The sequence below is a fragment of the Giraffa tippelskirchi genome, chromosome 7, assembly GCF_054371585.1.
Source record: "Giraffa tippelskirchi isolate mGirTip1 chromosome 7, T2T-mGirTip1v1.2.pri, whole genome shotgun sequence".
Classification (NCBI taxonomy): domain Eukaryota; kingdom Metazoa; phylum Chordata; class Mammalia; order Artiodactyla; family Giraffidae; genus Giraffa; species Giraffa tippelskirchi.
The window spans coordinates 12,037,123-12,286,559 of NC_137281.1; the positions used below are offsets into that span (position 1 = coordinate 12,037,123).

The 249,437-nt window shown below is 49.0% G+C and overlaps 11 protein-coding genes, 1 long non-coding RNA gene and 1 pseudogene across 55 annotated transcripts; 8 read left to right on the plus strand and 5 right to left on the minus strand.

Moving 5' to 3' along the window:
* Positions 1–4,139: 4,139 nt before the first annotated feature.
* Positions 4,140–24,120, minus strand: LIPE (lipase E, hormone sensitive type). Of its 12 annotated transcripts, XM_081516185.1 has the most exons (11): positions 21,473–21,552; positions 18,224–18,350; positions 13,096–13,631; positions 10,596–10,686; positions 10,338–10,483; positions 9,998–10,183; positions 9,511–9,805; positions 8,520–8,747; positions 8,113–8,289; positions 4,823–5,244; positions 4,140–4,423 (listed from the first exon to the last, which is right to left on the minus strand). In XM_081516185.1, the coding sequence occupies exons 3-11, from the start codon at positions 13,609–13,611 to the stop codon at positions 4,214–4,216; spliced, it is 2,271 nt and encodes a 756-aa protein (XP_081372311.1). In that variant the 5' UTR covers positions 13,612–13,631; positions 18,224–18,350; positions 21,473–21,552; the 3' UTR covers positions 4,140–4,213. The 12 variants fall into 12 exon arrangements, 11 of the variants coding, with proteins under 11 accessions (XP_081372311.1, XP_081372303.1, XP_081372302.1 ...); XR_014060911.1 differs by lacking the exons at positions 18,224–18,350; positions 21,473–21,552 and adding an exon at positions 23,099–24,120 and having other exon boundaries at positions 8,113–8,328; positions 8,488–8,747; XM_081516177.1 differs by lacking the exons at positions 18,224–18,350; positions 21,473–21,552 and adding an exon at positions 23,099–24,120.
* On the plus strand, positions 20,846–117,903 carry LOC145515542 (uncharacterized). 6 transcript variants are annotated; one of them, XM_081516196.1, is made up of 8 exons: positions 20,846–21,476; positions 22,139–22,701; positions 30,307–30,358; positions 35,645–35,837; positions 45,538–45,706; positions 55,525–55,623; positions 75,079–75,204; positions 80,561–81,875. In XM_081516196.1, exons 1-3 carry the CDS (start codon positions 21,344–21,346, stop codon positions 30,337–30,339), a joined length of 729 nt encoding a protein of 242 aa, XP_081372322.1. In that variant the 5' UTR covers positions 20,846–21,343; the 3' UTR covers positions 30,340–30,358; positions 35,645–35,837; positions 45,538–45,706; positions 55,525–55,623; positions 75,079–75,204; positions 80,561–81,875. The 6 variants fall into 6 exon arrangements, with proteins under 6 accessions (XP_081372322.1, XP_081372323.1, XP_081372320.1 ...); XM_081516197.1 differs by lacking the exons at positions 45,538–45,706; positions 55,525–55,623; positions 75,079–75,204; positions 80,561–81,875 and adding exons at positions 111,423–111,607; positions 117,191–117,903; XM_081516194.1 differs by lacking the exons at positions 55,525–55,623; positions 75,079–75,204; positions 80,561–81,875 and adding an exon at positions 47,419–47,587.
* On the minus strand, positions 68,186–86,788 carry LOC145515540 (cell adhesion molecule CEACAM1-like). Of its 7 annotated transcripts, none has more exons than XR_014060912.1 (8): positions 86,618–86,788; positions 85,355–85,714; positions 80,773–81,051; positions 79,230–79,508; positions 74,068–74,197; positions 69,734–71,461; positions 69,210–69,527; positions 68,186–68,905 (listed from the first exon to the last, which is right to left on the minus strand). XR_014060912.1 is itself a non-coding variant. In XM_081516188.1 (8 exons), the coding sequence occupies exons 1-8, from the start codon at positions 86,679–86,681 to the stop codon at positions 71,339–71,341; spliced, it is 1,299 nt and encodes a 432-aa protein (XP_081372314.1). In that variant the 5' UTR covers positions 86,682–86,788; the 3' UTR covers positions 69,576–71,338. The 7 variants fall into 7 exon arrangements, 6 of the variants coding, with proteins under 6 accessions (XP_081372314.1, XP_081372313.1, XP_081372318.1 ...); XM_081516188.1 differs by lacking the exons at positions 68,186–68,905; positions 69,210–69,527 and adding exons at positions 72,592–72,623; positions 73,293–73,345 and having other exon boundaries at positions 69,576–71,461; positions 74,089–74,197; XM_081516187.1 differs by lacking the exons at positions 68,186–68,905; positions 69,210–69,527 and adding exons at positions 72,592–72,623; positions 73,293–73,345 and having other exon boundaries at positions 69,576–71,461.
* A 27,792-nt stretch (positions 117,904–145,695) lies between the features above and the next one.
* On the plus strand, positions 145,696–152,565 carry LOC145515543 (protein-tyrosine sulfotransferase 2 pseudogene; annotated as a pseudogene). Its single transcript, XR_014060913.1, has 4 exons — positions 145,696–146,477; positions 147,128–147,693; positions 149,566–149,918; positions 150,981–152,565. The product of XR_014060913.1 is annotated as a protein-tyrosine sulfotransferase 2 pseudogene (transcript).
* A 10,187-nt stretch (positions 152,566–162,752) lies between these two features.
* Positions 162,753–165,448, minus strand: ERICH4 (glutamate rich 4). Its single transcript, XM_081516199.1, has 2 exons — positions 164,900–165,448; positions 162,753–163,426 (listed from the first exon to the last, which is right to left on the minus strand). The coding sequence occupies exons 1-2, from the start codon at positions 165,071–165,073 to the stop codon at positions 163,208–163,210; spliced, it is 393 nt and encodes a 130-aa protein (XP_081372325.1). The 5' UTR covers positions 165,074–165,448; the 3' UTR covers positions 162,753–163,207.
* A 3,613-nt stretch (positions 165,449–169,061) lies between these two features.
* Positions 169,062–174,851, plus strand: DMAC2 (distal membrane arm assembly component 2). 8 transcript variants are annotated; one of them, XM_081516202.1, is made up of 6 exons: positions 169,062–169,785; positions 170,692–170,888; positions 172,084–172,164; positions 172,942–173,078; positions 173,183–173,345; positions 173,713–174,851. In XM_081516202.1, exons 4-6 carry the CDS (start codon positions 172,961–172,963, stop codon positions 173,906–173,908), a joined length of 477 nt encoding a protein of 158 aa, XP_081372328.1. In that variant the 5' UTR covers positions 169,062–169,785; positions 170,692–170,888; positions 172,084–172,164; positions 172,942–172,960; the 3' UTR covers positions 173,909–174,851. The 8 variants fall into 8 exon arrangements, with proteins under 8 accessions (XP_081372328.1, XP_081372332.1, XP_081372326.1 ...); XM_081516206.1 differs by having other exon boundaries at positions 169,062–169,087; positions 172,084–172,178; XM_081516200.1 differs by having other exon boundaries at positions 169,062–169,087.
* Positions 174,852–178,905: 4,054 nt separating this feature from the next.
* B3GNT8 (UDP-GlcNAc:betaGal beta-1,3-N-acetylglucosaminyltransferase 8) lies at positions 178,906–180,726 on the plus strand. Of its 3 annotated transcripts, none has more exons than XM_081516212.1 (2): positions 178,906–179,020; positions 179,338–180,726. In XM_081516212.1, exon 2 carries the CDS (start codon positions 179,373–179,375, stop codon positions 180,624–180,626), a length of 1,254 nt encoding a protein of 417 aa, XP_081372338.1. In that variant the 5' UTR covers positions 178,906–179,020; positions 179,338–179,372; the 3' UTR covers positions 180,627–180,726. The 3 variants fall into 3 exon arrangements, with proteins under 3 accessions (XP_081372338.1, XP_081372337.1, XP_081372339.1); XM_081516211.1 differs by having other exon boundaries at positions 179,341–180,726; XM_081516213.1 differs by having other exon boundaries at positions 179,370–180,726.
* A 365-nt stretch (positions 180,727–181,091) lies between these two features.
* Positions 181,092–199,279, minus strand: BCKDHA (branched chain keto acid dehydrogenase E1 subunit alpha). Of its 3 annotated transcripts, XM_081516208.1 has the most exons (9): positions 199,161–199,279; positions 190,743–190,928; positions 190,550–190,636; positions 186,949–187,057; positions 184,822–184,983; positions 183,221–183,427; positions 182,979–183,120; positions 182,584–182,755; positions 181,092–181,625 (listed from the first exon to the last, which is right to left on the minus strand). In XM_081516208.1, the coding sequence occupies exons 1-9, from the start codon at positions 199,269–199,271 to the stop codon at positions 181,455–181,457; spliced, it is 1,347 nt and encodes a 448-aa protein (XP_081372334.1). In that variant the 5' UTR covers positions 199,272–199,279; the 3' UTR covers positions 181,092–181,454. The 3 variants fall into 3 exon arrangements, with proteins under 3 accessions (XP_081372334.1, XP_081372336.1, XP_081372335.1); XM_081516210.1 differs by lacking the exon at positions 183,221–183,427; XM_081516209.1 differs by lacking the exons at positions 183,221–183,427; positions 199,161–199,279 and having other exon boundaries at positions 190,743–191,060.
* LOC145515555 (uncharacterized) lies at positions 184,322–188,559 on the plus strand. The gene is made up of 3 exons (XR_014060916.1): positions 184,322–184,596; positions 187,157–187,302; positions 188,373–188,559. It is a non-coding gene; the product is annotated as an uncharacterized LOC145515555 (long non-coding RNA).
* Positions 199,280–199,704: 425 nt separating the features above from the next.
* EXOSC5 (exosome component 5) lies at positions 199,705–206,469 on the plus strand. Its single transcript, XM_081516217.1, has 6 exons — positions 199,705–199,915; positions 202,112–202,225; positions 202,749–202,870; positions 204,195–204,335; positions 205,217–205,306; positions 206,014–206,469. Exons 1-6 carry the CDS (start codon positions 199,768–199,770, stop codon positions 206,104–206,106), a joined length of 708 nt encoding a protein of 235 aa, XP_081372343.1. The 5' UTR covers positions 199,705–199,767; the 3' UTR covers positions 206,107–206,469.
* A 2,002-nt stretch (positions 206,470–208,471) lies between these two features.
* Positions 208,472–238,931, minus strand: TMEM91 (transmembrane protein 91). 4 transcript variants are annotated; one of them, XM_081516221.1, is made up of 5 exons: positions 237,946–238,931; positions 218,493–218,738; positions 211,567–211,751; positions 209,367–209,516; positions 208,472–208,823 (listed from the first exon to the last, which is right to left on the minus strand). In XM_081516221.1, exons 2-5 carry the CDS (start codon positions 218,500–218,502, stop codon positions 208,665–208,667), a joined length of 504 nt encoding a protein of 167 aa, XP_081372347.1. In that variant the 5' UTR covers positions 218,503–218,738; positions 237,946–238,931; the 3' UTR covers positions 208,472–208,664. The 4 variants fall into 4 exon arrangements, with proteins under 4 accessions (XP_081372347.1, XP_081372345.1, XP_081372346.1 ...); XM_081516219.1 differs by having other exon boundaries at positions 211,525–211,751; XM_081516220.1 differs by lacking the exons at positions 218,493–218,738; positions 237,946–238,931 and adding an exon at positions 212,964–213,333.
* B9D2 (B9 domain containing 2) lies at positions 221,457–228,865 on the plus strand. Of its 6 annotated transcripts, none has more exons than XM_081516225.1 (4): positions 221,457–221,678; positions 222,112–222,203; positions 223,477–225,515; positions 228,266–228,865. In XM_081516225.1, the coding sequence occupies exons 3-4, from the start codon at positions 225,368–225,370 to the stop codon at positions 228,577–228,579; spliced, it is 462 nt and encodes a 153-aa protein (XP_081372351.1). In that variant the 5' UTR covers positions 221,457–221,678; positions 222,112–222,203; positions 223,477–225,367; the 3' UTR covers positions 228,580–228,865. The 6 variants fall into 6 exon arrangements, with proteins under 6 accessions (XP_081372351.1, XP_081372348.1, XP_081372353.1 ...); XM_081516222.1 differs by having other exon boundaries at positions 225,390–225,515; XM_081516227.1 differs by having other exon boundaries at positions 221,476–221,613; positions 225,390–225,515.
* On the plus strand, positions 229,489–244,997 carry TGFB1 (transforming growth factor beta 1). Of its 2 annotated transcripts, none has more exons than XM_081516215.1 (7): positions 229,489–230,759; positions 233,988–234,148; positions 235,349–235,466; positions 237,563–237,640; positions 237,845–237,995; positions 243,820–243,973; positions 244,685–244,997. In XM_081516215.1, the coding sequence occupies exons 1-7, from the start codon at positions 230,405–230,407 to the stop codon at positions 244,841–244,843; spliced, it is 1,176 nt and encodes a 391-aa protein (XP_081372341.1). In that variant the 5' UTR covers positions 229,489–230,404; the 3' UTR covers positions 244,844–244,997. The 2 variants fall into 2 exon arrangements, with proteins under 2 accessions (XP_081372341.1, XP_081372342.1); XM_081516216.1 differs by having other exon boundaries at positions 237,848–237,995.
* Positions 244,998–249,437: the final 4,440 nt, after the last annotated feature.

Below are 249,437 nucleotides of genomic sequence, written 5' to 3' on the forward strand. Positions count from 1 at the left end.
TCATTTTTTTCATCTCCTAATAGGATAATGACACACGACACACCCATACTGTCCTAATCAGTATTTTCGACCCCAATCAGGACCAACATCCATAGTGAGAGGCCTGGTATCCGGGAGTCAAGGAGGAAATACCTGGGAGTCCCCATCCCTCATCCTTCCTGCTCCAGGCCCCAGGAGTCCCAGGCCCCAACCCCCCACCCCCACCCCCTGGTACTCCCACTCTCAGTCTCTCTTCTTTCTTCACTGTGTACCTTTCCCTCTGGGCCTGTCTGTCATTATCTGTTTGTCTCCATCCGTGTTTTGTGTCTCTCCTGTCTTTTTACATCTGGATCTTGATTCTCTCTCACTGGGCCTCAATTTTCTCACCTGTAAAGTGGGAATAATAATAATCCGATCGCTTAGAGCTGTTAAGAGGAAGACATGAGATAATTATGTAAAATGCTTAGCACAGAACCTAGGCCACAGTAAATTCCAAAGAAGTGAGCTCTATTACTGTATTGTTTTCAGTATTTTAATCTCTCAGTTGGTATCTATGTTTTTCTCTTGGTTTCCACCTGAGTCTCAAGTCTCCTCCTGCTCTGGATTCTTTCTGCACACAGCACCCGCCCCTGGCTTCCCTTTCAGGGATGAAGTAAAGGGCAGTATCGAGGCCAAAGCTTCCCCTAAGCCTTTTTCCTATTCATCTTTAGTCTAAGCCCCACCTCAGGACTCAGAACTCTGGCTCCAATACAATACGTATCCACAAAAAGCCCTGAACCCCAAATCTGTGATCCTTGGGCAGGCCAGTAACCCTTGGGATCCAGGAGTCCCAAAATCTGGAGCTCGATTCTTCAGGGTCCCAGCTCCCCTCTCTCTCAAGATCCAGGAATCCAGCTCAGCCTCTTCCTCCCTCAGACTCAGAAATCTAGGCCCCTCAGTTTGTCCTCCTCAGGACCAAGGAGTTGGGACTCTCATCCTCTCTCAAGACAGAATCAAGCCGTCGACCGGTCCAGCTCTACCTGCAGCCGGAAACCTCACTCAAGAGCCTTCTGCAGTCGCCCACGCGCTCAGCAAGCTCCCGAGTCTGTCTTTTTTAGAGGCGTGTCTGACACCGGAGCACGCCTCCGAAATCGAGCTGTGATAAGCTATCCTTGACGTCAGTCACCAGCTTCCAGCCAATAGGCACTCCGCCCCCTAACTCCCTGGGCCACTCAGGGCAGGGAGCATTCCCTAGTAGGTGGGGTCCACAGCCCAAGGAGGACAGCGATAGAGCGGTCTCCGCAGGTCCAGCCAGGTAGCCAAAAGGCTGGGTGTTTGCCGGTTGGTGCGTGTGGGGGGTGGGGCGGGGGGGGCGGGGGGAGTCTGCCTCGTAGACGCTGGAGCGGCTCTTGAGCGGACAGGTTCTGCGAGTCTGGCCTGGTAAGCCCTTCACAGCACACCCAGTATTGGGATTCTGGACACAGCTCCGGAGGGAAACGGTGAGACTTTGTTGAGGCTGGAGGCGGAGCGGGGAGCTGGATGCACAATCTCAGAAATTCCTCCATCCCTTCCCTTCTCCAGCTACTAAACTCACCCTTGCGTTCAGTCCTTCCTGCCCTCATTAAGTACCTCACTCACTGATTTCCTCATATGGCGACTCACTCGCACTCGCTCATTCACACACTCATCCACCCAGTACTTAGATTTCCTGAGGCTTCCAGTGTGCTAAGCCTCCTGCTGGGCAATGGTGATGACCAAGATGAGTCAGGCCTGGGCCCTGCCCTTAAGGAGCCCAGGTCAGATGGGAGGACAGACCCATATATTGACCTGCAGGGGTTTGCAGAGGCAGGGGAGTCCAAGAGAGTCTTTTTTTTTTTGAGTTTAGTGGGGCAGGAAAGGATTTCCAGAGGAGGGAACCTCCCTGTCCTGACTCCTCCTGCCTCCTGGATTGTCTCATGAAGACTTCTGTTTAATTGACGAATAGTTGATTTACAATGTTGTGTTAATTTCTGCTGTACAGTAAAGTGATTCAGTTACACATATATATTTATATTATTTTCCATTTTGGTTTATCATAGCATACTGAATATAGTTCTCTGTGTTATGCAGCAGCAGTACCCAACATTTTTGGCACCAGAGATTGGTTTCATGGGAGACACTTTTTCCACAGAACGGGGGACGGGGGATGATTTCACGATGAGTCAAGCCCATTACATTTATTGTGCACTTTATTTCACTTATTGTTACATCAGCTTCACCTCAGATCATCAGGCATTAGCTCCAGAGGTTGGGGACCCCTGCTGTACAGGAGGACCTTGTTGTTTATCCATTCCGTATATAATAGCTTGCATCTGCTGACCCCAACCACCCATTCCATTCCTCCCCCAAACTCCTCTTGATTGGCAACCCCAAGTCTGTTCTGGACGTCCATGAGTGTCTCTTGATGAAGGCCTTTTGATCTGTGTTCAAAACCCCCCTCAGTACCTCACCTACCTCGCACACCCCAGAGCCTCCTCCCAGTAGAGAGTGTTACTGTCCACCTGCTCCCCTGTCCAGACCTGAGTGTTCTCTTCATCCTCTTGCTCACCTGTAACCTCTGCTCCACCCTCAATAAGTCCTCTTTATCCACCCTCAGTAATGGCTCTGGGAGCTGCTCCACCCCGACTTCTGCTCCCCACCTTCACTGTTTCTGCCCCAGCTCGGGGCTTGTCACCCCTGTCCCCAGCCTCCTCTCTTGCCTCCAGTGCTCTAATCTTGCCCTCTTCAGTCCACTCCCCAGTTTCCCACTAGACTCTTTCAGTGCCTGAGCTGATCCTGTCCCTCCCTTGCTCAAAGCCCTTCTGCGGCTCCCCCTGCCCTTCATTTATAGTCCAAATTTCATTCCAGCGCCCTCAAGATCTCTTGCTGACCAGTCTAGGCCCCTCAGACCACTCCCCACTTTGCATCTGAACTTCTGGCCAGGCAGAAGCCTTGACCCCTGACTGCTGGCTTGCACAACCTTGCCTATTTCTTCTTAGCAAACTTTTGCTCTTTCTTGGATCACCTCCTTTGTGAAGGACTCCCTGGCTACCACAGATAGAACTGGTGGGGACTGTGACAGCCTGTGTCTGGGTCTATCCCCACACTCTCAGTGTGGAAATTTGAAGGCTAGCCCTGGAAGGAAATCTGTTTCAAACCCAGGGCCTACAGAGGGTGAGGGCTTGAGTGACTGTCACAGCTGGGCAGAGCTTGGGTCCCAATTTTTGAGTGATCAGTTTGTTTCTGATTTCCTCTTAGCTTTGCTCCAGTTCTCTAGGGACTTCGGGTTTTCTTTTCCCGGTGGGTGCTGGGGCTAAGTTTGTAAAGAGGAGTAGTTGAGAAGCCAGCTTCTGGCACTGTACCTGGATGAGGTCTGAGGCGGAGGTGGGTCTGTGTTAGTAGGGGGGCTCCTGCTCTTCCACACTCAAGAATCCAGGCCCGCACACCACTTCTTTCTCAGGACCCAGGTGTTGGGCCCCCAGCCTTCTGTCTGCTCGCCAGTGCCAAGTTCTCGGGCTTTCGATGCTGCCCCCTGGTGGGCAACCCCCATCCCCACTCTATTTGCCCGTTGTTTAATTGCTAAGTCCTGACTCCTTAGCGACCCTAGGAACTGCAGCCCACCAGGCTTCTCTGTCCATGGGATTCTCCAGGCAAGAGTACTGGAGTGGGCTGCCATTTCCTTCTCTAGGGGATCTTCCTAACCCAGGGATCGAACCCGAGTCCCTTGTGTCTCCTGCATTGGCAGGAGGATTCTTTACCACTCAGCCACCCGGGAAGCCTGTCTATTTGCCAGAGGCCAAACTAATTAAATACTTTTATTTACAAAAAAACAAACAAAGCAAATCGATCTGCAAGGTCGGGCCAGGCCCGCCCTTGCAGTGGTCACAGCAGCAGTAGAAGGCAGTGATCCCGTGCAAGTCCGGCTGTCTCGGAGACTGGTTTGTGTGCGCCCTCCTCCCCCAGGCCAGGGTCTTAGCTTTGGGGAGGGGGCCCCCCGCGGAGGGGGCCCCCCGCCCGACTCTCCCCATGCCGTTCCCCCCACTTAAGGCACAGCCCGCCACCTTCCGCCCAGCCCGAGGGAGGGCCTGGATGGGCCGGGGAGCCCCGGGCCCCCGGGGTCCCCGCCGTCCTTCAGAGGCGCATTCACCACGGAGCCCTGCGCAGATGGGTACAAGCGGCCTTTAGTGTCGCCCCCGCGGCCCCCCTCTCCCCGCGGGGCCTGGCTCCGTGCCCCGGCTCAGACAGGAGGGCCGGGCAGATTGAGGACGAGGCGGATGCGCTCCACGCACAGCGCGGCGGCCTGCCGTGTCTCCCGGCACAGCGCCGCCAGGCTCAGGAAGCCGTGCGGCAGGTCCTCCACCACGCGCAGCGTCACGGGCTGGCCCAGGCCGCGGAGCCGCCGCGCGAACATGACCGAGTCGTCCAGCATGGGGTCCAGCGCGCAGGCCTGCGGGGCGGCGGGGGCGGGGCAGGGAAATGCGCGGACGCGGGGGAGGACAGAGGCAGGAGACAAGAGGATGGGGGCGGAGAATCGGAGAATGAGTCTGACTGGCCTCTGCCTGGCTTCTCCCTCCCCCCAGAGGCCCACTCTCTCTTTGCCCCTTTCCCGACTCTCCAAGCCCAGCGCCTGGCCGGCGATCTCGACAGGATTGCAAAAGCAAACTGGCAACTGACTCCCTCAGTTCACCCGTTGCCAGGCCTTCCCTCCTGCTGGCACCCCTCTCCCTGCGGCAGGGCTTTCTCCCTTTCCCCCAGCTCGGCTCCCCGGGAGCTCCTTTCCCCAGGCGTTCCAGGCCGCCGCCCGCCCCCTTCCTCGCTTGCTCCACGTTCCTGGCCTGGCGCTCACCACGATGTGCACAGGTGGCAGGGTCTGCAGCATGCTGTCGGGTGCCAGTAGCGGTGACATGAAGGGATTCTTGACGATGGGGGCTGAGTAGAGGGGCATCCGCATGGCACCCTGGCTGCAGCGCCGTGGGTGGAAACCCTCGGGGAAGGCTGCGCCCGCACCTCGAACTCGGTCCTTGTTGCTCAGCTCCTCTGGGGCCTCAGACACTTCAGATTCATCCTCAGACCCAAGTAAGAAGTTGATGGTTGAGGGTGTGGAGGGGCCGAGTGCCTCCGCTGACAGGGACAGCTCCGGGGTGTCCGGTGTCTCACAGCTGCTCCTGAGGCTCAGGTCATGCAGCTTCAGGCCCTTGAGGGAGTCCGTTCCCAGTGGGCCCTCCTGCTGGGTCAGGGCTGCTTCAGACACACTGCGCCGCATTGTCTCTGTGAGAGGAGCATGATCAGGGGGCCAGCCAGGCCTGTAGCTAAGCCTGGCTCTGTGGGTCGAGTGTGTGGGTGGCTGGCAGGGTTGGCCCGGGTGGGAGCAGAGGCCGGTAGGGAAATTGCACCCTAGGGCTGTAGAGGCCCAGACTCCAGGGTGCCCCAGGCTGCAGTTCCAAGGGGGCGGTGGAAGGAGTCCCCTGTCTTGGAGGTGGGGCTCTGTCCTAATGGAGGGGTGTGTGTGTGACTGGGAACATGAAATGCCGGTCAGTTTACCTCTGGGAGCCTGTTTCCTCTTCTGAACAAAGGGGATAAAAATACTCCTTACCTCATAGGAGGTGGTGGGAACTCAGTGGGATTAATAAAATTCGGGATTAGGTACTGCTACCCCTGGGGAGGCTTCCCAGGTGGTGCTAGTAAAGAATCCGCCTGTCAATGCAGGAGGCGTGATGTCTATCCCTGGGTTGGGAATATCTCCTGGAGTAGGAAATGGCAGCCCACTCCAGTATTCACGCATGGAAAATTCCATGGACAGAGGAGCCTGGAGGGCTGTGGTCCATAGGGCCACAGAGAGTCAGATATGGCTGAGCAATTGAGCACAGAACACATCCCTGGGAGATCATAATATATCTATATATATCTATTTATTTTAAAAATTTTAAACTTATTTTTAATTGAAGGATAATTGCTTTACAGAATTGTGTTGGTTTCTGCCAAACACCTGGTAATGTTTTATTACCAGGTGACTTGTTTTAGCTGCCTCCTTAGCCCCCAACATGGGGCTGTCAGCTTTTCCTGGTCACTTGAGACAGAGGGTATGAACGGGTCAAAGTGGAATGGTGAGCAGGCCCACATGGCTTGAAAGGAGGCTCTGTTCACAGGGCGCTAAAAAGAATCTTGAGGACATATCAAGACTTCCAGAGACCCCCACAGCTTTAGGTATGTAGATCTGCTCCCTGAAGTTCCTCCCTGTTCTTCACCTCACCCCTTCCCTTTGTTTTGTTTTTTGGCCGAGCTGTGAAGCATGTGGGATCTTAGTTCCCTGACCAGGGATTGAACTCAGGCCCCCTGCACTGGGAGCACTTGGAATCTTAGCCACTGGACTGCCAGGGAAGTCCCCATCCCTTCCCTTTGAATGACCAGACAAGCCAGTGCCCAACTGATGCTAAAGGTGCACGTCAGTCAATGTATGGCAAAAACTACTACAATATTGTAAAGTAATTAGCCCCCAACTAAAATAAATAAATTTATTTAAAAATAAATAAATAAATAAAGGTGCACTTCAGGCCTGCCTGGTGTGCCCACTGTGGCCTCAGCTCCACTGATTTGATCAGGACCATTCTACTTACCACTACTGCCAGGACCTTACATTTTTTCAGTTTTTCTTTTTTTACTTGCCTTTATAAATCTATGAAGGCAAAATGCAGGATGATACGAGAAAAACTGCTTAGGTGCCCTGTGGCCCAGAGGTTCAGTGGAACCAAGCTGTTGACTAGAGTCACAGACACGGCCAGTCAGGGTGCTGGCATCTTCTAAGAGCACCTACTGTGTTCTAGGTACAAGGCACAAAACAGCACCTACTGTGTGCTAGGTGCTTGACACAAATAGGTTGGCAGTCCTTACAGCAATGTAATAAGGCAGGTATTCTTAGTGTTCCCATTTCCCCCAGAGGGGCAAAGCTAGGCTCACAGATACTGCAACTTGCCTGGCATAATACCTGGTACTGTAGGGAGCTCGACTGGCGTGTGTGCCTCTAGGGTCTGCTCTTGTCACCTTTCTCCTACAAGGAAAGCCCCAGTGCCAAATGGTCCATGTGTCTAAAATTCAAATCCCTTTTAATTGCTTTTGCGTGTGTGTGCTTAGTTGAGTTCAGCTTTTGCCACCCCATGGACTATATAGCACATTAGGCTTCTCTGTCCATGGCATTTCCCAGACAAGAATAATGGAATGGGTTGCTATTTCCTTCTGCAGGGGATTTTTCCCACCCAGGGATCGAAACTGAGTCTCCTGCATATGCAGGCAGATTCTTTAGCAACTGTGCCACCTGTTTTGGGGTGTATTTATTTGTGTTGGTTGGAATATCCTAATATTAAAAACTGAATTTAAAATAAAGCATATTCAATTGGAATAATTTTCTGAATAACAGGAACTGTATCTACTTTTTTTCTTGGCCCGTGGCTTGTGGAATCCTAGTTCCCTGACCAGGGATTGAACCTGTGTTCTCGGCTGTGAAAGCGCTGAGTCCTAACTACTGATCTGCCAGGGAAGTCCCTGGGAATGGTATCTACTTTTGAACTTGCAATTTCTATTACCCAGAAAATACTGTTGATTTATGAGATAGAAAGTAATTTGAGGTGACTGTGCTTTAAAATCCTTAAAATGTTAGGAAATGGGAAAAAATGTATCTCTGGATGGAAGTTATTTTTGGCAGCCTGAGGGTCTTCCCACCTACCCAGGGTGGGGATTTCTTCATGTACTGATGTCTCTCTCATCTTCTGATTTCCCTGCATGGCTCTGTTAAAAGTCAGGAAAGAATCTAGGAGGGCTGGACTTCCACCTGAGGGCCCAGGGAATTTCAGTGGACTAGATTCTTGGGACTGAAAATCTGGACACATGGCTGGTCTTCTGAGTGTTTGGGGGTGTTTGGAAAGCTAAATCTTATAGTTCCTGGGATTCTGAGCAGACCCGTGCGATCAGAAGTTCTGGAATTTCTAGAATGTGGACTAAGGCTTTGTGGCAGGGAGCCAGGAAGTTGATATCTGCTTCCCTGAGTGCCCAGGGCCCAGCTCCTTGCCTCCTGCAGGACTTCTGATGCCAGGCTGTCCCTCCTGGCCACACTGGATGGGTGTGTGAGGGAAGGGCGCCACTCACCTGTCTTGGGCACCAATTGCAGGTGGGACTTTTGCCCGCCCAGCTCCAAGAAGGAGTTGAGCCACGAGGAGGCGCTCAGGCGGAGGTCTCGGAAGAGCAGGGCCGTGTCCCGCTGCACGAGCCCCATCATGCCCAGCGCCTTCTGGTCTGAGTCGGGGTGGTCCTCAGTCTCCGCACCTGTGAGTGGAAATGTGTGTGTGTGGGGGGTGAGTTGGTCTCCTCTCTTTCTGGGCCCAGTCTCAACACACACAACCTCAGGCATCTCTGCCCTCAGAGACCCAGACTATCTGACGGCTTCAGCAGGAACAGGGAGTCTCAGATTCCTCCGCTTTGTACCCAAGAAGACAGGGCTCTAGTCTCTGTCCCCGAAGGAACCAGGGCTCCAGTTGTGTGTGGATGGGACTAACCGGCATAGGCACTGACGCACTTGGAGAGCACACTGAGAGGCAGCAGGGGGTCCATGAGGCTCAGCAGGCGGGAAGGAGAGGCGGTGGACTGCAGCATGGTGGCCGGGTAGGCTGCCATGATGCCATCTGGCACCCGCACCCCGTAGGCCGCTGCCCGAAGGGACACGGTGAAGCAGAGGTTCCCGCCGGCGCTGTCTCCTGCGAGGCATATCCGCTCACCTGTTGAGCCTGTTGTGGAGGGGGCTTGGTCAAGCCTGGCAGGGAGGAGCTGAGCTCTGGGCTCTTGGAGGTCGGGTGTGGGGGTCTGGCCCACTGCCATTTTAGAGACTGGGAAACTAAGGCAGGGATCTGGACCCATGTGGGGGATAGTGGGCAGAGGATCAGGCAGGCTGAGGACACAGAGAGGTCTGGAGATAAGGGAGCCATGGGAGAGCTTGGGGAGCTGGGGGTCAGGAGCAAGGAGGAAGGGTGCTGAGAAAGGGGAGACCCAGCGCCCATGTCAGGAGGGAGGGGCAGCGAGGCCAGAAGATGGCAGCCAGGGTTTTGGGCGACTGCTTGCGCCCTGTGCCCGCAGCACGACCTCACCCTGCTCTGTGCCTCCCGAGCTGTGTGGGGAGTGGGAGGGTGGAGGAGCTGGAAGAATGGGCTGGAGCCCAGTCAGGTGGCTGCCAGCAAGGGACAGCAGTGGGTAGAGAAACAGGAGGAGGGAAGAAAAGGTCAGAGGTTGGGGGCAGCGGGGGACGGAGTGTCAGGGCTAGAGTGGGGGAAAGCAGGAAGAGGAAATGGTTGAGTGGAGGGTGGGAGCCTGGGGGCAACAGAGGCAGAGCTGCAGGAGGGGGTGAGGGACACAATGCGGTGAGCAGGTGGCAGAGGCTGGGTGGTGGGAGACGGACGGGGAGGCAGGGTGTCAAGACTGAGGCTCCAGTGCCTCGCAGCTCTTTGCCCCTGCTGTGCCGGGCGGGGGCTGAGGCAGGCTGGGAAGGGGGCTCACCGAGGAGGGCACAGTGCTTGACGGCCCAGCAGTAGGCGTAGAAGCACTCTTCGAGCGCCCGGGGGAAGGGGGCCTCAGGGGCCAGGGAGTAGTCGATGGAGAGGATGGGGGCGCCCAGCTCCTGGGCCCAGCTCTTGAGGTAAGGCTCGTGGGACTTGGAGGTCTGGGCCACGAAGCCGCCGCCATGGATGTGCACCACCAGGGCCCTGGAGCGGGGTGCCTGCTGGAGGCGTGGCCACAGCTCCAGGCTCCTGGGGCTGTCGGACCTCATGAAGCTGCTGAGCTCCTTACTGTCCTGGGCGGGGGAGGAAGAAGGAGGTGGTGGGTCACGGGGCAAGGGCGGCCTGCCTGAGCCTCACTCCTCCCAGAGGACGTGGTCTGAGAGATGGGAGAGGGGGCAGGTGTGAGCTGTGAGGCGGGAGGTGGGGAAGGCGCTCCCACTGTGCTCCTCAGCTCTGTGCCTGTTCTGGCAGAGCCGGGGCCCTACCTGTCCTTCACGCAGGTCATAGGAGATGAGCCTGACGAGGACGGGCCCGGGGCCTGTGTGGGCCAGCGGGGGTGAGATGGTGACTGTGAGCTCGGGGTCCGAGGTCAGAGGCATTTCAAAGGCGATGGGTGGCAGGCTGAGCAGGCGGCTTACCCTCACGGTGGTCGAGGCCATGTTTGCTAGAGACTGGGCCGGGGGTAACAGGAGGAGCTGCTGGCAAGGGTCCCCCTCACGCCTCCCCTCCAACCTCCTCGCCCGTCTCTTCCCTCCTGTGCTCTCCCTGGGCCTGGGATGTGTCTCTGGGCCCCATGACGTCCCCATCGCTGGACCCCAGGCTCACCGATAGCACCTGGATCTCAGTGATATTCCAGAAGGCTTTCCAGAAGTGCACGTCCAGGTTCTGAATGATCCGCTCAAACTCGGCCCCACGCAGCTCGGGGTCGATGGCAAAGCGGCCGCCGGTGAAGAGGGAGCTGGCGGTCACACCTGGGGGTCGGGAGGGGTGTCAGAGAGCCCCTGGCGGCCTTGCTGGGGCCCTGGTGCGGGTAGGGACAGGAAGGGTGGGGGCGGCTGCAGGCAGGGCCCCGAGGGGACTCACTGATGCCAGACTCGTTGCGTTTGTAGTGCTCCCCGAAGGACACCAGTCCGATGGAGATGGTCTGCAGGAACGGCCGGATGGCGGGCGTGAACTGTGGGGAGAGGCCTCCGAGTCAGGGAGCAGGGCCAGGTGGGGGAGGGGAGGCAGAGACAAGGCAGGTAGAGGCGGTCACTCAGCAAATGTCTAGTGAGCTCCGACTGTGTGCTAGCCACTGCGCTAGGCACCTCACGGAGCTGATGTTGTTGAAAAGACAGACAATACTCAAATGAAGACGTGCTGTACAATGTCAAGAAATGATCAGTGTCTGAAAGGACTGTTGGTGGAGGGACAGAGTGCTGACGACGGGTCCGACTGTTTATGGGTCTCCCGGAGGGACTCAAGGAGGAATTGGAATGAAGAGAGGGATGATTGTTCCCTGAGGAGAACAGGACAGAAGCAGAGACCTTGAGGGGCATCCTTGCTTGGCATGGATGGTGTGTGTGGTGGGAACAGAGAGGCCAGGAGAGGGGGTGGGGGTGGGGTGAGATCCAAGGAGCAGTGGGGGGCTCATGTGGGGCCTGAGAACTTGGGTTTGTTCTAGACACGATGGAGCCGCAGCGGGTTGTGAGCTGGGAGGAGGATGGTGCAGGGGTCCCTGAAAGTCAGTGAGGACTGAGATGAGGGGATACAGGCTGTGGGGACCAGTTAAGGGGCAGCAGGGAGAGATAAACAGGAGAGCTCAGAGATCCTGAGGCAGAGTCAAACAGGGAGATAGAGACCCAGCATCTGCGAGAGGAGCCAGGCGACTGAGAAAAGACAATAGAGACACCAGATCAGAGGGAAAAAATCCAAGCCACAGGAGGCTGGGCAAGGGGCCAGCAGGGTTCTTCTGTTCATTCAGCAAGTCCTGGCCTGGGTCCTCTGGCGTGCCAGGCACTGGGCTGGAGCAGAGGCTGAGCAAGACCTGGAAATGAGGGACATCTGCCCCCAGGGGCTGACATTTTACATGGGGAGGCTGTCCTGCAATGTGGCCCAGCTGGGCCCGCAGAGAGTAGCTGTCAGGCGTGGCCCTGCCCCTGGCCAGGGGCCCAGTGGACCAGAGAGCACAGCGGTGCCTGACCTTCGGGACCAGAATGCAGCTCGGGTGTCCCCAGGCTCTTATGAGCTTTGCGGGCATGGCCGGGACCCAGGGAGGAGCCGGCTGGCCCAGCAGGGCTAATCAATATTTGTGGGTTCGGTTTAGATGAGGGGAAGTTCCCAGGAACACCCGGGCTGGGCTGATGAGGACAGGCTGCCCCGAATGGAAGCAGAGATGGGATGGAGGCTGAGACAGTTTCCATGCTCCACTGCCTGGGGGAAGCCCAGAGAGGGTCTGAAGGAGGGCAGGCTCACACGGCTCCAGATACTCCTGCTGGGGTTCCCAGATGTGGTTGGGGACGGGTGGGCCCAGCACAGACCCCGGACTGGGGCAGACTGTGCCTCAGCTCTGAGCTTGGTGCCCTATAGACTTCCTAATTCTCCCAGTCTCCAGACTACTCTTCCTGTGAGTCTGAAGGCCTCAGGGCTGCCTCCCTTCCAGTGCTGAGATGAGCTGTGTTCCTGTGATGGTGATTTCAGAGTGGGGGCAGAGGATAAGAGAAGGCCTGCAGCTGGGGTTCAGAGGGCCCTGGTTCAGGGAGGAGAGGGGCCACGACCAGGTCTTCCTTGTGGTCACCAACGTGGATGTGCTTGCTGGTTCTCTCTGCAGCCTGAAAATCTGGATTCTACTGCGCCTTAGGGGAGTCGATATGCCCTGGCTGATCTGGGTCCAGTTGAGCAGCTGGGGGCCCCTCCCCTGAACCCCTGTAAAATGGGGCCGGCACCTGTCCTCCCTGCCTGCCAAGCCTCTGGTGGGGATGACTAAGTGGGGCATGCTCTTACAAACAGGTCTTGATGCTCTTACAAACCACACTGGCTACTCTCCTAGGGGCTCTCAAATGAATTCGGGGCCAGACAGGTCACGTAAGAAAGTAAATGAAGCTCCTGAGTGCAGGGTGATGGGGAGCAGTGGGGATCCTGATGTAGGAAGCTATGCCCAGTTGAAGATTCCTTCCTCCACGGTGGAGTCGGCCAAGGGGCCACAGGTATGAGCCCCTCGCCCTGTGCAGTATGAGCCCCGACCAGCTTCCCCTTCCTGCATCTGCTGTTTGCTCAGTCAAGCATCACACCACACCACTGTGCTTCCTCTGTATGCTACTAGGGCTTCCCTGGTGGCCTAGTGGTAAAGAATCCGCCTGCCAATGTGGGTGACACAGATTCGATTCCTGAGTCTGGAATATCCCTTGGAGAAGGGAGTAGCAACCCACTCCAGTATTCTTGCCTGGGGAAATCCCACGGACAGAGGAGCCTGGCGGGCTACAGGCCGTGGGGTCACAAAAGAGTCGGACACAACTGAGTCACTGAGCACGCATATGCAACTGGGCCTGGTTGGGCCCACCGTGTGCCTTTGCCATGGGCCTGGGGGACAGGCGGGGGGGCTCACCTGGAAACCCAGGCAGCGGCCGTAGAAGCAGCCTTTGTGCAGTGTGACGTACTCTCGTAGGAAGTCGGCAATGACCCTCTCGTCACCCTCGAAGAAGAGCCTCCCTGGCCGGTTGGTGGTCAGCAGGCGCTGGGCGTAGTAAGCCAGGGCGCGGAGCTGGGTGAGGGCGGCCAGGTAGGCCTCGAGTTCGGCCAGGTTGTGGCTGGTGCGAAAGAAGATGCTGCGGCGGTTGGAGGCCACGTAGCGTGATTTGTGCAGCAGGTGCGCCAGGCAGCAGCGGGCCGTGTGCACCAGGCTGCGGTACCCGTTGGCCGGCGTCTCTGGGTCCAGGTCAAAGAGGTGTGCCACGCTCAGCAGGCGGCCCAGGGTCGGCTCCAGCCCTAGGGCCTGCTCCCGAATGCCTGCAAAGACGCCTGACAGCCGCCGGGCGGTCTCCCCGGGGCCCTGGCTGGAGAAGAAGGCCACGTTGTCCTCTGCCAGGGTCACCAGCGACTGTGTCATGGTGCACAGGTCCATTTTGTGCAAGAGCTGGGAGGCTGCGGGCAGGTTGGGAGGCACGTTAAGGCAGGGCTGGGTCACCCCTGGCTCCACTGGGTCCCGGGGTCCCAGAGTCCAGGCTGTACCTGCTCCTCCCACTGACTCACATCAGATCACAGTCTGCTCCTTTAGATGGGAGGATGGAGCCCAGGGCTCTAGTTCCTTGCTTCCTTGGGACCCATGAGTCCAGTATCCAGACCCTTTCTCCTTCCTCAGGAGCTGTGTTTGATCCCTCAGCCCCCACCTTCCTAAGACCCAGGAATCCAGGCCCCCGCTCCCTCTTCTTCAGGCTGCAGGTTCCTGCTCCCTCTTCCTTGGGATGCTGACTGACTCTTTAGCTCCAGCATCTGTCCTACAGCCCAGGAGTCTATGTAACCCTCTTTCTCCTCTCTTGGGGCCCATCTGTCTCCATTTTCTCTCCCGGAGCCCGGGACTCCTTCTAGATTCGGAGCAGCCTGGCCCCCCAGTTGGTCCCCTCTCTCAAGACCAGGAGTTTCAGCCCCCATCTTACCTCCTTCTCAGGCCCCAAGTGTCACCTACAGGCCCTTGCCCTCTGCAGTATTTGGGAGGCTTCTGCTCTCAACCCACTGATTCCCATCCACCTGGTGGTGTCTCAGGATCCTGGTCCCAAGCTCAATTCTTTTCCTGAACCCAGGAGTTCATAATTCTAGCCTTCCCTGCAACCGAGGGGTCACTCCTGCCCCCTCCTGGTCCCTCCAGTCTGGCTGTGGCAACCTCTCCAACCCCCTCTCTCTTCCCAACCTTGGTCCCACTCCTCCCCCAACTGGGTCCCTGGCCTTCAGGCCTGTCCACTTAGCTTAGCTTTGCATGGGTTGGCCTTGCTCCCTGCCTGCGGTGGTATTCATCCCTGTTGTTAACCTTGAACTCACTGCGCCAGACCTGGTGCTAAGAGCTTTCTCAATTTGCTCCTTTAGGTTCTCACTAACCCTCTGAAGTCCAGACTGCCTCAGTTCCTATTTCAGCTGTTATTTGGAGCATTGCCATTTTATAGGAGAGGAAACGCAGGCTCAGAGATGTTAAGTAAGGTGTTGACAGTTGCATTGAAAAGCAGCAGAGCAGAAATCAGATCTGGATCTCTGGGTCCAGAGCTGTTACTTTTGCTGGTCTCCATCCCAGGGTCCTGCAGACTGGGCCTCTAGCCCTGGCCCCGCAAAACTTGCCCTGGACTTGGCCTGACTCCCCACACTTCAGGGTCTCCAGTTAATCTGCCCCTGCAGACCGCTGTCATGTCACCCAGGTCCTGACAAGCTAGCTGTTCTTGTCCTCCCTTGGTGGGGACGCTGCCCTCTGCTTCAGAGACATTTCTCTCCTGAAGCCCACCCAGCACCTTGCCTGCCTCCCAAGTCAATGGTTCCCTGATCCTCCAGAAAAAGGTGTCTCTTCTCTTCCGGGTCCGGGGGTTTGACAGCAGCCATTCCTGTCTGTCAGCTGGCCGTGAACTCACCCCTCCCAGGCCTCTTCAGAGCTCCCCAGGGCTGACTGTGGCTACTGCCAGTTGCAGCCTGGGGTGACAATCCTGGGGAGGGGCTTGGCCTGCCCAGGGTGTGGTCACCAGCTCCACCTCCTACCCTGATAGGATGGTGAGAATCCAGCCCTGTAAAGAGAGCCTGGGGCTCAACTCACTGCTCCCAGTCCCTGTGCCAGCCTCCTGTGCCTTTGAACCCTGGAGTTTGGGCCCCCAAGGCCCTCCTCCTTCAGTTCCAGGAGTCCGGACTCCTAGTCACCTCAACAATTAGAAACAGAGGCATCCAGTTCTCCTCTCCCCTCCTCCCTTAGGCCCAGGAGGCTCACCCAAGTCCTGAACAAAGTGTTCCCTCCCACTTAGCCTGGCTGCCCTCGTCCTTCCCTGGGGGGATTCAAGGAGCAAAAAACACCGGGGTTGATGGCAGCTCCTGCCCCCCCTCCCCAGGCTGGCCGTGACACAGCTGGCCCCAGCTGGTGGGGAGAGAGAGGAGAACCAGCCTTGCTTGTCCCTCCAAGGAGGATAAAAGCTGATCAAGGGCAGTGCCAAGCCCAGCCAGGGGCCCACGCCACAGGTCCTACTGTGTGGTATTCCCACACTGGGCACCCTGCAACCTGTCACTTGGCCTTCCAGGCCATCATCCTGCGGTGACTGTCATTTCCACCTCACAGACAATGGAAGCTCAGGGAAACTTCACCTGTGTTATTCCAGTGCTCCTGGCCTGGCCAGCTCACCCTTGCCCTCAGCTTCCCCCCTCCTCCAGGAGGCGGTCCCTAAGGGTGCCTCCCCATCTAAGATGCGCCCTTCCCACTTCTTTCTGTCATCACATTTAAGTTGTTCTTCTTCCTAGGATTTTCCACCTAGGCCGTTTTCCATTTATCTGTTTACATGTTTGTTGTTTGTCTCCCCCAGGGGCGGAACCAGGCTTCATGGAGCTTCAAAGCTTTTCCAAGTGGAGGTGGGGTTCTTTAGGAAAAAGGAGAGACAATCACAAGTGCTGAATTAGGTACAGGGCTTGGGAAGGGGCCTGTGCAAATGAGGGTGTTCTTTGCTTGGCTGTAGGTGAGTCTGCCTCTGGCCCTGTGCCTGGAATGACATCTCCCCGGGGGCATGGAGTGGCACATAGCAGGTGCTCAGCAAAGATTTGAAGAAGGAAGGAAAGGGAAGAGTCAGAGTGGAGGCAGGCAGGACTGGGTGGGAGTCTGGGAGAGGACCACCCCTCCCCAGGGCAAACAAACTGATGGACAGACAGAGGCTTCTGGAGACAGTTCTCAGCTTTGTGACTGGCCTAAGCCACTGGCCAGGTTGATTTCTTCGTCTTGGAAAGTGCACTTGGCCATCCTGCCCAGGGGGCTGGAAATGATCTTTGTACGGGACCCCACGGCAGCATTTCTGCTCGTGGCTTGCTGTGTGGTTCTCACTTGGCCTCACTGAGATTGGGTCCTTTCTCCACCTAACATGCTGTCCAGTTTACTGCTTGTGCTGTTTGCTTTTTGTGTCTGACACTAGAGTATAGGCTCCCTGGGGGCAGGGGCTTTGTTTAGTTCACTACTGTAGCCCTAGCTCTTGCACAGAGCTAGCAGGGTATTTATTGCACGGCTGTGCTCTCCTGTTCCGCTCTCCTGTTCCGTAAAACAGCTGTCATTTACTTCCTGTCTCTGGGGCAGGGCTCCTATTGAAGATGAGGGCACAGGAGCCCTGGACAGAAGAAGCAACTTGCACACAGCAGTGAGAAAGAGGCTGATCCCAGGCGCTGCCCTTTGCCCTATTCTAGGCGGCTCCCTGGGGACTGGCGTGGGAGAAGCAGGGAGGGGGGGATGCTGCGCTGAGGTTGCTCGAGTCATGCCGAGAATCTGATGCAGAGGGCACTGGGGCAGGGGCAGGCAGGCCCCCAGGGCCTTGGGTGAGGATTGGGCCAGAGGGAGGGTGGGGGTCCTGCTGCCTGGGCACCAGCCCTTTGCCCTAAAGAGTCACAGGACAAGTGGACCCGGCCTGGATTTTGGTCCCTGGGGACTGAGCAGGCGCGAGAAGGGCAGTGGGGAAGTAATCGGGGGGAAGATGGAGGAAGGGCCAGGTCGGGGGCCTGGGAGGGGCAAGGCCTTGTGAAGGGGAGAGGCCTGGGGCCAAATGCAGGCCAGGGGGCTGTGATTACGGCCTGATCCCCGAGTGTGTCTGCATGGCAGAGCAGACCCTGCTCTACGACAGCCATGTGTCGGACACTGCTCTCTTCCTGGGTTTTATGTTAGGTAACTCAGGTAAACGGTTTCAGCCTCTCCATAGCCCACGAGGCAGGGACCATCAAGACCCCTTTTGGCAGATGAGAGAGCTGAGAGACAGAGAGGTGACATACTGCCCAGGGTCACCGAGCCAGCCAAGATGGCGCAGCTCCTCTGCTGCGTTTCTGTGTGTGTCTGCGTTGCTCCTTCTGTCATGTCTCAGCTCTGTGCTTTCTGGGTGGGCAGGTATGAGTATGTCTTTGAGGTTCACCTGGATGTACATGGATGTGTAGGTTCCTGTCGTGCTTCGCGTTGGTCTGTGTGTGTACAGCGTGGGTGAGTGCGTTCAGTCCACATTTTTTCTCAGTCTCTGTGTTTCTGTTTCTCAGTATGTCTGCAGGCATGTCTCTATGCATGTGTCACAGCCTATCTGATAGGGACAGAATAAAGGGACAAAGTAGGTGATTAAATAGTTAATTAGGGGATTGTGAGTAGAAAAATATGAGACACCCCTGTAAGTTAATTACTCAAGAAAGCAGGTTTGCTTAACCATGAAACCAGGCAGCCTTGCTTAATGGCAAAACCATGCAACAGAAGCACGAGACATGTCCCCAGATAGTAAAACAACGGTGGCATGAGATCCACAGCCTGTCCAGCGAGCTCAGTAAGTTAATGATTCCTAGGACACGCTGTCTGCACACGTATAAAACAGTAATTAGTGGACCCAACTTGACCCGAGGGGACAAGAAAACTCCCCTGCCCGACCTGGAGGGGGAGCTGATGATAGAAGCATGACGTTGACTCAAGAATGACAAAGAAGTCTCCCCTTCCCCACTTTTTCTTTGCTTATAAAACTGTACGTAGTAAGTTCTCAGGGTGCAGGATTTCTTACCCTCCTGCTTGTAAACTTCACAAGCATTCTATTCCAATACATCACTTCTTATCTACCACTTTGCCTCTGGCTGAGTTCTTTTCTATGCTGAGACCTAAAAGACTGTGGTACTGGAGCTCTTCAGTGTCTGAAATGACACCAAACGGTTTCATATCTGTATTGCTCAGCCCCTGAAGGCTCTGTGTCTCTGTTCTTGGCCTGTGAGATTGCGCCGGGCATGTTGTTTGTATGTGTATGGATGTGTATTTTGGGGGTGTGTGTGTGTATGGTACCCCTCTCATCCCATTTGCTCCAGTTGGAACCCAGGGCATCATCATGGGCACCTCCCAGTCTCGTCTAACCCTCAGGAAGACCTGTTGCCCCTGTCCTGCCTAGAAATCCCTGGAACGTGGCCTTTCTCCCACCTCCACTGCCCACTTCTCAAGATGACTGTAACAACTCTTTCTGTATCTCTGTTTTTGCCCCCTCCATGCCTTTCCCACATAGCGGCCAGAAGGTCTTTCTAAAACTTAAATCTGGTCACACACTCCCAACCTTTGAGCACCCTACCCTTGCTCTCAGAATAAAGCCCCAAATCCTGGACACGGCATCCCAAACCATGTACCATCTGGGCCCTCTGGGTGCCTAGCCCTTTCCTCACTGAGCTCCCTCTGTGCCATGAGCTGCCACTTCCTTGAGGGTTCTGCCTGTGCTGTCCTTGCCACCCTCTGTGTCCCTCCTGCCTAGCAGTCCATACTCGCTCATCTTTGAGTCCGATGTCACGTGCTTGGGGAGCCTCCCTCTTACGCGTTCCCTCTTCATCAGTTTGGCAGATGGGGAAACTGAGATAATTGGATAATCAGATAATTATATCTGATTTGTAGGGTTATTTATTAATGTCTGTGTCCCCGGCTCAGGTGGTGTCTTATCCTCCGCACTGAGGGCCCAGGCCTGGCACAGGGAAGGGTTCGTTGAATATCTTTGCTGAACAAAAATGTGCGCCTGGAGCCTTTTGGGTCCAGATTCAAGGTTGAGGCACAGAGCCGTTTTGAGTGTACACACTCACTGTCCTTAGGAGCCTGGGGGTGGCCATCTCCTTGCCTTTGCTGGCCAGGTGAGGAAGACCAGGTGCCCTCACTCCCTCAGAGTCTCAGTGTCATCATCTGAAAAATGGGGTGATCATGACATTAGTGTCATCTGTTACTGGCAAGATCCAAAGGATGAGTAGGAGTGCTCCAGCCCATCTGGATGCCCTTGGGGTCTGATTCACTCAGTGGAGGCCTGCACCAGGGCAGGGCCTCAGGAAATGACAGGGAAATCTAGGGGCCTGGGGGAATGAGCCTTTGTGAGTAGGTGGGCCTGTGGGTTTGTGGGGAGGACTGGCTCAGCCCTGTGCAGGAGGCCCTACGCAACAGGATTCTAACTCCTCACGACTCCCTAAGGGCAGCATGATAATTATCCCCATGTTACAGTTCATGCATGCCTTTACTTATTAAGTGAACATGTGAGGGCCCATGTGTCTGGCATACCAGGCTCTGCAATTGTGGGGTAAACAGGACTGACATAGCCCACTCTCAGGGAACTCACAGTCTAGCTGGGGTGACTCCTGTTATTATGTCCATTTTATAGCTCGGAAAGTTGAGGCAGGCAGGGAGGGAGCCTCTGTCCAGTGTACCACCGCTTCACGGCCTGAGGCACCAGGTCTCCAAGGCCCATTTCCTGATCATTGTCTTGCCTCTGGGCACTCTGTCCTGTCTGTGAAGCTGTGTCCTACAGTGTGACAAGGAATGCCCTCGGGCCCCAGTCTGAGCTCTGAGCCTTCCTGTGTGTGTCTGGAGCCAGCTCCACTTCTACCCTTGGCTACTGATGATGTCTGTGGCAGGGAGGGTGATGAGTTTGGGGTCTCTGGACTAAGTCAGGGCTAAGACAGCTTCTTTCCTGCAAAGGAAATTCCCATAGGTGTTCACTTGGGTCGACACTCCTAATCCAGCAAGGACTTCATGTGGGCCTGAGGCTGGCAGCATGTCTTGTCTGTCAGTGTTTCTCCAGCCTGCTGAGACTTGTAAATAATGTGACACCCTAGGGAACCCAGGTGGCAGCTCTCCTTTCTCCCAAGCGAAGGTCAGGCTGTCCCAAGCCAACCCAGGGCCTCTTAGTCCTCGGAGTAGGAGTCAAGAAGTTAGATACTAGGGCAGCCAACCTGAGGATGGTGGACTGACAACAAATGAATGAGCAGATTGAATGAAGGATGGTGGGACAGGGCTGTTGGGAGCAGTACTGCACCCCCTCCTCCAAGTATGCCCCACTGTGGGGCACCACTTCCTCCTACCTTTCACTCCAAAACTTCCTCTTTGGGGAACAACTTCTAAATCTCTCCCCTATTACCGTCTTAAGAGTGTCAGAGACCTGAAAATCAGGGCTTGAACCATTTCCCACGTTGGAATCACAAGGCAAGAGCTGCCACAGCCACAGAGCGAGAACGGAGTCAGAGCGGGAACGCTAGTTCGGGACACTAACATCCTGGGCTTTTCCCCCTAACACGGTACTGGGGCGTCCGAGAGCCTCTCTGCTGGAGATGATACTTCCCTCTCACGTCACCCGCTTCTCACAATGGATTATCTCCACACCCCCGCCCCGCAGGGCGGCAGTGAGCCAGTCCACGAGCGTCCCCCACTTCTCGTGGCAGTAGGTCAGTCCACTCGGTCACCAGTTTCCCGCAGGATGTCTAAGGTTCCTTCCGTGCTGCTGCCGGCCCCCGCCCACTCACCTTTGGCTCTGGCTTTTCGCCACCACCGGCGCCTTTGACTTTTGGACCCCTCTTGAAGCCTCTTCGAGGCTGGAGCCTCAGAGGCCACTCGGGGCCTCGTTTCCCAGGCCGATTCCATCAATTTTCCGCGGTCCCGTTCCCGCGGCCAATTCCACACCCGCCTGAGCCAATTCCACCCGCCAGTCTCCGCCCCGATCCTCACACGCACCACCGCCAAGCCCCCACACCACCCAATCCCGGACTTGCTCCTCTCTGGGTCCCGCCCCCTGAGCGAGGTGGGCCGCCCTCCACACTCGGGTCCCGCCCCTCTCCACTAAGGCCAACGGTCTGGCCCCGCCCCCTCGCGTGCTTTAAAGGGCCCGCGACCAACAAAAATGCAGCCTTGGAGGCGGCCGAAAGCGTATTCCGGCAGAACTAGCGGGGAGTCCCTAATGGTCACCCCAGCAAGGAAGCCCCGATGTAGTCACGTGTTGGCTGTCATCCTCGTCTTCCCACTCACCTACCCAGGTAGGGATCGTCTAGAACGCACTGTTCCTGTCCGCTAAGAAGTGAGCAGGATGCCACTTCGCCTCTGCCTGAGGGCGGGGAGCCGGGCAGGTCCTCAGGCAATTCAAAGCCGAGGCGGGGCTTTAGCGCAGGAGGCGTGACTGCCTGGGAGCCGTTGGAGGAGGAAGCCCCGCCTTTCCGCCCCCCCCCCGCCCTCTGTCTTCTAGTTCTCCTATCGCTCAGTTTCTTGGGGTTCTTCTTCTACCTGTCCTATTCCTCCCCGCGAGAATGGAAGGCCGGGGCGGTGGGGGGTAGGGGTAGGGGTGTGTGTGTGTGTGTGTGTGTGTGTGTGTGTGTAGATAGATAGATAGGGTGCTCAGCGCCTGCGCACTAGCCCCAAGCCGCACACTCGCCCGCAGGGTGGAGAGGAGGCCGCAGATACCGCGCTGTGCTGGGAAAAGGCGGGAAACAGAGGAGACTCGCGCATGCGCACACACTCTGGCGCGGGGTGGAGGGGTGGAGAGCCTTTGGTTGTGGCAGAGCTGTGATGGGGGCATCCCTTGTGACTGGATTCGGGAGGCCCAGAGAAACACCAGAAATACCATCCCGTCTCTTCTCCCCACCCTTCCGAAACACACGACGAGCCCTGGCACTGAGAGACACCATGACCCTCTCCTCCTCAGTCCTGAGAGAGACGACCCAGCGCTTCCAGGGGATACAGGACCTTGGGCTGAGACCCTCATTCACCAGCCTTCGGACAAACGGCTTCGCAGCGCCTTCAGCTCCTGGATTGGGGCTGCACTGTTTTCTCCCCCTCTGGCTGTGTCACCACATGTTCCCTGGAGAGAACTTGCGGCTGTTCTTGTGCAGAGCAGGGCTTCTGAGCCCAGAGAAGGAGTTCACGGCCGAGCCTGCTCCCCGGGGGCACCCACCATCGTCGGCTTCGGAGGAGGACGAGAAGGGGCAGGGGTGCTGTTTCCAGCGGAGTCTCATGCCCACGACCCGCCCACACCGCCCCCCGAGTCTCCCTCCCTGCGCGCAGCCCAGACCTGGCCTGGGATTTGGCGGAGCCCAAGAGCCTCTCCTGAGCATCCCGCTTCCTGAGATCACAACCTACGAGGCCATGGGCCTGGCAGGACCGGGACTCCCTGGGGACGAGTGTCTTCCTGCCCACTGGACACCCCGGAGAGCTGAAGGGCCATCCCTGCCCTATGTCCGGCCTTGCCTGCGTGGCAACCCGCAGAGGGTAAGGTTCCCGGTCAGCGAGGTGCCTGCCCCCCGCGGTGCTCAGGGTTCTGGGCCCGGGGGATGAGCATCTGCCCTCGCCCACAGCCTTTCTTAGTTTCTGTCTGATTCCCACGGGTCTCCACAGGGAGGTGGCCTGGAACAGGGCAAGGAATCCGAGGCTGTCTGGGGATCTTGGCGCGGCCAGCCACCCCTACTGCCCAGCCCCCTACAGGCTCCCTCTCTCCTCCAGGCCTCAGCTTCCTCCTCCATCAAAGGGGGCTCTGGCTCTGTGTCTGGACTGCTGGACGGTGACCTGAGCTCACCTGACGTCCTGGCAGGTCTTAGTTCTTCTTAACTGAATGAGTGACCGTCTCTGGGAGCCTCTCCCCTTCTCCCTTCCTCCAAGCTCAACTCACCTGTGTACCGGTATTGTCTGGGATTCTGGCTGCTGATTTTCTTCCTGGGTGTTGGCATGCCACCGAATCCTGACATCATTTCGTAACCAGGTTGCCCTTTGAAGGCCAGCTTCATTCCAGGGGCTGCCATCCTACCCAGGGTGGCTGGCGAATCAATGTCTAATGTGAACCCCACATCTGGTTTTGTGCCTGAATCTGTGACCCACTCAAGAAATGTCTTCAATTCTGAGGTCGATGACTGTTCGAATGGTTCATTTGGTTTTGATAGAAATTGCCACTCAGCCAAAGATTCTTCTCCAGATTTGACTCCCTGAGCTGCAAGGTCTGACTGTTGCCGTCTCTCTTGGGACATCGGTTCAGTCTGGGCAGGTGGTTCATTTTGGGGTTCAGGTCCCCGCTGGGCTCTGGATCCCTCTCTCAGTTCTGGGTCCTGTTGAGTTCTAGATTCTTTTCCTGGCCCAGGTCTGTGCTGTGAGGCAGCTTCCTGTTTACTAAAGGCCACCCTTTGGTGGGGAGATGATGGCTGCGGGGCAGACTCCTGTGGGGCACGGAATTCCTGGTGCAGAGCCGCGATTTGTTGTGCTTGAGGTTTCTGCTGGGCTTCAGCTTCCTGTTGGGCAAGGGGTCTTTGCTGTGAAGTGAGGTTCTGTGGGATATCGGGTGCCTGCTGAGCCTTAGATGCTGGCTGAGCTGTGGGTGTCTTTTCTGGCTCAGACGCTGGCTGGGTGGTAGGTATCTGGGGTGGCTCAGGTTCCCAGTCAGGCCTAGAAACTAACTTAGAGCCTGGCTCCACTGTTGTGAGTTCCCTGAAGGGAACTGTTGATCTCCCAGGCTTCATTCTTCTGGACTTTCCTTTGTCACAGATCTGGGCCTCCTTCACCAATTGCTCATGATGGCACCTCCCTTTGGGTTCCACTCCTTCATCCTGGCATCTCTGCTCTTCCTTTTTAAGGCAGTTGGCCGGTGGCCCCTCTACTCCTGAGCCCAGTAATGTGCTTCTGTGCCTCCTGCTTTTGAGGGGCGAGCCTGGGAATAGGAGGAGGCTGTGTGCTCAGCACACTGTCCCATCATACAGCAGGGGCTTGCCCTGTTGTGTCATAAATAGGACCCCACCCAGCTCACCAATCCGTTAAAATGCTTCTTCTCATAAGACCAGCATCCCAATTTAGTCTTCTCTTTCATCTGAATGACAGAAGCCAGCTTCTGGCTGAGTGTTTCTTTTCTCCCCTTCTGATATTTGAGGAAATGGTCAGAGGGGAAAGCAGGATCCACACTTTTTTTTTTTTTTTGGCCACAGTGGTTTGCAGGATCTTTGTTCCCTGACCAGGGATTGAACCTGGACCCCAGCAGTGAAAGTGCCAAGTCCTAACCACTTGGTTGCCAGGAAATTCCTAGGATCTACACTGTTTTAATGTTTTCCTCTTTACTCATTCTTCCAAATCCATTTTTATTTCCTTATATTTTCATTCTGATAATTTTATCCCCATGTTACAAAAAAATATGCCCTCTCATTTTTTCACCTGAAGCCCTTTTCAGTGGCATTTGAGATTTTCCATACCATCTCTCTAGCCTTCAACTCTGCTTTTGTACATAAATCTTCTGTAGTAGATTGGAAACTTACAGGGTCAGTTGACCATTAACGATGATGATGATAATCATAAATACTGGAGGCATTTTATGTGCTAGGAAACTGTGACAGGTTCTTTTTTTTTTTTTTTTTAATCTACATTATCTTTGCTAAGACAATGTCTTACTTATTACTTTAACTTCTTTCTTTGCTCTACCTAGCTTTTATCTCAGAAAGATTTGTCAAATGAGTAAAGAAATAAAAGATTGGGTAGTAGAGAGAGATTGAGGATGATATTGGGGAGAGATGTGTGTAGAATCTGGATTAAGTTTGGAATTTATAGAGTAAAATGGGTTCACTGGATTGAATGTGAATTTCCAGGCCCCTTTAAAGGAAATAATTCTGATCTATTGTGTGTGTTCTCAGTTGTGTCTGACTGCGACCCCAAGGTACTGTAACCTTCCAGACTCCTCTGTCCATGGAATTTTCTAGGCGGGAATACTGGAGCGGGGTTGCCATTTCCTCCTCCAGGTGGTCCTCCCGACTCAGGGATCAAACGCACATCTCTTGTGTCTCTTTCAGTGGTAGGCGGATTCTTTGCCACTGTGTCAATTATATTTAAATATATTAATTGGCTACTTGTCTGGTTCTATTTAAGGTCAGGCGGTGCCAGCTAGGAAACTTGGCTTTCCTGGTTTCTTTCAGGTCAGTAAACTTAAGCCTGGGTCTGTAGAGGGCACAGGAAACACTGTTAGGAGAAGGCATTAGAGGGCGCAGTAATTCTGGCGATAATGTTTTGTTTTTTGTCTTTTTGAGAATACTAGAATGGTTTAGGGACTAGGGACTGTGATGGGGAACCTGAGGTGGAAGAAGAGCATCTTCTAGGTGCACTCACGGCCTGGCCTTGTAGACTGAGAATGTTTCATTGGGAGAGTGGGGTCTCAGAGCGCCTATAAAGGCAGAGCAAAGCTTGCCAGCTGACATTGTCTGAGAAATTGCTGGCAGGCTCTGGAGGGCTTGGTTGGCTTCCCGTGGTGTCTTTGGTGTCCTAAGTGAAAAGAAAAGGGAGAGACTACTGTTAACATTTTTAGAATTTAATTTTAATGAGAGCTTTTAAAATGTTAAAAGTAAGACTCATCTAGTGGAAAAATTAAAAGCTTATTTATTTTATACAGAATAGTTTGTTCTCCATACCTTTTTGTATGTAAGCATAATAGTTTACTTTAAAAAAATGAGCTTGTGCTATACATATTTTTCTTTGCAACCCTGCCAGGCTTCCCTGTCCATGGGATTCTCCAGGCAAGAACACTGGAGTGGGTTGCCATGCCCTCCTCCAGGGGATCTTCCTGACCCAGGGATCAAATCCACATCTCATATCTCCTGCATTGGCAGGCAGGCTCTACTTCTGTAGCCACCTGGGAAGCCCGTTTTGCTCTGTGCCTCTAACCAATCTTATTACACTATGTTATATATCTGTAGAAATCCATAAAACTTATGTGTATAGTTTGGGACTTCTCTTGTGGTCCAGTGGATAAGAATCCTCCTTGCAAGGCAGGGGAGTCAGGTCTGAGCCCTGCTTGGGAACTAAGATCCCACCTGTTGCAGAGCAACTAAGCCCATGCTGCAACTACTGAAGCCTGCCTGCTCTGGAGCCCGTGTGCCACAACTAGAGAGTCCATTTGCCAAAATGAAAGTTCCCACATGATATAATGAAGATCCCGTGTGCTGCAACTAAGACCTGATGCAGCCAAATAAATAAAAAATAAATAAATATTAAAAAAAGACCTAGATGTCTGCCTTTTAGTGGCTGCTTTACTTCAACTAAGCCATTTTTCCTCTCTGTTTCAGTCTTGCCTGTGAGTAAAATAAGGTTGAAGATGGGGGCCAGGAACCTCTTGGAAGGCAGCCCTGGGTTGTTGGGGAAAAGGGTAAGGAAGAGGGGGCCAGCCAGACCTTCAGCCAGCTCCCCTGGACCCTGGAGCAGTCTGGCTCTTACATGAGACTGAGAAAGAAATGAGTGGTGGGCTGGGGGAGAGGGCAGGGGGTGAGGGCAGCTCAGGTAATATCTGCTCTGCTCTCAGAGGGATTCAGGGGAGCAAGTGGGGATCTCGACGGTGCACTGTTGTTGTCAATATCGTGTTACTGACCTTGGCACCCACATTCTTGGCCTCCTTCTCGGAACCACCTCCCAGAAGCCTGGCATTGGTCCCTTTGGCCTCTGGCAACCCCTGTAGGAAGGAAACTGGTCACTTCCAGGCACTGGAAAGGGAAGGCGCCAAGGCCCTTATCACTGTGCTTCTGGGTCAGCGCAGCTCCATTGCTCTTCCTTTTTACTCAGGGATCTAGAGTACTTCAAGAGAGGAGTATTTTACATGTATCTTATTTGTTTAAGCCATACCGTGTGGCTTGTAGGATCTTAGTTCCCCAATCTGGGATTGAACCCAGGCCCTTGGCAGTGAAAGTGCAGAGTCCTAGCCTCTGGACTGCCAGGGAATTCTCTATTTTAGTTTTTAAATTGTATAGTGTATTTACAATGTTGTATTAATTTCTGGCCTACAGCAAAGTGATACAGCTTTATACATACACACACACAAATATATTCTTTTTTGTATTCTTTTCCGTTATGATGTATTACAGGATATTGAATCTAACAGGTCCCTGTGCTATACTGTAGGACATTTTTGCTTGTCTATTTTATATATAATGGTTTATATCTTCTAATCCCCAACTCCTAATTTATCCCTCCCCCACCCCCTTTTCCCTTTGGTAACCATAAGTTTGCTTTCTATGTCTGTGAGCCTGTTTCTGTTTTGTAAGTAAGTTCATTTGTGTCATTGGATTCCACATATAAGTGATATCATATGGTATTCGTCTTTCTCTTTCTGACTTAGTTCACTTAGTAAATGACAATCTATAGGTCCATCCGTGTTGCTGCAAATGGCATTATTTCATTCTTTTAATGGTTGAGTAATATTCCTTTGTATATATATACCACATCTTCTTTATCCATTCATCTGTCGAAGGGCATTTAGGTTGCTTCCATGTCCTGGCTATTGTAAATAGCACATGTATCTTTTTAAATTATAGTTTTGTCCAGATATATGCCTAGGAGTGGGATTGCTAGATCATATGACAACTCTATTTTTAGTTTTTTGAGGAACCTCGATACTGTTTTCCATTGTGGCTGTACCGATTAACATTCCCACCAACAGAGCAGGAAGGTTCCATTTTCTCCACACTCAAGAGAGGAGTATTTTAAATGGGTAAGGAATTGAAGTTTAAAATCTGACTTAGAGAAAAGCTTACCTGGAAGTAGGTGGAGAAAGAATGATTTCTGGATGGAAAAGTAGGGGTTAATCAAGACCTTACATTCTTCCCCTATTAAGAGTCCCTCCTACATACATTAAAATCCTGAAAACTTAAGGAATGAGAGCAAGGAGTAGATTATTCCATTAACCAATCAGGAACTTCATCTGACCTCCATGTTTGATTGTATTTGAATCCATAGTCCCAGTTCAACTGTGAGAAGTTGGTATTTACCTTTGTTCCTCTGTAACAAATCCATTCCTCTTTTTGTCTCTATTCAAGTCTGTCTTACCACCTGATGCTCTCTTATGCCCATCTTGTAAGACCTAAAATATTTTTTATGACAACCAAGGTGATGTTTTATAGGTATTCTGGAACTGCAATTGGGTTCAGATGATGCTTCCTCTGTACAGGAGTTGTTCATATTTACTGCCAGACTGAATTATACCTTCACATGGTTCCCTACTGTATTTGAATACGGTAGCTGAAGCTGAAGCTCCAGTACTTTGGCCACCTGATGCAAAGAGCCAACTCATTGGAAAAGATTGTGATGCTTTGAAAGATTGAAGGCAAAAGGAGAAGGGGGCGGCAGAGGATGAGATGGTTAGATAGCATCACCAACTCAATGGACATAAATTTGAGCAAACCCTGGGAAACAGTGAAGGACAGGGAAGCCTGGCATGCTGCAGTCCATGGGGTTGTAAAGAGTTGGACTCCACTTCGCAACTAAACAACTATTATTGTACAATTACACTTATAGTTTGTTGTTTGAAATGTGTTATGTATTGAATTCTGTCTCCCTAAAACTCATTGAAGCCATAACCCTTAATAACTCAGAAAGTCTACATTTGAGGATAGGGCCTTTTAAAGAGATGATTAAGTTAAAATGAGACCCTTATGGTGGGCTCTATTCCAATCTGATTGGAGTTCTTACAAGGAGAAGAGATTTGGGCACACAAAGAGACACCAGGCATGTCCATGCACAGAGGAATGGCCAGTGAGGAAACAGCAAGGAGATGGCTATCTGTAAGCCAAGGAGAGCGTCCTCGGAAGAAACCAAAGTTGCTGACACTTTGATCTTGAGCTTTCCAGTCTTCAGAATTGTGAGGAAATAAGTTGTTGTTTTAAGCCTCACAGTCTGTGGTGTTTTGTTATGGGCAAGTCTAGCAAACTAAAAATCTTTCTCCCTCACTAGATGCTGAACCAATGACTCAGTAGTCACTCAGCTACATGGCTGCTGACACACGGGAGACGCATGGTAAATGTCTGATAAGATGGACACGTTGTCCAGAGAGGGCCCTTAGAGAAGCCTCTGGTTCAGTCCAGCTCTCCTGTTCCCCATACTCGTGCCCTTTCTGCCGCATAGATGGAGGGTGTTACACCACTTCTCCAAGTGCTGGTTTCCAAGTGTTTGCACGTGCTGTTTTGAGTGGTGTTAATTTCAACAGGCATGGCCCCTGCCATCTAAACTTTTCTAATATTTTACTCTTGCCTGACCTCTACTTCTGGTTTCAGAGACAAGCCGAAGAATATTAGAGTCAGAGGTTATCTTGGAGATCATGAGTGGAACCCTTTCACTAAGGAGTTTTTCTTTTTCATTTTTAATGCGACACAACTATATTAGAAAAAATTTGTAAAGTCCAAATAAAAATCTTTACTCTTGCCAACCATTGGAATTTTAGTGTGCATATGATTTTTTAAATATAGTGATAGCCGCACTATGTGAACATTTTCCTTTTTATTCACTTTGTAAGCTTGTTCCTGTGTTGTCTTACAACATTGATACCAGACTTTTTAAAATAAAAATTTGTTTTTTCATTTGGCTTCACTGATTGGTCTTAGTTTCAGCACATGGGATCTTTGATCTTCCCTGTGGCACGTGGGATCTTTTTTTAGTTGCAAACTCTTAGTTGCAGCGTGTGGGATCTAGTTCTCTGACCAGGGATGGAATCCCGGCCCTCTGCATTGGGATTGTGGAGTGTTAGCCACTGGACCACCAGGGAAGTCCCCCACACAGACGTTTTGAATGACTACATAACACTCGCAAGTGTATGCACTTCAGATTACCTGATTGCTCTCTCACTGCTGAATATTTAGATGACTGAATATTTAGATGAATATTTATTTATAATAAATAAATATAAAAATATTTATTTTTAGATATTGATACATTTATTTGTAACTGTTTTCCACATGTTGGATTTCTGTCTTAGGGAACACAAGCGGAATTACTGGGTCCAAAGTTAAGAACAGTTTTATGTTTCTAGATATCTTTACCAAGTTGCTTTTAAAAAAGTTATATTAAGTTAACTAAACCACTGTCTCTTATTTTCAGGTGAGGAAACTGAAACCCCGAGAGAGCAAATGAAATGCCCAAGTTCACAAAGGTAATGGTGACTCATCTGATGCTAAAACCTAGATCCAAGGCTCTTAGTCTGTTGTTCTTTCTGCAGCCCTGTGTGACCCTAATTTCATGGTGTAACTGAAAATGAAGCTGTTACTACAGTATTATGTCCCTCAAAGTTCAGACATTTTTGGACCACCTTAATTTTTGCTATAGCTTAGACCACCTCTACTATTATTTATTTCACATTAATACTTTTTTCTTTAAATAAATTTAATTTACATAACATCTTCATTCTATACAATATTTTCTGTGAGATTCCGGGTTTGATACATGCTTAGATCTTTTTCTAAGATGCATTAAAAATAAACATATGACTATTAAAGTAGAAGCTTATTTATGTTTTACCTAAAATCAGTTTTGGAAAATATTGATATGGTGGAATAAGCATGGACCTTGTATCCAGACATTCCTGAGGTCAACTGCTTGCTCTGTCAGTTAGCTATATGGTCTTGGAGAAGTCACTTAGCTTCTTTGATCATCGATGCTATGGTTTGTAGAGTGTCTATCAGTATCCACCTTGCAGTGATGTTAGGAATAAAGAAGCCTCTGTGGGCCCAGTGCCCAAATAGATGTTCAGTACACTGTGGTTATTATAGCGGGTATTATTGCAGACTTCCAGTTATTTCCTGAAAGGAGTGTCTATACTGGGTTATTGTTCTTGCTAACTTCTATGTGTAAAGAAGTTGCTTCCACATGTTAGGTTTTACAGTAGATCTGTTATTACTTTTACCTCTCATATCCTCTACTTATTAGCATTGTGATTTTGGACAAGTTTGCTTAACTTTTCTGTGATCTATTTACATAATTTGTAAAACAAGGCTAAAAAAGTACATTGGTGTGTGTAGGCACACATCTGTCCACTAGAGGGCCTAGACCTAAGAGTCCTAGTGTGTGCACGCTCAGTCATGTCTTGACTCTTTGCAATCCCATGGACTGTAGCCTGCCAGGCTCCTCTGTCCGGGAGATTTCCCAGGCAAGAATACTGGAGTGGGTTGCCATTTCCTTCTCCAGAAGATCTTTGTGAGCCAGTGATCGAATCCATGTCTCCTGCATTGGCAGATTCTTTACCATCTGAGCCACCAGGGAAGCCAATAGCCCTGGTAGCCATGGGCAATACCTAGTGCCCAAGATTTGTGAATATCATTCTCCCATGAAAGGAACCAGGGCTCTGTGGAGAAATGGCTGACTCCAGGGCTGCAGAAGGGAAGTACAAGATGACCCTGGAACATCTTGAGGTGTTACCGAAAGGTGTGGGGTCTGGCTGCTTGCTGCTCAAAGGGCCAATAAACAGGCCAAGTTGGTGGAAAGGAAAGTTTGCTTTATTTCAGATGCTGGCAACTGAGGGGTAGGGTGGCAGACAAAGGCCGACTGCCCACTGCCCCCCACCCCGGGAACCAGTGGGACGAGGTTTTATAGATAGAAGGCGGGGGTTACTACATGTAGAAAGAGCACAGTCATCTCTGACAGTCATCTTCAAATTGGTCATCAGTGGTCTAACCAGCATCATCTTGGTTGTTTTAGGTACAGTTAATCTTCAGTTCCAGGGTCAGTTTGTTTCCATTTCTTTGAGGCCAGTTCTCGGAATCGTGGCAGCTTATGTCCTGGGTACAGTCTGGTCATCATGTAATTAACTTCTCCACCTGATGTTTTGGTATCTATAAGACAGCTCACAGGATATGGCTCAGAATATTATCTATAGCCCTTGAGAAATAACTAAAGGTCCTTGACTATGCCTAATGACTACATTGTTATTATTTAGTCTCCTTTTTGTTTTCCTTTGTTTCCGCATTTCTCACTTCTCTAATTAAACCTGTTCTTTGACTGACGTTTTCCACAGACAAAAGACAGGCAGAGAACATGGTGGGGGGTGAGGGGCAAGGACCATAGGGTCCTGCTCCATTTCAGTGTGAGAAAGTCAGGAACTGCTAAAGAAATGATGTGTCCCAAAAGACACCAGAGCCACCTGGATGGGGCTCAGTGGCCAGCTCAGTGGCCAGCTTTGGGACAATAGGAGCAACGTTGTATATAAGGATGGTAATGGATTATAAATCCCACAAATACCCCTGAGTCTTTACTTATATAAGTACATAATTTAATACCTAAATAAATGGGAGAGAAGGAATAGCTCTCTCTCTCTTTTATATTCAACTCGTGGTTTTAAAGCAACGCTTTTTGAAAAGACCATAACGTAAGGGGCTACCTTCTAAATCACTGACTACACATCACTTCCTCCAGGATGTAGAGACACTGGATAAATAGATGCTGTGAAGGGATATCTGGTGCAGGAACAGCTCTTCCTCATAGGGGAATGTTAGCTAATAAATGTAGAAGGAATGATGGAAACAGAAAATCACTGATTTGCTAAAACCAGAGTAATACCTGTTGTAGGCAAGAATCACCCATGGATTTTAAAAATTAATGGGCATAAGTATGATGAGAAGAAGCAGGTTATTTGGACAGTCTCAAACTATCTCTCCACAGGATACTTACTAACTATAGTGAGAAATAGTACCTTTATGGACACTGTAAGTTTCCTGTGGTTTGTAATTGCGCCACCTGGCGGCTCAGTGTTGTTGTTCAGTTGAGCAGTCATGTCCGACTCCTTGAGACCCCCTGGACTGCAGCTCGCCAGGTTTCCCTGTCCTTCGCCATCTGGAGTTTGCTCAAACTCATGTTCATTGAGTCGGTGATGCCATCCAACCATCTCATCCTCTGTTGTCCCTTTCTCCTGCCTTCAATCTTTTCTAGCATCAGGGTTTTTTCCAATGAACCGGCTCTTCTCCTCAGATTGCCTAAGTATTGGAGCTTCAGCTTCAGCATCAGCCCTTCCAGTGAATATTCAGGGTTGATTTCCTTTAGGATTGACTGGTTTGGACTGCAAGGACTAGGGGCGGCTCAGTGAGCTTTCCCCAACTCATTGTTCTTGTGCCTTAGTAGCTGCTTTACTCAAGTCGCAAAGTTGTACAGGACTGAGTGACTAACATTTTACTCAATTTTAGTAAGTTCACATTATTGAGTGTTTACTCTTCACAACAGTTGTATAAGCTAAGTGGTATTTTATTCATTTTAAGATGCTAAAACCGAGGCTTAAAAATGTTAAACATCCGGACTTCGGTGGTGGTTCACTGGTTAAGAATCCGCCTGCCAATGCAGGGGATACTGGTTTGATCCCTGGTTGGGGAAGACCCCACATGCCACAGAGCAACTAAGCCCGTGCGCCACAACTGCTGAGCCCACGCGCCCTAGAGCCCCTGCTCTGCAACAAGAGAAGCCACTGTGATGAGAAGCCCACACACCACAACTAGAGAGTAGCCCCCCTCCTGGCAATAAGAGAAAGCCCACAAACAGCAACGAAGACCCAGTGCAGTCAAAAATAAATGAAATAAATAAATAAAAATTTTAAAAATGTTAAGCATTTTGTGTAGGGTTGCAAGGTAAGTGATGGAGCCAGGAATTGGATCCCGGTGCCCCTGAATTCAGGCCTGAGTCTGAAGGTCCAGGTGAGTCTAAACGTGTCGCTGTGTTTGAGAATTATTGGAGAGAGCAGCGGCTCCACAGGGGAGTGGGTCCCCCTCCCGGGAACATTTGGCTGAGTCTGAAGATATTTTTGGCTGTATTAACTGGGGGGTGGGCAGGGAGAGGCTGCTAATTGGCTTCTAGAGGGTGGAGGCCACTCAGATGTTGCTGAACATGTTACAAAGCACCGAACAGTACACCTCGCCACCTTACAACTGGGAATTATTAAGCTCTAATGTCAGCAGAGCTGCTATGAAACCAGGGTGTCCAGTCTCCTGAAAGTGAAAGTGTTAGTCCCTCAGTCATGTTTGACTCTTGTGACCCCACGGACTGTAGCCCACCAGGATTCTCTGTTCATGGGATTTCCCAGGCAAGAATACTGGAGTGGGTTACCATTCTGTTCTCTAGGGGATCTTCCTGACCTAGGGATCGAACCCAGGTCTCCCGCATTGGAAGCAGATTCTTTACTGTCTGAGCCACCAAAGTCTTGTAAAGAGAGGCCAGTCTCCTAAGAGCAATATTTTGAACTTGCCGGGTCACGGGAGGGACATGGCAACAAGACACCAGGTTGTGCCAGCGGCGAGGTTACAGCGCAGAAGGACAGGGGTAGGAGTAGGCGACGCACCGACACTCAGCTCAAGGTGGAATGTGGACCGTGCAGAGAGAGTCCCGTCGGGGCCGAGCTTGTGCAGGGGAGGGAGGCTCACGTCTGCCTCTGGGTCGCATCAGGGCGGCTGTGGGAGCGGAGCTGAGCTGGTGGGAGGACGCAAGAGCAGCTGGGGAGCAGCCGAGGTTCCGAGGTCCTGGCTGAGAGAAACACGGGCCCTTGTTAATGTGGGGGTGCGGGGGGGATGGCCGGAAAAGGCGGCTGTGACTGGAGCTTGGAATCCAGGCTGAGGGCTCCAGCCTGGGGGCCCGTCACAGCGGTGGAAAAGACCTTCCTCCCAGAATGCTGGTCTAGGGCCTCCCCTGCCGGGCCGTGGGGCCCAGCGGCTCCCAGAGAACTCTATAAGGGAGAAGATGCTGGAAATGGGGTGCAGCAGGGTAGACTCCTGATTTTAGGACCCACTCGATGCTGAGTGTGTAACAAAGCTATTTCACCTCAAAGTAGCGCTTGGGGAGATGGTCACTTAGAGTGGGAACATAGGTGGGGAGGGGGTCCCTTCTGCACAGTTGTTCTGCTAAGGGCTGGCCCACTCCGGCTGTAGGGAACAGTGAGGCAGATTCGGAACTCCTAACCCAGGATCTGCTTCCTAAAGGTGAGCTGTTCAAACGGCTTGGTGTGGTCACAGCTTCAAACATGGGTACTACCTGGTGGTGTGATTTTTCTGGTTTATTGCCTTACCATGAAAAAGCATTCAGAATTGTTGGGGCACGTCTAGTGTACTAGGAAGAATATAATCGAGGATGACTGTCTGGACACACACTTGCCTTCAACACCCTCTCTGCATGGCTTCCAGGCCTGGCCCCCAGGACACTCAATACTCCCCCGAGCAGGGACTGGGGGAGAGGTAAGGTCCTCTCCCGCCAGCTACCCTCGCAGACACTCCATACACATGGGCTCCTTTAACTTCATGACACTCTTAGGATTTACATTTTGTTCATTGCTTTTTGTAAATAAATAAACAGGCACCCATACAGGCTAACTCACCGCTAATCCCCGTAGCCTGCAGGGGCTACATTTTACCGCGTGTGTGGTCATGCTCTTTCCTGTTTAGCCACGTTTCTCCCCCCTTTTTATCTTTCATAGAAAGTGGACTTTTTCTCACCTGTGTGTGAGCTTCTGAAGATCGTGGACATCAGCATTAGGGGCAGCAACAGGAAGAGGGAAGAGATTAGAACCTTCATTTCACCTGTCAGTGTTGCTGCGCGATGTTTGAAGAGTGTGTGTCAGGTTATCAGTGCGAGGTCCCCACATCTCCTGGCAGCTCAGGCTGTGCGCGGTACGTGCCTGGGGGAGTGGGGTGGGGTCTGGGCTTTACTCCCAGGCCAGCGTTTTCACTAAAGGGCGGGAAGGGCCGAGTGGTGCTGGCCTTGTTAGGTAACAGGTTGGGCCATGTGTTTCATGGGAATCTGGGAGGCAAAAATGGCCAAACAAAAGAATGAAGCCTTCCTAGGAACACGAGAGGGTGACTGGTAACCTGGCAGCTGTACTCGTCCCCCGCCCCCTCCCTCCCGCCTTCCCACCCCGCAATGTGCTCTGATTTCTTCTTTTGGCTTGTTTGAATTTCCTTATACGTTTGAGTGACGTTTTCTAGCTTAGTGTCTGGCAGGAAAAGTGAGGGCTAAGGATTGGCAAAGAGGATGACACGGCTGGTCTCCCCTCTGTCCTCCCCACTCCCAGCCTCAGCACAGTATCAGACGTCGCCGTGTCCCCACTGTGGACAGTGTCCTCCAAGTCTGTGGCCGCGTAAGGAGGGAAGCAGAGAGGATGGAGGAGGGGCTCTTCTCTTTTGCCCAGAACCCTGCACTGGGGCACTGGGTCTAAGCAGTCCTCCTTGTTGTTGGTCAGGCAGGTGGCTGTGGCCTCTTGGTTCCCACCTAAAGCAGAGGGACCTGGGTTGGTGGAAGACCCTCAAGGCTAGTCCAAGGGGGTTTGAGAAGAAAGAGCCACAGCAGGGACAGTGTTTGCCCAGGCTGCTGGGGCTCTTGGCATGAGATCTTGTTTGGAATCAGTTCGAGATGAAAGAAGGAGGTGATACTGAGGCTGGGACCTGGGACCCTTTGCTGCAGTGCTGCATTGCTTGCACCTGGATACACCTCTCTTTGAGCAACAAAATACAAAGAAACGGAAGTGAAGAGTGAGAGGGTTAGTTGCTCAGTCACGTTTGACTCCTTGAGACCCCATGGACTATATAGCCCACCAGGCTCCTCTGTCTGTGGAATTCTCCAGGCAAGAATACTGGAGTAGGTTGCCATGCCCTCCTCCGGGGGATCTTCCTGACCCAGGGATGGGACCCAGATCTCCTGCATTGCAGGCGGATTCTTTACCAGCTGAGCCACTAGGGAAGCTCACAAAGAAACTATGCTGTGCTGTGCTTAGTTGCTCAGTTGTTTCCAACTCTTTATGACCCCATGGACTGTTGCCCGCCACACTCCTCTGTCCATGGGGATTCTCCAGAAAAGAATACTGGAGTGGGTTGCCATGCCCTCCTCCAGGGGATCTTGACCAACCCAGGGATGGAACACAGGTCTCCTGCTTTGCAGGTGTATTCTTTACCGTCTGAGCCACCAGGGAAGCCCCAAAGAAACTATATGGGATGAAAAATAACTGTGTGCATGTGCAGTTGGGGCAAATTCTGGACAAAAGATACAAAGAGACCAAAAAACCCAACTGCTGTCTGTGAAGACCCTGGATCTTAAACAGGGTACTGTGAATACCCCCTGCACGCAAAACCACCTAAAAGGTGGGTAAAACACTTAAGCCATCCCTCAGGCTGGACCCCTGGACACACCTCTACCCTCACCTCATATAAGAAATCAGCTCACCCACCTCAGGCAGTGAGCAAGCAAGGGAACCTGTTGTTCTTGTTCCCTGCTGCTGTAGCAGGGGTCCCGATAAAACCTTGCCTGCGTTTCTTGTCTGGCCTCTGCTCAATTTCCATTGATTAAGGAGGCCAAGAACCCTGGTTGAGAACAATACTACTTGGAACAAACACCAAGGGTGCAGAACATCAGCACTTGCTAACCCTGACTCCCGGGGACTCGATGAGAAACTAAATAAAGCACCCCCTCAGGCTCCACGTGTGTGCGTGAACTTCTATCAGAAAAATGTTTTACTGGTAATGGACTGCACCCTCAGATGCTTTCTAACATAGCAGGCCTAGATAAAGGCTTACAAAAATATTATTCAACTCAAGAAACATTTTCAGAGTACCCACAAAGGGCCAGGCCCTACATAAGTTCAGGAACATAAAAATGAACAGTTAATGGTCCTGCCATAGAAATCCCCACCCAGTTGGCTCCATGCTCCTTCTCTGCCCCGCCTTCCATCAACACAAATCCTACCTCACCCTCCAGACCCAGCCCAAGTTCCACTGAGTCGAGAGTCCCTTAAGCTACTCAGTCCACAGTGAATTGCTACTACTTCTGAAATTTGATTGCACGCTGTTTTATGGTGTGTGTCATCTTCCTGGTTAGACTTGAGCTTCCTGAGGACAGAGACCATTGTTAGAATTTTCCAGTGGGGAGACACATCAGTGGTTTACATCAGACAAACTCAGACCAAATCTTCGACTCAAGCCTTCAACTTGAGGACAGTCTCCACTGTGTAGCACAGTGTCTGCCAGCTACAGATGCTTTATAAACTTTGTAGCGAAGTCTACCATCATAGGCGGTACTGTTCATGTTCATAGGCGGAAATAAGCTGAAATTGAGAGGGTAAGGATGAGTAAACAAAAACCATGTCTGGCCTCTTCCCTCCTCTTGCCTGGAACAAAGTCACACCACCTTTACTCACTCCTGCCTGGAGGAACAGGGAGGACTTCCTTGTTAACCTTCCCCTCAGCTCTACAAATATCACCCAGCCCTTAAAGCCTGGCCTCTCCTCTGTCTTCGAGCCCGTTTCCTAAAGTCTCTGGAATGAGTCATATTTATTAAGTGCAGATGTTTGGGGCAAGAAGAGCCAGCCTTCCCAGCTCCCCCTTTCTTGGTGAGAGAGGTAATATGAAGTGCATTTACAGGTTTTGGCCGCAAGGTGGCAGCACTGCCAAAGTGCTGTTTTTTCCCCTGATTCTACCTAGAATCCATCAAGTCCAAGTCTGAGAGGAAGTTAGGGTTAGGAAAAGGGCACAAGTGGAGTGAACTAGGTAAGCTTTTTTTTTTTTTTTTCTGTGAGAAATGGTAGAGTTGAGGTGCATTTGAGAAGTGACAGACACTTTGGAGAAGTGACTCAAATAATCTCCTAAGTAGCTTTTTCAAATACAAATCTGATTCTTCTGGTGGGCCCTGAGATTCTGCATTTTTAATATGCTTTTGAATAACGCTGTTGCTGCTGATTATTGGACCACACTCTGAACGCCAAAGCACTGATGCTTTCAAGTTGTGGTGCTGGAGAAGACTCTTTAGAGCCCCTTAGCAAGGAGATCAAACCAATCAATCCTAAGGGAAATCAATCCTGAATACTCATTGGAAGGACTGATGCTGAAGCTGAAGCTCCAATAGTTTGGCCTCTGATGCAAACAGCTGACTCACTGGAAAAGACCCTGATGCTGGGAAAGACTGAAGGCAAAAGGAGAAGAGGGTGACAGAGGATGAGATGATTGGATAGCATCACCGATTCACTGAACTTGGGCAAACTCGGGGAGATGGTAAGGGACAGGGAGGCCAAGCGTGCTGCAGTCCATGAGGTTGCAGAGATGGACACAACTTAGTGACTGAACAACAACTGAATGGCAAAGCCCTAGAGGTCATTTAGGTTAGTTCTCCCTTCCCCTGATTTATGGATGAAGAGAGATTGATGTCTGGAGAGAGAAGATTTCTCGCCTGATGTAGCAGTGACTTCAGCACTTAGCTTTCTACATCTCAACCCAGGCTTCTCACTCTTAGTCCACTTCTTGCTCCATTATATTGTGTGGCCCCGTTTACTGTTGTGGTTGCATCTCTGTAGCCTAGAACTCCCATTTTTACCACCATCTGATTTAGTGTTAGATGGAGGAGTCCTTTGGTTACTCCCTTATTCAAACCCTTCAGTGGTTCTTCTGTAACTATCAGATCAAGCTCAAATTTCTGTCTCATTTTCATGGCTGTATAACATGTGGTCCTGTTACCGAAAGATGGGGTCCAGCTGCTTGCTGCTCAAAAGCCAATAAACAGGCCAGGTTGGTGGAAGGCAAAGTTTCAAATGCGTGCAACTGGGGTCGGGGGCAGACATCTGTCTAAAGGCCGACTTCTTCCCTGACGATCAGGGGACAAGAACTTTTATAGATGGAAGGAGGGGGTTGCATGCAGAAACAGCAGAGTCAGCTCTGGCAGCCATCCTGAAATTGGTCATTGGTGGTCTGACCAGCGTCATCTTGGTTGTTCTAGGGACACTTTATCTTTAGTTCCAGGGTCAGTTTGTTTCCATTTCTTTGAGGCTAGTTCTCGCAATTGTGGCAGCTTATGTTGTGGGTACAGTCTGGTCATCGTGTAGTTAACTTCTCCACCTGTCTATCAGACAGGTGTCTGTAAGACAGCTCACAGGATATGGCTCAGAATATTATATATAGTTCTTGAAAGGGAATAAAGGTCCTTGACTCTGCTTGATGAGTACATTGTCATTATTTGGTCTCCTTTGACTGTTTTCCTTTTTCTCTGCACTTTCTCATGTCTCTGACTAAACTTACTCATCGGCTCAAGTTTTTCCGCAGACAAAAGGCAGGCAGAGGACATGGTGGGGGCAAGAATTGTAGAGTTTTGTTCTGTTTCAGCCCCACTCTTGCAAACTTACTTAAATTCCTTGTTTCTTCACCTTATCTTTGCTCGGTAGCTACCCCTGCTCCTTCCTGTTCCCTAAATATGCTGCGTTCAGCCCTCTCTCAGTGGTGGTGGTAATGCCATGGGCTTGGAGTTAGATCTTCATGCGTGCGTGCTAAGCTGCTTCAGTCGTGTCTGACTCTGTGCAACCCCATGGACTGCAGCCTGCCAGGCTCCTCTGTCCATGGGGTTTCCCAGGCAAGAATACTGGAGTGGGTTGCTGTGCCTTCTCACAGGGGATCTTCCCGACCCAGAGATCGAACCCATGCCTCTTACGTCTCCTGCGTTGGCAGGCAGGCTCTTTTCCACTAGTGCCACCTAAGAAGCCCTGGAGTTAGATGTACCTGCTTTCTAATTCCAGATCCACCAATGACCTTGGCAAGTTACTTCACCTTTCTGAGGGTCAGCATCCTCCTCTGAAATAACCCCATACGGTGATTGAGTAATGAAAAATAACACCTGCAAACCCACTCTCAATTTTGAAATCCTTTTTAAAACTTGTGTCCACAGTGGTGCCTGATGCTTGGTTCTCTGTGTCTGTGTTTCTCTTTGTCTCTGTTTCCCTAAGACTTAACCAGTCAAAGGTGTGCCTGTTTTGTGAAACCTTCCCCAGCCATTTTTGACCTAGTTGATCCCATGCTTCTATAAGTTATTTCTATTAACATTTTATTATTTGTCAGTCCTTTCAGTGAGACACCACGGAGAGACTTCAGGAGTAACTCGCTGTGTAATTGAGGGATAATGAAATTAATTTTTGTTTTGGTATTCCCTGAGTTTTAAAGTACTTCCTGACTTTTCTATTGTCACTTATTCCCTAGCATAGGTTCCTCCTCCACCAGCAGCACCAGACCTAGTAGTTTTTTTTTTTTTACATATAATTTTACTTGTTTATTTTTGGATGTGAGGAGTCTTCATTGCTGTGCAGGCTTTTTCTCTTGTTGGGGAGAGTAGGGGCAGCTCTCTAATTGCGGCACACGGGCTTCTCACTGCTGTGACTTCTCTTGTGGAGCATGGGATCTAGGGCGCATGGGCTACAGCAGTTGTGATTCCCGGGCTCTAGAGCGCAGGCTCAGTAGTTGTGGCACATGAGCTTGGTTGCCCTGCGGCATGTGGGATCTTCTTGGATCAAGGATCTAATCTGTATCTCCTGCATTAGCAGGCAGATTCTTTATCACTGAGCCACCTGGGAAGCCCAGACCTGGTAATTTTCGAACACTTTAGGGGTAGTTCTTGTCAGGCACCTTCTAGCCTCTGCATTTTGGGTAAACTGGTGTTCCCCTTTGTGTGTTATGAAATGGCCCCTCCAAGGAAGCGGTTTGATGAAATCTCTTTCTGGAAACACCGATAGCAATAAAGAAGTTGAGTACAGAACCATTGCTTCAACAACCCAAGTGGCAAGAGATGTGTACACTATCCTATTTCATGAAATTTATAGCAAGGTCCTTACTCTCTTGTTTCAGAAGAAACTAAGGACAAAAGACCAGGTGGGGAGGGCAAAGGTCATTTAAGGGAGCTCATGTACCTCTGACCTAGATTCTCTGAATTGTTCATTTGACTGTACCCAAAAGTGTTCATCTTTGCATGTGTGGTCATATATTGATATCCCATGATCCACAATTCCCTCCCTCAGTGGCACTTAGGAGCTTGCATCAGGCTCATGACCATATAATTATATGGTGTGTTCTTTCACCGTAGCAAAGGATTCTCTGAAGTCTGGAGAGAAAATAGACCAGGAAGACCAGACACTTTCTCTAGCGTCCTGCCTTCTCCTTTATTGGACAGCAGTCTACTCACCCATCACTTTCTCAGTCAGGGGATTTTTTTTTTTGGCCTTTCCTTTCCCCTACTATGGGTTCGTGCCAAAGTCCAGATATGTTTATCTGTGCCTGGAACTGGCTGTTCTTTTAAAAAGAGAAGCCCAGGAAATCGCTTCCTTGCTGATTTCCAGAATTCTAATTTTCTCATCTCAGCTGGTGATTTCCGACCCTGGATGCTAGTTCGAATCACCCGCAGGACACCTAAAGCTAGCAGTGCCTATATCTTATTCCCAGAGAGGCTTTTTTGACTGATCTGTGGTGTGGCCCCAGCCTCGGTAGATTAAAAAAGCTTCCAAGCAAAATAGTGGTCATTTCAGAGAGGAGGAACCTTAGCCAAGCGTTCAAAGTTAACATCACCAGTAATGAGACATTGATATCATGGACCCAGCATGACAAGCTGAGAAGGCATAGTGTTGCTTCTGTGGTATTCTTGCCAAAATTGCATAACCTAAGTCTAATCATGAAGAAATGTTAGATAATCTCAAACTGAGGGTCATTCTGCAAAATAACTGGCTAATACTCTTAAAAACGTGCAAGCCAAACCTATTTGCATGGCAGTAGAGATGCAAAGAGAACAGACTTGTGGACACACTGAGGGAAGGAGAGAGTGGGATGAATTGAGAGAGTAGCATTGAAACGCGTACATTACTGTATGTTAAACAGCGAGTGGGAAGTTACCGTATAACACAGGGAGCTCAACCTGGTGCTCTGTGACAACCTTGAGCGGGGGACGGAGGGGGATATGGGAAGGAGGTTTAAGAGGGAGGAGACACATGTATACTTATGGCTGATTCACCTTGTTGTGTGACAGAAATCAATACAACATTGTAAAACAATTATCCTGCAATTTAAAAAAAACAGTGATGGTCAGGAAGGAATTCTGAGGAACTGGTCCAGATTAAAGGGGACAGAGGAGATAAGACAACTAAATATCATGTGGGATCCTAGATTGTATCCTAATTGAGAAAAAGGGCATTAGTGGCAAAGTTGATGAAATATGGATAAACTGTAGATTTGTTAATGGATTGTATCAACAGTAATTTGTTGATTTTGATCATCTCTGTGGTTTTACCTATCACATTGATATTTGGGGAAGTTGAGTGAAGGGTCTATGGGCACTCTGACCATTTTGAAACGTTTTTGAATGTCTAAAATTATGTTAAAATGGAAAGTTAAGAAAATAGAAGCACAATAAGAAAGCTTCCAGATAATTAATGAGTCGCCAGAGTTGAGAATCACTTTCCTAAGTCATCTTGCCTAATACTGTCAGAGTAATCTTGCTGAAAATTCTTTTTGTCGTGTTTATGACTTTCAAAAGTTTTCAGTGACTCCTATCGTCTGTAACAGGAAGTTCAAATTTTTCAAAACTTTTTACTTTATATTGGAGTGTAGCCAATTAACAATGTGATACTTTCAGGTGAACATCAAAGGGGCTCAGCCATACATCTACATGTATCCATTCTCCCCCAAACCCCTTCCCATCCAGGCTGCCATATAACATTGAGCAGAGGTTCCCTGCGCTATTACAGTAGGTAAGCTGTCATTCAAAAATGCCCAAAGCATGACCCTAGTCTGCTCCCTTGGTCTATGTAGTAAGATCGGAACCCACGTTTTACATTCCTATGTCTGCATTTATTCAAATTATTTTCCTTCTTCCTATAATACCCTTCCCTTCCTGCTCAGCCTCATGAATTATTTTTTTTATCCTAAGACCCATTTCAGATCCTATCCTTTCACTGAAGTCTTTTATGAGTATTTCTATTAGAAGCAGTCATCTTTCTTGTCCTTGAGTTCTGGTAGGTAGGATGGCATGGAATGAAAATATGATCTTTAGATTCAGAAATATGTGATTCTGAATCCCGGTTTTACCTTTCACCAGTGCTTGAATAAGGGACAAGTTAATTGATCTTATTGGAGTGTTGGTTTCTCATCTGCCAAATAGGGATGGCAGTACCTACATGGCATTAGATGAGATGCAAACCTAAAGAGCCCCGCACATAAGAGATACCTTCTTCCTCTTGTCTGTAGCTCAGTCGTCCCCACAGGGATGGTGGATGGTGCAAAGGCTCTTGTCAAAATTTCCTTCAGAGTCTGTAAAAGATGTCTGTGTCTAGTCATTAAGATGACAGGCACGCTTGAACTGAATGGGTTTTCAAGGATTTCAACTGAGATCTTTTTTTTCCCCCTGGAAACTAACTCAGTAAATAAGTGACCTGTGGATAGAGGAATGTAACTCAGTGGGGTAGGGGCGGGTAGAGAATGGGTTAGAAACATTGGGAGGAATCTGTGATGCCTCCCACGTCCATCTTTGCTCTCATCAGGACAGCACTGAGGAAGCTGACTCTTTAGTGAGACTCCTTGAACCACGAGTCAAGCATAGCAAACTTTACTAATCCATTCCTTGCCTGAGTACACAGGCGTCAGGTTCCCTGTGAGTTGAGTGCCTTCTCCCTTTCTGCTCCCTCCACCCACACAGCTGTATTGGGTGCTCTGGTTTGGCCCCAGGTGCCAAGCCCCTTGAGTTTGAGCAAATTCTGAGAGATGGTGAAGGACAAGGAAGCCTGATGCGCTGCAGCCCATGGAGTTGCAAAGAGTTGGACACGACTTAGCGACTAAACAACAACAACAACCCAAGCCCCTAGTACTGGTCTAAGATGTCAAAGCCAGGAGTAGGGGAGACTAAGGAGAAAGTCAGAGGCCAACAGTCATGGAAAGAGTTGGGTGTGGCTGCCATTGCGGAAAGGCCACAAGCTGCGTGTGTTTTATGATGATTTCTGCATTTGGAATCTCCTCCAGATCCCCTGGAGAAGGAAATGGCAACCCACTCCAGTATTCTTACCTGGACAGAAGAGCCTGGCGGGCTACAGTCCATGGGGTCGCAGAGTCGGACACGACCGAACAACAGCAGCAGCCGCCCCCTTATGATCCTCCTGGGGACTTTCTATCTTCTTTTTCCTTCTCATTATACATTCTTTTCCTTGTCTGCCCCTTCTATGGCTAGAGTATTGCTGTGCAAACGTTGCAGAAAGGGGGACCCCTTCCAGGGCTCGAGAATGGGCTCTTGTCTAACACGCGGAAGTGAATCGTCCGAGGAGACACTCATGCTGACAAAGCAGGAGACTTTATTGGGAAGGGGCGCCCAGGTGGAGAACAGCAGGGTAAGGGAACTCAGGAGGACTTCTTTGCCACGTGGCTCGAGTTTCATGGCAATGGGTTTAGTTTCCAGGTTGTCTCTGGCTAATCATCTTGCTTGACCCATTGTCTGACTCGGGCCTTCCTGGAAGGTTTACTGTGGGCTCATCACGGACCAGACTCTGTGGGTAACGCCTCAGATATCTCACCTGCCCTTTTCTGTCATTTCCTAATGCAGAGAGAGTGACCCTTGTGTTACACGTGAGGAGGACGAGGCTGAGGGAGATGAAGGGATAGATCCAGGGTCATCCAGCCCTAATGGCACGGCCAGTGTGTTTCACCCGGAAGCTTGTGCTCCTGCTTCTGCACCAGAAGCAAAGTGAAGGAGGAGGAAGGCCAAACACGAGGTGGGTGTGGGTAACGTTCAGGCAGATCCTGGTCCTCCTCCACATCTGCGTTCTAACCCCTGGAGCCTGTGGATGTCACATTACTTGGGGTGAAGGACTTTGCAGGTGTGATGATGAGTTCAGGATCTTGAGATGGTAAGAGTCTTCGGGATCATCCAGGTGGGCCCGACATCATCACCGGTATCCTCATAAGTGACAGAGGGAGGCAGGAGAGTCAAGGTCAGCGTGAGAGACTCCACTATCCATCTCTGGGTTGGCGGATGCAGGGGGCTGAGCGCCAAGGAGTGTGGGCGTCTCTGGAGCCTGGATCAGGAGAGGGAGCGGATTCACTCCTGGATCTCCAGAAAGAACACCGTCTGCCAACACCTTGATGTGAGCCCAGTGACATCGTGTTGGACTTCTAACCTCCAGAACTGTACAAACAGGAGCAAAGTATATTGTCATTGGGAATTCCCTGGCGATCCAGTGGTTAAGGCTCTGCGCTCCCACTGCAGGGGGCACGGGTTCAATCCCTGGCCTAGAAATTAAGATCCCACGTGTCACGTGGTGTTGCTCACCCCTCCCCCCCCCAAAAAAAAGCATATCATCTTTGCATTCCAGGAGGTTACAGTTTGCCACCCAGAAAAGGAGCCTGAAAGAAATATGCCAAATTGTTAAACAACAATTAAGTCTAGATTCCCAGGTGGCAATAGTGGTAAAGAACCTGCCTGCCAATGCAGGAGACCTAAAAGATGTGGGTTTGATTCTTGGGTCAGGAAGATCCCCTGGAGGAGGAAATGGCAACCCAATCCAGTATTCTTGCCTGGAGAATCCCCTGGACAGAGGAGCCTGGCGGGCTACAGTTCATAGGGTCGAACAGAGTTGGACATGACTGAAGCAACTTAGCACGCACATGAGCATGGGTGAAAAATGGAATATGGGTGATACTTTATCTTTTCATACTGTATCTTAACTTTCAAAAATAAGAATTTAAATATCATTACTTCGTGATGTTATAAATAGGGGTATAATCAACAAACTGTGGGAGCATGTTTGGGGACCACTACTCGTCTGCCTGTGGGCCCCTGAGAGAGTTCACCACTCGAGTGTGCTGAGGGCAAGGGCCAGAGAAGGAAGGACCTTACGGTGGAGGAGAGGCTTGTGCCAGGGCAGGAAGCCGGGATGGTAGCCTTTGTCTGGGGCTGAGCATGAGACTCTTTTCTTCAGTCTAAATGTTTAATCAGGGACTTCCTTGGTAGTCTAGTGGTTTGGACTCTACGTTTCCATTTTGGGGGTACAGGTTCAATCTCTGGTCCGGGAACTAAGATCCTGTATGATGTACAGTGTGGTAAAAAAAAAAAAAAGTCCAGCCCAGTCACTTGAAGGATCAAACCCAGAGGAATGGGTCTCTAGGCATCAAGGAATACAGTCAGAGACGTTTTATAGGGGCAAGACAAGGCATTCTGGCAACTTGAAATCATATTAAGTAGCTTCAGACTTGGTGGCTGGGAGGATGTGCTTATGAAGTAGTTGTTTAAAGCTTGGGCTTTTCTGCTTTTCCCTCCTGTTTCTTGCAGTACTGAGTGGGCAGAGCCCTGATCCCCAAATAGGGTCCTTGTATTTTGCAGGAGGATTTGTTTCCTTTGCTAGGGGTGGAGTGTTTTTTTTTTTTTTTTTCTCTCACCAGCACTTGGGGAAATTACTGATAGAGTGACTTCTTTTTCTACTAACAGTATAGTCATAAAACAGAGCCATCGAATCTCATCCTGTGTCCTCCACCCTCCAGGGAGCCACTCCTTTTCCTGGTCCTCCTAGCTCCTAGGGGACTCAGAGGCCTGTGTGAGAAATGAAAAACAAAAAACAAAACAAAACAATAAAAAAACAAAAGCCAGGGGTGAGTAAGAACTGTTGTCATGCCCTTGTTTCCTTCAAGTATGTGTTTCTTTTTCTTTTCTCCCTTCTCCACTCTGATACTTTTGGGCCAAGTCCTGATCTCTGGGCATAGAACTGTTTTCCTTGATTCTGCTATGGTTGGGTTCCACCCATGAGAACAATGAGTCTATTTTTCTTTTTTTTTCCCTCTATAGTCAAAGGCCCTCGTGTTTGTCCTCAGGAGTTTCCACCCTGAAACTGTTGCCACGGTTTGAGCTTCCCTGTTCTGTTTCTTCCAAATCATATGAGAATCTGCAGGCTTGTGGAGAGGGCGTAGGGGGGTCCTGAGTTGTGTGCAGGAGAAGGGGAGGGTTGTGGAAATCCCAGTCAGTTGCACTTGGGAGAGTTTTCTAGGCCTGTTGGCAGAAGAAGCAGAATTGTGGGCCAGGAAACCTGGGCCCTGGGGCTGGTGACTAAGCTCTGATCTTGCATTAGTAGCTCAACTTTTCTAGGCTGTACCTTTGCCTGGAACTTCCCAGGTGGATCAGTGGTAAAGAATCTGCCTGCCATTGCAGGAGACACAGGAGGTGCAGATTTGGTCCCTGGGTGGGGAAGATTCCCTGGAGGAGGAAATGGCAACCCACTCCAGTATTCTTGCCTGGAGAATCCCTCCAGGCTATATAGTCCATGGGGTCTCAAAAGAGTTGAATAGGACTGAAGTGACTGAGCATGCATGCCTGCTGCAAAATGAGGAGATTTGACTAGATGAACTCAAAGCCTACAGCCTGAATGCCCTGCCAGGCCTTTTCTTTCCTATTTCTTACTGAAATCTTCGGCATCCAAGGATCTACTATGAGATCAAATAAATCTGACTAATAATATCTGTATGGGAGGGGCCCACTCCCAGCTATTATGTTGGATGCTGGATTTTTAGAGTAGAGTGAAGGAGGTGGATATCTTGGGCCTGGTCTTATCTGGCACCCTCTTTGATGGCAGGAGGGGTGGGGTCCTTTGAAACTGTGGAAGTCTTGACCGGCAGCCTAAGGAGTTTAGACTCTTATGAGAGGGGAACTACCAGGGGCTTTAAGTGGGAAGTGGCCTGGTCAGATCTGTGTTTCAGGACCTTCTCTCTGGCAGCCTTTATGTTGGGAAAACTGTGGCTGTGGACGGTCCCTGTGAGAGTCTGAACTGGGGGAGCAGAGGGCACAGAGGGCAGGAGCCAGGAGGGTGTTCTGAAGCACTGGCAGGCCTTGGGGAGTGCCCAGAGAGGAGAGGGTGGTGAGGGGGAGGCCTGAAGGCAAGTGGGAGCCGCGTCCTGTCCTGTTTGGGCTCTTGGGTGATCAGTTGGCATGAGCCCCGGATGAGGGCTGGTTGCATAGGGACCGAGACGCTAACTCAGAGTTGGGTGTGTTTATTTTTTATTTTTAAACTCACCTTATTTATTTTTAGCTGGGCTGGGTCTTCGTTGCTGCTTAGGCTTTTCTCTAGTGAGCAGGGGTACTCTCTAGTTGTGGTGCGGTGGCTTCTCCTGTTGCGGATATAGCGCACGGGCTTCGGGAGTTGGGGCACGCAGGCTCTAGAGCACAGGCTCAATAGTTGTGGCGCGCGGGCTTAGTTGCTCTTAGACATGTGGGATCTTCCCAGGCCAGGGATAAAACCCGTGTCCCCTGCACTGGCAGGCAGATTCTTTACCACTGAGCCACCAGGGGAGCCCAACTCGGATATGTTTAGATGAGATCCCTGTGGATCGTGCAGGTGGAGATCCCCTTTGGGCAGCGGAAAGAAGCTCCCCAGGGAGGCGGGGGCTGCAGCAGGTGGGCAGGTGGGTGAGGCCAGGGTGGAGAAGAGGGAGCCAGCCCAGAGGCTGGCCTGTGCAGTACAGCTCTCCTTGTCTCCTCATCACGAGTTCCAGGGCTGCGTTCTACTCTTCATCGCACTTTTTTCTCTGGTCAGGGTGACTTTTCAGAGTTTTGCTCAGATAGGTATTCTTAACCTGGGGGTCACATACAAACTGCCTGAAAGTCTTTTGGAAAATGCGAGCTGTTAATTGATGAGGGGGGAGGCGGGGAGGAGGGGGGAAAGGAAGGCCTTCTGGAGAAGATGGGGGAGAGGGCAGCACTCGGAACACACCATGAAGCACTTTAACATTGGTGATGAAGCGCAGAGCACGGTGTGAACGTCAGGTTTTGTGAGAACGCCACACCCAGGGACAGAAGAGAGAGGGGTGAGACTAAGGCGGGGGTGGAGGGGTTAGGGGGCTGGGGGGCAGGTGCCTCAGAAGGATGAAGCTGGTAACTGGGCTACAGGGTCTAGAAACCTCCTCGGGAAGCTCCTTTTTGCTTAAAGATTCCTTGACCTGTCAATTCGTTGGGACTAATGAGTTTTATGTGCATGAATTGCATCATGAGCTCCTATCAGTAAATAAATTCTGCGAGCTTGCTAATAATTACAGTACAATTGACAGCTAGCACTGCTGGTCGTGTTTGAAGAGAACAGCTAATAGTCAACAAACACTGTGTGCTTAATGCAGGCCAGGCACGTGCTAACTACTTTAATAATCAGACGAGCTCCCTGATCCTCACAAGGGCGCATGCAGTGGGGACTTTATTAGCCCTTCTTTTAACAATGCGGGGATTAAGGTGTGGTCTGTTGCGCAGGGTACTGCAGGTACAGGACTTGAGCCAGAACTTGAAGACACGTCACCGGGGTGGGGGGGGCAGGTAGGGGGAACTTTCTGTTGTTGTTCAGTCACTAAGTTGTGTCTGACTCTTTGCGACCCCATGAACTGCAGCACACCAGGCTTCTCTGTCCTTCACTATCTCCCAGAGTTTGCTCAAACACATGTGCATTGAGTCATTGATGCCATCCAACCGTCTCATTCTCTGTCGCCCCCTTCTCCTCCTGCCCTCAGTCTTTCCCAGCATGAGCATCTTTTCCCATGAGTTGCTTCTTCGCATCAGGTGGGATTTTCTACTTGTGTTCTTCACCTCTCAGCCATCCTGTGGGGAAGTGACGAGGTGGGACTTCTCCGAGGGTGGTCCTCAGACCGTCAGCGTCAGAGTTACCTGGGATGTTTGTCAAAAACTGAGATGTTCGTGTCTCACCTTGGAGCAAATGAAAACAGAATCTCAAACATTGATATTTGCGACTGAGCTGGGGTTGGATGTCTGACTCTGGAAAGCATGGACACCTGCCTTCTCCAGTGGCCTGCATCTGAGGTCTCGCCCCTCTTTGAGGTGGACAGGGCAGGCTTTGCTTTCTCTCCTCTGGGCTGCAGGAGGGTGTGTTTCGTTTTGAGAGTGGAGGAAATTGTGCTAACATCTATGCTAGAGGAGGCGCTTCAAGACAGTGGCTTTTTTTTTTTTTTTAGCATTTTTATATTTATTTTAAAAAAATAACAATTGAAATGACATCAATGATCCATCACCTGTGCTTCTTCCACTGCTGAGGGGGAAAAAAAAACCAAACCCTTCTATGTGGCTGAGTCGAGAAGGAAAATCAAGACATTATTACCAGACATCCATTAGCCAGAAAAATGCTCTAAAAATGCTCTGTTGGTCCAGTAGTATAGACACTGACATGTTCAATGTACCAGTGCAATTAAAATATATACATTTACAATTATCCTGCCAAAAAAAGCACTTATGTAAAATAACTATGTATTAAACCAATTATTCACTCATCCATTCACTGTTTTTGCATCACTACAGTCACAAGGACAAATGAATAAAAGAACTTCTAGTAACAAAGAAAAAAATCCAAACCTTACCCCCACTTTGTGGGTTATTATGTGTTAAAATGACCACAGTAAAAGGGTCATGAGCTATCTGAAATGCAATGACAAAATGACAACTGAAGCATTTCACTAGAAAAAAACCCAAACTCAAATCTGTGAGAAAAAAATCCACAACAGTATGAGGTTGGTAGTATATGTACAATCTTACAGACACAAATAAATAGCATTTTAGAACTGTTGTTGGCTTAAGTACTAGAAATTGCTGCTGCTGCTGCTGCTAAGTCGCTTCAGTTGTGTCCAACTCTGTGCGACCCCATAGACAGCAGCCCACCAGGCTCCGCTGTCCCTGGGATTCTCCAGGCAAGAATACTGGAGTGGGTTGCCATTTCCTTCTCCAGTGCATGAAAGGGAAAAGTGAAAGTGAAGTCACTGTCGTGTCCGACTCGTAGCGATCCCATGGATTGTAGCCTACCAGGCTCCTCCATCCATGGAATTTTCCAGGCAAGAGTACTGGAGTGGGGTGCCACTGCCTTCTCCTGAGACAGTGGCTTTTATCCTTGTTTTCCCTTCACCTTTCATTTGCCTCTCTCTTCTGTGACAGCCCCTCCCCACCCACTCTCTCTCCGGGGTGGGTTTTGGTTCTCTGCCTGTCCCTGGGTGGCTCACTGCCTGAGTGGGACAGGACAGGGTGTGGGTGCGGCAGTGCCTGTGTGGTTTGGTGCTCAGGGGGATGAGCACTGGGACAGGTGCAGTGGCCCCGCGGGTCCTTTCAGGCCCAGCCCCACTGGAGGTGGAGGTGGAGGTGGCACTTTCCATGAGGTGCGGCTGTTTCACTCCATGAAGGGCAGGGGCGTCTGAGAGCAGTGGCAGGCATGGTGGAGCTGCAGCCTGGCATGTGAAGTGGAAATCCTGTTACCCACACACAAGGCTGTGTGCTCCCCATCTCTTCTGAAATGGAGGGTTAATCTCCCTTTGGGCTCCCAGCCAGTCAGTGCAGATGAACAGAAGGAGGTATGAACCTTCCACTACACGTTTAGAGGGCTGATCCAGTTCCACTCCCTGTCTTGAGTGAGGACTCTAGAGTTCAGTTGAGAGAATGTTCACACACTGGGTCCCTGGGGACATCCAGAGGTGGGGCAGGGCCCTGGGCTTGGAGAGAGGAGAGCTGGTTCTTTTTTTTTGTAATTTAAAATTTTTCACTGGAGGATAATTGCTTTACAGGACTTCCCTGGTGGCTCAGCGGTAAAGAATCTTCCTGCAATGCAGGAGACGTGGGTTCAATCCCTGGGTCGGGAAGATCCCCTGGATAAGAAAATGGCAACGCACTCCAGTATTCTTGCCTGGGAAACCCCATGGTCAGAGGAGTCTGGCAGGCCACAGTCCATGGGGTTGCAGAGTCAGCCACGACTTAGTGGCTAAACAATTGCTCTACAGTGTTGAGCTGGTTTCTCCCACACAACCATGCAAATCAGTCATTGTTCTACATATCCCCTCCCCCTCCCAGCTCACCGAGTGCCAAGCCAGGCTTCTTGTGCTACACAGCAGCTTCCCACCTGTTATTTTATACATGATAGTGTGCGCTGAAGTTCATGCGGTTGCAAAGACTTGGACATGACTTAGCGGCAGAACAACAAGTGTCCATCTGTCAGCGCTGCTTTCTCAATTCACCCTACCCGGGAGAGCTGGTTCTGAGTCAGCTAAGGGACCAGCTCCGTTTGTTACCGTGAAAAAGTCACATGCTCACTCTGGACGTGAGTTTCTTGTGTGGAAATTGCTGGGTTTGGGTGAGATGATCTTTAATCTCAGGTCAGCAGCAGGGGAGTCAGGGCAGGGGTGGAAGGGACCTGCACGCTCCTTTCTTTGGGTCTCACATGCCTGCCTCCCCCTCTCGCCCCCCAAGTAAGCAGGTTGTGAGTTCTGTTTGTGCCTTTCCCTCCTCAGCTCTGTGTCTCAGTGGCCTGAAGGCATCATCCACTGTGGGTGTGGTGAGCAGGGTCTGTGGAGCCGGAGCCCCGAAGCTCCTGGGGAAGCAGGATAGGTTCCTTGCCCTCTCGGAGAGTTGTCCTGTTTGGGGGGGGAGGGTGATACGACTTCCTTTTCTGTTTTCCCACCTCTTCCTCAACCTACCCCCCTCCACTCCCCCTTCCCTGGAGTCTCACATTCAGTTTCCAGAGTGAGCTATGATTGTTTGATAACCTTCCTGGCTGTTTCCTGCCTGCAGTTTCCTGTAACAAATGGCAGGAAGTTCATTTCATGGTCCCCAGGTTCTCTGCTTCGTGTTTTTCTCTCCTGCATAGAGCCTGACAACACCCAGGGGCACACAGGCACATGGCCTGCCGGCTCTCTGGGCTCCTGTGTGCTGAAGGTGGGGTTACGTCCTTAATGTTGTCTGGGGGCCTGCATAACACAGATGTGCAGCCATCTTCTATGTTGCTGCCACTTAAGAGCGGAGTGTGGGTGCTGTATTTGAGCAGGAGTGTATCACATTACCTATGCCTGGGACTGTGCATGTGGGTCAGAGTCAGGGGATGGGGGGCAATGGTAGTTGATGGGGAGAGGAAGTGATTCAGGAGCTGGGTTTAGTCTGTTTATGTTTCTGCTTTTTATGCAAAGTACTGGTAACTCATGTTGTCAGAGGACCGATTAAAAAGGTGTATGAAATTTCCTTCATATGGTCTGAAATTCACTTTGTTTTATTTATTTATTTTTGGCCATGCCACATGGCATGTGAAATCTTAGTTCCTCAACCAGGGATCAAACCCGCACCCCTCTGCATTGGTAGGTGAAATCTTAACTGCTGGACCACCCCACTTTGTTTTATTCTTGGATGTGTAAGATGTGAGGGTGTGGAGAGCGGAGGATGAAATGCCAGGCCATCTTGAACAGCCTGAGGTCAGCTCTCAGAAATTAGATGTTGAGTATTTAGCCATCACCACCCGTGTATTTGTGGGCTTCCCAGGTTGCGCTGGTGGTAAAGAACACCTGCCAGTGCTGGAGACATAAGAGACTTGAGTTCAATCCCTGGATCGGGAAGATCCCCTGGAGAAGGGCACAGCAGCCACTCCCGTATTCTTGCCTGGAGAACCCCCATGGACAGAGGAGCCTGGTGGGCCACAGTCCATAGGGCCTCAAAGAGTCGAACAGGACTGAAGTGACTTAGTATGCATGCATGCTGCATGGTGTGGCCAAAAATTTTTTTTATAAAAGAAAAGACCACCATAATATTGTAAAGTAATTAGCCTCCAATTAAAATAAATTAATTAATTTAAAAAAAGAAATTGTAGTTCCCTAGAGACAATTCCAGATATATTAATACAAACTGCGTTTCGAAAAGGCAGCGAGACCAGAAATCAAATTGCCAACATTCATTGGATCATGTAGAAAGCAAGGGAGTTCCAGAAAAACATCTACTTCTGCTTCATTGACTACGCTAAAGCCTTTGACTGTGTGTATCACAACAAGCTGTGAAAAATACTTGAAGAGATGGGAATACCAGACCACCTTACCTGTCTTCTGAGAAACCTGTGTGTGGGCCAAGAAGCAACAGTCAGAGCCAAACATGGAACAACTGACTGGTTCAAAATTGGGAAAGGAGTATGCCAAGGCTCTATATTGTCACCCTGCTTATGTAACTTATATGCATAGTTGTTGTTGTTTAGTGGCTAAGTCGTGTCTGATTCTTTGTAACTCCGTGGACTGCAGTACTCCAGGCTCCCCTGTCCTCCACTATCTCTTGGAGTTTGCTTAAATTCGTGTCCATATAGTCGGGGATGCTATCTAACCATTTCATCCAAAAGGAGAAGCGATCTTAACCACTGGACCACCGCGAAAGTCCCATGAACTACAATTTCTTTACCTGTTCTGAACAGCAGTTTGGGCAGTAGTTAAGCGTGGAGTAGAGAGAAAGACCGTCAGAGCAACTGTGCCAGTTTTTCTCCCTGAAGCTCCCATACTAACCTTGGATCCCCTTGACCATACCAAAACACCAAGTCAACTCGGTGAGACTGCATTCTGCTAAGGCTTCATGGTGTCCCATGTGACTTCTCTTCCCCTTCAACACTGTCTTTGATGTTAGCCTGAAGCACTTGTGTAAGATCACCAGGGTGAGGGTGTGTGAAAATTTTCCAGACCCCATATTCCTAGGGTTGGCTCTGGGCCTTGCACATTTCTGATTCTCCACGATGACTCTAGGAACTTAACCAAAACCTGGGTTCTACTGTATCTCTTTCAGCACCCAGCTGCTCCCTAAGGACAGTTTACCAAGAGACAGAGACAGACAGAGGCTTCAGCCACTGAGATGAGTCATGTGTCCATGTGCTTCCGGAATCAGGTAGATCAGATCTGTATTTAAATCCATGCTTTGTCTTCCCAGGGGGCTCAGATGGTAAAGAATCTTCCTGCAATGCAGGAGACCCAGGTTTGATCCCTGGCTCAGGAAGATCCCCTGGAGAAGGGAATGGCTACTTAATCCAGTATCCTTGCCTGGAGAATTCCATGGACAGAGAAGCCTGGCGGGCTATAGTCCATGGGGTCACAAAGAGTCAGACACGACTGTCAGACACGACTGAGCAGCTAACACACATCGTCCTTCATTAACTGTGTGACCTTGGCAAGTGACTTAAATGCTCTCCAAGACTCAGTTGCTACATCCGTCAAATGCAGATGATGCCTACATAATAGTTATTATTGTAGACAACATGTATTGAGCACTTTATACTTATTGAGTTAATCCTTATATGTTTCTGGAATCTAATTAGTAGGGTAGCTGTCATTTGTCAGATGAGAAACTGAGGTACAGAAAATTTAAATGGCAGGTCCAAGGGAATGTAAGGCATAAGTAATGGAGCTGGGGTTCTGAGTTTGGACTGTCTGACCCCAGGACCTGTGTTTAACTACTGCAATGGACTGTGTAGTTCACAAAATGTTAATAAGAATTAATTGAGAAGAACATTTAAAGCCCCAGGTAGGGACTTCCCTGGTTGGTCAAGTGGTTAAGAATCTGCCTTCCAGTGCAGGGGACTCAGTTTCGATTCGTGGTCAGGGAACAAAGATCCCGCATCCCACACGGCAACTAAACCCACGGGCTGCAACTAGAGAGAAGCTGGCATGCTGCACTAAGACCCAACACAGCCAAAAATAATAAATAAATATTTTTTTTAAGTTTAATTACCTCTAATTAAAAAAAATAAAATAAAGCCCTGGGTATAGTGCTTGGCAGGGCTTCCCTGATGGCTCAAAGAATCCACTTGCCAGTGCAGGAGACACAAGGGACTCTGGTTCAATCCCGGGGTTGGGAAGATCCCCTGGAAGAGGAAATGGCAACCCACTCCAGTATTCTTGCCTGGAGAACACCATGGACAGAGGAGCCACAGTCCATGGGGGCTGCAAAAGAGTCAGACAAGAACAATAGCACAGTGCTTGGCACACAGTAGACACTCAGTAAATGATAGTTGTTACCAGCAGAGTGGGGAAGTCTGCCTGCACCTGGGCACGTGGAAGACACGGCCCTGGGTCAGGCAGAGAGACACAGGTCCTCCTGCCAACTCGAGGTTTACACAGTGTCAGGGCCTCTTCCAACCCGCTCTGTTACGGCTTTTGGGCACAGTTTGTCCCTGTGCAAAGAAATCCCAAAGGGATTTCAGGGACGGGCCCTGAAAGGAAAACACAGGAGCTGAAACTGGGTGGCCATAGGGAGGGGCTCCTGGTGGGGCTCCCTCCCAGGGAGCCAGCTGCTAGAGAATCACCTTTCTGACTCTGCTTCAGAGGAACGTGGCTTTTCATTTCCGGCCATCTCACCCATTTGCTCAGAGCTCCTTGGTGAGCCACCTGTGAAACAGAGCAGCACTGCTGCCTGGCTCGGCCCCAGGTGAGGAGTTAATGCCAGGAAGCTCAGGGGACCCTGCAAAGACCTTGGTAAACCCGACTGTGGGCTCAGCAGAGGGGCGTGTCAATCTCGCTCTGTTTCTTTTCATGTGTGTGTGTCTTGGCTTCCTGCCTGACCCAGGACTGGCTCTGTTGGTAGCAAGCAGTTCCGGCCCACCCATCCTCTCAAGGTGCCAGCTGGGTTGGGGGCGATGTGGTTTATGAGTGCACATGCACGTGTTTGGGGCTTCCTGGATGGCTCAGTGGTAAATAGTCCACCTGCAGTGCAGGAGACACAGGAGATGCAGGTTCAGTCCCTGGTTTGGGAAGATCCCCTGGAGGAGGAAATGGTAACCCACTCCAGTATTCTTGTCTGAAGAATCCCATGGACAGAGGAGCCTGGCAGGCTGCAATCCATGGGGTTGCAAAGAATCAGACAAGATTGAGCACAGCACAGCAAACAGACAGGCACACACACACACACACACCATGTTTATTACAGAAACTTTGTAAAGTTTAAGGTTTTCCTGTGTGGGAATGAATGTAAATTGATACAGCCGCTATGGAGAACAGTATGACAATTCCTTAAAAAACTAGGAATAAAACTACCATGCTTGCATGCTCAGTCACTTGGTTATATCCGACTCTTTGTGACCCTGTGGACTATAGCCCACCAGGGTCTTCTGTTCATGGAATTTTCCAGGCAAGACTACTGGAGTGGGTTGCCATTGCCTACTCTAGGCGATCTTCCCCACTCGTGGATCAAACCCATATGTCCTGCATTGGCAGGTGGATTCTTTACCATTTCGACACCTAGGAAGCCCAAAACTATCATATGACCCAGCAATCCCACTACTGGGCATATACCCTGAGAAAACCATAGTTCAAAAAGGCACATGTACCCTAATGTTCATTGTAGCACTATTTACAATAGCCAAGACATGAAACCAACCTAGATGTCCATCAACAGATGAATGGATAAAGAAGTTGTGGTACATGTATACAATGAAATATTACTCAGCCATAAAAAAGAATGAATGTGAGTCAGGTGAACTGAGGTGAGTGCACCTAGAGCCTGTTATACAGAGTGAAGTAAATCAGAAAGAGAAAAACAAACATCATATATTAATGCATATATGTGGAATCTAGAAAAATGGTACTGGTGAACCTATCTGCAGGGCAGGAATAAAGATGCAGACATAGAGAACAGACTTATGGGCACAGTTGGGGAAGGAGAGGGTGGGAGGAATTGAGAGAGTAGAAGTGACATATATATACTACCGTGTGTAAAGTAGATAGCTAGTAGGAAGCTGCTGTATAGCATAGGAAGCCCAGCAGGCACACTGTGACGACCTAGAAGAGGGTGACAGGTGGGTGGGAGGGAGGTTCCAAAGGGAGGGGATATATATATATACTACTTATGGCTGATTCACCTTGTTGTATGGCAGAAACCAACACGACATTGTAAAGGAATTATTCTCCAATAAAAAAATAAAAAGATTTTCCTCATCATACCACCTGGAGAGACATGGTTGTGTTTAGACTTTCCTTTGCCCATTTTTCTACTTACTGAGATCACACTATGTATGCAACTTGGAATACTGACTTTTTTCAGTCATTATGAATGTTTTCATGTTATTTAAATTTTAACAAACTGTTAAAAGAGTGTATATTATATTAATGAATAATTCACAACATACTTAACAGTCTCCCTAAGGTTGGACAGTAGGGTTATTTCCAGTTTTTTTCTGTTTTAAATATTTCTACCATAAATGTGATTTGCATTAAGTTTGTTTTACATTCTAGTTATTTTCCTGGGCTTTATTTTTGAATGTGAACAGATAATTTGGTCAAAAGAGTTGCTTGGGTTCTGGACAGATATTGCCACATCATTTCCCAAAACTTGTTAGAATTATCTGTCATCGCATTGGCATTGTATGAGTGCAGTTTAGGGGTTCTGAAATAGGAAAAGAAGCTGTTTTCTATTGTTTTGGCAAGGGTGGACGTGACGAAGACCTCTGGAAGCTGAACCTGTCATTGCAGCCTGGCCCTGATACTGCTCTTGGTGAAAATAGTAAAACACCCTAAAGGGGTGTCCTTGACAAAGATCAGGCTAAGGCATATATTCCACAGAGGTTTTAAAATTTATTTATTTAATTGGAGGATAATTACTTTACAGTACTATGATGTTCCCTGCCATACATCAACATGAATGAGCCACAGGTACACATGTGCCCCCTCCTTCCTGAAGCCCTCTCCAATCTCCCTCCCTACCCTGTCCCTCCAAATTGTCATAGAGCACCGGCTTTGGGTTCCCTGAGTCACACATCAAACTCCCACTGGCTATCTATTTTACATACAGTAATGTGTATGTTCCAATCCTATTCTCTCAAATCATCCTACCCTCCCCTTCTTCCACTGTGTGCAAAAGTCTCTTTTTGTCCCACCGAGTTTTTTTTTTTTAATTAAAAAAGAGAAAAGGTGTGTTTCAGGCAGCAGAAAACATCCCAGGGTCTCAAAATTAGAGTAATTTAGGGGTAGAGCAAAGGAAGCTGCTGTCAAGTAGGTTCTGTTGTTGTTGTTCAGTCACTAAGTTGCGTCCAACTCTTTGTGAACCCATGGACTGCAGCATGCCAGGCTCCTCTGTCCTCCACTATCTCCAGGAGCTTGCTCAAATTCATGTTGATTGCCAGGTGGGTTCAGGTGAGGCTGAAGTTTAGGAGAGGAGTGCAGAATACAACAGAGAAGGCAATGGCACCCCACTCCAGTACTCTTGCCTGGAAAATCCCATGGGCGGAGGAGCCTGGTAGGCTGCGGTCCATGGGGTCGCTAAGAGTCGGACACGACTGAGCGACTTCACTTTCAGTTTTCGCTTTCATGCACTGGAGAAGGCAATGGCAACCCACTCCAGTGTTCGAGCCTGGAGAATCCCAGGGACGAGGGAGCCTGGTGGGCTGCCGTCTGTGAGGTCGCACAGAGTCGGACACGACTGAAGCGACTTAGCAGCAGTAGCAGTAGCAGCAGAATACAAAGAGGGTGGCTCTCTTCCCAGAGCTATCAGGACCTGCAAGTTTACATTCAGCATCGCCCAGGGTTAATGAAAGGGAGGGCAAAGTAAGTTGGGCTAATCCCTCGGAGCTGGTCGGGAGCCAGATCTGTTTTCCAAGGAAGTTCAGACAAGGCCAGAGGCATCCAGTGAGAAGTCTCTGGCTAGGCTTCAGTTATACTTGGCTGACTGCTTCTATCTTAAAAAAAAAAAAAATATCTCTTGTACTTTTCTTGTTCTTGTTGTTCGTTCCTGCTGAAAGGTTAGTCCAGACTTGGCTGAACTAAGTAGAAATGATTCATTCTTGCCCAGACACAATAACTGTGCATGTGTGTGCTTAGTTGCCTCAGTTGTGTCTGAATCTTTGCGACCCCAAGAACTGTAGCCCACCAGGCTCCTCTGTCCATGGGATTCTCCAGGCAAGAATACTGGAGTGGGTTGCCACGCCCTCCTCCAGGGGATCTTTCCAACCCAGGGATCGAACCTGCGTCTTCCTCATTGGCAGGCGGGTTCTTTACCACAGAGTCACCAGGGAAGCCCGACACCATAACTAGAGTGGTTGAAACAGCAACTCTAGAAGACGAGGTGGTCCTGTGGTCGTCCCACAGCCTTGTTTTTTAAACTTCAATGGCGCCTGTTGCGTTGTCATTATGCCTTGTTCTTTATCTGAGTACATGTTTACTTACTCTCTTCTAAAAGCAGCTTAAGGATAAAAACTATGTCTTTGTTTCTGATTTTTTCTTTTTAGATTTATTTATTTTTGTGCTCGGTCTTTGTTGCTGCATGGGCTTTTTCTAGTTGTGGCAAGCAGGAGCTACTCTCTAGTTGCAGTGAGTGGGCTTCTCATTGCGGTGGCTTCTCTTGTTGGGCAGTACAGGCTCTCGAGCACAGGCTCAATAGTTGTGGCACACAGGCATGCTTGCTCCTCAGCATGTGGAATCTTCCCAGACCAGGGATTGAACCCATGTCCCCTGGATTGGCAGGCAGATTCCCAACCACTGGACCAACAGGGAATTCTTTAGCAATTGAAGAACTGATGTAAGCAAATTTGTTTACTAATGTAAACTGTGCCCCCAAAGGCACAAAGTCTAACATCTCAGTGTAGGATAATAAAGCCCTTCTTGGGTTTAAATGGAAGTGGGAGACTTTCGTGTCTGTTTCTGCCCATTTCCACTCCCATTCCACTTCACTGTGGATCACGGTGACAGAGCTGGGGGACAATATTACCCAGAAAAGCTCCAGCTGGGAAAGGGGGCTATTTGCTGATTTTAGTCGCAATTAGCACAGTGCTTCCATCTCTGAAATTTACTGTTCCCTTTGTATTCCTCTTCCCTTTGGGGCTTCTTTTTACTTATCCACACTTCTCTTCCACCATCTATACTTCTTCCCTCCCTCCTCCACCCCAGTCTTTCTTTTCTCCTTAAACTCCTGGTTGCATCAAACTGTTTCTTTTCAGTCCTGTGCATAATAAATTTAAGACAAAGTTATGAGACTCAAATGAGTTTTAGGATTCCTTTTACAAGTATATCAAATCCAAATAAGTATGGGCACCTTAAAAGTAGTTGTCCTAATATCGTATATTAAGGCATATGTATGGAATCTAGTAAAAGCTACTGATAAACCTATTTGCAGGGCAGGAATAGAGACACAGATGTTGAGAACGGACTTGTGGGCAGAGTGGGGGAAGGAGAGGGTGGGACGAATTGAGAGAGTAGTATTGATATATACACACCACCGTGTGTAAAACAGATAGCTGGTGGGAAGCTGCCGTGGAGCATAGGGAACTTAGCTCTGTGATGACCTAGAGAAGTGGGATGATGCGGAGTGGATGGGAGGGAGGCTCAAAAAGGGAGGGAATTTATGTATACTTGGGACTGATTCACACTGTTGTATGGCAGAAACCAACACAACGTTGTTAAGCAATTATCCTCCAATTAAAAACAAAGAAAACAAAAGCAAAAAAAAAAAAAAAGTAGTTTTCCTAGCTGACTACCTATTTATTTCTGTCATTACTCAAATATTTCAGTCACTTATTTTGTAGAGCTGCTCTCAAAGCTAGTCTGAGCCCTACCAAAAGACCAGTTTCACTTCCTTATAACTACACTGAGTATGTCAGGAGTCTTGCCACTCTGCTTTTCTCATTTGTCTTCCTGTTTCCAGTTCTCTATTTAGTGTGTTGCTCTAGTCCCCAAGCAAGAAGAATTCTGGGTTCAGTGGGGCTCAAAGTACAGGGCAAGGCTAATGGTTATAGAGCAGGGAAGGGAAGTTGGCCTGGCTCAAAAAACCTTGACCTTTAAACAAAGCATGCTTAAACAGCTCTTTTTAGTCTGTCCTTTCCTGTGTCCCATATCTGCTCTGTGATTCCTCACCCACCTTTGTAACAGAAAAGAACCATCAAATCCTAGGGCTGGGTCATAACCCTGAATTGCCTGACTCTCAGGGGTAACGGGGAGAACTGTTGAGAGAGGCCCTTCTGAGGCTCCCTTTCCTTCTGCCCCTGGGTGGTTAGTTAATATTCTACCAGCACTTCCTACTTGTTGGGGACCAGGACTATGCTCCAGCCTCACATCACTGCTCAGGGCAGAGGGCACTTTGTCCAGACAGCTTTGATTCCGAGAGACCTGCATCTGAGCTTCACACTTCACCTTCGAGTCTGTGTCCACTGTGGCCTTGTATCTTCTCAGGTCTCAGGCTCTGGCTCTTCACATTCTCTTCTTCTCTTCCTCACTGTTCTTGGGGGTTGAAAATGAGGATGGCTGCTAATGGAGGAAAAAGAAATTAGTTTACACAGCAAAAATTAACATAAAGCTGGGCTCCCTGCCCATTGTGACTCCCTCTCCTCCCCAGAAGTTTCTGAGGACCAAACCCCGGTGAAATGTTAGCTGATTGTACCAATATGTCTCCAGGATCTCCTCGGTGATGGGACTATCTTTGAAGAGTTTTTGTTCTGGGTATCCTCAGAACTGGACTAGCACTTTTTGTATGTTTTGTTAAATTACTTAGCAATATATTTGTTGGAATATCTGCTCTTATGTTATAAGCTTCTGGAGAGCAAGGGCTTTTTTGTCTTAAAAATGTCAAATAGTTGCAAAAGTAAAGCTAATAATACAGTGAATCTACATGTACTCATCACGTAATTTCAGCAATTATCATTTCATGGCCAATCTTGTTGCTTCTATACTCCCCTCTCCAACCTGGATTGCTGTATTTTTTTTTAATTTTTAATTGAAGGGTAATTGCTTTACAGGGTTGTGTTGGCTTCTGCCGTGCGACAGCGTGAATCAGCTATGCGTGCATGCGTGTGTGCTCTTAGTCCCTCGGTCGTGTCTGACTCTTTTGGGACCCCATCGACTGTAGCCCACCAGGCTCCTCTGTCCATAGGATTATCCCAGCAAGAATCCTGGAGCAGGTTGCTATTTCCTCCTCCAGGGAATCTTCCCAACCCAGGGATTGAACTTGAACCTGCATCTCTTGTGGCTCCTGAATTGACAATTGGATTCTTTACCACTGAGCCACCTAAGTATACATAGATCCCCTCCCTATTAAGCCTCTCTCCCAACTTGCCCCCGTCCCACCCCTCTTGGTCATCAAAGAGCACCAGACTGAGCTCCCTGTGTTATACAGCAACTTCCCACTAGCCTCCAAGTCTGGATTGTTTTGAAGCAGATCCTAGGTATCAAATCATTGCATCTGTAAATATTTCAGTTGTATTACTAAAATGTAAGGGCTCTTTGAGAAACACAATCACAATACCATTGTCACAGTAAGAAGTAATGCTTCCTCAGTGCCATAAAATTTTCAGTATTCAAATTTCTCAGTATTTCAATTACCTCCTCATTTCCCCCTTTCCCTCCTTGCCCGTTTTTGTTACTCCTGCATTTGTTTTTGTGTCTCCCCTGCTTTTTCTTTTTTTTTTAGTAGAATTTTTTGAATAACAATCCAAATAAGGGCTTTATTTTGTAATCATAACGTTGTTCTCAGCAAGTGACTTAGTGCTTGCCATATAGTAAATCCTCAGTAAATGATGCTGAATGAATCATCAGAAGTCTATAACAAATCCTGGTTGAATTAGTGCAGCCTTACTGTCGCATTTGGTTGGTTTGTCAGGATGGCTTTTGGTTTCTGATGACTTTAGTTAGGAGTTAACTTTGGTGCTAGCTACTATCAGTGCCTGTGACCATTACTAAAGGTCTGAGGGCAATGTATGCACCTGTGACTCAGATTTACAGGTGAGCAGGGAAGGGGCCCTTGCTTTCTCATCTCTGTTTTTTGTCTTCGGTGTCTTATAATATCAACTTGACTTTGGACCAAACACATTTGGCTTTTTTGTTGTTTCTATAGAACAGAGACCCTGAAGGAGCTCCCTGAGAACAAGAACAGCTTCTGTATGGTGCTGTTGTAGGCAGCATTCTAGGATGGAACCTCAAGACTTACTCCTAATCCCTGGACTGAGAATATGTGATGTGTAATCGTGTGGGTGATTGTGTTACGTAACGTGGCAAAAGGGATTTTGGAGAGGTACAGTAAATATGGTTACTCATCAGTTGACTTTGAGTTTAACAAGAAGAGATGTGATCTAAGTGGGCTTAATGTAATCACAGGAGCACTTTGAAAAGCAACTGTTTTTTTCTAGCTGGTCCCAGAATCGGAAATATAAGAGGGATTAGAGGATCTTCCCTAGTGACTCATTGATAAAGAATCTGCCTGCCAATGCAGGAGACATATGTTTGATCCCTGGTCTGGGAAAATCCCACATGCCCACATGTGGGGCAGCTAAACCTGTGTAGCGTTGAACCCACCAGTGTTGAACCTGTGCCCCAGAGCCCGGAAACCGCAGCTACTGAGCTTATGCACCTCAACTGCTGAGGCCCTAATGCTCTGGAGCCTGTGCTCTGCAAAAAGAGAAGCTGCACTGCAACTAGAGAGTAGCCCCCCTTGCCGCAACTAGAGAAAAGCCTCCACAGCAATGAAGACCCAGTGCAGCCACATAAATAAAAATTTTTAAAAAAGAGGAATTGGATTTAAGGGATGTTCTCCATTGCTGAGATAGAGGGAGCTTCATGCCTAGGACCTGAGAAGGTCCTCTAGGAGCTGCGAGTGTTTGTACTAGAAATAGATTTAAGGGACTAGACCTGATAGACAGAGTGCCTGATGAACTATGGACAGAGGTTCGTGATATTGTAGAGGAGACAGGGATCAAGAAAATCCCCATGGAAAAGAAATGCAAAAAAGCAAAATGGCTGTCTGAGGAGGCCTTACAGATAGCTGGGAAGAGAAGAGAAGCGAAAAGCAAAGGAGAAAAGGAAAGATATTCTCATCTGAATGCAGAGTTCCAAAGAATAGCAAGGAGAGATAAGAAAGCCTTCCTCAGCGATCAGTGCAAACAAATAGAGGAAAACAACAGATTGGGAAAGACTAGAGACCTCTTCAAGAAAATTAGAGATACCAAAGGAACATTTCATGCAAAGATAGGCTCGATAAAGGACAGAAATGGTATGGACCTAACAGAAGCAGAAGATATTAAGAAGAGGTGGCAAGAATACACAGAAGAACTGTACAAAAAAGATCTTCATGACCCAGATAATCACGATGGTGTGATCACTCACCTAGAGCCAGACATCCTGGAATGGGAAGTCAAGTGGGCCTTAGAAAGCATCACTACGAACAAAGCTAGTGGAGGTGATGGAATTCCAGTTGAGCTATTTCAAATCCTCAAAGGTGATGCTGTGAAAGTGCTGCACTCGATATGCCAGCAAATCTGGAAAACTCAGCAGTGGCCACAGGACTGGAAGAGGTCAGTTTTCGTTCCAATTCCAAAGAAAGGCAATGCCAAAGAATGCTCAAACTACCGCACAATTGCACTCATCTCACATGCTAGTAAAGTAATGCTCAAAATTCTCCAAGCCAGGCTTCAGCAATACGTGAACCGTGAACTTCCAGATGTTCAAGCTGGTTTTAGAAAAGGCAGAGGAACCAGAGATCAAATCGCCAATATCCGCTGGATCATCGAAAAAGCAAGAGAGTTCCAGAAAAACATCTATTTCTGCTTTATTGACTATGCCAAAGCCTTTGACTGTGTGGATCACAATAAACTGTGGAAAGTTCTGAAAGAGATGGGAATACCAGACCATCTGACCTGTCTCTTGAGAAACCTGTATGCAGGTCAGGAAGCAACAGTTAGAACTGGACATGGAACAACAGACTGGTTCCAAATAGGAAAAGGAGTACGTCAAGGCTGTATATTGTCACCCTGCTTATTTAACTTATATGCAGAGTACATCATGAGAAACGCTGGGCTGGAAGAAACACAAGCTGGAATCAAGATTGCCGGGAGAAATATCAATAACCTCAGATATGCGGATGACACCACCCTTATGGCAGAAAGTGAAGAAGAACTAAAGAGCCTCTTGATGAAGGTGAAGGAGGAGAGTGAAAAAGTTGGCTTAAAGCTCAACGTTCAGAAAACTAAGATCATGGCATCTGGTCCCATCACTCCATGGGAAATAGATGGGGAAACAGTGGAAACAGTGTCAGACTTTACTTTTTTGGGCTCCAGAATCACTGCTGATGGTGACTGCAGCCATGAAATTAAAAGACGCTTACTCCTTGGAAGGAAGGCTATGGCCAACCTAGATAGCATGTTTAAAAGCAGAGACATTACTTTGCCAGCAAAGGTCCATCTAGTCAAGGCTATGGTTTTTCCAGTGGTCATGTATGGATGTGAGAGTTGGACGGTGAAGAAAGCTGAGCGCCGCAGAATTGATGCTTTTGAACTGTGATGTTGGAGAAGACTCTTGAGAGTCCCTTGGACTGCAAGGAGATCCAATCAATCCATCCTAAAAGAGATCAGTCCTGGGTGTTCATTGGAAGGTCTGATGTTGAAGCTGAAGCTCCAATACTTTGGCCACCTCATGCGAAGGGTTGACTCATTGGAAAAGACCCTAATGCTGGGTAGGATTGGGGGCGGGAGGAGAAGGGGACGACAGAGGATGAGATGGTTGGATGGCATCACCGACTCCATGAACATGAGTTTGGGTAGACTCCGGGAGTTGGTGATGGACAGAGAGGCCTGGCGTGCTGCGATTCATGGGGTCGCAGAGAGTCGGACACGACTGAGCGACTGAACTGAACTGATGGGGACCTCTAGGAGAGTGAAAAAGTTGGCTTAAAGCTCAACATTCAGAAAACTAAGATCATGGCATCTGGTTCCATCACTTCATGGGAAATAGATTGGGAAACAGTGGAAACAGTGACTGACTTTATTTTTTTGGGCTCCAAAATCACTGCAGATGGTGATTGCAGCCATGAAATTAAAAGACACTTACTCCTTGGAAGGAAAGTTATGACCAACCTAGACAGCATATTAAAAAGCAGAGACATTACTTTGCCAACAAAGGTCCATCTAGTCAAGGCTATGGTTTTTCCAGTAGTCATGTATGGATGTGAGAGTTGGACTGTGAAGAAAGCTGAGCGCTGAAGAATTGATGTTTCTGAACTGCGGTGTTGGAGAAGACTCTTGAGAGTCCCTTGGACTGCAAGGAGATCCAACCAGTCCATCCTCAAGGAGATCAGTCCTGGGTGTTCATTGGAAGGACTAATGTTAAAGGTGAAACTCCAATACTTTGGCCACCTGATGTAAAGAGTTGACTCATTGGAAAAGACCCTGATGCTGGGAAGGATTGGGGGTAGGAGGAGAAGGGGACGACAGAGGATGAGATGGCTGGATGACATCACCAACTTGATGGACATGAGTTTGGGTAAACTCCAGGAGTTGGTGATGGACAGGGAGGCCTGGTGTGCTGCGATTCATGGGGTTGCAAAGAGTCGGACATGACTGAGTGACTGAACTGAACTGATAGGGACCTCAGGCTTATAACTTCAAGGAACTGAATTTTGTGAGTTAAAGAATGGGTGTTGTTTTAAGTCACTAAATTTGTCGTAGTTTGGCAAAAGTAGAAAATGAATACAGATGCTTTGTACCTGATAGGTTGAATAAACCGCTCCTTTGTTTATTTTTAAAAATTCAAATAAAATTAAAATCCATGAGAAAGCACACAGATCTTAAGTATATAATTTGATTTTTGGTAACTGTACACACGCATGTGATCATCACCTGAATTGAGATGTAGAATGTTTCCATTACCCCCAAGAGCCCTCAAGAGCACCTTTGTAGTTGACTCTACCCTCTGAGGTGAATTCTCACACCATTGATTGCATGCGTGCATGTGCATTAAGTTGCTTCAGTTGTGTCCGACTCTTTGGGACCCTATGAACTGTAGTCCACCAGGCTCCTCTGTCCATGGGATTCTCCAGGCAAGAACCCTGGAGTGGGTTGCCATGCCCTCCTCCAGGGGATCTTCCCGACCCAGGGATGAAACCTTTGTCTCTTACAATGTCCTGCATTGGTGGTTGGGTTCTTTATACCACTAGCACCACCTGGGAAGTCCAAGGCCATCAATTACTACTGCCAATTAAAAAAATAATAAAGTATTTATTTATTTTTGGCCGATCGGGGTCTTCATTGCTTCACGGGCTTTTCTCTAGTTGCGGAGAGCGAGGGCTCTCTCTCTAGTTGTGATGCGTGGGCTTCTCATTGCAGTGGCTTCTCTTGTTGCAGAGCACAGGCTCAGTAGTTGTGGCAGATGGACTTAGTTGCTCCATGGCATGTGGGATCTTCTTGGACCAGGGCATCAACCAGTGGCCCCTGCAGTGGAAGGTGGATTTTTTACCTCCAGGGAATCCCCCTGGGTATTGATTTTAGTGCTGTTTCCAGTGGTCTTGGGAACAGGGCACCACAGCAGAGGGCCAGGGAAAATCAGGGGATGAAGAGGGGAAAGACAGCACACGTTCAAATTGCTTGGGTGTGAAGGAAACAAGATGACAGGCTAATTCTTGGTGGAATTAATAAAGGAAGGTTATCCTGGTTGGAAGAGCTCTGACTCTCTGAGGGGCAGAAAAAGGGACAGGGAACAAAGGAGGCAGGAGATGCTGGAGAGATTTCTACACACCTGAGCCCATGGAGACTGTGGGAGTGAACGCTGTATCAGGCACGGGAGGCACTGGAGCCTTCTGCGGGGGCAGGGCGGTGTGTCCCCAGCGAAGAGCCTAGCAGACCTTTTACTCATGAAATCATCTTCTCTCCCAGAGGAAGACAGGCAGGTCCTTCCAGGCAGGTTGGAGCAGTGACCTGTGGCTTTAGGTGGACGCGCTTTGTCAGCAGGTGTGCACATGAATTTATTGAGCTCTCGGATCCCAGGATCAAATACCTCTGGACTTAGAAACAGGCTCACTCTGACTCCCTGTTGAGCAATTTCTGTTTCTTCTGCCTGTAAAGAAGGGAATGCAGAAAGCAGTACCAACTTCGAGGCAGCATGTTGATATCTGATATACAATATTTATTATAAATATAGAGCAATTTTTATAAATCATTCAGAAGTGGCCTTAGCCGGGTAAAATTAAATTACGCAGAAGTGCGTGCATGAGGGGAGGTGTACACAGTCTGTGTCAGGGTGAGAAACCCTGAAAGAGGTACCTGAGTACAGAGTGCTCCCAGCCACCCCTCTCTGGTGGGGGCGAGTTCCACACAGCAGGAGGTCCATCATGAAAGTGGAATAAAGCCTTTCTCTCAGCAGCCCAAGGAGGCCCCGTCTGTGCAGAAGGCTGGTGGGAAGCAGGCACGCCTCCTCCTCGCTTCCTCCCTTTCTATGCCGACACATTGGGTCCCGTGGACCACATGGGAGAAGAACTCCAGAGGCTCTTCAAGAAACCCACGGCTGAGTCATAATCCGCCCCTTGTGTCCTAAGGAGCGTGCGCACCAGTGCGGCTTCCTGGACTGTAAACAATGCCAACAAAGCGAGGGGGCGTGTTCTTTTCAGGGCGCTCCTGCTTCTCAAGAAGGCGTCCTGAGAAGGTAGGCAGGGCAGATGGACGGAACAGGCACAGGCGGGAACACAGAAGAGAAGGGGGTTGATGACTGGCCTGAGATGTCGAGAAAAGGAGTGAGACCCATTCCTGGCCGTGAAGGTAGAAAACTACTACTTCTTATTTTCTTTGCGGAGCCCCTGACACAAAAGGCTTGGGGAGCTCATGGCCAGAGGGACATGAGGGGCTTTGGTAGGTTCTTCCCCCTAAAGTGGTCAGATTGGCTTAAGTAGCAAATTAAACAGAACCCTTTTCACATAAACAAGCAGTTACAAAAATTAAAATGGCAGAATGTCTCAGAAGGAAGGGAAAAAACAACCAATACCCCCAAACTGTACATTCTTTGACCATTATTTAAATAATCTCTGCAGGGTAACTTTCTAAGTCCTTTCCCCAATCCCAGCAGATTGTATCTGGTAAGAGCTGACTGCCCCATAAACCGATGACCCCTTGATCTCCGGGCATTGCCTTGAATAAAGCCCATAGCATTATTAAAACAGTATGTGCATTTTTTTTGCAGCTTCCATCAAGACACACTTATGAACACTGAGAAGTTGTTTTCTAGTTGCTTCTAGTGAGTTCTCTGAAGGCCAGCTTTCAAAGGTTTAGATGGTATTCTGGCTAAGTAGTAAGTTGCTTAGTCCCTGATCCTGCAGGTAGACAACCCTGAAAGTGGACAAAGATGTAGAACTTCCCAGCTCAGAGGTCATGTACGTGTCTTCCTGTGAATGGTGGGTTCACACCGGGCTTCAGAGTGCAGAAGCTCTTCCTTTTCCTTCTTCTTGCTCTTCTTTTCTGGCACAGGCATTTCAGTGGATAAGAAATAATTCTCCAGGTTATGGCAAATTGAAGTTAGACTCAGTAGGACAGGACTGAGGTGGGAAGGAATGAATGTGCTCTGAATACACAAGTTTACAACTGGTCTAGGTCAGCAAATGGGGAGGGGCAGAGGTTCTGGCAACTTTCTCCCAAGGTCCACTTTGCTAGATTTCAATGATGAGGAAGTTTTGGTTTCCTACAGACCTCCTCATGGATGTGCCTTTTCATCTACTGACACTGAAGGGAGGGGCTGTGACCAGGCAGCCTGGAGGAGCCTCATTAGCGGTCCAAGGGGAAGGCTCTCTTCTCATTTTCCCTGAGGGCAGAGGGATCTCCTAGGGATGGCGATGAGAAACTTGGAATAAGTCAACAGTGCAACAAGCAGGACAGGTTTCATTACTGTTTTTTCACTTCTGAATAAATTATTTCTGTATCTGTTCGAGATGGGGAGGCTGAAGTTGCTTTCTTTTTTAATTCCTGGGCATTGAAGTTCAGGGAGGAATATTCAACTTCATTAACCTGAAAGGCATGAGCAGCAGTCAGTTAAATCAGCATCATAGGCCAGACCCTCACCTTGTCCAGGGTGACTCAGCACCCCATGCTCTTACGACTTTGAAACTTTTAGCTTCAGAGAAGGGCTTTTATTACCTATTTTCTCTGCTTAGTAACATCCTATTGAATGATCATTAGAACATTATGGATAATTATGGGATTCTGCAATGGAATACGATGGCATAGCAATAAGAATAAATAGACAATAAAGACACACAACCATATGAATGAATCTTGCAAAACAATTTTGAATGAAAGAAGCCAGACCCATGTACACAGTGTTTTCAGTTATATAAGCACATAATCAGGTCAAAATAATCTAATACATTGGAAGTGAAGATAGTCCTTACTCTTCAGAGGGAAGTAATTGGAGCAATTTGTGTGTGTGTGTGTGTGTGTGTGTGTGTGTGTGTGTGTGTATGTGTGTATGTATATGTGTTGAGGGGGGTTGATTTTTACAAAGTGGTTGGGTACTGTTTACATAGATATGAACTTGTGAAAACTTATACACTGTTAAAATTATTAAGTTGGTCAAAAAGCTCATTCAGGTTTTTCCATAAGATCTCACGGAAAAACTCGAACAAGCTTTGGTCAACCCAATACTTATGATTGAAGCATTTTTCAGTTTATATGTGTATTCTGTTGAAGATTAAGATGAGAAAAATTCAGTAAAAGTATTAGAAAGTAAAGGAATCAAGACCTCAGGTCTATAAGATTGGAAATTATCATTTGTCAGTAAGAGCAGAGTCAGACTGGAGGCAGAAGAGGGAGAATGATCTAGTGCCTTTCTTGCTCTGGCCACTGTGCTGAGTGCTTTACCTTTGTTATGTCACTTAATTCCTTGACCTCCTCTGTGAAGTAGGCAGCACCCATTTTACAGAGGACTCAGCTGAGGCTCTATGAGGTTAAGTTACTTGTCCATGGTCCCAGCCGGGATCAAGTCCAGTGAGGTGGACTCGTGGGAGTAATGCTTCTTTGTTGCTGCAGTGAGGAACTTTGACCCAAACTTGATTTCACATTTGTGTCTACAAGACTAACCCATTCTACACAGAGATATTTCCATGAGAAAAGGAGCCAGTGAAACTGGCTGTGTTTACCTTTTCAGGTGAACTGTCAGAGTGGCCCTGACCTGGGGAAACAAAGGAGAGTCATCAACCCATGAAAATGCAGAGTTGCCTTATGGCCTCAGAAAGTGCTGTTCCTAAGCTGATGTGACTTCTAGCTGAAGGAGGTGGCAGGTTGTGGGAGGGTGGGGGCCCATGATTAAGACTTTAGGATTTTGCTTCCCTCAGTCTGTGGTCCAGACCCCAAGGCATTAGACGGAGGTGGTGGTGGGGCAGGGTGGTGGGCTTGAGGGGAGGCCCCAGTGCACTTCTGAAGATTTCTGCCAGTTCACAAGGCCTGAGTTTTGCCCAGATGTGTCTCACAGGTGTGTGTCTAGGCAGCAGGCTCCAGAGGCAGGAGGGGCTGAGGCCCACAGCACCCAGAGCACCAGAGACAGGGAAAGTCTCACCATAGGAGATGCCCACATCCATAACAGAGGCAGGAGGGGGAAGGAGGTAGGATGAGAAAAGGGCTCCTGGAAGCTCGGCCATCTCACGGCTGCCTGGCTTGTGTGGCCTCAGAGGGGCCATGTCTCTGGGGACTCTTACATGACTAGGAAGGCTGTGAGGACCTGTGCCAAACTGAGGGTGGGGAGTGAGATCACCTCTCATATTTCAGAAGGTAGGGATTCCCTGGTCGGTCAGGGCATGTGGTGGAACAAACCAGCTCTCACTGAGTGAGTGGCTCTACTTACTGTGGTTGTGGTCTGAGGATTTGTGCTCTGTGAGATCGCGCTGGTCACTGGCCCTAAATAAATATCAGACACAGTGACTACTATTCCCAGGCACAGGATCTTTGCTCCTTGAATTAGGAAGCACAATGTCGGCAGGATTCCTTGGGGCTCCTCCATGTTCATTTTTACCTTGGTTGGTCCTCTTTCCTCCTAGGACCTCCGTCTTCAATCTACCCATTACCTCTTCTCACATTTACTCCTCTCTGATTTACTGGCTCTTCAGAACATTTATGGCCATTCATCTCAACTGCTTCTATTTCTACCTGGACATCTTTCCCCTTTTGTAGGTAGATGCTGGTTATTTCTCACTTTATTTATTGCCCAGGAGGCCTTTGGTTGTTCCTGCTTTTCTTAGGTTCTCTTCTAGTCCTGTCCCTCCCTCCTCCTGCTCTTGTGGTCAACAGAGCACAGGACTCCCTTCCTCCTGCTCCTCCTTTCATGTCCTCATTAGTTTTCCTTCTTGGACCTTGGTTTCCCTGCCTGGGACGAGGAACACAATTGGCTCTGCCCCCTCTAAACTGGATGGGGGTGGGAATAGCCATGTCCAAGAGAGAGGAGGGTACAGGAAGCATGAAGACCAGGGAAGAGGAGACCCATAAGAATCAGTGCCGAGAAGCAGGGCTTTAGGAAGACTGAGGAGCAGATCTAGGCCAGAGACGGAGACGAAGTCTTCTTCCCTCTCCCAAGCAGGGCAGTCAGCCTCTGAGAAAGCGGAACAAGAGGAAAGGCGGCATACCCCTTAGTGATTCTGTGGTACAGAAAATACCCCAGGGCTGCTATCAGAGCCACCCCAGCCACGGCTCCGATCACGATGCCGACAATGGCACCAGCTGAGAGGTCAGAGGAACTTTCTGCTGTCGATTTATCTGTTGTGGAAAAAAAGAGAAGAATGAATGAAGGCGACATTATTTTAAAGTGGGAGGGGTTCTGGGAAATAACTCAATATGAAATAGTCTCTACTTGTTCCTTCAAGGTATAAACTTTCTGTGGAAGGTTGCTGTGAGGTGACTAACCGACTATATCCTTGTGATTTTTTCCTCTCTGACTGTATTTCTAGGTTGGTGACTACTTTCCTCAATTCCAACCTGGCTTTTCTGCACTCATATTTTTGAAGTCTTTGGAAATGTAAGGACTGATGATGGATATTTTTGTATGTTATATATAACTTCCCATCTTTTCACGGTTACATCTTTATTTGGGTACCAGGTATGGCTGCCATGAATATGCACCTGTTAGGTGTCTTATGAAAGTGTTAGTCCCTCAGTCATGTCTGACTCATTGTGACCCCATGGACTGTAGTCCGCCAGGCTCCTCTGTCCATGGGATTTCCCAGGCGAGAATACTGGAGTGGGTTGCCATTTCTTTCTCCTGGGGATCTTCCGGACCCAGGCATCAATCCCAGGTCTCCTGCATTGGAGGCAGATTCTTTACCGTCTGAACCATAGGAAGTGTCTTATGGTGGGGACTTAATTGATGGAAGGCCCTCTGAATTCACTACCCCTTTGCAAAGAGACCATCCTTCACACAGTTTTCCAGCAGGAATATGAAATCAATCCCAATTCTGTGAGAAATAAATTTTTTTGTGTGATGGGTGACTTTTAATTCAAGAGCTCCTTGCCAGCTTTGCAGATACTCTCTAAGAACTGCACTGCAGCCTGAAACTTCCTCCTTCCCAGGGATCCAATGTGCATCCTGGTCTGAGGACCCTCCCAGGCTCCTCCCACTCCTGCCTCACTTTCCTTCACAGGCATTTTCTGCAATGAATGTCTTAGATGTGTAATCCCATCTTGGCTGCATCTCACGGAATGAAAACTATCGTACTAGACATGAAACCTTGTACTCAACCACCCCTGTTTCCTCTCTTCCATATTTAGTAAGTAACATGTTCCTGTGGATCTTTATGCTTTCCTTCCCCAAATATATAACACCTTTTTTCTCTTTCTCCTTTTTTACTTCAGTGGTCCTCATCATTCAACTCAAGACTGAAAATTAATGCTAATGTTAGCTATTGTTATGATGTACATACTCTGTGCCAGGCTCTGTGCTATATATTTCCCAAATATCTCATTTAATTCATATAATAACCCTGTCAGATAGATATTATTTCCATTTTATAGATGGAAAATCTGAGGTTTACAATGGTGGAAAACCTAGAGCCATATAGCTAATGAGATGTGGATCTAGAGTCAAGTCGTCCTAGGAATCCCTGACTTTATATAGCCTAGTGAGGTCGAGAAGATCCCCTGGAGAAGGAAATGGCAACCCACTCCAGTATTCTTGCCTGGGAAATCTCATGGGCAGTGGAGCCTGGCGAGCTATAGTCCATGGGGCCTCAAAGAGTTGGACTGGACTTAGTGACTAAACAGCAGCAACAGCAATGATAATAGTAATAATTATAGCAGCTAAATTTTTTGGAAAATTTTCCCTGTGTGGGTATTTTGCTAAGGGTTTAGTTGAATATTACATTAAATCTGTGGGAAAAAATGCCATAAAGAAGGTTCTTTTACTGCAGTTCTCACTTGAGGAATCTGAGGCTCAGAGAAGTTAAGAATCTTGTGCAAGAATTTATAATTGTAAATGCTTATATTTAAAAAAAGATCTCAAATCAACAACCTAAATTTACAACTTAAGGGACAAGAAAAAAAGCTAAACCCAAAGCTAGCAGAAGGAAGGAAATAATAATAATTAGAATGGAGATAAATAAATTAGAGGATGGAGAAACAGAGAGAATCAATAAAACCAGTATTTTGTCCTTCAAAAAGATTAACAAAATTAACAAATCTTTAACTAGATTGACTAAGAAAAAAAGAGAAGATTCAAATTACAAAAATCAGAAATGAATGTGGAATCATTACTACTAATTCTACAAAAATAATACAAAGTATAAGAGTACTAGGAATAATCCTATGCCAACAAATTGGATAACTTCTGTGAAATGGACAAATTCCTGGAAACATGAGAGCTACCAAGATATAATCATAAAGAAATAGAATATATGAATAGATATATAAAGTAAGGAGGTTAAATAAATAAAATCATTTGACAAAAACCCACTAACCTTTTATGATAAAACACTCAAAACTGGGAAAAAAAGGAAACCACATCAACATAATAAAGCCCATATATAAAAACCCCACAGCTAACATCGTCCTAAATGGTGAAAGAGTGAAAATTTCTTTTCTGAGATCAGGGTCATGACAACAATGCCTGCTTTTTCCAATTCTGTTCAAAATAGTATTGGACATACTAACCAGAGCGATTAGGCAAGAAAAAGAAATAAAAGACATCCAAATTGCAAAAGAAGAATAAAATTATTTCTGTTTGCTGATGACATGACTTTATATGTAGAAAATGATAAAGATTTCCTAGAAAACCATTAGACCTAATAAACAAATTCATCAAAGTTGAAGGACACTAAATCAACATGTAAAGATCAGTTGCTTTTATATACAATAAAATATTCAAAAAGGAAGTTAAGAAAATTTTATTCTATTTTGATATTAAAAATAATATCAAAAAGAAAAAATTACTTAGGAATTAACAAGGAAGGTGAAAGATTTATACTTTTAGGAATTATAAATTAACACTACTGAAAGAAATTAAAGAAGATGTAAACAAGAGGAATGGATAAAGAAGATGTGGTACATACATGTACCATGGAATATTACTCAGATATTAGGAGAAGGAAATAATCCCATTTGCAAAAACATGGATGGACCTAGAGAGTCTCATACTAAGTGAACTAAGTTGGACAGAGAAAGACAAATATCATATGCTATCACTCATAAGTGGAATCTAATTTTATTTATTTATTTTTTGGAATCTAATTTTAAAAAGTGATACAGATGAACTTATTTACAAAACTCAAACAGACTCAACATATTTAGAAGACAAACCTATGGTTACCAAAGGGGAAATGTGTGTGCATGGGAATAAATGAGGAGCATGGGGTTAACATACACATACTACTATATATAAAATAGATAACCAACAAGGACCTACTCTATAGCATGGGGAGCTCTACTCAATATTCTGTAATAATCTATATGGCTAAAGAGTCTGAAAAAGAATGAATATATGTATATGTATAACTGAATCACTTTACTGTACACCTGAAACTGACACAACATTGTAAAATATACTCCAATAAATTAAAAAAAACAGACAAATGGCCAATAAGCACATGAAAAGATGCTCAACATCACCAGTAATTAGGGGAATGCAAATCAAAACCACAGTGAGCTATCACTTCTTACCCTTTAGAATGGTTGTGAAAAAAAAACAGAAAACAAGAAGTGTTTGCAAGGATGTGTAAAAATTGAAACTTTTGTGCATTGCTGGTGAGAATGCAAATGGTACAACCACTGTGGAAAACTACATGGCAGTTTATCAAACAGTTGGACAAACAATTGCCATTTGATCCAATGATTCCACTTCTGGTTGTGTGCCCAAAAGATTGAAAGCAGGAACTTCCCTAGTGGTCCAGTGGTTAAGAATCCACCTTCTAATGCAGGGGACATGGGTTCAGTCCTTGGTCAGGGAACTAAGGTCCCAGATGCCTCGGAGCAGCTAAGCCCGTGCACCACAACCGCAGAATCCATGTGCCACAGCAAGAGAAGCCATCACACTGCAACTAAAGAAAGCCTGCACATCACAATGAAGAGCCCACATGCTGCAATTAAGACCCAGCGCAGCCAAAATAAAAAAGATTGAAAGCAGTGATTGAACAGATACTTATACATCCATGTTCATGGTAGCATATTCACAACAGCCAAAAGGTGGAAACAGTTGAAAAGACAATCAACTTATGACTGATAAAATGTTGTATACACATACAAGGGAATGTAATTCAGCCTTTCAAAGGAATGAAATTCAGATATATGCTATAACATGGATGCGACCTTGAAGACATAATGCTAATAAGTGAAATAAATCAGACCCAAAGGGATAATTATAATATTATATGATTCCACTACTTTGGCCATCTGATGCAAAGAGCCAACTCATTGGAAAAGACCCTGATACTGGGAGGAGGGCAGGAGGAGAAGGGGACAACAGAGATGAAATGGTTGGATGGCATCATTGAACTCAGTGGACATGAGTTTAAGCAATCTCTGGGAGATGGTGAAAGACAGGGAAGCCTGGTGTGCTACAGTCCACAGGATTGCAAAGAGTTGGACACGACTGAGCGACTGAACTGTAACATGATTCCACTTATACAAAAAAACTAGCATAATCAAATTCATAGAGACAAAGAAAGTAAAATGGTGTTGGCCAGGGTTTGAGGTGGGGGACTTCTAGAAGTTATTGTTTAAGGGGTACAGAGTTTTTAATAAGATGAAAAAGTTCTAAATGGATAGTAGCAATGTGAATGTACTTAATGCTACTGAGCTGCAGTCTTAAAAATGGCTAAAATTATATATTTTATGTATACTTCACGTTAAAAAATGGTAACAGGAAAAAAAAACCCAAACGAATCTTGTGAAAGTTACACTAAAATGCTAAACCCAGGAGAAGAAACTAAGTGTATTTGATTTAGAGATTGAGCTGATATTCATTCTGCCATCTGTTTACTGTGTGTGTGTATTCAGTTGCTCAGTTGCGTCCGACCCTTTGCAACCCCATGGACTGTAGTCCGCCAGGCTCCTCTGTCCAAGGGATTTCCCAGGCAAGAATACTGGAGTGGGTTGCCATTTCCTCCTCCAGGGGATCTTCCCAACCCAGGGATCAAACCTTCGTCTCCTGCATTGCAGGCGGATTCTTTACCCCTGAGCCACCTCGGAAACCCTGTAGTGGTCTCATTTGATATTCTGCCCACTGTGAGCTCTCTTCATTTTGCACACCATTGTTAGAATAATCTGCCCAGAAAGATATAGCATGAGGCAAATGGTCACTTACATTTCACATGCAGCCTGAGGGGGTTACTTTTGCTGGAATTGCCCCCGTTGGAGACCTCACACTGATAATCCCCAGCGTCCTTTCTGCTGACGGGGTCTATGGTGAGGGTGCTATTGTCCGGGGACAATGTCATCCCCCTTGTGAGGAGGAGACTCTGGCCTTTGAAGAACCAGCGTATGGAGACCCCAGTCTCATCTGTGAGGCAGGTCAGGACCACGGGACCCTCGTGTTCTGTGACCGTGGTGTTGCTGGCTTGGAGGGAGGGCTGTGCCACTGGGTCTGTGGAGAGACAGAGGGGTGACTGACTGAGTGGGCCAGGAGCCTGGGCCATGCTCCCTCCTCAGAGATCTCAGCCAGTCCCGGGCCCCAGTGAATCTGTAAAGGTGACCCAGAGGATGGCCCTGAGTCTTCGATCAAGGTATTGAGTCTCTCTTCATTGATGGTCTGTAAGGAGAGGACTGTACCTCCTCTCTGACCCCCAGGTACCCTGGGATGACCCCTGACCGGTGTCCCTGGACATCTCTGTAGTATCAGCACTGGGGCTCTCTTCTCAGCCCATATGTCTAACATCCTCATCATCAAGTGGAGGTTTTGTTTTTTTAAAATTAACTTTCATGGACATTTCCCCACAATTTTCTTTGACTATAAAAAAATTCAGGGACTTCTCTGGTGGTCCAGTGGCTAAGACATCACACTCCCAATGCAAGGGGCCCAGGTTTGATCCTTGGTCCGGGACCTAGACCCTACATCCTGAAACTAAGAGTTTGCAAGCCACAACTAGAAGATCTCACATGCCGCAACTAAGACCCAGTGCAGCCAAATAAGTAAATAAAAATACATAAATTGAAAAAAATTCAGTCCCCAATATGTAAAATAGCTAGCTAGTGGGAAGTTGCTGTATAACACAGGGAGCTCAGCCTGGTGCTCCGTGACAGCCTGGGTGGGGGTACGGAGATTGAAGAAAGAGGGGACCTTATGTATACTTATGGCCGATTCACGTTGTATGGCAGAAACCAACACAACATTGTAAAGCAATTATCCTCCAGTTTAAAAAAAATCAAGTCCCATTCCTTATTTACACTTCTGTGAAGGCAGGCCTGCCAGCTCTGTATCTCTGGAGCCAAGGGGACTTTCCATAAAGTAGGGGAGGCATTCACTTTCTGTTACATAATTTCTTAGACTGGCCCAACTCAGCCTTCCTGGACTGTGTAGCAGAGTTAAGTATCTTTCTGAGCCAGGGACAGTCTTGTTTCACAGTTTCCCAACAATAACTACCCCTTCATTTTCACTCATCCTGAGTCTGAAACATGAACCTGTTTCTCCCATCACAGGCTGGTGATCCTGAGCCTCTCAAGACAGAGCAGTCCATCCCCTCCCAGACTTGGCTCAAGGCTGGGCCTGCTTGGACTTGCCTGGGACAGGAAGTCATGGCCAGTCTGGGTGTCCAAAGGTGAAGGTCCTGAGAGGGATGGGTATGGCCTGGCCTCTGGCACTGTAGATTCAGCCAGGCGGCCTGGACCACATAGGAACAGAGGTTACTCACAGAGAACATTCAGGGTGAACGGATCACTGCGGCTGACACTCACTGGGTTCCGGGCTTCACACACATAGGGTCCTGTGTCATTCCTTGTCACATTGAACACAGTGAGAGTCCTCTTGTCCTCGGACAGTTCCAGCCTGGTGCTGTTGGGGAGGCTCTGATTGTTGATCCACCAGATGTAGGAGGTGTCCTGAGTCTCGGCTCCACACGTTAACACCACAGTGTCCTCGTGCTCCCGGGGGCTGGAGTTGTTGCTGCTGATGACGGGTGTGGGCAGCACCTCTGAGCAGATAACAGAGAGAACATCGCCCCTTTTATACCTTGGGTTCCTCTAAAAGTGTTTTCAATCAGGGTTGCCATCTTTCACCTCTCAGCCAGACTGAGCCCTTAGAGAATAAGGCAGGTCTGTGTATCACAAGACAAATGCATGAACATCTGAGCTCAGAGAGTGTGAGGCCATCTGGAAGAAGCACAGACTTCCTCAAGTGTCAGTCAAGTATCAGAGTTTGATAGCAGAATTCCAGGCCTGTGAGTCAGAGACCACTTGCTTCTTCTTTTAGTTTTTCCCTGACCAGGTGACTGCCTGCCTGGCCCTGGAGTGCTTACCTGGACTGTGCAGGTCCTGAGTCCCTTCAAGCTGCACAGACCTACATTGCCTGATGGAGACATGTTTTCACCGTCTCCTCAATTCCCGAGGTTTCCTAGAGATGGGTAATGATGGACCTTCCCCTAGTCCTTAAACCTCGAGAAGACTGGGCAGCACAGCCTGGAACTGGGTGTTTGAGCAGAAATAACAGGGACATCCCTGGTGGCTCAGTGGTAAAGAATCCGCCTGCCAATGCAGGGGACATGGGTTTGATCCCTGATATGGGAAGATCCCACATGCCATGGGGCAACTAAGCCCATGCTCCACAACTACTGAGCCTAGACTCTAGTACCTGGGTGCTTCAACTACTGAAGCCCATGCACCCTATAGCCCGTGCCCCGCAACAAGAGAAGCCACCACAGTGAGAAGCCTGTGTACTGCAATGAAGCATAGCCCCCACTCCCTGCAGCTAGAGAAAGCTCGTGTGCCGCAATGAAGACTCAGCAGAGCCACAAATAAATGAATAAATAAATGGGCATTAAAGTTTAAAGAAAAAGAGGACAAAATGAATCAGAGGGCAAGTCTGAGTCTCTGTTTTATAAAGGGAGGAATGATCTCAATGAACAGAAATGATATGTGCTCAGTCGTTCAGTCTTGTCTGGCTCTTTGCAACCACACGGACGGCAGCCCGCCAGGCTCCTCTGTCCGTGGGATTCTCTAGGCAAAAACACTGGAGTGGATTGCCATGCCCTTCTCCAGGGAACCTTCCCAACAGAGGGATTGAACCCAGGTCTCCCGTATTGTAGGCAGATTGTTTCCCATTTGAGCCAGCAGGGAAGCCCAGAAATGATATGTGTTCTATTAATAAAGTTAGAGGAAGAGGTCCCTGTCACCAGTTTCCACCGCACATCAGGCAGGCCCACCACAGGTGTGTGGCATGCTTTTTTTTTTTCTTTCGGCCTCAGAAAACACAACTAAGTGTTTGATCAAATTTGTCTGAGTTGGGCCAAGGCTGAGTGAAAAGACAGTGGGTCCCTCATTGTTGGAGAGCATGCCACCCTATGATATAGATTGGTGAGGGGGAGCTACATATCCTTGTCATGTGGCATGATTCCACTGGCTGGCACCATGGCGGGAAAGACCCCTAGACCAGGGCAAAGCTGAAGCTCATTCTCCTGGTGACCTGCGGAAAGTGGCTTGTGTTGGAGCCCCACAGAGGCTGCTGCTCCCTGATTTCTGAGTCCTTTACTATCGCCTGGGAGGGTGCGCCTGGCCACAAGCCAGGATGGGCACAGTCAGTTATTTGGGGAAATATCTGTGGAAGGCTTAAGAGTTTGGTTGGGGGTTGCTTCCCCAGTGGCTCAGCTGGTAAAGAACCTGTCTGCCAATGCAGGAAACGTGAGAAACATGAGTTCAGGAAGATTCCCTAGAGAAGGAAATGGCAACCTGCTCCAGTATTTTTGTCTGGAGAGTTCCATGGACAGAGGAACCTGGCAGTCTACAGTCCATCGGGTCACAAAGAGTCAGATATGACTGAGCAACTAACACTTTCACTTTCACTTGCCAGTATTCTTGCCTGAAAAAATTCTATGGACAGAAGAGCCTGGAGAGCTCCTACAGTCCATAAGGTTGCAAAGAGTCAGACATGACTAAGTGAATGAACAAGGATGGGGTGCGGGGGCTTCGTTGGTGGCTCAGCTGGGAAAGAACCTGTCTGCCAATGCAAGAGATGCAAGAGATGTGAGTTTGATCCCCGAGTTGGGAAGATTCCCTAGAAAAGGAAATGGCAACTGGCTCTAGTATTCTTGTCTGGAAAATTGCATGGACAGAGGAGCAAACTGTCTAACATGACTGAGAGTGCACGCACGAATCTAAGGGCGGGGTGCTGTGCAGAGCAGGGCCAGTCCCGGCTGAAATGAAGCAGGAAGGTGAGAGACATGGAAAGAGCAGAGAGCGAGAAACGTCCATTTACAAGCGACTTCAAAGTGGGGGTTTCAGGTGACTTCAAACATCCAGAGGTCCAAGAGCCTCACTGCGGCCCAGAAGCAGGACCCCTGCCCCCTACCCCTGGAAACCCTCCCACGGCGGAGCAGCCCCCACAGTCGCGGTGAGACTCGGCTCCCAGTGCGCTTTAGGGGCAGGTGGTCAGAGGATAAACACGGCTCCCCTCCCTGGAGACTTAGACGGCAGGCGTGGCCAGAGCCTCCTAGGACTCTGCATCCAGATTCCAGCGCCTGAAGAGATCACAGATCATTCATCCGTCCTTATTCTTTCTATCCTTCCTTCCCCAAAGACACAGAGAGCCTGTCAGGCCCTGTGCTGGCTGCAAGTATAGACTGGGGAGTGAGGAACTGAATCCTTTCCATTTTGCTTGAGTGGGAGTGAGACCCAACACCTCCAGTAACCAGCCAATAAATGACCGCTGGTTCACTCAGTGCAAGGAGCTCGTCCATCGGCTACCTAAGGAGGGGAGGCCTGGACATTCCTGTCATTGATTTGATTGTTGATGCAGGTAATTTGCCAGAACAGTGGACTGGGTTGCCATGCCCTCCTCCAGGGCATTTTCCTGGCCCAGTGATAGAACCTGTGTCTCTTACATTTTCTGTATTGGCAGGTGGGTTCTTTACCACTAGAGGCCACCAGGGAAGCTCTAGTTCCAGAGTAAACGAGATTAATTGTCCATTTCCCCTGACTTTTCACACTAGAATCTCCTGCTGGTTGAGGATGCCCAAGAAGAAAGGATCTGAACCAACACTTTGTTTCTGGGTACTTAGATGCATAATAAGGCCCCTGGGAGGGAGGAGAGGGTGGGGCTGTGATGTTGGCCTGACCCTTCCACACATATTTCCCCTGACTGGTCACTCATGGTCTGTGTGACTCTGATTCACTGACTGTTACCTCCCTGTATTTTACTGAGCTTGTCTTCAGTAAAATAGAATAAATGGTAAATGGTGTCAGGAGTGCCATGTTGTCTGTATATTAACCTTAAATCATTAATAATTAGCTGGTCTAAAGCTGGATATAGAAAGTGTGTCTAGGGACTTCCTGGTAAGTCTTCCTGGTTAAGATCTGCCCTGCAATGCTAGAGATGCGGGTTCTGCTGGTTGGGGAACTAAGATCCCACAGGCCTCGGAGTAACTAAGTGGAGCAACAAAACCCATGAACCACAACGAAAGATCCTGTCTGATGTAATGAAGACCCGATGCAGCCTAATAAATAAATAAATGTTTTTAAAACAGAAAACCCTGCCTCTACTATTATTTGTGTCCACAGGAGAGGGCTCCCTGGGCTGCCCGCTGCGGGGTGAGGAGCTGCCGGGAGCGTCTTCTCTCCTCTGGTCCTTCTTGGGGACGCTGACCTTCCTCCGGAGTCTCCTCTGACCCCCAGGGGGTCGGCTAACAGCATGGGGACCCAGCCTAGCCTGCTCTCCATGCTGAGTCTCAGGGGAAGGACTGGACTCCACCCCTGCTCAGACGCAGCTCTTGGGGCTGAGCCCTGGCGGGTGACCTGCTCAGAAACCTTGGCCGCAGGGAGCTGGGGAATCATCCGCCCCAGTCAGCTCCGCCTGGGAGGCCAACACCCACCAGCGGCACAGGTTTTCCACGGTCACTGGAGCCGGGACCCTGGGACAGGGTCCCCGTGGGCCTGAGCTTCTCTCTGAGGATCCCTCAGGCCAGGCCCCTACTGAGTCCTGCAGGGTCTTCCTCAGGGTCATGGTCGCAGGGAGGGACCCAGGGGCTGGGCTGAGAGTGCTCTCCCTCTGCTGAGTCCCTCCCATCAGACCGTCCTTCTTTCTGCAGTGTCTGCAGGGTCCAGATCCCCTGAATGGAATTCTGACCCTTTGGAGTTTGTCACCACGGTGTGTGTCCTGCACTAAATGTTCAAACCCCAACACGGGACATAATGTAGAGGAGATGGAGGTACCATCTGGGTCTGTCAGAGCAGAATTCAACCCCGCCCCCCACCCCAGCACCCCGAGGTCAGAGAGGAAGCACTCACGGTGTACGTGGAGGTGTCCAGTCTGTATTTCTGTCTGTAAATCATCCTTTGTAACCAGCAGAGTGTAGGATCCTGTGTCTTTCTGGATGACATTCTGGATCAGCAGGGTTCCGTTGCGGTAAAATATCTCTCGACCGCTGTGCGCAAGCCCATTGGTAGTTACATTAGTGTCTACTCTGTATGATGCAATTAGCTGGTTGTTGTCCACCTTTTCTCCTCTGTGCCAGGCATAGCCTAGAGGATTCCCTGTCACGTTGTAGGCAAGTAGAAGAACATCCGACCCTTCTGCAGCAAGAGGGGGCACCGTTTCAATAGTGAGCTGGGCAGTGGCGGGCGGGGTCCCAAAGGTTAAGAGTGAGACTAGGAGGGAAGAGAGAGAAATAAGTTAATATTCTGACCTGTGTGGGGGATGGGAAAATGGTGCTCTGGGTCCTGAACAGGTCTCTTCATCCCACATCCCTGGTGTGTGTGTGTGTATATGTGTGTGTGTGTGGTTCAAGGTCAGCAGCATGGCCCCCATCACTTCAGCCCCTCTGGGCTTGGTATTTCCTGTTTCCCCAGCTGTCCCCTGGCTCACTCCCTCGCTGCCCTCACACACCTGCTCACACTCAGGGGCCTCTTGGGAGACGCCCCTCCCCATAACCACCTGCTCTATAGACCCTCCATGTTCACTTGCTGACCTTTCCCTGCTCCATTTCCTGCATGATGCCTGTCAGCACCTGACAGCACATTCTAGATCTCTTTGCTTGTCTGTCTTCCTCCTCATAGAATGTAAGCTCCGTGAGGGCAGAGGCTTGTCTGATCCTGCTTGAAACCCAGTGCCAGGACCAGGCTCCAGACATTAGTACCTGGGGATGAAGGAATGAGAGTTCCCAGGAATTCCACAGCCTGGTTTTATTTGTCAGTTTCTAAGGGTCCAGGGTAAGGACAATGTTTAGTGTCCTGTTTAAGTGTTTTTCTGTAATGACACCAGACATAAATTATTATTATTGTCATCAGTTTTCAACAGTTACTGCTCAGTGAAGAATAACCTGTAAAACCTACACTGGTAGAAGGTTTCCCGCCCCTCACCAGTTCTAGTTCATGGAGAGTCTCCTGTGGCTGAGCCCCTGCCCCCACCCTGCTCCCTGTCCTCTCCCCTCAGATCTGAACAGAAGCCCTCTGTTCCCTCTCAGAGCCCTGTCTGCCTCAGAGATCCCACCCAGGCTCTTGTTTTCCCTGAAAACTGTCTCTGCCCACTCCCTGAAAATTGTCCCCTCTCACCTGACAGCAGGAGCCTGTTCCAGGGGACACACCGTCTGCGGGAAGGGCCTGAGGGGGTCTCCATGGTGCCTGCTGTCTACTGTGTCCCTCTCTCTGTGAGAACTTCTGCTCCAGAAACACTCAAAAGCACTGCAGTCTGTTGTGTGAGCTCTGCTGTCCTTCCCCCTGTGTGCTGGGCCTCCTGGGGCAGGAGCACTGCGCTGGGTCTGTGGCCCGGGGGCGGGGTCTCTGCCCAGGCCCCGCCCTCCCCCTCCCCTCTCATTCCCTGTCTGGCTTCTCTCTTCTTCCCTCTTCCCTCTCTGTTACATTTCATTTGCCTGAGAACCGCTGCTGTTTCTGCCTTTTGTAGCTTGACTTCTCACCCTAGACACACACACAGATATGCAATTTCCCCCATTGTTGGGGAGAGTACCACCCTGGGGCTCAGCGTCCTGGGAGTTCCACCATAGTTCTCAGTTGGGGGTGCAGAGTCAGCCTCCCGGCTTCCACAGTCTCTAGTCTCATCTTCCCCTTCTGGCTTTTCCTTCAGAGCAGGAGCCTGGGGGGTGGGGAGGAGGTGCATCAGGAACTCTTGTCACAGGGACGTTGTCCCCACCGTGCATGGGAACCACCTGTGGAGCTTCATGAAGACTTTGAACCCCCAAGAGGCACCTTAGAAAAGCTGCTTCAGCAGCTGCACAGGTCACGTGCTTGCCCAGCCTGGCAGAGACTACAGAATGTGGGGTGGGGCAGCCTCTCCCCAACTTCTATGCACAGGGAGGGTCTGCAGATCCTGTTGAAACACAGCCTGACTCAGCAGGTGTGGGGTGGACCTGAGAGTCTGCATCTAACAAGCTCTCAGGTGATGCTGACCATTCTGGACTGTGGAGCACACTTTCAATAGCAAGGCTGATGGTGACAAGTCAGCTGAGAGGCCGACCCACCCCTAGTGTCGGCCTCTGCCTTGTTCTGATCTGGGGTCTGTCAGCACCACACAGAGACCCTGGGGTTTCCAAACCAGAATATTATTTCCCTTTGTAACATTGGGGGCATCCCTGGTGGTTCAGCCAGTAAAGAATCCCCCTGCAATGCAGGAGACCAGCGTTCAGTCCCTGGGTGGGGAAGATCCTCTGGAGGAAGGCATGGCAACCCACTCCAGTATTCTTGCCTGGAGAGTCCCATGGACGGAGAAGCCTGGTGGGCCACAGTCCATGGGGTCGCAAAGAGTCAGACTCGACTGTCACATTGAGGGGCTTCCCAGGGTTCTCAAAGGCTGTGAGAAGGTTGTGTTCTATTCCCACCGGAAGGCTCCAGAAAAGGACTGAGGGGCTGGAAAGGGGGCGTGAGTAACGCCTGGTGAGAGGGATGGGATCCTCCTTCTCTCTCCTTGGGGGTCTAGCGAGGCCACAGCTTCCAGGGACACACACTGAAGACCTGAAGGATAGTAGTTCCTAATGGTGTGAAGTGGGCCCACTCCTGGCTGGATGGAGGAGGTGATGGAGTCCAGTGTGGGGGGCGTGGAGAGCGAGGAGGACTGGACTAAGGTGACACCAGTGGGTCCGGCACTCCTGGGCTGAGAAAGGTCTGAGGCCCTTGGGGAGATTCGAGGCTGTGGAGTAACTCTGGTGCCCTCTGGTGGACAAGGGAGGAAATGCAACAGTCCCCACACCACACTGTTCTGCCTAACATCATAGATTATTTTTTAAAAAATAATTTTTTTTTGTTCTACTTTTGGTTGCGCTGGGTCTTTGTGGCTGCCCTCGGGTTTTCTCTAGTTGCGGTGAGCAGGGGCTACTCTTCGGTGCGGTGCACATTACGGTGGCTTCTCTTGTTGCGGCGCATGGGCTCTAGGGCATGCGGGCTTCAGTGGTTGTGGCTCTCGGGCTCAGTAGCTGTAACACATGAGCTTAGCTGCTCTGAGGCGTGTGGGATCTTCCCGGGCCAGGGATCAAACCCGTGTCTCCTGCATTGGTGGGTGGATTCCCAACCTCTGGACCCCCAAGGCAGCCATGGATGGTAGTTTGGGCAGAGACATTTGCTTGCAGAGAAGGCAGATCTGTATCCAGAGTACCTGTCTGTCCCAGTAAGAACAAAATGCTGCCCTTTTATCATGGAGATGGTTCACTGTAATCAGCCTGCCACCAGGTAACTGGCTGATCACCCTGGGGAGCAGTGCCCTGCCTGAGGCCCAGCCGGTCTCCGGGCTGACAGACTGGGCCCTCAGTGGTGGCTGCAGCCAGGTCAGCCTTGGTGAGTGGAAGTCCGTGCTGCTGAGTCCACTTACGACTTCCATCCTCGCCGCTGTGGCCACTACATTCGTGAGCCCACCAGTCGAAGGCAGGGGTAGCTGGGGAAAGAGGCTGACTGGGGCTTCCCTGGTGGTCCTGCCGTTGAAAATCCGCCTGCCACCGCAGGGGATGTGGGTTCGATCCCTGGTCTGGGGGGATCCCACATGCCACGGGGGCAACTAAGCCCGTCTGCCACAACTACTGACCCTGGGCTCTAGAGCCCATGGGCTGCAACTACTGGAGACCGCGCACCATAGAGCTTGTGCTCTGCAACAAGAGAAGCCACTGCAATGAAGAGTAGCCCCCACTCACTCACTGCAACTAGAGAAAGCCCACGCACAGCAATGAAGACCCAGCAAAGCCAAAAATAAGTAAATAAATGTTAAAAAAAGAAAAAGAGGCTGATGGATGTCCACAGAACAAGTCATTCTATCCACTTGATTATTTAAATCTCCTTCTGCTGAGGTGAACAGTGAGCATTCAGAGAGGTTTATCCATATATTTATTCCCCAGATCTCCTTGACACCAATTTTCCAGTCATGTTCTTAACCAAATCCCTAACGGCCCAGCCAAGCCATTGGCCACACACAGCCTGTGAATCAGTGTATAATCAGACCTCTGGCTATTTCTCCTTCCAAGTGAAATGGACAGTCAGGTGCCCTGCCTGAAGTTCCTTCCCCTGCCCCCACACCCCCAAGAGGATTTCTCTTCACTCTGGCTTTCAGGGAAGTTTCAGAAAGGGTCTATCATGCTGCAATTTTTCCCTTTCACGTGGTGTCTGCACATCAAGCAGAAATCTCTGTAAACTAGCCCCGAGTTTTCTCTTTTTCCATTTACTGATTAGCAGGAATTCCCCAGGGGGCCACAGGTGTGGCTCAGAGAGAGAGGCCATGTAACAGGAGAGGGATCAATGGTATTTGGGCTACTGCTGCTGCTAAGTCGCTACAGTCGTGTCCGACTCTGTGCGACCCCATAGACGGCAGCCCACCAGGCTCCCCCGTCCCTGGGATTCTCCAGGCAAGAATACTGGAGTGGGTTGCCATTTCCTTCTCCAGTGCATGAAAGGGAAAAGTGAAAGTAAAGTCGCTCAGTCGTGTCCGACTCTTAGTGACCCCATGGACTGTAGCCTACCAGGCTCCTCTGTCCATGGGATTTTCCAGGCAAGAGTACTGGAGTGGGGTGCCATTGTCTTCTCCGATTTGGGCTACTACTTCTTTGATAATTAGTTTTTGGCTGCGCTGGGTCTTTGCTGCTGTGCACGGCCTTCCTCTAGTTGTGGTGGCTTCTCTTGTTGCGGAGTACAGGCTCCAGGCACTCGGGCTTCGGTACTTGAGGCACATAGGTCTAACTGCTCTGAGGCATGTGGGATCTTCTCGTACCAGGGATTGCACTCATGTCCCCTGCCTTGGCAGGCGGATTCTTAACCACAGGACCACTAGGGAAGTCCTGGGATTATTATTAAAAGATATAACTCAGGAACAGGCTTTCCAGGTGGTGCTAGTGGTAAAGAACCCACCTACCAACACAGGAGACATTAAGAGACGCAGGTTCAATCCCTGGGTCAGGAAGATCCCCTGGAGGAGGGCATGGCAACCCATCCCAGTATTCTTGCCTGGAGAATCCCATGGGCAGAGTCCATAGAGCCACAGTGCATAGGGTCACAAAGAGTCAGACACAATTGAAGTGACTGCATGCATGCGTGCATAACTCAGGAACAGCCAGATGGAAAGAGGTATGGGGACAACAGGACAAGGTATGGGGAAAAGAGTCAGACACAACTTAGTGACTAAACAGCAAAAATACTCCATTGTATATATATACTACATCTTCTTGATCCATTCTGATGTTGATGGACACTGAGGTTGCTTCCATGTCCTGGCAATTATAAGTAGTGCTGAAAAAGATACATACACCCCAAGGATTCTGGGCCTTTAATCTAGGAATTGACTTAGGGATACTGACTCTTTTTTTTTCTTGATTTTATTAGACTTTTGTTCACTTGATTCAGAACGCTTTCATGTATACAAATCAAGTAAGAATTTGTCAGACTTCCTGTTTCCTTCATTTTTAGGAACACCATGATCAGTTAGCCAGTGCCATTGTTCTCTGTTGAGTCAGACTGTTCTGATTGCAGCATTGACTCTACTGTCCATTATGGTAAGCATGACCCACCTTGCCTTTGGTGATTAAGTACTGACTCAATAGAAATGAATTTGAGCAAACTCTGGGAAATAGTGGAGGACAGAGGAGCCAGGTGTGCTGCAGTCCGTGGGGTCACAAAGACTTGGACACGACTTAGCAACTGAACAACAAACGCCTCTTAGACCTGCTGCCTCTCAATCCAGTTACCCCCATTGCACTGAGGTTTCCCACCTCTGTGGCAGCGGTTCCCACTGTAATTTCCGAGCTCCAGAGAAGAGCCATCGCAGAGCTAGCTCTTCAAGGCTGCTGGGGCTTCCTTACAAAGTCGTATCTCACAGTCGTGGTGAAAGCTGTGTGCTCTGAAGGCTCCCAGGTTGCTGGTGAGCAGGTCTCAAATGATAAATCCATACGGCATTCCAATCTAAGTCTTTGGATCCCTTTCTCTGAGTAAATGGTCTCTTCTCTGCTGCAGAGACCTCCTTGTGTTTCCGTCAAGATAAACACAGATAGGTGGAAAACTTAGCAGTGACCTAGTGAGGTGAGTGGGAAAAACTCAGAGGTATTCTTCTCTGAGAAGGCTTTCAGGTGTCTCAACCCGTAGAGCCCCAGAGGAGGGAGAGAATAGTTCACACAGAGTCCCAGGTGCTCCTGGAATAACTGTGGGGAGTAAGCTAGATGAGGAGATGCTCTTGGACCTCTGGTCGGGCATGACCCAGTCAGTCTGGAGGGTCCCCCTCTGGCGTGTCTGTTTTCCTTAGGAATAGCCTAAGCCATGAGGTCTTGTGTGTGTGTGCGTGTGTGTTTTAAACCGAGTATATTTTATTTATTTATTCATTTTTGGCTGGGCTGGGTCTTCGTTGCTCAGGTTTTTCTCTAGTTGCAGTACTCGGGCTTCTCACTGCAGTGGCTCCTCTTCTTGCAGACCATGCGCTCTGGGGCACTTGGGCTCAGTAGTTGTGACTGCCGGGCTCTAGAGCACAGGCTCAATAGTTGTGGAGCACGGGCTTGGTTGCCCCGAGACACGTGGGATCTTGCCGGATCAGGGATCAAACCCATGTTTCCTGCAATGGCAGGTGGATTCTTTACTACTGAACCACCAGGGAAGCCCAGGATCATTTTAAAGCAAAGGCACGTCTATCATTTTGTCTAAGGATGGTGGTCACTCTCCTCCCCAAATCATTCTGTCTCCACGCCTGGAAAATTGCATGGTGGGCCACAGTCACGGGGTCGCAGAGAATCAGACACGACTGAGCGGCTGAGCACACATGCTCTGGTGCTGCTGCTTCTAAGTCGCTCAGTCCTGTCCGACTCTGCGACCCCACGGACTGTGGCCCACCAGGCTCCTCTGTCCATGGGCTTTCCCAGACAAGAATACTGGAGTGGGTTGCCATTTTCTTCTCCAGGGGATCTTCTCCACCCAGGGATCGAGGCCCCATCTCCTGTGTCTCCTGCATGGCAGGCGGATTCTTTACCGCTGAGCTACCAGGGAAGCCCCACCTCAGGGTCTTTGAGGACATTTTTGGGCAGAGTGAGTCTAGCAGCTCCCACAGTGGGGGTGGGATGTGGTGTGAGACACCTTTATGTGTCCTGATGTCACCCTCTGGCTCAGATTAGTGCTCTGGACACCAACTCCTAGGCAAAGATGGGCTCTGACCTGCCTGCCAGGCTTTCGGTGCCGGACATCTGCAGCCCAGTAGAACTCTGGGAGGACAGGATGGACCACATTCCTCGGTCCCACACTTCAAAAGGCTAAAACATGAACGTCAGCTTATGTGAATTTTATCTCAAAAACAAAAAATTTAGGGGAGGATCCTACCCCTTACCTTGTGTAAAGCTGGCGCCAATACACCGCTGGGCGTGTACGTGAATGTCCATTTCTTCATGCCCTAAGCACTCCCATAGTAACTACACAGGGGCTGAAGCAGGCGTCCACCCATCTACCCATCATTCTTTCCTTTATCCCTACTATGAGCACTTTCAGTGCCAATTCCTTGAGAAGGAGTGGCGGCACCAGTGACAAGCCCAGCTAGACCCATCCCGCCTGTCTGTCAGGTACTCAGGGATCCCCAGGACACGTGACGTGAGCACAGGAACCGGTCCTGAGCAGAAGGAGAAGAGAGTCAGAGGTGGAGCTTCAGAGGGGGACCCTGGGGTTCACCTGTGGAGGTTGGGACGAACTGTGGCAGATGGCCAGTGAGTCAGGCTGTAAGAGGGGAAGGAGCAGGTTGGTGGAGAAAGGGGAAGAGGCCATCCCATGCAGGGACTGCGTAGGCAGATACAGGGAGGCACGAGCAAGTCCCAGTGGACCAAGAGTGATGAGGGGGCAGAACATGTGGAAATAAGACAAGGAGCAGGGGAGAGGCAGCTCTTGGGGGAAGGTGAGGCGAAAGAGACGGTAGCTTTTCTAAAGAGTTGGTGTGTTCTATGGTATCTTTTGGGGTTCCCAGGTGGCGCTCGTGGTAAAGAACCCATCTGCCAATGCAGGAGACATAAGAGATGCGGGTTCGATCCCTGGGTGGGGAAGATCTCCCGGAGGAGGGCATGGCAACTCACTTCAGTGTTCTTGCCTGGAGAATTCCCATGGACCGAGGAGCCTGGCGGGCTACAGTCCATGGGGTGGCAAAGAGCTGGACACGACTGAAGCAACTTAGTATGAATGCACACGCGCACATGGCATCTTTTCCCTCCAGAGCCTGGACTGAAGAGGCCAGGAGGGCTCAGGACACTGGAAGGGAACAAGAAGTACCTGTTCATGACATGTCTACCACCTGTGGTTGCTTCTTCCCGCTCATATTTGTGTGGACATCAGCCAGCCCCATTTTCCCATGTCCCTTCCTGCATTTGCAGAGGAAAGAAGGTTGAGAGCTGTCCATGATCCCTCGGTCCTCAGGGCAGCATGAGCACAGCCCAGAGCCACCTTGGTTGGACAAGGGCTTTTTTTTCTTTCTTTTTTAAAGCTCTCCTGTACTATTCTACTCTTAAAAATTTACTTATTTAATTTGGCTGTGCTGAGTCTTAGGTGCAGCACCAGGATCTTCCATCTTCATTGCAGCTTTCAAGATCTTTAGCTGCAGCACGTGAACTCTTAGCTGTGGCGTGAGGGATCTAGCTTCCTGACCAGGGTTGGAACCCAGGTCCCCTGCACTGGGAGCAAGGAGTCTTAGCCACTGGACCACCAGGGAGAGTCCCAGGGTAGAGACTCTTGTGAATGCCATCCTCTCCTGTTAATATTCTGCCCACCATGTTCTACCACCAGAACTTCTCTTTGCCAGGGAACAGTGATGGAGGTTAGGATAATTTAGACATAATATTTTCCTGTGTACCCCTGTGCCCCCAGGATAGAGTGGACTCAGAGTTACAGGTGAATTTCTGCTACCAGACCATTCCCCCAAGCAAAATAAAAACAAGTGAGGGCCTTCCGCCATAAAGTCCCGTCGGAGGTCCCACGTGAATGGGTTGACCAGACTACTTCCTGGTGAAAAAAGCTACTTTTGGGGGTGGGCGGATTTGAGGTGTTTGCCATGGGCATACATGGGAGCCAGAGCTGGAGCCAGCTTCTCAGCTCCCTGACTAAAAAGCAGAAAAAGCCTCTTCGGGATTTTGGCGAGGAGCATCCCTTCTATGACAAAGTTTCCAGACAAGAAGCAAAACCACAGACTTGTCAACTGTCAGAGAGCTCAGATACTTCAGGTACTGAAAGTGAAGCAGAGAGTGAACCAGAACAAGTGTCTGGTTACCATCGATTACTCGCCACATTAAAGAATGTTTCCAAGGAAGATGAGGAGGAGAAGGAGGAGGAGGAAGAAGACTGTTATGGATGAGACAGAAATGAATCTTGAAGATGGCGATAGTGACATCAGTGAGAAGGAAGAGACGGCAGCAGAATCTACTGACATGCAGAGGAGTGTGGCCTCACCTGCAGACCCTGAGGGGAAAGTGGGCACGGACCACCATTCACATCAGAGGAATCCCCCGAGGAGTTTTGGTTCAGTTCACTTCAGTCGCTCAGTCGTGTCAGACTCTTTGCGACACCATGGACTGTAGCACGCCAGGCCTTCCTGTTCATCACCAACTTCCAGAGTTTACTCAAACTCATGTCCATTGAGTCGGTGATGCCATCCAACCATCTCATCCTCTGTCGTCCCCTTCTCCTCTCGCCTTTAATCTTTCCCAGCATCAGGGTCTTTTCAAATGAGTCAGTTCTTCGCATCAGGTGGCCAAAGTATTGGACTTTCAGCTTCAGCATCAGTTCTTCCAATGAACATTCAGGACTGATTTCCTTTAGGATGGACTGGTTGGATCTCCTTGCAGTCCAAGGGACTCTCAAGAGTCTTCTCCAACACCACAGTTCAAAAGCATCAATTCTTCAGCACTTAGCTTTCTTTATAGTCCAACTCTCACATCCATACATGACCACTGGGAAAACCATAGCCTTGACTAGACAGACCTTTGTTGGCAAAGTAATGTCTCTGCTTTTTAATATGCTGTCTAGGTTGGTCATAACTTTTCTTCCAAGGAGTAAGCGTCTTTTAATTTCATGGCTACAGTCATCATCTGCAGTGATTTTGGAGCCCAAAAAAATAAAGTCTGCGACTGTTTCCACTGTTTCCCCATCTGTTTGCCATGAAGTGATGGGACCGGATGACATGATCTTAGTTTTCTGAATGTTGAGCTTGCTCCTTCAGTTGCTCAGTCGTGTCTGACTCTTTGTGACCCCATGAACCGCAGCACACCAGGCCTCCCTGTCCATCACCAACTCCCGGAGTCCAACTGATACCCACTTTGGAAAACTAGTCTTCCCACTTGGGAGCTACAGGCAGCCATAAGTTTATCCCCCCTGAATATCCCTCCTGAACCCGAATGTGCCCTTTGTCCAAGGTCAACCCCAATCTCTCAACTCCCCAGGGTCCTCTTGGCTCCTCTTCTAGAACGATCAGTCCACTAGAGGGCACTCACGCTCCTCTTTTTCCATCACCTGAGACAAATGCCCGTGTGTTCACTGCCACAACCACCAGCCCTCAAACACTCTCTAGGTTTGCTCTGGGCAAAGCTCCTGGGACAGACATCAGGGTCCCCCAGGAAGAACCTCATGTGGAGGAGGTGGCAGGACGGACTGGTGACCTGGAACCCACCGCAGGAACCAAGTCACTGCTGAGGGGGACGGCTCCAGGCACAGGGGGCAGTGTGGGCTGGACACGGGTGCCCAGACACCTAGGCCACCGGCGCAGGCACTGCAGGAAACGGCTGTGAACCTGCAGCCCCATCACTCAGGATCTGTGCACGTGGCCTTGGCTGGGCTGCTGAGGAACATTCCAGAATGGACCCCCCCAAAGCAGGAGATGAGTCCTCCTGGGCACTTCAGGAGCCTCGTGCCAGGAAGAGTCAGGGGAGATGCGTCCATCACTATGGCACAGGTTCTCCCAGGGCCTGAGGGGGCAGATGGGGTCCCAGGTTCACCATCAACCCCAGATCAGGACCCGGGGTGCTGGGATGGTGAGGTCCTGCCACCCCGCCTCTCAGGACACCATTCCCGGGCTTGACACCCCTTCCCACTCCCTGCAGTGCAGGAAAAGAGATCCCAGAGTCCCTTCAAGTAGATTGGACAATGTAGGCACACAGGCGGATTCAGCAGGTGGACGTGAGGAGAGACTGGTGTTCCTGGAGGGAGAGCAGTTAGATGATGAACAGACACCCGTGCACTGTCCGCCTAGCTGCTGCCGCTGAATCAGCGGGTGGGCAATTTTCCTCGGAGACTCCAGCCTCGTCCCTGCAAACATCTGAGAACTTCTCACTTCATTCCTGTGGTGACTCAGATGGTAAAGACTCCACCTGCCAATGCAGGAGTCGCGAGTTCAATCCCTGGGTCAGGAAGATCCCCTGGAGAAGGAAATGGCAACCCACTCCAGTGTTCTTGCCTCCAGTAGTCTTGCGTGGACTGAGGAGCCTGGTGAGCTACAGTCCATCGGGTCACAAAGAGTTGGACACAAAAGAGCGACTAAACAACAACGCTTCATTGCTTCTAGCCAAGGTGCCTTAATACTGTCCCCCCACCCAGTCCTGCTTTACGTCTATGTCCTGACCACACTTGGGCAACTCAGTTTGACGGCTTCAGTTTTCCAGATACACCCAGTTTGTCAGAACGGTCATTGCCGCCTCTGACCCTACCGGGATAGAGGCTGAGTCCTGCACTCCTGGTGGGCTGTGAGGCCAGGCTCTCAGCCTCCATATCTTGATTATCAACCATCTCCCAGGATGATTGCAGCAACTGAGCAGAGGAAAGAGGCAGGAACAATTGTTATCCATCCCTTGTGTCTGCAAGAAGACCTGTGGGGGAGGAAGCCAGGAAATGACTGAACTTCCTGTCATTTGGATGTGGTAGTGCTGCCTGGGAAATTTAACATGGAACACACGAGTGTTTTCCTGTTTTGCAGACACAAGATTGTGAGTGTGGAATCATAGGTTTCTGCTGGGTATCACCATCAACATCAATCCTACCCATTTGGGGCACAGACTGAAAATTCCTCACTCCAGGGAAAGGTTGGTGTGGGGGCAAGGCACTGCCAGGCTGGCCAGGGTGACCCTTTGTAGGAGCAGCTGCTGCAGATACATGGTCTCTGTTAGGAATAGCAATGCTTCCTTCCTGGGCATCAGTACCCAGCTCCCTGACTCCCTCTTGCTCCCTGCAGTCCCCAGGCCACCTGCCCATCACAATCCCATCTCAACCCTCACAGCACACTCCGAGCGACTCTCCCTGGGACATCACATGGCTCATTCCCTCTCTGCTTTTCTCCCGCTGCCTGCCTGGTGCTGTGCAGGGTCCTGTAGGTGCCCTGAAGGGTGTGTGTGTGTGTGTGTGCCCTGAAGGGTGTGTGTGTGTGTGTGTGTGTGTGTGTGTGTGTGTGTGTGTGTGTGTGTGTGTGTGTGTGTGTGTGTGTGTGTGTGTGAGATTGGCCCCTGCACATGGATAATATTTCAAGCTGAAAGAATTTGACATTTAAAAATGTTTATTTTAAATGCAAGAATTCACAATTAGGACTTCTGCGTGGAATCAACCAGGGTCTGTCTTGGAGACTGGATCACTCTTTTTTAAAAAAAAAATTATTTATTTATTTTATATTTACTTTTGGCTGCACTGGGTCTTCATTGCCGTGCACAGGCTTTCTCTAGTTACAGCGAGAGAGGGCTACTCTCCAGTTGCAGAGTGCAGGCTTCTCATTGCAATGACTTCTCTTGTTGCAGAGCATAGGCTCCAGGGTGTGTGATTTTCAGTAGTTGCTGCATGGCTTAGTTGCCTCACGACATGTGGGATCTTCCCAGACCAGGGATCGAACTTGTGTCCCTTGCACTGGCAGGTGGATTCTTAACCACTGGACCACCAGGGAAGTTCAATCCCATGACCCTTAATTGAACAAGCAGGTGGATGGAAAGAACAGGATGAGATGTATGAGGAGGCAGCCTGTATGGAGACCAGAAAGAAACTTTTTAATTGTGTGCAGCTAAGGTGGCTGAGAGTGAAGGGCTTGACTGGTGAGTATGGGCCCAGCTCAGATGAGAGGCCAGAGAGGAGTGGTTCATGCAAGCGCACCCAGAGTGATACGATCTTACAGTGTTGACCCGGATTGAGGTCTTCAGGCTTCTAAGGTGTGGACGAAATCGAGCGGGCAGTGGGACAGCTAACAGGGCACACAGACTCGAGATCTGACCTCCACCAGGGCCTTCCTGTGCTGGCCCGGCACACTGTTTCCTGGCTGCCCTGCTGGTGGCCAGCACTGTCCTGTACGTGACAGCTAAGGAGTCTTGGAGACACTGGTCAGCTCATTATCAACCACTGCATCCCCTCATCTTCCTTGTTTTCCTTGTTAAGTTGTGACTGATCGCATATGTGTACTTTGGTGGCCCCAAAGTGAAAGTAATTCAAGGGGTAATTTGTTTTTATTTTATTTATTTTCCTCTGCGCTGGGTCTCTGTTGCTGCTCGGGCCTTTTCTCTAATTGTGAAGAGCAGGGGGCTACTCTAGCTGTGGTGTGCCGACTTCTCATTGCGGTGGCTTCTCCTGTTATGGGGCACAGGCTCTAGAGCATTTGGGCTTCAGTAGTTGTGGCACATGGAGAAGGCAATGGCACCCCACTCCAGTACTCTTGCCTGGAAAATCCCATGGACGGACGAGCCTGGTAGGTTGCGGTCCCTGGGGTCGCTAGGAGTCGGATATGACTGAGCGACTTCACTTTCACTTTTCACCTTCATGCATTGGAGAAGGACATAGCAACCCACTCCAGTGTTCTTGCCCGGAGAATCCCAGGGACGAGGGAGCCTGGTGGGCCGCTGTCTATGGGGTCGCACAGAGTCGGACACGACTGAAGCAACGCAGCAGCAGCAGCAGCAGTTGTGGCACGGGGGCTCAGTGATTACGGCTTCCAGGTTCTAGGGCACAGGCTCAACGGTTGTGGCGCACGGGCTTAGCTGCTCCGCGGCATGTGGGATCTGCCCAGATCAAGGGACGAACCCGTGTCCCCGGCATTGGCAGGCAGATTCTTTACCACTGAGCCACCAGGGAAGCTCTCTTTAAAATTTAATTCTTATTAAAACATCTTATTTTGTATTGGGGTATAACCAGTGAACAATGTTGTGGTAGTTTCAGGTGGAGCAAAGAGACTCAGCCATATTTATACCTATATCCATTCTGCCCCAAACTTCAAGGGGCAATTTGTCCTGGGCATCTTTTTTCTGCCTTGTGCACCATGAATATAATTTTAAAAAAAGTCTCCACCACCAGGGTACGGGCAGATGCCAACACCCTTTTTTCCCCTCAAACACATTTCTTCCCTCACAGTCAGGACCAATAGCAAGAATTGCTGAAATACGTACAAGGGTTTCTTGAGAGCCTGTGACCGTGCACCTCACAGCGGGCGCACTTCCAGCTGAAGGAGTTGACGCTGCTGCTCCTGGTAGGCCCACGAGCAGCTATGTCCTAGGGAACACTCAGCCTCATGTGCGGGTCCCGTGCTGACGTGAAGAAAAGTAATGGCAAGAAAATTGCTTGTCTGAGGGCTGCCACTGCCCAAGGAAGCATCCTCAGTTCTCTCTGGTGGCCATATGGGAAAACTTGCTGGGCTCAGCTTTCTAAACCATTAGATTCCCTGGTGGTCCAGTGGATAAGAATCCACCTGCCAACGCATGGGACACGGGTTCGATCCCTGGTCTGGGAAGATACCACATGCTGCAGAGCAGCTAAGCCCGTGTGCCACAACCACTGAGCTCGTGCACTGCAACTGCTGAAGCCCGCACACCCTAGAGCCCATACTCCACAACAAGGAAAGCAATGAGAAGCCCGGGCATCACGATAACGAGTAGCCCCTGCTCGCCACAACTAGAGAAAGCCTGCACGCAGCAACCGACACCCAGGGCACCCAGAGAATAATTAATTAATTAAAAAAAAATGCAAGGCCCTAACTTTAATCAAGCATTTGACTGAATCAACAGAGGGATAGTGGTTCCATTATATGGTATGGGGAACTCTCAGGAAAATCACTGGGGAAACCAAAAAGAACCTAAGAGCCTCATTTGGACATAAAACCTGAAGATGCCTATTAAGACACTAAAACATTCTGGTCACTTGTCCTGTGGAGGCCTTACTTGCTCTGCCCATAAAGATGGGGAGTTTCTTTCAGTCTCTCAAGCCTGTTATCTCCCTAATCTTTTGTTTCGCCCTTAACTCCCATGACAACAGATTTATTTACACTTTCTCTTGGTTCTTAGAAGCCTGGACTCTTAACAGTGCTGACAAAGGCAGGGTGTTGCAGTGAAAAGAACAAGGACTTTGCAGTCAGGCAGATGGGGGCTCAAATTCTGTCATCAGTGCTTTCAACCTCCCTGAAACCAAACAAGCTGTGAGCCCTCCCTGGTCCTAACACCTCCCTCAATGTGACAACCGAGAACGGCCCTGTGTAGAAGAGGACCTTGCAGGACACTTGGTTCTGAACAGGTGTCAGCTAAGATGGATTTTCCTATCGTTCTCTTCAGCTGAGCTTCTAAGAGTTGAAGCAGATAGCCGTCCACTAGTTTCTCTTCCTAACTCCTCCCCTTGGCTGCCATCAGTGTCCCTGTCCCCAGTGGCTGCAGCATAAAACCCCCACATCCTGTGCCGGTTCTGCAGACACTACGCGGGGCCCCCCCTACCCCCAGTGCCCTCAAGCATGCCTTCCACCCATTTCCAACTCTGGGCCTGGGCTCATGCCCCTCCCTTAACCAGAAACGCTCCCCTCATTTCTCTTGGAGGGTTCACATCCTAAAGACCCTCAAGGATGAACTCAGGTTCATAAACCATCACCAGTTTACCCCATGCCTGGGATTCCAGTCCAAACAACACTCAGTTCCTAAATTCACTACAGGAATTTAGGATCTAGTCAAGAAAAGACACTACTGTAAATCTATAACTTGAGGAACTGTAGGGTTTTTTTTTTTTTTCTTTTGGCCACACTGTGCAGATTGCAGGATTCCAGTTCCCCAGCCAGGCTAGGGCCTGGGCTCAGGGAAGTGAAAGCTCTGAGTCCTAACAGCTGGACATCCAGGGAATTTCTGAAGCTGTTGTGTGTCCTTTGAAATCTGCACAATCTCTCAAGAAGGGGTGTCTTTGCTTCCTATGGCTGCTGTAACCAGCCAGCACACACACAGCACAGTCCTGTCCTGCGAGTCTGCAGTGAACCCGACGGGGCTCGAATCCAGGGTGAGCGGGGCTGTACCCCGTCTGGAGTCTTCAGGGCGGGATGTGTTTCTCTCCCTTTTCCTGGATTCTGGGGACTGCCTGCATCCAGAGCTCACGGCCCCTTCCTGTATCTTCCCAGCTCATCACTCCTGCCTCTGCCTCTGCTCTCACGTCTTCCTCTGTCTTTCACTCTCTTGCCCCTACTTCATGAGGACCAGGATGATAACTCTGAACCACGTGGAGAATCCAAAAACAGAGTCCCCCCACCTCACCATCCTTAACTTCGTCATGTCTGCAAAATCTCCTCCTTTGTTGTGTAAAAGGAGGGATTCACAGGGTCTGGGGTTAGGGCACGGGCATCTTTGGGGGGCTGTTATTCTGTCTGCCTCAGGAGACTTCTCTCTTCCTTCTTCGGTTGAAAGGTCTCAGGGTATGTGGGATCAAGACCACAAGGGATTCTGGAGCAGGTCCCCCTGACCTCGTCTCAGGGTCCCTTCCTTCCCCAATGTAGGCACAAAGTGTTTGCTGAAGCCAAGAGCTCCATTTTTAAGTTTTGCTCTTTATACTTAGGGCCGGTGCCAGGTCTCAGCCTTTGACTGCAGGAGGTGAGGGTCCCCTGGCCTCTCACACTTGGCTGTCACTGCTGAGCAACAGGAGCCCGTCCTTGTCTCTCGTCCAGGCTCAGGTTACCAGCACCTGATTCCACACGCCTTCTCTTTACCATCCCCCACGTCTCCCCCCCCCCGAGACAGCATGCCAGCTGTGCACCCCTGTTCTTATCCCCACTGCTCCCCTCGGATAATGTCCAGGATACCGGTGCCCCACTTTCCAGTCCTGTGGTGAGTGATCCGATCCAGAAACAACTTGCAGGCAGGGCAGGCTTCCGAGAAAGAGCCACTGCTGGAGTGGATGGTCTCCAGTCAGGCTTCCTGGAAGCAGAGCAAGAGCGAAGATTCCAGAGTTTCGTGGAGGGGTCACTGGAGGGAATCCGAGCAGCACAGAGCCAGGAGCTAGCCAGGGTAAGGTCTGAGCGGGGACGTGCTGCAGCCTGACCACAGGGCTCCGAGCACACACTTCAGCCCACGGCCCGCCTCACTTGGGGCTCCAGAGCCCTTCGCCAGCAATCCTGGCTGTTGGCTGCTCCCAGGAATGGGTGGGGGACAACTGTCTGAAGAAGGGACTGTGGCTCAGCTGAGAGCAGTCTCTGCAACAGAGCGAGGGCCTCTGTGAGACCACTGAGCGGCCTGGGTACAGGCACCACACCGTGCACCCACGGCATGCACTATGTTGTGTAAATACTTTTAGAGAAAAAGATCAGACTCTCTCGGAAGCAACATCAGAGGCTTTGGAAATAGAGCTGGCAATTAGGATTCTGACCCAGGGTGAGATGAGAGATTATAAGACTCCAAAGCACATGAAAGTAAGTGAAAGTGAAAGTCACTCAGTCGTGTCCGACTCTTTGCGACCCCATGGACTACTGTACAGTCCATGGAATTCTTCAGGCCAGGATACTGGAGTGGATAGCCTTTCCTTTCTCCAGGGGATCTTCCCAACCCAGGGATCGAACCCAGATCTCCCACATTGCAGGCAGATTCTTTACCAGCTGAGCCATCAGGGAAGCCCCTCCAAAGCACAATCAGGGTTAAACAGTCACTAAGAGAAAAGACACTCTCCAGACCCAGCCCAGGGGGAGGGGCGTTCAGAGAAGAGCTCTATCTGGTACCACTTAGAAACTCGGAATCAAGATCAGGGTGTGGGAGCTCTGTGGGCTGAGTGTGTGTGTGTGTCTTCATATGATTGTATTATATCTGTGTGTGTTTATGTGTGTGCACCTGTGTGTTTGTGTGTGAATAAGTATGTGTGTGTGTCTATTTGCCTATGTGTGTGTGTGTGTGTTTGGACATAGGGAAATGTTTGTGTGTGTTTATATGTACATGTATATTTGTGTGTGTTTATCGGTATGTGTCTGTGTAATCTGTGCGGACATGCAGGCGTGGGTGTATGTATGTGTATTCATAAGATTATAGGTATCTGTGTGTGTGTGTGTATGTTTCTGTGTGTTGTGCATCTGTCTGTGAAGGGAGTTAGGGACAGACAGGCACAAATCAGCTGACACGCAGGAGTTCCCGGGCTAGAAAGGCAGAGAATGAGCAGCGAGGAGAGGATGTCAGGACCCAGGAGGAATGGGAGGAGAGGGAAATCTTGAGCTGAGACTGTGGGCGGTTCAAAAAAGGAAAGGACTTGAGGGCTTGGGGCGGGGACGGGAGTGTAGGACAGGAGGGCAGGGTTTCCAGGCTCCAGCTGGGACCAGGCTGAGAAGGGCAGGATTGCTCCAGGGCGCGGGCTGGGGGTGTCTGGGTGGGGCCGCCGGCCGTCTGAGGCAGACCTGCAGGAGAGGGAATGGCCACCCGGGGGCGCCAAACGTCCTTCCCCAGAGTTCGGCAGCCGCAGAGTCCTGTGAGTAGACGAAACCGAGTCAGACCACAGCGGAGGCCGAAAAGGAGTCAAGGCCGAGGAAGGGGAGGGGCTCGAGGACAGAAGAATCTAGAACACAGGTGGGGTAGGGGAGGAGATGGAGGAGTGAGACCGTGGTGAGCAGAGCCCAGGAGAATCTAGCAACTGGAGAGAGGGAGGGGGAGAGAATCAAGGATGGGGCCGGCCTAGGAGCGTGCAGAGCCCAGAAAGGTCTAGAAAAGCCGGGGAGAAGAGACGAATTTAGGGGGCCGGGGATGAAGACAGGGTCACTGCCCTGACGGATGGGAGGGGAAGTCGGGGTGAGGAATAACTCGGCGGCGGGGAGTGGGGTCTGCGGGGGGAGCGGGGCTACTTGAGCAGTTTGAGTTCTTGAGGCAAAAGAAGGCCTCGGTCACACCCAGGGCTGCGGGAACCGCCAGCCTCCCGGGCGCCTTGGGAAGCTCAGAGCTTGTTGGCGTCCACACCGTCCGCACGCTTCCCCTTTGGGGACTGTCCTTCCACTCCGAGGGCGCCTCCGTGGCGCGGAGTTTCTCCTCCCTCTGTTCTCCCCCCTGTTCTGTCCCTTGAAGACCGGCGCCCGGGCCCTGTGCGCCCCCGACTCCTCTCAAGGTCCCCAGGGCTCCTCCAGCCCTTCTCTCTGGTCGGGAACCGGCTTCCCAGCTCTGCACCCAGCGCTGCCCTGCTCCCCACACTGACCTCTCTTCAGGGCTCCTCTCCGGAATTTTCCCTTTGAAACCTCTTCAGCCCTCGGCCCTCCTGCCTCCGGGGCCCTGTCCTCCTCGCTCCTCCAGACCTGGCCCTTCGCCTACTCTGCGCCCGCCTGCGGGACCCTCACCCCAGCAGAAGAAAGTCAGCATACAACCAAGCAGGAGACCACAGTTATCGTTTTATTTCTCCAGGGTCAGATGTATTTATTGTCAGAAAGGCAGAGTTGGTATGTTGATGGTAACAGCAAAAGTTTGGTTTCAGATTTTTTCCCAGTGTTTGCAGAAATGGCAGTTTAGGAGCCAGTATATTAATTCAAATCCGATGTGTTTTTCCAAACTCGTTATCATAACGTTAGTGACATTTCTTCAGTTTCAAATCACTCTTCGTTAGGCAGGTGCAATTGGTATTTATAATTAGCGAGGAAACTTAAATCTCTGTTTTAAACTTCTCACAATGATGCCTCTTCTTATACAATAATATATGACATCCTTCAAGATTTTCTGAAGATAGTATAGATAGCAAACTGATATATAAATAGAAATTAAATCACAATCACCTTTGCTGGTTGATGTTTTCTGGTTTTAAAGACGTACATGAGCTTATTTTTTAAACAGTTCAGGTATAACTGGTTGTATGTCACGGATATTATCTTCTGTAGTACAAATATCAATATTCTTTTAATCAGGTATGCCACCAACCAGTTGAAGGATTTCAGGACTTGCACCATTCCATGTATCATTAATTTATTATTTATGAATTTCCTTACCTTCTCTGTGAGGAATTCAGCAACCATACCCACTAGAATTTCCATGGTCTTGTGCTCCTTCAGTGAAATAAGTAAAGCCGTGGGGAAAACTTCAGATGCGTCTTCTCCTTTCAGTCCACGTCCAGGATTTATTTCCTCTGACAGAAGTCACGGGATGAAGTCACTGGCCAATGAGTGTGTGACAGGGAACATGGCACCACTTGAGGTAAGAGGTTAGTTCACTCCCACTTGTTTGCCGGCATGATGACTAATCATAAAAATTCGGGGAGTATTCAATGTCTAAGTCAAAGTCAATAGTATGTGTCACATTGCACTTGAAAATGTGTTGGTTATTTTTAAATATCTTTTGATATTGATTTCTAACATAATTCAACAGTGATAAGAGAATAGACTGTGTATGATTTTAATACCGTTAGACATGACATTTTTGTACCTTGTTTTATGTCCCTGGATGTGTTCCAGTGTCTCCTAGTTTATGGGAACTTGAACAGAATTTGTATCCTACTGTTGTGTGAAAATTCAGTTCAGTTCGGTTCAGTCGCTCAGTCGTGTCCGACTCTCTGCGACCCCATGAATTGCAGCACGCCAGGCCTCTCTGTCCATCACCAACTCCCGGAGTCTACCCAAACCCATGTTCATCGAGTCGGTGATGCCATCCAACCATCTCATCCTCTGTCATCCCCTTCTCCTCCCGCCCCCAATCCTACCCAGCATTAGGGTCTTTTCCAATGAGTCAACCCTTCGCATGAGGTGGCCAAAGTATTGGAGCTTCAGCTTCAACATCAGACCTTCCAATGAACACCCAGGACTGATCTCCTTTAGGATGGATTGATTGGATCTCCTTGCAGTCCAAGGGACTCTCAAGAGTCTTCTCCAACACCACAGTTCAAAAGCATCAATTCTGCGGCGCTCAGCTTTCTTCACCGTCCAACTCTCACATCCATACATGACCACTGGAAAAATCATAGCCTTGACTAGACGGACTTTTGTTGGCAAAGTAATGTCTCTGCTTTTAAACATGCTATCTAGGTTGGCCATAACCTTCCTTCCAAGGAGTAAGCGTCTTTTAATTTCATGGCTGCAGTCACCATCAGCAGTGATTGTGGAGCCCAAAAAAGTAAAGTCTGACACTGTTTCCACTGTTTCCCCATCTATTTCCCATGGAGTGATGGGACCAGATGCCATGATCTTAGTTTTCTGAACGTTGAGCTTTAAGCCAACTTTTCCACTCTCCTCCTTCACCTTCATCAAGAGGCTCTTTAGTTCTTCTTCACTTTCTGCCATAAGGGTGGTGTCATCCACATATCTGAGGTTATTGATATTTCTCCCGGCAATCTTGATTCCAGCTAGTTTTCTGAACATTGAGCTTTAAGCCAACTTTTTCACTCTCCTCCTTCACCTTCATCAAGAGGCTCTTTAGTTCTTCTTCACTTTCTGCCATAAGGGTGGTGTCATCCGCGTATCTGAGGTTATTGATATTTCTCCCGGCAATCTTGATTCCAGCTTGTGTTTCTTCCAGCCCAGCGTTTCTCATGATGTACTCTGCATATAAGTTAAATAAGCAGGGTGACAATATACAGCCTTGACGTACTCCTTTTCCTATTTGGAACCAATCTGTTGTTCCATGTCCAGTTCTAACTGTTGCTTCCTGACCTGCATACAGGTTTCTCAAGAGACAGGTCAGATGGTCTGGTATTCCCATCTCTTTCAGAATTTTCCACAGTTTATTGTGATCCACACAGTCAAAGGCTTTGGCATAGTCAATAAAGCAGAAATAGATGTTTTTCTGGAACTCTCTTGCTTTTTCGATGATCCAGCGTATATTGGCAATTTGATCTCTGGTTCCTCTGCCTTTTCTAAAACCAGCTTGAACATCTGGAAGTTCACGGTTCACGTATTGCTGAAGCCTGGCTTGGAGAATTTTGAGCATTACTTTACTAGCATGTGAGATGAGTGCAATTGTGCGGTAGTTTGAGCATTCTTTGGCATTGCCTTTCTTTGGGATTGGAATGAAAACTGACCTTTTCCAGTCCTGTGGCCACTGCTGAGTTTTCCAAATTTGCTGGCATATCGAGTGCAGCACTTTCACAGCATCACCTTTGAGGATTTGAAATAGCTCAACTGGAATTCCATCACCTCCACTAGCTTTGTTCGTAGTGATGCTTTCTAAGGCCCACTTGCCTTCACATTCCAGGATGTCTGGCTCTAGGTGAGTGATCACACCATCGTGATTATCTGGGTTGTGAAGATCTTTTTTGTACAGTTCTTCTGTGTATTCTTGCCACCTCTTCTTAATATCTTCTGCTTCTGTTAGGTCCATACCATTTCTGTCCTTTATTGAGCCTATCTTTGCATGAAATGTTCCTTTGGTATCTCTAGTTTCAGATACCCTTTATTTCTTAGGGTGAAATCTATACATTGTCAGTGGGGCTGAGCGGTAAAGAATATGCTTGCAACGCAGGACTGGCCGGGTTCAAATAACTCTTGTTGGTTAGGCAGGCAGACTCGGCATGTGTAAATCATATAAACATCCCACAGTGATAAATAGAGTCCACCAGGCTCCTCCATCCACGGGATTCTCCAGGCAAGGGTACTGGAGTGGGTTGCCAAAAAATAGCTTCGATACTGAACTGGTAGATAAATAGAGATTAAACCAGAAAGTCTTCAGATCGTTTGCGACCAAACATGTTCTTAAATATATACAAGATCTTAATCTGTAAAGAACTCAGGCCCAGCTGGTTGCATGCCATGGAACCTATCTTCTTTAGGGCCCATTCCACCAAACGTCTGACTAGTTCTTTAAGCAGCCATTTGAAGGGCGTCAGATCCTGCTCCTTTCTATATACTGTAATTCTGTATAAGATATTCTGTAAACTCTGTAATTTATCTTCTACAAATTTATTTCCTTTCTCTGTGAGAACTTCAGCCAGTATACTTTGAAGAGCTTCCATTAGCACGGTCTTGGTAAAAGAAATCAATGTTTCTATGCCGAAAAAGTGAGCGTATCCGAGTGTGCCTGTTCCCTTGAGTCCAAGTCCTGAATTTATTTGCCCTGAAAGAGCAATAGTCCGCCCACTCATCAGCAAAATAGGCTGCCAAAGAAATACAAAACACCATACAAAAAAAGGTTCTAAAGAAAACAGGCTACAAAATAGCAGACAAAAAAAATGGCTCTTAAGGGCAGCTGGAAATCCCCGGTTCCGGAAGTCCCCAGTTAGAGGCTGCATTTCTTACTGTGCTGTTGCATATTTGACCAAGATTTAAATGTTCAACCATCAGTCCTCATATGCAAGAGCACAGTAAGAGGCTGCATTCTTGACAAAATAGCAGACAAAAAAATGGCTCTTAAGGGCAGCTGGAAATCCCCAGTTCCAGAAGTCCCCAGTTAGAGGCTGCATTTCTTACTGTGCTCTTGCATATTTGACCAAGATTTAAATGTTGAATCATCAGTCCTCATGTGCAAGAGCACAGTAAGAGGCTGCATTCTTGACAAAATAGCAGACAAAAAAATGGCTCTTAAGGGAAGCTGGAAATCCCCAGTTCCAGAAGTCCCCAGTTAGAGGCTGCATTTCTTACTGTGCTCTTGCATATTTGACCAAGATTTAAATGTTGAATCATCAGTCCTCATGTGCAAGAGCACAGTAAGAGGCTGCATTCTTGACAAAATAGCAGACAAAAAAATGGCTCTTAAGGGCAGCTGGAAATCCCCAGTTCCGGAAGTCCCCAGTTAGAGGCTGCGTTTCTCACTGTGCTCTTGTATATTAGGACAGATGGTTGAACATTTAAATCTTGGTCAAATATGCAAGAGCACAGTAAGAAATGCAGCCTCTAACTGGGGACTTCCGGAACTGGGGATTTCCAGCTGCCCTTAAGAGCCATTTTTTTTGTCTGCTATTTTGTAGCATGCTTTCTTGAGAACCTTTTTTTGTATGGTGTTTTGTATTTCTTTGGCAGCCTATTTTGCTGATGAGTGGGCGGACTATTGCTCTTTCAGGGCAAATAAATTCAGGACTTGGACTCAAGGGAACAGGCACACTCGGATACGCTCACTTTTTCGGCACGGAAACATTGATTTCTTTTACCAAGACCGTGCTAATGGAAGTTCTTCAATGTATGCTGGCTGAAGTTCTCACAGAGAAAATAAGTAAATTTGTAGAAGATAAATTACAGAGTTTACAGAATATCTTATACAGAATTACAGTATATAGAACGGAGCAGGATCTGACGCCCTTCAAATGGCTGCTTAAAGAACTAGTCAGACATTTGGTGGAATGGGCCCTAAAGAAGATAGGTTCCATGGCATGGAACCAGCTGGGCCTGAGTTCTTAATAGGATAACATCTTGTATATATTTAAGAAGATGTTGGGTCGCAAATGATCTGAAGACGTTATAGTTTAATCTCTATTTATCTACCAGTTCAGTATCGAAGCTATTTTTTGGCAAGCCACTTCAGTACCCTTGCTTGGAGAATCCCGTGGATGGAGGAGCCTGGTGGACTCTATTTATCACTGTGGGCTGTTTATATGATTTCCACATGCCAAATCTGCCTGCCTAAGCAACAAGAGTTATTTGAACCTGGCCGGTCCTGCGTTGCAGGCATATTCTTTACCGCTCAGCTACCCCTTACAATGTAAAGAAATAAGAAATAAAGGATATTTGAACTCTCATGTGGTTGCCTGCCTCTTTCTGTGCTGACTTCCTTCTCCTGGAGGGCTGAGATGCCACTCAGGGCAGATCAGGGGAAGGGCCAGATTGTAACCAAGCAGGACCCACTGAGGCTTTCGCAGAAGAAACCCCCAGTCAAGTCCTCCACCAGCCTTTTGTCTGTAGAAAATCTTTCACCAAATAATCCATTTAGGGGCTTCCCTGGCGGTCTGGTGCCTAAGACTCCACCTGTCAAATTCATGGGGTGAAAGTAGGATCCAGGAGGGAAACAAAGATCCCTCATGCCTTCTGGCGAGCTTTGGGGGGAAAAAAGAAAAGAATAAATTTCATCAGAGCAGTGAGAAAATCCTGAAGGGGAAAATGTCAAACAAGACAAAATAATAATACTTGAGCCATCAAACAAAGTCAAGGATTTTTCTTCCTCAAGGTCTCTTGATAATATTCTGTGCCTTATGTGTGAGCTATTTTGCAGTTACCGCAACCCCCACGAGGCTGAAGAAGTTAACTGTTTGCTGCCCACAGCAGGTAGACCCCAGAATGCTTGGAACAAGAAGGTTGATGCTGTGTGTGGCCTCCCCACTACCTCCACACCAGCCACGGCTCCATAAACACTACAAGACTCCACAACCCTGCTCTAGGCTGGGACTCGCGGTCTTGGGGGCACTCGGCCAGTGTGGCCCAATTTTCCTAGCCAAGCAGTAAAGCTTTCTCTCTACCTCACCCAAAATTCTTCCTTACAGACTTCACTCTGCCTTGCTGTACAGAGGCTGAATTTTGGTAACAAATTTGGAGTCCCATGTGGGGTTGGCTTAGGGGTGACCCCACGGGTGTCCCCTGGCTCCATCACACTCTCTAGATTTTTCCCCCATGCAGCCTCTTTCCAGAAGGTTGGAACGGTGGGAGGATTCCTTCAGAGGCCTGATCCCCGAGGACCTGTGTCAAGAAGGCTGAGCCCCAGTCATACTGGGTCCACCAACCGGGCAGTGGGGACACCAAGGCGGTGGAGGAGGGAAGAGGAAGGGCCGCCCTAGAGGGTGGGGAGGCCACCTTCGCCTCAAGGATGTTCCTCTCTTCCTCCAGCCCGTGGCAGCTTGAATTTTGCTGCCCCAAGGAATTATTTTGAGGAAGGAGAAAGACAACGTCTGGGACATCGAGACATCTTGGCCAGCACCTGTGGGAGTCGCCCGCCGTGTATCCGAGGCTCCTTCAACATGTCCATCTGAGGAACCTTTGTTTCCCTCTGGGGAACATTCCGTGCCTGTCTGGTTAGTTTTCATGTTGGAAATCCCACCTGTGAGGTCTAAGGACTAAGGTCATGGACTTGGAAGGAATTGGAAGCAGCCACTCTGAGCGGTATGCGTTCTGGTGTCTTCCCCCTGGTATAAGATTTCCAGCAGCTAATGAGGTCTGGTTTGCATTTGGCTCATGGGTGTCTGATCAAACAGGAAATGCTCCTTTGAGTCCCTGTGATAACCGCCTAGGGCACATTTTGGAAGACTGGTCAACCTACACATTTAAACCTATCAATAAGGACAAAATAGTTTAACACCATGTAGTCCCAATATTCTTTAGACTTTGGAGAACATGGTTGAGAGTTGAAACTCTTGAAATTTCAGAACTGGTTCATTTTGCATGTGCAGTTAGAGAGAGGTGGCTTGATAACACACTTTAGTTTTCTAGGACACTCACCCTGGGAGAACAAAGAGATTCTTAGCAGGAAGGTTGATGTGAAGCCTCACCATGTCCCTGAGTATTAATACAAACACAGCCCACATTGCCTGTGTTTCAGCCTTGGCTTACTTAGAAGAATTTAAACCGAGCCGGAGGAGGGGGGTGGAAGGAGGGAAGAAAAAGAAGCCTTTGACCTCAGGTGTGTACATTTGAGTGTTCTCTCTGTTTTTCATAAACTGACAAGTTTAATTGCAGTTCCTGATTCATGAAATGTAAAATGAAACACATCTCTGCTCGTGTGTATGTCTCAGTGTGTGTCTTTGTCTTTAGATGATATTCCTGAGATTAACTTCTAAAGGAGCTCTATTCCATTGACTTGAAGAAAAACAAGCGCTTACAAATGAAGTATTTCTAAGAGTCACAAAATCTGGGAAATGTTCAGTATTAAGTCTCTGTCTGGTACTGACATCTGTTTAGCTTGTTTAACTGTGTCTGATTACTAGAGGCGTGAGACGCCAACCTTCTTTCATTGTACTTAGTTCTACTGCTAGTCTCTTGGTCATACCTGTTGCAAAATTTGTCAGCAAGAAAATTCACTCACACTGATATATTGTCGTAAATAACCAAGATAAATGGTATAGAAGGTTTTAGCGGAGCTCTTGAAAAGAAGTACACTTTGTTTTTTGGCCGCTCGGGATTTTAAACCATTAGAGTTTTGTTAAATTAAATTCAATGATGAGAATCCATTGAAGATTTAAATCAATTTTAGATAAAATACCAAAACATTGACTTCTGAACAAGTCTGTGTTTACTTATCTTTGCCTTTTATGAAAAAACACTGAACATATTTGAGTTTATTAAGTACACACCTGGTAAGACATAAAGAAAAAAATGTGTCATAAAATATGTATGTCTTATAGGTTATAAAATCTACTGTTGATAAAAAATTTCAATTGCTTCTTTCTTGGTGTTAAGTTTTAAGGGATTTTTAAAATGTGATATGTTTTTACCTCTACTAAAAATAAATAGTAATAAAGAAATAAATAATAAATATAAAATAAAATTAAAATAAAAAATATAAAATAATACAATAATATAAAGCATAATAATATATAACAATATAGTAATATATATTAAAATATATAAATATATATTACAATATATGTATATTATCATATTATTATATATTATGTACTATATTAATTATATTATTATATATTATAATTATTATATATTATAATTTTTTCCTATAATTATAATTTATTTAAAAAGCTTAAAAATTTTTATTAAACAATTATATATTTATTTTAAAACTATATATGATATGTATAACGATTACATATGTTATAGATAATAATAAATACATATTTACTAGATAAAATATATACATATATGAAATATATACAAAATTATATAAAATATATATAACATATATAATATATATTAATAATATATTTTATATATAGATTATACATATAAATTTATATATAAAATATAAAAGGACATATTATTACATTTATATCTTATATTTTATTATATATAATAATTATTATATATTATATAAAATAATTACATATATATAATAATTATGTATATATGTATATATGATATATGTATATTATATATACATGTATACGTGTATATATAATATAAGTACATATGTAATATTGATATATAATCTTATATATTATATATAATATATATTACATACAATATATAATATTATATAAATATATATTATTATATATTGTATGATATATAATTTATTATATATGATACTTATATGTTATATATTATGTTATATATATTATACTTTGTTATATATACTTTACTGTTTATAAATATAAATATACAGTATACTTATATATGCTTTACTGTATATAAATATACATATAGAGTACATTTATATATACTTTACTATATTATATTTTAATTAGTATATATGGTACATATACTATTATATAATTAAATAATATATATAATATAAAATGTACGTTATATGATAGATTATAGAGCATATAAAATATACAATACAATATAATATAATAAAATTTTATGTATTACATATACTCTGTTCAGTTCAGATTAGTTGCTCAGTCAGGTCCGACCCTCTGCGACCCCTGAACCAAAGCACGCCAGGCCTCCCTGTCCATCACCAATTCCCAGAGTCCATCCAAACTCATGTCCATTGAGTCAGTGATGCCATCCAACCATCTCATCCTCTGTTGTCCCCTTCTCCGCCTGCCCTCAATCTTTCCCAGCATCACGGTCTTTTCAAATGAGTCAGCTCTTCCTATCAGGTGGCCAAAGTATTGTAGTTTCAGCTTCAACATCAGTCCTTCCAATGAACACCCAGGACTGATCTCCTTTAGGATGGACTGGTTGGATCTTCTTGCAGTCCAAGGGACTCTCAAGAGTCTTCTCCAACAGCACAGTTCAAAAGCATCAAATCTTCGGCACTCGGCTTTCTTCACCGTCCAACTCTCACATCCATACATGACTACTGGAAAAACCATAGCCTTGACTAGACGGACCTTTGTTGACAAAGTAATGTCTCTGCTTTTTAATATGCTGTCTCGGTTGGTCATAACCTTCCTTCCGAGGAGTAAGCGTTTTTTAATTTCATGGCTGCAGTCACCATCTGCCATGATTTTGGAGCCCAAAAATATAAAGTCAGCCACTGTTACCACTGTTTCCCCATCTATTTCCCATGAAGTGATGGGACCAGATGCCATGATCTTAGTTTTCTGAATGTTGAGCTTTAAGCCAACTTTTTCACTCTCCTCTCTCACTTTCATCAAGAGGCTCTTTAGTTCTTCTTCGCTTTTCGCCATAAGGTGGTGTCATCCGCATATCTGAGGTTATTGATATTCCTCCCGGCAATCTTGATTCTAGCTTGTGTTTCCTCCAGCCCAGCGTTTCTCATGATGTACTCTGCATCTAAGTTAAATAAGCAGGGTGACAATATACAGCCTTGACATACTCCTTTTCCTATTTGGAACCAGACTGTTGTTCCATGTCCAGTTTTAACTGTTGCTTCCTGACCTGCATACAGGTTTCTCGAGAGACAGGTCAGATGGTCTGGTACTCCCATCTCTTTCAGAATTTTCCAGTTTATTGTGATCCACACAGTCAAAGGCTTTGGCATACTCAATAAAGCAGAAATAGATGCTTTTCTGGAACTCTCTTGTTTTTTCGATGATCCATCGGATATTGGCAATTTGATCTCTGGTTCCTCTGCCTTTTCAAAAACCAGCTTGAACACCTGGAAGTTCACGGTTCACGTATTCCTGAAGCCTGGCTTGGAGAATTTTGAGCATTACTTTACTAGCGTGTGAGATGAGTGCAATTGTGCAGTAGTTCGAGCATTCTTTGGCATTGCCTTTCTTTGGGATTGGAATGAAAACGGACTTTTTCCAGTCCTGTGGCCACTGCTGAGTTTTCCAGATTTGCTGGCATATTGAGTGCAGCACTTTCACAGCATCATCTTTCAGGATTTGAAATAGCTCAACTGGAATCCCATCACCTCCACTAGCTTTGTTCGTAGTGATGCTTTCTAAGGCCCACTTGACTTCACATTCCAGGATGTCTAGCTCTAGGTGAGTGATCACACCATCATGATTATCTGAGTCTGAAGATCCGTGATTATCTGGGATCATGAAGATCTGTTTTGTACAGTTCTTCTGTGTATTCTTGCCACCTCTTCTTAATATCTTCTGCTTCTGTTAGGTCCATACCATTTCCGTCCTTTATCGAGCCCATCTTTGCATGCAAAGTTCCCTTGGTATCTGTAATTTTCTTGAAGAGATCTCTAGTCTTTCCCATTTTGTGGTTTTCCTCTATTTCTTTGCACTGATCGCTGAGGAAGGCTTTCTTATCTCTCCTTGCTATTCTTTGGAACTCTGCGTTCAGATGGGAATATCTTTCCTTTTCTCCTTTGCTTTTCACTTCTCTTCTTTTCACAGCTGTTTGTAAGGCCTCCTCAGACAGCTATTTTGCTTTTTTGCATTTCTTTTCCATGGGGATGGTCTTGATCCCTGTCTCCTGTACAGTGTCATGAACCTCTGTCCATAGTTCATCAGGCACTCTGTCTATCAGATCTAGTCCCTTAAATCTATTTGTCACTTCCAGTGTATAATCATAAGGGATTTGATTTAGGTCATACCTGAATGGTCTAGTGGTGTTCCCTACTTTCTTCAATTTAAGTCTGAATTTGGCAATAAGGAGTTCATGATCTGAGCCACAGTCTGTTCCCGATCTTGTTTTTGCTGACTGTATAGAGCTTCTCCATCTTTGGCTGCAAAGAATATAATCAATCTGATTTCGGTGTTGACCATCTGGTGATGCCCATGTGTAGAGTCTTCGCGTGAGTTGTTGGAAGAGGGTGTTTGCTATGACCAGTGCGTTCTCTTGGCAAAACGCTGTTAGCCTTTGCCCTGCTTCATTCTGTACTCCAAGGCCAAATTTGCCTGTTACTCCAGGTGTATCCTGACTACCTACTTTTGCATTCCAGTCCCCTATAATGAAAAGGACATCTTTTTTGGGTGTTAGTTCTAAAAGGTCTTGTAGGTCTTCATAGAACCGTTCAAGTTCAGCTTCTTCAGCATTACTGGTCGGGGCATAGACTTGGATTACCGAGTGAAATTACACTGAAATTACTCAGTGTCTCATTAATGTGTATTAGAAAGAATGAACAAAGTCAAGAGATGGTTGCAGAAAAGCAAACTCCTGGCAGGACAATGAAGAGAGAATGAGACTGGGCACAAGAAGTAACACAGGGACTAAAAGAGGCCTGTGACAGACAAGAGACAAGAGGAGGTACAGAATGCAATAACCTGAGGCAATAAACTTATGTTTGCAATAAACACCCTTAGGGCAAGGACTTAAAAACTGAGATGACATGAATAAAGATCTGCAAAAATACAGTGACCACAATGAGTCACAGGGAAGTAAAGCTAGGGTAGTTGTAGTAATTACAAAACAGATGGTTGAACATTTCAATCTTAGTGAAACATGCAAGAGAACAGTGAGAAATGCAGCCTCTAACTGGTGACTTCCGGAACTGGGGATTTCCAGCTGCCCTTAACAGCCTTTTTTTGTCTGCTCTTTTGTCTTCTAATTGGAGACTGTTTTCTTAAAAACCTTCTTTTGTATGGTATTTTTTATTTCTTTTACAGCCTATTTTGCTAATATGTGGGAGGATTATTGCTCTTTCAGGGCAAATAAATTCAGGACTCGGACTCAAGGCAACAGACACACTCAGACACGCTCACTTTTTCAGCATGGAGACATTGATTTCTTTTACCAAGACTGCGCTAATGGAAGCTCTTCAAACTAAACTGGCTGAAGTTCTCACAGAGAAAATAAGTAAATTTGTAGAAGATAAATTACAGAGTTTACCGAATATCTTATACAGAATTACAGTATATAGAACGGAGCAGGATCTGACGCCCTTCAAATGGCTGCTTAAAGAACTAGTCAGACATTTGGTAGAATGGGCCCTAAAGAAGATAGGTTCCATGGCATGGAACCAGCTGGGCCTGAGTTCTTAATAGGATAACATCTTGTATATATTTAAGAAGATGTTTGGTCGCAAACGATCTGAAGACGTTATAGTTTAATCTCTATTTATCTACCAGTTGAGTATCGAAGCTATTTTTTGGCAACCCACTTCAGTACCCTTGCTTGGACAATCCTGTGGATGGAGGAGCCTGGTGGACTCTATTTATCACTGTGGGCTGTTTATATGATTTCCACATGCCAAGTCTGCCGGCCTAAGCAACAAGAGTTATTTGAACCTGGCCGGTCCTGCGTTGCAGGCATATTCTTTACCGCTCAGCCCCCCCTTACAATGTAAAGAAATAAGAAATAAAGGATATTTGAACTCTCATGTGGTTGCCTGCCTCTTTCTGTGCTGACTTCCTTCTCCTAGAGGGCTGAGACACCAGTCAGGGCAGATCAGGGGAAGGGCCAGATTGTAAGCAAGCAGGACCCACTGAGGCTTTCGCAGAAGAAATCCCCAGTCAAGTCCTCCACCAGCCTTTTGTCTGTAGAAAATCTTTCACCAAATAATCCATTTAGGGGCTTCCCTGGCGGTCTGGTGCCTAAGACTCCACCAGTCAAGTTCATGGGGTGAAGGTAGGATCCAGGAGGGGAACAAAGATCCCTCATGCCTACTGGCAAGCTTGGGGGGAAAAAAGAAAAGAATAAATTTCATCAGAGCAGTGAGAAAATCCTGAAGGGGAAAATGTCAAACAAGACAAAATAATAATACTTGAGCCATCAAACAAAGTCAAGGACTTTTCTTCCTCAAGGTCTCTTGATAATATTCTGTGCCTTATGTGTGAGCTATTTTGCAGTTACCGCAACCCCCACGAGGCTGAAGAAGTTAACTGTTTGCTGCCCACAGCAGGTAGACCCCAGACTGCTTGGAACAAGAAGGTTGATGCTGTGTGTGGCCTCCCCACTATCTCCACACCAGCCACGGCTCCATAAACACTACAAGACTCCACAACCCTGCTCTAGGCTGGGACTCGCAGTCTTGGGGGCACTCGGCCAGTGTGGCCCAATTTTCCTAGCCAAGCAGTAAAGCTTTCTCTCTACCTCACCCAAAATTCTTCCTTACAGACTTCACTCTGCCTTGCTGTACAGAGGCTGAATTCTGGTAACAAATTTGGAGTCCCGTGTGGGGTTGGCTTAGGGGTGACCCCACGGGTGTCCCCTGGCTCCATCACACTCTCTAGATTTTTCCTCTATGCAGCCTCTTTCCAGAAGGTTGGAACGGTGGGAGGATTCCTTCAGAGGCCTGATCCCCGGACCCGTGTCAAGAAGGCTGAGCCCCAGTCATACTGGGTCCACCAACCGGGCAGTGGGGACACCAAGGCGGTGGAGGAGGGAAGAGGAAGGGCCGCCCTAGAGGGTGGGGAGGCCACCTTCGCCCCAAGGATGTTCCTCTCTTCCTCCAGCCCGTGGCAGCTTGAATTTTGCTGCCCCAAGGAATTATTTTGAGGAAGGAGAAAGACAACGTCTGGGACATCGAGGCATATTGGCCAGCACCTGTGGGAGTCGCCCGCCGTGTATCCGAGGCTCCTTCAACATGTCCATCTGAGGAACCTTTGTTTCCCTCTGGGGAACATTCCGTGCCTGTCTGGTTAGTTTTCATGTTGGAAATCCCACCTGTGAGGTCTAAGGACTAAGGTCATGGACTTGGAAGGAATTGGAAGCAGCCACTCTGAGCGGTATGCGTTCTGGTGTCTTCCCCCTGGTATAAGATTTCCAGCAGCTAATGAGGTCTGGTTTGCATTTGGCTCATGGGTGTCTGATCAAACAGGAAATGCTCCTTTGAGTCCCTCTGATAACCGCCTAGGACACATTTTGGAAGGCTGGTGAACCTACACGTTTAAACCTATCAATAAGGACAAAATAGTTTAACACCATGTAGTCCCAATATTCTTTAGACTTTGGAGAACATGGCTGAGAGTTGAAACTTGAAATTTCAGAACTGGTTCATTTTGCATGTGTAGTTAGAGAGAGGTGGCTTGATAACACACTTTAGTTTTCTAGAACACTCACCCTGAGAGAACAAAGAGATTCTTAGGAGGAAGGTTGATGTGAAGCCTCACCATGTCCCTGAGTATTAATACAAAGAGAGCCCACATTGCCTGCGTTTCAGCCTTGGCTTACTTAGAAGAACTGAAACCGAACCAGAGGAGAGGTGTGGAAGGAGGGAAGAAAAAGAAGCCTTTGACCTCAGGTGTGTACATTTGACTGTTCTCTCTGTTTTTCATAAACTGACAAGTTTAATTGCAGTTCCTGATTCATGAAGTGTAAAATGAAACACATCTCTGCTCGTGTGTATGTCTCAGTGTGTGTCTTTGTCTTTAGATAATATTCCTGAGATTAACTTCTAACTGAGCTCTATTCCATTGACTTGAAGAAAAATAAGCGCTTGTTTAACTGTGTCTGATTACTAGAGATATGAGACACCCACATCCTTTCATTGTACTTAGTTCTACTGCTAGTAACTTGGTCATACTTGTTGCCAGATTTGTCAGCAAGAAAATTCACTCACATTGATATATTGTCATAAATAACCGAGATAAATGGTATAGAAGGTTGTAGCAGAGCTCCTGAAAAGAAGTACACTTCTTTTTTTTGGACGCTAGGGATTTTAAATCATTAGAGTTTTGTTAAATTAAATTCAATGATGAGAATTCATTGAAGATTTAAATCAATTTTAGATAAAATACCAAAACATTGACTTCTGAACAAATCTGTGTTTACTTACCTTTGCCTTTTTTGAAAAAACACTGAACATATTAGAGTTTATTAAGTACACACCTGGTACGACATAAAGAAAAATGTGTCATAAAATATGTATGTCTTATAGGTCATAAAATCTACTGTTGATGAAAAATTTCAATTGCTTCTTTCTTGGTATTAAGTTTTAAGGGATTTAAAAAACGCAATATGTTTTTACAACTATTAAAAATAAAGAGGAATAAAGAAATAAATAATAAACAAAATAAAAATAAAATTAAAATATATATAAAATAAAACAATAATATATAACATAATAATATATAATAATATAGTAATATATATTAAAATATATACATTTGTATTACAATTTATGTATATTATGTGCACTATATTATTATATTGTATATTATATACTGTATTAATTACATTATTATATATTATATATTATAGAAGTTTTTGCTATATTTATAATTTATTTTAAAAGCTTAAAAATTTTTATTAAACAATTATATATTTATCTAAAACCAATGTATAATATGTATAAATATTACATATGTTATACATAATAAATACATATTTACTAGATAAACTATAATCATATATAAAATATATACAAAATTATAAAACATATATAATATATATTAATAATATATTTTTATATATAGATTATACATATAAATTTATATATATAAAATATAGTATAAAGATGTATTATTACATTTATATCTTATATTTTATTATATATAATTATTATATATTATATAAAATAATTACATATATATAAGAATTTTATATATATGTATATTATATATACATGTGTATGTATATATATGTATATTATATATACATCTGTATGTATATATATGTATATATATATAATTATATAATATATATATATATTTCTTATCCAGTTAGTTGCCTGGAATAATGTGAAACTGATCAGACTTCAGTGCTTGTCAAATATAATATAATATAACATAATATAATATAATATAAATATATATTTCAATATATAATATGTAATATATAATAAATATATTATCACATATTATTATATTAATATATATGTTATATATTATATAATATAATATTGTGTTATATATTATATAATATATAATACAATATTATATTATATGCATATTATATATATTATTATATATAAGATATATATTTTATATGTATATTGTTATATATTATATATATTATATATATTATATTTACTATATATATTATATATTATATATTATATATTATATATTATATATTATACATATAACATTTTATAACATTAATATAAATAAATATAATATATATTATATTAATATATAAATTAATATAATATAATATTATATATAATATAATATAATATATAATATATGTATATTATATATATAATATGTATAGTATTATATATAATATATATATTATATATAATATACATATGTATATTATATATAATATATATATTATTTTATATGTATATTATATATAATATATATATTATATATATATTATATATATTGTTTTATAGATAATACATTTTATATTATATATATATGATTATCTATTATATATATTATATATATATAATATACCTTTAATATATATAACATGTATGTTATATATAATATATATCAAATATACATTTAATATATATAACATATATATTATATATAATATATATAATATATGTAGCATATATGTATAACATATAATATATATAATCATATATATAATATAAATATATATTATAATTATAATCATATATAATATATATAATATATAGATTTAATATATATACTATATACATTATATATAATATTATATATAATATAATATTATATTATATATAATATTATATAAAATATAATATAATATAATATATATAACACATATTTTATCATTGTATATAACATATATATTATATATTATATGCTAAGTATTATATATAATATTATATAATAATATATTGTTATATTAATATATATTATATATATTAATATAATATATAACAATATATTATTTTATTAATAAATAATATTATACATAATACATAATATATAATATTATATAATATATAATATTATAACAATATATAATATATAATATATAATATATATATTATATATATTTATATATATTACATATATATAAATATATATTATATATATTATATTTATAATAATATTTATATAATATATTATAATTATAATATAATAATATTATATTATATATATAATATTATATATATTATATTATATTATTATAATATATAATTATAATATAATAATATATTATATTTATAATATATTATTTATATAATATATATAATTTATATAATATAATTATAATATAATATATAATATTTATATATTATATTATTTATATGATATATATTATATATTATTATATATTATTATATAATATATAATATTATATATAAATATATATTAATATTTCTTATGTAATATAATTTATTTTATATTATACTTATATGTTATGTATTAGTTATATATATTATTACACTTTCTTATATATACTTTACTCTATATAAATATAAATATAGAGTATATTATATATAATTTACTATATTATATTTTAATTATTATATATGGTATCTAATACTATTATATAATTAAATAATATATATCAGATGAAATGTATGTTATATGATAGATTATATAGTATATATAATATAAAATACAATATAATATAATAAAATTTTATGTGTTACGTATACTCAGTTCAGTTTAGTTCAGTTGCTCAGTCATGTCCTACCTTCTGAGATCCCATGAACTGAGGCACGCCAGGCCTCCCTGTCCATCACCAATTCCCAGAGTCCATCCAAACTCATGTCCATTGAGTCAGTGATGCCATCCAGCCATCTCATCCTCTGTTGTCCCCTTCTCCGCCTGCCTTCAATCTTTCCCAGTGTCAAGGTCTTTTCAAATGAGTCAGCTCTTCCTATCAGGTGGCCAAAGTACTGGAGTTTCAGCTTCAACATCCGTCCTTCCAATGAACACCCAGGACTGATCTCCTTTAGTATGGACCGGTTGGATCTCCTTGCAGTCCAAGGGACTCTCAAGAGTCTTCTCCAACAGCACAGTTCAAAAGCATCAATTCTTCAGTGCTCAGCTTTCCTCACAGTCCAACTCTCACATCTATACATGAGTACTGGGAAAACCATAGCCTTGACTAGATGGACCTTTGTGGGCAAATAATGTCTCTGCTTTTTAATATGCTATCTAGGTTGGTCATAACTTTTCTTCCAAGGAGTAAGCATCTTTTAATTTCATGGCTGCAGTCACCATCTGCTGTGATTTGGACACCAAAAATATAAAATCTGACACTGTTTCCACTCTTTCCTCATCTATTTCCCATGAAGTGATGGGACCAGATGCCATGATCTTAGTTTTCTGAATGTTGAGCTTTAAGCCAAGTTTTTCACTCTCCTCTCTCAGTTTCATCAAGAGGCTCTTTAGTTCTCTTCGCTTTCTGCCATAAGATGGTGTCATCTGCATATCTGAGGTTATTGATATTTCTCCCGGCAACCTTGATTCTAGCTTGTGTTTCTTCCAGCCCAGCGTTTCTCATGATGCACTCTGCATATAAGTTAAATAAGCAGGGTGACAATATACAGCCTTGACGTACTCCTTTTCCTATTTGGCACCAGTCTGTTGTTCCATGTCCAGTTTTAACTGTTGCTTCCTGACCTGCATACAGGTTTCTCAAGAGACAGGTCAGATGGTCTGGTATTCCCATCTCTTTCAGAATTTTCCACAGTTTATTGTGATCCACACAGTCAAAGGCTTTGGCATACTCAATAAAGCAGAAATAGATGTTTTTCTGGAACTCTCTTGCTTTTTCTGTGATCCATCGTATGTTGGCAATTTGATCTCTGGTTCCTCTGCCATTTCGAAAACCGGCTTGAACATCTTGAAGTTCACGGTTCATGTATTCCTGAAACCTGGCTTGGAGAATTCTGAGCATTACTTTACTAGCATGTGAGATGAGTGCAATTGTGCAGTAGTTCGAGCATTCTTTGGCATTGCTTTTCTGTGGGATTGGAATGAAAATGGACTTTTCCCAGTCCTGTGGCCACTGCTGAGTTTTCCAGATTTGCTGGCATATTGAGTGCAGCACTTTCACAGCATCATCTTTCAGGATTTGAAATAGCTCAACTGGAATTCCATCACCTCCACTAGCTTTGTTTGTAGTGATGCTTTCTAAGGCCCACTTGACTTCACATTCCAGGATGTCTAGCTCTAGATGAGTGATCACACCATCGTGATTATCTGGGTTGTGAAGATCCTTTTTGTACAGTTCTTCTGTGTATTCTTGCCACCTCTTCTTAATATCTTCTGCTTCTGTTCGGTCCATACCATTTCTGTCCTTTATTGAGCCCGTCTTTGCATGAAATGTTCCCTTGGTACATATATATGTCTGTATGAACTGTTTGCATGTTTTGGAGATGAATTCCTTGTTTTTAAATTTGGTGGCAAACATTTTTTTCCCCATTTTGAGGTTTGTCTTCTTTCCTTTAGGGTTTTCTGCGCTGTTGAAAAGCTTTTGAGGTTAATGAGGTCCCTTTTGTTGAGTTTTGCTTTAATTTTCCTTATTGTAAGAGTTGATCCAAAAAGAACTTGCTGTGATTTATGTTAAGGCATGTTCTGCATATATTTTCCTCGAGAGGTTTAGCGTAATCGTCCCTCTATTTAGCTCTTTAATTGATTTGGAGTTTCTTTTTCTGCAAGTGGTTAGGGAGGGATGTAAATTCTTTCCCTTTTCACTGTTTGAGGAACCTCCACCCTGTCCTCCATCCTGGCTGTTAACAACACATTGGCAGCATCAGTGTAGGAGTGTTCCTTTTCTCCACAACCTCTCCAGAATTTATTGTTTGTAGACTTTTTGACAAAAGCCATTCTGACAGGTATGAGCTGATACCTCGTTGTAGTTTGATTTGCATTTTTATAAGATTCAAGATTTGAAAGTTTTTCATGTGATTAAAAAAAACAACACTGTGAGTAAAAATTATCTCTCAAGATTGGCTTCTTGACCCTCTGCCCTGATTTGAAATCTTTTTCCAGAACCTACCCAAGGACATTTGTTAAGGAAGGTGTTTTTCTCCGCATTCCCTCAGGCTTGGTGACTGACTTTTAAGTACCCATTAGCACAGGGGTTTCCATTGTTGTTACCAAAAGCAGCCACAAGGCGGCAGCATTTCTTCATGCGCCACACTGTTTTTGTTTTTCTGGCTAATTTTAATTTTCTATTGGGCTTCCCCGGTGGCTCAGAGAGTAATGAATCTGCCTGCAATGCAGGATACCCGAGTTCAACCCCTGGGTCAGGACGATCCCTGGAGAAGGGAATGGCACCCCACTCCAGTATTCTTGCCTGGAAAAGTCCATGGACAGAGGAGCCTGGCGGGCTACAGTCCATGGGGTCGCAAAGAGTCAGACACGGCTGAACAGCTAACACTTTCAGTTTCCACTTTCTATTGGGGTAGAGCTGATTTCTGTTGTTGTGTTGCTTTAGGTTTACAGGAACTTGATTCAGTCATACACAGACATATATCGAGTCTAGTCTTGTAAGGGGGCTTTTCCCAAATAGGTTCTTTCAGTGTGTTCCGTAGACCTCCCTGTGCGAACAGTAGGTCCTTTAGGTTTATATCTGATAGTAGTGTGTATATGTCAATCCTAAACTCTCAATGTTCCCCTTCTCCTACCTTTTTTAAAAAATAATCATAGTTAGTTTTCTAAGTCTGTGAGTCTGTTTCTGTTTATAAATTAGTTCATTTGTGTGTATTTATAGATTGTACCCATCAGTGATATATTTCTTTCCCTCTCTGACTTCACTCAGTACGATAAATCTCAGTCCACCCATGTTCCTGACAATGACATTTTTTTCATTCTTTGGGATGGCTGAGTGTATTCCAGTGTCTGGATGGACCAGTTACTCTTTATTTCTCTATTGATGCACACTCTGGTTGATGCTCTGTCTTGGATATTGTCAACAGTGCTGCCCTGAAATTGGGGTGCACAAATAGTTTTAAATTATGATTTTCTCCAGATCTAAGGCAAGGGGTTGGCTTGCCTTATCATGTGTTAAGTCTATATTTAGTGTTTTCAGGAATCTCCATGGTTTTCCTTCATGGCTGCACCCACCCATTTACATCCCCACCCCACAGGGTAGGAGGATGCTGTGTTCCCCTCACCCTCAGCAGCATTTAATTCTTTGTAGCTCTTTTGGAAGATGGCCGTCCTGAGTCGTGTGAGCTGATACCTAACTGCAGTTTTGATTGGCATTTTTCTAACAGTGATCCCGGGCATCTTTTCAGGTGCTTTATGGCCATCTGGATACCTTCTTTGAACAAATGTCCATTTAGATCTTTGCCCTGTTTTTTTTAATTGAGTCGATTGTTTTCTTGATATTGAGCTGCTGTTTGCATGTTTTGGAGGTGAATTCTATTTTTAAAATCAGTTGCAAACTTTTTTTTCCTCCATTTTGAGGCATTCCCCCCCCCCTTTTAGTATTTTCCTTGCTGTGCAAAAGGTTTTGAGGTTAATGAGGTCCCTTTTGTTGAGTTTTTAAATTTTTTTTCATTATTCTAAGAATTGATGCAGAAAGAACTTGCTGAAATTTATGTTAAGGCATGTTCTGCCTGTATTTTCCTCAAGAGGTTTAGGGTAATCGTCCCTCTATTTAGCTCTTTAATCAATTTGGAGTTTCTTTTTCTGCATGGGGTTTGGGAGTGTCGTAATTTCACTCACTTTTCACTTGTTTAAGGAACCTTCTGCTTGTCCTCCATTCTGGCTGTTAACAATTTACATTCCCAGCATCTGTATCAAAGAGTTACCTTTTCTTCAAAACCTCTCCACTATTTATTGTTTGTAGACTTTTTGAAAAAGGCCCGTCTGACAGGTTTGAGAAGATACCTCGGTGCAGTTTTGATTGGCATTTCTTTAACAGTGATCTTGAGCACCTTTTCATGTGCTCTCTGGCTGTCTGGATGCCTTCTTTGAGGAGTGTCCATTTAGACCATTGGCCCATTTTTCTGTTGGGTTGTTTGGGTTTTTTGATATTGAGCTACATGAGCTGTTTGCATGTGTTGGAGATGAATTCCTTGTGGGTATCCTCATTTGGAAACCTTCTCTTTCCCAGTCTGAGGATGGACTTTTTCTGTCATTTAGGGTTTCCCTTGCTGTGCAAACCCTTAAGGTCGATGAGGTCCCTTCTGCTCACTTCCACTTTATTTTTCATTCCTCTCGAGGGTGGATTCAACAATAACTGGCTGTGATTTATGTCAAAGTGCATTCTGCATATATTTTTCTCGAGAGGTAGAGAGTAATCACCCCTCCAATTAGATCCTAATCGATCTGGAATTCCTTTTTCTCTATGTGGTTAGGCAGTGTGGTAATGTCATTCTCTTTTCACTATTTAAGGAACTTCCACACTAGCCTCTCTGCCGACTGTTAACAATTTACAATGCCAGCATCAGTACAGGAGGGTTCCCTTTTCTCCACAACCTCTCCACCGTTTATTGTTTGTAGACTTTTTGACAAAGGCCATTCTGACCAGAGTGAGCTGATATGTGATTGTAGTTTTGATTTTCATTTCTGCAAGATTTCATGATGTTGAAATCTTTTCATGTGATTAAAAAAAAAAAACAACAGTGTGAGTAAAACTGAACTCCCAGAGTTTGGCCTCTTGACAGTCTGCTCTGTTTTGAATTCTTTTCCAGGACGTTTGTTGAGGACTGGAGTTTTTCCCTTGCATTCCCACAGGCCTGGTGAATAGTAAGTGCCCAGAGGCACAGCTTTTTCTGTTGTTGTTACCAGAAGTGACCACAAGGCGGCAGCATTTCTTCATGCGCCACACTTTCGCTGGGGGATCATGGTCACAACTTTAATCAGTGTAGAGCTGCTTTCTGTTGTTTATTTAAGTTTACTGGAACTTGATTCAGCTATACATAGACATATATCGGTTCTGTTCTTTTAAGGAGGCTTTTAAAGGGGCTTTTTCCAAATAGATTCTTTCAGTGTATTCCGTAGACTTCCCTGTGCTATTCAGTAGGCCCTTTTGGATTATCTATCTGATAATAAGTAGTGTGTAGTACTCTTGCCTGGAAAATCCCATGGACGGAGGAGCCTGGTAGGCTACAGTCCATGGGGTCGCTAAGAGTCGGACACGACTGAGCGACTTCACTTTCACTTTTCCCTTTCATGCACTGGAGAAAGAAATGGCAACCCACTCCAGTATTCTTGCCTGGAGAATCCTAGGGACGGCGGAGCCTGGTGAGCTGCCGTCTATGGGGTCGCACAGAGTCGGACACGACTGAAGCGACTTAGCATAGCATAGCATAGCATAGCATAGCATATATTAAACCCAACCTCTTAATGTCCCATTTCCCCTATGTATTTTTTTTTAATGATCATAAGTTGGTTTTCTAAGTCTGTGCGTTTCTCTTTATAAGTTAGTTCATTTTAATGAATTTATAGATTACACCTGTAAGGGATATTTCTCCCTCTCTGACTGACTTCACTGTGTATGATGAATCTCTGAGTCCATCTGTGCTGCTTCCAAGGCATTTTTTCGTTCTTTTTGATGACTGAGTGTATTCCAGTGTCTAGATGGACTAGTTACTCTTCATTTCTCTATTGATGGACTTTTTGATTGATGCTCTATCTTGGATGTTATGGTGGCTCAGTGGTAAAGCATCCACCTCCAATGCAGGAGACTCAGGTTTGATTCCTGGGTTGGCAACACCCACTGGAGGAGGGCATGACAACGCACTCCAGTGTTCTTGCCTGGAGAATCCCATGGACAGAGGAGCCTGGTGGGCTACGGTCCTGGGGGTTGCAAAGAGTTGGACACAACTGAGCAACTAACACTTTCACTTTTGCTGTCTTGAATATTGTCAATAGTGCTGCCCTGAATATAGGGGAGCAAGTATCATCTTAAATTATGATTTTCTCCGGATCTGAGGCAAGGGGTGGGCTTGCCAGAGTGAGTGGTAAACTTTGCATTTAGTGGTTTAAGAATCTCCATACTGGTTTCCTTTGTGACCTGCCCTGCCCATTGACATCCCCGCCCCCAGTGTAGAAGAATTCCCTCTCCTCAGCAGCATTTACCCTTTGTTTCTCTTTTGGAGGATGGCCATTCTGCCCTGTGTGAGGTGACTGGCACTTGCAGTTTTGATTGGCACTTATCTAACAGTGATGCTAAGCATCTTTTCTGTGCTTTATGTCCTTCTGGATGCCTTCTTTAGTGAAATATTCATTTAGATCTTTGGCATCATTTTCTGTTGGGTTGGGTTTATTTTTTATTTTTTTTATTGAGCTTTATGAGCTGTCTGCTTGTCTTCTAGATAAATTCTGAGTTTTTATTTTTGGTTGCAAACTGTTTTTTTTCTATGCTGCGTGTTGTCTTTCCTTTTTTTTAGGGTTTTCCTTGCTGGGAAATAGCTTTTCAGGTTACTGAGGTCCCTTTTGCTGAGTTATGTCTTATTTTTCATTATTCTAAGAGTGGATCCAAAAACAACTTGCAACCATTTCTGTCAAAGTGTGTTCTGCCTGTATTTTCCTCAAGAGCTTTAGAGTAATCTTCCCTTCTTTTACTTCTTTAATTGATTTGGAGTTTCTTTTCTGGTGTGGGGTTAGGGAGTGTTGTAATTTCATTTGCTTTTCACTTGTTTAAGGAAACTCCATTCTCTCCTTTGAGCTGGCTGTTAGCAGTTTACATTCCCAGCATCAAGGCAGGATCATGTCCTTTCCTCCAAAACTTCTCCGCTATTTATTGTCTGTAGACTTTTTCACATAGGCTATTCTGACAGGCTTGAGAAGACGCCTAATTCTAGTTTAGATTGGCCCTTCTCTAATAATTAGTGATGTGAGCATTTTTTCATGTACTTTATGGCCATCTGGATGCCTATTTGGGAGAAATGTCCATTTAGATCTTTGGTCCATTTTTTAATTTTTTTTAATTGAACAGCATGAATTGTTTGCATGTCTGGGGAATGCATTCCTTATTTTTTCCTTGGTTGCAAACATTTTTTTTTTCCTGAGGATTATATTTGTTTTCCTTTAGGGTTTCCCTATGGACCTAAAAGAAGCAGAAGACATTAAGAAGAGGTGACAAGAATACATAGAAAAGCTATATACAAAGATCTTCATGACCCAGATAACCACGATGGTGTGATCACTCACCTAGAGCCAGACATCCTAGAGTGGGAAGTCAAGTGGGCCTTAGGAAGCATCACTACGAACAAAGCTAGTGGAGGTGATGGAATTCCAGTTGAGCTATTTCAAATCCTCAAAGATGATGCTGTGAAAGTGCTGCACTCGATATGCCAGCAAATTTGGAAAACTCAGCAATGGCCACAGGACTGGAAAAAGTCCGTTTTCATTCCAATCCCAAAGAAAGGCAATGCCAAAGAATGCTCAAACTACCGCACAGTTGCACTCATCTCACAAGCTAGCAAAGTCATGATCAAAATTCTCCAAGCCAGGCTTCAACAGTACATGAACCATGAACTTCCAGATGTTCAAGCTGGATTTGGAAAAGGCAGAGGAACCAGAGATCAAATTGTCAACATCCACTGGATCATCAAAAAGGCAAGAGAGTTCCAGGAAAACATCTGTTTTATTGACTGTGCCAAAGCCTTTGACTGTGTGGATCACAACAAACCGTGGAAAATTCTTCAAGAGATGGGAATACCAGACCATCTGACCTGCCTCTTGAGAAATCTGTATGCAGGTCAGGAAGCAACAGTTAGAACTGGACATGGAACAACGGACTGTTTCCAAATTGGGAAAGCAGTTTGTCAAGGCTGTATATTGTCACCCTGCTTATTTAACTTAGATGCAGAGTGCATTATGAGAAATGCTGGGCTAGATGAAGCACAAGCTGGAATCAAGATTGCCAGGAAAAATATCAATAACCTCAGATATGCAGATGACACCACCTTTATGACAGAAAGCAAAGAAGAACTAAAGCGCCTCTTGATGAAAGTGAAAGAGGAGAGTGAAAAAGTTGGCTTAAAGCTCAACATTCAGAAAACTAAGATCATGGCATCAGGTCCCATCACTTCATGGCAAATAGATGGGGAAACAATGGAAGCAGTGAGAGACTTTATTTTCTTGGGCTCCAAAATCACTGCAGATGGTGATTGCAGCCATGAGATTAAAAGATGCTCACTCCTTGGAAGAAAAGCTATGACCAACCGAGACAGCATATTAAAAAGCAGAGACATTACTTTGCCAACAAAGGTCCATCTAGTCAAAGGTATGGTTTTCCCAGTAGTCATGTATGAACGTGAGAGTTGGACTGTAAAGAAAGCTGAGGGCTATCCATTTCCCATGAAGTGATGGGACCAGATGCCATGATCTTAGTTTTCTGAATGTTGAGCTTTAAGCCAACTTTTTCACTCTCCTCTCTCACTTTCATCAAAAGGCTTTTTAGTTCCTCTTTACTTTCTGCCATAAGGGTGGTATCATCTGCATATCTGAGGTTATTGATATATTTTCTGGCAATCTTGATTCCAGCTTGTGTTTCTTCCAGCCCAGCATTTCTCATGATGTACTCTGCATCTAAGTTAAATAAGCAGGGTGACAATATACAGCCTTGACGTACTCCTTTTCCTATTTGGAACCAGTCTGTTGTTCCATGTCCAGTTCTAACTGTTGCTTCCTGACCTGCATACAGGTTTCTCAAGAGACAGGTCAGGTGGTCTGGTATTCCCATCTCTTTCAGAATTTTCCACAGTTTATTGTGATCCTCACAGTCAAAAGCTTTGGCAAAAACAAACAAAAAAAAAGCTTTGGCATACTCAATACAGCAGAAATAGATGTTTTTCTGGTGCTCTCTTGCTTTTTTGATGATCCATTGGATGTTTGCAATTTGATCTCTGGTTCCTCTGCCTTTTCTAAATCTAGCTTGAACATATGGAAGTTCTTGGTTCACGGACTGTTGAATCCTGGCTTGGAGAATTTTGATCATGACATTGCTAGCGATTGAGATGAGTGCAGTGGTGTGCTAGTTTGAACATTCTTTAGCAGTGCCTTTTTTTGGAGTTGGAATGAAAATTGACCTTTTCCAGGGAGAAGGCAATGGCAACCCACTCCAAGTACTTGCCTGGAAAACCCCATGGACGGAGGAGCCTGGTAGGCTGCAGTCCATGGGGTTGCGAAGAGTCGGACACGACTGAGCAGCTTCACTTTCACTTTTCACTTTCATGCACTGGAGAAGGAAATGGCAACCCACTCAAGTGTTCTTGCCTGGAGAATCCCAGGGATGGCGGAGCCTGGTGGGCTGCCATCTATCTATGGGGTCGCACAGAGTCGGACACGACTGAAGCGACTTAGCAGCAGCAGCAGCAGTCCTGTGGCTACTGCTAAGTTTTCGAAATTTGGTGGCATATTGAGTAGAGAACTTTCACAGCATCATCTTTTAGGATTTGAAATAGCTTAACTGGAATTCTATTACCTCCACTAGCTTTGTTTGTAGTGATGCTTCCCAAGGCCCACTTGACTTTGCATTCCAAGATGTCTGGCTCTAGGTGAGTGATCACACCATCATGGTTATCTGGGTCATAAAGATATACCCATTTGAATGCAGAGTTCCGAAGAATAGCAAGGTGAGATAAGAAAGCCTTCCTCAGTGATCAATGCAAAGAAATAGAGGAAAAACAATAGAATGGGAAAGACTAGAGATCTCTTCAAGAAAATCAGAGATACCAAGGGAACATGTCATGCAAAGATGGGCACAATAAAGGACAGAAATGGTATGGACCTAACAGTTGCAGACAATATTAAGAAGAGGTGGCAACAATACACAGAAGAACTGTACAAAAAAGATCTTCATGACCCAGATAACCACAATGGTGTGATCACTCACCTAGAGCCAGACATCCGGAACAACCTTATCAGGTAAATAAAAAGACTGTCTCCTGATATACACAGAAATCTCAAAGTATAGTGGGGACTTCTAGAAGAAAAAAACCCACCTCAACAAAAACTGATGACAGACCTATGACATCTCTAGTCAATGGGCCAAACATATTAAAAACAAAGTAGTCTTGGCTGTGTTTAATAAAAATTAGGGTAATGGTAGAAAAAAATTTGTCTCACTGAATATTAAATCCTAGTTTTGTTAATTAAGGTTAGTGTTTACTAAGATTCACTTCTGAAATAATTATTTGTTGTTATAAAATTTAATTAAGTTAATAAGAGGACATTCTAAGTTTGTTTCTGAAGACTAACTTCATAATCAATCTTTGGATAAAGATCAGATGCTCCATGATCTACAACCAGAAGATTAACACCAGATTATAGTCATTCAACAAAGTAAGTCAGACGACAAGGTAAATACTGGGCTACACCTAATAAAAGTTTTTAAATTCTTACTTGTGACGTTACTATTACTGCTAGCTATGTTGCTTTCTACATTAACATTTTACAGTTACAGAATTGTTGTCTCTTACATTACCAATTGTGTGACTGAGTCTCTAATAAAATGATGGTATATAGTTCCGTATGAGATCAATGATTATAATAATGTAACTCTAGATACGAGAAGAAACAAGAGGGAATATTTTCACGGACTGTAAGAGACTACTAGTAAGGCAGACATGATCCAGGACTTTGGCTACTTTCGTAGCCTAGTCCAGTAACCGCACATTGAGTGGACAATCAAAATATCTTCACTAGACCTGGGAACGAGCATTCCTAACATCATGGGACAAAATGACCACAATATGCCCCCGAAACCATGGTCAAATCCATGGCCATGAAGGGAGTCTGCGACTGGAAAGTGGCACTTGCCATCTGCCTCTACAAAGATTAAATCGGGAGCCACTACAGCTGCTGGCCTTCAACACCCTTAGAAAGGAACTCAGGGTAGAAATCACAAATGAGGCATTCTGTGCTCTAAGAAAAACTTGCAGGACAGGCCTTCAGATAGTTAGACATTTTCAAGTAAAGATTTTCATGAACCCCTATTCTTGCATCTTCTCATACCTAGAGAAGCACCAGCATCACAGACCAATCAACATCTGGCCCTAGTTCTCCTGACTAGCCCCTCTTTTAGGCCTGTTGGCAGCTTTTCTACTTCTATTAATCTTCAGGCCATGTATCGCTAACCTTCTTGTTAAGTTTGTTTCTTCTAGAATACAAATAAAAATCTCCAGATGCTGATGCAACAAGGATACCAGCTGGTTGACACACGGACTACGCTAGAACAAGCAGTTTTCTCATTCCATAAACTCTCATCTCCCTCCAAAAATGCACCTGACAGAGTGTGGGCATTGGGACCCAGGACCCCACGACCCTCCTGTCCAGCAGGAAGAAGCCAGAGTGCTTTCTGCCCCTTTTCCCAATGACCTGGGTCCCCACGTCCCAAGAGAGGATAGGCAGGTAGTTAGACATGAGCAGGGGGTAAAGGGGCCAAAGATTTGGCCCATTAATAAGAAGAGGGGGGAACACTGAGCCCTGCCCCAGGCCACAGGTGTGAGGTCTTGCACCCAGGCCACAGAAACAGAGCCCAGAACCAAGGTCACCTCGAAAGCTGACTGTCCCACTTTATAACTGCTGCCAAAAGCCCCCTAATGGTAACTTAAAAGCTGCCTGACTCCCAATTAGGCAAAGATGCCCACTCCAGTAAACACCCTATAGCGTCCCAACCTTACAGCAGGAATTTTCTTTGTTTTAAGGCTACAAAAGTTGGCTACTACCTCACGGGCACTGTCGACTCTCCCTGGCCTGTCAGCAGTTGTCAGCCAGCTGCGCTCGCAGCGCCCACGCTCTGCTCTTTGTGTTTAAGGGACTCACTCCCTTCTGAAATGCCCTGCGTCTGGGAATTCTTTTCCACCCCGCGCTCAGACTTGGGGGCTTGGAGGGCCGGTTCCCCATCTGAGCGGAGGGGCCAGAGGCGCCAGAGGCGCCAGGGCGGTCTTGAGAGGAGTCGGGGATGCACAAGTCCCAGGAGCCAGTCTTCAAGGGACAGAACAGGGTCAGAACAGAGGGAAGGAGCAGCTCTGCACCACAGAGGAACCCTCCCAGGGCAAGGACCGTCCCCAGAAGGGGAGCGTGTGGATGGTGTGAAATCCAGCAAGCTCTGAGCTTCCCAAGGGAGGCTGATGGTTCCAAAGGGCGGGATGCGCCTGCGGCCTCTTTTTGCCTGAAAAACAGAAGCTACACAAATTATCCCATCTCTGCAGAGTCACTTCCCCTCCCATCCCACAGGACAGCAACTTTCTCTTCATTCCCTGCCCCCTAAAGTCGTCCCTCTTCCCCTGCTCTTTTAGATGTTCTGGGCTCTGCACAATCCTAGGCCTGCCCCATCCTCCATTTCCTCCCCTTCCCACTCCTTGTATTCTAGATTCTTCTGCCCACTATATCCTCCGCTCCCTAGGTCCTGGATCCTTTTCAGCCTCCATGTGGCCTCAGTTAGTTAGTTTCACCTACTCACACATTTCACCGCCTTGCAAACTCCATGGAAGAACGTTTGGCGCCCCCACGTGGACATTCACTTTCCTGCAGGGCTTCCCCAGACCCTGGCGTCCCCAACCAGACCCTTTCTGAGAGCAACCCTGCCCTTCTCAGCCTGGTCCCAGCTTGAACCTGGAAACCCTGTCCTCCTGTCCTACATTCTAGGCCCTACCCCAAGCCCTTCCCTCACTTCCCCAGGGTTGGCGTCCAGGAACCCTATTCTGACCCCCACCCCCACTCCTCATGTCCTTTCTTTTTTGAATCGCCTGCGCCCTCAGCTCAAGACTTCTGTCTCCTCCGGGGGTTCTGACATCCCCCACTCCTGCTCAAACTCTGCCTTTCTAGCCCCAAAGGGTTCCAATCCCCTTCTCCACCTGGTTTCCTGGACCCTTTCTGCACCCGCTCCTCTTCCCTGCGACTCCTGTGTGCCAGGAGATTTGTGCTGGTGTATCGCTAACTCCCTTCACAAACATGCAAAACACGCAGAAACACAGACAGAATCACACAAATACAGACATACACACACACAGGTGTACACACACGTATGTAGGCACATACCTACATACATACACACACACAGACATATATGGATACATATTCACACACACAGCCCACAGAGCTCCCACACCAAGGCCTTGGTTCTGAGGCTCTAAGTGGTATCACATGGAGCTCTTCTCTGAACACCCCGCCCCTGGGCTGAGTCTGGAGAGCGGCCTTTCTCTCAGTGACAGTTTACCCTGACGGTGCTTTGGCATCTTACAGTCCCTCACCTCACCCCAGGTCAGAACCCTAACCTTTCTTATCACTCCTCACTGCTACCTCTCTTTCCAAAGGGTCTGATATATAGTTTCCCAGAGCATCTGATTATTTTTTTTAAGTATTTTTTTAAAAGAATTTTTACCATCCAACATTTTGGCCATCAAACAAGTGAAAGGGAAAGTAACTTTATACATCAAGTGATGCCCTGTTACGTGTCATCTGCTCATTGGCCAAGACACTTCCTCTGTGAAAGGGCACCTCCCACGACGTCTCCCGGCAGATATAAATTCAGGATGTGGTCTGAAAGGAGCACCCACAACTCCCGCTTTCGCCATGTCGTCACTTCTTTCGCTTATCATGGATAAGATCTTGGGAGTCCTAGAGGAGATGCTGGCTGAATTTCTCACACTCAAGGTAACAAACTTTATAAAAGATATTTTAACAACATGTGGACTGGAGGAAGCCCTGAAACCCTTAAACCGGTTGATCCCATACCCAATCAAATGGATACTGATATTTGTACTACACAGGATAGTTTCGGTGCCGTACAACTGGATGGTCGTGAAATTTTTTAAAAAGAAGAGCATATGTATATTTGAAAAGATGGGTAACCAACCAACAGAAGTGATCGTGGCTTGATTTCTATTTATATATCCATTTGGTATCTATACTGTCTTTGTGGACTATGTTTGGTTTTTTTTGTGGGGGAAGGGGGGCTTTTCCCCCATCTTTGAGAAACACAGTCTTTATTAGGTTACTGCTGGGCAGAGGTTACAAAAGGGCTTCTGGGCTTCCTCCCAGTCTGGAGTAAATACTCCCAGAGGAGTAGGGACAGGGGAGCCTGTGTTTCCTCTGCCCTCCCCCTCAAGGCTGAATGCGGATGGCCCCATGTCGCCGGAAGACCTCTCCCTGGAGGAATGGGTTCTCCGTGATGGCCTGGACTGGCTGCTCTTAAGCAGCAGGGTCACCCAGTCTGCTGGGGAACGGCACCTGGCTGGCCAGGAAGTTGCCCACTCCATCTGGGGATCTGGTCAACGGCGGGGGGGGGGGGGTGCTGCCAAATGAACCTTTAATGGGCATCTGCGCTGTGGGTGCCGACCTGGGAGTTTGGGGAGGGCTGATCCCGACCTGAGGGGAGGGCGCGGGTAGCGGAGCCGTGGGGCTTTGAGAGGAGTCAGGGATGCGCGGCCCCGGGGAAGGGAGAGAATTGGGTGAGATCAGAGGGAAGGAGCAGCTCCACGCCACCGAGGAGCCCTCGAAGTGTAAGGACCGTTCTGGGAGGGGAAGCCTGTGGACGGTGTGGACCCCCACAAGCTCTGTGCTTCCCAAGGGGGGCCTGGAGGCTGGCGGTTCCAACACTGGGGGATGTGACGGAAAACTGAAACTGAGAAAGCAGCACGGCCCCGCCCCCCGCGCCCCGCCTCAAGCTCTGTGCTTCCCAAGGGGGGCCTGGAGGCTGGCGGTTCCAACACTGGGGGATGTGACTGAGAACTGAAACTGAGAAAGCAGCACGGCCCCGCCCCCCGCGCCCCGCCTCAAGCTCTGTGCTTCCCAAGGGGGGCCTGGAGGCTGGCGGTTCCAACACTGGGGGATGTGACGGAGAACTGAAACTGAGACTGAGAAAACAGCCCCGCCCCCCCCGCCCCCCCCGCCCCCCCCCCCGCGCAGTAGCCGGCTCTTCATTCCCTGCCCCCTAAACTCGTCGCCCGCCTTCCCCTTCCCTCCCCTCCCCTCCCTTGGCTCTGGCTCCTTTTCAGCCTCCACTGTGGTCTCAGCTAGTCTCACTTCCTCACACATCTCAGCACCTTGGAAACTCAGCGGAAGGACATTTGAGGCCCAGAGACGGCCGTTCCCTTTCCTACAGGGCTTCCCCAGATGCTGGGTGCCCTGCCCACCGCTGGGAGCACTGCTGCCTCTCTCAGCGGGGTCCCAGCCGGAGCCTGGCAAGCCTGGCAACCCTGCCGTCGGGTCCCACGCTCTAGTCCCCTTCCTCCCTTGGCCTCCCTCACTTTCCCCCTTTCCCGGCACCCCCAGACTCAACTCCCTTAAAAAGAAAAAGTGTAATTTAACGTTTATTTCATTGTTTATAATGATTAAGTTGTTGGTGATGGACAGGGAAGCCTGGCCTGCTGCAGTACATGCGGTCTCAAAGAGTCGGACACGTCTGAGCGACTGAACTGAACTGATGATTAAAGGTTACTTTCCATCTACAGTTATTACAAAATATTGCCTATATTCCCTGTATTGTATAGTCCATCCTTGAGCCTGTCTTCCTCCCATGGTTTGTTCCTCCCACTCCTCCAGTATGTTTAGCTCCTTCCCCCACTGGAAACCACTATTTAGTTCAATATATCCATGGGTCTGCTTCTTTTTTGTTACATATACTAGTTTGTGGTATTTTGTTAGATTGCTCATGTAAATGATATCATATAGTATTTGCCGCTGTTTTCTCCCACTTAATAGATTGTTTAGTCTTTCATTTTATCTAACCAAAAGTATCTAAAACATACCAACTGAGAAATGAAAAAAAGGGTATAAATGAACTTATCTACAAAACAAATAAAATTATAGATGTAGAAAGCAATCTAATGGTTACCTGGGGTAAGGAGGGGAGGGATAAATTGGAAGACTGAGGTTGACATGTACACACTACTATATATAAAATAGATGAGGAATACCTTCTGTTTAGCACAGGGAACTCTACTCAGTACTCTGTAATGACCTATATGGAAAAAGAATCTAGAAAAGAGTGGATATATGTATAACTGACTCGCTTTGCTGTATACCTGAAACTAACACAACGTTGTAAATCAACTATACCCCTAGAAGAAAAAATTTTTTTAAGTAAGCAAAAGAACAAAACTCTTAATGGAAAAGAAAATAAAAGTCAAGCAAAATACAGGTACCAGATACATACCAGTGTCTGATATATATTATAATAATAGGTATAATAAAAAATATATATATATAGTATATAATATGGGGCTTCCCAGATGACACAGTGGTAAAGAATCTGCCTGCCTATGCAGGAGATGCAAGAGATGCAGGTTGAATCTCTGGGTTACGAAGATCCCCTGGAGCAGGAAATGACAACCCATTCCAGTATTCTTGCCTGGAAAATTCCATGGACAGAGGAACCTAAGGGCTATATAGTCTATGGGGTCATAGTTGGACGGACGCGACTGAGCGCGCACACACATACAGGTATATAGCATATATGATATATATCATATTATATAATATATAATACATAATATAATATATAGTAGATATATATCACATTATATAATATATAGTAGATATTCTGTGGGCTTCTCCTAGATAAATTAACGATATATGGAACGAAACAACCCCTGAAACCCTTGAACTGTTGGGTTGCCCAGTCCAAGGGATGCTGATATTTGTACTACGCGAGATAGCAACCAGTTAAACGTGAATTGTTCAAAAAATAATATCATATACATCTTTAAAAAGATGTTTGGTCGCCAACCAGCAGAAGTCATTATGGCTTAATTTCTTTTTATATATCTGTTCGGAATCTATGCTATCTTTGCGAAATCTTAGAAGACGACATTGTATATTATTGTTTAAGAAGCCGCATCATTGAGGGAAGTTAACAGTAGAGATTTGGATATCCTTATTAATTATAAATACCGACTCCTTCTGTCTAAGAGAGAGGACTGATTTAAAGCTGGGGAGCCATCACTAACATGATAACAAGGTTCAGGAGACACAGATTACCAGCTTGGCTTCCCGTGTTGGTCGCTAAAATGTAATTTCCTCCAACACTGGAAAAATTTAGAAATTGAACTTTTGCTGTTATAAGCAACACACCAGCTCTGCCTTCCTCGCAGTAAATAGACTTGACCCTGGAGAAATAAAGGATTACCAAACTGTCATGTGGTCTTGTGCCTGGTTCTGTGCTGAATGAGATACAGCCAGGCCCAGAGCAGGGGAAGGGCCGGATGGTGACCGGGGAACTTCCCTGGGGGTCCAGTGGGTGAAGACTCTGAACTTCCAGTGCAGGGAACGCGGGTTTGATCTTTGGTTGGGGAACAAGAATCCTACTTGCCATGCAATGAGGCCAGAAAATAAAAGTAAAAAATGTTTTAAAAGAATAAATTTAATCAGAGAAGTGAGAAAATGCAGAAAGAAAAGGAAAACAGTCAAACAAGCCAAAATAATACTTCAGCCATTAGAAAAAATCAAGGACCTTTATTTAGTTCTTCCTCAAGGCCTATAGATATTGTTCTGTGCCTTATGTGTGAACTGTTTAGCAGATACTGAAACCCCTACCAGGTGGAGAAAGTTAACTGTATGTTGCCCACAAGCAAGTCAACCCCAGGCCACTTGGAACCAGAAGGTTGATGACGCTGCCTCCTCGTTACCTCACCACCGACCACGGCTCCGTAAATACCGTGAGACGCCTCACTACCACCACCAGGCTGGGACACACAGTCTTAAGGCATTGCCTTCTGTGGCCCTCTTTGCCTGTCCTAACGGTAAAGCTATTTCTTTCTACTTCAGCCAACTCTTCCTTAAAGATTTCATCCCGCACCACTGTACAGAGGCCGGATTTTGGCAACAAATTGGGCGTTCGGCGTGGGGTTGACTAAGGGGCAGCCCCATGGGGGTCCCCCGGCTTGATCAGACTCTCCGAGGTCATTCCTCCACGCCAGCCTCTTTTGAGAAGACAGAGGGTTGGAAGATTCCTTCAGAGGCCAGGTTGCCTGGGACCCTTATCAAGAAGGCTGAGCCCCAGTCATATCAGGTACTCCATCCAGGCAGTGGGGGCTCTGAGTCAGAAGTGGAGGGTGAGGGAGGACCACCCTAGAAGCTGGGGAGGCCACCTTCACCTTAAAGAAGTTTCCTTCTTTCTCCAGCCTATGCCAGCCTGAATTTTTCTGCTCCAAAGAATTATTTGAAGGAAAGAGAAAGCATCGGGGACATGGAGACACCTTGGCCAGCATCTGGGTAAGTCCTCAGGTGAATATTCTGAGGCTCCTTTGAAACAGGAGGGGAAAGGGCAGGGCACAAATTTGACATAGCCCGAGGGCACAATATAAACAAATTAAAGTCAAATGGGTCCAAGATGGCCAACAAGTCAACTTGACTAGACCTCGATCCTTGGTATAAACTCATTGTAACACATCAGCAAGCTAAATGGCACACCCAAAGGTGCCATGACAGTTCCGAGGTCAACATCAAAGGCCAAAAAGTGGGCCATGATCCAACTGCTAGAAATCCCCTCCCCTTCCTCAAAACTGCTGGAATAATCCTCCCACTTATTAGTCTATGAAGTTACCCAGCCCATAAAAACTAACCACACCACATTTCCAGGCCGTTGTGTTCGCCCTCTGTAATGGCTCACACTGTCTGTGGAGAGTGTTTCCCTATGAACAAATCCACTTCTTACCTATCACTTTGTCTTTCACTGGATTCTTTCCGTGATGAAACATCAAGAACCTGAGCTTCCTTATGTCTTGAAACCAGGTCTGTGATCTCAGTTGGATATTGTTTCCGGTTAGGAAACCGAGTGGGGTCTCGGAGGACAATGATGACCAGTTCAGCTTGGTGGGCTCGTCCAGGAATCCCCCGGCTCCACACCTGGGGGTTAATTTTGTCCTCCCATAGTTTTTGGTCCCTCTCTATTGGAGAAGGTGTAATGGGTTCTTCAGTAGTAACCAGAAGCTATAGGGCCCTAGGGGCTGAAAAGCTTCCCATCACAAGGGTGGTCCCCAGTTTAGTGAGTATATCTCTTCCCAATAAGGGAGTAGGACACTCAGGGACCACTAGAAACTGGTGGGAAAATATTTGTCCATCCCAGCAACAAAGAAGTGCTTGGGTAGGACTACAGCCTTTAATAAAAAAATCCCTTGCTTGTGGGCTATTGATCCCTAGCAATTCACCATGTAACACCCCAATCCTCTCAGTAAAGAAAGGATGGAACCTGGCGAATGGTTCAAGATCTCCGGATCATAAATGAGGCTGTAGTCCCCCTCCATCCCACAGTACCCAATCCCTATGTAATCTTGGGAGAAATCCCACCCAGTGCCAAGTGGTTTACAGTCTTGGATCTCAAAGATGCATTTTTTTGCATACCACTGGCTAAAGAATCCCAATATCTTTTTGCCTTTGAGTGGGAAGCCCCAAGAGAAAAACACCAACAGATGACTTGGACAGGATTACCTCAGGGGTTCAGAGATAGCCCCCACCTGTTTGGACAGGCCCTTAGCCAGGATCTCCTAGATCTGGACCTGGGACCTAATGGGAAAATATTACAATACATAGGTGACCTACTAATCTGTTCTCCAGATGAGAAAAATGCCCAACAACGTGCAATTCAGGTTCTAAACTTTTTGGCAGAAAGGGGCTATAAAGTCTCCCGTGCTAAGGCACAGATGGTCGAGACAAAGATCACTTACCTGGGAGTTCAGATTACACACGGGTCTAGGAGGCTGTCCTCTGATCGGGTACAGGGAATCCTCCAGTTGCCCTCCCCCACGACTCGAAAACAATTGCGAGCTTTCCTGGGGCTAACTGGATATTGTAGAATCTGGATACCCAACTATGGTCTAATTGCCCAGCCCTTTTATGAAAGCTTAAAGGGACAGGATGATTCAATCCCAATGATGTGGGGAACTCCTCAAAAAAAGGCAAGAGGCTATACTAAAACAGGCCTTAACTCAGGCACCTGCCTTGAGGTTGCCAGACCCAGAAAAATCATTCCAACCTTATGTCCATGAGAGAGAGGGAATAGCCTTGGGAGTGTTAACTCAAAGCCTGGGGTCTGAGCCCCAGCCTGTAGCTTACTTATCCAAGAGACTCGATCCAACTGCCTGAGGCTGGCCCCCCTGCCTTCGAAATCTTGCAGCTATTGCAATCATGATAGAAGACGCTTTAAAACTCTCCTTTGGGGGCAAACTAACTATTTTTACCAGCCACCAAGTAAAACAACTCCTAAATGGGAGAGGCCATTTATGGATGTCTGATCAAAGAATCCTCAGATATCAAGTAATGCTGATGGAAAATCCAGGCCTCACTATATCCCCTTGTGAGGTTCTTAACCCAGCCACCCTCCTGCCTACCCCTGAGGGCTCTCTCCCCTGTCACTCTTGCCTAGAAACCTTGGACCACTGGACAAAACCCTGAGAGGGATTGTCGGAAGATCCTCTGACCAATCCTGAGGAAATCTGGTTCACTGATGGAAGCAGCTTTGTCTCAGATGGAAAAAGAAGAGCCGGGTATGCAATAGTCTCCAATTTTGAGACCATAGAGGCTAAGCCTCTGCCACTGGGTACTTAAGCCCAATTAGCTGAGCTCATAGCCCTGACTCGAGCTTTAGAGCTGGGAAAAAGAAAAAGACTAGCCATTTACACTGACTCCAAGTATGCCTTTCTGCATATGCGGCTATTTGGAAAGAAAGGGGCCACTCGACCACCCGAGGGTCCCCAATCAAACATGGTGATCAAATTCTTAGACTCTCGGAGGCAGTCCATCTGCCCACTGAGGTTTCAGTCTCCCACTGTAAAGGACACCAAAAAGGGAGCACGAAAGTGGCACGAGGGAACCAAGCAGCTGATCAGGCAGCTAAGAGAGCAGCATTACAGAACAATGACCTAATAGGGATTGCCACCTTAGTTCCACAGACTAATTTGCCAGAAACTCCTTCATATACTGAAGGTGAGACTCTTAAAGCTAAGAGTGAGGGCTTTCAAGAAGATCATACAGGGTGGTTGCAAAAGGAGGGACTCCTTTTTCTGCCTGGAAACCTCCAATGCAACTTGGTTAACTCCTTACATGCCACCACTCATTTAGGGAAAAAGGCCCTCCAAAGATTACTATAAAGGTCCTTCAGAGGAACAGGCCTCCAAACAACTGTAAGGCAAGCGGTCTCCTCTTGACCCACTTGCCAGTTAAACAAGCCCCAAGGAGCTCGAAGACCCCAGCTGGCCCAGCCCGCCCAACAACGTGGGACCTATCCAGGAGAGGACTGGCAGGTGGACTTCACACAGATGCCAGTTTTTCAAGGGTATAAATACCTATTAGTCATGATAGATACATTCACAGGATGGATTGACGGCGTTCCCACCCGGACTGAGAAGGCTGAGGAGGTGGTAAAAAAACTGCTCCATGAAATCATTCCAAGATTTGGTCTGCCCAGGTAATTACAAAGTGACAATGGGACATCATTGGACATACTTCTGAGGTCACCCAAGGGGTCTCTAAAGCATTGGGCATTACTTATTATCTCCATTGTGCCTGGAGGCCTCAGTTTTCAGGAAAAGTAGAAAGAGCCAACCAATTCTTAAAATCAGCGATAAAAAGATAACCCAGGAGACCTCCCTGGGGTGGAAGGAGGCTTTACCAATAGCCCTCCTCTGCACCCGTATTGCCCCTAAGGAACGGGTTGGTCTTAGTCCTTATGAGATGCTATATGGGAGACCTTTTGTTTATGTCAATGACCTCTTCCTAGATCCAGAGGTTCAGACCCTCCAGTCTTATCCATGGCCATTGGGCATTTCCAACAGGATATACACTTGTGGGGTATGAACCAGGACCCAAAAGACTCTAAGGAGTCACCACTCTATGCTCCAGGGACACAAGTCCTAATTAAAGGCTGGAAAGATGGGTCCCCAAAGGCTCAACTCCAGCCCACATGGAAGGGCCCCTACCCTGTAATACTTTCTACCCCCACAGCAGTCAAGGTACCAGGACATGCATGACTCCTGGATTCACTACTCACGAGTCAAGCCGTGGAAGAAAACAGAAGAGGACACTCAATCCACTTGTGAGTCCCTGGAGATCTCAGATACCTATTCAGTAGGTACTCAGATACCTATTCAGTAGGTACTCAGATACCTATTCAGTACTCATTCAGTAGAATGAGTGCCATTCTAATGAACACCCCCAAAATCTAGTTTCTGGGGGTAAGATTTCTCAAGGTAGCTCTAAAGAGCCAACACAGCTTGACAGATTGTACTCCAAAACAGACAGAAGATAGATCTTCTGATCCCTGAACAAGGAGGGACTTGAGCCATCCTGGCGGTGTGAATTTGGAATTGGCTAATGCCCCTGCTACTCCTTGTTATACCATATTGATGCTGCTTATGATTGTTCCATGTATTATCAATTGTCTAACCTGTTTTGGTCCAACCTGTTTTGTCTCTGCCCAGGTCAACAAGCTACAACATGCAGTGCCAGTTCAACAAGGATATAAAACTACGGCTGACCATGGAAAATATCAGTCACCCTTAGATGGACACCGCTGTGAGGACTCCGAGGCCTGAGACTAGCAAGAGGGGGAGGCCCAATACCCCTCGCCGTCCCAGTTCAGCAGGAAGTAGCCAGAAAGACCTCGACGCCCCTATTCCCAAAGAATTGGGCCTCCCATCTCTTGAGCGGGGAATGTTAGGTAGTTAGAATAGGAAACAGGAGTCCAAAATGGCGGTGGCTAAAAGACAAGGAAGGGAAAAGCCCACGAAAATAGAACAAAGGAAGGTCCGAAGACCTAAGTGAGAACTTTAGGTGGAACAACACGCCTGGCTAAGCCCGATTTGTATAAGGCAGGCCCAGAGGGAAGAAAAAAACATAAAAAGAGGAGCCAAAGTGCGCCCTCTCTCTCTCTCTCCCCCTCTCCGCCCCCCACCCCCGCCCCGCGCGCAGGGGCGTTCTTCTCTTCGTGTCTTTGGGTCAACGGTTGGCATGCCCTCATGCTTCGAGGATGGATTTTCCTGCTACTATCTAAATAAAAGAGCTGTAACACTGATTCGTCTAAGAGCTATAACACGGTCTGTCCAAGACCCGAGAGCTGTGACCCGCCGAGGGCTCTAATGTCCATCACTCCAAATCTTTGTTGTGACGAGACAGAACTGAGGACCATACACTCGCCTGACAGTGGGTTTTGGCTGGGTTCGAGGTTCGAGTTCCAGCACATGGATTCAAGTCCCAACCTGAGGTAAGCGGCTTCACCTTCAACATGTGCATCTGAGGAAATGTTGATCCCATCTGGGGAACATTCAGCTTCCATCTGGGTATTTCATTTTGGAAATTCCACCTGTAAGGTACCACTTGGACAAAAATCACAGGCTTAGAAAGAATTGGAAGGAGCCACTCTGAGCTTTATGCTTTCTGTTTTTCTCCCCCTGCTATAGGCTTTCATCAGCTGGTGAGGTCTGGTTTGTATTTGGTTCACTCATGTCTGATCAAAATCAGAAAACTCTTCTTTGATTCCATCAGATGACCTCCTAAGAAAAATTTTGGCTGACTGGTCGACCTGTAGTTATAAACCTGTAGGTAAGGGAAAGATATTTTAACATCGTGTGGTCACAATATTCTTTAGACACTAGAGAAAATTGATTGGGATGAAACTCTTGAAATTCCAAAACTGGCTATTTTTGCATGTACAATTAGAGAAAGCTGGCTTGATAAAATACCTTTTTTTTTTTTCCCGAGAACACTGACCCTGAGAGAACAGAAATATTCTAATATTCTTAGGAGAAACTTGAAGTTAAGCTTTGTCCTTAAAGTGTTAGGGAAAACAGAGACTGAAACTGCCTACCCTGGCCAAGCTGCATAGTAACTATTAACATATGTATTTCAAAACAGGAAGTCCTGGTAAGAAATGTGGAACTAACAAGCAACTACCAACTGGAAGAATACAGGAAAGGTCAAAAGGAGAGACATCGGTTCATATGTCCTGGTTACCAGCCTCCCAGAATCCTCCTTACTGGAATCCATCTTGGCTGAGTGATGTTTGCACCACCAGGAAGGACCCTAAGTCAGAATGATTGGCCAGAGAAAACCCAGAAACTAATACTATTACCATAAAACTTGAGAACTCGAACCATGTGGCGGAACAGTTCTCCTGGGTTCCCTTTCCCTGCTGCTCTCCCCCTGGGTGCCCCTTCCCAAAGAAGACTCTTGCTTTGTCAGCATGTGTGTCTCCTCATATGATTCGTTTCTGAGGGTTAGACAAGAGCCCTCTCTCGGGCCCTGGAAGAGGTCCCCTTCCTGCATCAAATGTCAACTCTTGTGGGACCTCTTCACTACAACTGACATCCTAACCACTTGGGGCACTCGGCGACCAGCTCGCCCACCAATGAACCAGATCCAGTGGCCGTAACTGGAACCTTTTGTCCCTGATCTCCTCCTGGCGCAGATGCCCTGACCAGGTAAGGAAAAAGAAAGTGACTTCTTTCCCCTTCCCTCTTTCTTTCCTCTTTTCAACCTCTCCTACCCTTTTTTTTCTTCTGTCCTGGTCCTGGATACAGGAGTCGGTTTGAAGGGCCTCAGCTTGATCTGAGTGTGGGAGCCTGATCACCTCCGGTGGGCAGAGAACTTGAATTCTGGTTCTGGTCTGGTATCTGGTCTCTGGTAGGGCCAAATTGCCGTCCTCCCTTCCTAGAAGCCGAGGGAAAAGCCTTATAACACCTGGGCATTTGCAGGTGCCAAGAAACATCTGTGTCAAGAAACATTGTCTCCCCTTTTTCCCTTCTTTCAACCTGGCGTCCTTGCCTCCCTTTGAACTCTGAAGGTCTGAGATATTTCCATTTACTCTGTTAGCACTCAGGTCTGAAGTTCTGTGTCTCAGTAGGAGGCTTTCTGAGAGACTTCAATCTTGTATTTCAGGGCGTGTCTGATTAGAACAGCTGGGCCTGTATGTATTTTATATTTTGTGTTCTGCATGGTGATGTGTGATGGCCATTCTGCCTTGTGAAGTGGGGTAACATTGTGTGGGGTCACTGTATTGTTTAGATTCCAGAGAAAGTTGATTTAGGCAAAACTCTTAAAAAACTCATTCCAAAACTGGTTCTTTTTGCATATACATTTAGTAAAAGCAAGCTTAATCAAACATCTTTTCAGAATTCTGACTCTGAGGGAACAAGTCCTACTTAGAGAACTTGATTTTCTCTCTCTGTGCCTTGAGACTAGGGCTCTCAGAAACACTTACTTAGACCATCTCTAATTCCTGAGACAGAGAAAAATAGGAAGAAGCCTTTAAAATTTTTACCTATTCCAACTGGTATTTATAAACTAGTGAATTTTATGTTACCTGATTCATGACTAAGTTTAGAAAATGAAGCTAGATCTCTCATTCTGTCTGTCTGGATATATGTATGTCTCAGTATGTGTCTTTTTCTTTGGATATTATTGCAGAGGTTAATTCATAAATGAGCTCAATTTAATTGGCTTAAAGAAAAGTAAGTGCTTACTAATCAAACAATTCTAAATACAAGAGAAATTGAAGTGAAAGTGAAAGTCACTCAGACGTGTTCGACTGTTGGTGACCCCACGGACTATATAGTCCATGGGATTCTCCAGGCCAGAATACTGGAGTGGGTAGCCGGTCCTTCTCCAGGGGATCTTCCCAACCCAGGGATCGAACCCAGGTCTCCCACATTGCAGACAGATTCTTTACCAGCTGAGCCACTAGGAAATTAAGCTAAATGAATTTCAAGTTCATGTGAACTAAGAAATATTCTGTATTAAATTAATACACGGTATTAATGTTTATTTGTTGATCTAATTAGTATAGCTATGTCTTCAGAGTCATCAGTGTGAAGTATAATACTTCTGTTCTACTTAGGTTTACTAGAGGTCAAGTAAGATCTCATTCTATCTGTTACAAACTTTTCAACAAGAAAAGTAACTCAATGTGGAAAAAACTTGTTAAGGAAAGTAAGCTATGTGTTTTCAGTAAGAGAAGCTGTGAGAAATGAAAAAGTACTGAAAAGAGTTATGCATGATCGGGATTTTCTAAGATTGAAATGAATTTAGTGAGTACATGGATTTGTTAGAAATAGGCTAGAAGACTGGATTTGTTTTATCCTTCCAAAGTATTCTTGAAATGCTGCTTTTGACAACAGGCTGTGCATTTCTTTGCCTTTAAATGATTTGCATTTGCTTTTGAGATCTCTTGTTACTTTGGTTGAGGAACAAATATTGTCTCACAGTGACTGATGATCTTATTTGACCAAGTATTTTAAAACATTTTGACAAGCTCTCCAAATACCAAGTTTTAATTAAATTCTTTTGATTTCCAGCTAACCTTGAAATACTTTAGAGCTTCCCTGAGGTATCTTAAAGAAAAATATTTAGGAGTCAACCCTGAATATTCATTGGAAGGACTGGTTGCTGAAGCTGAAGCTCCAGTACTTTGGCCACCTGATTCGAAGAGCCGACTCACCGGAAAAGATCTTGATGCTGGGAAAGATTGAAGGCAAAAGGAGAAAGGGGCAGCAGAGGATGACATGGTTAGACAGCATCACTGAGTCAATGGACAGGAATTTGAACAGACTCTGGGAGAAAGTGGAAGACAGAGGAGCCTGGTGTGCTACAGTCCATGGGGTTGCAGAGTCAGACACAACTTAGCGACTGAAAAACAACAACAAATTTGGTATGTTAAGTTAAATGTAATCATTTGTAATTCTGGTTACTGTAACCAAGTTTCTTTATTGATTACACTGTAATCAGATGTTTAACCATTCCTCTTAAGCCTTTCCTCTTAAGTATCTATAGATACTTTTGTACTCCGATGCTATCCCAAAAAGTGCTTCATCATCAAGGAGATTCATAGAAAGACTGTGGAAGCAGTTACAATAGTTCCACACGCTGGATGGTGACTGTGCAGGGATTCTGGCCCATGCAGATAAAAACAAGGAGCTGTGCTGCCCCTGGGGCCCCTAGATCAGGCATCCAGAGATTTTTTACTCCCTGACAGGCAGGGTCAATGCCCCTACTCAGTCTTGAAGCAGTTACAGAAGATGGACCATCGCCCCTCTGCTTCACATAAGAATATGGGAATAAAATCTCTGAGGGAGGAATGAAATAGGAGGAAAGAGGGCAGAACACAACCTTTAAAAGAATGACATAGCCATAGGATGTGATGAAACGTGGTTAGAACCAAGTAAGGCCAAGATGGCAGAGTCGACTTCCACTAGACCCTGAGCCTCAGTATATGCTCATTGTAACATATCAGCAAGCTAAGTGACCATCCGCCACCGCTGGCAAAGTGAATAACCATTGTTCACACTGATCTATGATTCTATCTGATTTAGTGTTTTAATCCCTTTTGCTATTTTTAACAAAACTTTCTAAATCAAATTCTAATGAAGTCTTCTTGACCCTTAGCTAACTCTGGGATGCTTCAAAGGGCCCCTGAAACAGGACAAAGAGAGATATTAAGCTAATTAGGTTCATTTGGTAGGTTAAATTACATGGGAAGTGTTATCAAATGAGTAATAAATCTTCTTAGGTTAGATTGTATGGTAAGTGTTACGAGTAATAATAGATATTCTAGTGATTATATGGACTTCCTAAAAATCTAGTCTATCCTAGTAAAATGTTATCAGTCATAGTTATTATCTGAAAGTGTTGTATGTCACAGCAGTAACCAAGCTACTTTGTCAATTGCACTGTAATCAGATTTTAAACATGCCTTCTTCTTTTGTCATTATAGACACAGTTTCACTACAATGCCTTTGCAAAAATGCTTCCTCTTCAAGAAGATATACAGAAAGAACTTTTGGATAAATACAAGTTTCTGACTTTCAGACCATAATGCTGAAGTGAGTAAGAAACTGAAAAATTCTAGTGAAAAACCTGATTGCTTCATAGAAGGTTAACAAAAGGACTGAGTGAACTGGTTATATTCACAGGACTGAGTGAATCTGGTTATAATTTTTGTGGTTTCTATCTGAAAATTTACTGGTTTATCATTTATAATGTTTTCTTGACTTCTTGGATTTTATATTTGGATCAAATGCTTTTCTAACATATGCATGATCTTGTGCTACTTTTAGAAATCAATCCCAATTGTTGAGTTAATGGCCAATTACTTGCATCTAATACTTTTGGGTTACTGTGGTAAGTTTCTCCACTCCAAGGCTCTAATTGTTTGGCCCTGAGAAAATTTATTTTAAAAGAAAGATTATAGTCATGCTCAGGTCACTATTGAAATTAGTAGATGAAATCCCCTCACCTGGCCAGTTAATAATGCCTGCCCTGGAGGACCTGCTGACGGTGGGCGTGGACCACCTGGAGTACCTCTATGGGAAGGCCTTGTTGCTCATCTTCTAGGGACTCCTGCCCTGGAGGGACACCATGCTGTTGTGTGCCATGCTGGATGCCCACCCCAAGATGCAGTGCTGCAAGGAGACCCACATCATCTCCCATGTGCTGGCCATGTACCAGGCCTGGTCCAAGTCCAGCCAGGAGAAGCTGCAGTTGGACGAGGTGGGCATGACTGATGAGGTGCTGGATGTGGCCCTGCAGGCCTTCAACCTGGAGGTGATCGTCAAGCACGGCAAGCTGGTCGGCACCCTCTGCAACCAAGACCCCTCCACACTCAAGCTCCCCATCTACCTGTTGCACCTCCTCCCTGCTGGTGGTGAAGGACAGTTGGGCCTCCACGTACTCCATGGTCACCTGCAACATCACCATTGCCAGCTTGAACCTCGGCAGCTACCACGACGACCTCACCAGGTGGAGCCAGGCCATGGAGGTGACATATGCCCTGTGCGTGGAGGTGGGCAAGGACAAATGCCTGCCTCTGTACTAAGAGCAGGGGGTGCTGCACCCTGGTGCTCCCTCTAGCTCATCCTTGACATCCTCCCCATCACCTGGAGCCGTACTGTCCTGTGTGACAAGGACCTCATCAGCAAGCCCAGTGGCATTTCCCTGTCCAAGATCGAGTGATCCACAGCCCAGGTCATCAAGCCTGTGGATCTGGAATCTCTCTCCAAGTGGACAGGCCACATCCCTGGAGATGTGTCCCAGGACATGGTCCAGATCGCCCCCATGCTGGCTCGGCTCAGCTATGACCCAACCCCGTCATCATCAACAATGCACACCAGGTCTTGAAAGGGGACTATAATCAACCAGCCAATCTGAAAGGCTATTTTCAGATGAACGAGAATAGCACCTTGTTAGGGAAATTAAAATGGAGGTAGTCTTGTTCAGGTTTCAGAAGTAGGGGAGCAAGCCTCTGACCAACTTCTGGCCTTTGCCTGAACTACATGCCTGCCCGCAAGCATACCAGTTGTTACCAATAAGTTAAGCAGCACTTTAGATAAGAAAGGGAGTGAGTCTTGGGAATTTCTTAAGCCCCTGGAGACCTGGCCAGTCCCCCAGGGTCTAAAGAATCTTGTGACTTACAAGGTGAAACAAACAGCATTGTAAAAGTTAAAGAAAAAACCAGAGTTGCACTTCTGCACATAAACTGATGATAATATCAGTTTGTGGCCTGGGATTACAAGCGGGAGCCCCCAAAGCTGCAAGTTGAAGTCTCACCCATGGGGTGGACGCACCACCTGGGACCCTTTTCCCAACTGGGACTCCGAATTGCTGTTATTTGGGGCTTCCCAGTGCTGTTCAAGTCTAGATGTAGGTTTTGACCCAATTTGGTGATGTATACACGGTTATATCTCTCTATTATTTTTATTTTTTTTTGTTGTTTAATGACTGTATATTGAAATTGTCACATAACCCACTATTAAATATTGAACTTGTCACATAACCCACTATTAAATATTGAAATTGTCACATAACCTACTATTAAATATTGAAATTGTTTAGTGTGTGTGTGTAATGAGTGGTTTCTCTTGTTAACAAATCCTCCAAAACTAAAATGAAAGTAAAACTTTTGGCAAAACACACCTTCTCCCTCCTAGGAAGCTCATGATTTTCAAATCTCTGTAAGTAGTTTTGTTGCCAGAAGAGAAGAAACTGCATTCAAGTGGAAATAGGACCTCTAACCCAAGCATATTTGCTTGCTATTCATCGCCAAAACAGAACTGCTAATGGGGAATGTATTTGGATATGTTTATAAAGGATGAATCCTTAGAAACTTACCTTGAAACACTCTTTCGGGACAATCCAAGGTAAAGAACCAACAGTCTGGAAATAGTCTGGCTTTTGGAACTTTTGTTGTTCAATTGTGTCCAGCTCTTTGTGACCTCGTGGACTGCAGCACGCCAGGCTTCCCTGTCCTTCACTTATCTCCCAGAGTTTGCTCAAACTCATGTCCCTTGAGTCAGTGATGCCATCCAACCATCTCATCCTCTGTCATCCCCTTCTCCTCCCGCCTTCAATCTTTTTCAGCATCAGGGTCTTTTCCAATGAGTCAGTTCTTCAAATCAGGTGGCCAAAGTATTGGAGCTTCAGCTTTAGCATCAGTCCTTCCAGTGAATATTCAGGATTGATTTTCTTTAGGATTGACTGGTTTGATCTCCTTGCTGTCCAAGAGATTCTCAAGCGTCTTCTCCAACACCACAATTCAAAAGCCTCAATTCTTCGGCACTCAACCTTCTTTATGGTCCAACTCTCACATCCATACACAACTACTGGGAAAACCATAGCTTTGACTATATAGACCTTTGTCAACAAAGTGATGTCTCTGCTTTTTAATATGCTGTCTAGGTTTGTCATAGCCTTTCTTCCAAGGAGCAAGCATCAGTTAATTTCATTTGAAACTTAGGTATTTTATATATTCCCCCTTGAGAACTTTTTTAAAGAAATGGATTTGCCATCCTCCTTAATTTGCAGGACCACCTTGGTAGCTTTGTTTGCTGGAACAAGGCTCACTGCCTGTGCCTCTTCTATTGACGCTTACTTTTAAACTCAAAGAATCTATCTAAGAGTTTAATATATGAGGCTCTCTTTGATTCCTCCTTTGTTCTGATCTCGGGTGGCCTCAGCCTCCAACGGCTTGAAGTGGAGCTTCAAGAGACTGAGATCCCAGAGACTGAGGCCAAGTCACAGCAGTGAAAACACCAGATCCTAGCCACTAGTGACAAGAGCCCTAGTCCTTCAGGTCTGCAGAACAGAATTTCCACCAAGACGGAAAGTAGTAAAGCAGGTAGAGCAGTTATTAAGAGGAAAAAAGTATAGTACTTGTGGATACACACATGGGCAGACTCAGAGGGAGAGTCCCTGTGTTGCATCCTCAGTTCAGTTTAGTTCAGTTGCTTAGTTGTGTCTAACTCTTTGTGACCCCATGGACTCCAGCACGCCAGGCCTCCCTATCCATCATCAACTCCTGAAGCTTACCCAAACTCATGTCCATTGAGTCAGTGAAGCCATCCGACCATCTCATCCTCTGTCGTCCCCTTCTCCTCCTGACTTCAATCTTTCCCAGCATCAAGGTCTTTTCCAATGAGTCAGTTCTTCGCATCAGGTGGCCAACGTATTGGAGTTTCAGCTTCAGCATCAGTCCTTCCAATGAATACTCAGGATTGATTTCCTTTAGGGTGGACTGGTCAGATCTCCTTGCAGTCCAAGGGACTCTCAAGAGTCTTCTCCAACACCACAATTCAAAAACATCAATTCTTCGGCACTCACCTTCCTTATAGTCCAACTCTCACATCTATACATGACTACTGGGAAAACCATAGCCTTGACTAGACGGACCTTTGTTGGCAAAGTAATGTCTCTGTTTTTTAATATGCTGTCTAGGTTGATCATAGCTTTTCTTCCAAGGAGCACACATCTTTTAATCTCATGTCTGCAGTCACCACTTGCAGTAATTTTGGAGCCCAAAAAAATAAAGTCTATCACTGTTTCCCCATCTATTTGCCATGAAGTGATGGGACCAGATGCCATGTTCTTAGTTTTCTGAACGTTGAGCTTTAAGCCAACTTTTTCACTCTCCACTTTCACTTTCATCAAGAGGCTCTTTAGTTATTCACTTTCTGCCATAAGGGTGGTGTCATCTGCATATCTGAGGTTATTGATATTTCTCCCGGTAATCTTGATTCCAGCTTGTGCTTCATCCAGCCCAGCATTTCTCATGATGTACTCTGCATATAAGTTAAATAAGCAGGGTAACAATATACAGCCTTGATGTACTCCTTTCCCTATTTGGAACCTGTCCATGTCCAGTTCCATGTCCAGTTCTAACTGTTGCTTCCTGACCTGCATGTAAATTTTTCAAGAGGCAGGTCAGGTGGTCTGGTATTCCCATCTCTTTAAGAATTTTCCACAGTTTGTTGTGATCCACATAGTCGAAGTCTTTGGCATCGTCAATAAAACAGAAGTAGATGTTTTTCTGGAACTCTAGAGTTTTTTTGATGATCCAACGGATGTTGGCAATTTGATCTCTGGTTCCTCTGCCTTTTTTAAATTTGGCTTGAACATCTGGAAGTTCATGGTTCACGTACTTTCGAAGCCTGGCTTGGAAAATTTTGAGCATTACTTTGCTAGCGTGAGATGAGTGCAATGGTGCGATGTGTGAGGGTTGCACCCTCACGGCAGTTTGAATTACTTTCATGGGGCATTTCTTCTGAGTTTTCTTTGGCCAAGCATTTTGACTTGCCTGGTTCACAGTCCATATTTGGTATATCTCAGGATCCTCCCATATGTGCACACACATCTCTTAGCCATGATGGATTCTACTGAAGGGACCTGTGGGTAACCTGGCCTTAGTTAACAATACTCCTGTTTGACCTCCAAGGAGCCTTTTTGTACATGTGAGGTCAGGGAGGTCTCCCAACTTTGAGAATGAGAAATATGTGGTCTGGGAAGGGCCCAGCCTCCTCCCTTAATTGTCCTGCTCTTCTTGTCTTGGAGCTTTGGTTCATAGGGAATGAATCTCCAGTCACTTTACCCTGGGGTTGGTGGGGGGAGAGGGGGCACCTACCTCCTGCCTCAGTTCTACTCAGTTTCAGGAATTTCTAGGGTTCCAGTGGTCAGGACACAGCACTTACACTGCTGAGGACCAGGTTCAATCCCTGGTTGCAGAACTAAGATCCTGCAAACTGCACAGCTCAGCCAAAATATACAGAAAAATAAATGTATTAAAAAAAAAAAAGACAACAGCTTCCTCACAAGACTGTCCCCAGCCTCCTTTGGTCACCAAATCTCAAAATCCCCAAATAGAAATTATTAGTGTGGCAAATGGGAGAAAAGGGAATAAATCTCAAAGGACCCATAGAATGTGGCTAATATGTACAACCAGGACCAAAAGCAGCCTACTTCTGAGCCAGAATCTAAGGAGTCCTGTGATAATGGACCACACATCTGAATACAGGCAGTGTGTCAGCATGGCAGGGGACTTCCCAGGTGGCTCAGTGGTAAAGAATTTGCCTGCCAATGCAGGAGATGCAGGAGATATGGGTTCAATCCCTACATTGAGAAGATCCCCTGGAGAAGGAAATGACAACCCACTCCAGTATTCTTGCCTGGGAAATCCCATGGACAGAGGAGCCTGGTGGACTACAGTCCATTCTGTCTGAAAGAGTTAAACACGACTGAGTGACTGAGCATGCATGAAGGTCAATGTGGGGACTACAAGTAACAGTGCAGTATAATGAAAAACTTGTCAAGTCATTGCCCCTGGTCCTGTGATTTCCCAAATTATAGGACTGTCTTTGGTGTTCAGGAGTTCCTGGACCCCTTCAGAGTTCATGCCAACACTATGGCTCAGCATGGGGGCCCAGTCATCCCAGTGACCAACCTTGCAATTAGGAGATGAAGCTTTGGGCCAGTCTGTCATCTAGGGGTGGAAGTAGGGGTAGACATTGAGTTCAATATCATGGCCCGTGATTCAGACACACCTGCTGATGTGATAAAACCCGAATGAACAGTCTGAACACCAATGATCCGATGAGCTTCAGCTTCAGCATGGCTGAGGGTGGTATGTCCTGACTCCATGGGGAGAGGACATGGGGGAGCTTGCATGTGGAACCTACCCTGTCTTTGACCTAGAGCTCTCCCTTTTGCTTCCAAATTGTGGCTCTTGGTATAATAATACTAATCATAAGCAGAGTATTTTCCTGAGTTCTAAGAATTATTCTAGCAAAATATCCAATCTGAGGAAGTCATGAGATCCTGAATTTGCAGCAACTAGGTCAGAAATGTGAGTGGAGGGCTTCCCTGGTGGTCCAGTGGTTAAGAATCTGCCTTTAAACGCACGGAACACGGGTTCGATCCCTGGTCTGAGAAGATCCCACATGCCTAGAACAGCTAAGCCCATGGGCCACAACTACTGAAGCTCATCCCCTAGAGCTCGTGCTCTGCAACAATGGGGAGCCAGAGCACTGCAATGAAGAGTAGCCCCCACTTGCTGCAATCAGAAAGTCCGCGCACAGCAACCAAGACCCAGCATAGCCAAAAATAAATTTTAAAATAAAAATTTTAAAAACAAACAAACAGGGATTTCCTTGGTGGGCCGGTGGTTAAGAGTCTGAGCTCCCAATGCAGGTGGCCCGGGTTCGATCCTGCGTCAGGGCACTAGATCCCAAATCCCACAACTAAGACCCAAGGCAGCCAAATAAATAAAATTTAAAAACAAACAAATAAGAAGACAATGAAGTATGAGAGTTTCATGGCCTCAGGCACTATCCGGGTCTCTGATCTCTCAGGTCTCCAGTACTCCAGGCACCACCCTCCAGAAGGAGGGTACATTATTGTATCTTGTACCTCTTTGAAAGACGCTTTATGGAGCCTCTGGCAGGACCTAATAAGAAAGCAGAAGTGCAGAGTCCTAGGAGCAAGGCCATGCCTCTAGAGCAATAGAAAAACAGCTTCTGTTTTTTCTATTTTTAAACAGGGGAGCCTGGCATGCTGCAGTTCATGGGGTAGCACAGTCGGACAGCACTGAACAACAACAATTTTTCCGTGGGTCAGAGTTTGGGGGGATGGTTTCTGGATGATTCAAGCACATTACATTTATTGTGCATTTTATTTCTAATCTAATGCTGCTGCTGATCTGTAGGAGATATCAGTCTACACGACCCGGAGCTTGGGGACCCCTGGGTTAGAGGATGATGCAAACCAGGGACATCTGTGACTTGCTTTCATAATATCTCAAGCACTCAGGTTTTCACTGATTGTTTTTTGGCACAGCAAGCTTGCCATTAGAGGACTCTGAATTTTCAAACAAAGCCCAATGCCGCAGAAACCCTGCAGCATCTCAAAATAAATCAATATTATAACCCGAAGAAAACAGGTGATTTCAGGGGCAACTGAGCTAGCATGCTTCAGCGACATCCTTCACAGCCCCCAGGAGATGCACACACATTACCTCCTGCTGGCCTGTCCTGTTCTGTGATCCCCAGCTCCCTCTGAACACAAGTTCAGGCTCTCAGACTGCACTCCCTGACCACAGCCAGCCAGCCTTCACAGAAGTCAAATTATCAGAAGGAAATTGCTCTGGATAGGAGCCAAAGGAGAGGAAAACAATGTTATGTCCCAAGTTGGTGGCCTTAATGCCTTCCGTGCTTTACTTGCCCGAGACATGTGGAATCTTCTCGAACCAGGGGTCAAACCTGAGTCCCCTGCATCAGCAGGCAGATTGTTACCCACTGTACCACCAGGGAAGTTCAATACAACCTTCATTATGTTGAAAAATTTTATCAAAAGCTTTTTCTGCATCTATTGAGACGATCATATGGCTTTTATTCTTCCTGATTGATTTGCAGATATTGAAAAATCATTACATCTCTGGGATAAATCTCACTTGACCATGATGTAAGATATTTTGAATGTATCATTGGATTCTGTTTGCACTATTTTGTTGTGGATTTTTGCATCTGTGTGCATCAGTGATATTGTAGTGTAATTATCTTTTTTATCTTTCTGGTTGTGGTATCGGTATGATGCTGGCCTCATGGAATGTGTTCAGAAGCATTTCTCCCTCTGCAATTTTTGGGAATAGTTTCAGAAGGGTAGGTATTAGCTCTTCTCTAAATGTAGACTTTTGTTTGTTGGAAGTTTTTTAACTACTGATTCAGGGAATTCCCTGGCAGTCCAGTGGTTAGGACTCTGTACTTTCCCTGCCAAGGGCCCAGGTTCAATCCCTGCTGAGGGAGTTAAGATCCTGCAAGTCATGCAGTGCAGCAGAAAATAATAATAAATAAATAACTGATTCAATTTCAGTACAGTAAGTTCCCTAAATGCAAACAAGTCCCATTCCAAGAGCATATTTATATGTCTAATTTGTTCATAAGTCCAACAAATTTAGCCCAGGTACCAAACTAACACAATTGGCTAAACAGAACTGGACTGTAATAGGTCTATAATACTTTCCACACAACTAACAAACAGAAAACAAACACAAAAAATGAAGAAAACATTTCTAATCTTACAGTATAGAGCCTTGAAAAGTACCATAGTACAGTACAACAGTGGGCATACAGGGCCTAGCATCAAGTGAAAAAGCAAGGAGAGTTACTGACTATCTTTCTAGTTGGGAGAGAGGATATTCCCAGAGAAGTGAGATGTTGGCAGATGTGAGAGTCTGTGCTCCCCCACCCTGGCCCTGACCCCTCTGTCTGTGCCTCCCCCCATCCCAGCCCTGCTCCTCTTGGCTATTTCTGTGTGTTAAGGGGTGCCCCCCTTGCTGGGCTGAGCACTTGGAAGGGCAAACTTTGTGCTTACTTGGTCATTGCTGGATGTAGCTCAGTAAGTGTGGCATTGAGGACAGTACCAGAGGAGGGGGTGCTGCCCACACCCACCCAAACTCCCTGAGTGTTTGATGAAGGTGACTCCCCCATAGATGTCACCTCTATGACCCAGGACATGGCCCAGAGCAACTCCCACCCAGACATCAAGGGCTACCGGACATGCTGTTCTTTTTTTTTTTTTAATATTGATTTTTTAATTTGGTTGTGTTGCGTCTTCATTTTTCATTCAGGATCTTTCATTGCTGTGTACAGACTCTCTAGTTGTGGCACTCAGGCTCCGCAGTTGCAGCGCGTGGGTTTAGGTGCTCCTTGGCATGTGGGATCTTAGTTCCCCGAACAAGGATCGAACTCGAGTCCCCTACGTTGCAAGGCTGATTCTTAACCACTGGACCACAAGGGAAGTCCACTTGCTGTTCTTGAATAGTAAGCATTCCTTCCCAAATCGCCCCCATCGGAGAGCTGTCTTCCTGGGCATCTCTTCTAAGAATGTGGAGTTAGGCAGGAGTTAACATAAGCAGCCCTAGTTCTCTTAGACGGCTATCTGCAGATACCCGCCCATCTCCTGCAGGTGGCGCTGTGACGCATTTGCATCGCGTCGGGGAACACCGATGAACCCTCGCGGCTCATCTGCTCACACCCACATTCCGTTTTCAAACGTCTGAAATAGTGCGGCGCAAGAGAAATACAGTGGGAGCCACTTATGTAATTTGAAGTTTTCTAGCAGTCATATTTTTAAATGTAAATAAGAAATGGGTGAATTAGCACAGAAAAGATGCTCAACATCATTGATCATTAGGGACTGCAGCCCGTCAGGCTCCTCTGTCCATGGGGATTCTCCAGGCAAGAATCCTGGAGGGGGTTGCCATGCTCTCCTCCAGGGGCTTTTCCTGGGATCGAACCTAGGTCCCCCGCATTGCAGGCAGATTCTTTACTGACTGAGCCACCAGGGAAGCCCAATCGTTAGGGAAATGGAAAGTAAAACCACAATGAGGTAGCACCTCACACCCGTTAGGATGGCTATCACGAAAAAAAAGAAAGAGAATAACAAGTGTTGGCAAGGGACTTCTCTGGTGGTCCAGTGGTTAAGACTCCGCACTTCCAACGCAGGGGGCATAGGTTTGATCCCTGGTTGGGAAGTAAAGTACCACCAGCCTCGGGGCACTACCAAAAAATAAAAATAATAAAATAACAATAAGAATAATAAAATACTAGGAAAAAAAAGAAGTGTTGGCACGGAGGTAGAAAGTTTGAGCCCCTGAGCACTGTCATAGGGATGGGGATCGTGGTCGTGGTCGCGGTCGTGGGGATGGCAAATGGTATAGTCAACAGCACAGCACTTCTCAAATAATTAAACAGAATCACCCACAGTCCAGCAATCCCACTTCTGAGTATATACCCAAAAGAATTTTTAAGAAAAGACTTCCCTTGTCCAGCGACTAAGGCTCTGTGCTCCCAATGCAGGGGGCCTGGGCTCCATCCCTGGTCAGGGAACTAAATCTCACATGCCACAACTAAGACATGGAACAGCCAAAAATATATGTATATATATTAAAAAAGAAAGAAAGCAGGGATTTGGACAGATATTTGTATACCCTTGTTCAGAGCGATGCTATTCACCATAGCCAAAAGGTAGAAATGACTGAAGTGCCCAGTGACAAATAAACAAAATGTGGTTGTTCATACAATGAAATATTATTCAGCCTCAAAGAGAAAGGAAACTCTGATACATGTTGCAACATGGATGAACAAACCAGTCAGGAAAAGGCAAATACTGTGTGATCCCATTTACATGAGGTTCGTAGAGAAGGCAAATTCATAGAGACACAAAGCAGAAGGGTGGTTGCCAGGGGCTGGGAGAGGTCAGATGAGGAGTTGTTGTTTAACGGGTACATTTTCAGTTTTGCAAGATGAAAACACATTCACACCACAACGTGAATGTATTTCACACTACTGAATTGTAAATTTTAAAATATGGTTAAAATGGGGGCTTCCCTGGTGGCTCAGTGGTTAAGAATCCACCTGCCAGTGCTGGAGACACAGGTTCGGATCCCTGGTCTGGGAAGATTCCACGTGTCTCGGGGCAACTAAGCCCGTGCGCCACGGCTACTCAGCCAGTGCTCAAGAGCCCGGGAGCCGTACCTACTGAAACCTGTGTGCCCTAGAGCCGGTGCTCTGCATCAAGAAAAGCCACCACAATAAGTCTGTGCACCGCAACTAGAGAGCAGCCCCTGCTCTCTGCAACTAGAGAAAAGCCCGTGCAGCAACAAAGACCCAGCACAGCCAAAAATAATAAACAAACACATTAAATTTAAAAATACACACACAGGGCTTCCCTGGTGGCTCAGTGGTAAAGAATCTGCCTGCCAAGGGAGGAGACACAGGTTCGATCCCTGATCTGGGAGGATCCCACATGCTGCAGAGTCACTCAGCCTGTTCGCCACAACTATTCAGCCTGTGCTCTAGAGCCAGGGAACTGCCAACTAATGAGCCCACACGCTGACACTCCTGAAGCACACACTTGAGAGTCCGTGCTCCAAAACAAGAGAAACCTGTACACCGCAACTAGGGAGTAGCCCCTGCTCACTGCAACTAGAGAAAAGCCCACGCAGTAAGGAAGACCCAGCACAGCCGAAAATAAATAAATAAATATTATTTAAAAAAATACAAACACAAAAACAACAGATAGGAGAAAGGCACTCTGACCTCCCCTTTGGTGGTGGTTTAGTCACTACGTTGTGTCCGACCCTTTAAAAATGGTTAAGAGGGTAACTTTTATGTTATGTGTTTTACCACAGTAAAAGAAATTTACAAATAAACAGATGAAATTAGCTTTAGTCATATGTTTATTTATCCCAACATACCCCAAACATTATCATTTCAAGATGTAATTAATTTTTACAATTATTGAAATACTGAATATTCTTTTTATCAAACCCAGCTTGGAAATTCAGCATGTGTGTTACACTTACAGCAGATCTCAGTTAGAGCTAGCCACTTTCCAAGTGCTTAATAGCCATCTGTACACATCTCCATCATATTTGCAAAGGAACCAAGAGTTTCTCTGCAAACCTCCCACAGCATCTAGAAACACATCCACCATTCAGGGACCCACCCCTCAGTCTCATCTCAGACACTTTCAGAGAAAGCACTTCTCAAGGAGCACGTAACAGTACCCAGTTGGGCATCTGCAGGTCAATTTGACCTGCAAATCCCTCCCTTCCCCCGTCTTCTTACATAAATTTGCGTATCATTCACCACGTGTCCATTGGAAGCACACTGGCACTCAGATAGTCATCTCAAAGTCAGGGGGGCGGTGGTGGCCGGAGACTGGACTGGAGGCCCCCTCCAGTTTCCCTTTCAGCTCTCTGTCCTCCTCCTCTTTCTCGGTGTTCTCTGCCTCCTCTTCCAGGAAGGCCACCAGTTCCTCCCGCAGTGCCCCCATCTCCAGTCCCAGGCTGCACAGCTGGCCCAGCAGCTGGACATCCACTCGGCGGAGGTTCCCCTGGGGTGGGAAGGGGCAGTCATGGGCGTGATGGCAAAGGGTTAGTGTGCCTCTGCCTAGAAACCTGGGTGGGAGCAGCTCCCAGCTCAAGTCCCGACACAGATTTTTTGCCTAACCAAACTTTAGTCAGGATCTTGAACATTTTCCGGGGCCCATCAATACGTCCTTGTATCAGTAAAATCCAGTTTTAGCAAGAATCCTCCTCTTTGTATGTTTTGGGCTTCCCTGGTGGTTCAGACAGTAAAGAATCTGCTTGCAATGCAGGAGACCCCGGTTCAATTCCTGGGTCAGGAAGATTTCCTGAAGAAGGGAAAGGCAACCCACTCCAGTATTCTTGCCTGGAGAATTCCATAGACAGAGGAGCCTTGTGGGCTATAGTTCATGGGGTCATAAAGAGTTGGACGCAACTAAGAGACTAAAAACACCCTCTTCCATATCTGACCAGATTCCTAGTCCTCCCCCCTCCCCCATCCCCCAGGTGATGGCTGATCACCCTGGCCAGCCTTCAGCAAGAATCCTGCTAGATCAGTTTAGTCAGACTCCCCCCTTAACCCTGAGGTTGCCTCTTAGGAATTTTCCTTCTTTTTTCCCCTTTCAGCTGTGCCACTTGGCATGTGGGATCTTAGTTACCCCACCAGGGATTGAACCCAAATCCCCTGCATTGGAACCTCTCTGAGGCTTAACTACTAGACCTCCAGGGACATCCTAGCCTCTTAAGAATGTTCTATCCCCTGACCCTGCTCCTTGGCTGTCAATTCCCTATTGCCTATGCTATATTCAGGGTTCAGCCCAATTTCCCTGCTCTACTAAAAAATCCCATCACAGGGGGTCTTTATACCTACAGCCTTGCCATCTTTAACAGGTGTCATCAATTACTTTTTCTTTAACAGTCCTGGCCCGCAGCATGCGGGTGGGACCCTCACTGTGTCCCTGGACTCTCATCCTGCTTCTGTCCTGTCTCCCACTGTCTCAGTCTCTCCATTTCATTGTCCCTCGTTTTCACCACCTCTCTTGTTCTCTCTCTGTGTCTTGAGCCTTAGTCTCCGTCTCTCTTATTAGGTCTCCCTCTCTTGCTATCTGTCTCCATCTCTCTGTCTCTACTTGGCTGTCTTCCTCTCTATCTTTCTAGATCCTGTCTTTCTGCCTGTCTCTATCTCTCTGCCCCTGCCTTTGCCTTTCTCCATCTCTGTCTTTCAGATTCGATATGAGCCTGTCTTTGGCTCTCAGTCTCTGCTTTCCATCTCTTGTCTCTCTCTTTCTGGGTCTCTGTCTCTATTACTGTCTCTGACTCTTAGTGTCTTTCTGTGTCTATCTGTCTCCATCTCTGTGTGTATCTGTCTCTGCCTCTATTTCTCTATTCCTGTCTCTCACTTTCTGTCTTTCAGTCTCTGGCACATTTTATTTTCTTTCATCCTCATTCATTTATCCACTCCCCACTCCCCCATCTCTGATTCCTCTGAACCCCTCACTCACCAGCTCCTCCCAGATCCACAGCAGACTCTCCCTGGCACCTCCAGCGCCAGCGCCTGGGGACGCGAGGGTCTGACCCACTTTCTCCACTGGGGGGACCCCTCTCAGGGCCCGCGGGGGTGGGCCCAGCCCCGGGGGCACCAGTCCAGCCTGCCTCAGCTGCTTCCACAGCTCCATAGCCTCTGAACTGCGGCAGCCAGTAACAGGAAGTAGCAAGGTCCAGAGTGACCTAGCCCCTGGGAAGCTGGGGGCGGGGGGGAGGGGAGTAAAGGGCAGTGAAGGGTGGGGGAGCACCCCTTGGCATCCCAAAGTCCGTTCTCCACAGAGAATCAGCAGCTTCGTGTGTGTGGGAGAGTGTGTGTGTGTGTGTGTGTCTGCGCGCGCGCGCGTATGTGTGTGTGTGTTTTAATGGAAGTGTAACCTCAGGTCTGCTCATTGGGATCCAACTTCAGCCCCTCTGGTGGAGGTCAAACTCCACCCCTCCCCGCCTCTTCTCAGATGGACCCCTCACGGGTGAGTGGCTGCCCCGCCTCTTCTCGCCCCGCCCCTCCTGGGTCCCGCCCACTGCTCCTCCCCAACGCCCCCTGCAGCTCTCTCCTCCACTTACCTCTATCTTCCCCTGGTTTGATCCTTGCCCCTCTTCTCCACTTTGGCCCTTGCAGGACTTCCCAGCCCGTGTGCCTGAGGAGCCAGGAGTGGCTTCCAGGAGAACGATCCCTCAGCCGGAGTGCCTTGGTGTCCAGGCTGCTGGCCCAGGCTGAGCAGCCGTTCTACCAACCCTGCACTTGTCCACAGACATTATCACTAGCAATTCAGGCCCCGCCATGGACTGTAGCACATCAGGCTCCTCTGTCCTCTACTACCTCCGGGAGTTTGCTGAAATTCATGTCCACTGAGTTGGTGATGCTATCTAACCATCTCATCCTCTGCCACCTCCTTATTCTTTTGCCTTCAATCTTTCCCAGCATCAGGGTCTTTTCCAATGAGTTGGCTCTTCACATCAGGTGGCCAAAGTATTGGGACTTCAGCATCAGTCCTTTCAATGAATATTCAGGGTTGATTTCCTTTAGGATTGACTGGTTTGATCTCACTGCTGTCTAAGGGACTCTCAAGAGTCTTCTCCAGTACCACAATTCAAATGCATCAATTCTTAGGCGCTCAGCTTTCTTTATGGTCCAACTCTCACATTCGTACATGACTACTGGAAAAACAATAGCTTTGACTAGGCAGACCTTTGTTGGCAAAGTGATGTCTCTGCTTTTTAAAATGCTGTCTAGGTTTGTCATAGCTTTTCTACCAAAAAGCGAGGGTCTTTTAATTTCATGGCTGCGTCTATTAATTTCATGGCTGCAATCACTGTCCATGGTTAGCATCTAATATCTGTTAGGACTTCCCTGGTGGTCCAGTGGTTAAGAATCCGCCTGCCAATGCAGGGGACACAGGTTTGATCCCTGGTCTCGAATGATCCCACATGCCTTGGAGCAACTAACTCCCTGTGCCACAACTACTGAACGTGCACACTCTAGAGCCTGTGCTCCACAACAAGAGAATACACCTCAACAAGCCCACACACCACAACAGAGTAGCTCCTTGATTGTCACTACTAGAAAAAGCAAATCCTTCGTGCAGCAACAAAGACCCACCACAGCCATAAATAAATGAACAAATTAAATACACTCTTAAAAAAAGAAAATATAAATCAGACCATGGCATGCCTGTGCAAATGGAATAAGGCACAGCCAATTTCTTGCCCACTTCTCTGACCCAGTCTCCCACACCTCTGTGCAAGCTGGTCCCAGCTCTGGGCCTTTGCACTGGCTGTTACCTCTGCCTGAAACACTTTTCCCTCAGGCCTTTGAATGGCTGTTTCCTTCTCATCCCTCACCTCCACTTAAAAGTCACCAATTCATAGAGGCCTTTACTGATGGCCCTGTGCCTCAGTCACTCCCTATTATATGGCTTGTTTTTATTTGCCTCTCATCAAACACTGTCTGAAATTATCTTGCTTATTCATTTGTTTCTTAACCATCCTCTCACTGACTGGAATGTTGGCTCCATTCCAGGAAGAGCCTTGGTTCCATGGTAATCTCACAACTCAGAACAGTGCCTGCCACATGGTAGGGACTCAGTAAATATTTGTAGAATGAATGAACGAGTAATTCTATCCACAAGACTTCATAATGAATTTTCCCTTGAGATGTAGTCTTGAACTCCAAACTGAAATTGCCAACACATCACAATACTAGTCTTGAAATTCTGCCTCTGTCCCTTACCTTGAAGTCTAAGATCTCCATCTATTCGACCTTTCCCTTTCCTGACCCTGCTTTAAAGAAAGATGCGGGACTTCCCTTGTAGTCAGGAAGATAAGAATCCACCTTGCAGTGTTGGACACACCGGTTCAATCCCTGATCCAGGAGGACCCCACATGCCTAGAAGCAACTAAGCTCATGCACTGCAACTACTGAAGCCTGCTTGCCCTAGAGCCCATGACCACAACAAGAGAACCCAAAATGGGACCCAAAATGAGAAATAAAGAAGCTCAAGTATGGAAACTAGAGCAGCCCACGCTCTCCACAACTAGAGAAAGCCCACCCGCAGCAACGAAGACCCAGTACAGACAAAAATAAATAAATATTTTTTAAATTAAAAAATAAAGATGTGGAGTTTCTCAGCACATCTTTTTCTGTTCTAAGGAAGCATTAACAGCTAGTTAGACCTAGAGGAACAGGAAAGCTCACAGGGACTGTGAACGCAGTTGGAGGGAAGGAAGGTACTCCAAAAGTCCTCTCCTAAGGGAAAGACTGTTGGGTCCCATTTTAAGGCCCATTGGAAAGGGAGGTCCAACAGACTGCTAAACCCAAGAAGAGTAATAAGTGTGTGCTGCTTTAAGAAGTGTTATTTGAAAAAAGGGGGAAAAGACCTAATGTCTCCAAAGAAGACATACTGATGGCTAACAAACACATGAAAAGATGCTCAATATCACTCATTATTAGAGAAATGTAAATCAAAACCTCAATGAGATATCACCTCACACCAGTCAGCATGGCCATCATCAGAAAGTCTACAAACAATAAATGCTGGAGAGGGTGTGGAGAAAAGGGAATGTTCTTGCACTGTTGGTGGGAATGTAAATTGATACAGCCACTCGTGGAAGACAGTATGGTGATTCCTTTAAAAACTAGGAATAAAACCACCATATGACCCAGCAATCCCACTCCTAGGCATATACCTTGAGGAAACCAGGGTTGAAAAAGACACATGTATCCCATTTTTCATTGCAGCACTATTTACAATAGCTAGAACATGGAAGCAACCTAGATGCCCATCGACAGATGAATGGATAAAGAAGTTGTGGTACAGATACACAATGGAATATTACTCAGCCATAACAAGGAGTAAAATTGAGTCAGTTCTGATGAGGTGGATGAACCTAGAACCTATTATATAGAGTGAAGTGAGTCAGAAAGTGAAAGATAAATACCATATTCTAACGCACATATATGGAATCTAGAAAAACGGTTCTGAAGAATTGATTTACAGGGCAACAATGGAGAAACAGACATAGAGAAGAGACTTATGGACAAGGGGAGAGGGGAGAAGAGGGTGAGATGTATGGAAAGAGTAACATGGAAACTTATATTACCATATGTAAAATAGATAGCCAACGGGGTATTTGCTGTATGGCTCAGGAAACTCAAACAGGGGCTCTGTATCAACCTAGAGGGATGGGATGGGGAGGGAGATGGAAGGGAGGTTCAAAAGGGAGGGGATACATGTATACCTATGGCTGATTCATGTTGAGGTTTGACAGAAAACAACAAAATTCTGCAAAGCAATTATCCTTGAATAAAAAAAATGAATTAAGTGTTATTTGCTCAGTCATGTCCAACTCTTAGGGACTCTGTGGACGGTAAAAAAACAATAGCCCTCCAGGCTCCTCTGTTATGGAATTCTCCAGGCAAGAATACTGGAGTGGGTTATCATTCCCTTCTCTAGGGGAACTCACAGACCCAGGGATCGACCGGGTTTCCCGTATTGCAGGCGGATCCTTCATCATCTGATCCACCACGGAAGCCCTTTAAGAGGAGGGCTGGAAAAGGGAGGGGGCGTGGTCATAAGAGACCTGGTGGGTTGGATAAAATGAGCCCCTTCCGGTTACATAATCCTAGCAAGATGGCGGCGCCCAGGGCGGTAGGTGACCTAGGGTTTTAGAGCTCCCTAAATTAGTGTCCGCTTTGCTGTCTCTGCCTTCAGGACCTCTCTCGGCGCCCAGCGGACAAGGAGCGAGAAGGAGCGGGGGCCCTCTCCCGCTAAGCCTCGCTCTGGGCGCGGAGACGTGTGCTCGTCTGGGGCCGGGAAGGATAAGTGCGGGTCACAGGCAGCGAAGGAGAGAAACCAATGGGGAAGCAGGGCATGCCCGCTGAGAAAGTGCTCCAGACCAATCAGAGGGAGGGATCCGACGGGCGCTGGGAGTCTAGGGGCGGACGACAGTGGGACCTGCTAAGGATGAGGGTCTGGAAGAAATTGGCAGGAAAAACTGAGGTTTGAGGTCCAAGAGTAGGAGACCAAAGGTGAGGGAAACTCATGGAATAGTTAGGAATTTTGATGGCAAGCCCAAGAGGTGAATTTGGGAATTCCAAGGGAAAAGATCTAGAGGAAATTAAGGGGAGAGTTTGCAATATTGAAAGAATTTAGGAAGAATTCGGCAAAATCAAGGAATGGACCTAGGAATATTAAAGTAAGGTTGGGAGCTTAAAAGGAATTTTAAGGGAAAATAAGGATGTGGGCAAAACTATTGGGAGAATTTGGTTAAAGCAAAAAGAGAAACTGAGGCGGGTTAAGAGAAAACTTTGGAGGGGAACTCGAAGAGAGTTTGGGAGCTTCAAGAGGTAAGTTAAGGATGGTTTGGAGAGAAATTAAGATTATATTTGGGAGCTTCCCTGGTGGCTCAGTGGTAAAGCACCCTAGACCCCATTTCTCAGCAACAGGAGAAGCCACAGCATCAGAAGCCTGCACACTGGAATGAAAGAGTAGCCCCGCATCACAGCAACTAGAGAAAGTCTGCACAGCAACAAAGACTTAGCATAGCCAAAAATAAGTTGTTTTTTTTTTTAATGTTATATTTGGGGGAAAGGAATACCTTATTTAGGAAAACTCTGGTGGGAAGTGGATAAAATTAAGGGGAGAATTTGTAGTACATTAAGAGTTCAGATAATAGAGGTTTGGTGAGAGACTAACGGCTTGGGGGAAGTTAGGGGGAGAATTTAGGAAAACCAGAAGACCCTTTGGCCAAATCAAAGATATATATATATTTTTTGGCAGCGCTAGGTCTTGGTTGCTGCATGCAAGATTTCTCCAGCTGTGACAGGGGCTACTTTAGCAGGGCCTACTTTAGCTGTGGTGCACGGGCTTCTCACTGAAGTAGCTTCTCTTGTTGCGGAGCACAGGCTCTAGGTCAAGTGGGCTCAGTAGTTGTGGCACACGGGCTTAGTTGCTACGCAGCATGTGGGATCTTCCCAGACCAGGGATCGAACCCATGTCCCCTGCATCGGCAGGCAGATTCTTAATCACTGGACCACAGGGAAGTCCCAAAGAGAATTTAAGATTGATTAAAGGAAAGACACTTGGGGAAAGCCTGGGGAAATTGTGCAGATCCCAAAGAACTGGAAGTTCTTAGAAGAGAAATGAGCAGGGAAGCATTGAGGAGGGAAGATTTGGGAGCAAAAACAAGGGAATCTGGCTGTGTGTCTCGAAGGAGGCTCTGGGCTCAGCTCCTCCTCCCCTCTCCTCCCCAGTCCCTGCGCCTAGTGGCCCCGGTGTGGAACAGGGGTATCAGTGGCATCCGTGGCCTGAGCAGGGCAGTGGACCCGGAGGGCAGTCAGAGGAAGGGGAGGACGCTGCTCCAGTTCCTGACTGACCAATTCTATGATGTGGAGGCTGTGAGGGAGTACCTTCTCTGGAAGCAGGTGTTGAAGGTGCAAAAGAAAAATCGGTGAGAACCCCTGGCCTGCCCAGCCCTGCTGTCCAGGCCTCCCCGGTCTGCCCGCCCTGCCCTTGGCACTCCAGGAAGCCCTAGGGCTTCCAGTGCCAGCCTTGCCCATGTACCTCTTCATTTCCAGCCCGCATCCTTCCCAAACCGTCCAGCTCATAGAGGCAATCCATGGCCCACTATCTCCTCTTGGAGGTCTAGCTGGCACTTCAGGCCTCACATGGCTAACAGCAAAGCTGGGTTTCCCCCTTCTCACCCCCAAGCCTTCCCCATCCCAGTCAGTGGCACCATTGCCCATCCATTGTTCAGACCACATTCTAAGGAGTTATCCCTGATTCCTGTCTTTGCTTCCCTTCCCTCCATATCCAGTCCATCAATAAAATACCAGAATATCCTAAATTTGACCAGTGGTCACCTTCTAACTGTCTGTAGCCTGGTTGGAGCCCTTTTATTTTATGGTTGGATGACTGCAGTTGTCTCCTATCTGGTCACCTTTTGCCCCCTATTATAGTCTACACAGCAGCCAGAAGACTGTTAGGAAAGGAAAACGGATAACATTACCATTTTGCTTAAAACCCTCTTGTGGTTTCCGACTGCAACTAGAATAAAAGCCAAACTCCAAGGCCGAAAACCTGGCCCTTTACTGAGCTTTGAGACCTCTACTGGGGTCGCCCCCTCACCTCTGCCAGCCTGCCATCCTTATTGCCATTTGTTCATCTTAATTCAAGCCTCTGAGCTTTTGCACTGGCTGTTCCCTTGGCCTGGCAGACTCTGACCCTGACCTCTGCAATCCCTCTCTCATTAAAATCTCTCAAGTTTTGCCTCCTCCAGGAAGCGTTTCTTAACACGCAAACCAAATCACCCACCTCCATCCCCCATCCCAACCCGAGCCACTCCTAGTCTGTTCCCTCGGTATTAGCTTCATCATGGAATTGATACTCCGCGACTTGTTCTTAACTTGCCGGTTATCTGTTTCCCCTGTGAAATAACTCTGCAGGGGCAGGGACAATGATCCGCCTTGATCACCACTGTCCCCCAGTGCCCAGCACTTCAGAGGCCCTCAGTAAATATTTGCCATCTGACTCAGTCTGCCTGCCCATCTCAGTCTCGTGCTGTAGACTGTGACCCTCTCAGCACCAGGGCCTGGCGAGGGGTGTGGTGCTTCAAGGCTCACCCTCTGCTACTCTTCTCCCGGCAGGTCCTTCACCTACATCAAGGAGCGATACGGCCCCTACGTCGCAGGGGCTTATTTCGTCTTGAAGCAGGGAGGCGCAGTCAAGTATGATGGCAAAGGTGTCAGAATGAGGGTGTGGGGTGGGGAGGCGGGAGAGCCACTTTCTAAGCCTGGGCTCATCCGTCGGGTGGGCTCACGTCAGTCCGACTGGCTTCCGTGCACACCCTGGTCTCTGCCCCCTCCTGGCCATGTGGCTGGGGACTTGTTCCTGAGCTTCAGTTTTGTCATCTGTAAAATGGCATGGTGGTCATGTCTAACCTACAAGGTGTGATGTAAAGATTCAGAGACACTTCGCAGTGTGGACACTTGTCATGGGTCACAGGCCAGCAAAGCATGTGTGCTCAGTCAGCACTGGTGCGTCTTTTCTTTCTTCCTTCCTCCTCCTCCTCCTCTTGTTTTCCCCCCTTATTTTCCTTCTTTTTTGAAAACACGGTTCACATAGGCTTCATCTAGCCTTCCTCTTGGTTCCGATTAAGATTTTCACTTGTTTTGAGCACTTCCTCCAGCACCTTCCTTAGAAATGGTGTACCTGTCTGTAAATATCTCAACGTTCACCCATCTCCAAGGATTCTTGACTCATAGCTCTTTTTTCTCATGTTAATATCCATAATCTCTTCGACCTTCAGCTTCCAGGTATGTAAAATTGGCCAAACACTCCATCTTTGATGGGGTTGTCAGGGGACCCAGTGAGACCAGACATGTAAAGGCGTTAGCACAGGGCCTGGTGTGTAGTGAGTGCACCAGGTCCTCTGATATGGTGCTAGGAGTGTTATTGGGAGGTTGGGAGGTTGCGGGAGCCTGCTGACACTCCCTCTCCCCCAGGTTTCGGGACAGGGAGTGGATGCGGGCGAATGAGCGGGGCCTCTCCTCTCTTGAGTTCCAGAAGCTCCAGGAGGTGCCCGTGGAGGCTGTGGATGCCAGTGCTTGTGGCATCAACTACCAAGGCCTGGACAACCTCTGTGAGTTGAGTGGGGCGGAATGAGGTGGAGACGGGCCAGGCTCTGCCCTTGCGTGGTGGGCTCCAGAAGGGCCCTCAGTGCCATCCACCCTCTGCCCGCTGCAGTGGCCCTGAAGGAGCTCCAGTCCCTGTCGCTGCAGCGCTGTCCCCACGTCGATGACTGGTGTCTTGGCCGCCTCTACCAGCTGGCCGACTCACTGCAGGAGCTCTCGCTGGCCGGCTGTCCCCGCGTCTCTGAACGGGGCCTCGCCTGCCTCCACCACCTCCAGTGAGACCTCAACTCAGGCTGGGCCCCAGACGAAGGGAGGGCAGTCCCCCCATCCCTGCCTCCTGGACAGACCTAGAGCTGGTGGTGGGTCAGCATAGATAAGCTGCGCAGTGAACCTCTGGGAGGAGGGGAGGACTCTTAGTCTTCTTGCCTTTTTGTATTAATGAAATTACAAGATATTTACAATGTTGTGGGACAGCAGGAGCCAGAGGTGTGCAGTTTGTAATGAACACAGTGAGTCTCATGTACTTGAGCAAAGATTTTATCAGAAAGCTGGGGGTCAGCCTGGGGGCAGGTACACCCCCCACACTCACACACACAGACGCCATCCTTACATGTGACGCCCCCCCATCTTGCCTCCTCTCAGGAACCTCCGCAGGCTAGATATCTCCGACCTTCCTGCCGTGTCCAACCCGGGCCTCACTCAGATCTTGGTGGAGGAGATGCTGCCCCACTGTGAGGTTCTGGGGGCTGACTGGGCACAGGGCCTCAAGGTGGGGCCAGAGGAGCAGTCCCAGGACGCAGCCGGCAGCCCCATCCCCGTCAAGCCGGGTCTCGGCTAGGCTGTGCTGACAGGCCAAGAGCTCATCCTTCTGACTCCATTGGGCTCACTCGACTCGGGGGTCAGGCTGGGGTGAGGGAAGGAGAGCCTGAGGTTGGGACATTTGTTCTCCACCGCCGGGGTGCTCTGGCTGGCTGCACGCAGCCTGAAGCTCACAGCTCCTGTCAGCTTGTCAGGTAGCCCTCTCCACATGCTTCTCTCCTTCCCAGATCCAGGAGCCCCCTTCTCCAGCCTGGGGGAGGAGCCCCAGGGAGCTTCACTCTCCCTTCTGGTTGTCCCGCACCATGCCCACTTCTCTGGCAAGAAACTTCTCTTGACTTCTGTCAGAAGTCTTGTCAGATTATCCTATTTGCATGTGCTCCTGTTTCCTGCCAGGGGGCACTACTGGCATTCTATGGGGCTGGTTCTTCCCTCTGTGGGACGACTCGGCTCACTGCGGGCTGCAATATCCCTGGTCCATACCCACTACATGCCGGGAGTCCCACAGTGTTCCCCTTCCTGAGTTATTGACGCTCAACTCCAAATTCAACTTTGTTTGCTCTGTGAAAATTGATCTGGGTCTTTGAACTATTCTCCTTTGCTAACTGGCCTGATAAGGGTCGCCAGTAGAGGGCGCCCGAGAGATGTCCCTCGAGGGAGGAAAGGCTTTTTTGCTTTCTGCTCTGCTCAGGGGTGCTTGCTCAGCTGCCCTGCAGCGCATGGTGGTGCGGGGCTCCCCGCATCTGCTGAGGCGAATCAGGTGGTCAGCAGCTTCCCCTGGTGCCCTCCACCCCCCACCCTGCAGAGCACAGCCTCCACTGAGGTGTCTGTCTGTGAATGCCTCTCTACTACACCCCTGAAGGTGGATTTCCAGTAACTCCCAGGGCCCCTTACCAATGAATCCCCTCCTTACTTCACTGCTGTTAAAGTCATTGATTCTCTATATTAAACTTTCCCTGTTCAAATTACTGTGTGGCTTTTCTCCCTAGACTGGATGCAGACTGATAAGAGCCTTGGCATCTGGAGTGTTCCCAGAGATAAATTCACAAAGACAGGGTTTGGGGGTTGATTTGTTCTTGCTTTTGGCTTGATTGCACTACTGAGCTCCTTGGTAGTAGGAAATGAGACATTAGAAATCCATGGCCTAAATGTCATCAACAGGATGAATGGATAACAAAGATGTAGTGGGTATATGTGATACATAGTGGAATACTACTCACCCGAGAAAAAGAATGAAGTAATGCCATTTGCAACAGCATGGATTGACCAGGGGATTATCATATTAAGTAAGTCTGACAGAGAAAAATATGATACCACTTATATGTAGAATTCTTAAAAAATGATACAAATGAACTTACAAACCAAAAACTCAAGACTTAGAAAAAAACCTATAGCTACTGGGGGAAGGAGAGGAGATAGCCTGGGAGTTTGGGGTTGACAGGCACATGCTACTCTATTTAAAATAGGGGGTTCCTTGGTGGTCCAGTGGTTAGGACAGTGCTTCCACTGCTGATGGCATGAAAGGTTGCTGCTCTGAGCTGTGTGTTTCACCGGGATACGTGACCTCTGGAGGACAGGATTTCAATCTGGGGTCAGAGATGAGGCTTGACTACCTGGGGAACTCTTTGTGTAACAAAGTTTTATTAAAATGTAGAGATAGGAAAGCTTCTAACACGGACATCAGACGGGAACAGAAAGAGTGCCCCCTTGCTAGTTTTTAGCAAGATGTTTTACGTCTGTTAGAAAGCTATTAATCAGATAAGAGAGACACCTCAAGGCTGAGGGAGTTTGACCAGATGTCTCGCACAATAGATAGGATGGCATCCCCCAGCCATAGAACAATTGATAGGAATACTGGTTTGTTGAGCCATTATCAGCCCAAGGTTTGAGAAAAGAAAAAAAGTTAGTCTTGGGTGGAACCATTTTGAAGAAAGGCAAATTCTAAATCAAACACATAGTTTAAAAAACATTTCCACAAGAAAAACATTGGTTAGCTCAAGGCAGAACATCTGCCACTCGCAGTTTACTTCCTCCTGCTGCTTGGGAACCTCTGGCCTGCCAGCCTGTTACCCTCTCAGGCACAGGTTCACTCCCTGGCTGGGGAACTAAGAGGGGCCAAACAAATAAAAAATAGGCTAAATAAATGACCAACAAAGACCTTATGTATAACAGCGAACTCTGCTTCATGTTCTGTAATTATCTAAATGGGAAAAGAATTTGAAAAATAAGTAACATGTCCATGAGTCACTTTACTGCTCACCTGAAACTAACACACTGTTAACCAGCTATTGTTATTCACTCAGTCGTGTCCAACTCTTTGTGAACCCAAGGACTGTAGCTCACCAGGCTCCTCTGTCCATGGGATTCTCCAGGCAAGAATACTGGAGTGGGCTGCCATTGCCTCCTCCAGAGAATCTTCCCAACCTAGGGGTCAAATGTACATCTCCTGCATTGGCAGGCAGGTTTGTCTTTTTTTTTAACCACTGAGCTACCTGGGAATAACTCCAGTATAAAATAAAAATTAAAAAAATATAAACAATCCAAGGCATGCAGCAGCATCACAAAAATGTTATCGCCTGGGGTTGTGATGAGGTGCCAGTGAGGTGCCACGTGCCCTGGGGGGCCCTGTGGCTGCTGGGTGTGACACTGGCAGTAATGACAGCTCTAAAGATAGGGTTGGGCAGATTCCCTCAAGAGCCCAGCTCAGTCACCCCCCTTGGAATTGGCAAGCTCCCATGACAGCATTTCCCCCCTCACCCAAAGTTATTGCTCACTGGTACTGCTGAAAATACAACACAGTGTTTAGGTTTGTGGGTTGCTGAGTTATGACACTTGAATTCCCCAGTCTGGACAAGTTCCTCGTGTGGTGGTAGTGAGGGCACTGACTGGTACACAGTGGGATCCAGATACCTGGAATCAGATCATCTGGTTGGACCCAGAGGAAACAGCCGACCTTGAACCCCCGAGTTCCTGGGAGCCTTCCCTAACAATGTGGGGAGACCACCTGCGATCCTGCACTTGAAAACCCGGCCATGACCTCCCCTGGGGCAAATGCCTTGAAAGGGAGATCTGCTTTTCTTGAGACTTACCACAAGCGCCCCCTGCTGTCACTAGACCCATAAGTGCCACAGGTCAAGCCTCAGCACGCTCACTGCGACCCAGAAGGGGACAGCTCTTACACGGAAGGGCAAGACCTGCAGACAGATATACAGTCAACACTAAAGAAGCCGCATGGGAGTGGATTCTCAGGGTGTTAGGCCAGTGATAGCGGACCTCACACCGCACGGAGCGAAGCTCACTGATAAAAGGGCACTTACTGGAGACTCTGGATATAATGAGTTAGCTAGTGCAGCTGGTGTTGTCCTGACAGTTTTCTTGGTTGGCTGACTGGAACTTGGGAACTCAACCCTATGGTACTGTAACCTATGGTTACTAAGGCGAGAAACCCAAACTGCCCAGGCATAAACTGGAGAGGGAGAGCCAAAGACCTGGGGAGGCAGAAATGCAGGCTGGGGTCCACATTCCACCAGAAGGCACCTACCTCCTCAGTCACTCAACATCCGACCTCACCCGTTCCAGTCGCTGGATGGTTTCTCTCCTCACTGGAATGTCTGCAGACTAAGGCACACAGCAACCCAAACTGTCTGCCCTGCCCCTGGTCTGTGCTCTGGGAGTAGCTAGATGAGCCAAGGGTCAGGGGGCTAGACACCCGCCCTGCCCAGCCTGGGGGTAAAAAGGCTTGCAGACCCCTTCCAGGGGCTCTCAGAGCCCCGCCCCAGCCCACTCTGGCTTTTACTCCATCAACAGTCCCCACCTTCTCCACACTCTCTTCCTCCATCTGGTCCCATGAACTCCATTACTCAAACTGCTGTTGCTGACAGGACAGACAGGGCTCCTGCAGTGATTTGGACAGTTCCCAATCCAAGTCGGGGGTCAGGCCAAGCTCACCTGTGGGGGCGGGGTGGGGGGTGTCCCCTCACTCTCACCCCAGGCTCCAGGAGGTCCAGGGTGAGCTGGCCTCACCGGCCTGCCTCCCCAGACAGCTGCAGCAGCCCCAACAGCTGAGGCTCCTGGAGGGCAGGGCTGTAAACACAGGCAGACACCCTCTGGTCCCAAGGGGGCCGGATGTGAGTGTTCCCGGAGTCACCGTGCAGCTGTAGGCGGGGCCAGCCCAGGGCTGGAGAGAGGGACCAGGAGGGACAGACTGCGGCCCTGCCAGGCACCCAGGGAATGGAAGGGGTGTGGGAGTCAGCCCAGCTCCAGGGCTCCCGGCGCCCCCACCCGTCACCCTTCACTGCCCCCGGCTTGGCTCCCCCTCCACCCACTCGCTCACCAGCTCCTCCCCAGCTCTCTCTCGGCCTCTCCCTGGCTCTGGCTGTTGGCCTACTCCCAGCTCTCTGCTTCCACCAGTCCCTCCACCTGCCCCTCCACATTCTCTCCCCACCCCTTCCCCCCGGGCTCCCCTTATCTCCTGCGGCTCCACCTCTAGCCTCTTCTCCTGGCCTCCCTGAGCCCCTCTCTCCTCCCGCCCTGCCCCTGTAGTCTCCCCAGCTCTCTTCTTCCCTTGGCCAGTGTCTTCTCCTCCTCACTAGTCCCCATCCCCCACCCCCTCCACCACCCTGACTCCTGGCAACACCCCCTCCCTCTGGCAAGGCCCCCTGCCCTCTCAGCACATTCACTGCCCGCCTCCACTCCTGGCCAGGCCCAACCTCTGGCCTCAGGCTTGGCCACTTTAGGGCTCTGCCTGTCCCTGGGTCACTCTGACACTTCCCAGCTCTGGCTCAGCGGCCCTCAGCCTCACCCTCACTGGGACTCTATCCTAGGCCCCCGGGTCTCCCCTCCCGGGTCTGCCGGCTCCCCAGCACCTTTCCCGCGGTCTCACCAGAAAACCAGCCCTGACACGCCCCAGCCCCATCCCTCACGCCTGCCTCTTGCCCTCCCCCGCTCCCCTTCTCTCTCAGCCCCGCCCCAGCCCCTCCCGGCCCCTGGGGCCCTCCCAGCGCTCCCCTCCCCGTCTGCGGACCGGCTGGGCTGGGCTGGAGAACAACACCAGCACCTCCGGACCGCGGGCAGAGGGAGGCGGCGGAGAGAGCCGGACGGAGGGCGCTGGAGTTGGCCGGAGCTGGCCCCAGAGGTAAAAAGGAGGAAGCAGTGCCTGGGGTGGGGACTGTCCCCTGTGATCCTGACTCCTGGTGAGAAGGGGAGGGGCAGGAATGGCGGAGTCCCTGGTCTCTAGGGTGGGGATAGGGAATGGGGACGATAGAAGGCTCTGGGCTGAGTGGAAAGAGCCAGGTGTTGGAACGGCAGTGGGGCGGGGATTTGCCGGTCTGGGAAGACAGGGGCGTCGGGTGGTCGGCGGAGGGCTGGGTTAGGGTCTGGACCAGAGAAGCCTCACAGGAGTTGCCAGGGCCTGGCCTGGCCCCCATCCCAAAGGCCTCTGTGTCTCTTCAGCAGCTCCCACAGCTGCCCCTTCCCTGGGCCAGGTCATGCGCTGCCCCAAGTGCCTTCTCTGCCTGTCAGCGCTGCTCACACTCCTGGGCCTCAAAGTGTACATCGAGTGGACGTCCGAGCCCCGGCTGGGCAAGGCCTACCCAGGACCCCACAGCACCCCGCCAGGCCCCACGCCAGCCAGCGCCGAGCCCACCCTGCCGGCCAACCTCTCGGCCCGTCTGGGCCAAACTGGCCCGCTGCCCTTGGCTTACTGGAACCAGCAGCAGTGGCGGCTGGGGACCCTGCCCGGAGTGAACAGCACTGAGGCGGGGGACTGTGGTGCTTGGGGGGCCGCCGCCGCGGCCGAGATCCCCGACTTCGCTTCCTACCCCGAGGACCTCCGCCGCTTCCTGCTGTGGGCCGCCTGCCGGAGCTTCCCACAATGGCTGCCCGCAGGTGGCGGAGGCCAGGTGACCGGCTGCGAGGATCCCCATGACATCCCCTTCCTGCTGTTGGCTGTCAAGTCGGAACCAGGGCGCTTTGCAGAACGACAGGCCGTGAGGGAGACGTGGGGCGGGCAGGCCCCCGGGGTCCGGCTGCTCTTCCTCCTGGGGTCTCCGGTGGGCCAGGCGGGGCCGGACCTCAGCACCCTGGTGTCCTGGGAGAGCCGCCGCTACAGTGACCTGCTGCTCTGGGACTTCCTCGACGTCCCTTTCAACCAGACACTCAAGGACTTGATGCTGCTGGCCTGGCTTGGCCGCCACTGCCCCGGCGTGAGCTTTGTCCTGCAGGCCCAGGACGACGCCTTCGTGCGCACCCTTGCTCTGCTGGACCACCTGCGGGCCCTGTCGCCTGCCAGGGCCCGGGGCCTCTACCTGGGTGAGGTCTTCACCCAGGCCAAGCCCCTCCGGAAGCCGGGAGGACCCTTCTACGTGCCCGGGTCCTTCTTCGAGGGCAGCTACCCAGCCTACGCCAGCGGGGGCGGCTATGTCATCGCGGGGCGCTTGGCACCCTGGCTGCTGCAGGCTGCGGCCCGCGTGGCCCCCTTCCCCTTTGGCGACGTCTACACCGGCCTGTGCTTCCAAGCCCTGGGCCTGGCCCCCAGGACCCACAAAGGTTTCCTCACGGCCTGGCCCGCAGACCGCACTGCTGATGCCTGTGCCTTCAGAGACCTGCTGCTTGTACGACCCCTCAGCCCTCAGGACAGCATCCGGCTCTGGAAACAGCTGCAGGACCCTGGGCTCCAGTGTGGAGCCCCACGGGCGGAGGCGGAGGCGGAGGTGGGGAGGGGTGGGCAGGGCAGCCCCTGAGGGGTGAGGAAGGAGGTCCAGGAATGGAGGCTGCTTGAGCCCCTGCTGGGCCTCCATCTTTTTGTTTTTGAAACAAAATACACGAGCTCCCGTTCTGAGACCTGCAGTTGTCTCTCTTGTCTACCGGAACCTGGGGTAGTGTACAGAGCAAGGCTCAGCTGCCCCCTGACCTTCACACCAGACGCTGCCCTCACCCTGGTAGAGCTCCGCTCCAATGGCTGAGCCATCATGCTGGACACCAGCTCTGACCAGTTCTTCAGGAGACCAGAGGTCATCTCTGGAGGACCCCCACCCCCATCCTATTCGCTGAAGCTGACCCTCCAGCTCGTGAAAAGTCTCTGGAGGAAGATGACAGCTCAACAGCTGTGGCTTTACTCATCTCCAACGGAGGAGCTAGGGGAGTCCCAAGCCAGCCATGCTGGCCTCGCCTGCCATGTCCCCACTCCAGGAAACAGAAACCAGAGGTGGCAGGGAGCCAAACACAGAGACATAGTTTATTCACTACGTGCTGACCTCTCGTTCTGAGCCAAGTTCCACAGACTGACCTGCCACGTCTAGCCCCAGCCTTCAGGGGTGTCCAGTCCCAGAGGTGCCATCGCCCAGCCCCTGGGAGAAGACCGTGTAACTCAGGGCGGAGAAGGGGCTGACCAAGGACCCCCCCCAATGTAACAGCCTAGCGGAGCAGGAGCCGCCTCAAGTACTGCTTGGCTCCTGAGTGTGTTGGAAGCAGCTGTCTGAGGAAGCTGGCACCCTGCCAGTCCTGTCTGCCCGTCAAACTGGGGCTGCCTCTTGGGGAAGTTGAGGCACCACCCCAGGGGCTGTGGGGCCTCACTTCTCGAAGTGGTCCAGTGGGTAGTGTTCACCATAGGTCTGGAGGTGACGTGCCAGAGACTCCTGCTGCTTGCGGAGCTGGGCAGGCATCTCCTGATACACGTCGGAGAAGATCAAGCTGGGGTTGGGCTTCAGCTTCCGCTCAGCCTGCTCAAAGGCCTCCATAACCTGGGAGACAAGGGGGGCAGTGGGCAGGCAGCCGATCCCTCACCCAGGAACCTACCTCCTCCTATGGGACCTTGGTAAGGGCTTAAGCCCCCCGAGCCTCAAGTTCCCATGCAGATGATGGAAATAATCATCGTAAAAGTGGTGACAGCTAACATCACCAACCCCAGCCTCTCCATCCTTAGTGGAACCAGGCGCTGTACTAAGAGTACAGCATCGTTTTGGCCTCTTAGCAGCCTTAAGCAGCAGGCAACTCAGGTGAGGAAAGCGAGGCAAAGAGAAGGATGCGTCCATGATGACATGGTTAGGAGCAGAGTCAGGAAGCGCATGCTGCCCAACACCAGGGTCCGCCCTGCCCATTGAGCTGCAATGTCCCTGGCATTTGATGACCAGGGCTGAGGAGGGCAGTGCACAGACTCTGGTGGACACTTACACTGCATCTGGAGTAAGCGCAAGGCCTCAGACAAGCTTCTGAGGCAGGTACCCAGTATCCCTCTTCAGAGATGAAAGAGCTGGGGACAGACATCTGCTGGGACATGGCCCAGGTGCACGTGTCTGGGCATCGTGACATCAGGGCTATCCCCAAGACTCCGTTCAATGGCACTCCCCCCAACGCCCCACAGCTGGGCTTCCCCGGTGGCTCAATGGAAAAGAATCCTCCTGCCAGTACAGGAGATGTGAGTTCGATCCCTGGGTTGGGAAGATCCCCTTGGAGAAGGAAATCGCAGTATCCCCTCGAGAAGGAATACTCCAGTATTCCTACCAGGGAAATCCCATGGACAGAGAAGCCTGGTAGGCTACAGTTCATGGGGTCACAAAAGAGTCGGTTGCAACGGAGCGACTAAATAACAAAAGAACAAGCCCCCAGCCTCTCCATTCTTGCAGCGTTCCTTATGAAGCATCATCCCGGAACACAGCCCCTAGGGTGGTTTCCATCCTCAGTGGGGAAGCCCTGCCTCACCTTCTTGCGGGACTGCTTCCTCCAGGCCTTCTCCTGCTCGTCATCCCACCAGCCGCGGCTCTGCAGGTAATGCCGCAGCCGGGATATGGGGTGGTCCTGCTTGTCCCAGTAGTTGACCTCGTCCACTGAGCGGTACGCCGAGCTGTCGTCACTGGTGCTGTGATGCCCGATCCTACCGGGAGAGAGGAGGCCTGGGTTGGGCTGCGGCCCCGCAGACGAGGGTCAGGAGGGCAGGGCTAGACTAGGACCAAAGGAGTAGGAATGGAATAAAGGCCACAAGAGGCCAGAGGGTACGGGGCAATGGGGTCGTGCTGTGGGGACAGTGACCAACGTTGGGGAGAAGCTGGGGACAGGCTGTCAAGGTTGGGGGGTGATGGGGGGCAGCCAGCAGGTACCTGTAGGTCATGGCCTCAATGAGGAAGGGCTGGTTCTCTGCCACGGCCCGCCGCCGTGCCTCCTTGGTGGCATTGTACACGGCAAACACATCATTGCCGTCCACGCGGATGGACAGGATGCCGTACCCGGGGCCTCGAGCCGCTGTGGGGACAGAGAGGCCGGCCAGGCCCCAGGGCTCAGCTGAGACCCGAACCGGGAAGGGAGGGGAGGGGAGTGGAGGGGTGCCCAGCAGGGCCCTCACCGATGCCGTCCCCGCGGTACTGCTCCGAGGTGGGCGTGGAGATGGCGTAGCCATTGTTCCGGCAGAAGAAGATGATGGGACACTCGAGGGTGGCGGCAAAGTTGAAGCCGGCGTGGGCGTCCCCCTCGCTGGCCGCCCCCTCTCCAAAGTAACAGATGACCACCCTGTTGGCATTGGCCCGCTTGGCCGCGTAGGCCGCCCCCACCGCTGCAGGAGCAGAGACATGCGCATCTCACCAGTGCTCACACCCCTGTTCCCTGAGCCGGGCCTCTGGGGCTCAGGCTGGCAGTGGCCAGGCTCTGAGGCGAAGAAAACACTTGAGCCCCCGAGAAGCTGCCCCACCCGGTCCTCTCCCCTCAGCTGATGGCAGCTCCATCCTTCCAACCACTCAGGCCAAAACTTTCAGCATCTTTTGAGTCCAGTCATTCCCACACCCGCTCCACCTCCAAAATGGGAGTTATAATTTGACCTCTTCTTCAGCTCGCCCTGGTGGTCCCAGCTCCAACTCTCCCCTGCGCGCCTGAGCAGCCTCCCCCGCCCCTGCTCCTCCCACCCACCCTGTTACCCTCTGGTTAAACCCTGAGCCAGGCCGACAGGGGACTCGCTCCACTGTGGGTCCAAGTGTGCTCAACAGTTAAGAGCCCGTATCACACCCAGGCCGTTTTCCCTGTAGGCCTTATGACCCCTGACATACTCCACATGTTATCTGCACCGGATGCCGTCCATCTCCCCTACCAGGGTCAGCACCAGGAGGGCTCAGGGTTTTGCTGCCTCTGTTCACTGCACCTAGAACGGTGCCCAGCACACCGCATGGACTCTGAACATATCCAACTGACTGACTAAACCGCTCACCCAAACGGAAGGTGAAGGCCCGATCCCACCTTATGGAAATTCTACGGAATGGAGATCAATGAAAATGCTACCTCCACCCAGAAGGCTGCCCTGTCCACCTCCCACCTCAGACATAAACCGCTCTTGTTCTCAGATATCTAAAACTCACTAGGGGCGAACATGCCTGGCACTCTGCTAAACCCTGCACACATCAGCTCAAGTGTCTGCCCTGGAGCAGACTGACCTTGTCTTTGCACTCTGTGCCTGCAGGCCTGGCCCGAAGCGGGTCTGCTTCACAAGTGGTCATCTTTAACAGAAGTCACACCGGCTGCGCTAAGCATCGTGCACTTCCAGAGTCAGCTTCGGGGGAGTCAGACTCCGAGGACAGAGGAAGACCAGGCTTGGGGTAGAGAACCTGGGCTCTGGAGCCACCTGGTCCACAATATGAGAGCCAACTCTTCTTGCAACCTGGCAGTGACCTTTAGCGAGGAACCTGGCACACACTCAGTTCCACACAGCTGGCTCTGCCAGTGAACAGACACGAGGTGAGCACAAGCATGGGAAACAGAGTGTGACTGTGCCTGCCGAACGCCACCAGAGCCCTCCCACGAGGGTCCCAGAAAGAGGGATCTTGTAGGTCTAGAGCCCATCTAGAGCCCAGACCAGCGCTCGGTCCTGGCGCACACCAGGAGGCCCCGGTGGAGGAGGTGAGGGCCCGAGCAGAGAACGTCATCAGCCTGTGTGCGCCGGGCCTGGGCGTGTGTTCTCACCCTGGGGGATCTGCGTGGCCAGTGGAGAGGAGATGGTGACGAAGTGGCGCTCCCGGCAGCCGTAGTGGACAGGCATCTGGCGCCCCTTGCCAAGGTCACTCACGTTGCCATAGCACTGGGCCATGAACAGCTCCAGGGGGTAGTCCCGGTACATGAGAACACCTGGAGCGGGAGGCAGGGTTGCTGCGGTGGGTGGCACGGGGGGCAGGCCGACCCCTGCAGGCCGCCCCACCCCGGCCGCCAGGCCCTGCCCCGCTGCCTGCGCAGCGAGGGAGCCAGACTAGAGCAGGGAAGGCACATTAGGATGCTCACAGGGACGGCGCACAGAGCAGAAAGCACAGGCCTGGCTCAACAGGGAGGCTGCTGTTCGGACCAACTGACCTCTGCTCAGGAAGGCCGCATGGTTTCGTTTTTCAAAAGAAGGAGAAATTCAGCTTGCCTGTTTTTTTCTTTTGAGAAGCTACCTGATTTTTAAGTGTTCCTCTAATTCATTTACTTAAAAAAACAAAAAAATCATACGAACCAAATAAATGTATGGGCCATGTTCATGACTCCTGGACTAAGGGAGGAAATATTCAAACCTGTTCTCGGCAGTAAAACCCCTGGTGGACACCCACCTCATCATCAAAAGCCACAGGCACACACCTCTCTGACCCAGGCTTCACACCACCCGGCTGGCAGGGCTGGTGGGGGCCCCATGCAGCCCCTCCAGTGCGAGGCTGGCAGGGGCCTCCGCTCCACTGAGGGGAACAGAGACAGGCTCCGGGAGTGCTGCCATCCTCAGTGCCCTTGTTCTCCCCACGTCAGAGACGGGAGACACCGAGTCAGCCAGGCGAGCAGCTGCCCAGTCAGCATGGGCAAGTGGGGTCGGCTTTTCCTCCTGCCCCGCACAGGCGCCCCCCGCAGCTGCCAGGACACAGGGCATTCCAGGACCCAGGCAGGGCGGCTCCCTCCTGCAGAAGTGGCCAGGGCCCTAACGGGCCCCGTGTGCAGAGCCAAGCTGGCGCCCGCGATGCCAGGCCCTGTCTGGAGCCCTCCCCAGAGAGATCCCCTCGGCAAAAACAGTGGGAAGCACTTGGCAAACCTGGCAGGGCCTGGCTTGTGGCCCAGCACCTGGGGAAATCTAATGATGCTGAACCAGAGTCATTATCATGGGGCATCTGTCCTCGCGGAGTGTGTGGGGGTGGGGGGGCTGGTGCAGCTGAGAGAGGAGACAGTCTGAGAGGAGATGGCCATGCCAGCTGGTCCAGGCTCTGGGCAGCCAGCCTGGCCAGGCCACACCTCCCTGAAGAGCTGTTCAGGGTGCAAGGCCCTGGCCACAGCATTGCCTCCAACTCTGAGGGCTTATTCTCCACCATATGCCCTGTGCTGAGGGCTTCGTGTCATCTGCCCAGTGAAACTGTCTTGGGAGGGGTCCACATCCTCCATGGTAGATGAGGAAACTGAGACAAGGCGCAGTTAAGCAACCTGCCCAGGATCATGCAGCATCTAAGAGGAAGGGGCAGATGGAGCTCCCCTGCTGGGTCACTCCAACAACTGCTCTGGAAACCCCAACTTCAGCTCCCCTCTCCCCCGTCTCTCCAAAACGCTTGTCCATCTTCTTCATTCCTAGTCTGTGATCCTTCCATCCTTTCCCTCATTCACTTAGAAGTGGTTAGAACACACTGTCCATCTGCTTCTGCTGGGTGAGTGACCCGGCATCTGGAGAGAGGCCGGCAGAGCCCTTCACATGTGGACGGGGTTCCCGCAGCCCAGCTTGCCCTCACTGCAGGCTCCCAGCAGCCCCACCACACAGGGGTCGCCACCCCATTGTAATCTCCATTTCTAAGATGAGAAAAATGAGGGTCAGAGAACGGAAGGGATTTGCACCAAATCTAACAACAGGTCACCAGCAGGGCATGGAAAGGTTAGGGGCATAGGCGCTTAACTACAATACCGCCAGGCCTCCCGGAAGGGAAGCACGCCGAGGCTTCCCCGGCATCATGCCGCTCACAGACGGGCACACTGGCAACTAATGTAGGCCTCACCTTCCCAGCAGGCGCGACTGAGCCTGACCTGTCTCCATGGAGACCAGAGATCCAGGCCCCAGGCCCACAATCCATAGGGCTCGGCCAAGGTCAGACGTACCTGCCTCCCGGTACTGGCCAAACACCAGGTCTGTGTCGTCCAGGGCTGCTGCGCTCCCCACATGCGTCCCCTCTTCGCCATAGTTGGTCATGTAGAAGGATATGCGGCCCTGGGGGTAGAGGGGGCCCCGGGGGGCCCGGGTTCAGTGAGGCTGGGCAACAACAGACAAGTATCCAAATGCTGACTGTCTGCTGACTCTGTGGTTCAGCAGATGCTTCCTGAAGGCCGGCTCTGGGCCAGGCCACGCTGGCAGGCCTGCTTCCAAGGAAGTGCCTGGTTGGTCAGAGCCAGGGTGATGGGAGCTGAAGGGGTACCCACTCCACCATGGAGAGGCATCATGGAGCAAGGCCTAAGGTGAGCAAAGGTGGGGATGGTGGAGGTTTCCAGACAGCCGACAACAAAGGCTGGGAGGCCAGAAGGGCTGGGATGTAAAGTGGGGGGGCGGGGAGGGGAGGCAAGATTGGAGAGGCTCCTGCTAGCTGGATACACCAATGCCCAAGGTGACTCCCCTTTCCTGAAACCCTCAATCCCAGAGCCTGGAAAAGCAGGTTCCCAGCCTTCCTTATAGTCAGAAGTGGCCACAGGACACAATTCTAGCCAGAGAAGTGGAAGTCTGCTTTTGCTTTCTTGATAAAAGAGATCACTGCAGCGTTGCCATCCATTTCCCCTACTTTGCACAGAGCCATGAAGCCTGGACCTGTGGCAGCCATCTTGTGAACATGACGCAACAATTACAGAAAGTCAAGCTGCCCACGATGATAAAGCAGAAAGGCAGGAAGTCTGGGTTCCTGACTATGGTACTGAACAGAATGGATTTCTAATTAAAGACCTAAGGAGAGAGAGAATGAGGGGGGAAGTGATAGCGAGGGAACATACTGCAGGTCTCCAGTTCGAATAAATGGGTGGATGGTGGCACCCATCACTGAGAAATGGCCTAAGGGAGGAAAAGGAGCAAGTCTGGGAGGAAGGTACTGAGGTCAAGTCTGGACAGGCTGAAATCGGTGAGGGACACACCGGGTGAGAAGTCAAGTAGATCTGGGGCTAAGAGGTAAGATCTGGCTGGAGACCCGGGAGCTCTGGCACAGAGATGGGCAGTAAGCAGGACCACATGGAAGGTAAAATGGACAGTCAGGTAGGCCTCTGCAGGATGCCCTGTGCCCAAGCCTCGTGTCCCACAGGCCTAGCCTCCCGTCACAATCCGGGAACCGATGAGTAATACTTGCTTCCAAGTGGGGAGCCAATTAGAAGTTAATTGACCTCCCAGTGCCAAGCGAGTGGGTGGATGCTGAGTGCTTGGCTGGGCTGTCAAGGTTGGCGTGGGGAGGAGCCTGAGGGGGGGAATCCCGAGGAAACGGGACCTGGGCTAGTGGCAGAGGTCACTGGCTGCCTATCCAGCATCCGATCCCTCTTCTCTTTACTAACAGGTCTCAATGCACCACCGGCAGCAACTGACCAGACTGACAGACTACTTTCTCAGTGTCCCTGGCAGCTGGGAGTGACCAGTGACACATGTGGTGTTATTGGTGGGACTACCTAGAGAGTTCTATAAACGTAGGTGTGGGCAGATAGCTGGGCAGTGCCATGTCTGACCTTCCACCTTCCTTCCACTTCCTGCTTGGAGTAAGACATTGATGGAGGGCTCAAGCAGCCATTTGGTTCCTGAGGGGCCCTGGAAACTAGAAGCCAGTGCTGGGTGTCCAGTGACACTGTGGTGTCACCATATCAGTCCTGACCACCTGTTTCCACATTTCTTTTATGCAAGAGAAGAAAACTACTAATCTGTTTAAACTATTGCTTTTATTTTTGTTAGGATTTGGGGGAGTGTTGATGGAGGGCTGTCTGCTACTTATAGCTGAGTGTCATCCTAGCTAATCAAGGCTGGAACCTGATGGCCAAGCTGATCTTACTGAGGGTTCCCTGTGTTTGCCAAGGGCCACGGGACCTGATGTGCGGGTCTCACGGAACTCCCACTCCCACCTTGTGGGATATGTTCTTGTTGTTTCTACTTTTTTTCTTTAATACTTTTTTTTCTTTTTCTAAAGAAACTGAGGCAAAGACAAGACAAACCATCTGCTTCAAGTCACAGTCGTGACTGGGCCCATGTCATCAGGTTCCAAAAGTCCCGTGTGCAGTCAATCCAGGGGCAGGAAGGAGCCCATGAACAGAAGCGGATGGGAGGCGTGGCCTGGCCCTGAGGCTATGCAGAGGGGAGCAGATGGCTGAGCGCCACAACAGGAGACGGGGCAGACAGGAAGGGCCGGTCTTGATCTTGTGGACAACAGGAGCCAAGGGAAGTTTCTGGGCAGGGTGGAGAACCCACACACAGCACTGCTGTGAGCTGGCTGCCCGCGTGATCTGCTTGGAACTGTCCTCGATGGGCCTCGGGCTTCAGTCCGCAGTGGGGTCACCTGGGGGCCTGATACAAGCGCAGGTTCCCAAGCCCATCCCCACTTCTGACCCAGCAGGGGTGGTGGGAGCTGAGGGCCAGCTTGCCCGGCATTCTCCCACTTTTCTAACAGGAACCCTGTGCCCCTGCTCTTAGTCTCCGCAGCCCAGGAAGGACAGACTCCAGGCCTCTGCTCCCATGGTTCCCAGGCATGGGCACACAGCCCCGGCCTGGCCAGTCAATCTCACGGGTCAGTTCAAACAGGGATCTGTCTGTGACCAAAGCCTGGCCAATGAGTATCAGCCCTGGGCCTTCTGCTGGAACATTAGGGACCAGACACTCTCTTTCCACTGCTAAGTAGAGAAGATAATAACTGCAAGGACGGCATCCATGACAAATGCCAGTTTCACTGTTTCTCAGGCTATTATGTATGCCGCCATCAGCCCTCGCAGCAACCCCATAAAGTAGCTAGAGACCAGCAAACTGAAGCACTGGGAGGTTAAGCAACTTTCTCAAGATCACAAAGTTAAGAGGGTGACAGAATGAGGACTCTGATTGCAGTCTTGCTCCAGAGCCCGCACCCTGAACCCTTTCGCTGCCCCCTCTCTATGAGCCTGGAGCGTCCAGAGACCACCGCGGCTTGAGCGTGAGGGAAGCCAAGGCAAAGGAGAGTGGAAAAGACACTCGGAGAGAGAAACAGGTTTGATAACATTTTTTGAGTCCCTGGGTCCAGCCGTGCCTGAAACAGGGCCTTGTAGACTTGCAAGTATTCAAGTCAACAAGCTCCCTCTCTGCTGACACTGCTGTGCCTCGGTCTCTGCTGAAGCTAACACTGCTGAGTGTCCCTCCACAGCGCACTGGACACAGGCGCTCCAGGAAGCGTCGAGGGAGAGTCCTGTTCTCAGGACTGTGAGTTGTCTGAGAGGAAGGGCCATCCAGTCTTCTCTTGTCTTCCCACCCCCAGCACAGCTAAGCCCCAGCCCAGCAGACAACAGGCTTCCTGTGATCCGGTTCAACCTTCTGCCCTTGGGCAGGACCACCCCTCATCCTCTTCCTCCAGAGCCCCAGGAGAACCCCAGGAGTTCTAAGGACCACAAGACAGGGATCTTCATTCCACTCCCCCTTCTTTGGAGGCTGTCTTTTGGCCCAGACACAGGTGGGGTGGGCAGGACCTCAGGTAACCCCAGGCCCCTTCCCCAGCCCGTCCCCACGCACCTGCCTCTGGGACTCATACAGGATGCGGTCCATGGTATTGAGCAGCGTCATGCTCTTGTAGAATTTGAGCACCTTCTCCTGGGGCAGCTGCAGACAGAGGCACAGACAGACGTGGGCCAGCTGGGGCCAGAGAGGAGACGGGCAAGGGGCTTGGGTGTGGGGGGCACAGGGTCGGGGGGAGGCGGCCTCTTACGTGGGGATCCTCACTGGGGTTGATGATCTGGCCCTGCCGGTCCATGACACGGTAGATGGGGATCCCAGAGATGACATTGGGCTGGATGAATTCAAGCTTGTCTATGAACTCCGCCGAGGCCCCTGGGAACTGCGGCTTGTCATCCAGGGACGAGAAGTGCTGCTGTCGCTGCCACCTGTGGGGGTGCTGGGGAGAGAGGATGGAGGGGAACACCCAAGTCAGGAGCAGCAGAGGTTCCCTGTGGTGGCAGGCAGTATCGCTGGTGATGTAGCCGCCAGGCCGTGGTGGACTCCGGAGCCTGACACACAAGGTCTGCATTCCCGCTCCGCCACCTTCCCAGTGTGTGACCTGGGGCAAGTTCCTATAACTGCCCTGTGTCTCGGCTCCTCAGCTGTAAAACTGGGGTGAAAATCATAGTATCTATCACACAGGGTTGTTGTAAAGCTTAAATGATCTAATAAAGTGGCAGGTGGCTCAAGAACTGGTAGCTATAATTATCAGAGGCCTAAATTCCTCTCCTGGCATTCAAGGACTCTCAAGGCTGACTGCAACTACCCTCTCATCTCCCATGGTGACCACACACACACACACACCCCCCCAGGTGTGCTCTTCACCAACCCCTCTACCCACAAGGAGACCGCTCTACACTGGTCTCTCAGCTTAGAGTTTACGTCTGGGAGCCCTTAAAAGTCAGCCTGCCTAGGCTCAAAACCCTTGCTGAGTGACCGTGGGAATGAGGGTCTCCCTCCTCAAGTCTCTCCTTTCTCACCTGTAAAATGGAGAACACCTCATGGAAACGCTGGGAGGCTTAGACAGAAGTCCGCGTATAAACCGGTGAGCAGAGTATTTCTACCTATAGTGAAGGCTCCAAGTAATGCTGATCCTCGTTTCCACCACATCTCTGCTCTCATCTACACCAGAAGGCCTCCTCCCCCATCACCTACCTGGCCAAGAGCTCCACCCGCTTCGCTGCCCTCTCCAGTCCTAATCGCCTCCAGCAGCCCAGACTGACTCGTTCAACAAATATTTGAGCACCTGCTTCATTCCACGGCCTGTGCTGGGCTCTGGGGACCTAAGAGGCACGACACCTGCCCCTGCCGCCCAGCAGGGAAGACAGGTCCCCAGCAAGTAACACCAAGGGGGATGTGCGTTCTTCCAGGAGAGGTTGTGGGGTGACAGCAGAGTGGAGAGGGGACAGTTCCCCTGAGGAAGTGATGTGAGAGCTGGGACCTGAAGGCTATCTAGGAGTCAGGGAAGGTGCATTTGAGGCCGGGGAAACAGAACACGCGGGATTCCCAGGTGGCTCTAGTGGTAAAGAACCCGCCTGACAATATGCGAGATGTACGAGACGTGGGTTCGATCCCTGGGTTGGGAAGATCCCCTGGAGAAGGGCATGGCAATCCACTCCAGTATTCTTGCCTGTATTCTGCCTCAGATATGCAGATGACACCACCCTTAAGGCAGAAAGCAAAGAGGAACTGAGCAGCCTCTTGATGCAAGTCAGAGACTGAAAAAGCTGGCTTAAAACTCAACATTCAAAAAACGAAGCTCATGACATCTGGTCCCATCACTTCATGGCAAATAAATGGGCAAACAACGGAGACAGTCATAGACTTTATTTTCTTGGGCTCCAAAATCACTGCAGATGGTGACTGCAGCCATGAAATTAAAAGATGCTTGCTCCTTGGAAGAAAAGCTATGACCAACCTAGACAGCATATTAAAAAGCAGAAACATTACTTTGCCGACAAAGGTCTGTCTAGTAAAAGCTATGGTTTTTCCGGTAGTCATATATGGATGTGAGAGTTGGACTATAAAGAAAGCTGAGCACCGAAGAACTGATGCTTTTGAACTGTGGTGTTAGAGAAGACTCTTGAGAGTCCCTTGGACTGCAAAGAGATCCAACCAGTCCATCCTAAAGGAAATCAGTCCTGTATATTCATTGGAAGGACTGATGCTGAAGGTGAAGCTCCAATACTTTGGCCATCTGATGCGAAGAACTGACTCACTGGGAAAGCCCCTGATGCTGGGAAAGATTGAAGGCAGGAGGAGAAGGGGATGGCAGAGGATGAGATGATTGGATGGCATCACTGATGCAATGGACATGAGTTTGAGCAAGCTCCTGGAGTTGGTGATGGACAGGGAAGCCTGGTGTGCTGCAGTCCATGGGGTCGCAAAGAGTCGGACACAACTGAGCAACTGAACTGAACTGAACTGATTCTTGCCTGGAGAATCCCACGGACAGAGGAGCCTAGCTGGTTACATACAGCCCATGGGGTCCCAAAGAGTCAGACATGACTGAAGTGACTTAGCATGCATGCACAGCAGAACAGGCAAAAGGCAGAACGTGAGGAGTGGCATGTATCTGTGGAACTGGGGAGGAGTCCTGTGGGAAACATCGCAGCCCCCGGCTCAGAGGAGGCCTGGCAGGCAAAGCCCAGAAGCCCACACGCGCACCAGGAGGAGAATCGATTCCATTTCTCAGCTCTCCAGTTAGACGGCCTTGAACCATCTCAGCATCGAAACAGAGCCCCTTTATTAAGCCCAAGCAGGGTACCAGGCTGAAGTCCCTAGACTCAACCCTCACCAAGTTATCAGAGCACATCCGGGAAGTAGAGGGTACTTACTGTTGCCCTTCAGACAAGGAAGCCGAGGCTCAGGGTGGTAGTATCACCTCCTGTACCAGGCCCCAGAGCTATACCAGACAAATAAGTCGGGACTGGGCGGGGCTGACAGCCAGACCCCCAAGCCCAGTCTCCCCACCCCAGGTGCCCACTTTCCACGTCTGCATCTTGACTTCCCACGTCTGCATCTTGACTTCCCACGTCTGCATCTTGACTTCCCACAGGTCCCCAGGGTCCTCTCTTGGCTGGCTAACTGTTGCTTCACTTCCCAGAGGAAAAGAAGAAGAACGCCGGGGTTCGTCCTGAGCTGGGTCTCATACGTGGGTGCGGAAATGGGTTCCCCACCCTCCCTCCTTTAATTGCAGCAAAGAGGCCATCCAAGGGGCCAGTGGGGGAATGTGAATGAGTGTGCGTTTTCTCTGCATTTGTGGTGCTGAGGAAATAAAGGAAATTATGCTCCGACAGCAGGGCAGCCCAGGCCTGACAACGGCAGGGCAGCTGCTCAGCTCTTGCAGACCACCCTCCTGCTTTCAGGGTGCTCATGCGGGCTGGACCCTCCCGACCACCTGGAGGTGTCTTGTCTCCCCCACATACACCATGAGCTCCGGAGGCAGGGAGCGTGTCCACGTGGGTTTACAGGGCACACACTTCAACAGTGAATTACTGACCCAACGCATGAATGAGCGGTTAAGTTCACTGGCATGGAGTCAGACCAACGTGGGTTCCAATTTCTTAGTTCACTGCACAGCCCTCTGCAAAACACTGTGTCTCTGATTTCTTCATCTGTGAAAAGGCTGCACAGGGTTACAAGTAGTGTCTCAGATAAGGTATGCAGAGGGTTCAGCACAGGCATGGGACCTACCAACCATATGCTCAAAAACTGGTAGAAGGGGGTAAAAAAACCCCAAATCTAGGAAGGTCGGAAAATGAGAAAAGAGAAACTGACTGGCACCTTGGGAAGATGGGGAAAAGGGGAGTTGGGGAGAAGAACTGCCTGAGTCTCAGACCGGATGGTAACTCCAGAGCAGGCCCCAGTGGACACTCCAGAGACTGAGGTGCAGGGGAACTCCATCTGGGAAGGGGCTCTAGGACAGGAGGCCAGGGGCCAGCAGGGCCCAGGAGGACAAAGTCACAGGGCTCAGAGCAAACCCCAGTGTCCAGGCACGGCTATCTGCCTCCAGAGGCTGGAGGGCTACCATCAGGGTGCTGTCCCTGGAGCTGGGCCTCGGCGGTGCCCCCGCATCCTGGGCCTGTAGAGATGAAGGTGGTACCTATGCCAAGGTTACTGTGCTGATTCCATGAGCTTTCAAAGGACTCCACAGAGTGCCTGGCCCTGAGGAAAGGCTCCATCATGGGTGGGGTGGGGGGTGACCTACGTGCAAAAGACATATGCCGCTCCACCCATCTTCCCTTTTGGTGCAGGTGGATTTGCCCTGGTGGCCAGTGACCTACAATAGCAGAAGCTGCATGGATTTACAAAGCCTTGCTGTGTGATGTCCACGGCCCACTGAACCTGAGGAGGGCACCATGACCACATCTCCAAGAGGTGGCCCTGAGGCTCAGAGGGGTTAGAGAACTTGTCTGTGATCCAAGGAGGTTGGGAGTGGCAATGCCAGCATACGAAGCCAGGCAGCCTGACCACTACAGAGAAGCTGGAGAGGATGGTGGGGTCCAGCCTGGGACGGCTCTGTAGAGGGGGCCAGGGAACTGGGTCCTCTGAAGCTAGGACGGCTAAGGTCACCTCAGCCAGCGCTCTCTGGGATCTGAGGCACATCACCCTCAAAGAGAGCTAAACCCTGGCTCTACTTCCAGCTGAGGAATGTCAGCACCGTCATTAGCGGCCTCCCTTTCCCGGGGCAGAGCGGGGTGGGGGTCTGGCTGGGGAGGCCAGGGAAGGGTGGAGACAGGTCAGGCTTTTTCTGGCCTCAGGGACCCGGTATGTTTAGTAGCACTAAGCTCCCCAAGTCACTGAAGGTGTAAAGCATCCTTGCTTTGCATCAGTCAGAGCCACACCAGTGTCACTGTCCCTGGAGAAAAACAGCAGCTCCCATTTCTTGAGACTTCATGGAGCGCATAGTGTGGACGGTGGTGGTGGTTTAGTCGCTAAGTTGGGTTTGACACTCTGTGGCCCCATGGATGGTAGACAACCAGGCTCCTCTGTCCATAGGATTTTCCAGGTAAGAATATTGCCATTTTCTTCTCCAGGGGATCTTCTCCAACCAAGGACTGACCCTGAGTCTCCTGCTTGGCAGGAGGATTCTTTTCCGCTGAGCCACCAGGAAAGCCCTAGGTATGTGCCGTAAGTGCCTCCTAAGAACCGTTTCCTTTAACCCTCACCATCTCTCTCTGAGGAAGATACTGCTACTGTCCCTGTTCTACAGATTGAGACTGGTGGTGGGGGCGGGAAAGCTTCTCTGAAGAAATGACCTGTCTGCCCACACTTGGAAGACCATATCCCTATCAAGGCGGTGGGAGCTCACCCAAGGGAAGGGAAAATGCCAGTGGAGCTCAAGTGCGGGGGGGGGGGGGGCACCCCACCTTGCCACCAGCCCCAGGCAGAGGCTGATGATGCACACGCGGTCTGGACTAAGCAGGATGTGGCAAGACCTGAACTGAAGTCCTGCCCCTGCTCCTCCGGGCAGCTCTGGAGTCCAGAGCTCCAAGTTCAGACCTCACCTCTCTGAGGCTCAGTTTCCTCCCCTGTAACAGAAGAAAACTACCAGTACGTAGCTTGCAGTGTTAAATGTAACAATGGTGTGAGTTGCCCTGTCAATGATAAAGTGCTTCATTAAGACACCAGCCAAGAGGGAGAAAACTCCTACGGTTTCATGCTGCAATATACTCTGGGCACCAACCACGTGGAGATGCTGCACAGGGCCCTGGAGTGCTAGAGTCCCCAGACACACTGCCTGAACAGCAGGGTCCGAGAAACACTATTACTGATAATTCACACGGACCCAGCTTTGAGGTGCTCCTTGATTCCCAACAGAGCAGGAGGTACTATAGTCACCCCACCTGCTAAAGCTCAGAGTAGTGAAATGACTTGATCGAGATCACACTTGCTTCTTGAGGTGGTGGCTGAGAAACCAACTCAGGACTCCCGGACAACCAAGTTCCCTTCCTCCTCTTCTCCCTGACCAATAAAGCGTCTGCTAGAAACAGGACTGAGGGCAGAACCTGCCAAATGCCTCCAGAGCAACAGGGTACAGAGTGAGTAAAGGGCAGTGAAAGCAGGGGCAAGCAGGCGGGGGTTGGGGAGGGTGGAGAACGAGGAGCCTTGCTCCCAATGCAGCCTGCCCCAACAACCCAATCAGTCCACTACAAACACAACCTCCCAACCTGCCTCCAAGAAACTATCTCCTGACTCCACCCTGATTGGCTAAAACTGCATCATCTAATATAGCAGCCACCAACCTCTTCTAGATATTTAAAGTCATTAAAGCTAAATGAGAACTTCAAGTCTTCTGTCACACTAGTCACATTTCAAGAGCTCAGTAGCCATGGGTGGTAAGTGGCTACTGTACTGAACAACATGGATATCATCACAAAAAGCCTGCCAGGCTCCTCTTATCCATGGGATTCTCCAGGCAAGAACACTGGAGTGGGTTGCCATTCCCTTCTCCAGGGAATCTTCCCGGACCAGGGATCAAACCTGTGTCTCCTGCATTGGCAGGCAGATTCTTTACCATCTGAGTCATGAGGGAAGCCGCTACTGGACACACCAGGCCCCAGATCTTTGAGTAAATGCTACTACTCCTTCCTCTTCCCTCCAAAAAAAAAGTTTTTTAAGCTTAAGAAAAACAAGTGAGATAATTTAAAGTGGAGAAGAAGAAACAGGGACTCTCAAAATACACAAACAGAGACTTTCCTGGTGGTCCACTGGCTAAGACTCCACGTTCCCAATGCAGGCGGCCCAGGTTCGATCCCTGGTCAGGGAACTAGCTCCGTCGCGCCGCTAGGAAGACCCAGCACAGCCAAATAAATAATGAAAGACCACCCCCCCTGCTTCCCTCCCCGCCAACAAATGACCTCACTCAAAAAAAAAAAAAAAAAAGGAGAGGAAAGAGTAGCAAGAAGACTGAGCCAGAAAGGAAGCAGATTTAATCAGCCACGGGTGACCTTTCCCTCCTTCCACCCCGTCAAGCTCACCCTCACTCCACAGGCTCAACCAATGGGCTCTAGGGATGGAGCTGTGGAGGACCTGATTGCTCAAATCAAAACCAAACCCCCCCAGAGACCAGCCCAAAGGCAGGGACTCTCCCACCTCCCTCTTGCTCCAGTAACCTTTCTGAAATTACCTGTTTCAAGTGACTCCCTTCTTCCCATACGTTATTCACAGCCCATCCTCTCTCATTTCTCCCTCTCGCAAGAGCTTCTTCCCAGATTCCATCTTCTCTTCCCAATGGTTTGGTGATCAGATGGTCAGACCTAACCCCACAAGATCTGGATAGATTTCCCACCAAGGCCTTCACCAATCCAGGCCTTCCCCAGGTCACCTCCCTTCTTCTCCCCCCATCTCCGAGGTCAGTTTTTGTCCCTTCTCTCCAACCTCACTTTCAACAGTGGCTAACACTCCAACTGCCCTCATCATATGCTGGATCTAGTTCTTAGCACTTTGCATATTTAATTTTCACAACACCTCTACAAGGTGACCATTGTTAGCATTTTACAAACAGGAAAATCAGGTCCAGAGAAGAGCAGTCCCTTGCCCAAAGCTACAGAGCTAGAAAGTGGCACATTACAGAACACGGCCTCACATGATTTAGCATGAGCCAATCTTCTTAGCCACTACTCTCTTATATGCAAAATCTTAGTTCACAGCTTTTCTCAGCCCCTTGCCTCTCTCCCTCCAAATAGTGGTTCCCATCTACATTTCTGCTGTGCAAGCCTGCCATCAGCAGCGTTAATCTAAAGGCAGTTTGCTCCCTGTGACAAGAAACAAGGCATTTCTCCAGTGTTTCTAAGAAATATGGGCTAAGTGCTCTGCCAGGACCTCTCCCCTCCTCATTAGTTCAACAAATATTCACTGATCACCTCCTCCTTAGAGTGACCAAAACCGACAAGGTCCTTGGCCACCGTTCTATATCGGAGGCACAGGATCCACGACTTTTTATAAATATTTTATCTTTGCTTATTTGGCTGCACTGGGTCTTAGTTGTAGCATGCAGGATTTTTAGTTGCGGCATGCGAACTCTTTAAATGCCGCCATGCGGGACCTAGTTCCCTGATCAGGGGTGAAACCCAGGCCCCCTGCACTGGAAACGCGGAGTCTCAGTCACTGGACCACCAAGGATGTCCCAGAACGATTTTTTTTTATGCAGTTTATTTAAAAATCAGAATTGGAGCAAAGAAACACAGGGCACCATAAAAGCCCCTGAAAGGGCAACTGATGTCTCTCTCCTCCTCCTTGAAGGTGGACTCTTTATTGAGAAGAAAGTCTTTCTCTTACAAACACAATTTTCTCCAGCTCCTGAGGGGAGAGGTCACACCCTTCTCCGGTGTTCTCCAAGCGGACTCCCCTGGGGATGGGCGGCAATTAAGAAACTCCCTCGCTCTCTCCAAGTTGTCTCCCTCCCTTAAGGTCACAAAGGAGCTGCCTGGCTTGTCTTCTCCTAAGAAAGTGGAAGTTATTCCCTTGCATGTCCTCTCCAAGTGGTTCTCCCAGCCCTCGTCCCTTCTCTAACAGCCCTTCCTTCACTTCCTACAGGGACCTAAGGGACCCCCCTCACTCTGAAGACGGCATAAACATCCCTGTACCTCCTTGGAGAAAACTCTCGGGTGCCCCAGGTACTCACAGATCTAGCCAGCCCACGAGCCCCAAGCAGCCGCAGGAGCGAGAGGCCCGCCCGTCCCAAGCCTCGACTTGGTCCCCAAACCCTCGCCGCCGCAGCCACCGCCACCGCCATCTTGGCTCACCATCCCTCGGAGATCCGCCCCTCTTCTTGGCGAGACCGGGGCTGCCCCTTCATAAGCCTGACTCAAATGCCAGCAACACTCTGCCAAGAAACCATACGCTACTAGTTCTGCAGCCTTTAGGACACACTAGGTGCATAAAGCCATCTAACTTCCCCAAAATTACTCTGACCGCCTCACGTTAGTTATTCCTGTAACAGGCAAAGAAGAGGACAACCCGTTCAGAGCCTCGGGGTTTCGGGGCCAGGGGCCTCGGGTAGGACGAGCTCATGCCAAGGCCCGCCCACTCTTCTCTTCTGTCCAATGGCGTTCCTGGACTTTCGAGGCGGGAGTGGGAGGGACCAGATTGTTAGTAAACGCCGAGCCACGTGCGGGGGCCCCTCCTGGAGCCCCCGGGTCGGCGCGTGCGTACCGCATACGCACTTCGTACGCAAGCGCGCGCTTCTAGGCGGAAGCAACAAGCACCGGTTGCACGTGGGCTCCGGGGCGATGGAGGGGGCAATGCAGACTGAATCCAAGGTCCGGGCTGATTCTGGGACAGAGCCCGGCCCTCGGGGCCCCGGCTGTAGCCTCCGGCACTTTGCCTGCGAGCAGAACTTGTTGTCCCGGCCTGATGGTTCTGCCTCTTTCCTGCAAGGTAGGAACTACCGAGGTTGTATTCGTTTTGGGGGGCGGTTACAGTGTACTGCGCTAGCTGGTAAAAATCTCTTCTGAACTGGTGCAGTTCTTGTAGGGGTGGATACTGCTGCATACGCAGGTAGACGTATATCTCCCTCCAGACTAGCAGGGAGAAGATTGTTAAGTACGCAGAATGGGAGAGGGCAGACTGCCTCTAAAGAATGAATACTACAGAATAGGGGAAATCTGCTTACCCGGGTGTCTCCCTTGGCTAGGTTCCTAAACGGTTTGCCACACACGCACCCTGGGTCCATACGTCCCAGGCTGAGGCAAACCTATTTGTTTGCATAAATACCCAGTGGACTGTCAGATCACCACTTCCGGTTTACTCCCTAGACCGGTGGCGGATCTTTTATCCAAATAGTTACTTCTCAGATGATGGTGCTGTCCCCAGCCTCACCTCTTGGGTAAATGTCTCTTTGGGATACACAACTCTCCCTATATCCCTAAGATTGGGGCAGTTCTTACCTATTAGGGAAATATCCCCTTTTCCTAGCTAAATAACTTTGAAACTAGACTCAATTCCCTGACTCCTCTGAGCGAAATATTCCTCTGGAGATAGGCCTAAGGGTCACCCCCATAAATGCTTCAGACCCTGCTCTAGGGCATTACTTGAAACCCAGATACAAAACCTGCTTTCATTCATTCTTTCATTGAACATGTACCTTTGCTTAGTGTTGTTCTGGGCACTGAGAATAAGTAAATAAAATTTTTTTAAATCCCTGCTGTAACGGATTTGACATTCTTACATTCTAGTCAGAGAGACAGGCAAAAGATAAGTAAAATATGTAGTAAAAAACTGGAGAAAAATACAGTAAGGATGTAGAATGGGGTGTGCCAGAGAGGGTTGCAGTCTTAATTAGGATGGTCAGGAAAAGCATCAACTGAGATGGTACCTTTTGAATAAACACTTAAAAGATGGGACTTGCCTGGTGATCCAGTGGCTAAGACTCTGAGCTCCCAATGCAGGGGGCCTGGGTTCAATCCTTGGTCAGGGAACTAGATCCCACTAGAACCACTGCGTTCGATTTTGTTTTTGTTTCCGTTTTATTTCTGTTCTTTGGTCAGGTCAGGTTTTAGTTGTGGCGCATGGGCTTAGTTGCTGCACAGTATGTGCAATCTTAGTTCCCTGAGGGATCGAACCAGCATCCCCTGCATTGGAAGGTGGATTCTTAACCACTGGACCACCAGGGAACTCCCCGTGGTTCTTTGTAACTGAAATAGAGTAGAAAATATCTGAGTACATCAAAGCAGTAACAGTAAGAGTTGTTTTGGGAGGCGTTTGTTCCATTTACATCCACACAGATTTGTGTGAGTTGTGGGTCCTGAAATGTATTCCAGTCTAAAATGTATCTCTTACAGAGAGTTAGGATCAGGAATGTTTGGAAGCTGCTTTTGTAGTCCAGTCTATCCATTTTGCTGATGGGAAAACTGAGGCCCAGAGAAGTAAGCAAAATCAGCTGAGATTACAGAATCAGGAGGAAATAAGCAGGTGTCAGGACCCAGCCCTAGATATCCATCCCTTTCTCAGGTGTCCTGACTGCTGCAGAGTTTGGGGATGTGAGCCAGAGGGAAGAGAACTCGGCCTGGGGGAAGCTTTGGAAGGAGAAGTTGGGACCAGCAGCAGTAAGAAGGAGGAGGGTTAGCACTCAGGAAGAACTTCCTGTTAAAGTTTATAATAGTAGCTAAAGTTCTTTGGGCACTCAGCAACTTAGCAGGCAGCATCCTAAGTGTTTCTCTTTTTATCTCATTTAATCCTCATAGCTGTGAAGGATGTCCTGTAGGTGTTTGTGGGGTTTTTTTGGCTGCACCGGGTCTTCGTCTCAGCATGCAAACTCTTAGTTGTAGCATATGGGATCCAGTTCCCTGACCAGGGGTTGAACCCAGCCCCTCTGCATTGGGAGCACAGTCTTAGCCAGTGGACCACCAGGGAAGTCCCAGGGACGTACTGTAGTTATCCTCATATTACAGAGGAAGTAGAGGCAGAGACATGAAGCAAATGCTCAAGGAATCACTGCCAACAAGTGGTGGGCCAGAGTGAGGGTGATGTGGGGACCCCTGGCCACCCAGCTCAGGGCCCACAATGTTAAGTGCCTCATGTCAGACCCCAGAGGCAGGGAAGATACGAGTGAGCTCTCCCACACTGTCTCCCCAGGGGATACCTCCGTCCTGGCCGGCGTGTATGGGCCAGCTGAGGTGAAGGTCAGCAAAGAGATCTTCAACAAGGCCACGCTGGAAGTGATCCTGAGGCCGAAGACTGGGCTGCCTGGTAACTGGTCCTCTCGCCCGGTGTCCCCGTCACTGCCCTTTCTGGTCTCCACTCCTCCTCTCATCTCCCCTCAGCTGTTTCTGTCTTCTCCAGCTCTCGGCCTGTACGTCTCTATCACTTTTCTCCCTGTCTCTCTCCATCTTCACTTCCCCCCCTTCTTTCCTGGCTCCATCTCTCCTCCTCTCCATTAATCTGTTTTTCCACCCTTTTACTCTCTGCCCCCCTCACTCCCCAGGGCTGGGTGTACTGGGATGGGAGTGGACAGCAGTACTGGACATGGGAGAGCTCTGAGGTTCTCCTCCCCCGGGAGGCTCCCTTGGTGGACGCTGGAGGTGGTGGGCATCATGTACGTGACAGTCAGACCCGCCTCCCTCCCACTGGGACTCCTCTGTCATCCCCTCAAGATCTTCCCGGGCTGAGACTGCAGGCCCTTTTCTGGAGGCTTGGATGGGGTATATGGAGACAGGTGAGCTGGCTGGACAGGAAGAGCCTGACAGCCCAGCGCCACCCCTGATTTCTGCAGGTGTAGCGGAGAAGAGCCGGGAGCGGCTGATCAGAAACACATGCGAAGCGGTGGTGCTGGGAGGGCTGCACCCCCGCACGTCCATAACTGTGGTGCTGCAGGTCGTCAGCGATGCTGGCTCTGTATCCTTTCCTCCAGGAAGTCCTTCAGAATCTCACTGATTGCCCTCCTTGCTGATGGCCATGTACACACCCTCTCCTAGTCTGCTTGACAGATGTCAACTTGTAGGAAGAGCAAACACGGCTTGAGTGTTTACTGTGTGCCAGGGAATTTATACAGCGTGGACAACTCACACTTCTAGTAACTGGCTGTGCCAGGACATGAGCCCAAGCCATGTGGTTCTAGAGCTCAAGGGCCCTAGCAGCTGGGTCCTGTTCTCCTGTTTCAGGTGAGGAAACCAAGGCCAAGAGGGGGGAGGTCGCTTACCCAAGCTCACACAGCTGGAAGGCAGCAGAGGCTGAATTCACATCTCTAACTCCAGAGCCTGTGCCATTGACCTCCTCTCTGACCCTGAGCTTGGATTTGAGGCTCAACATTGCAGGAGCCCTGAGCAGGCAGAGCCTTTGGTTCAGCAGCTGAGCCTTGGAATGTGGCTGCAGTTTGGGCGCGGAAGGCAGAGGCCCAGAAATGGACATTTCTAGACAGCCTTGTGGGTGTGTGTGGCCCTGCGTTGGGCAGATCCTTCACAGATGAGGGAAGAGGACCACTGTGAACCCGCTTCACAGATGGAAGATAATGGAGGGTCAGTGGCAGAGGTGGGGCTGACTGACTGTAAAGCTCGGCGCTGGGAAGGGAAAGACGTGAGGAAACTGAGCTGGGGCTAGCTGTCTGACTCAGGCCTGTGCTCACCTTGCACAGGGCCAGGGCCACACCTCTCCTCTGGACTGCGGGCTCCCTGAGGACACCGACTCCTCCCTCCGTCATCCTGCCAGGCTGTCACCTGGCAGCACTGCTTGCTCGACTCCCCAGCCCCGGGCCTGGCTCTGCCACTGCCTCCTTGTTTTATCTTGAAAGGCTTCTGACCTTTGTTTCCCTGAAGGTGCATACCTGCTGAGTATCATTGTGATCCCTGATTGAGGCTCAGAGAGAGTAAGCAGCTTATTCAAGGACACACAGCTTAGAGGTGGCAGTTCGGGTTTGGAACCCAAGGATACTGGGTCCCAGGATTACTCTGCCTTTCAGTGATCAGTTAGCTGTCTGGTGTTCATAGGCACTGGCCTGGTAAACCAGAAGCATGAATGTGTTCTGCTGAGCAACCTTCAGTAGAAACTCTTAACATGGGATTTTCCTGGCGATCCAGTGGTTAGGACTCTGCGGTATAACTGCTGAGGGCCCGGGTTCAATCACTGCTAGGGGAACTAAGATGCCACTAGCCACATAGTGTGGTCAAAAAAAAAAAAAACAGGATGAAAAAAGAAACTCTTAACCACTGCCTGTGGCACTCAGCTCCTGGCCTGTTGCCTGAATGCCGCCTGCATGGCCCTGGTAGACGCCGGTGTGCCCATGCGGGCCCTCTTCTGTGGAGTCACTTGTGCTCTGGACTCTGATGGGATCCTCATGCTAGACCCTACTGCTAAACAGGAAAAGGTAAGTATGAAGGGCAGGGTGGTGAAAGGCCCTGGGCAGGCACCATTCCTCTCCTCCTCCTCCTCTGGGCGTCGCTTCTCCAAAACAGTTGGCTGATACCACCTCATGCTTAGCTGGCAAGCTCCGCTCTGTTCCTCTGGGCAATTGCTAGAAACCCAGCTCTAACCTGAAGTGACAAGTGAGTTGATTTTAAGAGGTTCAAAAACAAAAGTGAAAAATAAGAGTTTCTTCCTCAGTGGCTCAAGTTCACAATGTGCTGGGGCTCCAGTTATTCCCAATTATCTGCTCGGGACTGTGATGGTCACATCCAGTCGGGAAAGCAGAAAGAAACACCTTAGGGGCCAGCTCCTGCTGGGTGCTGTTGGGGACACAGGAGCAGTCAGATCTAATGAAAACAGACAGTCTGGCTCTGGCCTGTGTGCTGAGGTCCGTCCACAGCCGCCCCGTCTCTATGATGACTGTGGTGGGTGATATGCCCCAAACTCCTGTAAGGACCCAGATGCTGCGTTCTCCTTCCTTTCTTGTCTCCTGCCAGATTCCCTCTAGAACCAAACTGGCAGGGGAACCTGGGAGATAGAGTTTGCTGGCTTCCAACCCCAGAGAACAGAGCACTGCCCGGGGGCATGAGGGGTGACCATTACTGTGGCTGCCCCTCTGGTGCCGGATACTGTGCTTCGGAATCCCCTGTTGGAACCACGTGGTGGGATCCTGTGGGGAGTGATTGCTCAGGGAAGGGGTGATGTGTAGACTCCCCTCAAAAAATACACTTGCTATGTGAGGGCCTGGCTGTGGGAAAAGCAAACCGCCCCACCCCCCACCCCCCGCCTTTGGGGCCAGCTGAGAGGGTCCCAGGTCTTCCGCCTTGTACCTCTCATTCCTAGGAGGCCCGAGCAGTCCTGACCTTTGCCCTTGACAGCGTGGAACGGAAGCTGCTGATGTCCACCACCAAGGGGCTCTACTCCGATGCCGAGGTACCACTGCATGATTAGGGGTGAACGCCAGATCCTTCCCACCCATCTGACACGAGGTCTGGTCACTATTCTAAGAGGCTTAAGGGGAACCCCTTCCTTGCACCCCTTCTTAAGAGTTTTTAAACTTTGTGGCCATAGACGCCTTTGTGGGAATTTTAAAGGGAAGCCCAGTTTATGAGAAGAGGGGCTCAGGTGGAATTCAGGACACGGGGCACTTGAAGGCCTCCCAGCTTCCAGCTCAGAGCTGTGCACCCCGGAGTTCGTGGTGTCTGTTGGGGACCTGTTGGGCCAAATGGTCACCAAGAACATTTACCACCTGGCCCTCCTGTGAATCCAGGTATACACGGCAGTAAAGATTTGGGGTCTCGAGTTCCATGGCTTCTAAGAGTATTTGGAGTCACAGGGCCTCTAGGTCTAAAATTCCAATCTCTCTGGGTCCAGAGCTCAATGAGCCTGGGACTGCTTCCAAGGGGCAGGATGCCTGATGCCGTTGGTCTGAGGGCCTGGAGCTGTTCTAATCAGCCCTGAAGCCTTCTCCTCTAAGGAGGCCATGAAGTGGGGAAGCTGGGAATGCATGTGGAATAACCCCCTCAACCACCACCCTCCCCTGGGGAGAGGGGCTCCCGGTGGAAGGGGAGGTGTTAGGTTTGGGGGGCTCTGGGAGTCAGGTGGGGCCCCCGGCACTGACCCCCCCGCTCCCCTCCCAGCTCCAGCAGTGCCTGGCTGCAGCCCAGACAGCCTCCACACATGTCTTCCGCTTCTACCGGGAATCGCTGCAGAGGCGTTACTCCAAGAGCTGAGGCAAGCCAGGGCAGGCCGCCCCTCCCGCCACCTCCAGCGTCAAAGAAGCCAGCAGGCCAGTCCTGCCGAGAAAAGAGTGGCTATAGCCGGCCCCCTGGGCATGGAGGGCGGGCACAGACCCCACCCCACTCCAGGAAAACACTGGTAGGGTAGTGCATTTACTGAGTGAAGCTCCTCATTCTAACAGCCCCATGCAGCTGAGACTTCAGTTAGAGTGTGTGAACCCTGCTGGGTGCTGAGGCCTCAGCAGGGAATGAGGCCCTGGTTCAAGGAACAGTGAGGTGAGAGATGAATAACAGTAGTGTGTGTTGGATGGTGGAAGCTATTTAAAAAATAAAACAATACAAAAATTTTTTAAAAAAGGGGGTTAGGTGAGTTCATGGCGGGGGAAGGGGACAGACTCAGTACATCAGTTGGGGACACCTTCATGAAGAGGGGGCATCTGAGGGAAGTCCAGGAGGAGGCCAGGGATGAGCTTAGGGACTCATGGACACGTAGAGGGAGGACCCCTTGGCAGAGATAGGCAGAGGTTCAAGGAGCAGCAAGATGGCTGGTGTGGCTGGAGCAGAGGAAGGGAGGGAGGCAGGGAGGGAAGAGATGGTCAGGGAGACAATGGGCTTCGTGTGCCTTGGAGGGCAATCTGGCTCAGCACTGCCTTTATCCAGCAACCCCCTGAGGTGGGGCTGTTAACGGTCCCTGTTTTAAGGTAAGGAAGCAAACTTAGGAGCCAGTTAACTGCCAGAGGTCACTAGCTAGTTAGTGGTGGAAAACAGGTCCCTGCTCAGAGTCCAGACCCAGAGCCCTCACTATTCAGAACCCAAGAGACTCGGCACACTCTGGACCTCAGGTCCCTGACAGTGAACGGAAGTGGCTGAGGCCTGTTGGTTCTCAGTCGGGTGGTAGCACCCCATAAGGGGCTTCTGGAAACAGGTATATTTTCACTTCTGATTTGACTGATCCCCACGTTCAGGCTTAGGGGGTAGGAGCCAAGAAGATGCTAGCATCCTGCAAGGAATAACATTCCCACAGGTGGGCCACATGCCTGCCAGATCCTGTCTGCCACTGACATTTAGGGGTTTATGGTGAAAATGACATGTTGGGGGAGGGGGTCCTCTGCTGCAGCTTCACATGGGTGCACTGACTCACAAAATTGCCCCTTTGGGCAGGTATCATTTTCATCCCCAGTAACCAAGGAAATGCATAAATAGCTTGAAATTACACTCCATGAAAATGCTCAGGAGAGCATAGACAGTGAATAATGTTTTCTTCTAGCAGGATTAAATGGCAGTGTGCCTGTGCACGCTCGGTCGCTTCGGTAGTGTGCCACTCTGCAACTGTGGACTGGAGTCCACCAGGCTTCTCTGTCCTTGGGGTTCTCCAGGCAAGAATACTGGAGTGGGCTGCCATGCTCTCCTCCAGGGGATCTGCCTGACCCAGGGGTCAAACCCACATCTTTTCCATCTCCTACATTGGCAGGCAGGTTCTTTACCACTAGCGCCACCTGGGAAGCCCCAAAATGTCATTAAGTGGAGTGAAGAAAACTAAACAGCTCTCACTTCATTACTTGATAATACCCAGCCTGGGGGGGTTGGCCATGGCATGTGGGATCTTAGTTGCCTGACCAGGGATGGCACCATCATCCCCTGCATTGAAAGTGTGGAGTCTTAACCACTGGACCACCAGAGAAGTCCCTCAGGCCCCATTTAATGTATCTGACAAGCGCGTTAGGCACAGGGCTATTTTGCTGCTAGCACTTGATTCTTTGAGGCTCCAGCCGTCTCAGTCTGAGGCTGTGGGATGCAGCTGCCTTGGACGCCAGGAGGGCCAATGAGAGGGTGCCTGGCAAAGAAGACCTTGGTGGCACCAGAGCTGCCTGCTCCCATTTTCCTCCCCCAGGAGGGGGAGCCTGCAGAGTGGAAGCCAAGAGATGGGGAGATCAGACCATTTCACTTGACACCCTGAATCCAGTTCTCTCTGTTTTCCTCCCCTTTGTTGTGTAAGAGAGTTGGATTTCTACCACTGCTGTTAAAGGAACTCAGGAGGAGACTGCTGTGTAGACCATATGACTCATTTGGTCTCTGCAACTGCTCCAGCTGTGGGGGAAATCAGCCCCATTTTGCAGGTGAGGAAAAGTGAGGCTCAGACCACACGTTACACAGTGAACTTGGAGGAGGAAGGACTTGGAACCTCGCTTTCTCTAATTCCTGCCCGTGTTCTGAAGAGAATATTCTGTCATCTGGGAGCCCTCCGAGCCTCCATGGATTCTCCCTTCTCTGGCTCTGAGGTGTCCGGGAACACCCCGGGGGACAGCCTGTCACTCTGGCCCCGCCTGTCCACCTGCCCACACACTCAGACAGACACAGGTTTGGCGGCAAGAGTGTCTGGTGTTTAATCGCTCTCTGCGGCCTCCAGGAAGGTGGGGAGGGAGGGGGCGGCCCAGCCCACTCCCGTTTCTGGATGCTGCCGCTGCCGCCCCGTCCTGCCGGGACGCTCCACTCCGACCGCAGACGCGCTGGGCGGCCGGCCTCTGGGTTCACAGCGGGGGCCGCAGGGACAGCTAGGGCGGGTCCCGGGAGGCGAGGTAGGCGGCTAGGGTCACCAGGGCAGCCGCGTACGTGCACACGCCCAGCCCGACGGCCAGGACCCCCAGCAGGAAGGCTCGGCGGGAGGCGGCCCCTGCCCCCTGGACGTCCCCCTGGGCCCAAGCCTTGTTGGTCTGTAGAGGCGTTGGGCAGTGGTGACTCAGGCGTCCCCTCATCCCACCCTGCTTCCCGCAGCCCGACCCCTCCCCCATCCCCCACACCCTTGTATTCATATGTTCCAAAAACAGCGAGCAGCTACCGTGGGTCAGGCACAGCTGGGCACTGGGTTTACTGGGTGACTAATAAAAATAGACATATATTACTATATGCCACAGTTCTTAACTCATTGAGCTTCACAATGACCCTGAGGTAACAATTAGTCATCCCCATTTTACAGATAAGGAAAATGAGGCACAGGGAGGTTAAGTGGCTTGACCACCACCTTACCAGAGGCTGGGGGGCAGGCCTGGGAGTGGAACTCACTCTGCACTCCCCTCTGTGACAAACACCCCTCATTTCACTCCTGAATATTTCTACATGAATCCTCTTCATCACCACCACCCCCCAACCCCGGCCCCAGCCAACCCACCCAAGTGGGGCTCCTCCCATTTGTTTTCTTTCAAATGCAATTTTCTGTTTTATATCCAGTCCCCTCTCCACTCCACCCAGAGACTGACCTTCTGGGCCAGGCAGAAGGCGGCGATGCCCAAGGGCCAGAAACAGCACAGCATGGAGAAGACGGCCAAGCCGAGGTGGTCGTGGGGTAGCAGCGGGGAGAGGAGGCCGCCCCCGTCCCAGTCCGAGTCACTGTCACTGGATGAGACATCCTGTGGGCAGGAGACGGCCTGAGTGGGCATCTCCATCGCCCTACCCTGCCCCACTGCTCTGCTCCCCATGCCCGCAAAGACCCCAAGAGAGAAAAATGTTCCCAGAGATAGACTCTTGACCCCTCTATATCCTGGATGCCCATGAGGGGAAGCTGTGGACCCTGCCTCCTGAGAAAAACCTCACCCACGCTCAAAAGCTTTGAGTTCAATTTCAAGAAGTTCACAGGTCCAGCCATGGGTGGGTACTACAGCTGCTCATAAGCCCCGAGTTAAAAACCCCTGAAGCAGACACAGAAACCAAAGGGGACTGGAACCTGCAAAAAGATGGAGATTAGAGGAGAGAGCTCTGGTGGCCTGAATTACTAGGACAAACCTGCCTGCTGAAACCACAGGTTCTAGGTTAACATATATATCAGTTCAGTTCAGTTCAGTCGCTCAATCGTGTCTGTCTCTTTGTGACCCCATGGACTGCAGCACACCAGGCTTCCCTGTCCATCACCAACTCCCAGAGCTTGCTCAAACTCATGTCTGTCAAGTCAGTGATGCTCTCCAACCATCTCATCCTCTGTTGTCCCCTTCTCCTCCTGCCTTCAATCTTTCCCAGCATCTGGGTCTTTTCCAATGAGTCAGTTGGAATGTATATGTATATGTTTAATCTTGCATCAAATAGCCCACAAGACTTGAAGGAGTTACTGTAAGGCCAAAACTGAAGTAAAAAACAGAGAAGGTCCCTTCTGCCCAGCAGGCATTTCCCAATCCCAGAAAAATTAATCTTTCATTCAGACCCTGAACTAGATTAAAAATGATCTCTGAATGGCAGTGCCCCCTAGGCAGTTGACAGAGCAGACCAAATCTTTTCTGGACAAGGTACTTTCATTCTAACCCTCAAAACCATTTTTCAAATACAATAACCAATGTGCCATCAAAGATAACCAGGCACACAAGAACTATGGAGGAGAACTAGCAAAATAATAAGGCCCTGAAAGTCTTCAAATACTGGAATTATCAGACACATAACGATGTCAAAGTGAAGCTTACTGCCACAGCGTGGAGGACTGTTTCTAAAAATGGCCATAACCACCTCTCCCCTCCCACAGGTTCTTACAGTGTGACTGATAATCTTCCCATCAAGGGGTGAGGTCTGTGTCCACTTTCCTTGAGTCTGGGCAGGCTATGATTCATCTGTAATTGATAGAATGTGGTGGAAATAATACCACACGACTCACAAGCTTAAGTCAGAAAAGGTGAGGCAGGTTCAGCTTTGTTGAAACACTCCTGCCGGAGGGCTGGAGGCACATTCGGAGTCTGACTGCTGCCCCAAAGCTTACGTGCTATGAGCCCAAACCAGCCCACATGGGGTGACTCCTGCGGAAGCCCTGAGACCACATTAAGAGAGAGATACCCAACCAGACCCCCCAGCTGCTTCAGACCCTGACTGTTCCAGCTCTGGCCACTGGCTGGCCTCAATCTCATGAAAGACCCTGAGGCAGAACCACCCAAGTCCTTCCCAAATTCCCAACCCATGGAAACCATGAGCCATGATAGTGATTGTTGTTTTAAGCTACCAAGTTCTGGGTGATTTCTTATACAGCAGTAGCAACAGGAAAACCATGCTTTGCAAATAAAAGACAAGCTTGAGAATATGGACACGGAATAAGAAATGATAAAAAAAATGACATTAACTGGGGGGGCGAGGAAAAAAGAGAGGTGCAGAGATGCATCAGCTTTAGAGAGATGGGCAGAGAGAAAACAAGGGGGTCAGAAATGATTGGGAAGAAAGAGTCAAAAGGAACAAAGATGAGAGATGAATCTGGGGAGAAAAAGGTAAAGAAACCAGGGGAGAGGGAGAACAGGAAAAACCACAACTGGAAACCCAGGAAGATGCACACAGTTGGGAAGTGAGACTCCAGGCCAAAGATGGGCACTCCACCTGCCCACGGCTGGGTTTCCCTCCAGCCCCCTTCCCCAGTCCCCACTAGGGAGCCTTCCTTAGTGGGACTGCTCCTACCTCAAAGTCGGGGGTCCCTGGCTCCCCTAGTCCTGCACTCACAGAAGGAAGAGATGGTGGCAGGAACTGCCAACCCTTCTTCAGCGACTCCGCAAAGGCTGTCTCTCGAAAGGGAGGCCCCAGCTCAGGCTCACCGGACTTCTGGATGGGAAGCTCACCACCCACCAGTAGGGGCTGTTGGAGCTCTCGAAGACTGGGGCTGTCCATGGCTGGGGAGAGGCTCCTTCCTAGGGGAAGGAGAAAGAACAAGACAAGCTGTTAACAGTCTCACCTTCATCCCTTCCCTGACTCCTGGCTTTGGAGAGACTCCAGGCAAAGACTAGGTAGCTGAACCATCCTAAGACCCATTTTACAGATAGCAAAACTGAGGTGTAAAGAGTTAAAGAGGGACTTCCCTGGTGGCCCAGTGGCTAAGACTCTGCATTCCCAATGCAGGGGGCCCAGGTTCAATCCCTGATCAGGGAACTAGATCCCACATGCCGCAATGAAGACTGAAGATCTTGCGTGCTGCAACTAAGACCCAGCATGGCCAAATAAATAAATAATTTAAAAAAAAAAAAAAACAGTCAAAGAGGATGGTCCAAGTTGTGGGAAAAAAAACCCAAAAAACTCAGGAATCTGGACATTCAGTTCTGGGCTTCTCTCTCCTCAGGGCAAAACCACATACCTGTTCCACAGTTATTCCAAACCATACTTTACACACTTACTTGTCCCATGAACTACATATCCATCCTGGGTTCACACTCCCATCCCTCTCCCGCACAGCCATCCCCAGTGATGCTTAGTTCACACACCCTCTGGGCCCCTCAAGCCTGCATACTCAATACCCAAGTCTCCTGCCACACATACCCATCTAGACAAGCCCAACCCCCACCTGCGCACACTCATGTCCCAAGGGACAGTTTGCCCCAAACAACATGAGCTCCCAGGAAACACTCCTCTGAGGCCTGCAACCTTCTTACACACTCACCCCAAACAACTCCTTGTACATTCATCCTAATCCCCTCAACATCAGAATTTCCCCAGATGTATGTATATGCACAGGCTTCCTACACATGCAGATGGAACACTCTCCCGTTCCCATCACTTCCCTTGCACACCTGCCCCAAACACCAGGGTCCACACACCCCTCTCTTACGCCACCCACATTCATGACCCACACCCACCTGCTCCCCAGACACCTCCTGTTTGACCAGAATCCACCGCTGCACCCCTCCCCCAGAACACCACCAACCCACCACACACTACACTCAACCATAGAGAATATTCTTCTGGCCCTCACGATCGCCCGGGGAGAGTGGGGGGTCCCCAAGTCTCCCGCTCTCAGTCCAAACCTGGCTTGAGCCGATTTCCTCGCCAAGGTTTTGCTTCCCTGTCCCCAAACCCAAGACCTGGGGTAAAAGCAGTGCCCCTGGCCCGCAGCTGCGCCCCTCACTCACCGCCCACAGCCATAGGCCGGGACCTCCTGGGTTCCCTGCACCGACACCCGACCCGACCCTGCCGCCCAGGGTGGGGGCACTAAGTGAGCCCCGCCCTCCCCGGGGTCCAGGCCTGGCTGCGGGCTCGAGGTTTCCGCGCTCAGCCCAGTGCCCCTCTCAGCGCCCCGGGCCCGCAGCGCGCGGGGGCGGGGATGGGGGCGGGGCGACGGGCTCCCGGGCTCCGCCCTCCGCGGAGGCCCGGGCACGGGGCCTTGAAGGCCGACGTCAGCGGCCGGCGCGGACCCCTACCGCACCAGGTGTGCAGGAGCGGGCGGGAGTCTCTGAGAACAGCGGGCCCTGACTCCCTGAACCCAGACCCTAAAGCTGCAGGACTAAGGAGGGGGCGCCCCGTTTCTCCAGGGCCTTCCTGGCTTGGCCCCGCCTCCAGCCCACCGCCCTCCCCGCTCCCCAACAGTGAAAGCAGCAACCCCAGCTAACTGTGGGCACGGTTCTTAGTGCTTTACATACACACGTGATGTATCTACACGGACACGTTTATTCCTGAGAACGACCTGAGAGGCACCATCACTGGTGGTCCTGTCGTGCCCGGGAGGAAACAGGCGCCGAGAGTTAGAGCTTGCCTAAGAGCGTGCGGCAGGGTCACTGAGTGCAGTGACCCACGCCCTGCCCCTGCGTTAGATGCACTGCATTAATCATTTCACGGATTCCTCTCGATTTCTCTCCCTGTTCTGCACACCAAGCAACTGAGGCTAAGAGATGGTAAACAGCTAGTACCAGGACCCACCGGCAGATTCTAACCCAAGGCTGCATTTCTTGCTTGCCCAAGTGGCGGGGTGAAAACAGAGGCAGAAGATGAGGTGGGGGGCTTCCAGGGAAAGGGCCGGCGGTGGGAGTGGGCCAGGGATGGTGTGCCGGTTATCAGGTGGTACAGGCGGTGGTTATGAGTTACCGTTTGGAACCACACAGACCTGAGTTCCTTTCCAGGCTCTTCAAAGCACTCGCTGTGTGACCTCTGGATAATAGCATCACCTTTTTGAACCCCAGTTTCTCCATTTGTAAAATGAGGTAAGTACTCCCTGTCTCTTAGATTGTGATCACATATATAAAGCACTTCGATTAGGTACAATAACACATATCCAGTATTTGCCTTAAACTAGGCACTCGGAACGTGTTTAATAGTGCTTAGGAATAGAATTATTTATTAATATAGCCATCATCTTCAGTTTGATGAATGGATTCTTCTCTCCCTACAGGCCTCGACCTCCTTCAAGAAGGCCACCCAGCTTGCACTGGCTTCCCTGTCTCTCGGAAGCCCTCCATCTCACCAGTCCCAGACAGCCAAACTGGAGGATTCCCTTCCTGATGTGGGGCCGGCCAGAGTTCTCTCGCTCCAGGGCTCTGGGGCTCCGTGCCAAGAGTCCAGACGCTGGAGTTGGCACGGGCCCCACTCCCAGGGAGAGCAGATGGTGTCTGGAAGTGCACTTGGCTCAGCCAGAGATTCTGGCTGACAACAGGCGGGGAGACCCACGAGAAGATAGAGGAGGAGAGGGAGCAGAACTGTTCTATCGGGAGAGATAACCTGTTACTCTTTACCTCCTTAACCTTGCTCTTATCACTGTGAAACATACTACGTACTTTGGCTGTTTGTAGTTTGAATTCCCCCACTTCAGTGCCAGCTGCAGCTGAGCTGGGATTTACTCTCTTTTGTTCACTGCTGTGCCTCGGGGCCTAGAACAGTGCCCGGGTGCAAAGCAGGCCTTCAATACCTATTTGTGGTGTGGGCACATGAATTCTTACCAGCTTCCGTTTTTTACTGAGGCTGAATCAGTACATTTTACTGAGGCTGAATTTACTGATTTTTACTGAAACCCTGAGCAATATGGGGCTCCCCAACCCCCTAGGCCACCCTAGAGATTGTTTTTTTTGGTTTTTTTGGTCACTGCGTGCAGGATTTTATTCCATGGATGGGATCCACACCCCCTCCAGTGGAAGCGCAAAGTCCTGACCACTGGACCACCAGGGAAGTCCCACACCCTAGAGATTTATTCACTTCACTACATTCTCTGGCCACTATCAGCCTTGTACAGTCTCCCTGCCCCTTCCAGCGTTCTTGGGCTTTGTGATGGTCCTGAAATACTGAACATGAAATCCCAGCCAGGATTATCAACAGAAGCCTAAACCACTGAGTGAAAGTTTGATGAGGAACAGGACATATATTTAGTCTCAAAGGATCCCCCCACAGATAACTTATTACAAAGAGAAAAAAATAGTATTAATGGACAATGTCAGCAGATACCACTTAAATCAGGTGGTAGAAGTGAACATCACCAGTATTGGAACAGATCAACATCGTGTGCCTACTGATGTGCACTTGAAAAGGAAGGACATGACATCACTTCTACGATGCTTCTGCCAAAAATGCATCATCTGAATCTAATCATGAGAACACGTGGGACAGAGCCAAATAGAGGGACACTTTATAAAGTAGCTGATCTGAACTCTTCAAAAATGTCAGTATTGGGACTTCTTTGGTGGTTCAGTGGTTAAGAATCCACCTTCCAATGCAGGGGACAATGTCAAGGAATAACTAAGTCCGTGAGTTGCAACTATGAAGCCTGCGCGCTCTGGAGCCCACGTGCCACAACTAGAGAGCCCGTGTGCTGCAACTAAGACCTAATGCAGCCAAATTAAATATATATTTTTAAAATGTCAGTGTCATGAAAACCAAAACGTAAAAATCTAAAAGTTGGCAGCCTGTTCTAGGTTAAAGGTGACCAAAGAAACATGACGGGCTTCCTAGATGGCACTAGTGGTAAAGAACCCACCTACCAAAGCAGGAGACATAAGAGGCTTGGGTTCAATCCCTGAGTCGGGAAGATCCCTTGGGGGAAGGCATGGCAACCCACTCTGGTATTCTTGCCTGGAAAATTCCATAGACAGAGGAGCCTGATGGGCTACATGCCATGGGGTTGCGAAGAGTCGGACATGACTGAAGCGACTTAGCCCGCACGCAAAGCAACATGACAAATAAACACAAAGTGTGATCCCAGATGGAGAGCAGATGGTGACAAGGTATGTTATTGGGACAATGGGAGAAATTTGAATATAAACTATGAATTAGATGATAGTTTTCTATCAATATTAAATTGATGCTTGGGGAAATGTTAAACTGGTATTATGGTTATATAGGAGAATCCTCTAGTTCTTGGGAGACTTTTACTGTTAAAATAATATTATGAATATAATATATGTATATGTATATACATATGTGTACACATATGTGTATATATGTGTGTGTATATACATACATTTATATATGGAAAGAAAATCAAGTGAAAAATTGAACAAAACTTCACAAAAAGAGGAAATCCAAGGTAGCAATGAACATTTAAAAAATTACCCAACTAATCATCAGGCAAATGCAAATTAAAATCACAATGTGATACCAATACACCCCCATCAGAATGGCTAAATGATAGAAGAAGCCACCAGGAAGTATTGGTAAGGATGTGGAGCAGGGGAACTCTCATACATCTAAAATTGGTTCAGCCACTAGGTTGAATGAGCATCCAAATTAGTTCAACCACTAGGAAAACTCCTGGGCAGTTTCTACTATAGCTGAACATATCTTGTGTGTGTGTGTGCGTACTTAGTCATGTCTGACTCTTTGTGACCCCATGGACTGTAGCCTGCCCAGCTCCCCTGTCCATGGTATTTTCCAGGCAGGAATACTGGAGTGGGTTGCCATTTCCTTCTCCAGGGGATCTTCCTGACCCAGGGATCAAACTCATGTCTCTTGGGTCTCCTGAATTGGCAGGTGGATTCTTTACTAGTGAGCCACCTAATGACCCAGCAATTCCAGTCCAATAAGATATGAACGTATGTCCACCAGAAAACAGGTTCCCATCAACAGATGGATAAAGTATAGCATCTTCACACAGAGGAAACTATATAGCAATGAGAATGAAAGAACTACAGCCACGTGCAATGGCATGGGATAAATTTCACAAAGCACTGAGCAAGAGACAGCAGACACAAAGCAATACATACTGCGAGATTTCATTTATATAAAGTACAAAACCAGGCAAAATTAATGCATATTGTTAAGAGTCCAGTTAGTGGTTTCCCTTGGGGGCATCCTGGCTGAGGCATGAAGGGCATCCTTGGAGGCTAGTCATGTTCTTTTCATGAGTTGAGTTCTGGTTACCAGGTGTGTTCAGTTAGTGAAATTTAATTCAGCTCTTCACTTATGATTTGTGCACTTTTCTGTACATATACTGCCAAACATTTATTTTTGAAAATGTGAGTTCCATCTAAAGATATGGATAACCTTCCAAGATGTATCACTGAGTGAAAAATGCAAGATGTGGGAATTCCCTGTGGTTTCGTGGTTAGGACTAGGCTCTTTCACTGACAAGGACTTGGGTTCAATCCTTGGTCAGGGAACTAAGATCCCACAAGCCACTCTTCTTGGCCAAAAACAAAAACAAAAAAGCCACGATATAAAAGAGGATGAACAGTCACTCTTAATAATGAATATAGCACTTCCTCCAAAAATTAAAAATAGAATTACCATATGACCCAGCAATTCCACTTCTGGGTGTATACCCAAAAGAACTGAAAGCAAGGCATTAAAGAGATGTGTGTACACCCATGTTCATAGTAGCATTATTCACAATAGCTCAAAGGTGGAAGCAACCCAACTGTACATCAACAGATGAATGGATAAAGAAAACAGAGTGTATATCTAAAATGGAATATTATTCAGCTTTAGAAAGGAAGGAAATTCTGTGATGACCACTTTGTAATGTATAGAAATACCAAACCATTATGTTGTGCACCTGGAACTAATATGGTGTTGGAGGTCAACTATGCCTCAAAATAAATAAATAATTGCCATATAATTTTGAAACACAAGGAAATTCTGACATGCACTACAGCATGGCTGATCCTTGAGGACATTATGCTAAATTATGCTAAATGAAAAAACCCAGTCATAAAAGGACAAATATTGATTCCACTCATATAGGGTACCTAGAGTAGTCAAATTCATAGAAATAGAAAGTAAATAGGGGGTTTCCAGGGGCTAGAGGAAGGGAGGGAGGGATAGGAGTTTTTGTTTAATCGGTACAGTTTCAATTTTGCAAAATGAAAAGAGTTATAGAGACATTGCACAATTATGTGAATGTACTTAAGGCCACTGAACTGTTCACTTAAAGATGGTTAAAATGGTAAATTTTATGAGTATGTTATCACAATTTAAAAGACTTGAAGAATATAATCTTCACATAAAGAGATATTCAGTGTGCTTCTTGTAAAAAATATGTAAAATGTGCCATCTCAGTAACAACAACATGAGCAGTAAAAACCATCAATAATAACAAACATTTATAGGGCTTCTTATGTGCCAGGCACTATCCTAAATTCATTAGGCATTTGCATTATTATTATTAGGCATTTACATTGCTATTATTGCTGCATAACAAATTATCCTCCAAAACTTTAGTAGCTTAAAACAACAAATACTACCATCAGACATAGTTTCTGTTGGTCAGGAATCTGTTGATGGCTTCGTTGGCTGACTCTGGGTCAGGGTGTCGTGAAGTTACAGTGGCATGCTGGCCAGCTGCACCAGTCACCTGAAGGTTTGCTGCAGCTACAAGATCTCCTTCCAAGATGGGTCGCTCACATGGTGCTGGTTTGTTTGGCTTTGGTTCTTCCCCATTTGTGTCTCTCTGCTGGCTGCTTCCCTGCTGTCCCATCGTGGTGGCTGGGCTGTCTCAAGGTGAGCCATGCAAGAGAGAAATGGAGGAGGAATCCTCAATGCCTTTTATGGCTTAGTCTCAGAAGTCACACAGCAACAACTGTACCATGAGCTACTGGTTATGAGCAAGTTACAAAGTGCAGCCTATACTCAAGAGGGGCAGGCTCCAACACCGAGTGAAAGGAGTGTCAAGAATCTGTGGACATGTTTTAAATGTCCAGCTTCATACATTCATTAAATTCTGACCATAATCTAACACGATGGGTACCATTTCTCATTCTCCTGTTACAGACGAGGGAACTGAGAAGCTAAAGGTCAAACGGAAGGGCCAGAACTAAGACTTAAATCCAGGTAGTTGAACTGGGAAACATTTTCTCAATCACTAATATTACCAGTGGGAAAGAAACCAACTGAAAAAAAAAAAAATTTAAGAAGGAGCTTTTTTATGAGACTTCTGTTTGTTTGTTTTGGGGCCATGCTGTGTGGCATGTGGGATCTTAGTTCTGAGACCAGAGAATGAACCCTGTGCCCACTGAAGTGGAATCACAGAGTCTTAACCACTGGGCCACCAGGTGAGTCCCATGTATAGGCCTTTGATGACTGGCTGGACATGGGACGTGATGGAGTTGAGGATGACACCCATGACCTCCATATTCCTTTGATTCCTGGGAGATGAGATGTGTATCCAAGAGAAGTGAGACAGCAGGAGGTGAAGAACATAAAGTTTTGGGACAGAGTGAGAGAGAACTATGGGCTTCCCAGGCAGCACAGTGGTAAAGAATCTACCTACCAATGCAAGAGATGTGAGTTCGATCCCTGGGTCAAGAAGATCCCCTGCAGTAGGAACTGATAACCCACTCCAGTATTCTTGCCTGGAAAATTCCATGGACAGAGGAACCTGGCAGCCTACAGTTCATGCGGTCACAAAAGAGTCAGACACGACTGAGCACGTAGCACAAGATAGAACTATAGTCAATTTGGTTTAAGGATAAATAATTTCGCCCTAATTCCTTCATCTTAAATAAAACTGGTAATTACCCACCCTGTGGGATATCTGTGGGCTTCCCTGATGGTGCAGTGGTAAAGAATCCATCTGCCAATGTAAGAGACATGGATTCAATCCCTGGGTCAGGAAGATCCCCCGGAGAAGGAAATGGCAACCCACTCCAGTATTCTCGCCTGGAGAATCCCTATGGACAGAGGAGCCTGGCGGGCTACAGTCCAAAGGGTCACAAAGAGTCAGACCCGACTGAGCACACACACTGGGATATCTAAGGATTAAAGGAGATCATGCTTGCAAAACAATCAGTTTACAGTGGCTGGCACAGAGAAATCACTTGATAAATGGTAGCTTTCAGATATACCTATTAGTGAAATATTACCGAATTATATACCTATCAAATTATTTTTTCTATATATATAAATACTATCTGTGGAGCCCTACACCAAGGTCACAGGTGTAAAGCCTTGTACCAAGTCCACAGATGTGAAGGTCTGTACTAAGGTCATCTCAGGAACTGACCAGAGGCCCCCATAGTAACCATTGCCATGAGTGCCCCCGGATCTAAACCACTCAATTCCTTGATCCCATATTAGGTAAAAACACCTACTCCATTATTCACCCTATAGCATCCTAACCAATCACCTAATGCCACCCTTCCAGCAGGAGTTTTGTCTTGAGGCTATAAAAATTGGCTACTAGCCGATGAGAGGCGTTGGCTCTCTCTTGAGCTGTCCTGCTGTTCTAACAGTCAGCTCTCCCTGCTCTGTCGGGGGTAGGCCTGCTGTTCTAAGGGCAACTCCCTCTCTAATAAACTCTATCCTCCTCTCATTCTGCCTCATGTCTGGAAATTCCTTTCTAACCTGCAAACAATCCACGACACTATTCTATTGAAATGTTGCCTCCCTCCCTGTAACTTTGAGTTGGTGACTCTTTTGCTGTCCTTGTTTTACAGTAAGTAGGGGAATAAGTTCCCTTTGGACTTCTGGTCTGGGCTGGAGGAATAAGGCACGAACTAAGGTTCAACTGGACTTGGAGGGTGGAGAAGGAACTGCTCAGGAAATCAGAACGTGTGAGTGCCTGACTCAGTCACTCCACTTGGGCTCATGACATGCATGAGATAACTGAGACCTAGAGCTGTGCAAGGTCCTAAGTTTCTGACAGAGTCCAGCCTTCAAAAACAGGGTTTTCTGCAGATAAAGTCGCCTCAGTTCCTCATTTCTCTTACCCCTTCCCCCACCCCACCCACTCATTGCTCAGAATCAGCACTAACAATGAAAAAATGGGCGGTATTTCTGAGAAGGAAGTTGGATTTATCAGTCTTTGAGGAGCTTGGGGGAACTCTAAAAAGGAACCCCACCAACCAGTTGAAGTTTATTTCCAGTTAGGAGGCAGAGGGATGCACCCAAACTCGTGAGATTCCCCCTTAGCTCTGGCTCAAGTCTGTCTTGTGGTCCCTGTTGAGAGACAGTTTGAGGGGTAATGGGGCATGGATGGATTTGCTTATTCTGTTATGAGAATATCTGAGACACTGTTCAAACTTCTTCGCCGCGATCAACATGGCCACAACGGGGCCACGCCGCAAATGGCTGAACCGTCGGTCGTGGCTGGAGACTTCGGACCCAAAAATGGAGATGGGTGGGGGAGAGAAAATGTCAATCACAGCATAGTCCCGCCCCCCCAAATGCCGCTAGGGCCAATTAGCAACCCGCAGGGCGGGTGCAAGACCAGGGGAGGAGGCTGCCGTTGCCCCAGCAACAACCTGGGAGGCAGGAGGCGGGCGCGGTCTCGGAGAGATTTGCGCCTCAGCTCTCTCGCTGCCAGGAAGGTCCTGCGAGAGGCGTGAGCCAGACCCGGGAAGTCAACGCCTGCGGAGAGAGGGACAGGTCAGGCCCATGAACTCCAATCCCCGCCAGCGCTCTCGTCTCTCCTAACCGTTAGGTACACTGAGGTAGGAATAACGCATGCGCGAACTCACAGGCGGAGCTAAGGCGCCCAGCACTTAAAACGCATGCGCGTCATGGACTGGGGGGGGGGCAGAAATCTGACGTGAGAGGCGGAGCTTTTGTGTTGTGGGCGGAGCCATTGGGGACCCTGGGGCGGGACTTTCCGCGGCGTTGAGCCTAGGAAGAAGTTACTTTAGAGGCAGGCCGAGTTACGCGCCAGCTCCTTGGAGCGTCCGTTTCTCGCCCCTCATTTTTCTGAGACTCTCCTGGAGAGGCAGTTAGTATCATGGTTGAAACCGCAACCTCAGTGGTTTGACGAAACTAGCTTGGAATCCCACGTATTGCTCCTTACTTGGTGGGCCTCAGTCTTCCCATCTATTAGGTGGAGGTAATTGTACACTTTTCTCATAAGGCTGTGATTATATTTTCCCCTTTCAGGGCAATGGCCGAGGTGCACGTGATCGGACAGATCCTGGGGGCCACCGGTTTCTCGGAAAGTAGCCTGTTCTGCAAGTGGGGCGTCCACACAGGTATTTTCCGACATGGTTCATTTCCCCACCGAAACCTCTCAGTCTAGCTGCTCCACCTTCTTTCCTTGACCCCTTCTTTGGCTCAGTCCCTGGTCCTCAGCTTCCGTCAGTTCTCAGGACTCCTACCGCTGACCACATTCTGTTCATGGGAGTCTCAGGCTCCGTTGTTATCCCTTCCCATCCCACCTCTGGGAACTCTGAGTTCTAGTTCTCAATACACATTCCCTGAGGGCTTCCCATGGTGGTGCTAGTGGTAAAGAACCTGCGTGCCAGTGCAAGAGACATAAGAGACATGGGTTTGATCCCTGGGTCTGGAAGATCCCCTGAGCAACCCACTCCAGTATTCTTGCCTGGAGAATCCCATGGACAGAGGAGCTTGGTATGCTACCGTCTATAGGGTCACAAAGAGTTGGACACGACTGAAGTGACTTAGCACACACAGCAAGGATAGGGGACTATAAGCTTGATACATCCACCCACCCCCAACACACACTCCCAATCCTCAAAACACTTAACAGCCCTAACAACCCTATTTGGGTTCCATTCACTGTCTTAGAGGTGCCTTGGGTGACTCCCCCATCTTAATTTTTTGCTTTACCGTCTGCATTTATTGAGTTCTTAAGGTGAAATGGAAGTTTCCATCTTGCAATTAAGAGGAGAGACCACCCTCCTGTATCCTTATTTCTCTGTGAAAACATAGGAACCCAGTTCTGATCGTCATCCAAGTCCATTCACACAAGCCCAAGAGGGACCTTGGAGGTCCGACTTTTCATGCCTTTCCATCAGAGGCAGTAGAGTGTGGTGGTTAGTGTGATAGGGCCATGGGTCACCAAGTCTGGGCTCAAATACAAACTCCTTTACCTATTAATTGGGAGCCTTTGGACTTGACCTTTTTGAGCCTGTTTCCTTGTCTGAAAATGAAGCTAATAGCACCTAAGAGGCAGCAGAGTACTGAGAGGTTAGGAGCAGAGACTGCCTGGATTCAAAACCAGCTCCTGTTTATTAATTATGTGACCTGGGCACTTGTCTTTGCCTTGATTTCCCTGTCTATACAATGGGAATAATAACACTATTTACCTCATGGGGTTGTTGTGAGGACTACATGAATATCAACAGCCCTTAGAAGAGGACCTGGATTTGTAAGTCCTCGTAAGTATTTGCCTGGCTTGTGTAACAGCTGGATGTGCTCTTGTTTCTAAGCCTGGGATATGTTGTCTAGCAGAGATATATGTCCATGAAATGAGTGTGGCCATTGTCGTCATCATCTTTTTAGGTCCAGAGTCCTTTGTGATTTCACTGGTGGATAGACTAGTGGCTGAGATTCCCTGGGAAATTGGGATCCTCCAGCTGAGTGAATAAGAAGACAAGCCTGGAATCGACTCGGTTTCCAGCGCCCTACCACTCATCTGTTCTGTGACCCTGGGCAAGCGCTGTTCCCTCTCAGAGCCTCAGTTTCCTCGTCCGTAAAATGGGACTATTTGTCCTTCATAGCAGTGTGAGGAAGTCTTGTATGTGAGAATCCTGACTCAAGGCTTGTTGCTTTCCTCACCTGGCTGAGAAGGGAGCAGTAACCAACATGATTTTTACTATTTCAGGGGGCTCTTCGCCAGGGAGAGGGGGTTTAGTTATGCAAGAGAGAGCTGAGGGGCAGTCAGATAAGGGACTTGGTCTCTGCTATCAGTCGGAACTCTATTTGAGGAACTTCCCTGGTGGTCCAGTGGTTAAGACTCCACACCTCCACTGCAGGGGACACGGGTTCGATCCCTGGTCGAGGAACTAAGATCCCTGCATGCTTCAAGGCACGGTCAGAAACAAAAAACAAACAAACCAGAAACAAAACAGAGCTCCATTTGAATCAGCTCCACTGTGGAACTTGGTCTGCTGCGGTCCTGCTGTAGGCCCAGCGTGGAGAACAAAGCTTGGTGCAGAGAAGGTGTTCAGTAAAGGTTTGTGGAATGAATGGCCAAGTGCCATTCCTTCTCAGAGTCTGTTTCTTTACCTGTAAGATGAAAGATTGTATTAGTCCCCACCTCCTAGGATCATTTCTTTGTCCAACAAACACGTATCGAGCACCTTCTGTGTACCAAAATCTGGGTTTGCCGTCCTAGGGATCCAGTTACTTTACAAGATCCCTGCTCTCTTGGGGCTCACAGTAGGGGAGACAGAGAATAAATAAACAGATAAAGACATGAGTCCAATGATTACAGATCGTGTACTAGGTCCTAGGAAGAGATGAGCTGAGAGATGATGTGAGAGGGACTGGTTAGTTTGGGGATAGGAGGGTAAGGGAGAACACCTCTGTGAAAGTAGCACTTGAGCTGATCCCTGAAGTATGGGGAAAAAAAAGTCTGGGGACATCTAGAAGCAGGGTTTTCTAGGCAAAGGGAACAGCCAGTGCAAAGGCCCTGAAGAGTGGAACAAAAATAGAACCAGTGAGGCCAGAGAGTGGTGAGGAATGAGGAAAGTGATGAAAGATGAGCTCAGGAAGGTGGGTGGGGGCGGGGAAGGGGGGCACAGGCCAGGCCTTGCAGGGCCTATGGGCTATGGAGGAGAATCTGTAAGCAGGGGGTGGGGTGGGGATTAAGAGTCCCAGAAGGCGGATTAAATGAATTCATTACTAAAGCGCTTAGCACAGCGTCTGGCATTTGGTAAGCACTCGGTGCATTTTTGCTATTACTGTCACCCTCGGTAGGATTGCTGTTACGACGCACCTTTCACGATATGCTCTGTCCTTCTGTTCATGAAGGACACCCTTGGCCCCATCTTAGTCCTTGGACTAGGGCCTCTAAATGTGGAATGAGAATAGTAATATAATAAAGTGATACCCAACACTTACTCAGTAGGCACTATGCCATGGACACTATTCTTAGTGCTTCGTGTGTATTAATTCATTTAATCATCTCACAAACCTGTGAGGGATGCATTATTATTATACCCACCTTACAGATGGGAAGACCAAGGCAGAGAAAGGTAACAAGCCCAAGGTTGCATAGGCAGGAAGAAATAGTGCCAGGATATAAATCTAGACATTTGGCTCCAGAATCTACGTTTTGCAACCCTTGACCACCACCCACCCCCGGTTCCAGGGAGAAAGGGGGTCCTGCAGTCACAGTGGGATCCCCTTCCTGAGGACTCTCTCCTGCTCCCCCCCCCCAGCCTCATCCATGTCCTGGCTCTCACTTGCAGGGGCAGCATGGAAGCTCCTGTCAGGCGTGCGGGAGGGCCAAACACAGGTGGACACCCCCCAGATAGGGGACATGGCCTACTGGTCCCACCCCATCGACCTGCACTTCGCCACCAAAGGCCTTCAAGGTGGGTTCCCAGCCTGGGCCTCAGGCTAGACTAACGGGAGGTGGGTTAGTGGCACCCCCATGCTACCAGAACCGGAACCACCAAGTGCTGGCCCTGCTTCCTCTGCCTTTGGGTCCCTTTCCTGACCAGACTTGGCCCTGGAGAGGCTAAGCTGAAACCTCCCCAGGCCAGCTCTAGAGTTTGTTAGAACCAGGGCAGAGGCCAGGGTTAAGGGGGCAAGGTCAAGGGGCCGGCCGGGGGAGAGGGATGTAGCTTTCACAGAGACAAAGCAAGAGAGTCTTCCATCAGAAGGAAGCTGGGAGGCACTTCCTGGAGGTCCAGGGGTTAAGATGCTGCGCTTCCAATGCAGGGGGCGTGGGTTTGATCCCTGGTAGGGGAACTAAGATCCCACACACTACTTGGCTGAGCCAAAAAAAAAAAAAAAGGAGGAAGCTGGGAGAGGGTTATGAGAGAGAAAGAGGTGAAGGCTGGTGGCTGTTCTGCAAGCAGGGCTTTTCTGCTGCTCAGAGGATAAATGAATATGTGAGAGAGGAGGGGTATCAGAAAACCTTTCCTGGAGGAATATTTGTGTCTTTAGAAAGGAGTAGATTCCAGGAAATAGTCTAGATAAATATGCCATATATTTCTGTCATGTAAATAATAGTTACTGAGTGCCTGCCCTGTGTCAGGTGGGGCCAAGGAGATGTCAGTGATGAGACAGCCCCTGCTAGCCCAGCTCTGTCCCCACACAGATCATCTCTGGGGAGAGAAAGAGCTACCCTGAGTGGCAACCCAGAGTGGGCAGGCCTGGGATGAGGGATCCTGAAGGGCTCTGGGAGCCCAGAAGAGGTGCCTTACTCTGCTGGGGAGTTCAGGGACGGCTTCCCAGAGGAGGGGGAATGTTTGGCTTTTCTGTGAAGAGTCAATAGGAACTATTAAAACAGAAAGATGCAAGAGGGTTCTAGGCAGAAAGCCATGTGTGGAAGGGTCAAGGGGGAAGGTGAGTCAGGGGTATTTGGAGGATGGAGGGTGAGCAGGGGCACTACAAGTGGTGATGTGGCAGGGAACAGGGAATAGGCCCTGCAGGATCTTCAGTGCCAGGCCGCAGAGTGGAGGCCATATCTGGGGAGCCAGAGCAGGTGATTGACAAGTCACATTTTGCTTTTAAAAGATCCCTCTGGGGACTTCCCTGGTGGTCCAGAGGTAGAGAATCCGCCTTCCAATGCAGGGGACATAGGTTCAATCCCTGGTCAGGGAACTAAGATCTCACATGCTGTGGGGCACCTGAGTCCACATGACTACTGAGCCTGTGGGCTCTGGAGCCCTTGTGCCACAACAGAGATCCCACGTGCCACAATTGAGACCTGACGCAGCCAAACAAATAAATAAACATTAAAAAAAGAAGATTGCAATGAAAAAAAAAAGATCCCTCTGGCTGCCTCATGGGTGATGGATTGGAAGGTGAGGCAGGCCACAGTCCTTTCAGCTCTTAAGGATCCCAAATATCCTTGCCATTTCTTTTCTCTTTCTATTAGGAAATCCCATTAGCTCCACCTTTGAAATGCATTCTGAATGTCATCACTCTCCCTACCCCCTTCAAAGCACCCTGATCTGTCCACCATCACCTCTCACCGGGCTGTTACCATAGCGTCTTTACTTTACTGAGGTGGGAACACCACCTCAGTCCCATAAGTCTGCCCCCCCTGTGAACACCTAAGTCAGGTCACATTCCTCCTCTGCTTAGGACCCTCTGTGGTCCCCACATCACTCAAGGTAAAAGGCAAAGCCTTACCATGGAAGGACAGGGCCCTGCTTGATCTGGTTCTGTCTCCCCTTCCCCATCTGCTCCAGCCACATCAGTCCCACCAGGCAGCTCCCACCTCAGGGCCTTTGCACTAGCTGTCCCCTCTGCTGGGAGCACTCTTTCCTAGATAGCCATATAGCCCCCAGTCTCTTCCCTCCTTTAAGCGTTCCCTCCGATGTCACCTTCTCAGTAAATTTTTTCTTGATCACCGCCTTCTAAAACTGCATGCCTACTCCCACCCTACCCAGCTTATTTTTCTCCAGAGCAGTTATCACCATCTGACATACCCTATAATTTGCGTATTTACTGTGTTGGTTGTCTAAGATGTCAGCTGCACAAGGGCAGGAATTTTTGTCTGCCCTGTTCACTGCTGTATATCCCCAGCTTCTAGAACAGGGCCAAGCTCAGAGAGACTCAGAAAAGAGGGTGAAATGGGGCTGGATCTCCCAAGCACTTTGCCTATAGGGTGAGGAGCTGAACTGTATCTTGAGTGAGGAACTGGGAAATCTATGGAAAGGGGACAAAGATGCTTCCAGCTGCAAGGTGAACTATGATGAAGGCAAGAAAGAAGGCCCTGAGGCCAGGAAAGAGGACAGGGTGTGGCCATGGGGAGGGAAGGAGGGAGGCATCCAGGACAAGGCCCAACGCCCTCACCCGGGGACTAGGCTCCCCGGAGATGGGGACACAGAGGAGGCGGCCAACAGAGAATTCAATAGAGGCCAGACCTCAAGGGCCTAGAATGTTGAGGTTAGACTTTATACTGAGTGCATTAGGGAATCATGGAAGGGTTTTGAGCAGAGGAAGAACCTGGATTCAGAAAGATCCCTTTGGCTGCTCTGTGCCGGTAGGAGTCCAGAGGAGGAGGGTGGGGCAGAAACCTGGCAGGGAAGAACTGGGCCTGGGGTCTTCAGGAGCAAGAGGCTGGGCTGTACCCCTTCCCCTTTCCTCCCTCCCTCCTATCCTGCAGGCTGGCCCCGGCTCCATCTCCAGGTGTGGTCCCAGGACAGCTTCGGCCGCTGCCAGCTTGCAGGCTACGGCTTTTGCCATGTGCCCAGCAGTCCAGGCACCCACCAGCTGGACTGTCCCACCTGGCGGCCCCTGGGCAGCTGGCGAGAGCAGCTGGCGAGGGCCTTTGTGGGTGGCGGGCCTCAGCTGCTGCATGGAGATGCCATCTACAGTGGAGCTGACCGCTATCGCCTGCACACCACCTCCGGTGGCACCGTGCACCTTGAGCTGGGCCTGCTGCTGCGCCACTTCGATCGCTACGGGGTCGAATGCTGAAGGAGCCTATATGGATGGCTGGCCCCCGGCCATGTCTTGGGACATCCCATAAGGGGCAGGATGGTGCAGTGGTCAGAAGCGTGGGCTTTGAAGACTGTCAGACCTGACCCCAGCCAAGGCTGGTGTGGCTTCTATCCTGACTAGCACCTCAAGCCCAGTGGCTGCCCCTCCCAGGTCCAGTTTTCCCATCTGTAAAATGGGGGCAGTAGGTGTGTGGGCTCTCGGGTTGGGTGCAGAGACGCTGCTGGCACATGGAAGGGCTCAATAAAGGTGTGGTGCTTTTCAAGTGTGGGTGCTTTTTTGACCTTCATCTGTCAGACATGGGCTGGGAGTGGGGGAGTTGGGGGGATTCCTCCTACTGTTACCCTCCTCCTAAAGTCCCCTTCCCTTGCCCTCTGCCTCAGCCTCTGACCCCCTTCCCCACTCTGGGTGATGCTCTTAAGGGCCCCCACTCCTTGGGGGGTTCCCCCTGCCCCGTGCCCCTTTCCCCAGTGGCTCCTTAGCTTCTGGCTGACCTTCTTCCCCTCTGCCCCAGTTTCCCACTCTCCACTCGGGGCGGTCCACCTCGGAGTCCCTGTACCCTGCGTTCCCATCCTCTGAGCCTTCCGCACTAGGTAGGGCTTTATTCTCTCGCTGACCCCGGGCCCAGTCCGCAAAGCCACACGCATCACTGCCGCCCGCTTCGGTGGCGCTCGACCGCCAGGAGGCAGCACCCTGTTGGTGGGGCGGAGCCGGGTGCCCGCCTCCTCCCCCCGGGCTTAAGGGACCCCCCTTGGAGCCCGCCCACGCGAGATGCGGACCGTGGCCCGGCCCCCCCGTGCCCTCCTCCTGAGGGCCGCCCCCGCCCCGCGCGCTTCCTGGGTGGGGCCGGGGCGGCTTCAAAAACCCCCGCCGCCCCTGCCGGTCCCCGCTGCCGCCGCCCTTCGCGCCCCAGGCCGTCCCACCTCCCTCCTCCCGCCGCGGATCCGCCAGACAGCGAGGCCCCCGGCCGGGGGCAGGGGGGACGCCCCCTCCGGGGCACCCCCCGGGCTCGGAGCCGCCCGCGGGGCCGGCCTCAGCCGGGAGCGGAGGAAGGAGCCGCCGAGGAGTAGCCCGAGGCCCCAGAGTCTGAGACGAGCCGCCGCCGCCCCCGCCGCCGCCGCCGCCACTGCGGGGAGGAGGGGGAGGAGGAGCGGGAGGAGGGACGAGCTGGTTGGGAGAAGAGGAAAAAAAGTTTTGAGACTTTTCCGCTGCCGCTGGGAGCCGAAGGCGCGGGGACCGCATCGCGCAGCGCTTCTCCGCGAGGCAGGACTTGAGGACCCCAGACAGCAGCAGATCCCGCCACCGCCTCGGACGCTTGCACCCTCCCTGCCGCCTACACGCCATTCCCCAGGCGCCCCCATTCCGGACCAGCCATCAGGAACCGCAAACCCGACTCCCGCGAAGACTTGACCCCAGACTTCGGGCGCACCCCCCTGCACGGCCCCCCAACTCCCCAGCCTCTCTCCTGAGCCCCCGCGCATCTGAGGACCCTTCTCCGGGATCCGGGAGACAGGATCTCTCTCAGGCTTGCCTCAGCTTTCCTATTCAAGATCATCCATCTCTAGTACCAGAGCTCACCCATCTCTGTTTTTTTCCGTGGGATACCGAGAACCCCCCCATCAGAGCCTCCCCTCCAGCTCTGCTCCGTTCTCCCTGAAGGCCTCAACTCTCCCCGCAAACAGACCCTCCTACCTTTTCCTCGGGAGACCCCCACCCACCCCAGCCCCTGTAGGGGCGGGGCCTCCCTCTTCCCACCCCAGCCCAGCTAGCGCTCTCGGCTGTGCCGGGGGGCGCCGCCTCCCCCATGCCGCCCTCGGGGCTGCGGCTGCTGCCGCTGCTGCTGCCGCTGCTGTGGCTACTAATGCTGACGCCTGGCCGGCCAGTCGCCGGACTGTCCACCTGCAAGACCATCGACATGGAGCTGGTGAAGCGGAAGCGCATCGAGGCCATCCGCGGCCAGATTCTGTCCAAGCTTCGGCTCGCCAGCCCCCCGAGCCAGGGGGACGTGCCACCCGGCCCGCTGCCCGAGGCCATACTGGCCCTTTACAACAGTACCCGCGACCGGGTGGCCGGGGAAAGTGCCGAAACGGAGCCTGAGCCAGAGGCGGACTACTACGCCAAGGAGGTCACCCGCGTGCTAATGGTGGAATACGGCAACAGTGAGCTCGCAGGGGCAGGGGACCCTGGAGGGGAGCCCCCAGGGGGCGCCGGAGTGCAGGGGTCACGGGGAGGAAATTGCTGGTAGAGGAAACTGGCTGGAGGAAGAGAACCCCCGGGGGCGCCGGGAACGTGTGGGGGGGGAGGGGTCCCAAAGAGGATAGAGCTGAGCTCCCTAGCCCCAAGGTATCTGGTCTTGAAGAAGAGATAGTGGGTGAAATGGACCGCTTTTAGAGGGCGACGGGATCGTGCGGGGAGTCCCTTAGAGTGAGAGAAGCGAAGCAATTCGAAAAAGGCTTCCCCTTTCAGGGTGCTCAAGAATGCGGAGGTCGTGGGAGCGGGGCTGCAGAGAGGGAGCTCGCTTTGGGATAAACCAGCACCCCGGCATTTAGAAAAGGAGAGAGAGGTAATGGGGAAAGCTGACCCAGAGTTCAGGGGCCGTGAGGCAGGAAGATTCACGGACAGAAAAACAGAAGCGAACCCCAGAGGGGTGCCAGGAAAGTGGACTCGCATGCACAGGACGGGAAGAACACGCGAGATTGGGGAAGTGCTTAGAGAGACAGGCGGGGAAGGGGTGATAAATCTGAGATCGAAAAGGGACGCGAGGTTGTAGGGTGCGGGAAACTAGCGGGAGAGAAGCGGGAACCCTAGGATGTGCCCAGGGTTTGGGGGCGGGGGGGGGGCCAGGATGCGCCTAGAGGTGCTGTGAATATTTCCCAGACGGACTGTAAGAGGAGGAAACCCAGAGGAGGAAGCGCGCGTCCCCAGGAAACCTACAATACTGGGTCGTGAGAAGGGGTTTACAGAACGGGAGGATAAGCGTGGGAAAGGTGGACCTAGAATGGGGTAGAGGAGCGACGAACGGTGTCATGCTGGGAGCAACAGGGCCCCTCCACCCCTTCCGCCGCGGGCTGGAAGGGAGAGGGCTGAGTGAGAAGTCGTAGCAGGGAGAGGTGGGTGGGTGGGTGCGACTCTGCGAGACCCGGGGGAAAGACCGAGCTTGTAGGGGTTGGAGAAGCACCACGTGGGTGCCACGCGCGGGCGTGGGGGAGGAGCCTGCGCTTCCGGAAGGGGCAGGAGGACCCCGCAAAGCTCAGTGCTGAGAGCCTAGACTCCAAGCTCCTAGTTCCTCTCTGCGAGGCTGGGGAAACCCCAGCGTCCGGCTGCCTAGCCCTCCCATCTCTTTCCTTCTAGTACCTCGGGGTTTGGGAAGGGGTGCGGGGCGGGGTCGCGCGCGGAGCCTGGGGCGAGACGAGGCAGGTCCGGTCCCCGCCCTCGCGACGGCGGCGGCTCCCGCCCTCTTCACCCCCAGCTCAGGGCGGGGCCACCCTGGGCCCGCCCTGTCGGCGCCCGCGAGGGTACCCAGGCGTCCCGCTGGGCTCCGGGGCGAACCCCGCCCCCCGCTTTCAGTTTCCCTCGTGGGCAGTAGACGTGTGGGTCTCTGGCCCATTTGGGCACCCAGTTGTGGCTTCAGTCAAATGACATCCCTACAGCCTACCCACCCACATCTCCGTCTCACCTTTTCCGTCGACGCTTCACCTTCGTTGGAGAGGTTTTTCCAACGCTGACACCTTCCGTTTCTCTTCAACCCTCTTCTGCCTCCATCTCGCTCCCAAACCCTCCGTCTGTTTTCCCGTTAGTCTTCTGCCTTTCCGTCTCTCCTGCATCCGTGTTACTCTCTCCCTCTCTGGGTCTCCTAGTTTCTCTCTCCATCTCTTCCCTTTTTCTCTCTTTCTCCTCCATACCCTACTCTCCATTTCTCCCCCTTACCCTTCCTGCTCCCTCTATCGCTCTTCCTCCCTATCTATCTCCTGGGCCTGGGCTCTGCCCTTCCTTTTGGGTCGGCTGAGTAACCCTTGGGCCAAGATAGGGCTTATTTGAGAGGGAGAGGGGCCAGCCCGGCAAGAGATGGGAGGAGCAGGGGAAAGGAGGTGCTCAAGAGGGTCTTCCTCTGTCCTTTCTCAACATGTCTCCACCATTTCCACGCCCCCACTTCAGAGGCCTAAAGAAACTGCTCTAGTTGATCATGGCCTGCCCCCCTCATTCCCAGTCCTCAGTTTTTCCTGGACTAGGAGTCTTCCTAATTTTCTGTTTCCCTTCCCCCACCCCTGACGCCATTCTTACCTAGAATGAACTTTACTAACCAGTTAAGGGACAAAATACTAATAATAATAACAAAAATAATGTCACATTAGCAGGGAGGGAGCATAGCCTAGGGATTAAGAGCATAGGCTCTGATCAGACTGGCTGAGTTTGAATCCCCACTCTGTAGCTTCCTGGCTGTGTGGCCTAGGGGCAAATTGTTTCATCTCTTTGCCTCAGTTTGCCCATCTAGAAAATGGGTATGCTAATAGACTCTTTCTCATGGGGTTCTTGAACACACATTAGAGTAACCACTGTATGCAGACTCTGTGCAACATACTTTATCTGCATCATCTCACCTATTTCACACTATCATCCTGTCATCAGTCCTTGGCTTATACGTGAGAATCTGGCACAGAGAGAGGAATTCACCTGCCCAAAGTTCCACGGCACTTTAGTTAGGAGAGCCTGGGTTGGGAGGCAGAGAGCTTGATGTCAAGTAGATTTAACAGCTCCAAGAGGGAATGTGACTTGCCCAAGGTCACAGAAGGCAGCAGAGGCATAGTCTGATCCAAGTGCCCTTTATCTCTCTGCTTCAACGTAACTTGCATTTGAGGCTCCAGGTGCTGGGGAGGCCTGAGCAAGCAGAGCAGCCCCACCCCCAAGCTGGCTTTGTACTGAAGGGCCATTTCCTAGCTGATGAGAGGGAAGGATGGATAGGACCCTGTTTAAAGAGCTAGAGGAATTTCCCTGGTGGTCCAGTGGCTAAGACTCCAAGCTCCCAACACAGGGGACCCAGGTTGGATCTCTGGTCAGGGAACTAGATCCCACACGCTGCAATTAAGTGTTCGCATGCTGCAACTAAAGACCCCACATTCCACGAAGCCCGAAGATCCCATGCCACAACTAAGACCCTGCACAGCCAAATAAATAATGTATTAATAAATAAATAAGTAAATAAATAAATATTTCAAATAATAATAATGAGGTGGAAACAGACCCAGAGAGGAGAAGCTAGTCACCTAAGGTCACACAGCTAACAAGTGTCAGGGTCGGACTCCAACCCAGAGCTCTTCGATTTGGGGTGCACTAACTCCCCTGCCCCTTGCCAAACACTGACATCCCCGTTCTCGACTCTTTCCGCCTAGAAATCTATGAGAAAATGAAATCTAGCTCGCACAGCATATATATGTTCTTCAACACGTCTGAGCTCCGGGAAGCGGTGCCCGAACCCGTGTTGCTCTCTCGGGCTGAGCTGCGCCTGCTGAGGCTCAAGTTAAAAGTGGAGCAGCACGTGGAGCTGTACCAGGTGGGGGCAAGGATCCCGGAAGGTGGCCTGGGCTGGCGTGGTCCCAGGACCGCCACAAGGCTGGTGGCTGCAGGGGTCCACGTGGACCAACACCGAAGGATGAGGGAGCACAGACTGTGGAGTCTCCTAGAGCCCTAGAATGTTAAGTGCTTAGCAGCTGGAATCTTTGGAGCTGGACTCTGAAAACTCAGGACAAGGAAAGTTGGAATCTTTGAAAAGTTGGAGACTTTCAAAATGCCCTGTGCTCACCCAGTAGCCACTAGCCACATATGGCCATTTAAGTGGGTTAAAATTAAATAGAAGAAAGAATTCAGTTTCTCAGTCTCACTGGCCATAGTTCAAGTGGCTCGTAGTCACATGGGGTGAGTGGCTGCTATTTTGGACACCACCGATAAAGCCCATTTGCATCGTCACAGAAAGTTCTCTTGGATAGCTCTGTTCTAGAAGAGTGTCCAGGAAGAGTCCAGAATATCTGGATTTTCTCGAAGGTTATGTGACCTAGAAGCCCTGTCAGATGGAATGTTAGACTCAGTGGTAGATGTTAGACTCTTACGACGAGAAAGCTTTGATACTGACTGCTCGGAGTCTAGAGAACTCGGCTTTATGCTGCCAGCTCCCAGGGCATCATTCCTTGTGGATGTCAGGCGTCTGCAACATCTAGGTTTGTGGCACGTCAGATTCCTGGGTTTGTTGAACTTGAGTCTCATAAAACTTCTCGGGTTCGTAGTTCATAGAATTCTTGGGGTGCCACCAAGTGCTAGAGTTATGGAATGACTTCGAACATAACTTCTAGAAAGCGATAGACTCTCAGAATTCAGAGCTGTATTGTCAGTGACCTTTATGATGTCAGTAGGAGAATTGTAGCCTCATGAACTGTCCAAGCTGAAAGGAACCAGGCATTTCACCAGTGAGGAAACTGAGGTCAAAAAAGAGAAAGGAATTTTCCACAGCCATCCCGGGATCAAGGGTGGAGGCTGAAATGCCTAGGTGCCTTGACTCCCAGCCTGGAGTTCTCTGTCCCCTGTCACGGGGTTGGGTGGTTCCTGTGAAGCCCCTCCGTGTGGGTGTCTGGGAGAGGGACTGTCTGATGGGCTGTGTGCAGACCTGTTTTGGGGAGCAGATGGAGTGAGGGGTGCAGCTACATGGGTGTGTGTGGCAGCCTCTACCCACTGTCTTACCCTCCAGTTCTTCACCCCCCAGAAATATAGCAACAATTCCTGGCGCTACCTCAGCAACCGGCTGCTCGCCCCCAGCGACTCACCGGAGTGGCTGTCCTTTGATGTCACTGGAGTTGTGCGGCAGTGGCTGACCCGCACAGGTGAGGACCACTTGTCTGCCCCACCTCTGTTTTGTAACCGTTATTTGTCCTGGGACCACCCTGCCTAGCACCTCCCTGCCCTGTGTTGGTGCTGAAAAGCCCAGACCTGGCCCTCCTCCCAGACACTCACACCTCAGTGATTAATGGTTAATCCATTTCTTGAGCACCTTCCCTGTGCTGGGTGATGCTGGAGACATAGAAGTGACGAAAATAGCTTCATCCTGACCTTCAGGAAGCTCATGCTCCATTGCTTGGGTTGGGAGACTTGGGGAAAAGACCTGAAAACCAGGTCGTAATGTCCCAGCGTGGGCAGGGTTGGGATGAGGAGCCCAGAGGAGGTGCCTGATGTAGCCTGGGAGGTCAGGGAGGGCTTCCTGGAGGAGGGGATATTGGAGCGGGTGTCTGAGGGATGCATGGGGCCAGCCCGGCAAAGGAGGGAGGGGCAAGAGTGTTCAAGGCAGAGGGATAGGCTGTGCAGAGGCCTTGAGTCTGGGGAAAGCCTGACACACCTGTTCTGTCTGGAAGAGGACTATGTCCTGTCATGTTGAAGGCCCCAGTGCTCACATCTCCCTCCCTAGTCTCCCTCTCATTCATTCCTTCATCGGTAAAGGCTAGTAGGTTCCTGCTCTGTGGCTGGCCCTATGATGGTGGGGTGGGGGAACACAGTGGTAACCATGACAACCTCTAGGCCTGCCCTCATGGGACCCGCAGTCACTTCTAGATAGCCAGGAAATCTTGCCCAAAGCCCTAGCAGGCCATGATGGCCAGGATGAGCAGGGCTGGGATGGGGGAGGCCCTAAGTGCTATAGGAGCCCAGAGTGGGTACCCTAACCCCTCTGAGAGGGTCCAAGAGGGCTTTCTGGGTGAGAATTATTGTATTGAGACTCATGGAAGAGGTGATGGTTTGGCCAGAGGAAATGATGGGAGTTAGGGAGCAGGTGGATACTGGGACAAGAGTGCTGGGCTGATTGCTGAGTCCAGAGCACCTGACACAGGGTCCCACACAATAGTGGGTGCTCAGGAAAGCATTCATTCAGTCATTCATTCAAGAAACCTTTCTTCCGGGATATATGTACACATTCAGCTGATTCACTTTGCTGTACAGTAGAAACTAACACAACATTGTACAGCAACTACGCTCTGATAAAAGTTAATTTAAAAAATAATAACAACTGATAAATACTGCTATGACTATTAGATACACATATTCTTTCAAAAGGGCTTCCCTGGTGACTCAGATGGTAAAGAATCCGCCTTCAGTGCAAGAGACTAGGTTCAATCCCTGGGTTGGGAAGATCCCCTGGAGAAGAGAATGGCTACCTACTCCAGTATTCTTGCCTGGAGAATCCCATGGACAAAGGAGCCTGGTGGGCTACAGTCCATAGGGTCGCAGAGTTGGACACAACTGAGTGACTAACACACTATTCTTTCAAAAAAATGTTAATAAAAATCGTTACTTTTTGTTTTGCATATTAAAAAAAAAAAAAAAGGGAGAAGGAAAACCTTTCTTCTGCACCTGCCTTGGGACAGGAGCCTAGGTCCTTGCATCCCATCCCAGCCCTGCCTGTGGGCCTTGGCTTCCTCATCTGTAAAATGGGGAACTTTGGTGAGGATTAAAGGAAATAACGCACAAAGAGTGTTTAGAACAGGGTCTGGCACCCAGTGCACTCAGGAGATGTTTGTTTTTAAGACGGTGGGCCAGGCCCAGCAGGGAACAAGAAAGCAAGGTTCCCTGCCCACCCCCCCCTTGTATCCTGCTTGCCACTGAGAACAATGAGGGAAATAAATAGCCAAAGACAAATGTCAGAGCTACAGAGGTCAGTGCTTTGGAGAAAAGAAAGTGCTGTCACAGTGCGGGGAGGGGCTGTGTCCTGGAGGGCCTCCCGGAGGAGGTGCCCTCAGAGCTGAGACCTGGAGGAGGAGGCCGCAAGGCCAAGAACTGGAGCGAGGTTGCAGTGAGGGGGCAGGCAGGGGAAGGGGCAGGAAAGAGATCCTCCCACAACCCAGGGGTTTGCGACTTCCTTCCTCTCCTGCCCACCCGCAGGGGTGCGTGAGCCGCCCCCCTCACGCTGGCTTCCCTCTCCCCACTCCCACAGAGGAAATAGGAGGCTTTCGCCTCAGTGCCCACTGTTCCTGTGACAGTAAAGATGACACGCTTCAAGTGGACATTAACGGTGAGGCCCCCTCCCTGGCCCCTGCCCTCCACCGATGACGTCCAGCAGTGATGTGTGTCTGTATATGTGTGTGTATCCTCCCCCGCCCATCCCCATCATTCATCCGAGAGTGTGTGTGTGTGTGTGTGTGTGTGTGTGTGTGTGTGTGTGTGTGTGTCCGTCCATCCCCAATCCTCCCCACCCCTCTGACTCCCAAAACCAAAGCAGGGTTCAGTTTCACCCGCCGGGGTGACCTCGCCACCATTCACGGCATGAACCGGCCCTTCCTGCTCCTCATGGCCACCCCTCTGGAGAGGGCCCAGCACCTGCACAGCTCCCGCAACCGCCGAGCCCTGGACACCGACTACTGCTTCAGGTGAATCTTGCAGCCTTCTGGGTTGGGGGCGTCCTCGCCATCTGATGAGCGGCCACCACAGGTTGGGCACCTGGCTGGTGCTTTGCTTGGGCTAGCGTCTCCTTCAGCCTGGAGGGCTGAGGGGACGAGGTCCGAGCCTCCGATGCTGGTGTGTGTGCAAACTGGGAGTCCTCGGATGTTGAGATCAGGCGGGTCTCTTGCTGGTTGGTTGGCATCGGAGACTTATTAGAATGTGGAACACTGAACATGTGGGACTTCAGCATTGGAAGGTCGCCGTGTTAGATTTCTGTACTGTGGGCAGGTTGGGGTTTGAAAACGTTGGGATTCTAGGATGTTAGAATTCAGTATTAATTATTGAAATCTGAGAATGTTGGATTCAAGGAATGTTGGGTTCTTAGAAGTTGGGAATTCAGAACTGGAAGATTGCCCATGATGGGTACCATTGACAGATTGGAATCTCCCATGTTGGCAGGTTGGAGTCCTTGAATATTAGCTCCAGAATGGTGGAATCCTGTGTTGAACTTTTAGCATCCATAAATGTTGGAGTTGGTGAAAGCCAGAATACCGGTACCGTAGAATGTTGGGACTCAGTCTTATTTATTTATTTATTCTTGATTGCGCTGAATTTTCACTGCTGCTCGGGCTTTCTTTAGTTGAGGAGGTGTCTCTTGTTGAGGAGCATGGGCTCTAGGTGCTCGGTCTTCAGTAGTTGCGGGTTGTGGGCTTAAGTCGCTCCTGGGCATATGGGATCTTCCCTGACCTGGGATCAAACCCGTGTCCCCTGCACTGGCAGGTGGATTCTTAACCACTGGACCACCAGGGAAGTCCCAGTGTTGGAGTCTTGTTAGAATCTTGGAAGCCTGTGATCTTAGAAAGTGGCAGCTTGAACCTCTTGGGAGATGGGCTCAGAACTGTGGAATGCTGGAATGCAGTTTTGAAATATTGGAATTCAAGAATGCCAAGATCTAAAAAAAAAAAAAAAAAAGAATGCCAGGATCCTCGAGAGTGGGGATGTGGGAATTCTAGAAAGTTGGAAAGCTGTTGCTGTGTTAGACTCTTGAGACGCCAGTGTTTTGCAGTCTAAGAAAACTTAGACTGAGAAGTTGTAGTCTTGGGATTTTGAAATTCAGAGTTAGAATATTGCAAATTTAGAATGATAATCTGACCTTGGCCTGCCTCTGCTAAGTACTTTGATGGTGCCTTTGGGCTTTGTTGCATGTACTTCTTCTGCTGGAAAGTCAGCTCCGTTTCCAAGGTCCTTCATCACCAGATCCTACCCTCTGCTCAACAACCCTATGAATGAATGGATGGATTAAAGTCTGAGTGCCAGCCTGCTATAACATTAAGAGAGAGGCAGCCAGCCATGTGAGGGACATGGTGTCACTTAGGAATTCTTGCCAAAAAATCAAACCTGAAGCCCATCAATAATGGTAGGTCCAACTCCCAATTTTCCAGAAGTATAAGGACAGAGAAACATGTTAAACAGCACCATGGCCATGGAGTCTGCAACATTCTAGATTGTGGGAAACCTGACCCAGTTTCTTCAACAAATACGATACAAAGGGATAAAACAGAGAGATGGACTTATAGATTTTTAAAAGAATCTTAAAAGATGTATCAACCAATAGCCATGGGTAGACTTTGCATGAGTCTTTATGTATGCAGACTGTTTTTAAAATTTTATTTACTTATTTGCTTTTTGGCCTCATTTCATGGTTTCCAGGATCTTAACCTGACTAGGGATCAAACCCATGTCTCCTGCATTGGAAGCATGGAGTCCTAACCACTGGACCACCAGGGAATTCCCCAAACTTCTTTTTTTTAAAAGATATTGGGACTTCCCTGGTAGTCCAGTGTTTAAGACTCTGTGCTTCCAATGCAGGGGATGTGGGTTTGATCCCTGGTCAGGGAACTAAGATCCTACATGCTGCATGGCATGGCTAAAAAATAGATAAATAAAATAATTAAAAAGATATTTATGAGACAGTTGGGAAAGTATGGACTCTGACTAGATATTTGATGATATTAAGGAATTACCATTAATTTTTTTGTGTGATGCTCTAAAGTAGCCTAGATTTCCTTGGAGATAGAAATATTTATGGATGAAATGATACAGTGGATGATGTGGGTTTCAAAATCATTCAGCGAGGGAGAGAAAGTGCATGGGGGTAGAAATACAGTGAACCTGACCATGACTTGATGTTTGCTGGAGCTGGATGGTAGAGACACAGCAGTTAAGTGCAAGATTCTTTGCTTTTGTGTATGTCCCATGCCTGTGCTGTGCTCAGTCCTGTCTGACCCTTTGCGACCCCGTGGACTGTAGCCCGCCAGACTCTTCTGTCCATGGAATTTTCCAGGCAAGACTACTGGAGTGGGTTGGTGTATGTCTGAGACTTTCCGCAATAAAAAGTTATTCTTAGCTTAACCACTATCTCCACTGGGAAGCCTCCGTGACCCTTTCCCCAACATCCAGGGTTAGGGAGTAGCTCAGGTCACCTGGAGGGCTTGTTAAATGTGGCCTGCTGTCTCCCAGCCCCCGACCCCCACCCCCAGTTTCTGATCCAGTGCGTCTGGGGTGGGGCCTGAGAACTTGCATCTCCCACAAGTTCCCAGGCGATGCTGCTGCCGCTGCTCCAGGAACCCCACATGGAGAGCAGTTGAGTTGGGTAACGGAATCACACACTTCAAATCGGAGGATCTCAGCACCCCAGCAGAGCTGGACCAGAAATGATAGATTTTTCTGGACAGTGGTTCTTCCCCTTTTGTGAATCTAAGACTTTTTGAGAAGCTGAAAGCCAGGAACCTTTCCCCCCACCCCAGAATATGCCTATACATACACACATATGTGGGCTTCCCTGGAAGCTCATTGATAAAGAATCTGCTTGCAGTGCAGGAGCTACAGGAAACGCAGGTTTGATCTTTGAGTCGGGAAGATCCCTCAGAGGGGGCAATGGCAACCCACTCCAGTATTCTTGCCTGGAGAATCCCATGGACAGAGGAGCCTGGCAGACTGCAGTCCAGGGGGGTCGCAGAAGAGTCAGACATGACTTAGCGACTAAACAACAACAACACACATATGTGTGCATGGCTTAGAGAGCTCAGACCCTTCCCTGAGCCTGTCCATGGACTTGCTGATGTCTCCTTGGCCCTTAACAGTATCTTATTTGATCTAATGTCCCCTGCATCTTCGTACAGATGAAGGAACTGAGGCCTAACCAGACTGAGGAGGGACCAGGCTGAGCTCACAGGAATCTCAGTTTCCTGACTTCCTTCTTGAGGTCCTGTGGCGCTTGGAAAGGCCTTGTCTTGCCCTGGGAGAGCCTGTGGCATCGCCTTCTCCTGCTCTGCTTGAGCTGACGTGGTTGTGCTGGGCAAATGAAGTCAGAGACCTCTGGCCCTGAGCTCTACCACCCACAGCCTACACTTGAACAGACAACATCCCCCTTTCTCTAAGGCTCCGTTTATTCCTCCTTTAAATGGGAATAATAATATAAGACCTGTCTTGGAACTTCCATGGTGGTCCAGTGGCTAAGACTCTACACTCCCAATGCAGGGGGCCTGGGTTCAATCCCTGGTCAGGGAACTAAGATCCTCATGTAGCAACCAAAGAATTCGCCTGTTGCTGCGAAGATCTGGCACAGCCAAATACGTTATTAAAAAAAAAAAAAGACCTGCCTTGTAGGAAATTCTGTATTGATTTTTAAATAGGAAAATACATCCACATGGACCAAACCTAGAAAGGATATTCAAAGACTCTCCAGTTCTGACCCCTCGGTCCCCCCTGAACAGACGTTTATTATATCTGTGCAGGCTTTTCTCTAGTTTCAGTGTGTGGGTTTCTCACTGCAGTGGCTTCTCTTGTTGCAGAGCGTGGGCTCTAGAGTGCATGGACTACAGAAGTTGCAGCACATGGGCTCAGTAGTTGTGGCTCCCGGGCTCTAGAGCACAGGCTCAATGGTTGTGGCACAAGGGTTTAGTCAGTCCACAGCATGTGGGGTCTTCCCGGACAGGGGATCAAACCCCTGTCTCCTTCATTGCAAGGCAGATTCTTAACCACTGAGCCACCAGGGAAGCCCGAGGACTGACTTTTGCATCTGAGCCCGGGACAGAGATCATGAGTACGTGGCAGTAGTCTTACACACCACCAATCTCTGATGTGCTTCTAAAAAATCTAACATATTGATCAATTAATTTATACAGCCAACACTTGCTAAGCACCTGCTGTGTGCTAGGGACTATTGTAGGCAGTGGGAACACCTTTAAGGACAAAATAGACAAGAAGTCCTGTCCTCAGAGGAAGACAGGAAATGAACAGATAAACAAATCAATCTCTAATAAAAGAGCAGGTGGCAATAAGTTCTAAGAAGGCATATACATCTGAGGAAGAGGAAAGAAAGAAATCATTGTGATGATTTGTTTTTCCTATTCTGATTTAAACTTTTTACTATGGAAACATTTAAATGTATAAGCAACCAAGATAGTAAAATGAACCCCCATACACTCTCATCTAGATCAACAGGCATTAAGATTTGCCCCATTTCAGTTGCAGACATTTTTATATTTTCTTGCAGAATTAAAATGCCGTTATTACGCTAAATGGAATTAACAGTTTGTTTGTTTTTTTGCTGTGCCTCATGGCATGTGAGATCTTTCCTGACTAGGGATCGAACCCATGCCCTCTACTTTGGAAGCACAAGGTCTTTACCAATGAACTGCCCAGGAAGTCCCTAGGAATTAACAATTATTTAGATTGCTATTTTGGGTAGGATCATCCAGGAAGGTCTCTGAGGCAATGACATCATTTGTTTAAATGATATTTATTGAGCACCTACTGCATGCCAGGCAATGTTGTAGGAGTGAAGACTCCCCAAAGTGAAGGATGTTTGAGCACATATATAAATGGAGTGAAGAAACAGAGCCAGAGAGGGTTTCTGTGGGAAAAGCAAGCCAGGCAGAAGGAACAGCACGTGTACAGGTCCTGGACTGGGACTCAGGACAGCAAGGATGCTAAAGTGGCCAGAGGATAGTGAGAGGGGGAGTGGGGAGGGAGTTGAGATCAGCTAGATCTGGTGACTCCTTGAGCTTGTGGCGAGGACTTGGGCATTGGGCTTGTTCAGAGCAGAGGAGCGACATGACAGTCTCTAGTATGTGGCCGCAGAAGGCAGGGATTTGTCTGTTTCATTTGTACTGAGTCCCCAGTAGACCCCAGCCTAACACGTAGTAGTAGTTCAGTAAACATCTGTTGCATACTTAGAACGTATCAGTACACATGGACCTGCACTGTGTTGTTTGTGTTGCAGTGTGTAGCTGTGGTGTGATCTGTGTAGCTGTCCCCTGTGGACAGTCATTTGGCTTCTTCAGGCTTGGTGTTTTTTTTGGCTGCACTGTGCAGCATGCAGTGTGGAACTTCCTTGACCAGAGATCGAATCCATGCGCCCTACAGTGGAAGCTCGGCGTGTTTGTTTGTTTGCTTGTTTGTTTTTTGTTTCTTTTTTTGTTGTATTGAAGCTTGGAGTTTTAACCACTGGATGTCTCCCTGGGAACTCCCCTTATTTGGCACCTTACAGGCTTGTTTTGAACGCTGCCTGAGATAATGCTTGTGAGGATGCCCTTAGTGCAGTGCTGGACTAGAGGAAGTGCTTTATCAGTGTTAGCGATGATCACTACTATTATTACTATTATTGCTGTTATTATCACAGAGGGTGCAAGGGAGACCAAGCTGGATACCGTGCTGGAGGGCAACCGGGGTGAAACACACATACTCCAGGGGAGGAGGGGCAGCCTTCTGCTCTCTTCTGACAGTGTTTTTCCCTCCCGCCTGCAGCTCCACAGAAAAGAACTGCTGTGTTCGTCAGCTCTACATTGACTTCCGCAAGGACCTGGGCTGGAAGTGGATTCACGAACCCAAGGGGTACCACGCCAATTTCTGCCTGGGGCCCTGCCCTTACATCTGGAGCCTGGACACACAGTACAGCAAGGTGTGTCTGGAGCCCAACACCCCCTGCTCCCGAGCTGGGGGTGGGATGGGGGTAGCAGAAACCGAGGGAGGAGAGGGAGAGAGAGAGGTCAAATCAGATGAATTGGCAAGAGGTAGTCAGAAATACAGGGGAGAAGGAGGTTGGAGGGGAGGTGATAATGGGATGGGAGAAAAGCTCGAGGCAGGGTCTGCAAAGTTACAGACTCAAGGGAGTGGGAGACAGAGATACAGGGAGACCTAGTGGTAAAGAACCCACCTGCCAATGCAGGAGACAAGAGAATGTGGTGGGTTCAGTCCGTGGGTCAGGAAGATCCCCTGGAGAAGGAAATGGCGGCTCACTCCAGTATTCTTGCCTGGGAAACTCCATGGACAGAGGAGCCTGGCAGGCTACAGTCCATGGGGTCACAGAGTCGGACACGACTAAAGTGACTTAGCCCGTGGAGACGATAACTTGGGCGAGGGAAGAGGTGGGGAGATGGAAGGAGAAAGAAATGGAGAGACAGAATGAGAGAGAAAAAGGCAGGAGGGTAGAGAATTCGGAAGATGGAAGGAGAAAGACAGTGAGATACAAGCCAAGAGTGGCACATGGGGAGAGGCAGAGAACCAGAAAGACACGCAATGAGATAAGACAGAGGGAGATGGGGAGAGGCTGGCGGGGTGGAGGCATCCTCCCCACGACCCCCGATCCTGACCCCGCGCACCCGCCCCGCAGGTCCTGGCCCTGTACAACCAGCACAACCCGGGCGCGTCGGCGGCGCCGTGCTGCGTGCCTCAGGTGCTGGAGCCCCTGCCCATCGTGTACTACGTGGGCCGCAAGCCCAAGGTGGAGCAGCTGTCCAACATGATCGTGCGCTCCTGCAAGTGCAGCTGAGGCCCCGCCCACCCAACAGCCCCGCCCCGTAGGCCCCGCCCACCCGGCAGGCCCGGCCCCGCCCCCGCCCGCCTCACCAGGACTGTATTTAAGGACACAGCACCCGCCCCCCCCAACCAAGCCCACCTGGGGTCCATTAAAGGTGGCGAGAGGATTGGGTCTCTGTGTCGTTGGGTGCCTGACGGCGTTCTCCCTTCCGACGTTCTCTCACCCCCCTCCCTCCCCTCCATCTGCCTCCTCCTGTCTTTGTCTCTTTGTCCACCACTCATTTGCCCTTCACACAAAAACTTCCTTTGCACTTGTTATGTTCCTTACTCCTAGTGAACATTTAGATTTATTTATTGTTAGGTTTCTTGATTGAGCACCTTGGACCCTGTTTTAAGTGCCTTATATTAATTAACTTTTTAAACTACCATAACAAAGCTCTTGAGATAAAGAGATTGATAACACCCACTTTAAGAAAACCGAAGCCAGAGAAGGAATTGTTCCTGTCCACCAAGAATCTACTTTCTGGGGAGGAGACAGACATAGTAGCGTTGTGCAAAAACAGGAAAGCAGGATGGGCTAGACATGGCTTTGGGGAGGAGGGAGGGCTTCTTGGAGGAGGTGGCATTTGGGACTTGAAGGAAGCCAAAATGGCAGCTTGGGGGAGGGTGTTCTTGGTAGGAGGACAAAAGCAAAGGCCTGGAAGTGAAGATGAACTTGGGGTAAGCTACACAGGAAAGAGGCCAGTGCGGTTAGAAGGGAGGGGCATAGGGAAGAGTGTTAAGATCTGAGTCAGAAAGTAACACAGGCCAGAGAGTAATAACAACAATTCTCCACGCCAGGTATGGAGCTTCTAGCTCATGGCATTCTCCCCACAGCTCAAGAAAGCAGGGGTTGGCAAACTATCTCCCGAGGCAAATTCTGACGGGCTGCCTGTTTCTGTAAATAAAGTTTTACTGGACCACAGCCATGGTCGTTCCCTACTGTACTGTCTGTGGCTGTTTTAGTGCTGCAGAGGCAGAGTTGAGTAGAAACTGTGCAAAGTCAAAAACCTTTACTATCTGACCCTTGATAGGAAAAGCCTGACAACTCCTGCTACAGGGACCATTTGCTCCCCACTCCACAGATTCGAATACTGAGGCATAGAGAGGTTAAGTGACTTGTTAAGGTCACACAGCTAGCAAATGGCAGAGCTGGGATTCGAATCCAGGCAGCTGGAGTTGAGGGTTTATGCACATGAGTTCTGCACTGGTCCCACCTTCCAGACCCCCATCAAGGAACCTGTGAGAACCTGTTCTCTGAGGGAGGCAGGCACCATGACAAGGTTTTGAACAGAAGAGGGATGTGATTTGACCTGCTCAGAGGTTCCCTCTGGCTGATGGTTGAGAGCAGACTGAAGGGGGGTGAGGGTGACCCCAGGGAGACCAATTGTCCAGGAGAGAAATGACAGCACCCTGAGCTGGGGTGGGTTTCCCTTTGCTCTGTTTCTTCCCATCTGCTGGGGTCTTGCTGGTGAACTCTCCCATGCTTCCTCTTTCTCTGGCCTCTCAGTTTCCCCTCTTCCTCCCTGGTTTCAGTTCCTGTCTCTCTCCCCTGCCCTTCTCCTAGACCTGCTTTGCTCAGTGACTGCCCTGGGGGAGGATGGTGTGAGTGCTGAGCTTCCTTTGTTGGGGGGGCGGGGGGGGGCGGGGGGGCGGCTCTAGGTCTGGATGTGTGGGTCCCAGCATCTGCCTCCTCCAGCCCAGACCAGCGGCAGACATTTGGTCAATCTTCTTGCCCCAGGTCTGGGAGCCATAAAGGGCTGGGCGTGAGATGGGGGAACAGAGAAGGTCTCTATTCAAGGATGTATCGCCACTGTTACCAGCCTCTTGTGTGGAGATGCTGGCAAGGACACAAGGATATGAATAGTAGTCACTGCAGCCCCACGAGGATGTGGCATATGTATGCACACGCTCACATTCACACAGAGGTTCAGATATGGGTAAAGGTCCCACAGTGTCCCAGTCGCCTGAGTGCCACAATTGACACACACAAACACACCTGCGGGACCCACGAGTCATTGACTGGAGACCTGGTGCCAATGTGACACACCGCCCCATTCCATGCACACAACCCAGCCTTGGAGTTCCGGTGAGACACACCATAAGCAGAGACTTCAACAGGGACACAGCAAGACGCAGTGACACATTTTTTCTGTGGGGTCTTGGTCACAACCACCGCACAGCAGACAGAGAGGAAGAGCAGTGTCAGGCACACACTGCTCGCAGCATCCGAACCGGTCAGGAAATGGAACAGAGACTCCGGTTGCGACCCACCGGCAGTTACACAAACATCCTCCAAGGGGTAACCGTCACCCACAGGCATAGCGTGCACGCACACGGCCTGACACGTCACGGCCCCACCCAGGCGCGTCCCACACACGGAGACCTGACACGTCAGGACCGCGCAGGCTGCCGGGCGGGCGGTCGTGCCCGCTCGGCCTGACAGCTGCCGCTCCACACGCTCAGCCCGGGGAGTCCCCCCAGGGCCCTCCGGACGGCGGCCGCCCAGTCATACCCAGACGCACCGTCACGCCCCGGGGCCCAGACGGAGAGTCCCCCCACCCAGACACACCCCCGGGGCCGCGGCCCTCACACGCCCAGCTCGCGCCTGGGCCTGGGACAAGTCCCGGCCGCGCACCGGGCCGCGCGCTCCCGCGGCCGCCGAGCCCCGGCCCCGCCCCCGGGCCACACCCCGCCCACCTGCCCGGGCGCCGGGGCCAGGGAAAGCCTCGGGCTCAGCACCTTCCGGGCCGCGAGGGCGGCCCCTGCGCCGCCACTCCCAGCACCGGGCCCTGCGGGGAGGTCGGGCCCGGTCCGGACCTGGCAGGACCGGCCCCCAGCCAGCCGCAGGGGCGAACCCGGGGGTTCGGGGGGCCCCCCGCCCCCCTCCCCCGCCTCCGCGGGCGGCCCGGGCGGGGAGGGAAGTCGTGGGTTCCGGCTGGAGCCCCAGCTTCCCGTCCGGCCCCCACGGGGCAGGAAGCAGGGCCGGGGGAGGCCAGCCCAGGCCTTCCTGCCCCCTCCCCCAGACGTGCCTGGGACCTGGGACGGGGTCAGCGGGAGAGGGAGAAAGGGAGGGGGGCGGGGAGGGGAGGGAAAGAAAGTCCCCTTCTCCCTAGATCTCTGGATATCGTGTTGGTGTCTTTCGTGTTTCTAATGTGAATTTGTGTGTGTGTTTATGACTGTGCTGCATTCGTGGTGCTTGCACCTGCTGTGTTTCTGCTGTACAAGCTGGTGTGCACTCTGGGTTCTGTGTCCTGACACCATGTGACTCGGTTAGTCTGTGTGTGTAAGTTGGTTGTGTCCCTGGAGTGTGTTATTTGTCTGGATTTTTTTTTCCTCAACACCCTTGCTTTTCTCTGGGTGTAAATTTGTACATTCTTAGCTTAAGTTTGAGTAGAAGTGTGTTTATGGGTCTGTGAGAAAAGTGTGTTTCCAGGAGGTATAGTGTGTGTGTGTTGTGTTTCCTACTCAGGCTGTTTTCAGTGTGGGTGTGTAGGAGTTCCCAGTGTGTCTGTGGGCGAGCAGCCTCTGGGTTCCATTGTTTCGTGATCAGTGCGTGTTGCTGTTGCTGGTATTCTGAGCATGTCGGTGTCTATGGGGTGTGTCTGCCACATGCTTGCTGTCCTCGCGGGGTGTGTGTGCATCCATCTCCGGGACTGGTGTTCTCAGCCTCTCTGGGGTCTGTGAGCAGGTGGTGTCTGCATTCTGTGTCCCCACATGTGGGCTGATGACTTCACTGTGTGAGCAGCTGCGTGGGTCTCTATTTTGCGCTGTCGCTTTGGCGTTTTCGGTGGAGTGTGTGCTCACGTTCATGGGCAGCTGCATATGCGGGGCTGCATTTGTGCTGGTGTCTCTAGGGCAGGGGGGCATCCTGTGTCCCCAGAGAAGCCGCTGGCGTCCCGAGCGACGCGCCTGGCAGCTTCCGTGCCGAGTGGAGGCTGGCTGTGTCTGCGGCCGCATCCCCTTGCCGGCTGGTGCCACGTTGGCTCGGGGCTGGCTGTGGCGGGCAGGGCAGGGCAGGGGCTGTGGTGGGCACTGGACCCACGCCCGGACCTCGGTATAAATATCTTGAGCTGCCGGCGGCTGTGTTTACTCGGCCCCAGCCCGGAGGCGGTAGCAGCCCTGGGGCCGGAGGCGGTAGCAGCCCGGCAGGTCCTTGGGGGCAGGGGTGACCAGGCCACAGCACAGTCACTTCCTTCTGGCCAGACAGGCCACAGCCACGCTGCCCCTTCCCGCCCCCTTTCTGGGTGGGGGTGAGGTGGTGACCCCTCATTCTGGGCTCCCAGGGGCCACCAGTGAAGCCCTGACCCGCACATTCCCGCTGGGCTTCCCAGGATCTGGGAGCGAGACCAACAGAGTGGGCACGAAGGGGGTGGGCCAGGACACAGCAGAGAGAGGGGTAGGAAAAAATGAGGGTGAAGCAAAGAGGAGCAGCTGGGGCAGGGGGGTGTGGGGAGCTGCAACAGAAAGGTATGGGGAAGCAGAGACTGAGAGGGAGGGAAAGACAAGGAGAGAGAGGTGGGGGGCAAAGCGGTGGGAAGAGAAGGAGCTGAGAGACGGGAGATGAA

Bases quoted from the DNA above. Each gene is read 5' to 3' on its own strand.
- ERICH4 (XM_081516199.1), bottom strand. From the start codon at position 165,073: ATGGAGCTGTGGAAGCAGCTGAGGCAGGCTGGACTGGTGCCCCCGGGG. The intron at 163,427-164,899 runs GTGAGTGAGGGG...TTCCCACCCCAG, and splicing joins TGTGGATCTGGGAGGAGCTG to GGGAACCTCCGCCGAGTGGA.
- BCKDHA (XM_081516208.1), bottom strand. From the start codon at position 199,271: ATGGCGGTGGCGGTGGCTGCGGCGGCGAGGGTTTGGGGACCAAGTCGA. The intron at 184,984-186,948 runs GTACGTCTGACC...CTCCCGCTCCAG, and splicing joins TGGCCAGTACCGGGAGGCAG to GTGTTCTCATGTACCGGGAC. The intron at 181,626-182,583 runs GTGAGGCAGGGC...CTTGTCTCCCAG, and splicing joins GGAAGCAGTCCCGCAAGAAG to GTTATGGAGGCCTTTGAGCA.
- LOC145515542 (XM_081516197.1), top strand. From the start codon at position 21,344: ATGCAGCCTTGGAGGCGGCCGAAAGCGTATTCCGGCAGAACTAGCGGG. The intron at 21,477-22,138 runs GTAGGGATCGTC...TCTCCTCCTCAG, and splicing joins CTTCCCACTCACCTACCCAG to TCCTGAGAGAGACGACCCAG. The intron at 22,702-30,306 runs GTAAGGTTCCCG...TCTTATTTTCAG, and splicing joins TGCGTGGCAACCCGCAGAGG to GTGAGGAAACTGAAACCCCG.
- TMEM91 (XM_081516218.1), bottom strand. The intron at 209,517-211,524 runs GTAGGAGCAGTC...TCCTGCCCACAG, and splicing joins CAGGGACCCCCGACTTTGAG to GATGTCTCATCCAGTGACAG. The intron at 208,824-209,366 runs GTCAGTCTCTGG...ACGCCTCTACAG, and splicing joins CCTTCTGCCTGGCCCAGAAG to ACCAACAAGGCTTGGGCCCA.
- B9D2 (XM_081516222.1), top strand. From the start codon at position 222,116: ATGGCCGAGGTGCACGTGATCGGACAGATCCTGGGGGCCACCGGTTTC. The intron at 222,204-225,389 runs GTATTTTCCGAC...TCTCACTTGCAG, and splicing joins CAAGTGGGGCGTCCACACAG to GGGCAGCATGGAAGCTCCTG. The intron at 225,516-228,265 runs GTGGGTTCCCAG...CCTATCCTGCAG, and splicing joins CGCCACCAAAGGCCTTCAAG to GCTGGCCCCGGCTCCATCTC.
- EXOSC5 (XM_081516217.1), top strand. From the start codon at position 199,768: ATGGAGGGGGCAATGCAGACTGAATCCAAGGTCCGGGCTGATTCTGGG. The intron at 199,916-202,111 runs GTAGGAACTACC...CTGTCTCCCCAG, and splicing joins TTCTGCCTCTTTCCTGCAAG to GGGATACCTCCGTCCTGGCC. The intron at 202,871-204,194 runs GTATCCTTTCCT...TGTGGCACTCAG, and splicing joins TCGTCAGCGATGCTGGCTCT to CTCCTGGCCTGTTGCCTGAA.
- LOC145515540 (XM_081516187.1), bottom strand. From the start codon at position 86,681: ATGGAGACCCCCTCAGGCCCTTCCCGCAGACGGTGTGTCCCCTGGAAC. The intron at 85,715-86,617 runs GTGAGAGGGGAC...CTTCCCTCCTAG, and splicing joins GAACAGGCTCCTGCTGTCAG to TCTCACTCTTAACCTTTGGG. The intron at 71,462-72,591 runs GTAAACACAGCC...CATGCCTTTCAG, and splicing joins CTGACAGTTCACCTGAAAAG to GTTAATGAAGTTGAATATTC.
- TGFB1 (XM_081516215.1), top strand. From the start codon at position 230,405: ATGCCGCCCTCGGGGCTGCGGCTGCTGCCGCTGCTGCTGCCGCTGCTG. The intron at 230,760-233,987 runs GTGAGCTCGCAG...CTTTCCGCCTAG, and splicing joins AATGGTGGAATACGGCAACA to AAATCTATGAGAAAATGAAA. The intron at 234,149-235,348 runs GTGGGGGCAAGG...TTCACCCCCCAG, and splicing joins AGCACGTGGAGCTGTACCAG to AAATATAGCAACAATTCCTG.
- B3GNT8 (XM_081516212.1), top strand. From the start codon at position 179,373: ATGCGCTGCCCCAAGTGCCTTCTCTGCCTGTCAGCGCTGCTCACACTC.
- DMAC2 (XM_081516200.1), top strand. The intron at 173,079-173,182 runs GTGAGTTGAGTG...TGCCCGCTGCAG, and splicing joins CCAAGGCCTGGACAACCTCT to TGGCCCTGAAGGAGCTCCAG. The intron at 173,346-173,712 runs GTGAGACCTCAA...GCCTCCTCTCAG, and splicing joins GCCTGCCTCCACCACCTCCA to GAACCTCCGCAGGCTAGATA.
- LIPE (XM_081516176.1), bottom strand. From the start codon at position 23,936: ATGAAGCCTGGGAGATCAACAGTTCCCTTCAGGGAACTCACAACAGTG. The intron at 13,632-23,098 runs GTGAGTTGAGCT...ACCTGCCCGCAG, and splicing joins CAGACAATACCGGTACACAG to CCTCCCAGCTCTTGCACAAA. The intron at 8,290-8,519 runs GTTAGTCCCATC...TTCCACTCACAG, and splicing joins GTGCGTCAGTGCCTATGCCG to GTGCGGAGACTGAGGACCAC.